The sequence below is a fragment of the Bubalus kerabau genome, chromosome 11, assembly GCF_029407905.1.
Source record: "Bubalus kerabau isolate K-KA32 ecotype Philippines breed swamp buffalo chromosome 11, PCC_UOA_SB_1v2, whole genome shotgun sequence".
NCBI classification, from domain to species: Eukaryota; Metazoa; Chordata; class Mammalia; order Artiodactyla; family Bovidae; genus Bubalus; species Bubalus kerabau.
Genome location: NC_073634.1, coordinates 88,979,438 through 89,240,121, shown reverse-complemented (window position 1 = coordinate 89,240,121; position 260,684 = coordinate 88,979,438). Strand labels below are relative to the sequence as shown.

The window sequence follows — 260,684 nt, the reverse complement described above, 5'->3', positions numbered from 1 at the left end:
AGCCCCTTTGACCCAGTAAACCCATTTAAGGAAGTCCATTTCTAAGGAAATGATCCCAGGGGGGGGTGGGGGGAGAACTTGCATAAAGATGTTTACAACAGGGCTGTTCAGAATGTCTATAATGACCAAAACCTGGGAAGGGACCCAGTTGTCCAACGCTTGGGGGATAATCCAAACAAGCTCTGTCACATTAACAGAAGGAATCCTAGCAGGTATACAGGATTCAAGTCAAGCACGTCAAATTTTGGCAAGTACATGAAAAGATGTATTGGAAATAAGGTTAAATAAAACAACGAAGACAAATAATTTGTACACACCACTCAAAACTAAAATGAGCAGCCTTATGAAGAGGATGTGAATACAGTTGTTGTTAAGTAAATAGGATCTCTTTTCCTTTCTAAAAGATGCTTAAGAGAACACTTAAATTTCAAAAATTGAAAAACTATACTAAGATACAGGGGCCACTCCAAAAATCTGAACTCTGATATCCGATAAGTAGTAAGAATTTTAAGAACCTCTCTCATTGGCATGTCAGAAGCCCACAGAAGAGCAACCTAGTTCTAAAGGCTTAACCTTGTAAAAGCATTTTAAGTCAGTGAGTTTTCCAGGAGCGTCATCTTTCCTTCTGTGTTAAAGCCACCCTCACCTGGATGAGGCAGGAAGAGATCCTGGAGGATCCAATACAGCTTTTTCCTGTCAGATAATAACTCTGACTTCTGGTCAAAGGTCAGTCCTTTCACTGTGTATGCTAAGTGACTCATTTATACCTCCACAGACCACACCAAGAGGTCAGAGTGAGCCGGAGACTCCACCTGCTTCTGCACTGAAGCAAAATAATGAGATAATCCTTGATTACCAATCCTTTTACCTGATCACAATAGAACAGGCAAAGCAGAAGGAACACCATATGGTTCTCAATTTTTAAATTAATTTTTCAATAACTGGCCATATATTTTTATGAAGCTTGGTGGACTAACAGAAAGCCATGATCCCAAATACTAGGCATGAAAACCTTACTTAAAAAGAAAAACACAATGATCAACAAGATATAGAGAAAAGGCAGCTTTTACATAGGGTCATTTACATAGACTAGAAAAAGTCACGGTGTAGAAGAATTTTATCCACTACCGATACCATTGTCTATGTGAAAGAAAAGACTAATCCCTTGATATGAATTAAACCTTTTTTATTTCTTTTGGTCAGTACAATAATTATTTTACCAAGAGAGCACAAATATGTTCTTGTAAAAGTTCACACAAACCACAACTAGATAGAACATACCTTGAGAAATGACACTCCCAAATCTCTCTACACACATTCTCTTATCATTCCAGGCCTTAATCCATTCTCATACATATGTATTTGTATAATGTGTATCTCTTGCCCATGTATACAGTGTTACACTGTATCACAGTGTTTTGCCATTGATATTTTCCCTCTAGTCATATGTCCTAGAGACATCTTCAGATCTGTCACAGAGATCGACCCCGTTCTGTTTTACTGCTATTCTGTGTTCCATAGTGTGGATGAGAGGGCATAAGCAAGGGAATTCCAGAAAGACGTCTACTTCTGCTTCATTGACTATGCTAAAGCCTTTGACTCTGTAGATCACAACAAACTGGAAAATTCTTAAAGAGAAGGGAATACTAGACCATCTTACCTGTCTCCTGAAAAACCTATATGTGGGTCAAGAAGCAACAGTTAAAACCAAACTGGAACAACATATTAGTTCAAAATTGGAAAAGAAGTACATCAAGACTGTATATTGTCACCCAGCTTATTTAACTTATATGCAGAGTACATCATGAGAAATGCCAAGCTGGATGAATCACAAGCTGGAATCAAGATTGCCAGGAGAAAAATCAACCACCTCAGATATATAGATGATACCACTCTAATGTCAGTGAAAAGGAACTAAAGAGTCTGTTGATAAACGTGAAAGAGGAGAGTGAAAAAGCTGACTTAAAATGCAACATTCAAAAAACTAAGATCATGGCATCAAGTCCCATCACTTCATGGCAAATAGAAGGGGAAAATGTGAAAGTAGTGAAAGATTTTCATTTCTTAGGCTCCAGAATCACTGCGGATGGTGACTGCAGCCATGAAATTAAAAGACACTTGCTCCTTGGAAGGAAAACTATGACAAACCTAAGAAGCAGAGACGTCACTTTGCCAACAAAAGTCCATGTCCTCAAAGTTATGATTTTTCCTGTAGTCATGTATGGATGTGAGAGTTGAACCATAAAGAAGGCTGATTGCCAAAGAATTGATGCTTTCAAATTGTGCTGGAGAAGACTCTTGAGAGTCCCTTGGACTGCAAGGAGATCAAATTAGTCAATCCTAGAGGAAATCTACCCTGAATACTCATTGGAAGGACTGATGTTGAAGCTGAAGTTCCAACACTCTCCAACATTTCGGCCACCTGATGAAAAGAGCTGACTCATTGGAAAAGACTCTGATGCTGGGAAAGATTGAGGACGAGAGAGAGGGGTGACAGAAGATGAGATGATTGTATAGCATCACTGACTCAATGGACGTGAGTTTGAGCAAACTCTGGGAGTCAGTGAAGGACAGGGAAGCTTGGTGTGCTGCAGTCCATGCACAGACTGCAGTCACAAAGAGCCAGACATGACTTAGTGACTAAACAACAACAATAGGGCATATGATTAAGAACAGACTCTAGAAACAGATTGCCTGGGCGCTGCCACTACCACACACTAGCCATGTGTGTCTCAGTTTCCTCATCATGTTTGCTATGAAACACTTAGAATAATGCTGGCCCCCAATAAATGTGAGATTTGATTAGTGTTTTCTCAGTGTCACAAACTTTGTTGCAGTGAACATCCTTCTATTTTTGCCTTGATGTGGACATATTTAAATAGCATAGACTCCTGAAAGTGAAATTGTTGTAGGAAGAGGTAGGCATACTTTAAATAGTGCCAACATCCACTGGATTGTCAAAAAAGCAAGAGAGTTCCAGAAAAACATCTATTTCTGCTTTATTAACTATGCCAAAGGCTTTGACTGTGTAGATCACAATAAACTGTGGAAAGTTCTGAAAGAGATGGGAATACCAGACCACCTGACCTGCCTCCTGAGAAATCTGTATGCAGGTCAGAAAGCAACAGTTAGAACTGGACATGGAACAACAGACTGGTTCCAGATAGGAAAAGGAGTACATCAAGGCTGTATATTGTCACCCTACTTATTTAACTTATATGCAGAGTACATCATGAGAAACACTGAGCTGGAGGAAGCACAAGCTGGAATCAAGATTGCCGGGAGAAATATCAATAACCTCAGATATGCAGATGACACCACCCTTATGGCAGAAAGTGAGGAGGAACTAAGGAGCCTCTTGATGAAAGTGAAAGAGGAGAGTGAAAAAGTTGGCTTAAAGCTCAACATTCAGAAAACTAAGATCATGGCATCTGGTCCCATCACTTCATGACAAATAGATGGGAAAACAGTGGAAACAGTGGCTGACTTTATTTTTCTGGGCTCCAAAACCACTGCAGATGGTGACTGCAGCCGTGAAATTAAAAGAGGCTTACTCCTTTGAAGGAAAGTTATGACCAACCTAGACAGCATATTAAAAAGCAGAGACATTACTTTGCCAACAAAGGTCCGTGTAGTCAAGGCTATGGTTTTTCCAGTGGTCATGTATGGATGTGAGAATTGGACTATAAAGAAAGCTGAGCACCAAAGAATTGATTCTTTGAATTGTGGTATTGGAGAAGACTCTTGAGAGTCCCTTGGACTGTGAGGAGATCCAACTAATCCATCCTAAAGGAGATTAGTCCTGGGTGTTCATTGGAAGGACTAATGTTGAAGCTGAAACTCCACAACTTTGGCCACCTGATGCAAAGAGCTGACTCATTTGAAAAGACCCTGATGCTGGGAAAGATTGAGGGCAGGAGGAGAAGGGGGCGACAGAGGATGAGATGGTTGGATGGCATCACTGACTCAATGGACATGAATTTGAGCAAGCTCTGGGAGTTGGTGATGGACTGGGAACCCTGGCATGCTGCAGTCCTTGGGGTGACAAAGAGTTGGACACGACTGAGCAACTGAATTGACTGAACTGAATTACTACTGACCCAGGTTCGATCCCTGGGTTGGGAAGATCCCCTGGAGAAGGAAACGGCAATCTACTTCAGTATTCTTTTGTGGACAATCCCATGGACAGAGGAGCCTGGCGGGCTACAGTCTACGGGGTCAAAAAAAGTCCGACATGACTGAACAGGAACACGGATGGCATAGAATTACTACTGAAGATGAGCCTTTTGTGTTTCTAGTTCTTCTGAAATTACCTATTTGTATCTTTTGTCCTTTGGATTTGTCTTTTTCTTACTGATTTATAGGAGCTTTTATGCTTTATAGATATTCCTCCTGTTATTATGTTAAAATATATTAAAGTTACAGTTTGCAATTATTTTCTTCCAGTCTATTGCCTGTTATTCAGTTTTGATGTTGGTGTCTTTTGTCTCATTAAATGTTTACCTTTTATGAAGTCACATCTACCAATATTTTCTCTACAGCTCCTGGGCTTTGTGTCTGAATTGGGAAAGATTTTTAAATCCAACTTTTAGGGCACACAGAGGCCTGAAATTGCAATAACTATAAGGAAATGGCAGTTTCCTAATAATGTCAAACTCATCACGTTCCAAATGATCCACAGAAAGAGGGTCTCCTTGGGCTTGCTCTTCTCAGAGGGATTTTTGCTGCTCTGTGACTCTGTCCCATCTTGACTGCTTCCTTTTTAACAGTCTCTTGGATGTGCCCTGAACACAGGTGGGACAAAAACTTCAATGCAGTACTAAGGAAGGATAATCAGAGAAGGCAATGGCACCCCACTCCAGTACTCTTGCCTGGAAAATCCTGTGGACAGAGGAGTCTGGTAGGCTGCAGTCCATGGGGTTTCGAGGAGTCGGACACGACTGCGCGACTTCACTTTCACTTTTCACTTTCATGCATTGGAGAAGGAAGTGGCAACCCACTCCAGTGTTCTTGCCTGGAGAATCCCAGGGACGGGGGAGCCTGGTGGGCTGCCGTCTATGGGGTCACACAAAGTCGGACACAACTGAAGTGACTTAGAAGAAGGAGAAGGAAGGATAATAGGAGGGTTAACACAGAGACTCTAGGGCTGACCTCTTTGTGAATAAGGCTTTGGTATAAGCCTTATGGTATAAGGCTATTTGAATAAGCTGCCACAGCTAGCTTGATCTGTAGGCCTTGCTCCCGTCTCTTTCATATGTATTTTGTCTGTGTTTCTCTCTCTGTCTCTTCATTCCTAGCCCATCTCTTAAGTGGTTGGGTTAACAGTAGAATTTAACCTCCACTACCCAGCAATGACTTCCTAGCTCTTCTGATACTTCACATTCCAGACTGAGTGAACATGTCTCCTTGGGTCGATCTGAGACCCATCTGCTCTGTTTTTAATTTGAGGCCACCTCTTCCCCAGGAATTAAGCCGCCCTTTAGATGCAACCTTCCTCTCTCCACAGATAAATAGGATTGTAAAAGGACGTTGTTGTTTGTTTGTTTGTTTTTGTCTTTCCATGTGGCACTTGCAATTACTTGTTTAATGAGAGTAATTATCATTATGTATAAGGGCTTACTATGTGCTACGCAATGTGCTTTGTAGAAATTATCTTACTTCTCAAAACAGCCTTTCGCTAATGATTGTATTACTACGCTCGTTTTCCAGGTGATGTAATAGGAAGTCAGATATATGATAATGGAATGAATAAATGAAGTTATAAATGAATAAATAAATGAAAACAATGAGCTCTCAGTGGTCTAGGCGTCACCAAAACACATCCCTTTCCTGTCCTGCTTCATGTCAGAACAACAGCAGGTACAGTGTACACAAGCTGGCACTGTAGCTAGATGCTTCCGCCTCACATAAGCCAAGACTTAATAACAGAATAAAGGGATGAACTCTTGTTACAAAGGTATCATTATTTTTGCAAACTCCATTCCTATAAAGGATTCCGGGGTAATGGTTTATAAAACAGAGTTTCATCCTAAGTTTCATTCCTGGTTCTGGTCGTAACTCCCAGTGTGAATGAGAAAATTGCAGTACCCCTCTGTGAGTCAGTCTCCTCATAAGCGAAACAGAAATAATGAAGCTTGGTTGTCATTAAGTCTCCTTAAGATCTCCAGATGAAAGATATTAGATGCGTCCAGGACAGGTTATTCACCAGTAAACTATGAAAAATTCTCAGAGGAGAACAAGCTGGTCACAGCTTGAAGGTATATTTGAGTCACATAGACGTAAGTCACATAGACATAAATATATATGTTTGAAAAGAGTGGTTTCAAGAAATATCTGAGATCCTGGAAAGCTCAGCTTGGATTCCAGTTTGGCAGGAGATTTTGATGTCACATTTGGCCACCCCATTCTCTGCATCTCTACGATGTTTTATGTGATTTCCCTTCTCAAACCTTCATTGGATCCTCCATGATTATGCATGAAATCCTCAGTCTGGAACCCGGGTCTTTCTGCAAGTTGTCCACAACGTTCCCTTTCAGACTTTTCTGACTCCTCTCTTCGCTCTTTGGTTAAGGCAGTTTCCATCCAGGCGGAATGTCATTCTTCCTTCCTTTCTCTACCCACCAAGCTTCCAACCATCCTCCACTAAGCCCTTCTGTTCCTTGAATGAAGAGCTTGACTCTTCCTGAGCTCTGGGTCCTCTGTGGCTTTTAACAAAATATTTAGCAAAGTGCTTGTTTCACATACATGAAAAGAACAATATGTCTATTTCTTTTTCAGTGTTTTTAACACCCCACCCACTGCAGCAAATGGATCTTTTATGTGTCCAGAGTATATTGGTGATTTCCCATCATTTACCATCCACCATATGAAGACTGCTTTCCTACCATTTCGTTCTCCAAACACTTTGATCCAGCAAACTATAAACCATATGGGATGTGTTGTTCACAGAAGGCACCATTGCATCCCCGCTTCTGAGTTTTGCTCTTGCCGTTCCACCTACCCTGTCCTCTACCTCCCAGTCTTTTTTTTCTCTTTTTCCCCATCACTGCCACCCTGGATGGCAGCTTCCTTTCCCTTTCCTCCCAGTCCAGCTTCCTATGTCCTGTTTTCTCCTAAATGTAACTGGAGTTTTGTGCTGGTTCTTTGTCAGATACAAAAAGAACTGAGTATGGATTCTTCCTATGTAGAGTTTGCATTTGAGAATCGGTCACTGAAGGACTTCTCTGGTGGTTCAGTGGCTAAGACTCTACGCTCCCAATGCAGAGGGCCTGGGTTCAATCCCTGGTCAGGGAACTGGATCCCACATGCCACAGCTAAAGATCTTATGTGCTGCAACAAAGATGGAAGATCCTGCATGCTGCAGGTAAGACCCAGTACAGCCAAAGAAATAAAGAACTGGTGATTGAACTGGCACTTAGTGTTTAATGACCAAATGACTGAATGAATGTATCCATAAAAAAAAAACACACAAATAATTGTAATTCAAGAAAGATTAGTGACCGAAAATATTCACTGATAATATGCTAAGAGAATACAGAGAATCTTGGAGCAAGAGATATCTTCTAGCAAGGGGGTCAAGACATGTAGGTTGCTTGTGACGTGGGTCCTCAAGGTTCATTAGGGTTTGTAAATGGAAAAAGAGGACAGTCCTCCAAACAAAACAGGAACTTGTGTGATTAAGTGTGAGATCAATAAATGAGGCAGCAAGTAATGACAGAGAGCAGAGGTGTGAGTGGTGAGAAAGAGAGCAGAGGTCTCTTTTTCCTTGGCTTCCCTGAAGGCCTAGAGTCTGTACTCATATGCTGTGCAATGCCACGCACACCACTACTGTCCTCCAGGACTTGCTGTCATTGAAGATGCGGCACAAGGTGCCATCCCCTGGGTCTGTGGCCCTCTGTGATGGGCATTAGGGGTCTTCTCACCAATTATGGGTGTGATGGGGGAGAGACTTGGGACTCAGCAACAATATGATAAAGCAAAGTGGAAGGAGGCCAGTCTGGGAGCTGTTTCATAATCCACAGGCCGCCATTTGTAATTAAGTGGTTTATGATCATGAGTAATTAAAAACTTACAAAGCATACAAAGGAGAAAACTGTAGTTAAAGTGATCAGTTTTTAGAATACAGGGATAACAGTTTTCATAAAAGCCAGTCTTACTGTGAAATAAGGAACCACTTTAAACTTCCTGGCCTTTAGAGTGGCACTTTGATGTCTAAGTTGCCCTTGAAATATTCCATTTGCTGCTTTGGCCTCCAAATGAATTTGGGGTCTTTGTGAAGTGAACCCAGAGGAAGTGGGCCCACAAGGAGTCAGAACTGTGTGGCTGGAAGTGCAAACAGCTCAAAGCTACATCTTCAGACAGGCAATGAATGGTTGGGACTTGAAGTAGAGTTGGAGAAACCTCATCCCAGGCCAAGCTCTGTCCCTTTCTAGCTATGTGACCTCAGACAAATTAACTTACCTCTCTGAGCTTCAGTTTCTCTCCTATGGGGAACAAATAAGGCTCCCACAGCATTCAGCATCCTGAAAGATTGATTCTTTCCCACCCATCAGAACTGACTGGATGTCAGGCATTATTTCTTTCATCGATTAATTTATTCATTCAGTGAAGACATTTATGTGCCGGTTACACAATAGTAATCAGCAGAGGAATAATCCCTGTGGGCCTTTATTAGGTTTATGATCTAATGGAAGGGATGGATAGGATACAAATGGCAATGGAAATGAACAAGTAATTGCAAATGTGATAAGTGCTACAAAGAAAAACTGTAAAGTGTGAAGAGAATTATTACAGGCAGGAGAGCCTAGTCCAGACGGGAATCAGAGAAAGTTCATGAGAAAGAAATAATTCTGATGAAGTCTAAAAGGAATTAGAGCTGGGAAAAACTGGGCTGAGGAGAAGAGGGTCAAGGGGAAAAGTCTCTTTCTATTAAACAAATAAAAGCATTTCATGACAGCCAGGCCTATAGTTAAGCCACCAGCAGTGTGGTTCATTAAAAGTGACACCAGGAAGGTCACAGGCCCACAGTGGTAGAGAGGAAGCACTTACTTGTGCAGAACCCTGAAATTTAGCCCACTCGGTTTCAAGAGTTTTCTTCTACCTGTCCACACCTTCAGTGTTGCAGGGTTCTTTGTGGCCATTTTTCTAAGTACTTTTGGTAGTAATTCTTGAAAGCAGGTGAACCGAAAAGCACCTGGTCAGATAGATCCTTGTTCTGATCACCGTGGGAAAGGGGGCCAATTTTTCTCCCTTCTCTGAAACAGCAGAGCCCCTGGGAGAAGCTGAAGTTGTACTCATGAATCCTGGGCTCAGGGCTTAGCACCACCATCTATGGGTTATGTGACCTTGGACAAATCACTCAAACTTGCTGAACTCCGCTTCCTCGTCTGTCAAAGCTACTCCACAGAGTTGAGTCCAGTGTAAAACAATGTATGTGAGGGGACTCTACAAATGTGATCCTGATACACATCCAAACTCTGTTCTCTCATATCCTGAGATATTCCTAGCTTGCACTCTGGGTGTGGACGAGGAGAGAAAGAGAGGTATCAAGGATGACCTCCAGGTTTTACTAGGCTCCCCCAAGGAAGTAACCAAGATTGATTATTGCATCTAAATGCTTTAAATTTACCTTAAAGTACATAAAGGTAGATGAGTTTGAAAAAAACAGAAGTGAGTGATAGGATCATCCTTTGTGATTCTTTTGCACTTTTCCAGAAAAAAAAAAAAATATATATATATATATATTATGGCAACCACCCGAAGCCGAATGCCAATGACCACAGTCTTCAAATCTTTCCATCTCTTGTTGACATTCTCACTAACAATGTTTAAACAGGGCTGGGCTGTTTACACATGTTCACTGTTCGCTGCAGCCCAGCAGGACCTGTAAGGGGAAGCTGTTCAAACCTTAACATATATCACCGGATCACCCCAACAGAGAGGTGTGAGCCACAAGTCTGTAGGGAGGGCAAGCTCTGCTTTCATCTGCTTCACCACAACCCTCGAAGAAGCAGTGCTGAGATTTCACAGCCAGAGCTGAGAGCTGGGAGGAGCTCAGCAGAGTGGAGATGCTCTGACAGTAAGACACGGGTATTGTAACTTTGTGTTGTCAGAAGGGGTGCGAATTCTCGGAGCATCAGAAGCATTAGCCCTCAAATACAATCCACCTTCTCATTCCAAGATGATATGATGAGTGCATCAACATCCCCTCCCCATGCCTCAGAGAATGAGAGTGGGCTTAAGGCTTACTCTGGGGCACTATCCTTTAGCGCAATTCATAATGGTCCTTAGTGGAGCTCTTTTTTATTCATCAACAAAATGGGTGGAATGCCTACCGTGCATTGTGGACTATGACTGGGGAAATTGGCGGAAAGTGATTTGGAGGGAAATGGGACATAAACATATGGTTTATTAAGGAGTAAGCTCTCAGCTTGTTTATTACCTGAACAAAGGGTTGACTGATGAATGAACACACAAGGGCATAAATGCAAGCAAGCCTATGGTACAGAAGAAAGCACAGGATCTGACATCTGAAGGCAGAGCTGACATTCCAGCTCACCCACTTTGCAGATGGTTATTAGGCTGGATACCTCTGCTTGTTCACCCTGCTCTGTGCTCCAGGGCCTGACCTCTAAGGACCACCTCCCCCGGGCTCTCCCATTGTCTGTCTTCAGGTTGGGTTTGGCCAAAAGGCATCACTGGGAAGAGATTGGAATGAAGGACAAGGTTTCTTCCCCTTCTCACTGACATGTCCTCTAGCAGCAGCTCCGCACATGACACCTGCAGCCCCATCTCCCAAACGCTACATTCTCTTCTCACGGGGATCCAGAAACACTGGGTCCTTCCCCTGCCCTGGGGCCCTAGCTTCTCAGTGTTGCTGATACCTGGGAGCCACAGTACTGCCTTGCCTTCCTTTAATCCTATCTACGCCTCTGGAGAGAGTTCCTTCCTAGAAACCACTTGAAACAATTCTGTTTCCTGTTGAGACTCAACTCATTCAGAAAATTAGAACATGACATGGAACTTCTTAGAGCATCGGAGTCTTCCCCTCTGAAATGAAAATAATAATAATACTTAGTACTTCCCTGTTGGCTCAGTTGGTAAAGAGTGCCTGCAATGTGGGAGACCTGGGTTCAATCCCTAGGTCAGGAAGATCCCCTGGGGAAGGAAATGGAAACCTAGTCCAGTATTCTTGCCTGGAGAATTCCATGGGCAGAGGAGCCTGGTGAGCTATATAGTCCATGGGGTCACAAAGAGTTGGATAGGACTGAGTGACTAACACTTTCACTTTCAGTATCTAGTACCATGCTTGAACATGGGCCCTCAATAAATATTGGCTACTTGAAAAAATGAATGGATGGATGGATGGCTGAATGAATAGATGAATACCTATGAGAATTAATGACAAGATGCTAATGTATTAGCTATAAAATATTGATTAGAATTCTCATTAAAGGGCAAATGAATGTAATAGATAGTATTAACTCTCATGTTATCATACAATGGACATAAGTCAAAAATCAGAAAAACTGAATCAATTTTTCCATTTGCTAATTGTGTGATCACAGGAAAATTATTTCCCCATGCTATGCCTCTATTTCCTCTCCTATAAAACAAAAGAGTTGTGTTCATAACTTCTAAGGGGCCATCCAACTTGAACATCCTATGGATACTAAGCATTCCAGACAAACATGTAACAATTTGAATTGAAGAAATTAAGGAAGCAGCCAGGGCAGATGCAGGGACCTGAACAATACAATAAGAACTAGAGCAGCAGAAGGACATAGCAAAATGAGCAGAGACTAGAGGGGATTGTGAGGAGAGAGGTCGGTCAATTCTGATGACCAAAATAAACACAGGACTGGAACAGAAGTTGCTGTTGGGGTCATAAGGGTCCTTGGACATCAGGCTGAGGAACTAACACTGTAAAAGGAAAGATTCTGACTTCCTCAAGGCCCCTGAAGCCAGAAGAGAACTAGGACCCTAGTTTCCTCCTCTCAAGCCTCTCCACTGCCATCAGCGTCCTTGTCTTCATCTCTGGATGGCAGCTATCTTCTCCCCTTTGTGATTCCTTTCTTTAAGGAAAAATGTATTAGATGAGGAAACCATTTGGTAAGGGATATTTCTGGCACTGTTCAAATCTTGGCAAAATTTTCATTCCTGTTATTATCCTTGTTGTTGTTGTTGTTCAGTCACTAAGTCGTTCCGACTCTTTGCAACCCCATTGACTACAGCATACCAGGTTTCCTTGTCCTTCACTATCTCCCAGAGTTTGTTCAAAGTCATGTCCATTGAGTCGGGTGATGCCATCCAATACTCTCAACCTCTGTCACCGGCTTTCCCTCTTGCCCTCAATCTTTCTCAGTGTCAGGGTCTTTTCCAATGAGTAGGCTCTTCACATCAGGTGGCCCAAGTATTGGAGCTTCTACTTAAGCATTAGTCCTTCCAGTGAATATTCAGGGTTGATTTCCTTTAGGATTGACTGGGTTGATCTCCTTGCTGTCCAAGGGACTCTCAAGAGTCTTCTCCAGCACCACAGTTTGAAAACATCAATTCTTTGGTGCTCAGTCTTCTTAATGGTCCAACTCTCACATCCATACATGGTTACTGGAAAAACCATAGCTTTGACTATACAGACCTTTGTTGGCAAAGTGATATCTCTTATTAAGTGCTGTCTAGGTTTGTCATAGCTTTCCTTCTAAGGAGCAAGTGTCTTTTAATTCCATGGCTGCTACTTTCATTTAAAAATCTGTTAGGAAAGTTGAAGTCAAGATAATCAAAAGACAGTGACTTTTTAAAATTATTGCAGAAGTGTCAAAATCCAGGAAAAAAAATGTATTGGACCTTGAGCAAGAATATTACCTTGAGGGATCCTAGACATGAACTCAAAACACTTGGAAAAGCTTATGAAAACTAACAAGAATAACAATCCAAAACTACCATAAAATAAATGGAGTTATTTGAAAATGTGTCCAGCCATGGGAGTTTGGGCATGGCTCTTCATTCTATGATCTCAGTCTCCCCACATGTCATATAGATGCAAAGGTGGATTCTTGAATTCTTTCCTGCCCAGGCAGGGCCTGAACCCCCAGCTCTCTTTCCCCTCTGTTGAGAACAGCATTCCTGGGAGGGCACAAGGGTATTTGTACCACTTTGATTTCTGGTTACCTGACCTCTGACCCCTGTGTGGACCCCTGGAGCTGTGAAGCTATGGCAGCTGCCCAACTCTGAACCCTGCGTGGGTTTGGCGGGAGACCAAGAGGAGTCAGCACCAGCCTGCAGTCAGACTGGGCCTCTGTAAATGGGTCATGAGCCAGCCTCACTGCCACTGCTGGGAGCAGGGCTCATCAAGTCTGGTAGGTGCTCCTTGGGGTGGCCCCCTGGCCATTGCCCATACAATGAGGCTCACAGGGGGCTCCTCCATGGTTGACGTTATTCTCCAGCTCAAAGACATTGGTGACACCCCCTTATTGAGCAGCAGTAGCGTATCCCCAAGAGGCCCCCGTCCTCCAAGGCACTCCTTGGAAACCCAGGCCACATCACCTGAGTCTAGAGAAGGCAGCCTGGTGTGTCTCGCTGCCTCATGCAGAGTCCCAGGGCTCCAGGATGTCCCCGAGGAGAAAGACCTGTTCAAGACCCCGTCTGGTCCCCGGTAACTCTCAGCCCCACTTCCCACATCTCCTCTGTCTACTCTAAAGTCCAGGGCCAGTGAATTATTAATTTACAGTTGATGATTTTTGTGTGCATGAATGTTGCAAAAGTATAAACTTGGAGAAAGAACAGGGGAAAAAACCCAGCATCTTCAGCAGGAATTTTCTGAAGGATAGATTTCATCTTAAAAGCTCCTGGAAAGGTAAATTTGACTAATTATCCTCTCTTTTTTTGGTCCATAAACTATGCATCCCCCTACCCCACCCATGACTTTGTCCATGCTGTTCCCTCAATCTGGAAAACCTTCTCCCTTTATTTACCTTGAAAATCTTTTCATCTTTCAGAGCTTTATTCAAATGCCACCTCTTTTAAAGACACTCCCCAAGGTCCATACTAAGAATTTATTACTCATTACTCTGTGTAACTTATTACTCACAGGACTTTTCATGAATTTCTCTTGAAGGACTTTTCTTGATAGCTATGTATAAGAAGCTATTGGCACCCCTCTGTGCCAGTACTTAATTTTTCAACCAGTATCGCCAGTTGTGTACAAGAGGCTTGAATGTATGCTTAGTCACTCAGTCGTGTCCAACTCTTTGTGACCCCATGGACTGTAGCCTGCCAGGCTCCTCTGTCCATGGGATTTTCCAGGCAAGAGTACTGGAGTAAGGGTCTTCCCAATCCAGGAATCAAACCTGTCTCCTGCATCTCCTGCATTGGCAGGTGGATTCTTTACCACTGAGCCACCAGGAATGAAAACAGCTCCTGTCCTGCATGATTCTGGGTCTCCGCCTTTGAGATCATTTCCTGGGAATCTTTCCTGCAGACATGGCTCCATCTGAGTCTGTCTTGGCTACATCTTCCCTCATATTAAGATAATCTGTTGAAATCAGAAAGAAAACTGTTCTGAGCTCTAAACAGAAAGAAAATGAGGCCTTAATGAGCAGTATTTCTCAAATGAGGAGTTTAATTCTCTGGCACTGAGACAGTCAGAGAGGAAATTGAGAGAAAAGAAGTCGGCACAACAGGTCCCATGGGAACAGGCAGACCAGATGTCATAAAGCGCCGGCATTAAATGTTAGGCTTCTGCTCAAGTCTTTTTCTTCTGGAACCAACCCTCACAAGCGAAGAGCTTAGAAACAGCAGATGAAAGGCTGGGGGTGGTGATGTAGAGAGACTGCCTGAGTCAGCAGAATGCAAAAGCTGACTGGGTGACAGAGAATCAGTGCGAAAGAGAAACAGACTTGGGGCCACTGGGTGGAGGGGCAAAGAGTCCTCTGAATGTCAAGTCTCAACCTCTCTGGACTTTGTTACATGATCGTCCAGAACTGATAGTCACAGAAGTGCTGAATTATCACACACACACATGGCGCACACCCATACACAGGTGATCTACTCTATCTTCTCTTAGAAGACAGTGAAATGTAAGCTATTTGGGGGAAAAAATTCCTTGTAAAATTATAATTATTTGTTCAAAAAGTTAAGAGTTTCCCCCCAAGAGATCCTCACAGTTTATTCCTCTTGTTCTTGGGGCTTTGTTCAATTGTCACTTTCCTGAACCTTGGTTTCAATTGCAGCCCACTCACCCTTGGCACGCCTTAATTCCTTTTCTTAGCATAGTTTTCTTCATACTGGCTGTCACTTAATACAGTATATAGTAATACTGTTTGGTTATGAGCCTTCTCTCCTATCCCACAAGAAGGTAAACTCCACGAGGGTAAGGCTTTGTCTGTCTTGTTCACTGCCTTGTTGTGGATGAACCATGTGTCCGGCACCTAGTAGGCATTCATTCTTTATTGAACGAAAGCATAAATGAGCAGACTTACTTATTTGGAAAACACATTTAAATTTTAAAAAGTCATTCTATAAAAATACTGGCTAAATGCAGAAAAATTATATGAGAATTTATCAACATAGGCACATTAATTAATTGGCAAATATTTATTAAGAAAATACTCTATGCAGACATTATATATTGGGGATTTGCTTATTTTGTTCATGTTCACAATTTTCAGTGCCCTAAATACCAAGTATTCCACATGCAGAGTCACTGACATGCTTGTGAGACACATGTGCGCTCCTGTACATATACTCACAAGCATGCGTGCACGCATGCACACACACACACACACACACACATGCAACATTCTGGTTCTTCTGGTAGCCTATCTTAGATTTTACCAGCTCTCTCATGTAAAGATTTGACAAGTCTGTTCTGTGCCTCCTTCAGAAAATTCTTAGAAGTAGGAAGTGATGGTATTGATTAGGAATGCTAGTGTTTCCCATGAGTGAGTCTAGAATCAATATTTAACCACCATTTATTGTGATGTTGGAGGCAGATTGATTGTATCCTGGAAAGCGTACTGGATGTAGAGCCAGGAAATTTGAGTGCAAGCCCTGGATCCATTGCTGAAGAGCTGAATGATCTTGGCAAGTTATTAAACCACAAATACCTCGCTCAGAGGTTTTTTTTTTTTTTGAACAGGACTTGGTAAGCCATAAAGCACCATACAGTTTTAAAAAATAATTGTTATTTTATTAAGAAGTAAAATGTGCATTACCTGTCACTAGAAATAGAGGTGACATCAGATCTCTTGAAATGCATGGGTATCAATCTCCATACCTTGGCCACCTTCCTTCTTATGTAATTTGCTGTGTGACCTTCACATTTCAGGCCTCAATTTCATCATGTACATAAAAAAGGATTCTACCCAACTCTAGCAGGCTGGGATGATTTCTCTGATTCTGATCACAACCGACAGGCTCTGCAAGTCTGTAGCAGTAAATTGGGATGGGTTCCAATCGATTGTGCAGTCTAACCTGGTAGTTTTCTAAATGCAAAACTATCCATTTTCTTCATTCATTCATTCATTCCTTCAACAAATCTTTGCTCAACTTATGTGGTAGACACGGTGTGAGATGCTGGAGAGGGGAGTTGGCCGAGGACACGGCGTCAGCACCATCAGTGATCCAAGCCGAGTTGGCGAACCAGTTTCATAAACACATCTTTGTTGTCCACATTGAGAGCCATGAGGAGACAGGAGCAGGGTGTGGGGGACCACAGAATGAGGCCTGATTTACTCTGGAAGCAATGGAGACAGTTTCAAGCCGAGATGTATGTCAGGGGAATGTCAGAGGACAGGTGAGGGGTAGCCAGACAGGGGTTGTAGAAAGACATGTCATTAAAAAAGGAAAGACTGTGAAAAGGTCCAAAACCACCTCACTCGGGCAGTTTAATAAGCACTGATTGTGTACTTATTGTGTGCTGAGCACTGTAGAGGGAAGAATATTCAGGGAATGGAAAGCAGATAGGATAAAGCTGACGAGGGTTAGTAAGTACAATAAAAGGCTTGACTGCCATGCTCAGGACAGACTTACAGCATCACTGAATGTAAGCATCACTGAATGAATGACAATGACAGAACATGATCCCTTTGTGTAAAATTGTTTACCTTCATCATTCAAACATTCACCAGATAGCCTGCTGCCATCCATGGGGTCACAAAGAGTCAGACACGACTTAGCGACTGAACAACAAAACTAGTATACGAAACCAAGGGAGGCAATAACAAATAGGACAGAATCTCTACTGGAGTGGAACATGTCCACAAAGTGTGATAAATGCTCTGATCACAAGACCCGCGAGCAGGAGGACTGAATCTAATCTGACAGGAAGGATGGCTGAAGGAGGGCTTCCCAGGGGAGGTGACATTTTTAAGCTGAATCTCTAAGGGTGAATAGAAACTATTTAGGTGGCTGGAGTGGGAAGTGGTTCAAACAGAAGCAGAAGCATGTGTGAAGGTCTGGAGACCCAAGGAAGGAGCTAGGAGACATCAGTGAGCCTGTGGCAGAGTCTGCATTGCACAGTTTGGGCTTTGTCCCAAGGGAAGTCATTCATTGGTGGATTTTAGGGGGCAATGACATGATAAGATTTGTATTTTGGATGTGTATATCAATATCCGTGCAATTGACATTTCCCACTTCACCAGCTTGGTAACAGAGATGTTACCCTTCCTGAAAATTCAAATCTTAATGGCTAGGAGCCTGCACCCACCCAAATTAAAAGAAAGGTTCTATCTTTGAGATTCATGTCTCAATATAGTTCCTTTTTTTAAATTGGTATATAATACTGTGTACGTTTAAGGTACACTGTGTTGATTTGATATTCTTGTTATTGCAATATGATTACCTCCCTAGAGTTAGTTGACACCGCCATCACCTCACATAACCGTCCTTTCTTTTTGTGATAAGAACATTTAAGATCTGGTCTTTTAGTAGCTTTCAAGTATCTAATACAGTGTACGTAGCAATGATTGCCATACGTGCCTCAGGTCCTCAGAACTTACTCATCTTCTAACTCCAAGTTTCTATCCTTTGACCAGCATCTCCCCTGGTCATCCCACCACCAGCCCCTGGTAACCACCATTCTATTCTCTGTTTCTGAGTTCAGCATTTTTAGATTCCACGTATAACTGATCCAAATATCTCTCAAGACCTGTCCCTAGTCAGTGAATCAGTCCTTGCAGGCATGTCCTTGCTGCTACCTCCCAAAGAGCATAAACTTGACTGTGTCCTTTGAGGCTGCTCCCCTTCTCGGGGAATGACTGACTTCTGCATACGGCCACCAGGGTGGTCTCGCCTCAGTGGCCAACACAGGGGGTCCATGTCTTTCTAGATCAGTGACCATCTGGGCAGCCAGGGGAAGCACCAGGGTCCCTTCTGCAGCCAGCTGCACGTCTTCTGGACCCTACTCACTGCCTCTGTGGTGGTCTGCTCTTTCATCTCAGTGTCTCCCCAGGAGCAAAAGGAGTGGGGGCACTCTCCTGCCCATGTCACTTCTGGAAGAGGCCTCCCACAGCCACTAGGCGACCATCGTGCCAGCTCTTGCGGATCAGCCCCTTCTATGCACGTTAGCAGAAGATTACTTCTCAGGAGGCGTGACCAAGGACTGGTGGGGCCATGTTGGGAATGACTCCAATGCCAGCTGCCTGCTCTGCCCAGGGACAGCATCCTCTCCGACCTCAGGGTGGGGACGCCATCCTCCTCCCATCCAAAATGTCATTCCTAATTTCTTTCACTGCTGTGGGGGGGGCAGGGCGGTGGGGGGGTACAACTCTTCTGGAGGGTGGAGACCATGGTACATCCTACCCAACACCATGCACATCGCTGGGGGCTGGCTACCTGCAGGTCCCACCACAGGGACCCCTTCCTTCAAGCCTCCCAGAGAAGGTCCTGGGCCTGTCACCTCCTCCTTCAGCCCAAGACCAGCCTTATTTCCTGCCCAGGATGGTCCACTTTCCAGAATGACTGACAATGGAAACGTCCATTTCCTTCAGGGCTTTGGCACCATAACCTCAACAGAGAGTGATGTTGGTGTATTTGGGGACATATGTTAAAATGGTAGATATGCACAGAGAAATGTCTGGAGAGCTATTTCCCTAAATTATAACAGCAGTGTCTCTGGCTTTTAGTGAGTTTACCATCTTCATTTTACTTTAGAATCATATTTGAATTTTTTTTTCCACAGTAACTGTGCATCATGTTTTCAGGAAAATATTTTAGGCTTTGGTATAAGATTGCATTTGGCAAATCAGATCATCATCTTCTCATCTATACAATGAGAAAAGTAGTATTTCAGAGGGCTTCCCTGGTGGCTCAGATGGTAAAGAATCTGCCTCCAATGGGGAAGACCCGGGTTCAATCCCTGGGTTGGGAAGATTCCCTAGAGAAAGGAATGGCTACCTACTCCAGTATTTCAGAAGATTGTTCAGAAAAATTCAATACTGTTAATATTTCTATTTTTCTAATATTTTCATTACTTATAACTGACATGAATAATTTTATGTAAATACATAGACATGATTATATTAAATATAAAGGGGGGTTCTCTTAAAGTGGAGTCCTTTATTTCCTTTTCCTTTGTTTTAACTTGTCCTTCCCACTTGGCTCAGCACTTCTCAAATCACAGCTCCTCTTCAAACCCAGGCCATTGGCCCATCACACACAACTATGTTGACAACCTGGAAGATGCCCTCTGTATTTTTCTTCATGATTATACAATGATAAAATCATATTGATATGTACACTGGGCTTCCCTGGTGGCTCAAACACTAAAGAATCCACTTGTAATGCAGGAGACCTGGGTTCAATCGCTGGGTTGGAAAGATCTCCTGGAGAAGGGAATGGCTACCCACTCTAGTATTCTTGCCTGGAGAATTCCATGGACAGAGGAGCCTGGCGGGCTACAGTCCATGGGGTCGCAAAGAGTTGGACACAACTTAGCAACTTTCCCTTTCACTTTTCAAGTACACTTGAGTGAATATAAGTCCTTGTGTGAAAGATTTTTGGTCATTTGTAGAAAGAGATCATTGTTTAGTTTCTCAGTCGTGTCCGACTCTGCTACTCCATGGACTATAGCCCTCCAGGTTCCTCTGTCCATGGGATTTCCCAGGCAAGAATACTATTTGCCATTTCCTACTCCAGGGGACCATATTACACACAATTTTATGCATCATTTTCTTACTCAACAATATGTTCTGGAAATCCACTCTAGGCATCTGGTGAAGGTCTCATTTTAATAGCTGCATAATTTTTTCATGATTTGGAAATAACATTTTATTTATCTGCTCCCATGTTTATTGATATTCATTTTGTTTCAGCTGCAGCACACACACACACACACACGCACACACACACACCCCCTTGATGCAAAATCGATTTTATTTCTTTGCAGTAGATTTTCAGTCTGGGTGAAACAGCAATAGCAGAGCCAGTCAACAATATTTCTAATGTATGCTAAGTGTCTGTTATGTAGTTACTGCTCAATAAAATGATACCTGCTATTATTCTCATTATTAGCCGAGAAGTTGTATTTTGGAAAAGTTGAGTCATTTATTAGATCCCCATTTAGATAAATTACATTCCCTTTAAAGACATGGGTTATCTGCAATAACCAAACTAACAACTGTCCTCTCTCTGTTTATACAAAGTCAAAAGGAAATGGGACTTCACTGGAAAACTAAAATAGACATGAAAGTTGACCTCCTTGTTTCCTCTCTGGCATTTCAAATCCATTTCCTCAGTGAGGCAGGAACTCAGAAGCCCAGGGAGTTCTCATAATTGGAGATTCTTGTTTTGTATTTTTAAAAATTGCTATCAGCTTATTTGTATATCTGATTTGAAAGACAAAAGAGGGCTCACTAAAACGTGCTCCCTGTTGTGAAAAAGGAACCAATTTGTAGCCTTGGAGTGAGATTAATGAATAAATTCCTGTGTCTGCAGCCGGGGCCGTGCCGTCTCCCCGCAGAAGCTCCCAGGGAAAAATCGGGTAATTTCTAGTTTGAAGTTTCTTGCTATGTTCAGCTACTTTCCATGAAAATTGAGGCAGCACCTTGTGAAGAGAGGGCAGTTGTGCAAAATGCAGACTCGGTGGATTCCGGACATGAGCGCTTCTAAGCCGTTTGGCCAAAAACGTCAACACATGACAAATTTCAAACTCCAGACTGAAATGGAATCTTGCAAGTTGGCTGAGGGCCAGGGGCTGGGCCCTGGACACAGACTGCGAGAGAGACTCTGGGAGAGAAAACGCACTCGTACAGTTTTCATGAAACAGGAAATAGGTACCTCTGTTTGTCCATGGCTTTGTTCCTTTTTTGCCTGGACACCAGTGAGCCAAGGGAAACTGGCCGGCTAGTGTGGGCATCCTCAGATTGCCAGCCATCAAAGTGGGCTGAGCCTCCCAGATCCCAAGTCCACACCCATAAAAATGAGCTTCAGGCTCACAAGTCTCTCTCAGTCATCGTTTCTGCTCTTCCTATCCTATCTTGTCTAACATTTCAGTGAGGGACTGACTTCTGACTTTCTGAGTTTTGAAAACATTTTCGGTTTCATGAAAGGAAACCCTTGGACAGAATTCTGCTCTCTGCTTCAACTCTCACTGCATCCTAATTTAGTTTTCGTTTATACGTATATATTTTCCCACCATGATTCAACTCTAGCCGTAAAGTTCTATGCATCTAGCCCCACTTCCTGCCGCTCCCCAACAGACCCATGCTGTCCCCTTGGAAGGGGGCCTGGGAGTTAGAAGGATTGGGTCACAGAACCCGATTCAGAACTGGAAGAAGGAAAAACTGATTCACATTTACACACTTTCCTAGCCTGTTCTGCATCCACTTTGCCTCAGTCTTTAAAACGCCCCATATGAACTGAACTGAAAGTTGCTCAGTCGTGTCTGACTCTTTTCGACCCCATGGACTGCAGCCCGCAAGGCTCCTCTGTCCATGGCAAGAATACTGGAGTGGGTTGCCATTCCCATCTCCAAAAGCCTCTAAGGCCTTGCCCTTACCTGGTGCCTGCAAAGCCAGTCCGGAAATCAGTGTTCTTTGGGGACCAGGATAACAAGTCTGAATCCCTATTTGTAAGAAGCTCACTCTCTCTGAATTTAGAGACCCACATGCTCAGAGGAGAAATGACTCAGTTCAGAGTTTGTGAGTTTCCAGCCAGTTGCAGGGGGAGGAGTTAGGGACATGGGAGTTCAGAGGATGGGATGTACCTGGGGACAGGGAGGCTCGGTGGAGAGGACCAGGACCAAGGCCTCCCTTGGTAAATGGAGAAAGGAAGGAAGGCAGCAGGTACTAAGCCTCCTAGTGTGCCAGTTTGTGTCAGAGCTTTACTGGTTGTCTCTAGTAATTCCCAGGACTGGGGTTGGAAGAGAAGAGGAAAGACAGCATTTCCAGCCCGGAAATGGTGCAGTTAACCTGAGTGCACGTTTAAGACATTAATGACAGCCTGGTCTGAGCTTTGGCCGAATCTGTTCAAGTTGGACATTTGTCTAGACAAATTGAGCTTCTCTGCCAGCGCTGAAACAGCCATGATCTACGTGTCCTACAGGACACGAGCGAGTTTAATTGGCTTACTCCATGGTCACAATGAATTCTTTGAGTGCCCACAAGGCTTTGGGGACTGTGTAAATTATGAGATGTTGATATGTAAATTCAGAGGGTATATTGTTTTTGTTGTTGTTTAGTCACTCAACTGTGTCCAATTCTTTGCAACCCCGGGGACTGTAGCCTTCGAGGCTTCTCTGTCCATGGAATTTCCCAGGCAAGAACACTGGAGTGGGTTACTATTTCTTTCTCCAGGGGATCTTCCTGACCCAGGGATTGAACCTGCTTCTCCTGCATCGGCAGGCAGATTCTTTATCCCTGTGCCACCAGGGAAGCCCATTTGAGATGGGCAGAGACAGTTGTGAATCCAGGGATTGAATGGAAGACCTTGGCCTTACTTTGCAGCCAGATGCTCATTGGTTTCAATATAAGAAAGATTATGGGAACTTTTACAGCCTTATTGAAGAGTCCCACCCAAAATATCTTTTCTCATCTCATATCTAGAAAGAAGAGTGGTGAAGAATGACAAAGGAAAGAATTTTTAAAATCAAACAATGTGTAAGTTGTTAATATCTGTGTTTATTCTGGCAGTTTGTTCAACAAGTGTTTTCATGAATGCCTCTGAAGCTCTATGACAGTCATGGTGTCCAAAGTAAAGTTCTGGTTCCTGTGTTTACAGTCTAACTGGAAAGGCAGATGTTAAAAAAAAAGCAACACACAAAGAAACATGTGATTACAAAGTCATTAGGTATATAATGATGTATAAGATCCAGGTGCTGTGGGAGAGAAGAAACACGGAAGGTATCTCAGAGGAGCTGACATTTGCGAAGAAACCTAGGTGATGAGAGGATCCAGATGGGTAGAAGGTGCAGCAAGAAGCACTTGGACTAGCCATGTAGCTCAGCTGAACTCCTGAAATGGAGATAACAATGATGTGTCATCCCAAGTTGTCATGGAGACCATTTAATGTCTATAGGTCACCTGGCCTGGTGCCGGGTGTGTATCCGTGACACTGAACAAATGTTGACTGAATCTGAGCCAAAAGTCCCTCCTAGTCCTCGCATTCCAGGGTTCCGAGTTTCTCTCTGACTTTGACCCCAGGGAGCCCCACCCTTGATCTTAGAGCTTGATGTGGTTTCTGGTTACCTGCACAAGTAGGGAAGAGCCGGGAGCATGACCCTTTAGGGACCCACAGCTGTGACTTCCCTGTGATGCTCTTCAGTGCCTTGAGTCAGCTTCCTCGGCCAGCAGGGAGGGCATGCACTGCTTCTCCCCGGAAAGAATGCTGCCTGCTCTTTCCCACCCACTAATGACAGTGACTACGGTCCTGAACTGGAGACAGTGGATATTTGGAAATCCTTCAGTAGAGCCCACCTTCTCTTTACCGTTACAAAGTGTGTATATGCATTGTCATGTATCAGCTAGACATTATATATGACTTAAGCCAGGCAGGCAGATACCAAACCATGCTAAAGTGAAAGTGAAGTTGCTTAGTTGTGTCCAACTCTTTGTGACCCCATGAACTGTAGAGATTTTCCAGGCAAGAATACTGGAGTGGGTTGCCATTGCCTTCTCCAGGAGATCTTCCCGACCCAAGGATTGAACCTGGGTCTCCCGCATTGTAGGCAGACACTTTATCGTCTGAGCCACCAGGGACGTCAAACCATGCTATGTCACAGACAAAGCAGGCTCTGGGAGGGCAAGTGACATGCTGAGGGTCATGCAGATAACTAGTGGCCCAGGCCTGGGTCTTCTACCACCGGTCCGGTTCTCCCTCCACTGTGGCCCCCTGTGTTTCTGCCCAGAGCAGGCTCCAGGAGAGAACAGGGTGGACGGGTGTGCCCTTGTACTCTGCCCCTTGTTCACTTTCAAGTGCAAACATCTATTGCGTGTTGTTCACTCCCAGGCCCTGCACTTGGCCCCACGGAGGCATCAGCCTCTTCGACGGTGGTGTTTGAAGGCTCAGGATGGCAGGGGGATGTCCCAGAGGAAGGAGGGGATCTCCCCTCACTGCTGGAGGCTGTTCCTGCATCCCAGTCATTCCTGGTCTGAAGGCAGTGCCAGCCATGCGGTAATGCAGTTAACCTTTGAAACCGAATCTGATCCGCAGCCGTCCTATGGTGTCTGGGCCTCCCTCTGCCAAGGGATCAAGCCTACTGCGGGCTCACCTTCCTCCTTCATGAGCCTGAACTTCCAGAACCAGGGCAGGGTCCCTGGTCTGTCCTCAGACCGGTTGTGGGTGAAGCTTTTCCTCCAGGTTTCCCTGTTCTCATCCGTGAGGTTATTTCTAACTCACCTCCTCCATTCCTGGCTGGGTGCAGAATATCTGTCACCCCATGAAGGCTGCTCCCTAAAATGCCCAGCATCCCACCCAGGAGACTGTTTCAGGGATCCCACATCTCGATCTGGCAGATGGGCCCCAGTGCCAGCCTCTGTAATGGTGGACTTTTGTAAACTTCTAGGCCTAGGTTCAAGCCCTGGGTCTTGCAGCCTTTGGCATGCTGTTCTCCATGTTTGGAATGTCCTTCCTCCTCTGGCCAGTCCTCCTCCAGCTTCGACCCCACTTGAGCTGTCCCCTCCTTGACCTAACCTGCGTGTGTACCTTGCACTGACTGCTAGAGCCCTAGAGACTTTAATAATGAACTCATCTGTGTTTAAAAGCCCTTTGGACGGTGCTTCATTCTCCATTGCATTCGCAGTACCTAGCCCTGTGCTAGGCACATAGCAGGCCATCACAGTACCTAACGAATGAAGAAGACTCATTTAACCTTCCACACCCTCAGCCATATTTGCACCCAGAACTCCACAGCACCCCCTGGCCTTGCGCTGAGGGGAATCTGCCTGCTGAATCAGATTCAGAGTCTCTGTGGCTTTCACCTTTCCTGGAATTCTACTGTCTACAATCTGTCCTCTCCTTGACACATTTGATGCTTCAGTTCAAGAAAGCTGTGCATTTCTGGATTTCTACTGCTGGCTTCCTGTCTCTCACCCTGCTGGTCAACACCATGATGTGTAAAAGGGTGTTTGGAAGTATTCGTACATTCCATGGGCGTGTGTGTCCAGGTAGGGGTTAGGGGGCAACTGGAGTCCCAGCCTCTGGGAGGTTAACCCATGAGGGTTTGGTGATGGCCACCCATACTCCTTCCTGCCGCTTGAGGATTTCGAAGATGAATTTGTCCTTGCTCTCTAAAAGCTTAATTTGAGGGTCTGGAGATAGAAGAGAGAACTAACACAAAGGGTAATTCAAGAATGAACACAGGGACTTCCCTGGTGGTCTAATGGCTGAGACTCCAAGCTTCCAATGCAGGGACCCAGGTTCAATCCCTGGTCAGGGAACTAAGATCCCACATGTCCACATGCTGCAACTAAAGACGCTCCATACTGCTCTGAGTACCACAACTGAGACCCAGCGCATCCGAATAATAAATAGAAGCAAATATTTTTCTATAATGACCTTGCAATTTGTGAACTAGGACATTGTATTGGCAACAACATTGAAATAAGTCAGCTACCTTATATATTGGAGAGTAGAAGCTTCTGGGACTGAGCTGTGAAACCAGACCTGGCCAAGGAATGACCTAATTCCTTACAAAGATGCCGCTTTGTGGGGGCCTCATCTAAAGAGTAGGAGAAGGCAATGGCACCCCACTCCAGTACTCTTGCCTGGAAAATCCCATGGATGGAGGAGCCTGGTAGGCTGTAGTCCATGGGGTCGCTGGGAGTCGGACACGACTGGGCGACTTAGCAGCAGCAGCAGCAGCATCTAAAGAGTGCCCGTGTGCCTCCCTCCCAGTCCAGACCCTCTTGAGTTCTCTTCCTCCCTAAGACCCGCACACAGCAGACCCCGAAGGGACAGGGCCCCCAGCAACGCTGAGAACACCTGTGTCTAATTCAGTCTGTGACTCAGAAATCCCATTCCTGAAATAGGCAACCCCGGCACACACAACCGTGTGTCCGCCTCTGCGACCTCTTAACAACAAACCCGAACTTCCGACCCTGTTTTCTGTGATTGGAAGGAAGCAAAGCAGTGGCCCCAGGAGCAGCTGTTCCCAGCCTGAACCTCACACCTAAATGATGTCAGTCGGTACAAATCAACACGCCAATTATTAGGTGAGAAACAAGCCGAAGAAATACAGCTCATTAGGATCGAGAGTGTCTGAGGGCCATGTGTGTGTTTAGTTTGTCCGTATTCTGGAAAATTTTTATTTGCCGAGGTTTCGCCTTTACTTTCTCAAACCAAAAGAGGTCATGACCTTGAGCTTCCAGTCAGCCAGGAGGACTTGACAACCGCCCAGCCAGGGGTGGACCTGCCTGGAGGGATCTCCTTTTTACAACTGGGTTTCACCAGGGCAGGCCTCAGTAGCCGTGGAGCCAAAAAAATTCTCCTTTCCTGTTGAGTAGTAAGTCTAGAGTTAGAGGCAGACTTTATCCATTCACACTTTCATTTACGTAAAAATAAAGACAAGCCTTCACCTGAGACTGCCACAACATTGTTAATCTGCTATACCCCAATACAAAATGATTTTGGTGTTAAGAAAATAATTAAAATTTTAAAAATAAATAAAGACAAACTTTATTCAGTTTATTCTGTATCTCGAATAACTAGTTTTTACACCAACGAGACTCAGTTTTGCAGGACTTTATTCTTGATATACTTGGATAAGGACTCCGTGAACGAGTTTGTTTAAAAATAATCCCAGCCATTCCCCTCCGCTACAATCTCAGGACAACACGCAATGGCAAAACTCCACTGTCTCACAGGAGAGGAAACGTGACCCGGGGGGAGGCAGACGGGCCTGGAGCCCCCTGCCCTTGCTCTTGGGGTCCCCCTGGGAGACTGGGGGAGAGGGCTCCTCCCGCAGCTCCGGCCTCTCCCATGAAGTGCTTCCTGCCGCAGACACAGCGCAGCACTCACAGAGGTCTCTCTGTGGCATTTCTGGAATGTCCTTCTTCCCCAGTTCTGCTGGGCTTTTTTTTCTTCGCATGAAGGCAGGGGAATAAAGAGGCCTATTTATGCTGGGCTGGGCTTCTGCATGGAGCGCATCTCCGTGCGGGACTGCTTGATGGTTAGTGTTTCAGAGACGACCTGGGCATGGCCTGGAGCCTCTCCAAGGGAGTGGACGTGGTGGGGTTGGCACCACCCGCCTTTGACTCTGGCGGGGCTAGGTGCTGCCTCCCAGCCAGGAGCTTGTGAAGGGCTCACGGGGGCTCTTCTGCGAGGGACTCCCCACTCCTCACCCCCACGCTCAGGGCCACTGAGATGCTCACAGCTGGTTCTGGGAGGGTCAGTTCCAGGCTGGCCATGGCGACTTGCCTCCACCAGCCCCTTAGACTTGACCGAGTCCTAGAGTGTGAGACTCATGTTCTCACAAAAATTCAGAGAGGGGGGTGTTACATTCCATATTTTAAAACCGAGCACTAGGTGCAACGTATCCTTTCTGTATAATGTCACAGGCTGTTTGGACAGCCTTTGGGGGTGCCTGCGTCCATGGGGTCGCTAGGAGTCATACACGACTGAGCGACTTCAGTTTCACTTTCCACTTTCATTCATTGGAGAAGGAAATGGCAACCCACTCCAGTGTTCTTGCCTGGAGAATCCCAGGGATGGGGGAGCCTGGTGGGCTGCCGAATATGGGGTCGCACAGAGTTGGACACGACTGAAGTGACTTAGCAGCAGCAGCAGCAGCCTCGCCAACAAAACCCCTTTACTCTGAGAACTCACCCTGCCCCACAGCAAGCTCACGGAATAACCGTGCCTCACACAAGCTTCAGTTAACTGGATTAGAGACAGACCAATGACCCAAGTTGGGCCAGAAGAATATTCTAAGTTTTGAACCTTGACTCAGAAATGCTGCCCAGCCTCTGCTGGGCCTTTGAAAGGGAGCCCCGACAACATCAGGCCTGAGGCAACTGTGAGGCCGAATGCAAAAATGATAAGATACTTGTCACAGAGCACATGATGGAACTGTCCCCCGGTCACCTCCTGCACCTGAAGGACAGTTCCGACAGCTTCCTTGTTTCCGATTCCAGTCGCTCTTGAGACCCTTTGGTTCTCTGAAAGATCCTTCTATCTTCTTGTAACAGAATGTTCTATTAGGGCTTAAATTTATGTAACATATGATCTATTTGAACTGCGAAATAATTTTTTTTTTAATGGAAAATCCTCCCAGCTGCTATCTGGAGAGACAAAGACAAGAGGGCAGGGCAGGGCAGGTCCTGAGTGGCCTCGCTTAGACGGTGAACCACAGCAGAACTCTAACTTGGCAAAGCCAGACCACCAGCTAGTCTGCAGGGCACCTACAGGGGCGAGACTATTCCAAGAGTGACCCGGGAAACTGAGGTGGGGAGCAGGGCCCTTTCCACCTGGTATTTGATGAAAAGGAGGGCTCCTGGGTAGACTAGCATGACCCAACCGAAACCAATGTCAGAGGAGAGCATCAAAGGGCCCTCTGACCTGCGAGGCTGACTTCTACCCCAGGCTTCCCCAGTAGATGCTCAGTAATATTTACTTAGTAATATTAATATGTATGATTATTGCCCATGCTTTGGGACTTCCCTAATAGCTCAGCAGGCAATGAATCTGCCTGCAGTGCAGGAGACACAGGTTCAATCCCTGGGTCCGGAAGATCCCTTAGAGAAGGAAATGGCCACCCACTCCAGTATTCTTGCCTGGAAAATTCTATGGACAGGGGAGCCTGAAGGCCTATAGTCCATGGGGTTGCAAAGAGTCAGACATGACTGAGTGACTTTTTTCACCTTTTGAATTATTAAGAAAGGAATATTTAAGAAGATGAGAAAGCTTCATAAGGTAGGAACCTGGGTCTGCTGAAAGCCAAACTCACTCTCCGGTTATGAAGATCCAGGCTACCCACTTTTCTGGAGAACGGTACGTCCCCCTCCTCTGCTGCTGGGCCACAGATACGGGTGACTCCTTTAACCGCGCTCCATGTATGAAGCCACCCAAAAAGGGCTTCTTCAGGCTTGGGCTTCAGCTCAGGGGTGGGGCATTTGATGTGTCACGTGTGGACATGCTCCCCACCCCACAACACTTTTACTATTAGTTTGCCTTTTAAGCAGACAGAATCCATCAAAGATTAGCACTCTGCTGGAGTTTCTGGGTCGAGTGATAAAGCACAAGTATTTCCCTTTCTGAGAATCTCTGAACTCTCTGTAATATTTCTACGGCTGTCACTCTTCTATTGACAAAAATAAACCCAGGCTTAACTAAGCTTCTCTTCCTCCCTTTACTTTTCTAAGACTTGGGGTGTCCAAAATAACTGTGTTTATTACAGCAGCACATGGAGACATTGTCTGCTGTGATAAAAAGTCCCTTCCTCCAAGTGGTCAGCGTTCTGAGGAGGGAGAAGGCGGGTGGGGCCTGTGTTTCCTAGGCGTGGGTGCTGTACCGTCCCAGGCTAGCTCCTCCGCCGCAAAAGGGGGAATGAGAACAGCTTTTAACATCAGTCAGATTGAGTCTCTGTGTCTTAGTGCGTCTGGGCTGCAAAAACAAAAATATCATAGGATGAGAGATTTAAACAACAAACATTTATTTGTTATGGTTCTGAAAGCTGAGGAGTCTGAGATCAAGGCACTGGCATATTTGCTTCCTGGTTTTTAGAAGAAGACTACCTTTTATTTTTCTTTTTTTGTGGACACGAGTTTGAGCAAGCTCTGGGACACAGTGAGGGACAGGGAGGCCTGGCATGCTGAGGTCCATGGGGTTGCAAAGAGTCAGAAGCAACTGAACAACTGAATAACAACGATTTATTATTCATTGCATCTTCGTTGCTGCAAGGGCTTTTCTCTCGCTGTGGCACTTGGGGGCTACCCTTCACTGTGATGAATGGGCTTCTCACTGTGGTGGCTTCTCTTATTGCAGAGCACAGGCTTTAGGCACTCGGGCTTTGGCAGTTGCAGCATGTGGGCTCTGTCATTGTGGCATGCAGGCTAAGTTGCTTCCTGGCACATGGGATCTTCCCAGACCAAGGATGGAACCTGTGTCCCCTGCATTGGTGGGCAGATTCTTATTCACTGCCCCACCCAGAAAGTCCAGAAAGCTAACATCTTGCTGTGTCCTGACCTTGCAGAAGGGTGAGAGAGCTGTCTGGGGTCTCTGAATTAGGCACTAATCCCATTCCTGGGAGTTCCACCCTCATGACGTCATCACCTCCCAAAGGCTACACCTCCAAGTACCAGCACACTGGGAGCTGGGTTTTTAACATATGCATTTTTCGGGGGGCGGGGGGCCGGGAGGTGACACAAACTTCAGTCTATAGCCCCCTCCCCTTAATTAAAGTGAAGTTGCTCAGTCGTGTCCAACTTTTTGCGACCCCATGGACCGTAGCCTACCAGGCTTCTCCATCCATGGGATTTTCCAGGCAAGAATACTGGAGTGGCTTGCCATTTCCTTCTCCACTCCCCCTAATTAAGCCACTCATTAACAGCACAACCCTGGACAAGTTATTTTATCTTTCTGAGTCCCAGATTTCTAACTTTAATTGGTTGAAATGGGGTACAAATGAGATACTATATCAAAGGTGCTTGGCTCAGATCAGACTTCTATAAATGATCATCCATTTTTATTAGGCTCCTTACCCAGGCAGGGAAGGATGTGGTTCTTGCCTGCTTTTGTGGCCGGTTCCCTCTCACCCACAGGTGCCTGTTGTACTGTCTCTCCTCTCTGAGCCTGGGCAGAAAGGCCAGAGAGGCAGGTCACCCATCCCACATCCTGCCCTGTGCCTCCTTCCAGGGCTGGGCTCATCAAGTCACTCGGCCTTTTGTCCCATAAACGTGCAATGGGTGTGTACTGTGCCCGAGAGACTGACCTGGCCCACAGGGAATATACAGAAGAGTAAGACAGGGTCCCTGCCCTCGAGTACACAGATCTTCTCAGGACATGTGTGACCCTGACACAGCTGTGCACAAGGTGAGCACAAAATGCCGTGTGCTGGAGGCAAAGAGGCTGGACATCCAGCAGGAGCTTCTGGAAAGGTTCCATGGGAGGAAAGCTCCCCAAAGGCTGTGGGGTTACCTCACTCTCCACCGGGTTGCAAACATTTATAGCTTTTTTAACAGCGCCAAGGGATCTCGTGAAGCTGGGCCTGGGAGGCGGAGGGAAAAAGGATATTCTGGGCAGGAGGAACTCCATCTTGAAGGCCGAGAGGTGTCCCAAGGCTACGAGCATCACAGGAGTGGACAGTAACCCAGTGCAGCAAGAGTAACAATGAAGGGTTTAGTGGGAAGACCTCGCGGTGAAATGGGAAAGAGGCATTCACACCGGGCCTTGAGGTCTTGGCTCCTCTCCAGACACGTGTGGGCAGTCCAGCTGGTCAGGGGCTGTTAGAACAAGGGCTCACAGACTTGTGAATATTACACATCACAAAAAATTATTTTTAAAAAATGGAGGAGGAGGGAACTGATGTGGGGTTAACAACATTTCATTTTGCCCTAAAAGAGCAAGTAAACAATTTCCAGGGCCACCATTTCATAAAATAAAAGGCATTTTTAAATTTTTGATTTTTTTTTGGCTGTGCTGGGTCTTTGTTGCTGCACAGGCTTTTCTTTTGTTGCAGCAAGCAGGGGCTTCTCATTGCAGTCGCTTCTCTTGTTGCAGAGCACAGGCTCTAGGGTGTGTGGGTTGTGGGAGTTGCAGCATAAAGGCTCAGTTGTGGCTCCCGGGCTCTAGAGCACAGGCTCAATAGTTATGGCACACGGGCTTAGCTCCCCGCAGCTTGTGGGATCTTCCCCGACCAGGGATTGAACCTGTACCTCCTGCATTGGCAGGTGGCTTCTCTACCACTGAGCCACCATGGAAGCCAAATAAAAGATATTTTAAAAACAAAAAAAGAGAAAGAAATGAATGAGTTTAGCTTCTTGAAGAACTCGCTGCATCATCCTTATTGTTCTTATTGAGCTTTAGATTGAAAAAAAAATTTATGCCCTGACCCTTGCTCCTAAGACTAGTAGTTGGGAAGCAGGGATTAGAAAATAAATTGTCAAATTGTCAGGGGAGGCATGAAATTTAAATTCCTTTAAAGCTCAGCCATATCTTGGGTGGGGAAGACCACCTTTGTGCTCGTTTGGTTCAGTTCTGACAACCGCAAGCTCTGCACTTCCGGTCAGATTCAAAGGCGCTTCCCAGGATTAATGATGCAAAGTGACACACTTAGGAATAAACTCTATCAGGGGAGCAGGGGGACTGGTCATCTGAGAGAAGCTCAGTGACATTGTGGGGACCTTGAGCTCCCCATTTGTGTGCATGATACCACATGCTCTCTAAGCAGTCTCCTGGCGCTGACACCAACAATCCTAAAACCAGCAGTCCTAAACGCTGATGGGGGCTTCTCTGGTGGCTCAGCGGGAAACAATCTGCCTGCCAATGCAGGTGATGTGGGTTCCATCCCTGGGTCAAGAAGATCCCTTGAAGGAGGAAATGGCAACCTACTTCAGTATTCTTGCCTGGGAAATCCCCCAGGCAGAGGAGTCTGGCGGGCTACAGTCCATGGGGTCACAAGGCGTCGGACAAGACTTAGCAACTAAACGACAATAATAAAAAAGCTGATTACTATAAGGAGGTCTGGAGTTTGGGCTTAAATTTTCTGGCAGCTAAAATGAAGGGAGGATGTTATGAGTTACACAGTTTTCTTTTTCTGACAAAAGAATGCATACAAATTGATTTGCAAGAGCCCAATGTTTTCCTGGAATGAAGCTCCTGCTAAAACTTCCTCTGAGTGTCCCTGTGAAAGAGACACTGGGCTTTGGAATGGACCATGGCTTCCACCATGGTCACACAAGACTCATGGATGCTGTTCAAACAGATGATGCTCACAGGCCATTTCCAAGAAGGCAGAGGTCACAGGGAGCATCATAATTCAAGGAAGGTACTTCTGCCTTTGATGTACCTGTGGTCTTAGAAGTACAGGAAGAACCAGATGAAAACGTTGCCTTGTCTGTACATTCCAGAACCACGGCAGAGCCCTCAGCGTGGCTCTACTGCAAGGACCCATCAAGGTTCTGGCCACGTCCCATTCTTGACCCGAGTGATGGATATTGCCTAAGCCGTACATTTATCTTGTGCCCTTTTATGTGTGTGTAACACAGTAAAAATTAAAAAAAAAAAACATTGATGCACTTCTTTTTAAATGTACAGTTAAACTCACGGTTAATTTGAGATGGTTTAGTTTGCATTTGATTCATTTTTTAGCTTAGTGTTTTAAAAATAAATATTTTTCTACTCAGCAAACATATTTTCAGGAAAGTCTCTTTTGTATATAAGGAGGCCCCAGACCATACTCAACAGGGTCTGTTATGCACAAGACAGCTATGGGTCTGTCATTGTATCATTTAAACTTCTCAAATGTGTTTATTTACACAAAATAACTCATGAAAAAAATGACTGATGTTCCTTCAGAACCCACTGGGGACATCTGTTCTTGGGTGAATGAACAGAAAAGCAGTTGATCATTAGTCTTTGAAAAGAGTGTGGTACTTTGTGGTATGCATAGCGCATATTGGCTATTCATGATTAAAAAGCATTGAAATTTCTGCAATAAAATAATGTGATTATACATTTGGTTGAAAAACGTTACTCAGTCATGTCCGATTCTTTGTGACCCCATGGACTGTAGCCCACCAGGGTTCTCTGTCCAGGAATTCTCCAGGCAAGAATACTGGAGTAGGTAGACACTTTGGTAACCCTTCCTAAAATTATTTGACCAGGTAACCCTTAGGTGATATAGAATATATATTTAAAACCTCATGGAATTAGTATCTTGTGGAACACACTTTGAAAAGCACTGTATTAATTCATTCTTCTAATTTTACAGGTAGAGAAACTGAGGTCAGAGAGAAGAGGCTCCCCTGGGGCCACACACTGAGTCCTCTGTGTGCTAAGCTGCTCTGAAATGAGGGAGTACTCAGCCATCTGTCACACTTGCTATTCTTGTGGATTTAAATTAAAATAATATAACACTAAATTAAATAAATTAAATTAGAATGCTATAACAACATCCAGGCACCCACCATGCAGCTTAAAGAATAAAATATTGCAGTCACCTCACACCAATCAGAATGGCCATCTTTAAAAAGTCTACAAATAATAAGTGCTGGAGATAGGAGAAAAAGGAATCCTTCAACACTGTTGGTAGGAATATAAACTGGTGTAGCCACTATGGTGAGAACAGTATGGAGGTTCCTCACAAGGTAAACATAGAACCACCAAATAATCCTGCAATTCCACTTCTGGGCATTTATCCAGAGAAAACTCTAATTCTAACAGATACATGCATCCCAATGTTCATAGCAGCACTATTTACAATAGTCAGGACATGGGAACAACCGAGATGTCCATCAACAGATGAGTGGATAAAGATATATATGCAATGGAGTATTACTCAGCCATAAAAAACAATGAAAAAGTGCCATCTGCAGCAACATAGATGGACCTAGGGGTTGTCATACCAAGTGAAGGAAATCAGACAAAGAAAGACGAACATCATATGATATAGCTTGAGTGTAGAATCTTAAAAATGACACAAATGCCCTTATTTACAAAACAGAAATAGGCCCATGGACATAGAAAATAAACTTATGGTTACCGAAAGGGATTGGGGGGAGGGAATAAACTAGAAGTTTGGGATTAACTGATACACACGACTATATGTAAAATAGATAAACAGCAAGGACCTGTTGTATACCACAGGGAACTATAGTCAGTATATTGTATTAAGCCATAATGGAAAAGAATACAAAAGATAAACATGTTAATATAGTAACATATTAATATTATACATAAATATGAACCTGAAGCTAACACAACACTGTAAATGAATTATTCAGTTTGTAAAATGGTTAGAGATAGTCCAAGCTTCCTGAGTACCCCTCCCTCTCACATCCTACTTCCTTTCTCACAGGGGTAATCACCATCTTGAATTTGGTGTTTATCACTACCAGTCATGTTTTAATACTTATACCACTGTATTAGTTTGCTGAGGCTTCCATAACAAAGCACTGCAGACTGGGCAGCTTAGACCACAGACACTTTTTCTCTCACAGTTCTGGAGGCTGAGTCCAAGGTCAAGATGTTGACAGGGTCAGTTTCTTCCGAGGCTCCTCTCCTTGGTTTGTGGATGGCTGTCCCCTCCCTGTATCCTCTTTTTTTCTGCTTATGCACATGCCTGGTGTCCCTTTATTGGTCCAAACTTTCCCTTCTTATAAGGACACCAGTCACACTGGACTAGGGCCACTCTCATGCTGCTGCTGCTGCTAAGTTGCTACAGTCGTGTCCGACTCTATGTGACCACATAGACGGCAGCCCACCAGGCTCCCCTATCCCTGGGATTCTCCAGGCAAGAACACTGGAGTGGGTTGCCATTTCCTTCTCCGATGCAGGAAAATGAAAAGTGAAAGTGAAGTCGCTCAGTCGTGTCTGACTCTTAGCGACCCCACGGACTGCAGCCCACCAGGCTCCTCCGTCCATGGGATTTTCCAGGCAAGAGTACTGGAGTGGGGTGCCATTGTCTTCTCCGGCCACTCTCATGATCTCATTTTAAATTAATTACTTCTTTACGGACTATCTCCAAATACAGGCACATTCTGGGGTGCTGGGTGAAGATGTTAACACATGAACTTTGAGGGGCACGAATCAGCTCATTACAACCACCCACATACTCATTCTCCTGGGGATAGATTTTTGGGGCACTATAAACAATGCTGCAATGAATACATTCATATAAAACTCTGTGTCACATTTACTAACTAGATTTGTGTGCATGCCTAGGAGTGAAATTGCTTAGTTACTCAGGTTATTTATTGACTAGACCATGCTTTTCTTGTTGATTCACGATATCATGATTTCTGTTGCCAAATATATGAGAGTCTATGTTTGAGTTCATCAGCTTGTGGGTCTATTGGTCTCTCTAGATAAGCTCATAAAGGAGAGGGCCTCTACTATGAGTGAATTATGTGCCCCCCCCCCCCACAATTCATGTGCTGAAGTCTTAGCACCCTAGCATCTCAGAATGTGAATTTGGAAACAGGGTCATTGCCATTGTAATTAACTAGGATGAGGTCATACTGGTGTTGAGTGGCCCTTAACCCAAATTGCCCGGTGTCCTTATGAAAGGGGGAAATTGGGGAGCAGACTCACAAGGTGGCTGCCAGACGGAGATGAAGATTGCTGCCTGTAAACTGAGGACGGAGCTCAAATAGCTGGAATAGATGTTCCCTCACAGCTCTGAAAAGGAAACAGCCTGGCAAATACAATGATTTTAGACTTCCAGCCTCCGGAACTGTGAGCCAATACATTTCTGTTGTCTAAATCCATCAGTATGTGTTACTTTGTCATAGCAGCTGTAAGAAACTAAGGCAGCTTCCATTCTGGTTCTTGCTGTTGATTTTTAATCCCCATCTCTCTTCCCTGGGGCTTCCCAGGTGGCACTAGTGGTAAAGAACCCACCTGCCAATGCAGGAGACACAAGGGTTTGATCCTTGGGTCAGAAAGATCCCCTGGAGGAAGGCATGGCAACCCACTCCAGTATTCTTGCCTGGAGAATCCCATGGACTGGGGTCGCAAGGAGTCAGACATGACTGAAGTGATTTAGCACCCTCTCTTTCCTGCTTACAAAGCTAGAAATAACATAGGATGGTAGTTAGGGTATGGGGGTGCTTTCAGGATTGGCACTGCTGGAAAGAACTGCCAAGCACACCCTGTACCTCCCGCTGCACCAAATACAGAGCAGTAATATGAACTAAGGGGCTTCCCAGGTAGCACTAGTGGTAAAGAACCTGCCTGCCAATACTAATGCCAATGCAGGAGACCCAAGAGATGCAGTTTCAATCCCTGGGTCTGGAAAATCTGAAGGCATAGCAACCCACTCCAGTATTCTTGCCTGGAGAATCTCATGGACAGAGGAGCCTGGTCTATAGGGACACAAAGCCATAGTCTATAGGGACACAAAGAGTCGGATGGACATGACTGAAGCAACATAGCACACATGCGCACAATATGAACTAAGAGAATTAAAAGATGCTTGCTACTTAGAAGGAAAGCTGTGACAAACCTAGACGGGGGAGGCAGAGGATGAGCTAGTAAGATGGTATCACCAACTCAATGGACATGAATCTGAGCAAACTCTGGGAGACAGTGGAGGACAGAGAAGCCTGGCAAGCTGCGATCCATGGGGTCACAAAGAATCAGACATGACTGGGCAGCTGACCACCACCAACAAATATGAACCAGGACTCCCAGAATTTGGGTTGAGTCCTCAAGCAGCCACAGATGGCCTGCGTGTCTTTGACAAGTCGCTGACCCTCTCTGAGCCTTGTTTTCCTTATTTTAACAGCTGTAAAATAAGGCTGTTAAATGGTACTTTCCAGGGGCTGAGGGGAAGGAGAGAATGGAGAGTTGTTTAATGTATGTAGAGTTTTAGCTTGGTAAGATGAAAAGAGTTCTGGAGATGGATGGTGGTGATGATAGCACAATATTATCCATGTATTCAAAACCACTGAACTGTACACTTAAAAGCAGTTAAGATGGTAAACTTTATGTTATGTAAATTTCACCACAAGAAAAAAATGAGGGAAAAATAAGGCTGTTAGTCCTAGGATCTTCCAACTGTTCTGTTTATGACATTGTATTTTAGGTCATCAGGAATAAAAATATTCTGCTGCCTCCCACTCTCTGCACGCTTGGGTGGCAGGGATGATTTCAATTCTCCTAATTATCTGGGCTGTCGATGCTTCTGTCTCATCCTCAAGAAGAGTTTTTTTTTTTTTTTTGAGCCTCTGCTGGTTTACAGATGGTTATCTGTGAAAATCTGTTGTAAGACTTTCTCTGTGTGTGTGTCGGAATGACTTATAGTAGCTGCTTACCCGATTTCGCGTTCACAGGGATGCTGTCTGGCCAGTGTCAGAATGACTAAGTCCCAATAGAGCTTGGCCAGACTTGAACCAGAGCCCCAAATAACGTATATAAATCTTTCCTGTCCCTGGAACATGGGTAATGGAAATCATCAGACAGTGAGCGACTGGGGTGTTCCAAGGGTTTCAGGACTGAACATGGGTTCTCTGGTTGTCTGCCTGGCATCTGGCCTTCATTAGGTTATAAAAAGCAGTTTATGGCCCTTCTGGTTGGAACAATAACTTTTACAATATTCATCATGGCTGAGTGGTTATCAGAGCAAGAAGCCCAGCCAGCTAAACTTCTCTGCATCCTGGCTGTTTGTCATGGGTAGTGCCAGCCACATCTGTCAGCTTTTTAATGTCTCATCAGCCCTCTAAAGCTGGTGCTATGATTGCTATTTTCTGATTTAGCTCAGAGAGGCTTAGAGACTTCACCAAGCTCACACAGCCATCAGAGGCTGGCTTCAAATACGTGCCACTCAGCTTGCAGGATCCTAGTTCCCCGCTCAGAGTTCGAACCCAGGCCCCACCCTGAAAGCACCAAGTCCTAACCCCGGGACCACCAAGGATTTCCCTGGATCCAGGTTCTCTGTCTCCCAGGTCAGCGTCCGTTTTTTCTTTTCCCTGTTTCATTGCTGCCTAGCCAATCTTAGTGACAGTTCTACTTGTTAGATTTTTATTTCTTGGTTCAGTTAAACCTTGAGCTCCCATGCGGCTCTTGGCTAGTGCCTGTCACAAGGGAAGATGCTGTGTCTCTGTTGGCATTGCTAGGCTGTGCTCTGTGAGGACCGGGTCTGCACATGTAGGTGCTTCATAAATATGGGCTCAGAGCCCCCTGGTGTTTCATAAATATGGGTTCAGAGGATGAGCAGCTGAGCCCCCAGTACAGGATGTTGCTCTAGAATCTTGCTTCCAGGCGCTTCCTCTGATTGGCTCCTGGTCTGCCCTCTGCAGTGGGCGTCCCTGTGGCAGATGCCTGATGTGCTACCTAGAGCCTTGCACCGCAGGAGTTGCTTCCCCAGCTGCTGGGGGTGCTGTGTTCACCTCAGCTGCACAGCTGGTTAGTCCAAGGTCATACCCTTTCCGTGGTGGCCACACTCAACGGGGGAAAGTAGAAAGGCTGAGTCAGCTCAGTCCCACGGGAAACGACTGTGAAGGCCACCCTGCCTCCCGTGTTCCCTGTGGGGCTGACAGGGCGGTGGTCGGGCCTCACTTTCTCCCCCTGCCCAGCCCGGCTTCCTACCTCTCCTCTCCTCAGGGGATGGTCCCATGACACCTTCCAACAAACATCCCATCTGCACACTCTACGGAGTCTGCTTTCCTGGGAACCCACCCCTGGGCCCCCATCCCGGAGCCTCGTCTCCTCCGTGCTACACAACTACACAACCTTTCGTGTGGCCCTGGCTTCACACCTTGGGATTCTCTCAGGTGCTTCTGAATTCACTCTCTGGGGCAACCTCGTGGGCTCTGGGGGCTGTCACTGGACTGCTTCGGCACGGAGGACAGCGTCACTTACCACCTCCACAGGGATGAATTCAGCTAGCAGACCTCGCCTGGGCACTGGCATGTGGCTGCACATCATCTTTCCAAGTCTCTTCTGCCCCCAGAGGGGAGCAAGCTTATCTGGCATCTGGGAAAGACAATAACGAAGGGAAGTCAACTGCTGAGGCTCTTAAAAACTGGTGTCTTTCTGCCTTGAGGGGGATCGAGATGAAAAAAGTTTATGACCCATTTGCTGAGCAGGTGGGAATTTAAATTCAGTTCTGAGGAGTGGACCTGGGTTAACTGGACCCGTCAGGGTATCACCACACGTGCCCTGCCCTCCAAGCAGTTTGTCCTTGCTAAAAGGGATTGCTTAGGATTCTCGGGTTCTGAGAAGCAGAAATGATGACCTAGTTTAGCAATGATAACAACCGAAACCAAACACCAAACCTAAGGTCAGAAACACAGCCAGGACCCAGGCAGGGATCAGGGGCACGACTACTGTGTCCCCGAATTCTGCATCTGTGCATCAGTGTGTGGACATGTGTGTACACGTGTGCTTCTGCATGTGTGTTAATGTGTGCGCATTCTGAATTAAGTGTCTCATGATGGCAAATTGCCAGTTGTCCATTCCGGGATTTCTATTTAACCACATCAAGATATTAATACCAAGATGCTAACTGAACTCTCTTGGACTCAATCCTAAATTCCCGGGAGATACAATTTTATATGAAGGTTTTGGTCCAATATTAACTCCTGATGCAATTAGGCAAGGACACCAAGGAGGATTGTGTAGTCCAAACCAAATACTGTAGTAACCTACCCCTGTGGACAGGATTGACAGCGCGAAAGTTGGTGCCCCTAACCAGCTTTGGAGATTGCGCTGTGACTAAATAGCTAGGCAGTTCACTTCGCTATTGGACCTGGGTAATGATGGTTAAGCTTCTGGCTAAATTCATTAAGCCCGATTATTCTTCCTGTATTGCATCTGAGGAAACCAAGCAAACTGATCTCATCCTGATCTCATCTTGGTGGAGAACCCTCTAAGGCATAGTCTTGCCTTCACGAGCATGTAGCCTAACAGAGGACTAACAAGAGAGGTGAAAATACAACAAACTGAAATATAGTGGGACTTTCTGTTCAATAAGAAAGGCTCTCAGATGCCAACTAGTATATATAGACAATGGATGTTGTATAGCACAAGGAACTATATTCAATATCCTGTGATAAACCATATGGGGAAAGAAAAAAGAATACATATGTCAGTCACTCAGTTGTGTCCGATTCCTTGCAACCCATGGACTGTAGCCCACCAGGCTCCTCTGTCCATGGAATTCTCCAGGCAAGAATACTGGAATGGGTTGCCATTTCCTTCTCCAGCAGATCTTTCCAACCCAGGGATCAAACCAAAGTCTCTTGCATTGCAGGCAGATTCTTTACCAGCTGAGCCACCAGTAAAACTTATTTGTATGTATATATAAATGAATCACTTTGCTGTTTATATATATATATCAGTTCAGTTCAGTCGCTCAGTCATATCTGACTCTTTGCGACCCCATGAATCTCAGCATGCCAGGCCTCCCTGTCCATCACCAACTTCCGGAGTTCACCCAAACTCATGTCCATTGAGTCAGTGATGCCATCCAACCATCTCATCCTCTGTCATCCCCTTCTCCTCCTGCCCTCAATCTTTCCCAGAATCAGGATCTTTTCAAATGAGTCAGCTCTTTGCATCAGTTCTTCCCTGGTGGTAAATATAAATATATATAAAACATATATATATAACACACATATATATATATAACTGAATTACTCACTTTGCTGTACAGCAGAAATGAACACGACATTGCCATTTAACAAGTATACAATATTGTCAAATGAACAACTATTCTTTAATAGAAGAAAAAAAAGGAAGGAAGAAAGAAAGGTTATCAGTAGTTGAGTGACCGCTATATGTTGTTGTTGTTCAGTCGCTAAGTCGTTTCTGACTCTTTGCGACCCCATGGGCTGTAGCCCAGCAGGCTCCTCTCTGTCCATGGGGTTTCCCAGGCAAGAATATTGGAATGGGTTGCCATTTCCTTCTCCAAGGTATCTTCCCAATCCAGGGATCAAATCTGGATCTCACATTGGCAGGTGGATTCTTTACCACCAGGGAAGCCTGACTGCTATATACCAGGTGTTATATAGATATTATCTCTAAATTTCACAACAACTTAATCAGGAGACATTACTATATGCCCATTAAAAAAAACAAAACAGGAAACTGATGTTTCAGAAAGTTAATTAAGTCTTCCAAAAGCACATGGGTAGTAACTAGTAGAATTTAGAATTTTTTTTTGATCTTTTCAGTTTCTTTTTTAAAAAATATAATTTAGAATTTGATTCCAAATCTGATTCATTCTAAAGCCAGTAGTCTTCCCAGAACAATGTATCACCGTCTAAATAACTAATAGATTACACAAGTAAAACCTTAATAATTCATGCATTGTATGATTCAGGAATGCCATTAAGGGCTATGCTTTGCCAAAACCATTCAAAGAAACACTGAAACATTCCGTCAGTCATCAGCAGTCCAGACTTTAGTCTAGACTGATTCCCAGTAATTTATGGGATGGGAAGACTTCACTAAATTAATTTACTATTCCTGTTTTGTGCTTATTAATTGCTTTGACAATCATCCAGATGCTTGTGTTGACTCGGTCCAGACCTATGGTGCAAACCACGAGGGACACGGGGAAGGAAGAGGGCCTGGCTGCTTCGATTTCAGGGTCTCTGGCTGAGGCAGGGGTGGTGGGCAGGCCAAACTAGGGGTCAGTGTGTCCGCTGTATATGATGGTGTGGGGAGTGGAAATGGCATTGGATGTAGAGCCCAAAGAGCGGTCTTTTCACTCTTAACCACACTGGCACTCAGACAGAGTCCCTCTTCCTCCCTGAGCTCCGGCCTCCTCAACTTTAAAATGCCCTCGTTAAATCCAACTTGCCTCCCTCTCTGCATTGTAATAATTATGGTTATTGGTGTGTGGCAATCATTAGTTGCTATGTAAAAATAATGGTTAAATTTTACTGGTACTTCGGTTTATTTCCTCGCAACCCGAAGAAAGCTGGTGCTATTATTAGCCCCATTTTACAGATGTGGCCACTGAAAGCTTAGAGGATGAAATAATTTGTGGTCCCAAACCAAGTTTGCCAGGAACCAGAGCCTGACCTGGACAATCTACCATTAATCAGATTGTCATAATTGCCCTGCAAGGCCCTAATCCAGGAAGCCCAGGGTGTGACCCGTGCAGGGTGGGAGCTAGCGAGGGGATGGATACTCTGAGCCTGACTGCCTCACCTTCTTCATCATCACCAAGGAAACGAGCTCTCCCTTGCTGTTGCCAGGGAAACCTTCTAAGCTCTCTCTTTCTCTCACCTTCACCATGGAGACAGCTGCTCCTAGAGTGGGAGGAGGTCCCTGACAAGGGAGTGGGGACAGCATGCCTCCAGACACTTCTTTGTTGCCTGCAAGGCCGCGTCAGTAGGAACCCGGGCTGGGAATTGAGGAATGTGGAAGCATTCTTGGAGCTGCACAGAGATACAGTGTCAAAGCCAGGATGTCCCTGGGGAGCACAGGTTACAAGAATAGTCTTCTGAATTTATTTCTAAAGACTGCCTTGCCTTTAGTCAGCCATCGTCCAGTTCAAAGGAAATTCCCAACTCTTTGTGTCTCACAAATGTTGAAAACCTGTCCAGCCAGGTCTTCTTTTTGTCTAATTTTGCTTCCAACCTGCTGGGTGACAGTGGGCAACTCAACTGTGTTTCCCTTGTACCTGTCAAATAAAGCGTATGGGTGAGCACGGTAGCTCTCACACGTGCAGATTTCCTGATCATTGCAAGTTGTTTAAAAACATGAGGCTCCAACCTAGTCTGCCAGACTTGTGTTTTGCAAGATAAGGACATGCTCAGTCACCTCAGTCGTGTCTGACTCATTGTGACCCCATGAACTGTAGCCTGCCAGGCTCCTATGTCCATGGGATTCTCCAGGCAAGAATATTGGAGTGGGTTGCCATGCCCTCCTCTAGGGGATCTTCCTGACCCCGGGGATATTCCAGACCTAGGGATCAAATGCATGTCTCCTGGGTCTCTTGCATTGCAGGTGGATTCATGAACATTTAAAAACTCTGTTTCATCTCCAGAGGAAAGATGGTGTGATGATGAAGTGCATGCGATGAAACCAGAGCACCAAGCTCAGGTCCCAACCCCAGGACATCCTCCTGCAGGACATGTGCTGACTTGATCTCCACGTCTCAGTTTCTTTGGGGGTATAACTGGATTAATAACAGCACCTATCTGCCCAATACTACTAATTATTAGAGAAATGCAAATCAAAGCTACAAAGAGGGTGACCTCACATGGGTCAGAATGCCCGTCATTAAAAACTCGTCAAATAATAAATGATGGAAAGGATGTGGAGAGAAGGGAACTCTCCTACACTGTTGGTGGGAATGTAAGCTGGTGCAGCCTCTATGGAGAACAGTATGGAGGTTCCACAGAAAACTAAAAAGGGGATTACCATATGACCCAGAAATCCCACTCCTGGGCATACATCCAGACAAAACTCTAATTCAAAAAGATACATGCAGCACCATCCCCTTGCCTCTGTTCACAGCAGCACTATTTACAACACCAAGACATGGAAACAGCCTAAAGGTCCATTGACAGATGAATGGATAAAGAAAATGTGGTATATGTGTACAATGGAATACTGCTCAGCCATAAAAAGGAATGAAATAATGCCATTTGCAGCAACATGGATGGACCTAGAGATTATCATACTAAGTAAGTCAAACAGAGAAAGACAAATACCATATGACACCACTTATATGTGGAATCTAAAATATGACACAACAGAACCTACCTACGAAATAGAAACTGACTCACGGACATAGAGAACAGATTTGTGGTTGCCAAGGAGGAGGGGGTTGGGAGAGGGATGGAGTAGGAGGTTGGAGCTAGCAAATATAAATCCATTCTTTTACATACAGAATGGATAGACAACTGGGTCCTACCGTATAGCACAGAGAACTATATTCAATACCCTAGGATAAATCATAATGGGAAAGAATATTAAAAAAAGAATGGCTATTTTATAACTGAATCACTTTGTTGTACAGCAGAAATTTACACAACATTGTAAATCAACTCAACTTCAAAAAATAAACATTTGGTCACAGGAAATCAAGGACAATTAAAAATAAAGGATGGAAAAATACTTTGAAATGCTTTTTTAAATTTTTTAAATGGCAAAAATTGATTTAAAGTTATATAAAAATATGTATGGAATAAAAATATAATAGCATCTATCTCTTAAGGTCCTTGTGGTGGTAAATGAGATAAACTGCCTGGAGCTTTTAGCACAAAACCCAGCACAATGGCAACACTCAAGAAATGCTAGCAAATATTATCACGATCGCCGTCATTTCATACAGATTTTAACAACAAATGAAGTAAAAAGAAAGAAAGAAAGAAAGGAAAAAGGACCCAATCTAAGCCAAAAGACACTGTTTCACTTGGATGTACTTAGCTTTGGGAGGAATTCCTTGGTGGTCCAGTATTTAGAACCTAGCCCTTCCATTGCAGGGAGTACGGGTTCAATCTCCAGTCAGGGAACTAAGAACCTAAGAGCTGCAGGGCTAAAAAAGTAAAAATAAATAGCTTTTGGTAAAAGCCAGTCTATTTTCCTCATTGATTCTCCATTCCTTCAGACTGAGGCCGAGAGTCATCACAATCTGTGCCTTGCAGTTTCTTTCTGCTCCAAGAGGCAATGCTTTGGTAACGCTCAACAACCCTGATTGTCCAAAAGAGTGTCCAGGGGCCCATAGCCAGAGATGAATGAGAAATCAGGTGTTTTAGTGAGCAGCCTGAACCTAAGGCAGGCCCTCAGCAAGGACCTCTCTGTGCAGGGCCGGACGGTTTCAGGAAACGAGGAAACATGGACAGGAGATCCTCCACCAGCCTCCTCCGTGCCTCTGCGATGTCGGAGTTAAGCCACACCAGCAGTTAACGGAGGTCCTGGGGCCCTGGTCTGGGGTGTTTCATCCTCCACTCAAGCTGTTTGTTTGGTCCAGTTGCTGCAGCACCCAGCTCCCCGCCCTCTGTCGCAGGGACACGCAGAGCCCTCCAAGCAGAGGGTGATTCCGAGAGGCCTTGTCTTCCAATTTAGTCTCCCTCTGCCTCTCCCCACGGAAATTGAGTGGTAGAAACAGTCGGGGAAATCAACAAACAGGCAGAGCCAAGAAGACTGAATACCCCAGAATCCAGAGAGAATGGCCTTCAGAGGCAGGATGAGTAAGCAACTTTGTCCTTGGCCTTGCGTCTTCTTTGCTGAAAAACAGGGGCAATCCTGCCCACCCCACAGATGGGATGAAATGAAACGCGGGCTCATGATCTTAATATTCATTCAGGAGTGGGTCCAGGTTTTGTGGGGCCTGAAACTGATTCAGTTGGGAGAGGCCTTTTTAAAAAGAAGAATGCAAATTTACAAACACCAAATTGAATGTGAAAGGAAATGTTTACTTAGGAGAAAGAAGTTGCAACAAATGACAAAAAAAAAAACCCCAAAACCCAATACTACAAACATCACAAATCCAGAACAATAACATATTTTATTAATTAATTTATCTGCTTCGATACTACTTATTCCTAGTTTTTTGGGCTGCATACGCTTTGATCGCCTCTTCGTAATTTATAATAACATTTTCCATAGAGAGACGATAAAATCGAATCCGTCGGTTCCATAGCACAGCTGATCCAAGTTTGTTTTTTATTATTGATAGTTTTGAGTAGATGTCAACGAGGAGAAAATTCTCCGCTTGCCATCTTACCTATTCATGATTGGAAGAGTTTCCCTTGGACTTATTCCAACTTGTTGCTTCTCCGCAGCCCCACATTCTTGCAGCCAGCATGTGTTTATTCCACAGTACAGCTTTTAGCCTTGCAACCTTGTCGGTGGGATTCACACAGCAGACCCTCAGAGGAAGCCTGGGAGCCACTCTTCCCCAGAAAGGACATGTTTTCAAAACATGTTAATATATCCATGAACCCAAACAAAATGTGTCTCTCGGCCCACTCCTCACATTTCTGCAGCCCAGGACAAGTCCACATTCTTGTGTTTAAAATACAGACTTGAAAATTATCAATCAAGCCAACAGAGTGGCTCGTCTTCCACCCTACTACCTTGACGGCCTTCAAAAGTTAGTCGCTCAGTCGCATCCGACTCTTTGAGACCCTGTGGACTGTAGCCCTCCAGGCTCCTAAGTCCGTGGGATTTCCCCCAGGCAAGACTACTGGAATGGGTTGCCATTTCCTTCTCCAGGGGATTTTCCTGACCCAGGGATCAAATCCAGGTCTCCTGCATTGCAGGCAGATTCTTTACTATCTGAGCCACCAGGGAAGACCCATGATAACCTGCAAGGCCAGGTTCAAATTTAGAATTCTCAGACTCCTCGGAGTTTCAAGGAGAATGCATTGTGTGGCAGAAGTTGCTCCTGGTCCCTGCCCACTGCCTGCCCCCTTCTCTTCCAGGAGACAGCGCTGCATCTGTACCCACACAAGCCTGTGGACACCGGCTGTCAGTTGCGGGAAGCTGAACTCATGTACTGCATCCCTGGGTGTAGTTGCTCTCTGGCTTCCAGTTGGCCCACGGGAGACACCCACAGGAAATGGGAGGGGCTGAGAGGACAGAGCGATGGGGTGTTCATTTCTCAGGCTTGGCGACACTCCTGCAGGCACAGCTTTCACTGAGATCCGGTAATGCCTCCCTCTGTCCCTCCAGGCCCATGGGTGGCAGGGGCTTTCCTGCTCTTGCTGGCCCAGGATCTTCATTTGTCCATCCTGGTTTCGATGACTCTGCTTATACCTTTGTAAACAGTCCCTTTATTACACTCTTGTGAATCACCTCTTTGAAGCATGCCATCTGTTTCCTGCTGGGAGCCAAGATGATATGGCTGTTACTATTATCCCTACAATACCATCCCTTTTAGTCTAAGAAATATGTCTGATCTCCTGTGTGATCCTATGGCGCCTGCAATCCTTTCCGAGCCTCAGTTTCTCCATCTGTTAAATGGAAGTATAATAGCCAGCTCCTACTTCAGAAGGATATTGTAAGAATTAAATTAGTCAATATAGGTGAACATACTCTGGGAAAAAATATGATAGTAACTCTATTACTAGATTTAGTAAAGGTAACATGTATGCTACGTTGCTTCAGTCGTGTCCGACTCTTTGTGACTCCATGGGCTGTAGACCGCCAGGGTCCTCTGTCCATGGGATTCTCCAGGCAAGAATACTGGAGTGGGTTGCCATTTCCTCCTCCAGGGGATCTTCCCGACCTGGGGATGGAGCCCGCCTCTCTTAGGTCTCCTCCTCCAGGGGATCTTCCCGACCTGGGGATGGAGCCCGCCTCTCTTAGGTCTCCTCCTCCAGGGGATCTTCCCGACCTGGGGATGAGCCCGCCTCTCTTAGGTCTCCTCCTCCAGGGGATCTTCCCGACCTGGGGATGGAGCCCGCCTCTCTTAGGCCTTCTGCACTGGTAGGCAAGTTCTTTACCACTAGCGCCACCATAACAATAATAGTAACCTTGTTCCTGCCCAGAGAACTCCTTTGATCCCTCTCTCTCCAGCACTGGAGCAGTGACTGAGTCTTCAGTCTCTGGCAAGGCTGGTGTCCTTTGTCGCAAAGTTCTGCGCTACTGAAAGATGAGACTTTGTGACCAGAGACACACAATTCACAGAGCTGTTGCCACCGCATTTTGACAAATGTCCACAGAGGGCCCAAGGCTGCGCTGCAGCCCCTTGGAGCTCTCTCTCCCCAGCAGACCCACCTGGCCCTTGCAGCCTCTAGGCTGTGTCTGCTGAGAGCAGAGCCCGGGAACATGACTGAAGCCACGTGAGCACCAGGGTCCCTCTCTAGGGAGCAGAGAGTGGGTGGGGTCTGACTCAGTGATACCTGGTGTGGACTCAGGCCGCTCCATGCTCCTGGCAGAAAGAAAATAGCTACTGGAGGATGCATGACCAGGTGGGCTAGGATTGCCCTACTGGGCACGGGGCTGGTTTTCTGTGCCCATTTCATAACAGCAGCACATCCCTGAGGGCTTCTCCTGCTGCCCCTGTCCAGCCTCTTCATCCATCAAGTCTTCCCACTGTCCTGTCTTTCCAGCCCACCCCCTCCACCAGGCTGACAAGGGAGGGACACTAGGGTTAGCAAGCTTAATCAGTGGCCTCTGTGTGGTCCAGAGATCTCTGCCCCACGTTGTTCGAAATCAGAAGTCACTATCCCTGAAGCTATAGAAAAAAACAACAGTGAATCAGCCATCTGTTTCCTCTGCAAAGCTGACCCCAAAGTTTCACACATGATATCACTGGCACATCTGGGTTCCATGGGTTTCTATGGTCTATCCTAGGAATCTAAACCCTCATTAATTACACGGTCCCCTTGGTGCTTCCCAGGTGGCTCAGTGGTAGAGAACTCACCTACCAATGCAGGAGACCTGGGTTCGATCCCTAGGTCTGGAAGATGCCCTGGAGAAGGAAATAGCAACCCACCTCAGTATTTTTGCCTGGAGAATCCCATGGACAGAAGAGCCTGGAGGGACAGAGGAACCTGGCGGGCTATAGTCCATGGGGTCGCAAGGAGTCGGACACGACTAAGCGACTAGACAACTACTCATGGGAAAGTGTTTTTTGATCTCAAACTCCGCAGTCCAGTGAACCTTTTGGACACGGACCAACTTTACGTTGGGAAATACCTGAATTGACTATAGTCAGACATGACCATTAACTGTAATCCAGCAGTGAGGCTGGCCTTGGAAAGCTGGGTGGGCTTTGGCAAGGGAGAGAGAAAGAGAAGGCAGTGGCGCCCCACTCCAGTGCTCTTGCCTGGAAAATCCCATGGGCAGAGGAGCCTGGTAGGCTGCAGTCCATGGGGTCGCTAAGAGTCAGACACAACTGAGCGACTTCACTTTCACTTTTTACTTTCATGCATTGGAGAAGGAAATGGCAACCCACTCCAGTGTTCTTGCCTGGAGAATCCCAGGGACAGGGGAGCCTGATGGGCTGCCGTCCATGGGGTCGCACAGAGTCGGACACGACTGATACGACTTAGCAGCAGAAGCAGAGAAAGAGAAGCGTAGGTGACATTCTGAGGCAGTCACCAGACAGCTCAGAAAGGAAGGTGCCCTGGAGTTCATCTCTGTGGAGAGACTCCTCAAGAGCAATTCTTCTCTGTCTGGTTCTGTTTAACAGAAAACACTGTGGTCCACTACCTGAGGCCTTTCTTCAGGAGCAACTATGGGGGCAGGAGTACGAGGCGGAGGCCTTCTAGAGACTTCTAGGTTTAAACCAATCCCATGGACAGGAGACTGGATCCCCTATAGAGAACCCTATTATAGCCAAATGCCAGGGTATATATTTATCTGCACATGAGATTCTCATCCTTTTTTAAAGAAAAAGCCACACATTTGGCCAAAAGATAAAGTGGAAAAAAATATACTGTTGAACAAATATTGAGAATGGTTGCTCAGAATGTTTGAAATGATGAACTAAGTGGAAAAAAAAATGCATGTGGCAAATTGTCAGCAGGCTATATTTGGGGGTCCGAATCCAGGGCTTCCCCACCACCACCACTGATTTCACACAACCCTGATGTTTTTCCATGTCTATTTATAACTAGTCCACACATTCACACACAAAAAATGCAGTGGACATCCGACTTCAGTTTTTAAAATGACTAAAATGTTCTAAATGTATCAGGTTACAGCACGTGAGAGCTTTTAACGTGGCTGCCATTAAACTTGCTTTCTGAAAAAGGAATTAATCAATGTGCGGAAAACAACGTAACAGGATCCTTTGGGAATCTGAAAGTATGAAAACAACTCCGAAAAAATTTTCTTTTTCAAAATGTAATTCACTTCAACAAAACTTTATTGGGCACCAACCATGCGAATGGGCAAACTTGAGATCTAAATAGATGGTGCTGCTGCTGCTAAGTCCCTTCAGGCGTGTCCAACTCTGTGCTACCCCATAGACGGCAGCCCACCAGGCTCCCCCGTCCCTGGGTTTCTCCAGGCAAGAACACTGGGGTGGCTTGCCATTTCCTTCTCCAGTGCATGAATTAGATAAGGAAGACACAGTCCCTGGTCCCAAGGAGTTTTCTGGGGGGAACAGAGAGTGGAATAAAATATGTGAAAAGGACGATTAATGCTTTAACAGAACTACTGACGAATGTATTAGGCACTTAGAAGAGGGGGGTGCACGTGATGGGCACTGGAACGTCTCCCAGCACCCACTCTTCCTGCTCTTTCGTGAGACACGTGGTTCCAGGCAAGTAAATGCTTGCTCCCAGCTTCAGCGGTCCAACGCAGGACCAGCTTGGCCAATCAGTGCACTCCATTTTCCTGGGCACAGTGATTGGCTCGGGGTAATGATGTGCTCTAAGGTGGACCAATCAGAGTGAAGCTCAAGCTTTCGGCTAGAAATGGTGCATATTTTTTTGTTGACTAGGAAGGAAGAAGCTGGGTCCTCTTCTTTCCCAAACAGCTGAAAGTTGTTTGTACCTATCAGGTGAGTCAGCCTTCAGATGAGGTTGAAGGCAGACGTTTAGTGAAGGGAGAGAAACAAGTCCCCGAATCGTCATAATATCCGTTACTTAACACCATTTTTATTTTGGATGTTTTCGTCAGAGGAGACAATAAATTCCTCTTCTTGCTGACATCAATTTGACTTGGGTCTCTTGAACTTCCTATCAAAATCATCCTTACCAATACAGAATGAACTAAGGTGTGCTTCCTGGAGGAGGTGGCTAATAACCTAACACTTGAGGATGTGTAGGATTTGGATCGATGATAGGGGAAAGGACAAGAATACATTTATGGTAGCTGAACAGTTCAAGGCAGCTGGATGTGGGATGAGCCATATTCCTACTGAACCAACCCTGGAAAGATTATTGGTCTGTGTTGGATCATGCAAGTAGTGAAGGACATGCTAAGAAATTTGCTCCTAATTCTGTAGGCAGTGTTTGTATGGGTGTCGTGGGAGGTTTCCCTTGTGCTCAGCTGGTAAAGAATCCGCCTGCAATGCAGGAGACCTGGGTTCGATCCCTGGGTTGGGAAGATCCCCTGGAGAAGGGAAAGGCTGCTGCTGCTGCTGCTAAGTCGCTTCAGTCGTGTCCGACTCTATGCGACCCCATAGATGGCAGCCCACCAAGCTCCGCTGTCCCTGTGATTCTCCAGGCAAGAACACTGGAGTGGGTTGCCATTTCCTTCTCCAATGCATGAAAGTGAAAAGTGAAAGTGAAGCCGCTCAGTCGTGTCCGACTCTTCGCGACCCATGGACTGCAGTCTACCAGGCTCCTCCGTCCATGGAATTTTCCAGGCAAGAGTACTGGAGTGGTTTGCCATTGCCTTATCCCCTCCAGTATTCTGGCCTGGAGAATTCCATAGACTGTGTAGTCCCTGGGGTCGCAGAGTCGGACACAGCTGAGCGACTTTCACATGGGAGGTTGTCCCCTGCTTCCTCAAATCCCTTCTCAGGTACCGGGTGTTCATTTAACGCATTAGCATCTGCTGTTTAGATGATCATGGGTCCAGTGTTACAGCAAATGTAAGACAAAGCCAGAATGCTCCAGTGAAGAAGCAGAGACTGACTGTACTTGTTTCCTAGGGCTGTCAAACAAAATACCACAAACTGGGTGGCTTAAAACAATAAAAATTTTAATTCTCACACAGTCTGGAAGTGCTAAATCCAGGTGTCAACAGGGTCATATTCTCGCCGGAGGTTCTAGGGGAGGAAGCTTTCTCACCTCTTCCTTCTTCGTGTGGCTCCAGGCTTTCCTCGGTTGTACCAGCACAATGCTGACCTCTGCTCCTGTCTCCACGTGGCTTCCTGCCCTCCACCTCTCTGTGTCCTCTCTTCTCTCTCACAGGACACCAGTCACTGGATTTAGTGTCCTTCCTAAATCTAGGACTTCCCTGCTGGCTCAGACGGTAAAGCATCTGCCTACAATGCGGGAGACCTGGGTTCGATCCCTGGGTCAGGAATATCCCCCTGGAGAAGGGAATGGTACCCCACTCCAGTACTCTTGCCTGGAAAGATCCCATGGACAGAGGAGCCTGGTAGGCTACAGTCCATGGGGTCGCAAAGAGCCAGACAAGACTGAGTGACTTCACTTTCTTTCTTTCTTAAATCTAGGATGATTTCATCATGAGATACCTAACTAATTATATCTGCAAAGACTCTATTTTCAAATAAGATCACATTCTGAGGGTCCAGACAGTATGAATTTTGAGGGAAAACACTATTCAACCTACTCCACTGACCAAAACCCACAGGCAACTTACACCAGTTAAACCATCTCCTCCTGCTTTCCTGTTGGCAGTGCTGGGGCCTTTGTGGGCATTGCTGGGCCCTCAATCCTGAGAGCTCCTCAGCTGTTCCCACCTTAAAAATTTGAACAGCTCATTTATTGAGAACTTTCAATATAAGAAATACTGCTGTAGGGAATTCCCTTGTGGTCCAGCGGTTAGGACTCAGTGCTTTCACTGCTGAGGCTCTGGTTCAATCCCTGGTTGGGGAACTAAGATCCCATAAGCCGAGTGGCATGAAAAAGAAAGTGAAAGTGTTAGTTGCTCAGTAGTGTCCAACTCTTTGTGACCCTGTGGACTGTAGCCCTCCAGGTTCCTCTGTCCATGGAATTCTCCAGGTAAGAATACTAGAGTGGGTAGCCATTCCCTTCTCCAGGCATCTGCCAAGTGGTGTGGCCTGGAGTGAAAAAGAGAAAAAGAAATACTACACTAAAAGCCTCCTCTTGAAGTGGAGGTTCTCTTCTTGGCATCTGACAGGACAGAGTTCTTCAGGGGTGGAAAATAACAGAAAGAAGGACATGGCAGGGAAGCCTTATAACACACACCCACCATTCCCCTGCCGTATAGATTAGGCTCAAAAAAGCAAAGAGACTTGCTCAGAGAGGAGGGCACTGTGCCAGGATGTAAAGACATGCTGACTGCAAACTTACATGATTAACTATTCTCATACTGCTTTCTTGATTCAGAAGGACAAAAATAAGGGACAGCATGAATTACCCTGACTCTCAGCTATCCTGATGGCCAAGTTAAAGGAGTAAAAAGGAAATTCGCTGTACAGTGTATTTGAAACCCTGAGCTCCACCTCTGAATTGACAATTTTTACTTTCAAGTGCTTTTAATGGCATAGTGTTGGAAAGGAGTAAGTCATCAGGAGACTGATGCTTTGGGGACATTTTGTTTCTGGGCTGAGCAGTGGCCTGACTGTTGCAGGGGCAGTTGAACAGGGAGGCCTTTTGGAGGACATGCAGGGATGCATGCTAAGTCGCTTCAGCCATGTCCAACTCTTTGAAACCCCATGGACTGTAGCCTACCAGGCTCCTCTGTCCATGCGATTCTCCAGGGAAGAATACTGGAGTGGGTTGCCATGCCCTCCTGCAGGGGATCTTCCCAACCCAGGGATTGAACCCGGGTATCTTACATCTCCTGCATTGGCAAGCGGGTTCTTTACCATTAGTATCACCTGGGAAGCCCTTTGGGGGACATAATCCAATTTATTTATGTTCTCTATTTGAATCTGGAAGGTGGTCTGATCATGTCCTTGTTGCTGATTTCTTCCTACTGAGGGCACTTGTCACAAGTTGTGTCTTTCATACTTTATTTTCTTTTTAATTGTTATATATTTATTTGGGTCTTAGATGTGGCACGGAGAAGGCAATGGCACCCCACTCCAGTACTCCTGCCTGGAAAATCCCATGGACGGAGGAGCCTGGTAGGCTGCAGTCCATGGGGTCGCTGAGGGTCGGACACGACTGAGCGACTTCACTTTCACTTTCACTAGATGTGGCATGCAAGATCTTTAGTTGTGGCATGTGAACTCTTAGTTGCAGCATGTGGGATCTAGTTCCCTGACCAAGGATTAAACCCAGGCCCGCTGCATTGGGAACATGGAGTCCTAGCCACTGGACCACTAGGGAATTCCTTCTCACGTTTTCTTATTTCATTCATTCACCTAACATCCTCTGGAGAAACAATACAAGGTAGAAAAAAAAAAATGCCAAAAACAGTGCCAGATACAGAGTTTTGGAAACTGAGAGGAAAGGGGGATGAATAAATGAAGAATGAATGTGTCACGGATGAAGGAATTGACAAGCAAGTCAAAGACCACGAGGAGATTCCATCAACCTGATAGCGTCTCCCCTGATGAGTGCACATCTAATTTTCCATTGTCATCAGACATCTGCATACAGCACCATAGGGTTTGCCTTTAGCCTGAGTGAAAGATCTCAAAGACTCTCAGAGGTCTTCATTAAGATCCCACCCATCAAGATGCAGTAATATAAACTTTGGTGCTTCGAACTCTACAGATTCAAAATACCAAAGTGAAAAGGTGAAAATTGTTCAGTTGTGTCCGACTCTTTGCCATCCCATGGACTATATGCTGCTAAGTCACTTCAGTCATGTCCGACTCTGTGTGACCCCATAGATGGCAGCCCACTAGGCTCCTCTGTCCCTGGGATTCTCCAGGCAAGAATACTGGAGGGGGTTGCCATTTCCTTCTCCAATGCATGAAAGTGAAAAGTGAAAGTAAAGTCGCTCAGTCGTGCCCTTAGCGACCCCATGGACTGCAGCCTACCAGGCTCCTCCGTCCATGGGATTTTCCAGGCAAGAGTACTGGAGTGGGTTGCCATTGCCTTCTCCGATGGACTGTATAAGTCCATGGAATTCTCCAGGCCAGAATACTGGAGTGGGTAGCCTCTCCCTTCTCCAGGGGATCTTCCCAACCCAGGGATTGAACCCAGGTCTCCCACATTACAGGCAGATTCTTTACCAGTTGAGCCACAAGGGGAGCCCAAAATACTAGGTGTATGACATTCATAGCTCAAACTACCTCTCCTCCCTACATGCCTATGTCATCTGCTGCTGAACATCTGGGAGATGTTAGGACTCTAGCCCCTCACTTGTCTCCCACTTCCACTTACCCCAAAGAGATTCTCCTCTAAGATAATGCCTCTGTCCCTTTACATTTCCCTCCCTCACTTCTGGTCAGAGTTCCTCTGATCCCTTACTTAAGATTTGGGTTGTGCCTTTTAGTGAGTGCAATGCCATGGATGCCTTTAGGGAGGAGGAATTCAAGGAGATGGGACTACAGCATCAAAGCTGCAAGGCTGGGGAGAAGAAAGGAAGGGTTGGTTCACTTGGAAGTAAGCGGTCCCTTTTATGGTTGTGATTTACTTTGGTGGTTTTAGTCCGAAGTGTGATTCTAATAAGCATTAAAATGAAATAGCCATGTACACAATGACAGAAACTTGCCATTAGCATGAGTGTCACATCTGCAAGGACTGATTCTCCAGTCCACGACCTTTATTTTGCAGATATGAAAACTGGGTCCAGGAACTTCCCAGGTGGTGCAGTTGTTAAGATGTTGCCTTCCAATTCAGGGGAGGCAGGTTTGATCCCTGGTGGGGGAACTAACATCCCACATGCCTGCAGTTAAAACACCAAAACAGGAAACAGAAGCAATATTGTAACAAATTCAATAAAGACTTAAAAAAGAAAAACATAAAAAAATTTCTTTTCATTTTATTTTTTTAATATTTAAAATTAATTTATTTATTTTAATTGGAGGCTAGTTACTTTACAATATTGTAGTGGTTTTTGCAGAGAAGGCAATGGCACCCCACTCCAGTACTCTTGCCTGGAAAATCCATGGACGGAGGAGCCTGGTGGGCTGCAGTCCATGGGGTCGCTAAGAGTCAGACACGACTGAGCAGCTTCACTTTCATTTTTCACTTGCATGCATTGGAGAAGGAAATGGCAACCCACTCCAGTGTTCTTGGCTGGAGAATCCCAGGGACAGGGAAGCCTGGTGGGCTGCCGTCTATGGGGTCGCACAGAGTCGGACACAACTGAAGCGACTTAGCAGCAGCAGCAGTGCTTTTTGCCATACATTGACATGAATCAGCCATGTGTGTACATGTGTCCCCCATCCTGAACCCTCCTCCCACCTCCCTCCCCATCCCACCCCTCTGGGTCATCCCAGTGCACCAGCCCTGAGTGCATCTCATGCATCGAACTTGGACTGGCAATCTATTTCACATATGATAATACACATGTTTCAATGCTATTTTCTCAAATCATCCCACCCTCGCCTTCTCCCACAGAGTCCAAAAGTCTGTTCTTTACATCTGTGTCTCTTTTGCTGTCTCACATACAGGGTTATTGTTACCATCTTTCTAAATTCCAGGAAATTCTTTCTAAATTCTTAAGAAATTTCTAAATTTCTTAAAAAAAAAAAAAAAAGGAACTTGGGCCCTAAGAAGCAAGTGCTTTGCTCGAGTGAATGACAGAGACTTAGACTCCAGGTCTCTGAGTTTCTAGACTCTGAGTCTAATTTTTTTCCACTAAATCAGTGGTTCTCAGCCTGGATTCACACTAGAATCACTTGGAGAGTTGTGGGTTTTTGCTTTTTTTTAAATGTTGATACCTATATCTGAGTCGATGGCTTTGCAAGTTGTAAAGAATCTGCCTGTCAATACAGGAAACATAAGAGACAGGGGTTTGATCCTGGGTTGGAAGATCACCTGGAGGTAAAAATGGCAACCCACTCCAGTATTTTTGTCTGGAGAATCCCATGGACGGAGGAGCCTGGCTGGCTACAGTCCACAGGGTCACAAAGAGTCAGACTTGACTAAGCAACTTGACACACACACATCTGAACTGAGCTTTCCCCTGGGATTCGGATGTAACTGTCCTTAGATGGAGCTCAAGCCACTGGAAAAGAGCTGGAAGCATTCTATTCCTAGCTAAGTCTTCTACCGGCTCCCCTATTCAGTCCCTTCATATGAAATTAAGAAAAAAAATTTTTTTCTTTCAATTCAAATTAAAAGCAGGATATAGTTAGCAAGTCAGAAAACATTCGAATGAAAATGCCATGAGAGACAAATTAGTCTGCTGGTTTCTTAAAAATTTAGCTGTGGATCCCTTTCTCCAAATGAATTCTTAAGGGGCTATGAGCTTAGTCACTCAGACACGTCCAACTCTTTGCGACCCCCAGGCTCCTCTGTGCAGGGGATTTTCCAGCCCACCGTAGGCTACCATTTCTTCCAGAGGATCTTCCTAACCCTGGGATTGAACACGCATCTGCTGTGTCTCCCAGATTGCAGGCAGATTCTTTACCAGTTGAGCCATCAGGCAAACTCTTAAGGGATGGCCTAGTATTTAAACTGTTAAGGTTGGAGCTCGTTGGGTTGCTATGGGCATGGGGGCCCGAGACCAGGCAATGGGCATGACAAGGGGAGACTGGAAGCCCCCAGCTGCAGAGATGAGTGGGGCTTTCGTTGTGATCTTCAGCACAAACACCTGTGTTTCTCTGCTCATCTGTCAGGGAAAGTAAAAGAAACTCAAGGAGGAGGAGAACTGATTCAATGGACCAGGGAATGCAATTGAGAGGGGGCTGGTAAGTTTGTTTCTTCCATTCTAAGATGTTGGAGGTTGTAAAATATACTGTTGATTGAATAACAGCTTTCTGGGGATTAAAGAACCACTACTTGCTGATGTCTAAGAAAAATTAATGGATGCATGCATGCCAAGTTGCTTCAATCATGTCAGACTCTTTACAGCCCTATGGACTGTATCCTGCTAGGCTCCTCGTCCATGGGATTCTGCAGGCAGGAATTCTGGAGTGGGTTGCATTTCTTCCTCCAGGCGATGTTCCCACCCTGCATCTCTTATGTCTCCTGCATTGACAGGCGGGCTCTTTACCACTAGTGCCCCACCTGGGAAGAAAAACTAATGGAGGGCATGGCAACCCACTCCAGTATTCTTGCCTGAAGAATCCCCATGGACAGAGGAGCCTGGTGGGCTATAGTCCATGGGGTCTCCAAGAGTCGGACACGACTGAGTGACTAAACACAGCATACATTTATCTGTACAGTTGATTTATCTTTTTTGTTTTTGTTTTTTTTTTGTGTGTACAGTTGATTTCATGTAACTTTCCTTTTCAGTGAACAGATAACATTTTTATTTAAGCATATCCCAACTCTGAAAATTCTTGCGAATTATCTTCTGCTGTTGGAGGGCATGGATAGCATCCAGATGATGTGCACTCTTCAGACCTGAACTTGTGACCTTGGTCCTGGGAGCACCTTTGGAATTGACCAGCATACTGGGATTCTAGATTGACATTTCCTATTTGGTTAAACTCATAGTTTCAGTCCTTAATTGAATGACCTATTACTGGAATTAAATCATTTTTCTTGGAAATCAGCCAGAAGCTTTTGATGAATGCTTGTTCTGGAGCCTGAGGAAAAATCACTTTTTAGTTAAGAACTGACTACATTAACCTTGCTTGACTTAGAAGCCTCTAAGATACATGCTGAGAGATTTGGTGATTTCAATTGCATTTTAATGGATTGGGACATGAGAGGCAGTGTTTGGCATATAAATAACTTTTTTGTCTCAAGGCTGCTGTGCAGTGTAAGATTATGAAGACAAATTTAGATGAGAGTTTAGAGATCCAAATTTAAGATTCAGCAATGCGTGATGGCAGCAGCGTGAAGAATTCAACTGTGGGGAAGATGGGGTAAGCACAAGCCTTCTGGACAGGACGCAACCTTCTTCTGGGCCGGTGATGGCCATCAGACCATCAGGGAGGACCAAGACCTGGAGATGCCCCAAGGGTTGTCTTTTAACGTTTGATGTTAGCTGTCGGCACATCTTTCAGAGCAGTTAGTTGTGTAAGAAAATATTAGGTAAATATAGAACTTGAAGAGGGGAGTGAGTGAAGGAGTTTGGATTTTCTGGTTTGGGCAGGTGGGGACACAGAGTCGTTACAATTTACATATGTCCATCGTTTGTAGCTTGCCAGGATTCAAACACATCAGATATGGTGTCATCAATGGATAGAGAAGGAGGGATAAACAATCCTTTTTACATTTTATTTATTTAGTTAGTTATGGCTGCACTGGGTCTTCCCTGCTGCATTAGGGCTTTCTCTAGTTGCACTAAAGGGGAGCTATTCTCTAGTTGGGGTGCACAGGCTTCTCACTGAAGTGGCTTCTCTTGTCGCAGAGCACGGCTCTAGGCGAGCGGGCTTTGGTAGTTGTGGCGCAGAGCTTAGATGCCCCATTGCATATGGGATCTTCCCAGATCAGAGGTCGAACCCATGTCCCCTGCACTGGCAGGCAGATTCTTTACCACTGACCCATCAGGGAAGTCCTGAGGGATAAACCATCTTTAAAGTTCATTTTTTATGGACTATGTTTTTGGTTTTAAGACTTTGAGCAAGAAGTCCAGGAATTCACAAAATTGCACAGGAAATGAAAGAAAATGAAGTCATAGAGTGAAGACTCAAAGATCTGCCTTTGGAAGATGGAATGATCCATGGCTGTCTAGCAAAACCCTCCTCCAGCCCCTGCACATGGAGGAGTGAGGATACCCTTCCCAGACCCAACACAGAGCTCCAGACCAAGATGAACTGGACCCTTTTTCTTTCTGACCATAAGGGTCCTTGTTGGGAGGCAGGGGAGGAGCGGGGATAAGACTTGTTTTCATTTTCAGGGGTTGCCCTGGTGGGTTGTAGTCCGAGAACAAGTGGAGGCTTTAAAATCCACACACATAAAAAACTGTGCTGCAATTATCCGTCAATTAAAAATAAAATTTAAAAAAATCCACAAAAAGACTAGCTTAGTGAAAGTGAGGTTGCCATTGTGAAACCAGAAGCAACATTTGAGACTTAATTCTGACCTAGTGATCTGTCATAAATAAACTATTAATAGAATCATTTCCATTTTGTTTAGTAATTTTAGATCGCTGACATGGAAGGTCACCTTGTTTTGTTCTCCTGGTGCATGAAGCAAACTTCTGGGATTCTCTCAGTAAACCCACACGGTTTCTGTTTTATGAGGAGAGCTGGCTTTGTGCTTTTCCAGGCAGAACCTTAATAAGTGTGTTTATTGGGAATTCTTACCCATCATTTGGAGCCATCGCCTTAGTCTCATTTATGGACAAAGTGGAAAAGGATGTCTAAGTCTATGCGCAAAGAGGAAGTGGTCCCAGAGTCCAGATAGAATCTTCCATTGCATGGGTTTTATGAACCCAATTGGACCACTTGGCATTTTAAGTCTAAAGAATCTTTCAATTTCTCAGACTCTGGCAGGAGTAAGAGAACATCTTGAATATTTATAAAAAATTCTATGGCCTCTTTCATCATCCCACTTGCAGAGATAATTCAGTTTTCTGAACCCCAGTTTTCCAAGGCTTTCCGGAATGGACATATGCCATCAGCTCCCCCTGCAGGTCTAAGTCTTTCCTGCCAGGGAATTCTTGGAGGTTTGCTGTGAAAATGGATTCTGGAGAGATTTACTCATGTTTCACAGATGGAATGCTTCAACTGGCTGGACCTGACCATACTTCTGCTGGGAACTGCACATCCTGGAAAAGCACCTGGGTTTGAGCCTGTAAGAACATAAATCCGCCACAGGAGAACAAGGTCTCAAACAGGAATTCCGGGGCCCAGGTAGTGAGTTCCTTGCACAAAATGCATTTCTAAATATTCTCTTATCTCTTTTCTTTGTAAGCATCATGACCCTTTGGGAGATTCATCACAGATAAAATTGCCTCTGTGAGATCCTTGGGCTAAGAAATCAAACATGTACTCATGGTGTGATAAGTTCACATGCTATTTTTTCTGAAGAAGCTTTGGAGTGTTTCAAATTGTATATGCTAGTTTGCTGATCCATTCAATAAATACTATGATAGGCATTCTTACATGTGACCAATACATGACAGATCTTGTTTTAGGCATCTGGATAAAGTGAGGACCAAGACAGACTAATCTTGGCCTGGAGGAACTTAAGCACCGATGTGGAAGACACACAACAAACAAGAACACGAAGAACTGTATAATGTAATTTCATGTGGAGATAGTGCTATTAAAAAAATTAAAGCAGGATACAGGGTTGGAGTAATGGGGTAGGTGGTTACTCTTTCTTAGAGAGTAGTCAAGATCTGTTCAATCAGAACCGGGATAAAGTAAGACAACAATCTCACCCAAGATATGGGTGGAGAGCCTTTCAGGGGCATAAACAACAGAGGCAAATGCCCTGGGACCGGAATGAGCTCAGTGTGTGCCAGGAACAGCAGGCAGGCTCAGAATAGAGAGAGTTAAGGGGACAGTAATGGGAGATGAGGGCCAAGAAGTAGGGATGTAGGTGAGATCCATTCTGTAGGATCTTATAGAGTTGATGCCTTCAAATTGTGGTGCTGGAGAAAACTCTTGAGAGTCCCTTGGACTGCAAGGAGATCAAACCAATCAATCCTAAAGGAAATCAACACTGAATATTCACTGGAAGGACTGATGCTGAAGCTCCAATTCTTTGGCCACCTGATGCGAAGAGCTGACTCATTGGAAAAGACCCTGGTGCTGGGAAAGATTGAAGGCAAAAGCAGAAGCGGGCAGCAGAGGATGAGGTGGTTAGATAGCATCACTGACTCAATGGACATGAATCCGAGCAAACTCCGGGAGATAGTGGAGGACAGGGGAGCCTGACGTGCTGCAGTCCATGGGGTCACAAAAAGTAGGACACGACAGCGGCTGAACAACAAGTTAGAATATGGAGTGGAATTTTTATGAAATGAGAAGATTTTGGAGCCCTGAGAGTAGGGGACTGAAGCTATCTGATTTATGGTTTGAAAATTTCACACTCTACTGTATGGAGGAAATGCTCAAGGAGAATGTGTTTCTTAAGGAGAAACACTCAAAAAGGCAGAGAATCTAGTCAGGAAGCTGAATAATAAGAGGTGATGGAGGCTCGCAGGTAGTCCTCTCAGTAGGAAGAAATGGATATATTCTGGATGTATTTTGAGGATAAAGCCTTAGGACTTGCTAGTGAGCTGGCTGTGGGAACAGAGAGCAAGAAAGCTATTAAGTATGACTCCTGGGATTTTGGTTCGGGCATTTGGACAATCAGTTGAGCTTGATAGACCAGGGGAAGCACCCTCTGGAGAGGGTGGGCAGAATCAAGAGTTTTGCTTGGACAAGTTAAGTTGAAGAAACTTCTTAGTCATCCATCTGGAGACGTCAGGCTGGCAGCTGGAGTTTTGAGTCTGGAACACGTGCTCTATGCAGGAACATCCGGAAGAAACTATTTCTGGAACGAGAAGCAGTTCTGCAAGATGTCGTGACATTGGGCTGGGAGCCAGCTCCTCTCCTGGGCCCCGGTTTCCTCATTTGTGAAGTGGTGGAGTTGGTCAGTCTCTAAGGGGCCTTTCTGACAGGCAAATGTAAACTCGAAACGTTAACTTTGAATTCAGGGAACAGCAGCTCGGGCGAGGCTGCTGAGGTTGGGGCATAACACCAGCAAGAGATCTACGCCTCACAGGAGACCGGCAGCTTATCTTAGGAATCAGAATTGGAGACGTGTCTTTGCAACCGTAGCCACTGCTTGTTTCTGAAGTGGGGGAAGGAAACATTTCAGCCCCAGAGGGTGAACTCCTCAGAGTCAAGCAGTGGAACATCCGGTGTAAAGAGGACTTGGGGGGAAGGACAGCGAGGTGGCCCTGATGTCAGAGCCCCGGGTCCCTTATCATGAGGACCCTTAGCTACTGACACCTGGGTCTGCTAGGGGCACTGCAGTTCAAGAAAGAGAATGTCGAGAGGACAGCTGGTTTGGTTTTTTGCTTTCCTTTCCCCGCTACTGTCCTACACTGCCTAGATAAAATTGCAATTTAATTTTTGTCTCCTTTCTCTGAAGGAGTCCTTAGTGGAAAGAAACCTTACTGGTTTGTATTTTGTCTCACAGCTTCACCAGGTGCTATCATGTCTCTTATCCCCTCACTTGAGCAGCAAAACAGTCCTGTGGGCCAGGAAGGTTATTATCTAATCTTGCTTTAGAGATGACGAAACTCAAGGTCAGAGAGGTTAAGTAATGTGTTCAAGACGGCAAAGACAATAGAGGGGTGAACTTATTTTTGAACTCAACCTCTGTGGATCCCTAATTCTCTCCTCTTAACGTGATCTCATTTGACTTTCCAAACTGAGAGGCTTGATAAACGTTGCTTGACCCAATCCCTGATATTACTATGGCACAATTATTTAGTGCTTTCCTGTTTTAGATTGGAATGTAATTTAAAATGACCTTGTTTTACTTTATCATGTTGCTTTATTAAGTTTTCTTTACACTGATAAAGTAACAAGACTTGTGACACAATTCTGAAATAGGTTTTTTTTTTTTTTTAAGCACTTCAAATAAAACCATTAGCCAATATAGCAAGTTTAGACGTTTTGGGCTTTATTTTCCATAATGATACTCAGCAGAAGGGAAAGAAGATCACTGCTGCTGCTGCTGCTAAGTCACTTCAGTCGTGTCTGACTCTGTGTGACCCCATAGACGGCAGCCCGCCAGGATCCCCCATCCCTGGGATTCTCCAGGCAAGAACACTGGAGTGGGTTGCCATTTCCTTCTCCAATGCATGAAAGTGAAAAGTGAAAGTGAAGTCACTTAGTCGTATCGGACCCTCAGGGACCCTGTGGACTGCAGCCTTCCAGGCTCCTCTGTCCATGGGATTTTCCAGGCAAGAGTACTAAAACAGTATTACTATTAGAGGGAAGACTTATATATAAGTTCATGCATTTCAGTGCATGTGAGTTGTAGGATAAGATTGGCAGGGATCCAGAAGAGCTTTACAGTTTGTTGCAGTTACTACTGCTGTGTAACAAATGATCCCCCCACCCCCCCCAAAAAAAATTAAAATAACTACTCTTATGCATTCTGGGGTCAGACATTCCAACAAGGCAGTGGGAGGGCTCTGGAGCCTCCTGATGCCTGGGAAAGTGACTCAGCAGCTGTGGGCTGGATGCTGACATGTCTGGTGGTCCATCTGGCTGTAGGGTGGGTGGGATGTCAGCTGGGGCTGTTGATTGGATAATCCACATGTGGCCTTTCCATGTGACTTGGGCTTCCTCACAGCATGCAAACTTCTTATGTGCAGACTCGGCTCCAAAAGCGAGTGTCCTGGAGAACAAGAAGTAGCTGCATTGCCTCTTTAAATTAGCCTTGGAAGTCTTACATCATCAGTTTCATTTTCCACTGGTTACAGGCAAGTCACAAGCCTGCCTAGATTCAAGGGCAGGGAACAAAGAGCCTGCCTCTGGATGGAGGGCTGGCAAGGTTGCCTTGTAGGAGAACGTGTATGATGGAAGTTATTGTTGCAGCCATCTTTGGAAAAAAATCACCTACCATTCTAGTGAGCATTTGCCAACTTTGGGTTTCACCAATACTGAAGGGACATACTTATTACCAAATATCATTAAAGTATGGCTGGGGGTATGGCTTATGGCCAATTACACCTGGCTGAGTTTGAGTCAACTCTCTCAACCATTCAACCAACCAACCCAGGAACTAAGCTGTCTAAAGCAACACTTAAAAAGGACAGATACTGAGCTTACAGCCAAGGAAACATCAGTGAATCAAAATATCTCCATCCTCAATGAGCTCCTCAATCTTAAACTTTAGTGTACATAAGCTATCTGGGATAGAAGTTTAAAATACAGATTCCTGTCTCCCTTCCTGCATCCTAATTCAGTTTGTCAGTTCCATGTGGAGTCCAGGAATCTGCACTGTAACAAGCCTCTTGGGTGATTCTGGTATAATAGATGACGGCTCTTTGAGACTACTCACGGATCTAGCAGAGCTAGCAATTTTGTTCAGAGAGTGAACTTCAAAATCATCCTTTTTGTCTGCTCTGTGAAAACCCATCTGGGCCCTTTAAATATTGTCAGCTGGCACAATATTACTCTTCGTCAGAAGAGGGCACTAGAGAGACATTGCAGGAGGAAAAGGGGTTTATTTTCTGGTTGGGGTATCCCTGGTGGCTCAATGGTAAAGCATCCACCTGCAATACAGGAGACACAGGTTCTATCCCTGGGTCGGGAAGATCCCCTGGAGGAGGGCATGGCAACCCCCTCCAGTATTCTTGCCTGGAGAATCCCATGGACAGAGGAGCCTGGTGGGCTACTGTCCATGGGGTGACAAAGAGTCAGACATAACTGAAACGAGTGAGCACATGGCATACCACAGCAAATACAAGACAGGACACGTGGGCGAATTCATTATTTCTTTTCATATTTATCATGGTACAAAGTGAAAATAATGTACACTTCACATTTCATCTAAAACATTTTGCAGTTCTATAGAGAGGTATGTACATTTCACTTTATCATTTTCAACTTATCTACTTAAAATATTGATGTAAAGAATGTTATCAATGCTTTCACTTTGCAAGTCATGATGTTAATAGGGTATACCCCATAATCCTCACAGGAAAGGGAGAATTGGAAATTTTTAAATCCTCTCTTTCAGATTTGTCCACTATGTGTACTGGTCATAGCGATTTCTAGAAGAAAGGTTTTGATACTGCTGCCAAACTATGGCCCGTAAACATATGCCAAGTGAGCTGTTTTCCATGAGGAGGCTCATCCAGCTGGCGTCATCCTACACGGTGAGCTGCTAAAGATACCGCGGTCTCAGGGCTGACGTCAAGCAGATCTGAGAATTCTACACAGCTGATGGCTTGCTCTGAGTCCCAAATTGGAAACATGAGCTTGCCCACATAAGAGGTTCCAACTAACTTGACAAATGAATCCTCAAATGCTCCTTGTGATCACTTTTTAAAAAAGGTCCAATGATTTTTCATTATCTCAACTGCTGTGGAAATTTGCCTATTACAAAAAAATTAAAAAGGACAAAAATCGAGTGGAATATTTCCTAAGGCAGGGTAGAAAGGACAAAGTATAAAAAAGGACAAGACATTCCACTGCTGAAAAAAAAAATAGATGGAGATTCTTGATCAAGGAGCCACATTTTTAGGAAAGTGAGCTGTACTGTTTTATTTTTAAAATGAGATGCCATGAATGACACACACTTTACAGCAGGTATTCTGTGTACTAACCTCTCCCCTGGTTTCATTTCAGTTTTTCTACCCTTATTTATCCTTTGCCCCAGTTTCCTTAACTCATTTTTAAAAAATCCTATATTGCATATTTTTATAAGATGGAAAGTTAATACAATGTGAAGTGTTAATAAGTAAAAAGATCATATTTCAAAGTATTAATAGCTTTCTAAATTTTCTATGACAGATTATTTCAGGTGAGTCTTTTTAAAATAGTTCAAATAAAATTCTCTAATTGAATATAAAAATAAATATTCTAGATTTCTGAAATCAAGATCTAAATAGTCACCACAGAATACATATACATGTATATACATTTAGACACTCATTTTATATATATAGAATGATCTAAACAGTTACCTCAGAATATATAAACATATGTATATATATATTATGTATATGTATTCTGTTTAGATCATTTTATATATATAATAAGACATAAAAATAAATATTCTAGATTTCTGAATCAAGATCTAGTTACCCCAGAATACAGATACATTAAAAAAAATATATATATTACATGTATATATACACACATATATGCATGTATATATACATGTGTATACACATACATATACACATACATATACATGTATATATATATTTTTATGTATATGTATTCTGGGGTAACTATTTAGATCCTGATTTTAGAAATCTAGACTATTTATTTTTATATGTCTTATTATATATGTGGAGGTGATGGAATTCCAGTTGAGCTATTCCAAATCCTGAAACATGATGCTGTGAAAGTGCTGCACTCAATATGCCAGCAAATTTGGAAAACTCAGCAGTGGCCACAAGACTGGAAAAAGTCCGTTTTCATTCCAATCCCAAAGAAAGGCAATGCCAAAGAATGCTCAAACTACAGCACAATTGCACTCATCTCACGCGCTAGTAAAGTAATGCTCAAAATTCTCCAAGCCAGGCTTCAGCAATATGTGAACCGTGAACTTCCTGATGTTCAAGCTGGTTTTAGAAAAGGAAGAGGAACCAGAGATCAAATTGCCAACATCCGCTGAATCATGGAAAAAGCAAGAGAGTTCCAGAAAAACATCTATTTCTGCTTTATTGACTATGCCAAAGCCTTTGACTGTGTGGATCACAATAAACTGTGGAAAATTCTAAAAGAGATGGGAATACAAGACCACCTGATCTGCCTCTTGAGAAATTTGTATGCAGGTCAGGAAGCAACAGTTAGAATTGGACATGGAACAACAGACTGGTTCCAAATAGGAAAAGGAGTTCATCAAGGCTGTATATTGTCACCCTGTTTATTTAAATTATATGCAGAGTACATCATCAGAAACGCTGGACTGGGAGAAACACAAGTTGGAATCAAGATTGCCGGGAGAAATATCAATAATCTCAGATATGCAGATGACACCACCCTTATGGCAGAAAGTGAAGAGGAACTCAAAAGCCTCTTGATGAAAGTGAAAGTGGAGAGTGAAAATGTTGGCTTAAAGCTCAACAATCAGAAAACAAAGATCATGGCACCCGGTCCCACCACTTCATGGGAAATAGATGGGGAAACAGTGGAAACAGTGTCAGACTTTATTTTTCTGGGCTCCAAAATCACTGCAAATGGTGACTGCAGCCATGAAATTAAAAGACGCTTACTCCTTGGAAGGAAAGTTATGGCCAGCCTAGATAGCATATTCAAAAGCAGAGACATTGCTTTGCCAACAAAGGTTCGTCTAGTCAAGGCTATGGTTTTTCCTGTGGTCATGTATGGATGTGAGAGTTGGACTGTGAAGAAGGCTGAGCACCAAAGAATTGATGCTTTTGAACCGTGGTGTTGGAGAAGACTCTTCAGAGTCCCTTGGACTGCAAGGAGATCCAACCAGTCCATTCTGAAGGAGATCAGCCCTGGGCTTTCTTTGGAAGGAATGATGCTAAAGCTGAAACTCCAGTACTTTGGCCACCTCATGCGAAGAGTTGACTCATTGGAAAAGACTCTGATGCTGGGAGGGATTGGGGGCAAGAGGAGAAGGGGACGACAGAGGATGAGATGGCTGGATGGCATCACTGACTCGATGGACGTGAGTCTCAGTGAACTCTGGGAGTTGGTGATGGACAGGGAGGCCTGGCGTGCTGCGATTTCATGGGGTCGCAAGGAGTCGGACACGACTGAGTGACTGATCTAATCTGATCTGATATGTATATATATTTTTAGGTATATGTATTCTGGAGTAACTGTTTAGATCACTGTATGTATATATACAAAATTTTCTATGTATACATACATTTTGTATATATATATACAATATAAGCATAAGAATATGCAAAAAGCAAAATGGCTGTCTGAGGCAGCCTTACAAATAGCTGTGAAAACAAGGGAAGTGAAAAGCAAAGGAGATAAGGAAAGATATACCCATTTGAATGCAGAGTTCCAAAGAATAGCAAGGAGAGATAAGAAAGCCTTCCTCAGCGATCAATGCAAAGAAATAGAGGGAAACAATAGAATGGGAAAGACTAGAGCTCTCTTCAAGAAAATTAGAGATACCAAGGGAACATTTCATGCAAAGATGGGCAAAATAAAGGACAGAAATGGTATGGACCTGACAGAAGCAGAAGATATTAAGAAGAGATGGCAAGAATACACAGAAGAACTGTACAAAAAAGATCTTCAAGACTCAGATAATCACCATGGTGCCATCACTGACCTAGAGCCAGACATCCTGGAATGTGAAGTCAAGTGGGCCTTAGAAAGCATCACTACGAACAAAGCTAGTGGAGGTGATGGAATTCCAGCTGAGCTATTTCAAATTCTAAAAGATGATGCTGTGAAAGTGCTGCACTCAATATGTCAGCATATTTGGAAAACTCAGCAGTGGCCACAGGACTGGAAAAGGTCAGTTTTCATTCCAATCCCAAAGAAAGGCAATGCCAAAGAATGCTCCAACTACTGCACAATTGCACTCATCTCACACGCTAGTAAAGTAATGCTCAAAATTCTTCAAGCCAGGCTTCAGCAATATGTGAACCGTGAACTTCCAGATGTTCAAGCTGGTTTTAGAAAAGGCAGAGGAACCAGAGGTCAAATTGTCAACATCCGCTGAATCATGGAAAAAGCAAGAGATTTACAGAAAAAAAACATCTATTTCTGCTTTATTGACTATGCCAAAGCCTTTGACTATGTGGATCACAATAAACTGTGGAAAATTCTGAGAGATGGGAATACCAGACCACCTGACCTGCCTCTTGAGAAACCTGTATACCCGTCAGGAAGCAACAGTTAGAACTAGATGTGGAACAACAGACTGGTTCCAAATAGGAGAAGGAGTACGTCAAGGCTGTATACTGTCACCCTGCTTATTTAAATTATATGCAGAGTACATCATGAGAAACACTGGGCTGGAAGAAGCACAAACTGGAATCAAGATTGCCGGGAGAAATATCAATAACCTCAGATATGCAGATGACACCACCCTTATGGCAGAAAGTGAAGAGGAACTCAAAAGCCTCTTGATGAAAGTGAAAGAGGAGAGTGAAAAAGTTGGCTTAAAGCTCAACATTCAGAAAACTAAGATCATGGGATCCGGTCCCATCACTTCATGGCAAATAGATGGGGAAACGGTGGAAACAGTGGCTGACTTTATTTTTCTGGGCTCCAAAATCACTGTAGATGGTGATTACAGCCATGAAATTAAAAGACACTTACTCCTTGGAAGGAAAGTTATGACCAACCTAGACAGCATATTGAAAAGCAGAGACATTACTTTGCCAACAAATGTCCATCTAGTCAAGGCTATGGTTTTTCCAATAGTCATGTATGGATGTGAGAGTTGGACTATAAAGAAAGCTGAGCACCAAAAAATTGATGCTTTTGAACTGTGGTGTTGGAGAAGACTCTTGAGAGTCCCTTGGACTGCAAGGAGATCCAACCAGTCCATCCTAAGGGAGATCAGTCCTGAGTGTTCATTGGAGGGACTGATGTTGAAGCTGCAACTCCAATACTTTGGCCACCTGATGTGGAGAGCTGACTCATTTGAAAAGACCCTGATTCTGGGAAAGATTGAGGGCAGGAGGAGAAGGAAACAACAGAGGATGAGATGGTTGGATGGCATCACTGACACAATGGACGTGGGTTTGAGTGGACTCCGGGAATTGGTGATGGACAGGGAGGCCTGGTGTACTGCGGTTCATGGGGTCACAAAGAGTCGGACACAACTGAGCTACTGAACTGAATTGAACTGATAGAATATAACAGAGACTTCCAACTACAGTTCCAAGGATTTACTGCCCAGCTAAGACAGCCTTATTAGTGAATTACAATACCAATGTTACAACTGCCTACTGTTTTAGTCAGATTACTTCTTTTCACCTGGTATCATTACACTGTACATATTCATATTCATATATTCTGGTCAAGAGAAGAGAGCTTTGGTCAGTGGTAGAACAAACAGAACCAAATCCTAGTATGGTTTGATAGTTAACATTTGCTCTAAAGCAGCGTCCAAAACTTGAGACAGTTTCTCATGCCTATAGCATGAACCAAAAGAATTCTAGAACCTCAAAACACATAGCCCAGCAAGGAGATCACTCTGTCTCTAAAGGAGCCTGGGACTGTGAATCACACTGTCTCAGGTCCAATTCCTGGTTCTCATAATATTTAGCTGTGTGGCTCTGGGCAGGCATTCACTTAACCCTCTCGAGCCCCTTCTCTCTCATCTCTAAAATGAGGGCGATGATACCTATCTGACAAGATAATGTGAGGATTCAACTATTTATGTCTCTGCTTCCAGTGACTGGCACATGGCAAGCACTCAGTAAACGTAGTTATTATTATACATGGATAATAATTAAAGCAGTCGCAAAAATGTAAAATGATTCATAAGAGCACAGCAGACTGAGGCATAGCTGAAATTGCTACAATTCACTGCCCAAACGACATACAACATTTACCTGCAATCCAATTTTCCTTTTTTACCAAGTTAAGTCCTGCAGTGTGATGGAGAAGAATGATTCTTTGCCAGGATTGTAGATATGTTTCCAAGGTGAAATACAAAATGAGAACCTGTCTCACTGCAACCGAGTAGGCTTGTGGTGACGTTTCTACTGAAGCTGTCAGTAGAGGATCTGAAAGAATTTTGCAAAGTACTGGACATGATGTTCAGCTACTTAAAAAGCTGACAAGTACTAAGCAATATATTGCCTTGTTATAAATAGCAAGTGAGTGTCACGTTCTTTTCTCTCTTCACCAGATTACATGATTGACTAAGTCACCATATGTTAAGTGGAAACAAATGTTTAAAGGCTTCTAACTAAGCAATATTTCTATCTTTCTTCTAAGTCTGATATTTTTTACCATGAATACATTTTAAAATTAATTTTTATTGGAGTGTGGTTAATTTACAATGTTGTGTTTCTGCTGTACAGCCAAGTGAGTCCGTTAAATATGTACATATGTTCACTCTTTTTTAGAGCCTATCCCCTTATAGGTCATTACAGAGTACTGAGTAGAGTTCCCTGTGCTATACGATAGGTCTTTACTAGTTATCTATTTTATAGATAGTAGTGTGTATAGGTCAATCCCAATTTCCCAATTTATCCCTCCCACCTATTTCCCCCTTGGTAACTCTAAGTTTGTTTTTTACATCTGTGATTCTATTTCTGTTTTATAAATAGGTTTGTTTGCACCACTTTAAAATATTTCACATATAAGTGGTATCACGTGGTATTTGTCTTTCTCCGTCTTACTTCATTCAGTATAACAATCTCTAGGCCCATCCTTGTTGCTGTAAATGGCACTATTTCATCCTTTTATAGCTGAGTACTATTCCATTGTTTATATGTGCCACGTTTTCTTCATTCATTCGACTGTCAGTGGATGTTTAGGTTGCTTTTATGTCCTGATTATTGAAATAGTGCTGCAATGCACATTGGGGTGCATGTATCTTTTCTAATTATGGTCTTCTCCAGATTTATGCCCAAGACTGGGACTGCTAGATCACATGGTAGCTCTATTTTTGGTTTTTTAAGGAACCTCCATAGTGTTCTCCATAGTGCTGTACCAATTTACATCTCCACCAAGAGTGTAGGAGGGCTCCCTTTTCTTCACACCCTCTCCTGTATTTGTTTGTCAATTTTTGATGATGGCCATTCTGACCAGTATGAGTACATTTTTAACTATTCTAACACTAACATTTTAACTACCCTAACATTTAAGTCAAGCAGAGTTGTTTAAGAAATAGACAAATGTGGACTTCTTGGTGATCCAGTGGTTAGGAATCACCTCCCAATGCAGGATTCGTGGGTTTCGTCCCTGCTCTGGGAAGATTCCACATGCCACGGGGCAATTAAGCCAGTGTGCCGCGATCACCGAGCCCACACTCTAGAGCCCGTGCTTTGCAACAGGAGAAGCCAATGCAATGGGAAGCCCACGCACCACAATGAAGGGCAGCCCCTACACGCCGCAGCTAGAGAAAGCCCGTGCACAGCAGCGAAGGCCCAGTGCAGCCATAAATAAATATTTTAAAAATAGACAAATGTAAAGATATCTTACAAAATGAAAAATCAGTTTAATGTATGGATTCCAAACTCTGTGAAAGTCACCATGAGCCTGTTTCCCGGGGTTGGTTTCTCTCCTGCCGTGTGGTCTGTGGCTGACTCAGCTGCCCGGATTCCCTGCTTGGGCTTGGGTAGAATCCAGGTGCAAAGCCTGCCATTTAGGAAGATCATTTTAAGGTTTATTTATTTAGGTCTTTGATTTTTCGCATCAGCATTTTGTAATTTTCCACATAGAGAACCTGTACACATTTTGTTAAGTATATAACCCAAGTATTTCATTTTCTTTGGAATAAACCATAAATGGTGGAAAGGTTAAGAATCTTGAAAATTTTGTTTTTATTAACAGCAACAAATAAACAGATCTTAAATGTGCAGTTTCAATGGGTTTTAGCAACTGTATACACTGTCACCACTGAACAATACAGCATAGAGAATATTTCTGTAGATGAAAGAGTGGATGTTCTTCACCCCCCATGACACATTCACTGTTCTTTAAAAAAAAAAATTTGGCCACATTCAGAAGCTTGTGGGCCCTTAGTTTCCCAACTAGGGATAGAACCCTCGCTCTCTGCATTGGAAGGCAGAGTTTTAATCACTGGACCACCCGGGAAGTCCCAACATAGAGAACATTTCTGTCACCAAAGAAAGTTCCCAACATTCCTTGGAATACCTCTTTCCGTCAATTACTGATCCCATATTCTCACACTTAGGCCCACAATGTCTTCTCATTTTGTTCCTAGAGCTAAAAAGTTATTAAACTCTAAACTGTATTAACATGGAAATTTACATCATCTTAGGTTAGATTGCCCCACATAATGGTGACTGTCTGAAAGAACTTATGTTGGAAGAATGAGATACTGATGTCAATTAAAATATTGGTGACCTTGTTCAAAAAATGTTTCTTAATGAAATTTTTAAACATTTTCTTGTAAGAGTATTTAATTGAAGTGATACTTTTTTTTTCTATTTTGAACTTTTAGAGTTTGAAAGTTCATTATTCTGATTGAAAATTTTATTTCAAATGTTTTGACTTCATGCGCAAAGATAGATGGATAGAAATAAAACTAGGGAGAAATGTGGATGATTTTTTACGTGTCTCTGCTTTTTCCAAACTTTTTGCTACAACCATATATTGCTCTTAGAGTAAAGCAATAACATTTGCATAAAATGTATTTTTAAAATAATCATGTTGAATCCCTGTATATGACCTTTGGTCAAAGTGTCAGTAAGCGTTCTCATTTAAGAAGCCCCACAGTCTACAAGCTGTGGTACTTCTGTTTCTCCTCACCTAAACAATAATTGGCCCCCTTGGTGCTTTTATATGGACTGTGATGCGTTCTGGGAAAAGATAAAAGATACCATTATAGATAAGAGAAAGTGTTGACCAGGTTTGTTATACTCACAGGAAGAGGCAAAGTTCCATTTCTCAGAATTTTAATATATATTCTTTCCAGCTCATAATACATATAATTTCTTTTTCCCTCTTTTTTTTGAGGAAAAACGAGTAGAGATTTAAAAAGCAATGTGAGTTCAGTGAAATGATCTTGCCACCTGTGCTGGACTGGATTTACCTGACCTTGGTATTCAAAACCCTGATGCTTCACAGCTGCTAATGAATCATGCTTCAGGCAAGCTAGGTGTTGAGTTTATATTTCATTTACATGCATTCCACTTTTGTAGATACCCTGAATATGCCTTATTGATAACTATGCCATGAGATAAATCAGCTTAACTGCTTTAATAGCTTTACCTTTTGTTAGAACCACTATAATTAATCTTTGACAATGAAACATTTCTTGATTAAACATTTTAAATACCAAATATAATTGTTTAAGCTACAGTCTATTAACCGCCCCCCTTTTTTTGGAGGTTAATAACAGTTTACTTCAGTGTTGTTTACTAGAACTTTCTGTGCAACAGAAATGATCTCTCCCTGTGCTACCAAATGTGTGAGATGCCAGCCACACATGACCAGTAAGCCCTTGAAATGTAGCCAGTGTGACTCAGGAATTGATTCCCCTTTATTTGATTTTAAACAAATTATCATTTAGATTTAAATATCCCCATGTGGCCAGTGGCTACTGTGTTGGCTGGCAAAGTTTCAAAGAGTAAGGTTTAAACCAAGATAAAAGACAGCTCCCACTATATAGAAAGACTTTTTGGTCCTGTATGAATTGGAGATTCAGCTTCTGTCGCTGAAATTCATAACTGTGTGAGAAACACGAGGTCTGCTGAAACCAAAGAACCAAAATGGTGATTAACTTGCTTTCATCTTAATGTGATTTATGGACACGTTAGACCAATCAAGACCAGATTGCTTTTCTGATATGAAGGAACAGACATTCAGTACTTTGGACAATACCTTCCACTTCCCGTTCTGTGTCTTAGAGATGGTTGATTGATTACCCTTCCTAAGGTCATTACCATTGAGTAATTAGAAGTATTTTTGGTCTATGGCCATAGCACCCTGAACACTCCTGATTTCATCTGATCTTGGAAGCTAATCAGGGTTGGGCCTGGTTAGTACTTGCATGGGAGAAGCATTTTTGTAAACAATGGTTTCAGTTTTGTAGAATGATTGAAGGGTCATTCCTTAAGGCAGTTCAGTTCAGTTTAGTTCAGTCACTCAGTCATGTCTGACTCTTTGTGACCCCATGAACCGCAGCATGCCAGGCCTCCCTGTCCATCACCAACTCCTGGAGCCTACCCAAACTCATGTCCATCAAGTCAGTGATGCCATCCAACCATCTCATCCTCTGTCGTCCCCTTCTCCTTCTGCCCTCAATCTTTCCCAGCATCAGGGTCTTTTCAAACGAGTCAGCTCTGTGCATCAGGTGGCCAAAGTATTGGAGTTTCAGCTTTAGCATCAGTCCTTCCAATGAACACCCAGGACTGATCTCCTTTAGGATGGACTGGTTGGATCTCCTTGCAGTCCAAGGACCTCTCAAGAGTCTTCTCCAACTCCACAGTTCCAAAGCATCAATTCTTCGGCACTCACTTTCTTTATAGTCCAACTCTCACATCCATAAATGACTATTGGAAAAGCCATAGCCTTAACTAGACAGACCTTTGTTGACAAAGTAATGTCTCTGCTTTTTAATATGCTGTCTAAGTTGGTCATAACTTTCCTTCCAAGGAGTAAGCATCTTTTAATTTCATGGCTGCAGTTACCATCTGCAGTGATTTTGGAGCCCAAAAAATAAAGTTAGCCACTGTTTCCATTGCTTCCCCCTCTATTTGCCATGAAGTGATGGCACAAGATGCCATGATCTTAGTTTTCTGAATGTTGAGCTTTAAGCCAACTTTTTCACTCTCCTCTTTCACTTTCATCAAGAGGCTTTTGAGTTCCTCTTCACTTTCTGCCATAAGGGTGGTGTCATCTGCATATCTGAGGTTATTGATATTTCTCCCGGCAATCTTGATTCCAGCTTGTGCTTCCTCCAGCCCAGCATTTCTCATGATGTACTCTGCATATAAGTTAAATAAGCAGGGTGACAATATACAGGCTTGACGTACTTCTTTTCCTATTTGGAACCAGTCTGTTGTTCCATGTCCAGTTCTAACTGTTGCTTCCTGACCTGCATACAGGTTTCTCAGGACGCAGGTCAGGTGGCCTGGTGTTCCCATCTCTTTCAGAACTTTCCACAGTTTATTGTGATCCACACAGTCAAAGGCTTTGGCATAGTCAATAAAGCAGAAATAGATGTTTTTTTCTGGAACTCTCTTGCTTTTTCCATGATTCAGTGGATGTTGACAATTTGATCTCTGGTTCCTCTGCCTTTTCTAAAACCAGCCTGAACATCAGGAAGTTCATGGTTCACATATTGCTGAAGCCTGGCTTGGAGAATTTTGAGCATTACTTTACTAGCATGTGAGATGAGTGCAATTGTGTGGTAGTTTGAGCATTCTTTGGCATTGCCTTTCTTTGGGATTGGAATGAAAACTGACCTTTTCCAGTCCTGTGGCCACTGCTGAGTTTTCCAAATATGCTGACATATTGAGTGCAGCACTTTCACAGCATCATCTTTTAGAATTGGAAATAGCTCAACTGGAATTCCATCACCTCCACTAGCTTTGTTTGTAGTGATGCTTCCTGAGGCCCACTTGACTTCACATTCCAGGATGTCTGGTTCTAGGTCAGTGATCACACCATCGTGATTATCTTGGTTGTGAAGATCTTTTTTGTACAGTTCTTCTGTGTATTCTTGCCACCTCTTCTTTATATCTTTTGCTTCTGTCAGGTCCATACCATTTCTGTCCCTTATCGAGCCCATCTTTGCATGAAATGTTCCCTTGGTATCTCTAATTTTCTTGAAGAGAGCTCTAGTCTTTCCCATTCTATTGTTCTCCTCTATTTCTTTGCACTGATCGCTGAGGAAGGCTTTCTTATCTCTCCTTGCTATTCTTTGGAACTCTGCATTCAAATGGGTATATCTTGCCTTTTCTCCTTTGCTTTTTGCTTCTCTTCTCACAGCTATTTGTAAGGCCTCCTCAGACAGCCATTTTGCTTTTTTGCATTTCTTTTTCTTGGGGATGGTCTCGATCCCTGTCTCTTGTACAATGTCACGAACCTCTGTCCATAGTTCATCAGGCACTGTATCTATCAGATCTAGTCCCTTAAATCTATTTCTCTCTTCCATTGTATAATTGTAAGGGATTTGACTTAGGTCATACCTGAATGGTGTAGTGGTTTTCCCCACTTTCTTCAATTTAAGTCTGAATTTGGCAATAAGGAGTTCATGATCTGAGCCACAGTTAGCTCCCAGTCTTGTTTTTGCTGACTGTATAGAGCTTCTCCATCATTGACTGCAAAGAATATAATCAATCTGATTTCAGTGTTGGCTATCTGGTGATGTCCATGTGTAGAGTCTTCTCTTGTGTTGTTGGAAGAGGGTGTTTGCTATGACCAGTGCGTTCTCTTGGCAAAACTGTTAGCCTTTGTCCTGCTTCATTCTGTACTCCAAGGCCATATTTGCCTGTTACTCCAGGTGTTTCTTGACTTCCTACTTTTGCATTCCAGTCCCCTATAATGAAAAGGACATCTTTTTTGTGTGTTAATTCTAGAAGGTCTTGTAGGTCTTCATAGAACCTTTCAACTTCTGCTTCTTCAGCATTACTGGTTGGGGCATAGACTTGGATTACTGTGTTATTGAATGGTTTGCCTTGGAAATGAACAGAGGGTCATTTTGTCATTTTTGAGATTGCATCCAAGTACTGCATTTCGGACTCTTGTTGACCATGATGGCTACTCCATTTCTTCTAAGGGATTCCTGCCCGCAGTAGTAGATATAATGGTCATCTGAGTTAAATTCACCCATTCCAGTCCATTTTAGTTTACTGATTCCTAAAATGTCAACGTTCACTCTTGCCATCTCTTGTTTGACCACTTCCAATTTACCTTGATTCATGGACCTAACATTCCAGGTTCCTATGCAATATTGCTCTTTATAGCATCGGACCTTGGTTCTATCACCAGTCACATCCACAGCTGGGGGTTGTTTTTGCTTTGGATCCATTCTTTCATTCTTTCTGAAGTTATTTCTCCACTGATCTCCAGCAGCATATTGGGCACCTACCAACCTGGGGAGTTCATCTTTCAGTGTCCTGTCTTTAAGCAAGGGGGCATAAAATGACTGATGGGGAGTGATGGGAAATGTTTGATACAGTTCACTCTATTTAGGATTTTATTCTCATGAGTTTTATGTATATTTCTGACAAACAAATATGTGAAAAAAATCATTACATCTAAAAAAAATAAAAGGAAGAAATTGAATCAGTGTAATTCATAGTGCTTTCACTCCTGTGTATTCACAAATAATTATTAGCCTAATAATAACAGCTGAACATGGTCACTAGGATAAGTATTCACGTGTTTTGGTGTCAGGTGTTCATTTCCTTGTAATTATTTTTAAAACCTGAAGCATGACTTCTCCTTACATTATTGGGAAAGGGATGTTTTACTCTTGAATATTACTCAGAGCCCAGAATTGTACCATCTTTTCTTAATGGAAAGTTTCCTTTCATCATTTTCTTCATGAAATTTCACCACTCCTGCCCACATTTTCCATCTTATTCTCCATTCCAGGGCAGCATGGAAACAGCTTTACGGAAAGGCTCCTTTGTGCCATTATCAAGAGGACAGAGCAACCTTGAGGCCCTTGGACATGAAACCCCACCCTGCCATGCCCCCCACCCCTGCTGCTCTGTGCCTGGGCAGATCGGATCTCCCCGGGACACCGTGGCCCTCCAGGTCTGCACCTCTGCCGTCTTTCATGAGTCAGCTACAGTGAGATGAAGAATGGCCCTCTCAGGTCCTCACTTGTTCTGCCTCTCATGGGCTTCCCATTTGGACCCAAGAACATTGCAATCAGCTCACCTTGACAGAGGTCTGTTCTGAATGGTTCTCCTTCCCTAAAGGAGCACAAAATTCCTTGGAGATTTCTGAAGACAGTCCACTGAAGACTTCAAAGTCTGGGAGCCCAGGCCTTGTGGACCAAGACAGCTGAACCAGCGCAACCTCCTCCACGGCTGTCCCTGCTCCGGAGGATGGCTGGCCAGGAGGGCCGGACGGGTAAATTGTAAATGGGACTGAGAAAGCCCTGGGCATAATCAGAAGCCTCCACACTGTGTGACTGCTGCCTCTAGGACTGTAAGGAGGCTTAGCACACAGAGGAAAGACATGCCCTCGGGGACAACACAGTCACAGCCGGCTGTGTGAATTACCCACACCCGGCTCCAACCTCTCCACCTCTTAACAGAATTGATGCCCAGGCAAGGACAGCTAGGATCATTGGACACTAAATCCTGAAGACAACAGCACTGTGACCATCTTAGGAAATGAATTGCGAAAGTGTTGTAACTTCTCACTTTCTTGTGCTCAGTCGCTAAGTTGTGTCCAACTCTTTGGCACCCCATGGACTGCAGCCTGCCAGGCTCCTCTGTCCATGGGATTTTCCAGGCAAGAATACTGGAGTGGGTTGCCATTTCCTTCTCCAGGGCCTCCCTTTCTTAATGGAAGATAAAATCTGTGCATCCCCATCTATTTCTCTGGGAGTTAGAACTCATTTGGCTGTGGCTGGAGTGTTTGTTGCAACACTAATCTGATCTCAGAAGGCTGGAATGCTCTGGATTCCTCCATCCACCACTATGCCAGCACATGGATCAGACAAGGGTCCTCTGAAAACAGCAATGTGCCCCCTACCATGCAAGGAGCCCCTCTGGTGAACTGATACAGATTCAAGCCAAAATATCTGTTCAGTTACTGTCTCAAAGCAGAATTCAGATCCACCTCATCTCTATTAGATTTTTCAATTTATCAAATACTTATAGAGTATTTACTGTGTGCCAGTTCTGTACATTACAAATGCTTCAAAAGTAAGTATGTAGAAGCACTAACTCATTTAATCCTCATACAAAAACCCTACACATTTTTTTATTGTCATTTTTGGATACATCTTTTCATCTTTCCAGTCCAGTTCCCATTGACTACTAGGACCAAACTGTGAACCCAGACTAAACAAACATGTGTGTTCCAATGCAATTCCAAGACACTTTTGAGAAAGGAATGGCTACCCACTCCAGTATTCTTGCCTGGAGAATTCCACGACAGAGGACCCTGGCAGGCTGCTACAGTCCATGGGGTCACAAAGAGTCGGACACAACTGAGCGACTTTTACTTTCTCTGGAAATTTAATCAAAAGCAAAACACCCTAGTCCATGACGTCACTATAACCTATACATTTTCTAGAATGGCTGAAGAAGAAAATGAAAGTAATCTTGTTTCAATCTAAATGTCCATTGACAGATGAATGGATAAAGAAGATATAGTACATATATACAATGGAATACTACTCAGTCATTAAAAACCAATATTGTAAAGTAAAAAAAAAAACGTGAACAATAAAAAGCAGAGACATTACTTTGCAAACAAAGAAAAAAAAGAATTAAACAATACCATTTGCAGCAACATGGATGGACTGTCTTATTAAGTGAAGTAAGTCAGACAGGGAAAGACAAATACCATATGAGATCAACTTACATGTGGAATCTAAACTATGGCACAAATGAACTTATCTGTGAAACAAACAGATTTGCAGACATAAAGCACAGACTTATTGTTACCAAGGGGGAGGGGTGGGTTGGGGGGTTTGGAATAAGCAGATGCAAGCTCTTATATATAGAACAGATAAACACCAAGGTCCTATTGTAGAGTGAAGGAAACTATATTCAATATCCTGGGATAAACCATAATGGAAAAGAATATGAAAAGAAAATATATGTATAGCTGAATCACTTTGCTGTACAGCAGAATTTAACACAACATTGTAAATCAACTGTATTTCAGTAAAATACAAAAAAAATATTTCAGTTTCCTTGCCAGTCGTCACTTCTCTGCTTAAGCCCCCTTCACACCAGCAGGGAGAAACCTGATATTTCACTTCACTTCACTTCACTTCAGTCGCTCAGTCATGTCCGACTCTTTACGACCCCATGGACTGCAGCACGCCAGGCCTCCCTGTCCATCACCAACTCCTGGAGTTTACCCAAACTCATGTCCATTGAGTCGGTGATGCCATCCAACCATCTCATCCTCTGTCATCCCCTTCTCCTCCTGCCTTCAATCTTTCCCAGCATCAGGGTCTTTTCAAATGAGTCAGCTCTTCGCATTAGACCATTATATCTACTACTGTGGGCAAGAATCCCTTAGAAGAAATGGAATAGCCATCATAGTCAACAAGAGAGTCCGAAATGTCGTACTTGGATGCAGTCTCAAAAACAATAGAATGATCTCTGTTGGTTTCTGAGGCAAACCGGTAATCCAAGTCTATGCCCCGACCAGGAATGCTGAAGAAGCTGAAGTTGAACGTTTCTTTGAAGACCTACAAGACCTTTTAGAACTAACAACCTGATATTTACTGAATGCTTATTCTAAGCCAGGTGCCATGTTTCCCACCTCAGGCCGACCATTTTAATGAGTAATCACCCTGAACTCAGAGAGGTTAAGTAAAGGACTTATAGGCCTCTGCCATTAAGTGGAAGATCCTGGATTCAAGCCTCCTTTGTCCCCCTTTTAGAAGGTGGAGACCTTGCCTGTTTGTCTGCGTGTATCTAGCGCTTGCACAATGTGCAACACGTGTCTGCGGAATGGAAACAGATTCCAGTCTTCCTGACTCTAAGGGGCTCTCACTAGGATTACTGTGCTATTGTCTTTCTAAAATCCTAACCTGACCTCACCGCTAACTAGTAAGGAACAGCAGCCCTTTATTCTCCAGGGACTAGAGCCTCATGGAGGCTCTATCACAATGCTTTTCAAACTGTAGCTTGAGAATGATGAAGTCTTCAAAAAAAATGAAACCCATGGAAAAGTGTATTGCAGGGGAATGAGTTAAGTGTTGTCCAGGAAGCATCTGTGTGTGCACTGAACGTCATCTTTGCTGTCCTTTGACCTCTCTCTCTGCCTTTGCACATATTGTTGCCTCATCTGGAATGTTCCTCCTCTTGCTCGGTCTGGGGACCTCCAGCTGTCCTTCAAGTCAGCTACTCCATTCTCACCTGTTTAATTCTCACCCCTTCCTCTGTTTCCTGGGTGGTGGTCACTTGTTTGCAGCTCTCTCCCAGTGCTGTGGGTAAAGGCGGGGACCAAGTCCTGTTGCTTTTTATCTTTCAAATGCCTGTAACAGAGCTGGTCTCAGGAGAACTCTGAAATGTTCAGTCTTTTATAGATCCCTGCCTGCAGTTCACCTTTATTGAACATCCATTTATTTCTTAATATGTCATAATTTCCCATTTTTGTCATATTCCGCTTCTAATACCAACATAATTCCTCTGTGACCAAAGCTTAAAAATAATGAAAAGGTTGAAGACAACTCATATCCATTAGGATTCTTAGATTTGTCTTGAATGAGCTGAGGACCACAAAACTCATCGGTGATGGCATCTGCTTTTTGTTTCCCCCTGCTCCCAGTACTGATGGAAGTGTGTTAGTCGCTCAGTTGTGTCTGACTCTTAGTGACCCCATGGCCTGCAGCCCGCTAGGTTTCTCTGTCCAGGATTTCCCAGGCAAGAATACTGGAGTGGGGTGCCATTCCCTTCTTCAGGGGGATATTCCTGACACAGGGATTGAACCCAGGTCTCCCGCATTACAGGCAGATCCTTAACTTTCTGAGCCACCAAGGAAGCTCCAATATTGATGGAACCCCATTTAAATTAAGAATGCCATTGGTGCATATTTCAGAAGATCCATTCACTTTTTAGTGTAAGGAAGTGGTGATCAGGGAGCTCAAACTGGTGCTCTGTGACAACCTAGAGGGTGGGATGGGGTGGGAGGTGGGAGGGAGGTTCAAGAGGGAGGGGACATGTGTATACCTATAGCTGATTCACGTTGATGTATGGCAGAAACCAACACAATATTGTAAAGCAGTTATCCTTTAATTAAAAATAAATTTAAAAAATTATAAAAAAGGAGAAGTCAAAAGTATGAGGCAATTAGATGAGTAGATAAGAGTATATTTTTAAGAGAGCTTTTGTGGCATGTGTATCTCCTTTTTAACATTTGAGCAATTTAAATAAAGAATTTAAGTTGTTAAAAAAGAAAGAAATATGATCAAAAAGAGGCTGATTGACCCTGTAGGAATAAAGCAGGACAAAAAGATGAGTGAAACTTACACTCTGGGATTTGAAATTCTCTCTTCATAAATAAATTCATTACAGGCAACAAAAGACACTTAAAGGTAAGAAGCCTCATGGAGCTCTGGCTAAACCTGAAAATAATTCCCCCCAACCCATCAATTTCATGCTTGTTCTTTATTTTTCCATTACAACAGCTGCCTTTGGAAACACCTAGAGTAAATTCGAGAAAAATAAGCAAAGAAGATCAGTTACCAGTCTAATGTGGGGTGGATGGTTTGCTTTTCTTTCCGCCTACACAGCACCTATGCTTCAGGACTGAAATGCTGCAAGAATGCTGGGCCGTGCTTTCCAGCCCAACCGCATGGCCGCTCCATTCATGAGCGGAGTGGCTCTGTGCTGGAACACGCTCAGCGCACAGACTTGTGGGCTACATTCTTGGCCCCATACTTCAGGGCAGTGTAAACAGCTGAAGTGGCCACCTTTGTAGATACCAATCCTGGGTTTTTAAAAAATGACTGTAAGTTTTACCTCCTCTCAGCAGAGTTTCAGTCGATAAATAGAAGAGAACTAGGTATTTACCTGCCTTCCCCACAGTTCCTGCACCGACTACAGAGAATGTAAGGTAACCTTGGAGACAGCCATGAATCACTGCGGCCAATCCTTGTCCTCATCTCAGTAGAGAGTGGAGATGAAGGACGGAGATGACAGCTCCCAGTGGGACTGGCTTGTACTTATACAAGTTCAAACAGAATGCAGATCTCCCAGAAACTACCCCTATCACAGCCATTTGCTTGGACTGAGGGTCACTGAGGTCATCTTAGACTCGGCGATCAATTTAGAATCATAGGCAATGAGAACTAGAGCAACCCCTTGAACAATGTGGGGCTTTAGGAGAGCCCACCCTGTGCAGCTGAAAATCACTTTTTCTTTTTGGCTGTGCTGGATCTTCACTGCAGTGCGGGCTTTTCTCTAGTTGCAGAGAGTGGAGGCAACTCTCTAGTTGTGGCGCTCGGGCTTCTCATCGCAGTGACTTCTCCTGTTGCGGAGAAGGGCTCTGGGACTCACAGGCTTCAGGAGTTGCAGCGCACGGGCTCAGTAGTTGTGGCTCCCGGCTCTAGAGCACAGGCTTAGAGTCGCGGCATACGGGCTTAGTGGAAAAGACTCTTGAGAGTCCCTTGGACAGCAAAGAAATCAAACCAATCAGCCCTAAAGGAAATCAACCCTGAATATTCATTGGAAGGACTGCTGCTGAAGCTGAAGCTCCAATCCTTTGGCCACCTGATGCAAAGAGCTGACACTGGAAAAGACCCTGATGCTGGGAAAGATTAAAGGCAGGAGGAAAAGGGGATGACAGAGGACGAGATGGTTGGATGGCATCACCAATTCAATGGACATGAATTTGAGCAAGCTCTGGGAGATGATAAAGGATGGGGAAGCCTGGCATGCTGCAGTCCATGGGGTTGCAGAGTCAGACACAACTTAGCAACTGATTAACAATGGGCTTAGTTTCTCAGAGGCATGTGGGACCTTCCTGGATCGGGGATCGAACTGATTGGCAGGTCTCCTGCATTGGCAGGCAGTTTCTTTACCACTGAGCCACCACATACAACTTTATAGTCTGCTTTCCTGTTTGTGGTTCCCCTGTGAGTTCTGCATCTGTGGGTTCGACCAACCTGGGATCATGTAATCCTGCAGTATTTGTTGAAAAAAAAATCCCCATGTAACTGGACTTGTGCTACTCAAGGGTCAACGGTTTGATGGAATTTTACAGTTAGCCTCCAGGTGAGATTAACAGGGTGGTTTCTCTTATGCCATAGCTGGCCAAGGGCAGGGCTGGGGCTGCCACACCTTGGGGCCAATACAGTAGGAAGATTCCTCTCCTAGATCCAAGCCCACCCTTCTACACTGATCTGTCCCCCTGGGGCTGGGCCCTGCAGACCCCATGGCCCTTCCTTCCCTGAGGGCTGGCTGGGTGCTGAGAAGGAAGCAGTGGTGGGAGAATGGATGGCAAGAGAAGAGACTTCCCTTTTTCTAGCTCCTGTCAGCATCCCTGCAGCAACAGAGCGCTGCGTGGCTCGTTTGCAGATGCCTTTGGTCACTCCAGCACCAGCCATGGTGTTCTCGGAAGGGCCAGCACTCGTGGCTGTAGCCCCATTAACAGTGTGTGTACCAGTGTCCCTCCCCGATCAGACTTGAGCACCAATCACTAGCTGGGTGTCTCCTCCACCAGAGTACTGGTGTGGCATCTCCTCCAGAGATGTGAAGACCTCTCCTATGGGCTCCTGCGTTATGCGAATGCTACTTCATCCTGGTGGGTGGCACCTGCTCCCTGAACTATTACTATTTGCTACCTCGAGGTCCCTTTTTGCTACTTCAGCCTCCTTGTATTAACTCCCTCTGAAGCAATACCTACCGTGATTTTTCTACTGGACCCTGCTTGGTACTTTGTATTAAGAGTGTGTTGTACCATCTTCAGAATAAATATATCTTACTGAAAACATCTAAGGCATTTGTTACTTTCCGTTCAATAGATCCAATGCATGGACAGACGTGATGCTCTGAGAGGTGTGAAGACAGGATGTCTGCAGACTAGATTACGGCAAGGACAGAGAAAAGGACACTCTAGAACATAATGCTAGTTGTGACTTCTTTCTTCCCAAGTTATTTCATTTAAATCTTAATATGCAAAAGTTAGTATGAATTCACTGTACCAACAAGAATGGGCTCTGAAAATTTAAAGTCAATGCCATTCATTCTCAAGCAGCATCTGCTTAATTGGAAACAAGAGATCTGGCAACTGTTAATCCTCCACTAGGTGGCAATCATTACACAAATTCGTGTTCGACTCCCATGACTCTAATAGCCAACAGATTTGACAGTTAAATTTTCACTGCTCTGAAGCAACCCACAGCAATTGGGGGTGTGCCAAAGGTACAACACTGGTTTGGTATGAGGCTGTTTTGAGTCTTTCACTCACTGACTTGTAGCAGAGACTGCTGTGTACGCTTAGCCTGCTAGGCTCCTCAGTCCATGGGATTTTCCAGGCAAGAATACTGGAGTGGGTGGTCATTTCCTCCTCCAGGGAAATCTTCCCAACCCAGGGATCGAACCCTCGTCTCCTGCATTACAGGCAGATTCTTTACGCACTGAGCCACCAGCGGAAGCCCCCAGCAGAGACTGCTAGTTGTCCCAAAGCACACTAGTTAGGACAGGCTCGATTACGTCACAGTAATAAATTATTAATAGCTCCAAACAAATGAAAATGATTTGACACATTTCATGCTGCATGCAGACTGTCAGGGCAATTCCATGCAGTCAGTCTCAGGGATCCAGGCTGACGGGGACCCCTGGATCTTAGAGCTGCATCACCTACAACATATGGCTTTTCTGGTTGCTGGGGCAGGAAGAGCTACTGCAGAATGATGTGTGGTCTTTTCACCATGTCACTGCCTCCTAGTAGCTAACTGGCTAGAACTTCTCACGTGGTCTTACTAGGAGGTTGTCTTCCTGCCTGGATGGGAGAATCAGATCGTCATGTCTAACCACATCGTGTATCTATTCTTCTTTCTTCAACAGCAATAGAACTCTGTGTTAGCTGGACATGAGGCTGCCACTCCGCCAATGAAGATTCCACTTCTAAATCTAAGGGGCTATGTTGGGTATAACCTGATGTGGGGTGTAGGAAGTGTCCTCAAGGAGAGGTGTACCCTTCTCTGTAGCAGGCAACAATGTTTGCTAACGTTTTACCCAACTGCCGAGCTTCTCAAACCCTGCTGCTGCTTTATCAACTAAGTTTATAAAATATTCTCAACCCGGTGTTGTCTCTTCAATTTTCACAGCATCTTCACCCAGATTAGATCCCAACTCAAGAAATCATGTTGTTTCATCAATAAGAAGTAACTCATCTATCAAACTTATTTTTTTATAACAAATGTTAACAATATGAAAAAAAATTGACATACTGCAAGAATTACCACAATGTGACACAGACATGAAATGAGCAAATGAGTTTAGGAAAAGTGCTCATAGACTTGCTGGACACAGGGAGGCCAAACCTTCAGTTTTTAAAAATCACGGTATCGCAAAGCATAGTAAAATGAGGTATGCCCACACACAGAGATGGGCAGTGCTGTTCAGGACAGAGCGGGGAGGAAGAGCCTGGAGGCCAGGTTTAACGATGTTTACTTTAACAGTTGTAAAAAGAAGAGACGAAACACCAGAAGTTGGAGTGAGGAAAAAGATTCATTTATGTAACGTCTATAATTTACAGAGGGCTTTCGTTTACATGATCTCACTTTACTCTCAGAATGATTTGCAAAGTAGAACACTGTCACATTTCACAAGTAAGGAGCTGCTACTTAGAAAAATGCTACCACCTGTGGCCATGCTTCCTTTGTGGGTTTTGGGGGCATCACCTTCTTTGGCCATTTTTTCCCTCCTCCTCTTTTTTCTCTCTTGGGAAAGGCTTTCTCTTTGGTGCAAGTGTTAAGTTGCTCAGTTGAGTCCAACTCAGCAACCCCATGGAAATCTCCAGGCAAGAAACTGGGTGGGTACCTCCCCTTAAAATAAATGCTAACGGGCCTTTCCTCTTCTCCTGCTGGTACCCTCTCATTAGGTGGCCTCATCCACTCTCTTTTTTAGCTATCACACGTAACTGACAGCTGCCAAATCTACAATGCAGAGCCTGGAATCCTCCGCAGAGCATTTGACCTGTACACACAACTTTCTGCCTCATGGCAAGGCCTGCAGAGGCAACCAGTAGGAACTGTGAGGAGGGAAGAGGCTGGTGTTCAGCTGAGGGACAGGACTGCAAAAGCCACTGGAGCTCGGAGGTGTGAGAATCCTAAATACTTGGCATGATTTTCCAGCATGTTGATTTTTTATTCCTAAGCTCTTTTTTCTACATGTCTTTTTTTCTACATAATCGCACATTGCTTCAATTCTTTGAAAGCGAGAAAAGTTTAAAATATCAATCTGAATGATATAAGAATCTTGTATGGTATGAGCCAAGTATTATCAGTCTAATTAAACCATTCATTCACTCACTCACTCACTCACTCATTCAAACATTTATCGAGTGCTTTTCAATTGCCAGGAGTGGCGCAAGGCTCTGGGCTTAACAATGATTAAGACAAAGTCCCTCAAGGAGCTCACAGTCTAATGGTAAACTACTGAGTAAACTGAGGCACAGAGTGGTAGTGACTTACCCAATGAGGTAGAAGAGCGAGGTGCTCGGGAACGTAGGACTAGAGCTGGAGAGAGGGCAGGGGACCACTGACTCATTGTAAATAAACCCTGCTGGTTGAGAAGCAAGGCTGCGCACAGAAACGTACTACAAAATCTTGCAAGAAAGGTTAAAATAGTTTTCAACTGTCACCATGACTGAATTAATTCATGTCTTGCACGGAATTCAGTCATGAGCTGATGGCATTTCTACACCTGTCCCCAAAGCTTGGGGCACGTCACCAGTCTTCCTGGACACAATGACTCTATAGAGAGCCTGAAGTCCAATTTTAGCACTGGGAAACCATACTGAAATAGTTGCATTAAATCCACAAACTTTAACTGCACACACACATTTATGGTACTTCTACATGTAGAAGTTAGGGAAAAAACTCTCCTCTAATGCTCATTCAGAGGATTCTAATAAGTTATAGATAGACCACAGAAATTAGAGAATATGTCTGTTACTTTCACTATTTACATTATTTTGGCTGTACAAGGGTGAACAGTCTCACTTAGACGTATTTCACAAGTGATCTAGACATACAAATATGTACAAAGACGTCACATCAGGTGCGTGCGCACACCCATCCATGCAGACATGAACCCGTGTAAGGCAACTTCTTTTGTGACGACGACACGTGATCCGCGCGGCAAAGGGCAGAGTCCACGAGGAGCTGTCCACCCTGCCTGCCTGTCTGTTTCAGTGACAGCTGTGTGATTCAGTAATTTCTGTAGGCAAGATGACGGCTTCACTGGCAGAAAAGCAGTGAATAATTATAAAAAGAGCTGTTTTCAAATGCAGAAACCACCATTATCCAGGAATCTAAGGAGCAAAGTGCTTGGAGGCACTCCTGGCCTTCTTGCAGCTACCAAGAATGAGAAACGGCAGGGATGATTTATTGCTCTGAGGATTTTTGTCCACATAGGAGTCCAAGAGACTCAATGCATGGACCTTCAAACACCATCAGTTGCTCACTTCAAGCACTTCTTCACTTTGCTGTGGAGGATTTTCTTCTGAAAGATAACAAACACGGGAGAAATCTTCCTAAATGAAGGTCTCAAAGGCAGGCAGCTAAGAGAACATTCAAGATAAAATAGGAAGACCTCAGTCAAGAACCATATTCTTATGTGAGTGGCATAAGGCTAATGTTTCCAGTCTCACAAGAAGTAAACCAGGACTCAAGCATGAGCCTGAGGGCCTGGGTCAGAGGATCAGACAGCCTTCTCTACCGAGACCACGCTCCGAAACCAATAACAATTCTAACTTTTCACGGATATCAAAATTACGTGGGATTTAACAACAGGGTTGTTAGAAACAGTAAGCAACTATAGTAAGAATTATCCTGTAATTTTTAACTCATGTTTTTGTAGCTAGGAAGAGTAAAAATACCTGTAAGGTCATAATATTCTCATGAATATTATTAAATATTCATATTCATAATATTCATTTGTAAAACTATAAACATTTAAAAAATCATTAGAATCTCAAATTTTCCTAATAACAAAATTGGCCTGTTTACCTTTCTCAGGTTGAGGGTGCTCCAAAGGCTTGCTTTTGGATGAAGAGGTCCCTACATTGTCTGAAGTTTTATTACTTGAGTGGGAACCCTGCTCCACTTCACATAAATAAACATCAATGGGTCCTTTGGTGCTCCTGATATGTACTGTGATAGAATCCTAGCAAAAGACACAGAAAGCATTAAGAGGAATGAGAAGATTCATGAATTACATTTTTTCACTTATTACAACTGTGAAAGTTTCAAGGGACACTTTTGGAAATTCTCATCCAGGTAGTTTCTTCGCTGTCATTTACTTGAGAATATCGTGTACTTGCTTAGCCTGAACCAGAGGAAGCACTCACTAGGAAGCATCACCTGGAAGTCACAACTTGAGTGTGACTGGAATAAACAAAAGGTGTTCCTTAACTGTCTGTCATACACTGTCCAGTTAACAGCTGGGGTCTCACGTGGACTGTGGTCTTCTGGGGATAAAGGGCAAGGTGGGTGAGAGTTGCTTCACTGAGGGAGGTTAAGTCCCCTATTGCAGTGAAGAGGACACGACTTCAGCACTGACGGGTCTATCGGGCCATCAGACTCCATCTGTCCTAAGAATGGTCTCACTCCTTGGCTCTGATTCCACCCTGATCACGCATCTTCGACAAGTATCTTTCAATACAAACTTTCCTGCAAGCAGTGGACAGTATTTCCATACACAGTAATTTTACTTTTCATTTTAAATGTTTAATTTAGTGTCCCCCTCTATCCGTGAGTCTTTTATGAGTCTGGCTAGTGAGTTAATTGCCCAGAGCCCTGTTTGACACTGGATCTTAACACTGAGGCCAATTCTTGGTGATTCCTCTAAGAGGCCATGATAGTACGATGGCTAAGAACAGACTCTGAAGCCAAACTGTCTGGGTTTGAATTCTGCTTCTCCCACTTACTATATGACGGTAAGAAAGTTTATCTTTCTGTGCTTTAGATTTCTCATCTGTAAGAGGATAATAATCATGACTACTGAGTTTGTTGTGTTACTCAAAACACATTAAACACATTAAAATGGGTGAAGTGCCTTGAGCTGTGCATCAGGGATGCAGCTAACATGCACACACTAGTTATTAAGTTCCTGGGACAGCAACAACGCACAGCCCAAGTAGCTGGCTTGCCTCCCTTGGTTGTTGTTCAGTCACACAGTGTGTCCAATATTTTGTGACCCATGGACTGCAGTCCACCAGGCTCCTCCGTCCATGGGACTTTCCAGGCAAGAACACTGGAGCGGGTTGCCATTTTCTTCTCCAGAGGATCTTCCCAACACAGGGATTGAGCCCACATCTCCTGCATTGTAGGCGGATTCTTTACTGCTAAGCCAACAGGGAAGCCCGTTTCCCTTTAAACCTTCTTAAGAACGGGGGTGAGAAGGCAATGGCACCCCACTCCAGTACTCTTGCCTGGAAAATCCCATGGACGGAGGAGCCTGGTAGGCTGCAGTCCATGGCGTCGCTGAGGGTCGGACACGACTGAGCGACTTCACTTTCACTTTTCACTTTCCTGCATTGGAGAAGGACATGGCAGCCCACTCCAGTGTTCTTGCCTGGAGAATCCCAGGGACGGGGGAGCCTGGTGGGCTGCCGTCTGTAGGGTCGCACAGAGTTGGACACGACTGAAGCAACTTAGCAGCAGCAAGAACGGGGGTGGGGGGTGGGGTGGAGAATTCTTGCTTGGAGAATCCCCATGTACAGATGAGCTTGGTGGGCTGAAGTCCATTAGGTGGCAAAGAGTCAGACATGACTTGAGCAACTAAGCACATGCACACACACAAACATGCACGCATGTATGTGTGCGCACGCACACACACACACGCACACGCAAGCAGGGCTACCTACCTCTTTGGGAGCGGGAACGTCCAATCTGGTCTCTGCTGGCGCTTTAACTGCAATTACAATCTGTTCATGGAAGGCTCGGATGCTGTGAATGTCTTGATACGTCACATATGCTAGTGTAAAAATCAGTTAAGGGTCTCTAAGCAGAGGACGGAGATTAAAAAATTATTTCATATGTAATTCTTACCATTTCATCAACGATCCTTAGGATTTTATGAAGAGTTTTACAGTGTAACTCAGAAGAATCCCCTTACACTACTGGGAGAGTGGTGACACTTTCTGGAGGAAAAACAGTAATCAAGTCTGCGCGTCTAAAGCAAAGGCACCACTCGGAGGTATCCAGACCTCCCTGTACTTTTCCCTATCATGGCTACATCTTATGAGAACCTCTAGGGCAAAAAGTGTTTTGATGAGAATCTCCTAAAATAGAAGGGAGAAAGAATCTGTTAGTAGCAGAAACAACTTAGAACCAGTTTTTCAGGACTAACACGTACTCGTGGGAGTGCTCGCATCCCAAACTATTTTCCATCTCGCTACCTGAATTTTTCTCATCTTCTTTTATTGTATTGCTTGAAATTTTACCACTTACCTGATTTAAAGGGTTTCCCCAGCATATTTTTTTTAACTCCACAGACCTTTTTGACTGAGTCCAGTGACAGCATTTACTTTCCTTCTAATAATTGTATTGTGGAAACAGGAGTTTTTGACTGGTGTAGAACTTAGGTAAATTTGAAACGTGGACTAGCTCAGTATTGGTGACACCTCAGAAAGGTGTTGCATGGGGAACACAGCAGCAAAACTGTCTAGGAGACTTGGGAGGAGATCAGAATCAAAGACAATCCCCCTCTTTGGTCCCAGAGACACTGACCTGAAGAGCATGGCCATCCAACTGTGTCAGGCTTGGTGGACTGGAAAGGCAGTTTCTGTATAATTTCTATGGCAGTTCATTCACTTCTAAAGGTCTGCTTTTGTATCTTAAATATATTAATTAAATTTCCAAGCTGAGCCTACTATTTAAAGTAATTGCTTTGGGAGATTTTTTTTTTAAGGTAAAGACTAAAGGATATCTTTCATTTTCTTTGTCATCTGTTAACTCAAACAACTGCTGAGCACAATCCTTGATTAACTCATCCAGGGCATCTTCCATTGCTGATAAGTCAGATAGCTCCTCCTGCAGCTTCTTCTGTTGGGGCACTGCTCCAAAATTGCTAAGATCAGATCCTCTTTAAAAGAAAAAGATCACTATCAACAACATCTGGGAGATTACAAATTAATACAAGTTAGGTTACTGGAATGTCTCTGTAAGTTTATACCTGGTGTCTCCCACAACAACAGACAACAGGCAACAAACTCCACTCCTGTTCTACACAACCGTTACTTCTCTTTGGTTTTTGTCCCCATTTCTATTCTCTGACACAGAAACTTTAAAAACAAAACCAACATCGTAACCCTCTGGAAATCAGAAGTTCTACAGAAAGCTTACTAAAGTTCAATGAGCAGTGACCTGAGTTAGTAGCACCCAGTTTCAGCCCAGCTCTACTTTCCACAGTATAACTTTTGACAAGTTCTTGTCCATTGGTGTTTGTGCTCAGTCGTGTCTGACTCTTTTGCGACCCTTTTGACTGAAGCCTGCCAGGCTCCTCTGTCTGTGGGATTTTCCAGGCAAAGATACTGGAGTGCTATTTCCTCTTACAGGGGATCTTCCTGACTCACAGATCGAATCAGCATCTCTTGTGTATTCTGCACTGCAGGTGGATTCTTTACCTATTGAGTCATGGGAGAAGCCCTTTTACAAGTTATAGTCTTTAAACCCTTTAGTTTTTACACATGAAAAACAGCCCATATGGGCCAAATGACAGTTCATCTGCTAAAATTCTGAGTCTTAATTTTTCCCTACAGTGAATATTTAATCTGGTTCTACCTGAATATAATGATATTTTTTCAAAGATTTATTTTCTTTATTACGGTCTGCCCCAATATGATGTGACTTGAGCAACTACTGATACTCATTCTTTTCTTCTATCTTTATAGAAAATTAAGAGGGGAGAGGCTGTTACAACTTTACCTTTTGCTTACTAGTTCTCAAATCTGATTCTAATTAATGATTTAGAACACAATCCAACATTAGCCCCTAGAATGTTAGTTATTATTCAGTAAACATGTTCTAATTAGAATTTGCATTTCTGTACTACTAAAAAAAGAACCTTTTTGAACCCCTTTCCTCTAATAGTGAAGTTAATTACTGAGAATCATTTAATGATGTTTGGTGGTAGATTTTTCTTTTGCCTGCAAGGTATCTAGGTACTTATATGCTGGAACTGTTTCTTACTGATTCAAAATACTTGTGTGTTGTTAAGTATAACAGCTCCCTTCCTTTGCGCGCGTGTGTCCCCTACACTTACCTATACATAATATCTACATTTATACCATAAGGTCTTCTTTTCCTGAAATCCTTCCTAATCATATGCTATCAGATCAGATCAGATCAGTCGCTCAGTCGTGTCCGACTCTTTGTGACCCCATGAATCGCAGCACGCCAGGCCTCCCTGTCCATCACCAACTCCCGGAGTTCACTCAGACTCACGTCCATCGAGTCAGTGATGCCATCCAGCCATCTCATCCTCTGTCGTCCCCTTCTCCTCCCACCCCCAATCCCTCCCAGCATCAGAGTCTTTTCCAATGAGTCAACTCTTCGCATAAGGTGGCCAAAGTACTGGAGTTTCAGCTTTAGCATCATTCCTTCCAAAGAAATCCCAGGGCTGATCTTCAGAATGGACTGGTTGGATCTCCTGGCAGTCCAAGGGACTCTCAAGAGTCTTCTCCAAAACCGCAGTTCAAAAGCATCAATTCTTCAGCACTCAGCCTTCTTCACAGTCCAACTCTCACATCCATACATGACCACAGGAAAAACCATAGCCTTGACTAGACGAAACTTTGTTGGCAAAGTAATGTCTCTGCTTTTGAATATGCTATCTAGGTTGGTCATAACTTTCCTTCCAAGGAGTAAGCGTCTTTTAATTTCATGGCTGCAGTCACCATTTGCAGTGATTTTGGAGCCCAGAAAAATAAAGTCTGACACTGTTTCCACTGTTTCCCCATTTATTTCCCATGAAGTGGTGGGACCGGATGCCATGATCTTTGTTTTGTGAATGTTGAGCTTTAAGCCAACTTTTTCACTCTCCACTTTCACTTTCATCAAGAGGCTTTTGAGTTCCTCTTCACTTTCTGCCTTAAGGGTGGTGTCATCTGCATATCTGAGGTTATTGATATTTCTCCCGGCAATCTTGATTCCAGCTTGTGTTTCTTCCAGTCCAGCGTTTCTCATGATGTACTCTGCATATAAGTTAAATAAGTAGGGTGACAATATACAGCCTTGACGAACTCCTTTTCCTATTTGGAACCAGTCTGTTGTTCCATGTCCAGTTCTAACTGTTGCTTCCTGACCTGCATACAAATTTCTCAAGAGGCAGATCAGGTGGTCTTGTATTCCCATCTCTTTCAGAATTTTCCACAGTTTATTGTGATCCACACAGTCAAAGGCTTTGGCATAGTCAATAAAGCAGAAATAGATGTTTTCTGGAACTCTCTTGCTTTTTCCATGATCCAGTGGATGTTGGCAATTTGATCTTTGGTTCCTCTTCCTTTTCTAAAACCAGCTTGAACATCAGGAAGTTCACGGTTCACATATTGCTGAAGCCTGGCTTGGAGAATTTTGAGCATTACTTTACTAGCATGTGAGATGAGTGCAATTGTGCGGTAGTTTGAGCATTCTTTGGCATTGCCTTTCTTTGGGATTGGAATGAAAACGGACTTTTTCCAGTCCTGTGGCCACTGCTGAGTTTTCCAAATTTGCTGGCATATTGAGTGCAGCACTTTCACAGCATCATCTTTCAGGATTGGAAATAGCTCAACTGGAATTCCATCACCTCCACTAGCTTTGTTTGTAGTGATGCTTTCTAAAGCCCACTTGACTTCACATTCCAGGATGTCTGGCTCTAGGTCAGTGATCACACCATCGTGATTATCTGGGTCGTGAAGATCTTTTTTGTACAGTTCTTCTGTGTATTCTTGCCATCTCTTCTTAATATCTTCTGCTTCTATTAGGTCCATACCATTTCTGTCCTTTATCGAGCTCATCTTTGCATGAAATGTTCCTTTGGTATCTCTGATTTTCTTGAAGAGATCCCTAGTCTTTCCCATTCTGTTGTTTTCTTCTATTTCTTTGCATTGATCGCTGAAGAAGGCTTTCTTATCTCTTCTTGCTATTCTTTGGAACTCTGCATTCAGATGTTTATATCTTTCCTTTTCTCCTTTGCTTTTTGCTTCTCTTCTTTTCACAGCTATTTGTAAGGCCTCCCCAGACAGCCATTTTGCTTTTTTGCATTTCTTTTCTATGGGGATGGTCTTGATCCCTGTCTCCTGTACAATGTCACGAACCTCATTCCATAGTTCATCAGGCACTCTATCTATCAGATCTAGGCCCTTAAATCTATTTCTCACTTCCACTGTATAATCATAAGGGATTTGATTTAGGTCATACCTGAATCGTCTAGTGGTTTTCCCTACTTTCTTCAATTTAAGTCTGAATTTGGCAATAAGGAGTTCATGGTCTGAGCCACAGTCAGCTCCTGGTCTTGTTTTTGCTGACTGTATAGAGCTTCTCCATCTTTGGCTGCAAAGAATATAATCAATCTGATTTCAGTGTTGACCATCTGGTGATGTCCATGTATAGAGTCTTCTCTTGTGTTGTTGGAAGAGGGTGTTTGTTGTGACCAGTGCATTTTCTTGGCAAAACTCTATTTGCCCTGCTTCATTTCGAATTCCAAGGCCAAATTTGCCTGTTACTCCAGGTGTTTCTTGACTTCCTACTTTTGCATTCCAGTCCCCTATAATGAAAAGGACATCTTTTTTGGGTGTTAGTTCTAAAAGGTCTTGTAGGTCTTCATAGAACCGTTCAACTTCAGCTTCTTCAGTGTTACTGGTTGGGGCATAGACTTGGATTACTGTGATATTGAATGGTTTGCCTTAGAAACGAACAGAGATCATTCTGTCGTTTTTGAGATTGCATCCAAGTACTGCATTTTGGACTCTTTTGTTGACCATGATGGCCACTCCATTTCTTCTGAGGGATTCCTGCCCACAGTAGTAGATATAATGGTCATCTGAGTTAAATTCACCCATTCCAGTCTTTTAGTTCGCTGATTCCTAGAATGTCAACATTCACTCTTGCCATCTCTTGTTTGACCACTTCCAATTTGCCTTGATTCATGGACCTGACATTCCAGGTTCCTATGCAATATTGCTGTTTACAGCATCGGACCTTGCTTCTATCACCAGTCACATCCACAGCTGGGTATTCTTTCTGCTTTGGCTCCATCCCTTCATTCTTTCTGGAGTTATTTCTCCACTGATCTCCAGTAGCATATTGGGCACCTACCAACCTGGGGAGTTTCTCTTTCAGTATCCTATCATTTTGCCTTTTCATACTGTTCATGGGGTTCTCAAGGCAAGAATATTGAAGTGGTTTGCCATTCCCTTCTCCAGTGGACCACATTCTGTCAAATCTCTCCACATGACCCGCCCGTCTTGGGTTGCTAAGTCCTTACCAATTGACTCTGAGATAGGCAGCCTCCTGGATTTTTTTTTTTAACATTCAGGGAATTGTGTTTCCAAGCCTGACCCGCACCATAGCCACTGGGGATCGCTGCTAAGAAGGCGGGGATCTGCCTTCTCCCAGAACTGAACTACAGCTCCTTGGGAGGAGGCCTCTCTGTGTTCATACTCTGGTGCAAGAACCACTGTTTTACCACCTTAACTGATTTTCCCCCTGCTATCAGTGATCAATTGGAACTGAGGAAATTTTTTTTTTTTTTTAATTCCTACACAATCAGATGCCCACTTACCTTGAAAAGTGAAATTCCTAAAACTAATCATGACTCCACTCAGCTTTTCCATAATATTGGGATGGTATTATATGGCTTTTAATTGGTACCAAGTAGGAAAAAAAAAAAAACCACTGATAGTATCTAGTTTGTTTTAAGCACAGTATTGTCACTTATTGAGGAGGAAAAAAAAAAACATGAAAAGTTTGAAAACAACTCACATCCATCGAATATGGTTCTTAGACTTCTTTTCAACCAGGTCGATTCCATCTAAGACGTTGGTGATGTCATACACTCTTCGTTTTCGTACTCCCAGTTTCGTTGCAACCTTGTTTAAGTCAAGAATGCCCCCAGGAGCAGATCTGACAAGATCCATAAATTTTCGAGTTAAATAAACCAGTGATACATCAAAACGAGGCCTCTTCACTTTTAGTGCTTCTGGGAAACAAAACAAACACAATTCGTAAAATTTTAAATAGCATTTCTTTCTCAATTCACTAAAAAGACCATTTATTTCTTCTTGATCAATAACCAGAGACACCTACAGATATTCTACCCACTGACCAAATCATAGCTAATTTTTACAAAATCAACTTCTCAAAGTGGATGAAAACTTATTAGCCTATTCCAGGTAAACAAAGGCTTTAGACTTAAAGGAGTATTTGAAATATGCAACCAGTTTCCACTGAGTATGTGAATCTGATCGGCATCATACCAGACATAAATGGTGAGCCTGCATCTGTATCCATACCACTCTCAGGAACAGGATTAGAAATGATTTAGAATCAAATTTCTCATTTGGTCCTCAAGTCAAGAAATTCTTTATGAAGCAAAGTTAGAGATTTAGCTTTAAAAAAAATGTTTAAAATGTCCCTATACATGTCATAGTCTAAACCAACCTGATGAAATCTGGAAAGGGCTTAAATCAGTCTTCTAATTAGCATGGTTAGGATATACCTTGAGGGAAAGTGGTGTGATTATTTTTTAAAATATTCAGTACCCTATATTAACAGATAAGCAAATGAATAGGGGAAAATCTCTCTAATTCCCTCATTTATTCATTACTATGGTTTTCCAGATACCCCCTGAGACTACGCACACACTTTCACATGCTCACGTAAATATGTAAATATATATAGTCTTAAAAAACGAGAATAGAAACATACCACTTTTTTACATATTGTTTTTTAATTCAGTATTATGAACATTCTGATGTGTCAACAAATTTATTTCAACTTTATTCTTTACGGCTGCATGTTTAACTGCACGGGATATGTGCTCAACTCGGCCCAATGCTGGAAATTCAAATTATTTCTAATTTTACTATTTTGCACAATACTTCAAGAAATCTCCTAGAAGCTAAATTTTTGCATGTGTGTTTGTTTCCTTTAGATAGGTTTCAAGATGTGGAATTGTTGAGTAAAAGCGTATTTTTAAATGCTGCCAAACCTGCTATTCAGGATGTGTGTTCTATCAGTTTTACAAAGTTTATAAGGGCTTCCTCTCTTGCCCTTGCCAAAACTGAATATTATCATTCTTTCCATCTGTCCCAGTTTGATACTAAAATAATAGTTCTTATGGTTTAGTGTGCAGAGGAAATAAATTCTACAAATAATTTAGCTGTCCTCCTGGTGTGGAATATGTGATTAAACTTTTTTTCTACTTCATAGCACACCACAGAATGCTTCAAAGGAAACAGTCATCCTATCTTCAATTAGAAATGCTCTTCTCCAGAACCTCTATATTATATTCAACTTAAAGACCACTGGTGGTTACTCCAAAAAACAAAAGGACATATTTTATAATGTAAATGTCTTATATGTGGAGACTACTCCTATACTTAAAAGATTAAACAGGATTAAATAGGAATTAAATTTTTTTAAAAAAAGTAGAAGATAGTCACCATTCTATAAAACCTTCCAAGATTACAAATGAGAAATTCTGACTTTAAAAACATTTAAATCTGACTCTTGACCAAGGCAAGAGTTAACCAGTGTAAAATTTATATAATTTAAATCCTATCTGCAGATTCAATCAACCCGTCAGTTTGGCTGAGTGAAATCACCATCGTGTTTCTGTGTTAGAGAGACCCCATGGGCAGCAGGGAAGGCCTGGCAGAGATGACCAGCGTGGGCAGCTGTGCCAGGGCGGCCTGTGCAGGAAGCAGAACCTGACCCAGGGATAAGACTGCACGCTCAAATCTGAGCAGGAGGATGAATCCTGACTGGACAAGTTACTTAATCCCTCTGGGCCTCCGTTTACTCGTCTATTGAATAGGAATAATAATCCATACCTTTACTTTGAAAGGTTGCTGTGATAATCCATGCAAAGAGCTAAATACAGGCCAGGCACTGCATGAGCTCAATACATGTGAGACATGAGTCTAAGTCATGGCATGGGGCAGACAAAGGAAACGCTTCCAGAGGAAAACTGGGGGCCAGATATGGGTGGGACTGTGGGGGGTGCCGAGGAGAAATGAAGGCTGACGTTAAGATTCATACTGGGTGTCTACGCACCATCTATCCCAAGATTAGGACAGGAGTAGATGGAAAGAGCACAAGGAACCATAGGAAACCAGGAGGGCAAAGACTGTCCTCACATTTGTTGCCAAACCGCCTTCAGTTCCACTGATGACAATAACTGCTCTCATAGAGCTCTGGGAAATATCCCTAAACACGGACCATTTAGAAAAAAAAGACATTTCCAAAGCGATGAAGAATAAGCTGGCATTTGTGCAGTTTTGTGTGCACGACACCCTACAACCTCAGGAGTTTTTGCTGAAATTCCAAGCTTAACATCTCAGTCTACAAATAGTACATTTTATTTAAGTTACTTGTCAACTCAAGTACCTTTAACATAAATCACTGAAATCATAAAACAGCAAAACCTAAAACCTATTCAGTAATCAACTTACTTCTCATGGACACATACTGTACATTATCTTCTAAATTAATCCTTATTTTTGATGGCTGGAAAAGAGAAGATACAGAAATTTAACTTAGTAATTTAAATACAAGCAAACGAATAGCAAAAAAAAAAAAAAAAAAGCAAATGAACAACATTTTACTGGATAACACAAAGGTTTGTCCTTTTTTTCACCCTGGGAAATAATTATGGTGTAAGGAAAGCAGTCCTTCTCCTAAACTACATTTATGCTAACTGTCATCACATCTGACAGTGTTTACACACTTGTGTATCTGAAACTGCACAGGCCTCCACAGGTATGCAAAGTGGAAGTAAAAGTCGCTCAGTTGTGTCCGACTCTGTGACCCCATGGACTATACAGTCCATGGAATTCTCCAGGCCAGAATGCTGGAGTGGGTAGCCTTTCCCTTCTCCAGGGTTTCTTCCCAACCCAGGGATGGAACCCAGGTCCCCCTCATTGCAGGCAGATTCTTTACCAGCTGAGCCACAGGGGAAGCCCATAGCTACGGAAGCAGTAGTTAGAGAGATGGGGTAGGGAGAGAAAGGAAGGTTGGTGGCAGTAGAGGAGTACGAATACTGGAATTTAGTACTACATGGACATTAATTTATTGACTGTATCAGGTACTGGGGATAAAGGGGAATTCAGAGGTGATCAGGACTCTGTCTCTGACTCTGGAAGGTACAGGAGAGATCTACACCCAAACTAACAAACGCTCACCTTTTGCTAACTCACTGTTAAGTGGCTCCAGAGAAATGAGCTCACAAACTTTCATTTTCACAAGCAGCCATGCAGTCCCACGATAATTAATGTAAAAACAGTGTATCTAATCATGGAAAATAATGCATGTAATGTAACTGGAAACTTCGGTATTAGATTAATAAGACACTTCTTGTAAATCCCTGAGGCAACCACGAAATTAGTATAACAGGAGCTCCACTGCCAATGCTCATCGTTTTACTAGCTACCTGAAGGCTATGAAAGCTTACATAAACTTGTCCTAACATTTGCAGTACATTTAAAAATTGTTTTTTGCAAAACATATATAAATCCTAACCATGAGGCTAATAAAGAGAAACCCATATTAGCCTTTTGCTTAGAACAAAGTGTGATGATGTCATGTGTCTCCAGACAGGCTGTGGGAGGGTTTAGTTTATGTTTAAGTGAAAAAACTGCCCTCAATGAGGCCACAACAAAACTGGGGGGGAAGAGGATTTCATGAGCAGCTCTAAGAGAATAGTCACCAGAACTCTGGGGTGTAGCCAGCAATTCTTAGGAGGGACCCCCAGCCAAGCCTTGGAAAACAAGCCAGATTTTGCGGAAGCTGTGGGAGGTTAGGGAGAGAGGATAAATAATTCTTGGTGCAGGAAGTGACATGAATAAAGGTATGGAAATACAAACGACCTGGTACCTTTCGCAAGGCGGCCTGGCTGGCCAGTATGAAATCGACTTGTCACTGAGGCTGGAAGGGCCTGCCAGCACCACGCTTGACACGGAGGATTATGAAAGTCATGCCCTGGCGTTTGGCCTTTAGGTTGTAACCAGTGCAGAAACGCCACAGATTTCTGAGCAAGACACGACATCCTTGGGTTCTTGGTTCAGAGATCCAAGTATGGTGGCAATACAGCAAAAAGACTAAGGAATGGGGAAGCCTGAAGGCGAGGTGAGCAGCTAAGTAGCTCTCTCCTTGCTGGTATTACTATACAAGCCTTGGCACAATGGTTCCCTGATCATTCATGACAAGATGATGGCATCTGTCAGCAAGCTAACTTGATACGGAATAACTCCCCTGAAGCAGAATTCCACTGTAAAATTAACTTCGTTGTTGGACTTTAAACACCTGCAGGTACCCCTGCTGGGTGCAAAACCAGAATGGGGAGAGCCCATCCTGGGGCAGGGACTCTGCCTGGCTGGCTCTCAGCGCAGTGCTGACAACAGCCACACACTGAAAGAAAGAAAGCGAAGTTGCTCAGTCGTGCCCAACTCTTTGCAACCCTATGCACTAGCCCACCAGGCTCCTCTGTCCATGGTGATTCTCCAGGCAAGAATATTGAAGTGGGTTGCCATTTCCTTCTCCAAGGGATCTTCCCAACCTAGGGATCGAACCCAGCTCTCCCACATTGCAGGCGGACTATTTACCCTCTGAGCCACCAGGGACACGTTGAAGGGCAGTCCTATTGCAGCCAAACTTCAGACCAGGGTGACCAAGTGTCACTGCTTTTTTTACCTTCAACCCTTCTACTAAAAGACTATGAAACAGAGTTGAACTATTGATGCAAGATTCTTAAAAGAAAAAAAATCCATCCTCATCACAGGGACCTGAAACACCCATCAACAGACGCCCTAAGTTGCTACACTACTTCAATCACTATAGTGTCACAATCAACCCTGAAAATGAACATGGACGGGATTAACAGAGCAGCAGCCCTAGGGGTCGTGCTGCAGACGAGACTTCTGTTCTTGGTTCAGAGCGGCAGGGCCCAGGCCCCCACCTGGACTGCCTCCCTATCTGCTCTCCACATGTGCCCCACGGACGCCTTCCCTGCTCCAGACCCCTCCCTCTGGTCTCCTTATCTAGAAGGCTGCTATTCATGGCTTGGCACGGGGATGGCTGTACCTCAATTAGTAACATGAGAACGTATGACTTTCTTTCCCCCACATTCTTTGCTATAAACCACATATTGGGTATATTGAGATCTGTGGGGAAAACAACATCCATTCATTTTGGTACCCCCCCCACTCCCCGCAACCAAACAAAAAAACCCTCTCTCTTTATTTTGGAGGACTCACGATAGTATCATGGCCTCTCAGGGGCAGACCTCCCAAGTAAAGATCGTATAAATCCTACAAACCTACAATTCAGGAGATTTCCAATGTGTCAACAGCAATGACACATTCATCTCATTTATACTCAACAGTTCATGGCTTAAGATGGGGTTCAGGACCACCAGGACTTCTCAGGTGCAGAGAGACTCTTCCCTCATCTGTAACACAGTGCAGGGACAGACCTCTATTAGAGCCCATTTTCCAAGCTACTGTGAAGCTCAAACGACCAATTCTGTAAACTGTAAAAATCCCAAGAAAGCATACACACACACACAGAAGTTGCTCAGTCGTGTCCAACTCTTTGCGACCCCATGGATTGTAACCCACCAGGCTCCTCGGTCCATGGGATTTTCCAGGCATGAATACTGGAGTGGGTTGCTGTTTCCTTCTCCAAGAACACATAAGGGACTATTATTATTGTTGTCCTGTTTGAACCAGAACAGTTCTTGGCACATTCAGGCACTTGGTAAACATCTGTTAAACTAATGAATGGAAGAGTAAAACAGGACCTTGTCACGGATGATGTCAACTGATAAACAACAATGTGTATTTACAGACACAGGGACCCCAGGAAAAGACGCCCTCTTGGATACCCCATCCGTAAGGATCACTGAGACTAGGAGGCCTCATGTTCTGTTTCTAATACAAATTTATCACCTGGGGAGACTCAGTCTGACAATCCTGGTGAGCCTTTCCAGCTATGCTAACGCTGGTGAACCCCATTCGACAGACAGGTGAGGCGCTTTCCCTTGTCTCACAGGCCTAAAGATCTGGAGGAACTATATTTGAGGCTATACTTAACGAGCTACACCGAAGAAGCCTGAATTCCTACCTTATTCTGAGCATAAAATCTGGTATTTTGAGGGTCAAATTATCCCAGATTCGGCCAATGGGAACCTTTTCAAAGCGGCTCCTGCACAGGACACATCTTTTACCTTCTCGGCATCTCAAGGATGGCAGTCCTCAGAGGAACATCCTCAAACTTCTATGGCACTAGATGCTGCTGCTTCTAGTGCTGACAACCCACCCCTGGGGGCACTGCCAACATTTCTGTTCCTTCAAGGAGTCTCCCTGAGAGGCTGTGCTCAGGCATTTCCCTGAGGACTTGCCCACGGACAGCCTGCTCTGCTCAGTAGCATATGACTCTGTGACCCCCCACACTGTAGCCTGCGCATCTCTGTCCGTGGATTTCCCAGGCAAGCATACTGGAGTGGGTTGCCATTTCCTCCTCCAGGAGATCTTCCCGACCCAGGGATCCAACCCGCGTCTCCTGCATTGGCAGGATTCCTTACTGCTGAGCCAGCAGGGGAACCCAAAGGACAGCCTGGTAGCAGCCAAACCTCAAGACTGGGCTTCCTAAAAAAGCTTGCAGTTCAAACACTCAAACTGCTCTCCTCCCTTGTTCGGGTTTATTGGTCTGCTTCCATCTTGGCAGAGCCTCCACCTGAAACCACCGAGGCTGTCAAATATTCAAACTGCCCCTCCCACTTGTTCGGGTCTATTAGTCTGTCTCCATCCTGAAACCACGGAGGCTGCACTCAGCGCACACAGCTCTCTAGGAACCAGCAGCTCCTGGTGGGCAGGTCAGCACGTCCCAAGTCATTTCACTGATGCTCCAAGTTCCCACATCTCAAAACCTACACTTTGCAATTTGAGACCTCAAAGGAGAAAGAAATAAAAGATGAGTTTTAGGGGCTAAAATCTTAAACACTGCTTAAAAATTGGTTAAAAATGTCTCTATACAGAGATGCTCGCTTGTCCCGAAACAGCCTGCTTGGGGGAGTAATATTCCTTTAAGAGCTCTGCAGACACATACCTTTTCCCAGTGATCTGCTTTTTAGTCATACATGCAAGTTTTCCTAATTTTTCAATGTGTAGACTAAATTCTATCTCTAATCATATTGTGCCTTCATAAAATTCCAGTTTTCAAGCCATTTACCCCTGGGGGGAACATCAAATACTCAGCTGTACACATAACTATTTTTTTGCATAGCATTTAATAATACATAGTCTACTAAATACTTCTAGTCATCATCCAATTTTTCTAAAAAATGCTGAGAGAGGTGTTGAAATCACCATTTCACAGCCAGGAAAATAAACATTCATGCATTCAAACATTTAGAGAGTACCTACTTCATTCACTTAACAGCTATTTACCAAAATAGCTTTTTTGTTTTCGCAAGAAGCCCCAGATATGCTGGGGATGTACCAATGAAAGGCCAGAGCTGCTGCCCAGGGCTGGAAGTGCCCCCATCCTGAGGAAGGGGTACGCAGGAGGCTCACAGGAGTGCCCAGCCCAGAGGCTGGGTCAGCAAGGCTGCCCACAAATGACCTGTAATGGGAACCACGGGTGGTAATAAGGGAAAGTGCGCTCCAAAGAAAAAATTTTTTAAAGGTGGAAGTGCAGATATCCAGAAGTCCAGAAGAATATAGACATGGAAAATTCAGCAACCATAAGCAGTTCAGCAAAGATAAACTCAGGAGTCTGATGACATTAAGAAGTTTCTCCTCTATGATGAGAGCTGTTGGGAACCATGATAGATTTTTTAAGCCAAATGATGTGATTGGAAATACACTTTAAAAAGACCATTAAGGTTAGTTACTATGTGGAGAATATATAGAAAAATCAGGGGCAAGATGAGAAGCAGGAAAACTAGTTGAGAAGATAGCAATCCGAAAGGCAGATGACAGCTAGAAGTGGCAAGTACTGGTGATTAATTTCTATTGACAGGATGGAGGGGGTCCATTTGGAAAAGGTAAAAATGACGTGTAGGATACCCACGAGGGCAATATGGAGGGTGTGGTACCATTTGTTGCAATATGAGATCGAGAGTTGTTGCTTAAGTAAGACAATGAATTCCACTTCAGGTATATGAGTTTGAAATCTAGGTAGAGGTGTGTAGTAGACAATTGGAAAGCTCTGAGCCCAATTTACAGATTTGGGAGTCATGACATGGTAACCAAAACTACCAGAGTGGATTGTTGTTGTTTAGTCGCTAAGTTGTGTCCCATTTTTGTGACCCCATGGATTGTAGCCTGTCAGGCTCCTCTGCCCATGGGATTTCCCAGGCAAGAATACTGGAGTGGGTTGCCATTTCCTTCTCCAGGGGATGTTCCCTACCCAGGGGAATGAATCCGTGTCTCCTGCACTAGCAGGCAGATTCTTCACCACTGAGCCACCAGAGAAGCCCTACCAGAGTGGGTAAGACTATCTGAAACTTCAAGGGATACGTGTATCTTCTGATATTAAATGCAAAATAAAGTGCTTTTTTCCAAAGTAAGAGTTCAGAGCTTTTATCAAATTCTAAAATAATAAGAAGAAAGTCTATGACAAACCTAGACAGCATATTAAAAAGCAGAGACATTACTTTCCTGACAAAGGCCCGTCTAGTCAAAGGTATGCTTTTTCCAGTAGTCATGTATGGATGTGAGAGTTGGACCATAAAGAAAGCTGAGTGCCGAAGAACTGATGCATTTGAACTGTGGTGATGGAGAAGACTCTTGAGAGTCCCTTGGACTGCAAGGATATTCAACCAGTCAATCCTAAAGAAAATCAGGCCTGAATATTCATTGGAAGGGCTGAAGATGAAGCTGAAGTGCTAATACTTTGGCCACCTGATGCAAAGAACAGACTCAGTGGAAAAGATCCTGATGCTGGGATAGACTGAAGGCAGGAGGAGAAGGGGACGACAGAGAATGAGATGGTTGGGTGGCATCACTGATTTGATGGACATGAGTTTGAGCAAGCTCCAGGAGTTGGTGATGGACAGAGAAGCCTGGTGTGCTGCAGTTCACGGCGGCAGAGAGTCAGACACGACTGAGCTGAACTAAAAAGAATAAGACCACCAGTACAAATAGTAACAGAAGTCACAAGAGTGCTGAATGACACCCCATATTAAGAAACTGTGGAGAAGGCTGAAGAGCCAAGTAAGACCAACATGGAAGGGATGGGAAAAGGAAGAGTTTACAAAAGAGAACACGAGAGGCCAGAGAGGCAGATGGAGTGCTGAGAGTATGTGCCCAAGGGGACGTCAATGGTGAGTTTCCAACAGAGTGAGTGGTCCATCGTGTTAAAACCACATCTGCTGGACCTGACAAGGTTGCTGGGGACCTTGGTTAGGATAGTCCTAGACTTGTGCTTAGGGCTGAGGTCCCCCAGCAGCAGGTCAAGGTGGTAATGAGATGTGAGCAAGAAAACCCAGAGTGCAAACAACTTTTTCAAAGAGTGTGGCTGTGAAGGGGAAGTGATATAGTCGGCGGAAAGGCATAAAGGATTAAAGGAGGGATCTCTCAAAATGGAAATGGGATTTAGGACATGGTTGGGTCGGGAAGATCCAATGGAGAAGGGATAGGCTACCCACTCCAGTATTCTTGGGCTTCCCTTGTGGCTCAGCTGGTAAAGAATCCGCCTGCAATGTGGGAGACCTGGGTTCTATCCCTAGTTTGGGAAGATCCCCTGGAGAAGGGAACGGCTACCCACTCCAGTATTCTGACCTGGAGAATTTCGTGGTCTGTATAGTCCATGGGGGTTGCACCAGCGACTCTTCACTTCTCTTAAGTAGTTGAGAATTTACCACCTGGAGTTGGACACTGGGAGGTTCAACCCAGGCTTTTCTACTTACTAACCACAGAAAAACCACTTAACATTTCCAAGTCTATCTTGGCAACTGTCAAACAAGAATAATCCCTTAGGAATGCTGTGCAGAATTAAATGAGATGGCACTCATCAACTATTTTGGAGCACTGAGTCCTCCTTGTGTCTGGATAATCTGACTTCGGGAAATGTTTATTTACTAGTAATGGGAAGAAACCAGCAGAGAGGTCAAGAATGCAGGAAGAAATGGGAACTGACGGGTTCCTTCCATGGAAAAGTCCTGATAATCAAGGAGAATACAGTGCATGCAGTCCAGAGCAACAGAAGAATTGAACGTTTCACAGGGAGTCTTACTCTCCCTTGCGTTTTTGCTGTCTAACAGGATGGAAGACCACAACCTGCTGAATGGGGGGAGCTGTGGGGTGGACACGGTTTTAAGCGGCTGCAGCTAAGTAGGACCATGGGAGAGGAGGCTGCAGAGAACACGAAAAGAGAGCTTGCAGAGACCCACTGAGATAAAGAAGGGTGAGCATGCCAGTGTCGGGCAAAGCTGTGCAATTTTCTCCAACACTGCTCTGTGGCCCGAAGGAAAGATGGAGAGCTGTGGGGTGGGACGTATGAGGTGTGGACATGGTTTTAAGCGGCTACAACTCAGTAGAAGACGGGCAGAGGAGGCTGCAAAGAAACCGAAAAAGAGAGCTTGCAGAGATGCACCAAGATAAAGATGGAAGAGCATGCCAGTGTCAGGCAAAGCTGTGCAATTTTCTCCAACACTGCTCTGTGGCCCGAAGGAAAGATCGAGGAGGCTAACAACGTTATTTTGGAGCACACGGAAAGGATAATGCAAAGGGTTTCATCCGACGACGACGGCTCTGGTTCAGAGAATGTGACAGGCTGTGCGAAAACCCAGGAGCCCGAGGGAGCAGCCCCGGGGCCACCCTGGGGCCCGGGGACCTCCCCCCAACCCACACGCACGCCGTTCCCCGCCCCCCACCCCGGGGGGGCTTACCAGCAGGCCCTCCACGTTGATGGGGTCGCGGCAGCGGCGGCGCACCGTCTCCTCTGCCGGGTCCACAAGCAAGCTGGGCAGCTTCCGCGCCGGCCGCTGCTGAGTCATGCTGCCCGGCCAGTCGCTCCTCGCCTCGCACCCCCGAGAGCTCTCCCGCCTTCTCCCGCTCCGCTCGGGCGACGCCCCCCCCAACACAACACGCCGGGTCCCGGAGGGTAGGCGGGCGGGAGGGGAGAAGGGGGCGTCGTCAAGCACGAACCGGGCCCCTGGCCGGCTCAGAGGCGCCGCCTAACTAGACCCGCTGGCGGACCAGACGCGACCCCGGGACGTAGGACGCGGGCGGGATAAAGAGCACCGTGACCCGCGCAACTCAGGACGCCAATCCCGCCATCTTCCCGCATGCGCAGTGCGCCACCGCCCCCCAGTGCGCATGCGCGCCGCCGCCACCGCCGCCACCTGATCATTCCCCACGAGCCGCGCGCGGTCCCCCGCCGGGCGGGACGAGGCGGAGCCCGGGAAATCCCGGAGGGCGGAGTCCGCGGAGAGGTAGACACGGCGCGGGAGGTCCAGACGGAGGGGTCGGGGCGGGAGAGACCCAGACCGCTGGGACAACTGGCTTGTGCCCCTCGGAGATCTTGATACTAACCACACTAATAACTGAACGTTCTCAGCGCGCAGGGAGTTAATTTACATCTCAGGCACTTGACCACTGCTGATGCTTATTCGTCAGTGTTGGTCACCGAACCGTCGTGGAATTATTTACTGATGTGCATCTTTTTTTTTTTTTCCTTCTCCTTCTTTCTTCCTTCCAAATGAAAATTTGAGAAATAAATGAATCCCTATGGTGTCAGAGATCGTGGTGGGCACAGGAGTTGCTCCTTTGAATTTGGCACAGTCTCTGATTCCAGTGGAGGAGACAGATAAAGGAAATGTTTAAAGCTAGAAGAATTGATGCTTTTGAACTGTGGTGTTAGAGAAGACTCTTGAGTCCCTTGGACTGCCTTAGCCAACAAAGGCCCGTCTAGTCAAAGCTATGGTTTTTCCAGTAGTCATTCATGGATGTGAGAGTTGGACAATAAAGAAAGCTGAGCGCCGAAGAACTGATGCTTTTAAACTGGGGTGTTGGAGAAGACTCTTGAGAGTCACTTGGACTGCAAAGAGATCCAACCAGTCCATCCTAAAGGAAATCAGTCCTGAATATTCATTGGAAGGACTGATGCTGAAGCTGAAATTCCAATACTTTATTGGAATTTGATTCGAAGAACCGACTCATTGGAAAAGACCCATGCTGGGAAAGATTGAAGGCAGGAGAAGGGGATGACAGAGGATGAGATGGTTGGATGGCATCACCAACTCAATGAACATGAGTATGAGTAAACTCTGGGAGTTGGTGATGGACAGGGAGGCCTGGCGTGCTGCAGTCCATGGGGTCGCAAAGAGTGGACAGGACTGAGCGGCTGAACTGAACTGAAAGCTGGAGCCACTTTGCTCTATAGTGGTAATTGATACAATGTTGTTTCCCAGGTAGCACTAGTGGTAAAGAATCCGCCCGAGGAGTCAGGAGACTCAGGTTTAATCCCTGGGTTGGGGAGATCCCCTGGAGGAGGGCATGCAACCCACTCCAGTATTCTTGCTTGGAGAATCCCATAGTCAAAGGAGCCTGGTGAGCTACAGTCCATAGAGTCATAAAGAGTCAGAGATGACTGAAGTTACTTTGCACACATGCATGTAAATTAACTCAACTTCCATTACAAAAAGAAAGAAAGTGTTTCAATAAGAAAACTTAGTGAGTGAGTGAAGTCGCTCAGTCATGTCCGACTCTTTGCGACCCCGTGGACTGTAGCCACAAGAAAACTTACATGTGCCACAAATCCAGGAAGCAGGTAATAAAAGGTGGAATTAAAATGCCTATATAAATAAATAATAAAACCGGAGCCGGACGATGTGTTTTCTGATCCTGGCTCCCCGTGCTTAGAAGTTTACAAGAGCTGAAACAAGCTGTTTAATCAGTCCCTGCCTCAGCTTCCTTATTTGTTGAATGGGATTAATGACTACTTACCTCCTAAGATTGTTGTAAGGATTAAATGAATTAATGAATGTAGCCTACTTAGAACTGGGAATAGCTAGGATTTGATACAAAAAGGCATTTGTTGTGTCATGGCTGAGTTGTGTCTGACTCTTTGGCAATGCCTTGGGCTGTAGCCCACCAGGCTGCTCTGTCCATGGGATTCTCTAGGTAGGCAAAAATACTGGAGTGGGTTGCCATTTCCTTCTGCAGGGGATCTTCCTGACCCAGGGATCAAACCTAAGTCTCCTGCATTGGCAGGCAGATTCTTTACCATCTGAGCCAAAGGCAGCCTAAGGTGGGGCAGGAAGGCTTCCAGAGGAAGGTGGTTTCCCAATAGACTTAAAAAATTTCTTGAGAGCAAAGATATTCTTTAACCTTTTTATCTCTGGCATCTAGCACAGTTGTTGGCAAATAGTAAGTGCCCCGTAAGTGTTTGCTAGATGAATTACTTTAAATGAAGGATAAACTAGAGAAAGTCTCTAGAAGAGTGGGTTTTATTGCAGGATGGAGAATTTCCCAGAGTAATTAAGAGACACCTTTATCAGCTGCAGTCTCTGAGAAGGCAAGCTCTGGAGACCAGAAATGGCTGTTTTTAATGAAAAAGAGACACAATCCAGCATTTGCTCTCTGTTTTGCATTCTGCTAAATATTCTGTACACATTTCCTTATGTAAATCTTTCATCAAAACTGAAAGATATGTATTTTTCTGCCCAATTTACAGATTAGGAAAATAAAGATTAGCAAGATTTGTAAAAATTACCTGAAGTCCTGGCTAGACAGTGGCAGGATTTGACTTCATAACTGATTGATTTAGTATGGATCCTTGGGAAGATTCTTGAAGGATGACTACATTTTCTACAGCCACAGGTGGGGCCAGGGAGTGAGGGTGGGTGAGTCAGGGTTGGGGTGGTCAGCACTGCACTTCAGGCTGAAGGCAGAACAAGAGCATAGCTGTGGAGGGTCCGGACTATGACACTGCCCTCCAGACACAATACCTGTGACTTGGCTTTAGTCAGTATATATATGTATAAAAGGACGGATAGGTGATGAACAGTAGAATAGAATGGCTTGAGAAACGTAAGATTTGGGGTTCCACCGGAGATTATATTACCTCTGCAGTCCATGGCTACTCCACAGTGTCTGTGATGGACATATCCGCATATGAGAATTGTAGAAAGAGGAGGGTATATAAAACACGGCCAAGGAGAAATGGTGGGAGCAAGGACCATTCCCCATTAGTTTTCTGTGTCATAGAAACTTAAGCGCAGAAAAAGTTCTTGGGGATGATTTAGTGAAAATTTCTCATCTCACAGGGGAGGGAACCAAGACCAGAGAGGCTAAGTGACTTGCCTAAGATAAAAATAATGGTGTCTATGATTAAAAAATGGGCAGAAGATCCGAACAGACATTTTTCCAAAGAGGAAATGCAGGTGACCAATAGGCACATGAAAAGAGGCTTAACATACTAATCATCATTGAAAAAAATCAAAACCACAATAAGATATAACCTCACATCTGTCAGAATGGTTATCATCAAAAGAGAACACAAGTTAGAAATGTTGGTGAGAATGTGGAGAAATGAGAACCCTCGTACAGTGTTGGTGGGAATATAAATTGGTGTGGCTACTGTGGGAAGCAATATGGAAGTTTTTCAAAAAACTAAAAATAGAATCACCATGTGACCCAGCAATTCCACTCCTAGATATAACCAAAAAGAATGAAAACATTGACTCTCAAAGGTACGAGCCTCCCAGTGTTCATAGCAGCACTGTTTACAATTGCCAAGATGTGGAGGCCACCTAAGGGTCCATCAATAGATTAATGGATAAAGAAGATGTAGTGTACACACACACACACACACACACACACATACACACAGAATGGAATATTACTCAGCCATAAAAAGGACGAAATCTTGCCATTTGCAGTAACATGGATGGCTTTACAGGGTATTAAGCTAAGTTAAATAAATTAGACAAAGACAAATACTGTATGAGGTCAGTCATATGTAAAATCTAAAAAATATGACAAATTAGTGACTAAAAAGAAGAAGCAGATTCACAGATATAGAGAGCAAACTAGTGATTACCGGTGGTGAGAGGGAAGGGGGAAGGGGAAATAAAAGGGTTGGGGGGGGAGCCTTATTATGGGATGACATGAAATCATGTGCATGAAATTCTGAAAACTCTAAAGCACTCTAGAATTTTAAGAATCTTTTTTTTTATTATTTTTTTATTTTTTTAATTTTATTTTATTTTTAAACTTTACATAACTGTATTAGTTTTGCCAAATATCAAAATGAATCCGCCACAGGTATACATGTGTTCCCCATCCTGAACCCTCCTCCCTCCTCCCTCCCAAGAATCTTTTATTCAATAATAACCATAAAAAAGATGATTTCTGGTCTTCTACTTTCCAGATCAGTACCTTTTTTAGGGAGGTGATGCGGTGTCAGGACAAACATGTAGCAGAAGAGGGTTGTTCTAGAGATGGAAGGATGCTGAAAGGGGAGAGGTGGGATGGAAGGAAGCACAGACAGTCCTGGGCTGGAGTGAGTCCTGCAGCCCTCATCAGACTTGCTGGCAAGCATCTTAACCTGTAGGATACTCAGTTTCTGTATTTGTAAACTGAGGGTAAACCTACCTGCAGTTCTGCTGTATTAGAGATAAAGGACGTCCAGTTCCTGCTGCGTTGACTCCATCTTCAATGGTAGTGCAAACTTCCTAATTTCACAGGGGCTGTCTCTAACCAAGTCTCAAAGCTCCCTACTCCAGAGACTAAAAATGGTTCTCAAATGACATCAAATGGAACAAAGAGCCGGGCACTGACTCTTTGTTCTGAGGTTTTGTTCAGAACTTGACAAGCCTTCCTGAGAGCTCCCGAGAAGTTGCTGGCCCACGAAAGCTTTCATTGGTCCAGACGCAGGGATTCAGTCTCTCCACTTAGCAACAGTATTTGCCTCCTGCTTCAGAAAAGGAAACAAAAAAGTAAGCCTGCAGTTAAATACACCCACAAGGGCAAATCCCCATGAAAGCCTGTCAAAAAAGAGCTGTGGGAAAGATGAGCTATAGCTCTACGCCTGGGTGAACTCCAATGAGGAAGCCACAAAGGGGAGGGAGGGTGGGCACGCAGGCTTGTCAGTTCCAGCCCCCCAAGGGTTTCAGCTCTTCCCTCCTCCTAACTCCCGCTGCCCCACCACTGCCCTCTGTTTCAACACTGTCATTGTTCCAGAACTATTTTAACTGCTTCCTAATTCATCCCCCTGTCCTTCCATCTACAAGGCACTCTATACTATCACTGTCAAATTAAACAGCTGCCTTTTAGGGGGTGGCTGTTGACCTCAAATGGCAGGAGAAATCTTTCTAAAGTGTGGATCTGATATCATCACTCCTCTGCTTAAAATCAGTCTGTGTACTTTGTCTGTATTATGCTCTAGGTTAATATTTTCCTCTGCTGCTGCTGCTGTTAAGTCGCTTCAGTTGTGTCCGACTCTGTGCGACCCCATAGACGGCAGCCCACCAGGCTCCCCCGTCCCTGGGATTCTGCAGGCAAGAACACTGGAGTGGGTTGCCATTTCCTTCTCCAATGCATGAAAGTGAAAAGTGAAAGGGAAGTCACTCAGTCCTGTCCGACTCTTAGCGACCCCATGGACTATAGCCTACCAGGCTCCTCCTTCCATGGGATTTTCCAGGCAAGAGTACTAGGGTGGGGTGCCATTGCCTTCTCCGCTTTTCCTCTGGGCACTGGTCATTTGCCTGCCTGGCTGTCTCCAGCATCATACTTTGGGAGGGAGGCCAGGGCTGGGTTGTGGGGACTCAGGGGTCCCCACCATCTTATCAGAGCCATTCTATGCATCATTTTCTCTGGTGCAGTCACACTAATCTTCCTTCAATTCCTCGAAAGCCGTCCCTCACTGCTGAATCTTCTCACATATTGTTTTCTTTGCAAGATCGTTATCCCTTTGATGCTTCCTCTAGCAAGTGTTTCTTCCTTATTTTACACCTTCTTCCCCCAGAAAGCATTCCCTGAACCCCTAGATGCTGCTAGCACCCCAGCCTCATCCCCATGTGTTGTCTGACGGACCCACAATGTGGACTGATGCCCTTAGTAATATTTCACCACCAGCAGGTATATTACATAAATAACATTTGGAAAAAATGTTATCTTTGCCATGTTGACTTTGAAGTGTAAGTACTAAAGCAAAACATGACAACCCAAAATATAGAGGTAGTATTTTGTCTTAAATCTTCGAAGCATACCTTACAATGGATTTTCTTTTAATTTGGCATTATCAGATTATTGATGAGTTTAGCAACTTTTTCCTTCTACCAAATTTTATGATGAACGATACTAGTGTTCTTTGTTAGGTCTTGAGTATTGTAGATGTACATTAGTTTCATTTGGGGGAAAGAATATTCATTTTATTAATTGTGTTATGAATTGTGCTATTGTAAAAGCCATTTGTATTCATTGTGTTGGAAGGAGAAATACAATCAGTAAACTTGAAACTTTTTGTTTTATTAGGTAGTTACACATCATTTTTATAATGAAAAAGATAAATTACAATACCTTCCCCTAAAAGAAAAGAAAGCTGCCAAATATTAGAGAATAACCACATTGGTTTCAGACTTACGATACCAACAGTTCAAGAACATCATTAGACCTTTGAGAAATTTTACTTGATGAAAATTAAGCAGAAAAAACTTAATTTTTTGAAGAGTTTCATTTGTATGACTCAAAATTTAAAAGGCACCAAAGAGTAAACAAGAATGTCCCATCCACACCTGTCTCTCAGTAGTAAAGTCCTCTCTTTGAGGCTATTGTACTGGTTTTGTATGGATTCTTGCAGAGATATTTTATGCATAAATAGACATCTATATTTCTTCCCTGACTCTTGTTTGAACACTGGTAAATCATACTATTTCTCAATTTTTTTGAACCTACCAAAATATCTTGCAGACTGTTCCCTAACAGCCCAATGAAAGTTTTCCTTACTCTTTTTTTTTTTTAATGTCTACAGAGTATTATATGTGTGTATGTGCTATAAACCACCCAAGCCTTTTTCTGAGTCCAAACAGTTGGGTTATTTCCAATACTTTCCAACCATAAACAACACCGAATACAGAACAATCTCATTCAGCCTTCCTTTCACATAGGTGGGAGTAATCTGAAAGATAAATAGCTAGCAGTGAATGATGAGGCCAGAGGTGATTTTGATAGATAGTTAAATTACCCTGCAAAGAAGCTGAATCAATTTACCTCCCCTTTAGCAAGAGCTAAGGTGGGAAAATATGACAAATCAATTTTCACTTGGCCTTTAAGAAGCAGCATTGCTTCCTCTGTCTTAATACATTACTTCAACAAAAGCATCATTATTCTTCAGGATAATAAGAAACTACATCAAGAGGCTGTTAACTGCTAGAACACTAATGGTTCTTTGCAGATGCTGTCAAAGTTTTTTCCAGTCATTCTGACTAAAAGGCTGACATGTTGGTGAGATATACATATGAATTTGGAAACACATCCCAATAATCCAGGTCTGTTATACATTGGTCTGCTATAGGGGCTTCCCTGGTGGCTCAGATGATAAAGAATCTGCCTTTACAGATCTGCTATGCAGGAGACCTGGGCTTGATCCCTGGGTCGGGAAGATCCCCTGGAGGAGGGAATGGCTACCCACTCCAGCATTCTTGCCTGGAGAATTCCATGGTTACACTATTACATTCCTGGAGGATTGAACTCCCAAGAGGAGTTTTTTGGGGAAAAAGAGAATGTGTGTGCTTAGTTGCTCAGTTGTGTCCAACTCCTTGCAACCCCATGGACTATAGCCTGCCAGACTCCTCTGTCCATGGGGATTCTCCAGGCAAGAATACTGGAGTGGGTAGCCCTGCCCTCCTCCAGGAGATCTTCCCAACCCAGGGACTGAACACAGGTCTCTTGCATTGCAGGTGGATTCTTTACCATCTGAGCCACCAGGGAAGCCCAGGTTAAATGTGATGGCTATGGTGATGTTGACATTCTTTGCATTTATTCAGTCTTACATAATTTTGTTCTGTAAATGCCATTTGGGATTATGAAGGGGGTCTTTAAATCTTGTTGCACAATTGGCAGGTGGTTTATTTCTATACATTTTATCAGACAAAGGATCTTCTCCATCAAACTTTTGTATAATTTAATCCTTTCTGGTTATGAGGGGCCAGTGTTACATTGCTAGTGTGGCTAGTTGCAGCCAGATTATTCGGGTCCCATGAAAGTTGAACTACTACATTTTATTCCACCTGAATTTATCTATACAAATTCAATTTAGTTTGTTTGCTGATATGTTACTGTTAAATGCGTTCAACTCAAAAGTTCACCTCCCATGCACTATCGCTATGAAATATACCGGTTACACCAAATTTGTTCTGCCCCCCCCCCACCCCCCGTTTCTTTTCCCTTGTTTATCTGATATTTGATACCAGACGATGAGGTGCTGCTGCTGCTAAGTCACTTCAGTCGTGTCCGACTCTGTGTGACCCCACAGACGGCAGCCCACCAGGCTCCCCCGTCCCTGGGATTCTCCAGGCAAGAACACTGGAGTGGGTTGCCATTTCCTTCTCCAATGCATGAAAGTGAAAAGTGAAAGTGAAGTCGCTCAGTCGTGTCCGACTCTTAGTGACCCCATGGACTGCAGCCCACCAGGCTCCTCCATCCATGGGATTTTCCAGGCAAGAGTACTGGAGGTGCTAGCTGCCCTATTACAAGCAGGGCGACCCTTTGCTGACATGTAGTGCCTTGACATTCCACCAGGTGGAGCACTTTCACCTTAGGGAGCGCAGTGAGTGAGGTCTCTGAATTTGGGGTGGTCTATGTCTGCCTCACATGCGAGCAAAGTAATATTCAAAATTCTCCAAGCCAGGCTTCAACAGTATGAGAACCGTGAACTTCCACATGTTCAATCTGGATTTAGAAAAGGCTGAGGAACCAGAGATCAAATTGCCAACATCCATTGGATCATTGAAAAAGCAAGAGAGTTCCAGAAAAACATCTACTTCTGCTTTATTGACTACGTCAAAGCCTCTGACTGTGTGGATCACAACAAACTGTGGAAAATTCTGAAAGAGATGGCAATACCAGACTACCTGACCTGCCTCCCGAGATATCTGTATGCAGGTCAAGAAGCAATAGTTAGAACCACTCATGGAACAACAGACTGGTTCCAAATTGGGAAATGAGTATGTCAAGGCTGTATATTGTCACCCTGCTTATTTAACTTTTATGCAGAGTACATCATATGAAATGCTGGGCTGGAGGAAGCACAAGCTGGAATCAAGATTGCTGGGAGAAATATCAATAACCTCAGATATGCAGATGACACCACCCTTATGGCAGAAAGCGAAGAAGAACTAAAGAGCCTCCTGATGAAGGTGAAAGAGGAGAGTGAAAAAGTTGGCTTAAAGCTCAACATTCAGAAAACTAAGATCACGGCATAGGGTCCCATCACTTCATGGCAAATAGATGGGGAAACAATGGAAACAGTGACAGACCCTATTTTCTTGGGGCTCCAAAATCATTGCAGATGGTGACTGTAGCCATGAAATTAAAAGACACTTGCTCCTTGGAAGAAAAACTATGACCAGTCTAGACAGCATATTAAAAAGCAGAGACATTACTTTGCCAACAAATGTCAGTCTAGTCAAAGCTATTGTTTTTCCAGTAGTCATGTATGGATGTGAGAGTTGGACTATAAAGAAAGCTGAGCACTGAAGAATTGATGCTTTTGAACTGTGGTGTTAGAGAAGACTCTTGAGAGTCCCTTGGACTGCAAGAAGATTCAACCAGTCAATCCTAAAGGAAATCAGTCCTGAATATTCATTGGAAGGACTGATGCTGAAGCTGAAACTCCAATACTTTGTCCATCTGATGGGAAGAACTGACTCACTGGAAAAGACCCTGATGCTGGGAAAGATTGAAGGCAGGAGGATAAGGGGACGACAGAGGATGAGATGGTTGGATGGCATCACTGACTCGATGGGCATGAGTTTGAGCAAGCTGTGGGAGTTGGTGATGGACAGGGAAGCCTGGCGTGCTGCAGTCCATGGGGTGCCAAAGAACTAGACACGACTGGGAAACTGAACAACAACAATAATGTTCCTGGTAAAACAGAGGTGGAGAGTGTGGAATGCAGTTGGAGTCTGAAGTTTCAAATGAGCAAGTGCCACATCTAGGTCTCAGATGCATCATTGGTCCAGGTAAGTTCAGCATCTCTGGTGTGAACCCCCTGTAGAACCAAGTCAAATCCTACTATTAGGGGCTGAATTGCATTCCCCATTCCTGCCTCCTTCCAAATTCATACACTGAGGTCCTAAACCCCAGTACTTTAGAATGTGTCCTTATTTTTAGAATGTGACCAGAGAAGGTTTTTACTGAGACGATCAAACTAAAATAAGGTTGCTAAGGTGGGCCCTAAGCCAATATGATTGGTGTCCTTATAAGAAGGACATCTTGGACACTGACATACCTAGGGGGAAGACAGCCATGGGAGTCAAAGAGAAAGGCCTGGAGCAGATCCTTCTCGCACCACCCTCAGAAAGAACCAACCCCACTGACACCTGGATTTTGGGCTTCTAGCCTCCAGAGCTGTAGACCATATATTTCTGTCGTTTAAGCCTCTCAGCTTGTAGTATTTTTGTTATGGCAGCTCAAGAAAACCAATATACCCACCTCCCTCACATTTTGGGAGAATTTAAGTGAGCAGAGTTTAAGCATTTAATAGGCTAGAGAAGTATTTGCTCCACAGAAAGTGAGAGCTAACAATGTAAACTGAATTATACTTTACAGATATTTATCAAAAGTGAATAAAACAGAAAGCCATGCAGAAATCCTCTTCATATGGAAACAAGCGGTAAGCTAACTCTATATTGCTTGACACACACAAATGGGAGCTGCTAAAGGCTCCAGCCAGCTCTTACTCTGTGGCATTTTAACTGCTCTGCTGTGATGGAGGTGAAAAGAGGAACCTGTGGTTGGGCAGGAAATTAAGGAGATGGTGTATAAATTTCTATGTGTGATGAGATAGTTGGATGGCATCACTGACTTAATGGACATGAGTTTGAGTAAGCTCCAGGAGTTGGTGATGGACAGGGAGGCCTGGCATGCTGCAGTCCATGGGATCGCAGAGTCAGACACGACTGAGCGACTGAACTGAACTGAACTGAACTAAGATAAGCAAATATACATATCTATGAAAACCCACGAGAGAATGCATTTGGGTCTGGGTGTAGTTGTGTGAAAATATGTGTATGTTAGAAAGAAAAAGTAGAGAAGAGTTGAATTTGCAAGAAACAGATATGGGAGTAAGGAGAATGTATGTGCTAAGGAGAGAGATGTTTGTGTGGCAAGTGTGTGTGTAAGACAGAAGAGAGAGGAAGAAAGAGAAATCTTTAGTGTTGGTGGAAAGAAACATATGTGAAAGACGTATGTATGTGAAGAAGAGCCACATGCATATTTGAAGCGTGTGCACTACGTGCATTTAAGGAAGCAGATATGTTTGTAAGGAATACATGTGTGCAGCACACGCACAGACATATAAAGGGGACATGTGTATGAGTATGTGTATGTGAGAGGGAGAGAAGACTGTGTGTGTGATTCTTTAGGATAATGCTGGTGAAAGAAAAAATATGCCCAGAAGCCATGTCTAATTGCCTTCCTGACCCCACGGCCTCCGCGAACCCTGCTTACTGAATGGGCTCAGAGAGTGACAGTGCCTTTGTGAGTCCGAGGTTCGCCACCAGTTTTTTAGTTTGGACCTGTTTTTGTCAACATTTTAAACTAGGTTGAGTCCCCTCATGTAAGAAAATTTCTTGAAATTACTGTTTTCAAGTTTTAGTTCAAGTTCAGTAAAGACAAAATAAGTAGGTCAGGTTCATTTCAGGAAGAAAAAGCTAATTATTTGTATTTGTGTGCTCGTATTTAAATCAACGAACTAGGAGCAGAGGGATGATTCATCAGGCAGGAAAAAAATACACAACAAAAAATAAAACACATTCATTGAGTGTCATTTCTTATCTAATTCTTAATTGATAGGAGTCTTTCCATTTCTAGAATTTATTATAGAGTTAAAAAATAGGCTTCACTGGCTTCCTCAAAGTCATTGTATCAATCAGCTGAGGCATGGGACATCTTCCTAAGAATTTTTCCCTAGCAGGAATCTAATATTCACTTCGATTCTTCTGGTGAATCAAATATTTTTGTCTTTATTAAAAATGACTTCCTGGGGACTTCCCTGGCAGTCCAGTGGTTGGAAATTTGCCTTCCAGTGCAGGGGGCGTGGGTTCGATCTCTGGTTATGGAGATGGCCTCCTACATGTCTCATGACCACAAAACCAGAAAACAAACAACAGAGACAATATTGTAACTAATTCAGTGCAGACTTTAAAAATGGTCCACATCCAAGAAAATCTTTAAAACTGACTTCCTTTTTAATGTTGGTTTTCAAGGAAAGGGATGCATTTTTTGAATGACTTTCACATAATGGTGGTTAGGCAGACAAACTATGGCCCATGGGCCAAATCTGTTCTGCTATCTAGCTTTTTTGTGGGGGAGGGTGTCTTTTTTTTACGACCCATGAGGTAAGAATGGTCTTCACATTTTTAAAAGATTATACTTTAAATGGTTGTATAAGTACTTACATAATCAAATAGTGTGAATTTTGCCTCCTGGCTGGCCTAAAGCCTAAAATATTTCCTTTAACCCTTCAAAAAAAGGTTTCCTGACCTTGTTCTGTAGAATTTTATTTGCTTGATAAAATTTAAGCTGTCAAAATGCAAGGGAAAAAAAGTGTAATGATGATTCATTTAGCAATTGTACTAAGTAATCTACACCATAGAATCATATTAGTTAAGATTAACACAGTTATTCTACACGTTTTTACTGCAGTGGTTGAAAAACAGTGCATTCCCTAGAAACACAAATGCAGTTGAAAATGTCCATTGCAGTCTTATTTCATTTCTTTCTTGTGTGTGTGTGTGTGTGTGTGTGTGTGTGTGTGGTCATGTGGTATGTGGCATCTTCGTTTCTCAACCAGGGATTGAACCTGTGGCACCCTGCAGTAGAAGCATGGAGTCTTAACCACTGAACTGACAGGGAAGTCCCACAATAATCTTATTTTTAATCATGGAAAACTGATCAACTCAAACATCGATCAACAGAAAAATGTCTATACAAGCCAAGCCATTCACGCAATGGAACACTATCCAGCAGTTAAAATGAATAGCCTAGGGTTATATGTATGATGGGCTTCCTAGGTGGTGCAGGGGTCAAGAATCCACCTGTCAAGTAGAAGGTGTGGGGTTTGATCCCTTGGTGGGGAAAATCCCCTGGAGGAAGGCATGGCAACCCACTCCAGTATTCTTGCCTGGGAAATCCCATGGGCAGAAGCACCTGGTGGGCTACAGTGCACAGGGCTGCAAAGAGTTGGACACACCTTAGTGACTGAACAACAACAACATTTGTATGACGAGATGGCTCTTAAGCATAACATTGTGTGAAACAGCATAAAACAAACTGACCGGGTTACATAAGGAAATGCAGAACATAACACACAGAAAGCTGTAAAACTGGTAAACATGTTCTATTTGGACACAGGTATATGTAGTAGTAACATGAACACATGCATATGTAGCAATGGTGTGAAAATACTGGTGAGATGTTTTAAATGGGTGCTGGGGGTGTTAATTCGGGAGAGAACCGGGATCAGGGAGGGCTGTTCAGGGGCTTTAACTGTATTGTGATATTTATTTCTTAGGAGATAATCTGAATTAAGTACGGCAAGAGGTTAGGGTTAGCTGGTTCTTGGGCACACACGCAGGGGCTGACAAACTTACTCTCTCTAGTGTGCCTCTGAAATATTTTATAATAAGAAAAGTGATGGTACCGCCAACCAGAGGACAGGAAATCTACAGAGATTAAGGCAGTATTTTTACCCAGAACCTGTTGAGTGCTGGCACTGGCTGGGGGCCAGACCCTCATTCCCTCATGTAATGATTCAGCTCAGTGAACTGTGGCTGTCTTCCCCATCCTCAAGGACAGTGTCAGACTGGCCCAAGGCCACGGTGCGAGTCGTGGGGGTGAGTGCCCCTGAGGTTTCAGGGCTGGTCTTTGACTCTACCTCTGTGCCAGGCACGCAGGTTCCTGAAATCACAGGGGCCCCTCTTTTGGCTTAAAAAGATAAATCTGGAGTTTTACTCCTGTCCTGTGCTCATCCCTCGGGCTACATCAGCACCAGTCTCCCGAGAGAGGTCTGCAAAGATTTCTTGGAGGTTCGTGGGTTCCTTCCTTCCTTTCATTCATTCTACCCGACCCTGGGGCCAGGGAAGGTTCCACCCGCAAGGGCCTGGCATTTCAGAAGCTTTCTCTTCTGCTGGCCTCAGACAGGTTCCCTGGTGAGAGCCTCCCAGGGTCAGGTGGGCCGCTGGCGGTTGGGGACCCTAGTCTCCCATGCCCTGCTTTGAGCCGTTGGCAGAGAGAAGGGCGCGGGGAGCCGGTACCGCGGGCGCCCAGGACGGTGCCTCGGGCCCCCGACCGACGTGGCCCTCCGCCGGGCTCATTTCGGGGGGCCGGGGTCCTTGGTGGGGAGCCTTTGGGAAGCCTGGGCTCCGCTCCTGCAGCCTCCCAGACTTGCCTGGTCGCCTCGCCACTGGGCGCCTGGGTCCCAAGCAACAAAACGATCTGTGTTCTCCCAGGGTTCTCCCAACGTCTGTCCAGGCTCTCGCCCCTACTCAGCCTTCGGGGGCTGGAGAGGCTCCCAGTGTGGCCCCGCGGGACGGTGGGCGGTGTGCTGGGGGCGGAACAGGGAAGCTGCCGGAGGACTCCTCGGGGGAGATCGGAGAAGAAAGCCGGCGGCGCCCCCTCGTCCGCTGCCGAGCCCGGCAGGTGGGAGGTCGGACTTCGGCGAGAAGGGCGCAGGGGTAGAGCAAGGGGACCCGGCCTGGGCCAGGGGCGCCGCGTCCTCGGCGGGGCGAGGACCCGGATCGGCGGGCGGGCGCCGGTCCTCGAACCTCCGGCCCTAACCTCCCCTCGCCCGACGCCTCCCCGCTGCATCCCCCGCGCCGCCCTCGCCGCTACCCTTGCCCAGCGGGGTCCCGGGGGCGGCCGAGCCCACCGCCGGCCCTCCTCCGCTGTCGGCTGGAAGACCTGGAGAAGCGGACTCCGGGGGCGGCGGGGGGTCAGGGGTCAGTCCCGGGCGCTGGCCGCGGTCCGCAGATCCGGGCTTTGCCGCGCGCCCCCCGGCCGGCCGAGCCCGGGAGCTGGGGAGTGAGCGCGCGGGCGGCTGGGCCGGCCCTCCGACGGCGGCGGGCGCACCGTAGCCGGGCCGCGGCGGCGCGAGGACAAAGGGCCGCGGTAAGAGCTGTCGCGCGCCGTCCCCGGGGCGAGCGGGGGGACAGCTCGCCGCCCAGCGCCCCGGGGAAGAGCCGGCGAGGGGACGGATGGGTGGACCGGGGCACTTTCCTTGCCCCGATCGCCGGAAGGCTGCGGAAGTGTCGGGGTTCAGCCCCGAGGGCGCGTGGGGATGTGGATGCGTGCGCGTGTGTGAGTGTGTGTGTGTGTGTGAGAGAGAGAGGGATCGGCCAGGCTTAGAGTTGGATGGACTTGGAGCGCGCGCTGAGCGCGCGGCACAAGGTCCCCGCTCGGTAGGTGAGAGCTGAAACAAATGACACTGATGGTGGGGGTCACTGTTTTGAGGCAGTGCGCGCGTGCATGCATGCGTGTCCACGCCTCTGTGTTTGGAGAAGCTGGAGCCGGAGGTGCCGGCTCTAACTTCCCGGCACTTGGGACGCGGCAGAAAGTGGGGCTTCTTTCCAAAACCGCCCTGGGACCTTCCTGGAGGGGCTCCGACCCTTGGAAAGGCTGGTTCCGAAGAGGCGAGCGCTTAGTCGCTGGGTTCCAGTTTGGGGTCTTGGGAACAAAGGCTGCTTCCCTGAAGTCCAAGAAGGGGTGTGTCTGTGTGTGTGTGTGTGTGTGTGTGTGGCCGCCAAGGCGCCAGGCGGGGTGGAGGCGATGGTCATTCATGGAGAAGGATGTTGGGCCATTTTGCTGTCAAAGCCTCTTTTGATCTCTGGTCTTGAAGACCAGGAAAAAAGAGGGACTACTTAATTTGTGTACTGAAGCTTTGTTTAATAAACTTTGCTTATAGAGGTCAGTGTTACTCAGGACTTGGAAGATTTCTTTAGTATCTCTTTTAAACCATGTGCAAATTTGATTTGTTAAAAACTTTTATTCCTAGTGAGAGCATTTTAACACTGCTGTGTTAGATCTGGGGGAAGGGTAGAGATCTGGGAGGGTTCTGACCTTCATCTGACATAAACCAGTTGTTTTAATGTCACCTGGTTTGCAGCATTTTGTAGGAAAACGTTATTGGAAGTTTTAAAGGCCAATTAGACTCCTACGCCTGATTTAGAATGTCTTAAATCTCTGGGCAGATTTGAGGAATTCCTTATATCCAATCTGTTGCTTCTAGAGCACTGTTTTGGGTTTGCTCAGAAAAGTTTGTTTCTAGAAAACGAAAACCAAATTAAAAATGTGAGACGATTAAATGAAACAGAGGTGAGGAGCTGTTTCTAGGAGACTTTTCATACTGAAATCTGGTTGATTTCAAGTTTGCATTTGCGGTCTGTGACATTTTCCATCCCCCACAGCAGTGGATGAGGTGGGCTGCTGTTCATTCTGGAACAAGTTTTTTGTTGTTGTTGTTGTTGATGTTTTTAAAGGAAGTGTAGTTGATTTACAATATTATGTAAGTTTCAGGTGTACAATATAGTGATTCATAATTTTAAAGGTTATACTCCATTTATAGTCATTATAAAGTATTGCACAATACATCCTTGTGGCTTTTTTTATACCTAAGAGTTTGTACCTCTTCATCCCCTTCACTTCACCCGTCCCTCATCACTCTCCCCACTGGTAACCGCTAGTTTGTTCTCAGTGTCTGTGAAGCTGCCTCTTGTTTTTTATATTCACTAGTTTGTTGTATTTTTTACAATTCACATATAAGTGATGTCATACAGTATCTGTCTTTGACTTATTTCACTAGTGTAATACCCTCCAGGTCCTTCCATGTCACTGCCAGTGGCAATATTTCATTCTTTTTATGGCTGAGTAATACTCTGCATCTTCTGTATCTGTTCATCTATTGACAGACACTTAGGTTGCTTCCGTGTCTTGGCTGTTGTAAATAATGCTGCTATGAATATTGGGTACCTGTAGCTTTTAGAATTAGTGTTTTTTTGGGAGAAGTATTCTTTAAAGGGTAAAAAGTAAGTTCAGGTTGAAATTGAAATTCCATTCTAGCCTTTTTTGTTGTTGCTTAACAAATGGCTTATCTGTGGTTTAAGTTGTTTTTAGCTAATGAAAAGAGCCACTTGCACCAAATGCCTCTAATCTTTTACTGGGTGGGTAATTTGAAGCTACACTTTAATATCTGTATTTTTGCCTTGTCATTTTTAATAGGAGAGTTTATAATCTAGAGTCTATCTAAAGATTTCTATGCTTAGTATGAAGTTGATTACTTGTTCATTTAGTAAGCAATTGGCTGAACTTTTATGGTATTACAGATATTCAGTGTACTACTACCATTTTAATTGACATTAGAAACTCCCATTTTAAGAAAATTGTGTCTAGTTTGTGGATTCAAAATTTGAATTAGTTGGCAATTCCAGAATGTTCAGAGGCAATCTCAAAGTAGAGCTAATTAGTGATGAAAATATTCAGAATGAAAAGAAGACAGACTATAATTTAAAGAGAGAGGCAGGCTCCCTGCACCCTGTTCCATGCCCAAGCATAGTCCTCACGATTGAATGGGACCAGGATATTTAAACAAAGAATGTGGTATGGATGCTTCATGTTTTAAGTGGGGAAAGGGAGCTTGCTTTTAATAACCCACATTTCCCTGTCCAGCATGCTTCAGTGGTTCTGTTCTGTTTCCCCTAGGAAGCCTCTAGGGCTTTTGTGGGGGTAACTGACTATTAGGGTTGGCTGAGGGTAATGCATAGAACCCTGGCCTGGCTATTCCAGAGAGTCCATGGACTTTGAAACCCTTCAAAAGATTCCAGTTAATCTTGGCAGTTTGTACACTGCTTAATGGGCACACTTATCTTTTAGGTTCAGTTTCTGAGTATACAGCTAAATTATAGTACTTTAGCTAATTACCCTTAAAAAAAACAGTACAATGAGGAAGACTATTGTAGGAGTTATATTTGTGACATAAAATTGAAAAACCTACAGAAGAGTTAAAAAAAAGAAGAAAGTTAGAAATCTACGATCCAGATATAATTACTGCTAATTCTTTTGTGTGTTTTTTTTGGTCTTAAAATTAAGTTCTGTATGCTTCTGAACATTGGCCAAGATTATGTATATATATTTATCCACATAAGAGAATACAAAATTGTAATTTAAAATAACATCAATGAAATAATAAGTGTAATCCTTGCCATTTTGTCATTATTATGAGTATGGCTTCCCTGGTGGCTCAGTTGGTAAAGTGTCTGTCTGCAATGCGGGAGACCTGGGTTCAGTCCCTGGATCAGGAAGATCCCCTGGAGGAGGAAATGGCTACCCACTCCAATATTCTTGCCTGGAGAATGCCATGGACAGAGGAACCTGATGGCTATAGTCCATGGGGTCACAAAGAGTTGGACACGACTGAGTGACTAACACTTTTGCTTTTCATTATGAATATACTTATTATTTCATTGATATTGTCATTTTAAATTACAATTTTGTATTCTTTTGTGTGGATAAATTATATATTATCTGGCAGACTCTTGGCCTTTTCCTTTTATTTGTGTTTTTGATGTTCTTTCCATCTTGATAAAACATAATTGATTGATGGTAATATATATTTCTGAAACTTGACTGCCTGTGTGTGCACACGTGCGTGCGTTGTGCACACGCTCTGTTGGATCCTTAGAAAATGGGAAAAAAGTTTAACTTCAAGGATATATAGTGGGAAAGGATGCAGTTTTGCCTTAGTCTTCTCACTCTCTTACTCCCTCTTAATTATCTTTTATGCCATTTATTTGTCTCTGTAACACAATAATTTTCTTTATCCCACCAAATTATGGACTTGAGGATAGCAATTTGTGTCTTCATTTTGTTTGACTCCCTCTAGTGGTCAGCCAAGGTCTGGCATGTCACAAATGTTCAAAATAGCCTTTGGGGGGAGTATATTTCAGGGCCTTTGTGGGAACCCAAGTCCTCTTAAAGATGTGCAATGACAAATCTTGATCCAACTGACTCCTGTTACCTTTTAATTGTGGAAAAACTTCAAATGTCTATGAAAGTAGAAAGGTTGTCTAATGAACTTCTGTGTGATCTCACCCAGTTCTACAATTGTGAACACTTTGTCAATTTTGTTTTTTCTGTATCCTCCCTCCCCACACTGCAACCCTCCTGAATTACCTTGAAGTAAATCCAAGACATTAAAGCATTTCATACCTCAGTTCTCCAATTGTAGTTGCTGGACCAGCAGCTTTGGCATCACCAGAGAATGTGTACAAAATGCAGATTCTCAGGTTCCACATTCAGCGCTACTCAGAAGCTCTGGGAAGGGGGAGATTGGCCAACAGTCTGAGGTTTAGCAAGCCTTCCAGATGATTCTGATGAACAGCCATGCTTGAGAACCACGGATCTATGAAGGTAGCCAAGAGATCTGTTATATAAGCTCTAAAAACCAGAAACAAATACTGCCCACCCCCCATGCACACACAGAAGCAAAAACCTGCTGGCAATTGTGCATTTACCCATCACTGAGTTTGATAACTCAGTTCTATCTCAGTTTCTCCCCTTTGTGCAGAGTGATCTTAACTGTGGGGTGACTGTGAGATCTTTTGCTGATCAGGAATTCTGATTGATAGTTACAGTTCTTGACTCAAAAAGATTTGGAAAGGAAATTATCAGATAAAATCTTTCTGAACTGAGGTATATGTAGGCAATTTTCATTTCAAAAAATAAGAAAAGGGTGAAAACCACTTCGTGGGACACACCAGATTTGCAATTCCATATTCCTTTGTTTGATGTCTTATCTCCCCTGTGGCACATGGTAAGTGCTGTGAAGGATCAAGTCTGCCTTGCTCACCATCCTGCTCCAGCACCCAGCACCCAGCACCCAGCACCCAGCACAATGGCTGGCCCACAGTATGTGCTCAGTAAATATTTGAGGAATGAATGAGCTTTGTTCTTTAGGGAACTTACAGAACTCTGCACAGAGCCAAGCCTAATACTGGTAGAAACAATTGGAGAACTATTAAGGGTTCTATTTTGAGGTCTTGACTACAGTGTAGGAGGAGAATTTGAGCCAAAAGGTCAGTTAGTTTCAAATCTGTCAAATGAAAGTACTTATTATGTTCTTAGCAATGTCTTCTGGAGAGATGTATGGAGGGCAACACAATAGAAGAGTAAAACAAGGAGCTCATGCATAGAAGAGTATTTCATTGGTTGGTAACTACGTTGCATTCCAGTGTGTTCAGGCACAAGAATTAGCTGAATAATATTAAATAATAATTGTTATAGCCACTACAGTCCTTGGGCATCTACCAGGTAAAAAGTACTTTAAGGAAATTACCTAAATATCTCTTCCTTGATATGAACTAATTGGTACATTTTGAAATTTTGTGTTTTAACAAAACAAAATAAAAACCCATTGATGTCTTCATTTGTAAAAATTAAAAACAAGGTTAGATAGTTGTTTCCAAAATTTTAAAATCTGTTGGCATTGGTGGTCTGTAAAGGCAACAGGTGTTTCAGCAACAAAATCCCATCAGTTATTTAACACATAGGCTTTCCTGGTGGCTCAGTGGTAAAGAACCCACCTGCCAATGCAGGAAACATGAGTTTGATCCCTGGGTTGGGAAAATCTCCTAGAGAAGGAAATGGCAACCCACTCCAGTATTCTTGCCTGGGAAATCCATGGACAGAGGAGCCTGGTGTGCTACAGTCCATGGGGTCGCAAAAGGGAGTAGGAGATAACTTAGCAAATAAATGACAACAACAACATTTAATATATAAATATTTATCGAGTTGATATTTTGTGCCAAGTACTGGTCTAAGTGCTGAAGATACAGTGATGAACAAAAGAGGTGATTCCTGCCCTGATGGAACTTACATTTTAGCAGTAAGACTGGCAGTGAGCCTCTGTGCTGTGATTTTCATTTTCATAGAAAATATGGTAAAGATGCTGTTATCTAAGATCACAAGGTGGCCACATATAAGCTATAATATGTTGCAATCCATGGAAACTAGGTGGAGAGGTATGGGCATTCTACCAGCCTTTGAGTTGTGGGATGCCCATTCTTTCTTCCTGCTGTATATGACACATGCATTGTGGGTGGCGGGTACCAGGGTCAATGCCTTACCAAGGCTTAAAGTACTTATGATTTTTAAAGTAAGAGATACATAATAGTAAAGATCCAATATTTCCTTCTTGCACTGCCCTGTAGTAGCTTGGGCTGTCATAACAAAATACCATAAACTGAGTGGCTTAAACAGCAGAAATTTATTTCTCACAATGCTGGTGGCTAGAAATTCAAGATCAAAATTCTGCTTGATTTGGTTTCTGGTGAAAGCTTTCTTCCTGGCTTGCAGGTGGTCAACTTCTTGCTGTGTTCTCACATGGTCATTCCTCCCGTCCTCTTCAAGGGTGGAGAGAGCGTCCTCTGCTGTCTTTTCTAATAAGGACACTAACCCTATTGATCAGGGCCCCACCCTTATGACCTCACTTCACCTTAATTACCTCCTTTTAGGCTCTTTCTTCAAATTCAGCCACACTGAGAGGCAGGGCTTTCATATATGAATTTTAGGGGGACATAAGTCTTCAGTCTAGGGCACACTCCACAGATTGCCCCCTCAGGTAAGCTCAGTTTTGGAGCCTGCAGCTTTAGGGTTGGTTTGCAGTTGCACACAGGGTCTCCCAGCACTGGTTTGGAGTGCTTAGAGGAGGAGTGGGACTCTTATTCTGTAGCAGGTGGGGCAGAAACACATAGAGATGACTCTGTTGTTGTCAGTGATTTTTTTTTGTGCCTGGCACAGACTGAGTGTGTATACCTGTTTGCAGCCCAGGGCAGGGTACTTACCTGTAGATGTTTGTGGGTTGTTGGTAAGTAGTTTTGGACTGGAAACAGCACACAAAAATTGCTAAGTCCTTCAGAAAGCAAGCACTCCTGGATTGGAACCATCTGACGAATTCCCTGCCACACTAAGATTTCCCACCATTATTCAAACATTTCTTAAAGGTACTGGTTTATTTTAATGTTGAAGACACACATACAGACCATCCTTTACAAAGGGTTCTGATTCATGGGCTCTGCTTCTGGCCTGAGAAATGAGTCTGTGCTTCTGCTTCCCACTTGACATTCTTGTCTTCTGTTAGACTTGAATGTGACTCAGTTTGGGAGTAACATATCAGGAGACCCATCTGGGCCTTCAATTTACTAGGACTTCTTTGCTCTGTAGAATCTATCGTTTCTATGTTTTAGATTGAGAAGCTACTACAAAACTGGTCAGTTGCAAAAGTGGGACCAGATCCTCAAACTCTATCTCCTAGGTGGTGAGGGGCGATCTGTGTGCGTTTCTGTGCATTTCTCTTCACCCACATTCACTCTGAAAGTGATTCTGCAGATGGCCATCCTGTTGCATTTCTTTTGCAGTTTTGACACCCAAAGGTGATCCTGTGTATCAGGGATTAGAAACTAGAAAATGGAAGCCCAAAGAGTGACCCCGGGAATGGATTTGAGTAGCTAATTGTGGCACATCTCGTAAAATTTAAAACTTAAATATCTTTTAGTTACTCAAAGACATTGAGATAACAGAAACAGGGTCCAGCAAAGTTAGTCACTCTCATTCTGTGCTCCACTGAGTTTGGTTGCATTACCACATTGGAAGAGTTTCACAGGAGTTTTATGTGGCTCTTCTGGCTGGGTTCTGGGTTGGGCTGGTAGTGCCCATGAGCTGTAGTATTGTCATTCTCATTTTATATGTGGGAAAACCAAGTCCAGAAACTTGGTTCAGGAACGTGATCCAGGTCATAGAGAGATAAGATGCTGTGCCAAGGTTTGATTACACATCTATCTGACCACAAATACAACTGTGAAGCCAGATCTTAGCACCAAAAGAAGAGAAATGTTTTGTTCATTCTGTCATCTGTTTCAAGTTAATTTCTACTTGGACTTTTTTCATTTGTCTATCATTCAGTCTCCCTTTCTCGGCCCCGGGGCTGGTCAGAGGAACACCCATATTTCAGGATAAACATTCTGCCTTTTTCCTTTCTAGCATCTCCCTTGTTTCTTTCTGAGAACTTGCATTTTTTCATAGGCCTTTGTGGGGGTCCAAAAAAAAAAAATCTTTATTTGGCCTTTTCTTTTACTAAGATTTTTGTTGGTTTTGTCTAGATAATTAGGCATTATGATTTCTGTAGCTTCCATAAACCATAATGGAAAAGAAATGAAAAAGAAAGTATAGATGTCTAACTGAGTCACCTTGCTATACAGCGGAAATTAACACTGTTAATTAAATATACTTGAATAAAATAAATGTAAAAAGATAATTCATTCCTTTTTATTAGTGAGTTATACTCCAAGCTCTGAACATAACCACAATGTAACCATTAACCTGTTAAAGGATATCCAAATTGTTTCTGTTTGGGGCTATTATGAGTAAAGCTGGTACTGATATTTGTGCACAAGGTTTTGTGTAAACATAAGTTTTAATTTCTGTGGGACAAATATCCAAGAGTGCAATGACTAGTTCTTATGCTAGTTACAGGTTTAATTTTATGAGAAATTGCACAACAGTTTTCTAGAATAGCTACACAATTTCCCACCAGCAATGTGTAAATATCTAGTTTCTCTGTGCCCTTGGCAACACTTGGTATTGTCACTTTTTTATTTTAGACTTCTGATGGTTGTGTATTGATATCTTATTATGGGTTTAATTTGTTTTTTCCTATTGGCTAATGATGCTGAACATGTTTTCATGACTTACATGCTTTCTATTTATTCTCTTTGGTAAAATGTCTCTTTATGTCTTTTGCCCATTTCCTAACTGAATTTTTAAAACTATTCAGTTAGGGAGTTAAAAAATGTGACAGATGCCAGTCTTTTGTTGGATATGTGGTTTGCAAATACTTTCTTCTATTCTGTAGCTTATCTTTTAATTTTCTCCACAGGATCTTTTGCAGAACAAAAACTTTTAAATTTTGATGAAGTCCAGTGTATCAACTTATCATTTGAAGGATTGTGCTCTTAGTTTCAAATATAAAAACTTTTTGCCTAGACCTGAATCATGAAGATTTTAAACTGTTTTCTTGCTTTTTTTTTTTCACTATAAATTTTATAGTTTTGTTTTATGTGTAGATCTGTGATCCAATCTGAGCTGATTTTGGTATAGAAGTTAAAGTTTAGGTTAAGATTCACTTCTTTGCCTCTGATATCTAATTATTCCAGTGCCACTCGTTGAAAAGGCTGTCTTCCATTGAATTGCTTTTGCATTAATTTCTTTTCAGAATTGGTGCTTTTTATTATCAGGCAAATATATTGGGCCACGTAAGTGCCTACCGTTTGTACAATAAATTTGAGATACTCCTGTTGCTAATTACAGTCAGGAGATCCATAAGGAGGGTGCAGCTTAGGGACCCTGGGAGTCAGGACTTGATGGCAGTTGGGGGGAATAAGAGTCAGGCCAGGAAACTCTGGGTGGGAGACTGAGTTCCTCTGAGGTTTTGTTGCTGCGTGCAGCTGGGCAGCTTCCTCTTCCAGGCAGGGGTGGTGACACTGGGTGTTCTGGGTCAGGCTGGGGCAGGCTGACCTGCGGGTGGAGATGACCTTCTGGACGGCTTGGGCATGACCGGGTTAGGTTCCCACTTCGTCTCTTCCGTCAGTCGCAGCCCTGCCTGAGCTCCGGTGATCTCAGCTGTCCGCTCCTGTGAGGTCTCCCCCACCCAATCCCTGTGATGTGTGACCTCCAGCAGCTGTTTCAAAACTGGTGTCCAGAACACACAGAACTCCAGAGCCATCTTGTTTGGGCTTACATTGAAAAAAACTGTGATTATTTTTAAATGTTTCCATAGTACACACGTCTTCATTGGAGAAAGAGTAGAAAGCACAGTTCAACAAAATGTATCTGTAATCTCCATAACCTGAGGTAAGTAAACCCCAAATTCTTAATTTTGGAAGAAAGTTTTTTGTTTTTTATTTTTGCTGGTTTGTTTTTATTTATTTTATTTTATTTAAATTTTATTTTATTTTTAAACTTTACATAACTGTATTAGTTTTGTCAAATATCAAAATTAATCCGCCACAGGTATACATGTGTTCCCCATCCCAAACCCCCCTCCCTCCTCCCTCCCCATTCCATCCCTCTGGGTCGTCCCAGTGCACCAGCCCCAAGCATCCAGTATCGTGCATCGAACCTGGTTTGTTTTTAGCTTGTTTCTTTCACCAGCTGGACCATCAAGACACAAAGCTGGTTTGGGAAAAAAAAAAGGAAAGAAAAAAAGAAAGTGTCTTCTCTTGGGTTGAATGTGGAGAGAGGTTCGGATACTGCAGGTCACGCTGCCGCTGAGGCCCCATGTGTGGGGGAGCAGAGGTCAGCCCTGGGAAACACAGCCGCTCCGAAGGGTGGGAGACCCCGAGGCCGGTGGGGCCAGTGCTGCCAGAGCATTCTTTTGTTTCCCCTGCTCAGCTGTCCAGGATCCTGGCTGAGGACATCAAAGACGTGGCTAAACACTGTTATCTGGCCCTGTCATCTGCCCTGACTCTGGAAGGGGCCTTCCCACAGGGAATCCTGCAGAGCAGAGCCTGTGGATTCTATCCCCCCATTAATTCCAGGCAAGAGCGGATCAATAGTATTTGCATTAGCTGCATACATACCTCCCCACTCTGTTTTGTTCTGAGAAAAATTTATTTATTTACTTACACGATTAAAAGATTATACATTTTATTCACATTTCAAGTGTTCCTGGTGGTAATTGCTGGAAACTTATTAAACCAAAATACAAAACCTAAAAACGATAGTTCCTCTACCTAGACACAGAGGCATTATTCATGTTTTAGAAAGTTCTTCTTGTCTTTTTCATGTTTATATGCAATAGGAATTTAATAAAAGATGCTATCATCCTGTGACTACAATTTCCCTGGAAGTGTGGTTAGAGTTTGTCAACCATGTCATTGCTGTAAACATTCAACTGCACAAAATTTGTATCTGCAGAGTATTTGATCACATCTGCAGAGTATGTAAATCACTTTTACATAATTTCTTTACACTTCAGAACTGTTGCTTAAAAAAAAAATCAAGTTGGTATCGTTGCCTTTTCTGCTTAGCGAACAGTTCTTATTGTAGAAACTAAAAGGTTGTATATCAAATTGCCTGCTTTCGCTCATGGGAACTTCCGAAGTAGATTGTTACGATGTTAGTTAAAATGGTTCTGGCAGCTTGAAATAAGGGAACCACTGAGACTGACTCAGTTTTGCTGAGCAAATAATGGGTACTTGACATCTTTACAGCAGGGAATGGATCCTGGTCAGACTTCTGAGCATGTGGGCATCTCTGTGGGGGAAGGGTGATGAGGGGCCAGTAGATCGGTCGCCAGCCTATTTTTCTAGGCCAACTTTTGGCTAAGAAACAGAGAAAGGGTAGAGAGTCCTGGCAAGCTAGTTTGATTTCAGTGTTAGCCTGAGATGTAAGAAATGTTAACAGATCATGAGATACCATTTTATTCCTCGTTATCATCTGTGATGTGACTTGGCTGTAATGCAGGGCTCAGGTTTGTGGTCCCATCTTGAGTCACACGCTGTGCCAGGCTCTGTCTTTGTCTTGACCACCCTGCTTGTCATGCTTATTTGCCTGTGGCTTCCCTGCATGGATTGACCAGTTTTTGAAGGCAGGAACCCAGGCTCTATCACTCGGGCACCCGCGGGATCCCAGTGGAGTGCTGCAGCCTCCTGGCCAATGAACACATTCAGCCCCATTAATTCAGTGGTGTGCCCTAAGACTCTGCAGTTTATTCACTTCGGTCCTAAGCTCTTTTGAGTAAATTGCCATTGTCGTTGGGATATGAGAGGCAAGAGTGTGTGACTGAGAGGGGGAAGTCTTATTTCCACAATGGGATTCTTTCCAGAATGGGATGTGAAGTATTGTAGACAGGTCTCCTAAGGTGCTGTAACCCAGTTGATTACTAAGGGAAGGTGCTTTTTAGATTCTATATTATACTGTACTTTTACTAAAGGAAAAGATCATTTTGAGTTGTGTCCAACCACAAACACCTGTGAAGTACCTGCTTCCTGTCAGGCGTGCTTTATCTTGTTTTCAGGAATCAAACTGTTAGGGTTCCCTTTTTATTATGTTTGGGCAGAACTGATTTTTTTAAAAAATTAGAGCCTGATTTTCCTCTCAGGTTTATAGAACCAGGACAACTTGGTGCCTTGCTCAGTTCATCTGTATGTTCCTTTATTAGTTTATCTGAATAAAGGCAATGATGAAAAATAGGATGAAAATATTGACTGGCCACAAATATTTTATCAGGTTCTTCATCTGGGCCTCCATCTACATGAGGCATCGTTTCATCTGTAGCACTTTGTATAATGAAGGCTCACAGGGGGTTGAAGGAGTGTAAAATTGGATGCTTTTAATGAGCCCACAGAGGTTAAGTTTTACTGTCTCCATTTCACAATTCAGGAACAGAGGCTGAGAAAGCTTCACGGACAGGGTCATGCTGCTGGAAAGGGTCTGCTGGGATTCCAGCTAAAGTCTGTGTAACCTCAAGGCTGTGTTGGTGCCACTGGGTTGTCCAGCTTCCAGGGTGGGGTGCAGGCTTCACAGACAGAGCTGGAAAAGGAGGGGCAGCAGCGCTGACTGACACAAGAGATCTCCAGAGGATGGAGAGGCCACGTGGTTGTGGGGGTCTCATCTCAGCCCCCAGCTTCGATAGAGGTTTCATGCATGCCTTAGGTCACAGATGACCTCCCCAGCTTAGACACTCTGGTAGTTTTAACGTTTTTGTTGTTAGGTCGCTAAGCTGTGTCTGACTCTTTGTAGCTCCATGGACTGCAGCATGCCAGGCTTCCCTGTCCTTCGCTATCTCCCGGAGCTTGCTCAAACTCATATCCTTTAGATCAGTGATGCCATTCAACCATCTCATCCTCTGCTGCCTCCTTCTCCTCCCACCTTCAATCTTTCCCAGCATCAGGGTCAGGGGGCCAAAGTATTGGAGTTTCAGCTTCAGCATCAGAACTTCCAGTGAATATTCAGGACTGATTTCCTTTAGGATTGATTAGAAGATATCATTTACTCTTTTATTGGTTTCCTCAGAAATTCTCTGAGGAACTTCTGTGGGGAAAAAAGAATAAAAAAGGGGCTGCTTCCTAACCCCAGTAATTCCTGATGTGGTAGAAAAAAATCAGCCCATGAGCCAGAAAAGTTTCAGGTAGCAGCAGCTGCCATTTCTCATCTTAAAATTACCTTTAGATGTTGATCTATTTCAGCAGAATGACAGTATTTCCTTCCAACTTTTAATTTTGATATAATAGTCTTTTTGCAGTGATAACACAAGAACATTTCCAAGTCTCTGTATTATATATGAGTTTAGAGAAAGGCACGCATACATCAAAATCACGATCAATAATAGACACAGAACCAGAATATTGATTTTGTCCTTGAGGAAATCCAATAATAACAGATCAATTCATTATAACACATGGTGAAAGTGATTCACCTTATTTGGAAGCAGACATTGGAAGGAAAGCAGTAGAAAGTATGCTACTTGATTGTTGTTTTAGTTGCTAAGTTGTGTCTGATTTTTTTATACCCCAGGGATTGTAGCCCACAGGGCTCCTCTGTCCCTGGGATTTCCCAGGCAAGAATACTGGACTGGGTTGCCATTTCCTTCTCCACGGGACCTTCCCAACCCAGGGATTGAACCCAGGTCTCCTACATTGCTGGTGGATTCTTTACCATAACTGTTAAATTGGGGGAAACGATAGTGTGTAGGGTTGGCAAGCTTCAGTGTGCAAGGGGCAGAGAGAGCATTTGCAGTTCTGCAATGAAGTGACAGACTGGCATGGAAGCTGCTGTGTTTGCCTATTGTTACAGTAATTATTTATTGAGCGCCTGTGGTGTGTCAGGCACCAGGGAAAGACTGGTGAAGCCAACCCCCACCCCAACCCCGGCTCCTGTGTATAAGTCTGTTCAGCCAAGTGGGGGAGACAGACTTTATCACACAATCCCTGAATGAATGGGGAAGGAGGCACTGAGTTAGGAAGAGAGCTCCAGAGAGCAGAGACCAAAGAAACCTGACCTAGATTGGAACTTGATCTGAAGATGACTTGGTGGTCACTGCAGGGCTGGCAAGGGGGTTTGTGGGGGAGGAGTGGTGTGGGGAAGGTTTGTCCTGACCCAGGAAGCAGTGTGAAGGAAGGGCTTAGCCATGTGGCACGTGCCTGTGATATCAGGGGGAGTGGATGTCTGGTGTGCAGCCTACTGAGCAGGTGGGAGACTGCACAGCCAACCTTTGGGGGTTTATTAAAGATGAGAGAACTTAACCACAGAGCAATAGGAAACTACTTCCCAGGCCTAAGAGGGTGCGGTGGGACCGAGCTGGCTGTATAAGCGGGTGGTTAACAAGCCAAAGAGCCAGGGAGGGAACAGGCCAGGCTGCATGTAGACAGTTTCTCTGGGGACTGAGCCTGTTTTAAGGGCCTAAGGGACACCAGACACACTTTCTCATCAGTAAGGCCAGTGATGACAGCCCCTCCAGCCTGTGAATCTATGCTTCTCTTCCCGTGATTGATGGCAGGCCGTTCTGCACATCTTCCCCAGATCCGTGGTGTTTTGTTAATTAGGTTATGAGAAACCTACTGTGGCAAATGGAGACCATGAGGGCGTTGGATGGTGTATTTACTATTTTTCCATTAGACCAGATAGATGCCTTTGCAATTAGTTCGGAACTGGTGGTGGCCTTCCCCTCAGTTCAGTTCAGTTCAGTTGCTCAGTTGTGTCCGACTCTTTGCGACCCCATGGACTGCAGCACCCCAGCCCTCCCTGTCCATCACCAACTTCCAGAGTTTACTCAAACTCGTGTCCACTGTGTCAGTGATGCCATCCAATCATCTCATCCTCTGTCATCCCCTTCTCCTCCCGCCTTCAATCTTTCCCAGCATCAGGGTCTTCTCAAATGAGTCAGCTCTTCGCATCAGGTGGCCAAAGTACTGGAATTTTGGCTTCAATATCAGTCTTTCCAATGAACACTTAGGACTGATCTCCTTTAGGATGGACTGATTGGATCTCCTTGCAGTCCAAGGGATTCTCAAGTCTTCTCCAACACCAGGCCTTCCCCTAAGTAGACAGAAATAATCGCATGGTCCTCCCTCTCTCTCATTTTTTCATTTATGATAAGTTTCTTATGCTTGAATGTTGTGACCTGTGCTGGGGAGGAAAGGATGTGGCCTGGGGCTCACGGCTTAGTTTGTAGGAGAGGGGAGTGAACGTGCAAATATGGATTATGGGTGGAAATGTCTCAAAGAGCTTCATGGAGAAAGATCACCTGAGTTACTGCTTTAGAGAGATCACTTCATGGCAAATAGATGGGGAAAGAACAAGGACAGACTTTATTTTCTTGAGCTTCAGAATCACAGTGGACAGTGACTGCAGCCATGAAAAGACTGGCTCCTTGGAAGAAAAGCTATGACAAACTTAGACAGCATATTAAAAAGCAGAAACATCACTTTGCCAACAAAGGTCCGTCTAGTCAAAGCTGTGATTTTTCCAATAGACACATGCGGATCTGAGAGTTGGTCTATAAATAAGGCTGAGTGCCAAAGAATTGATGGTTTCAAATTGTGGTGCTGGAGAAGACTCTTGAGAGTCCCTTGGACTTCAAGGAGATCAAACCAGTCCAACCTAGAGGAAATCAACCCTGAATATTCACTGGAAAGATAGATGCTGAAGCTGCAACTCCGATACTTTGGCTATCTGATGCGAAGAGCCGACTCAATGAAAAAGACTCTGGGAAAGATTGAGGACAAGAGGAGAAGGGGATGGCAGAGGATGAGATGGTTGGATGGCATCACTGAGTCAATGGATATGAATTTGAGCAAACTCTGGGAGATGGTGAAGGACAGAGAAGCCTGGCGTGCTGCAGTCCATGGGGTTGCAAAGAGTTGGAAACTACTGAGTAACTGAACAATAGCAACAAAAATATTTCATATTGTATATATATATATATATATATTTCAGATTCCTTTCCATTGTAGGTTATTACAAGATATTGAATATAATTCCCTGTGTTATAAGCTCTTGTCATTTATCTGTTTTACATATAGTAGTTCAGTTCAGTTTAGTCGCTCAGTCGTGTCCAACTCTTTGCGACTATACACATATAGTAGTGTGTATCTGTTAATCCCAAATTCCCAATTTATCCCCTCAGCCATTGTTTAAATGTAAAGTATTTATGTCACTTTATATGTCTTGCATGAATCAGATATACTGATTTTGATACAAAATTGCACAATAATTAATAACTCATTTAATCAAGAAATTAAAATACATATACCAGGCTTGCTGAGTGATGATATAACAGACATTGACATTTCCTCTTGCTGAGTCCATAGTAATTCATAGTAATGGTAGCAAAAGTGATTGTCTACTCTGCTCTAGGCACTAGATCAGATGCCTTATATTTAATAACAAGAAATTATGACAGTGAGCATACCAACCATGTTTTACTATACTAAAGAAGTTGCCTAGAACTTGCAGATCTGTGAAATGGGTATCATTATTTCTGACCCAGGAGTCCCCAGGCATGAAGCTCCAAGACTCCATCCAGGCACTGGCCCAGTGCTTCTCCAAGTCCCTTCTGCCCTTTGAGGGCCAGGTTGAGCCATATGTCCGACCAAGCCTCTGGCTGGCCCCACCGAGGCTGGAGTCCCAAGGCCACGGAACTCGACTTGGTGCTGTCATCATGCTGGCCCTGGAGTGGGTGGGAGAGCCTATTATTATCTCCTTTCTGGTATTATTCTAAGTGGGGATTCTGGCCCTTTAATTCTTATTAACTCATTGAACAAGGACTGTATTGCTTTCCAACAATGAACTGAAGACATTTTCTCAGGAGGGCATTGTAGCCTGGAAAACACAAAACCACGTCCGAGACATGTTTCCAGAGGCTTCTTAGAGTTTCTAGGCCATTTTTCCAGTAGTGGAGGCTTGTCCTCTTCGCCAATAAAGGAGGGGTGTGGAGGGGGAGTGGTGGGGGAGAGAGAGGAGGAACAGGGGCAGGCTCCGCCAGGCTGTCCCCAGCCCCTTGTCCCAGGCCTGCTCTCCTGGTCCACTTTCCACCCCTAGTGTCTGCTTTTCCAGAGATTCTTGGAAGTTACAATTCCTGTTTCCTTTGGGATGGACAGCCCCACCCTTTATAGCCAGGGTTGGCCTTGCTCCCCGCCACCCCTCCCCACTCCCTCCAAGGGAATGTTTCCCAAAGTCTTTATTTTCCAACAAACATCAGGACCCCCACAGATGCGTCCACAGAATGAGCTCTCTGGGTGTCGTCTCCTCTCTGTCCTTCACCTTGCCTGGGGAAGGCTTGTTTTCATGTCCTTCCTGACATTTTTGCATGGCCCCTCCCACTTTTATGTGCCTGATTGAGAACACACAATCCTTCTGGAAACAAACAGTCATCTTCCAGAGCAGTGTAGATTAAACCCCTATTTAGAATGGAAGAAAACAAAACATCTTTTCAAAGCCAACATAAACTATAGAGATTTGGTTTCAATGCATGGAAGCCCATTTCTCTTCAAGACCTACACCATTTCATATCATCGTTTGTGGGGTTACACCCTCCACTAACCCTTGCTAAAACATTGCCCACCCAAAATGCCCTTTAAAGTTGTCTTCTGTACCCAGAGACTCTGCCTGAAAGGTGAATCCAAAATTGTTCTCTTTATCTTTGATTTGCCAGAATTACCAGCCCAAAAGTTCCAGGGCCAAATCAGCTTTTTTGCCTTTTCAGTCTTTTATTATAGAAAAATGTAAGCATACACAAAAGAAACACAATTGATACATGTAGTCAGGTGGCTCAGTGGTAAAGAATCCGCCTGCCACTGCAGGAGACGCAGGTTTGATCCCTGAGTCAGAAAGATGTCCTTGAGTAAGAAATGGTAACCCACTCCAGTATTCTTGCCTGGAATATTGCATGGACAGGGGTATAGTCCATGGGGCTGCAAAGAGTCAGGCATGACTGATCATGAGCACATACTGTCTTTCCTCTGTGTCCATGGGTTCCAGATCCTAGGATACAACCAGCTGTGGATTGAAAATATTTGGGAAAAAAATTCCAGAAAGTTCCCAAATGCAAAGCTTCAGTTTGCTGCGGTGATAACTATTTGCATTGTATCAGGATTATAAATTCTCTAGAGGTGATTTAAAATACTTGGGAGGATGGGTGTAGGTTATGTGTAAATACTATGCCATTTTCTAAAAGGGACTTGAACGTCTGTGGATTTTGGTATTTGGGGGGGGTCCTGGAACGAATCCCCTGTGAACACCAAGGGATCACCGTATGTACTTCCCATATTAAAAAATTAGCAACACATGGATAATTTTGTTTTGTGTACTCCCCCAGTAGTTTTCCTTTCCCTGATGGATTATTTCGAAGCAAAATCCAGATGAACTGTTTCGTGCAAAAACATATTTGTGTTTATCTCGAAAGGTATTCTTTTTTCAAGACACCATCGTCTCACCGAAATGAAAAAATGAACAGTAATTCCATTTTATCCCAAATGTCCAGTTAGTGTTCCGTTTCCCCTAAAGTTTCATTGACAAGTTTTGCAGTTGATTTGTTTGTTGGAATGAGGATCCAAATGAGGTCCATGTCTTCTGATTGATAACAATTTTTCTCCCTCTGCCATTTCTTTATTGAAACCACCAAGAGGTCTTTGGCCTCTTACATTTCCCTACTTTTTGGGATTTTTCTGGTTACATCACTGGGCTGATGTTTAGTTTGTACCTTTGTTTCTGTGTAATCAGTAGACTGGTGGTTTGATAGGTTTGGCATCTTCCCAACCCAGGATTCGAACCCAGGTCTCCTATGTTGCAGGTGGATTCTTTACCATCTGAGCCACCAAGAAGCCTCCTTGGGAATGGAACCCATTCCTAATTAAACAGCCCCCTTCTGCCTAAAACACACGCCTCACAGATGCACTGAGTCTCCTGGATCAGTATCCTCAGCTCTAAGCTGGGATAATCACAATAGTCCTGTCTCTTAGGGTTGTTGTGCGGATTTAGTGATAATGAAGACCTCCACAGACATCAAGGAGACTTTCTCCCTGCCCATCGCTTTGGCATTTGTGTTCCTAGAAAAGCCGTCTTGCTTCAGTCTCATCACTCGCTCTCCCTCACCAGGGATCTTTAGCGTGCAGCTGGCGGAATTTCCATGGCACAGGCACTGGAGTTATACCTGAAAACAGTGCCAGACAGAAGCTTTTTTTCCCCCTAAATTGAAGTGAAATTTATATAGCATAAAGTGGACCTTTTTCAAGTGAAAGATTTAGTGCTTTCAGCACACTTACCATTCTGTTGCTTCCGGTACCACTAGCAACTCTGTCTTTAAATTCTTTTATTTTCATTTTATACAGTTTTGGGAGGCACACAAATGCTACATTCCTATGGATCAGAATTAAACTTTTCTGTTCTTTATGTTTGTTCTCCCTACTTTTTGTTTTCTCCTTTAGGTGGCTGACCACGCCTTGCTTGGTAACCACAATGACAGTCTGGCCTTTCAGCCATACCCCCTCCCCTTTCCTCCCCGTGGACTTCTGTGGAAGAACTTGTTCCTTCAGCCATCCTTCAATTAAGTAAAATTGGAAGACAGAAATGATCATTCTTATGGGGCTGAAGTGGAAAATTGCTTTTTTAGTGCAGCATGTGGGATCTTAGTTTCCTGATCAGGGATTGAACCCACACCCCCTGCAGCGGAAGCACAGAATCTTAACACTGGACTGCCAGGGAAGTCCCATTAAGTGGAAATTAAAAAAAAAAAAAAATCAAAGAAGCAGCTCTTCCTATAAGTAAAATTAATTCACTCAATAGCTTTTTATTGAGTGCTTGCTATTGCTATTTCTCTTGCTAAGTCACTTCAGTCATGTCCGACTCTGTGTGACCCCATAGACGGCAGCCCACCAGGCTTCCCCATCCCTGGGAGTCTCCAGGCAAGAACACTGGAGTGGGTTGCCATTTCCTTCTCCAATGCATGAAAGTGAAAGGCGAAAGTGAAGTCGCTCAGTCATGTTCAACCCTCAGCGACCCCATGGACTGCAGCCTTCCAGGCGCCTCCATCCATGGGATTTTCCAGGCAAGAGTACTGGAGTGGGGTGCCTGTGCTAAACCCTGGGTATTTGTCCTTCATTAAACAGATGGGACTCTGCCAGGATTTGCTTTTTTTTTTTTTCCCCCCATTTCTGGACATCTTTAATTGCACAAAAGATGATCTTGTATGATAGCTATTGGAAAATTCCAGATTAAAAATGCAATGTGTAATATGGTACTGAGTTTGCAAAGAAATCACATATACACACATACATGTTAATGCAGACACATACATGCATGTTTGCAAGTAATAAAGACAGTAGAAATACATTAAAATAATAATAATAGTTATTTCTGTCAGATATTTAGTGTTTATGCTGTATTTTTCTGTATTTTTTACATGTTTAGAAATGAGTACAAGCCATTAACAAAAATGCACGTGTATAACAAATAGCCTAAAATATTTTTTCCCTCAAGATACCTTTTAAAAGAAGTGTTTACAGGCTTAAGTCTTACTATCTTGAGAGCTTCTGAGAACTTTTATTTACTTAAAAAAATTAGGTTATTTATTTTAATTGGAGGCTAATTACTTTACAATATTGTGGTGTTTTTTGCCATACATTGACATGAATCAGCCACGGGGGTACACGTTTCCCAAACCCCCCTTCTACCTCCCTCCCCATCGCTTCCCTCTGGGTCGTTCCAGTGCACTGTCTGCCAGGATTTTCTTGGCGACACCAGAGCATGGGAGATTTGCTTGTATCCCAAGGCTTTAGAATGAAATTAGTCTTGAGCCGGGGGCCAAGGATTGTAGAAGAGCCCCTTGTTGTGATGGAAGGTGCAGTGAAGTGAGAGTTGATAACCTGGGTTGGGATTGTCTGTCCCATCAGCCGTGAGTATCCACATGGAGCTCCTTTCCCCCGTGATCAGTGACCTGAGACTGGACCTGAAGGGTCGGTCCTCTTGAGAACAGAATGAAAGAAATGCCTTTTCCCAACAACTCGGAGACATTTTCGGCAGTTCAAGCTAGTTTTGTGTTTTACTTGAGTGAATACGATGTAAGATTTATACCCAAAGATAATTGGGTCACAATGGCCCTCCTTCAGTTGCTGGAGCTGCTTGGGTAAAGGTACCCAGGGACTGTGGTTCCTTCCTCAACCATTTGCCTGGGAACGGACTTTTTGATGAAGTCAGAGCATCTCTGTTCTTGAGCTAAAAGGAGAAGTTTAAAATTAATAAGTTTAATTGGACCTGATTGTTTTCCTGTTTGTTGTTCACAAACATGATTGTGTAAGTGGACAAGGTGGAGTTCCAGAAAGCTCTGCAGATTCACCAAATTTTTAAAAATATATCTACTTCCACATTTTTAAAAATATATACTTATGTCAGTTTTGTTTGATTTAGATCCTAAAATTTTGCTAAGTTACATGATTGCAACTTGCAGCTTCATATATGTAATTTTTTTTTATATTGAAATACAGTTGGTTTACAATGTTGTGTTAGTTTCAGGTGTATCTTGTCTCTTTGATTTCCCAAGGATGGATACTTTTTCACACATCCTGTGGGTTGGTTAGAGACCCATAGCTCATCTCCCTGACAGAGTGGTGGGTCTTTAACTTGGTCCCAGTGTGGGAAGAGTAAGAGCCTCTATGTCACCCTTGAGGGATTTCAGTCCCAAATTAAAAGGATGGGCTTCTCAGGGAAACCTTCCAGCTTTTATTTTCATGGGCTCCAAAATCACTGCAGACAGTGACTGTAGCCATGAAATTAAAAGACACTTGCTTCTTGGAAGGAAAGCTAGACTGTATTAAAAAGCAGAGACATCACTTAGCCGACAAAGATCCGTATAGTCAGTGATGCTTTTGAAACGTGGTGTTGGAAAAGACTCTTGAGAGTCCCTTGGACTGCAAGGAGATCGAACCAGTCAATCCTAAAGGAAATCAATCCCAAATAGTCATTGAAAGGACTGATGCTGAAGCTAGTTCCAATACTTTGGCCACCTGATGTGAAGAGCTGACTCATTGGAAAAGACCCTGATTCTGGGAAAGATTGAAGGCAAAAGGAGAAGGAGACGACAGGGGATGAGATGGTTGCATGGCATCACTAACTCAATGGACATGAATTTGAGCAAACTCTGGGAGGTAGTGAAGGACAGGGGAACCTGGTGTGCTGCAGTCCATGGGGTTGCAAAGAGTTGGACACGACTTAGTGACTGAACAGCTTCTCAGGGAAGGAAGTTTGAAGTACCTCAGCTATTGAAATAAGTTTTTCCTGAAGCAACATAAAATCTCTACCATAAATTGGACTCTGAGCCCTTAGGAGAGACCCGAGCTCCTAGGAGATCTCTTAGTCACCCATCAAAGTCCATTTCCTTCAGGAAGTCTTCCCTGTTCTCCTTATTGGATAGAATTTTCTCCTTTTCTGAACTTCTGTAGCCCTGGGTTGGAGTTTTGTTCATATTTACCAGAAACCTAAATTAATAGGAGCATCCTATTTCCCAAGCATTCCAATTCATTGAGGGCTCTCTGTCTTGCTTTAAAAAATAGCAACAGTGGCTTCTTTGTAATACTTCACACTTATTTAGTTTCTGTGAAATAAACCAGTGTTTATGAAACATTTTTCCAGGCCTGGCTTTTCTGGGTGCTGAGTGTGACATGTTAGTGGGTGTTTGGCCTGGCGTGTCCCTCTGCACTCATGTGAGCAACAGCAGCACAATTTGTGGTTTCATTCAACCAGTATTTTCTGAGGACTAGTCTGTGTCTGGGCTCAGGAGTGGAAGAGATGAATGAGTTCTGGTCTCTACCCTTTAGGAGTTTATAGACTACAGCGAGGAAACCAACAGAAAAGGAGTGAGAATAACTCTATTAAGGATCAGTTGGATCAGTGTGGAGCCTTCCCTGGTGGCTCAGCAGTAAAGAATCCACCTGCAGTGCAGGAGACATCAGAGACATGGGTTTGATCCCCAGGTCGGGAAGCTCTCCTGGAGGAAGGCATGGTAGCCCTCTCCAGTATTCTTGCCTGGAGAATCCCATGGACTGGACAGAGGAGCCTGGTGGGCTACAGTCCATAGGATCGGACACGACTGAAGCAACTTTGCATGCACACATGCACAGATCAGTGTAGAAAGGGTGGGGATGGATGGAAGAAGGAATATTTTTGGCTGAGAGCCTGGGCCAGAGGTGTAGGGTTGAATCTGTAAAACCAAAGACAATGGGAAATGAATGGTGTCTCTAAAGCCCAGGACACAGATGATAAGCAGTTGACGTTGAGGGTCTAATGTGTATGTGCTGCCTACTGGGCTAGACTTGTTTACCACAGTCATCCTTTAACCAATCCTATTGTGTAGGTATCTCCATGCTACCTATTTCATACTGGGGAAACCACAGAATTAGAGACACATATCTTCCCAAGTTATCTCCTGCCTTGCTGAGCCTACAGTTCAACAGCTGGAGACTGACTCCAAATCTGCACCCGTCCAGTCGGCGTCCACCTCTTTGCTAACATACTGTGGCCATATTTTCTGTTATCAAATGTCAGTGTTGCGTCTTCAGATGTGTGTGCTGTTTAACTGCTTTTTCTGGGAGGGAAATGCTTGGCCCACAGAAATGCTTGGCCCACAGAAATGCTTGTCAAGAAAAGAGGGAGGAGTATTGATTGATTGCAGGGGGCTCAGTAGAGGGACAGAGAAGGCAATGGCACCCCACTCCAGTACTCTTGCCTGGCAAATCCCATGGACAGAAGAGCTTGGAAGGCTGCAGTCCATGGGGACGCTGAGGGTCGGACACGACTGAGCGACTTCACTTTCACTTTTCACTTTTATGCATTGGAGAAGGAAATGGCAACCCACTCCAGTGTTCTTGCCTGGAGAATCCCAGGGACGGGGGAGCCTGGTGGGCTGCCGTCCATGGGGTCGCACAGAGTTGGACACGACTGAATCGACTTAGCAGCAGCAGCAGCAGCAGCAGTAGAGGGAAAGAAATGGAATTAACTCTTTGGAGATTTCACTTGGGCCAAAGGAATGCCTGTGAAGTGTGGGAAATCCTGTGCTGAATACAGTGACCAAGAGACACTTGTGTATCTTTCGGGACTCAATCTGTACAGCCACTCTCTATGCTGAGACCATTGCCCCTTCCCTTTGTTATAGCTCTTATCAGGTATTGATTTAGTAATATGACATCTTGCCCTGTTGGACTGTGAGTTCCTTTGAAGTTGAGAGCAGGTGCCAATCATCTCAATACTTTTAGTGCCTGGCTCTGTGCCTGGCACAGGGCAGGTACTTCAGAGTTACTTGTTGAATCCATTCATCTACCCACTCAGCCATCTCCCCATCCACATCTGTCCATTCATCCAACCAACCATCCAGCCAGCCATTTGTTCATTATCCATCAATGTACCAGTCCATCCATCCATTCACCCATCTATCTACCTGCTCATCCATCCACCCATCCCGTTCATCCAGCCAGCCACCTACTCACCACTCACTTACCCACTCATCCATCTTTCTATCCATTATCCACTCATCCATCCATCCATCCATCCATTCACCCACTCACCCTTCTATCCACCTACCCATCCATGCACCCATCCACTTATTTATTACTCAGTTTACTGACCCGTCCACACATCTGCTGGTCCACTCACTCATTGGGTACTCTCTGAAGAGTACGCTGTGCCTGTTTTTATGGTATAACACCAGAGCCTGCCTGGTATTATGGCTCTGTCACTGAAATGACAGAGATTGAATCAGATACAGACCATGCTCTCAAAGAGCTCAGAATCTAAGGATAATGAGAAGAAAATAATGCAAGTAGAAAAAAAAATGACCAAACGAAGACTTCATTGTCTCCAAGTCTGGGATTTTCCAAGACGATAGTAAGTTTTTTTTTTTTTTATCTTAAATGATGTACATATGAGCAAGACAACCCCTCCTTCTTCATCCCATCTCCTTGGTATCTCAGTCCCTCTGAGGTTTTCCCTGGCACCATCTGGCCGCTTCCTCTGCTGGAAGCCCTTTGAGACGTGAGGCTCTCCACAGGAGCTGTATGCAGAGGGCAGGGCTGGGGGTGCTCACCTGGCGGCTGCAAGGTGGCCCTACCGCCGTCCCCTCCTGTGTCTCCCCGAGAGGAATGTTGCCTAAAAGGACAGAGCAGATGTTCTCTGGGCAGAGCCCTCATTCATCAGTCCCTCCTCTGGGAACAGGAGGTGACCGCACATTTATCTGAGAGCAGAGGCGAAACCCTCTGACCTTGATTCATCCATCCCAGTAGCTCTTTGAGAGACACTTCAGACTCCTGAGGGGCCGAGTGAATCCGCTCACCTTCTCCAGCCTTTGTGGTTGAGATGCCATGTGGAGATGCTTAGGGACACTGAGTCAGCCTTGCAGGACACATGCTTCAGGCACGCTTCGGAACCCAGCCCCAAAGAAGCCTCGTCAGAATCAGTGGTCTAGTATTTTCAAACTGTTCTGGCAAATCCATAATCTGGGTGTTTTAAGGGGAAGAACGGGCTTACCTGTCCTGCAGGACTTGGTGGGTTTCATGGCAACAGCAGGATCAGTGCTCCTGTGTTCAGACTTGGGTCTCCCCTCTGCTGGTGGCCCGAGTGCGTGCCATCTACAGTGAACTCCTCCTTGTCTCCTTGTCCTGGCTTCTCGTGAATGCACTGATTCCGTCCACCCGGAACGTGGGCATCTTTCCTTGCCTCCAGCCCTCGGTGGTCAGTGATGTAGACCCCCCTGCCATCCTCTGTGTTTTGGGGAGGGGCTGCCCTCTCTCTCCCCGTGACTGCTCTGGTGCAGTTTCTTTTCTCTGGACGGGTCTCCGTGGGGGTTCACATACCCATCACTGCACCCCCAGCTTCCAGAACCCAAGTCCAGTCATGTCACTCACGGTTCCCAGCCCTGCTGTGCTTTCCCACCAGGACTCAAGGCCTGATAAGACCCTCTTCTCTTTACCTGTGTTCCAGCTGCCATGGAGGGAGGACCAGGTAGATGGAGAGAAGGGTTGTACCTTCATTTCTGCTGAGGCTGTTGGCCTATGTGGATAAGGTGTGAGCCAAGAAGCCTGGCTGATTTCCCCTGGCTGCCCTGGCCCTGGCTAGACCCTGGGGGACGGGGCATCTCATCGGTGGTGTTGAGGACACTGTGACTTGACCGCAGACCACGTGTGCCACCTGCTTCCCGGACTGCTCACCCTCTGCGTCTCTTGGGTTCAGATTTACAAGAGAGAGATTTGGCCCAGTGGCTCCTTTTGAGTCATTCCATGCAAGTTCCTCCTCCCCAAGCTGCAGGGGAGGCAGAAGCTGTTGTTTGAAATGGGGATCCTATAACACAGATGGGGCAGGGGACCCCTTTCCTTGGGGAACTTGGTCAGTGGAATCTGAAAAGTCTCTTGGTGATGATAAGGCTTAAGCCATTGCTATGGACTGAATTTCTGTGTTCCCTAAAATTCATGTGCTGAGGCCTAACCCCCAGTGTGATGGTATTTGGTGGGAACTTTGGGAGATGATTTGGTCATGAGGGTGGAGCACTCGTGAAGAGGATTGTTGTTGTTCAGTTGCTCAGTCGTTTCTGACTCTTTGTGACCCCATGGACTGCAGCACGCCAGACTTCCCTGTCCTTCACTATCTCCTGGAGTTTGCTCAAATTCATGTCCGTTGAGTCGGTTATGCTATCTGACCATCTCATCCTCTGCCACCCCCTTCTCCTTTTGCCTTCAGTCTTTCCCAGCATCAGGGTTTTTTCCAGTGAGTCAGCTCTTCACATCAGGTGGCCAAAGTATTGGAGCTTCAGCTTCAGCGTCAGTCCTTTCAGTGAATATTTGGGGTTGATTTCCTTTAGGATTGACTGGTTTGATCTCCCTGCAGTCCAAGGGACTCTCAAGAGTCTTCTCCAACACCCCAGCTCAAAATCATCAACTCTTTGGCACTCAGCTTTCTTTATGGTCCCGCTCTCACATTCGTACATGACTACCAGAAAAACCACAGCTTTGACTAGATGGATCTTTGTCGGCAAAGTAAAGGGGATCCTTGCCCTCATAAAGGAGACCCCAGAGAGCTCCCTTGCCCCTTCTGGTGTATGAGGACCCAGTGAGAAGACAGACAACTGGAAGAGGGTTCTCATCAGAACCCGACCCTGTTGGCACCGTGATCTGGAACTTCCAGCCTCTAGAACTGAGACAAATAAATTTGTTGTTTTAAAGTCACTGACTGGTCTTTTGTTGTAGGAGCCCGAATGGACTAAGTCAGGCACTGTACCAGCTTCCCTGGGCTGCTGTCACGGCACCACAAACCACAAGAGTGGCTTATAACACGGAAGCGTGGTGTATCTGGAAGCCAGTTTCCCGGTAGCTGCCAACCTCCCTCTGGAGTGCCGGGGGAGGGTCTGCTTCAGGCCCCACTTCCAGCTCCTGGTGATTCCTTGACTGGTGACAGCGGAGCTCCGCTCTCGACACGCTGTTCTCCGAGTGTGCATGCCTGTGTCCACATTCCCCTTTTATAAGGAAGGACACCAGTCACATTAGACTAGTGGCCTCACCTCCTCCAGGATGACCTCATTTTAACTAACTACATCCGCAACACATTGCTTCCAAATAAGGTCACATCCTGCAGTGCTGGGGGTCACGGGTTTTAGAGACACAATTCATCCCATTACAGTTTCTTTTCTTGGCTTGAAAGGTGCTTAAGACTTTGCCAGGCAGCGACATGGAAGAAGGGTATTCCTGAGGGGCGAGGGAGGAGGTGGACAGCAGGGGTGAATGCACGGGGTTGAGGGTGGGGGGCTTCTGTTTCTCCCAGAGCGGTCAACCACTTTGTACTTGATCTGTGGTTCGCTTTATCCTGCTGAGAAGCTTGTCCCTGGAAAAAGCTTGGGCTTTTAATTCCATGTATTACTTTAGATTTATGGGACTTCCCTCTGCCTCCCTAGCTGGACCTAAGGACTTCCCCAGATTGCATCTGGGCAGCATAAAGGGGGTTAGAAACATGGTAATTGAATGCCCCATTCACTGACAGGAGATGCTTGGCTTCAGCCTGCATTTTGTGTTAGCTCTGCAGTCCTGAATTGACCGTCTCTATTGATTGAGCCAAGAGGATATGCTCAAGGACGCACGTGGCTCTGGGCACAGCGCTGTTGTCTCCCCAGCCTCCCGGGCTCCTGTGCCACAGCATCCCACTTTTCTCCAGGATCCGGCTCACCCCACAGTCACTTGGCCCCATTTTTCCCGCCCTTGTTCACTGGCGCTTCCTTGTGGCAGTTTTCCGGGGAACTGGGCTCTACATGGGGCTCAGACCAACCTGGGTTTTAGTGGCAGGCCTCCTCTTGGAGGGCCCTGGACATTCCTCAGTTTCAACTGCTCAGACTGTAGAATAATCCCCACTGTGGCACTTTGCTCAGGTGGTCCCTCTTCTGCTCCATCCTCCGGGGGGTCCTGTCTCCGGAGGGTCCTGTCTCCTGGGGTCCTCCAGGCTGCTGTCACAGGCATCGCCGAGGCAACGTGTGCTTTGGGACGGCAGGGAGCCCTTTACCAAGATCTTGCAAGGAACTGCAGCATGCTCACTCCTGTGTTCTCCAAGAAACTATCTGGTTAACAGAAATCTGTGCATTCACATTTTTTTCCCCCTGGCTCAAGTTTTGACTGATGCTGTTCATCGGGTGAGTGACTTTTCCAGCATGGCCTTATTGTGTTTGCCAATATTTTTCTGCTTGCTTCTCCTTTTGGAAGTGAGCAAAAGGTTATGGCTCCCTTACAAAATATAAAATAGCATTTTATTGAAAACTTTTAGACATTTGGAAAATTTGCTATTGTAAGTGATCAACCCCCGGACATTCCCATTTTGTGAATGTTTTTTAAAACCGATGACAGTGGAGAAGGGGTGCCAAAATACAGCCGGTTACACCCTTAATTCTACTATTATTTCCCATATGGTCCTGCTGTGGGCAGGCTCAGTTTCTCTATCTGTAAAAAAAAAAAAAAGGTGCTAATGATAGCCAAAAATGCCCCCAAAACCACCTTCCCCACTCAGCTATTGAAGACTAAAGCTTGGTATTTTATTATCGCCCAGGATAAGCTGGCTTCCTGCCCTGATAGTAGTCTTTGTTCAAAGGGACCTTCCCCCACACTCATCTGCTCTTATAGGTCTCACTCTTTGCAGACCTAGGTCCTCTTGTTTTAATGTGTTAATGTAGCTCTTGTTTCTGTTACATTTAACAATTGGTAGCAAAACACTGAGGAGTAATTAAAAGCTGCTGAGAACTTCACAGGACCCAGAGAGCTCTCCTAGGAGTGGTTGTTTTTATTTTCCTTGTCTATGGGCATTTTATTGGAGAAAGTGATTTAGTGCTTTTTCTTCTAAGAGCGAAGGAGAAAAAGGAACCGGGGACTCTAACAAAATGGTGCATGCATATTCAATTACTGGCAGTAGCACTCTTTTATCTCCTGCAAACAGGGGAGTGGATGACTTGCCCAGGAAGCTGGTGGCCTCTTTCCAGATCAGCATCTCCTGTCAAGGTCATCAGGAACAGGAGAGTCCAGTCAGGGTGGGAGTTTATGACTTGACCATCATTGAGAGTTGAAAATGAACACTTCAAAATAAATTCAGTACAGGAGACAATCACGCTCATTTGAAGGTCAATTTGGATTGTCCAGGTAATTGATGGTGTTTTCCTTTTCTTCACAGTAGGAAGAGGTCTCTGGTCTCTCTGGGACTACTCAGGGGTGTCCCAGGCTGTCAGCTGAGAGTCTCAGAAGTTTAGGGTTAGGGTGTCGGCCACAATGAGGGTTATCTGCAATTGGAAAGTTGCCAGGGCACTGATTAACTTGGGTCATCTCTCTGACTTCCCTTCGGCTGGTGTTCTTTATTTCACCAAGGCTGAAACCTACGGAGACAGCTCGCTTTAGACTCAGAGGGGATCTGAAAGCTCTGTCTGGCTAGGCATCCAGACATCTGGTAGGGAGGATAGAGGCAGCATCTTGCCCAGCTCCTCAGGCCCAGGTCCACTATCCAGAGGTTAAACTGGACCAGAGGAGAGATGGAGCGGCTGTAGGCTCAAGAGCATGATCCATCTGCATTCGGATCCCATCTCTGCCTCTTACTTGGGCAAGACCTCATCTTTCTGGCTCTCATGTTTCCCCTCCTGCTGGTCTCACAGGAACTGCGTGAGGATGCAATGAAATGATGTCAGATGCCTGGTTAGAAGTATCCTCCAGGGGCAGTTCACGTGCCAGCCTTATCAGGTGGATAATCAATACCGAAAATAGCCACCTCGGCAGCCTTGTAAAATAGCATTTTGATATTTTTGCATTTGCCTTGCAGTACCGTGTCTTATCTGAACATCCACGTCTCCCCAGAAGGTCAGCATGACCTCATTGTCTGGGACAGATTTCGCCTCGCTCTGTTTTGGTCTTATCATTACTTCTCATTCCGTGCTTTCCAAAACACAGCACCCGTCTCCTTGTTACTGGCTGAACCAACGCTGGGCTCAGTGCGGCCATGGCAGATAGCTCTGCCCATCACTTTCTTTATTCCTGATTAATGGAACCCGATTAATGGTTTTGTTCACAATAGCAAAGTGCCTGGCTAAAAACCCAGTTTTCTAGGCTCTGTTGGAGACTAGGTGGCCCTAAAGACCAGGTTCCGGCCAGTGTTTTATAAGCAGAAATCTAGTGGTTGGGACTTCTGGGAAAACAGTTTGTTTTCCTGCTGAAGAAGTCCTGTTCCTTTTATCTTTGCTTTTCTCCCTTCTTCCAGGCTGACTGTGAACTTCACAGGCTGCCTTCCACGGCAGAAGGAGCTTTGGTCTTGAAGTGAAAAAAACAAGTAAAAGTGTTAGCTGCTCAGTCATGTCCGACTCTTGGCAACCCCATGGACTGTATGTAGCTCGCCAGGTTCCTCTTCCATAGACTTCTCCAGACAAGAATACTGGAATGGGTAGTCATTCCCTTTTTCAGGGGATATTCCCAACCCAGGGGTCGAACCCGGGTCTCCTGCATTGCAGATAGATTCTTTACCATCTGAGCTACCAGGGAATGTCGTTGTCAAAGGCTACCCTGGCTCTGGACTAGCTGCCTGCAGGTTTCCTTGTTACATGGGAAGAATGAGCCGCTCTTGGGTTGAGCCACGGTGGCTGGGTTTCTGTAACAGGCAACCTAACATGGTGATGGGTGTGCGAGGTGCCTGGTTGAGCTCACGCTGACATGACTGTGTCAGTTTACACGTTTCATGCGGCCTTTTTAAAGATGTCTTGGTCACATTCTCTTTCTTGTGCCCATTTCCTTCCATAATGGCATATATTTACTTGGGCCTCTTTCTTTAGGCTTTTGGCAAAGACACAGGAAGGGGGAGCGTCCCGGATGATTCAGAGGGTAAAGAATCCACCTGCAATGCAGGAGATGTGGGTTTGATCCCTAGGTCAGGAGGATTCCCTGGGGGAGGAAATGGCAACCTACTCCAGTATTCTTGCCTGAAAAATCCTATGGATAAAGGAGCCTGGCTGGCTCCAGTCCACGGGATCACAAAGAATCAGACATGGTTGTGTAGCAAAGACATGGGAGGCTGTGTTCACACAGAAATGCTGCCTCTAGTGGTGAGGGGAAGCATCTGCCCGGGGGTGCAGTGACCTCTCGTCTGGCCAGGACTGCCCATCAAGGCAGAGACCAGCCCTATAGGATGTAGTACCCAGTCACCTGGAGGGGTCAGACTTGGCAGGGTTTTATCAGAGACTCACTTTTATAAATGCCAAATTAGTTTGTTCTAGTGAAAAAAAAGATCCATTGAGGCCTGGAGTTCATGTGGATTAATTACTAACGTAACTTTAGTTTTATCAATCGTTTTAAGCATTATCCTTCACTCTTCCTCATCTTTGCCACTTTTTTTTCTTTCTTTATATCATATAGCATTTTATGAGCCTACGTGACTCACAGCTTTCTTCCTTTATGTCACAAGTTCCTTTAGTGTAAGGGAATAAGAGACAGACCCTAATGTAGTGGGAAGATTTGGTGGTTTGGATTTCAGTGAGCCTGCACCAAAATCTGAGCTTTACCTAGCAGCTGTGCAATCTTGGTTAATGTCTACGAGCCTTAGTTTCTCATTAGTAAGGTAAGAATTTTCAGTTCAGTTCAGTTGCTCAGTCGTGTCCGACTCTTTGCGACCCCATGAATTGTAGCACGCCAGGCCTCCCTGTCCATCACCAACTCCCGGAGTTCACTCAGACTCACGTCCATTGAGTCAGTGGTGCCATCCAGCCATCTCATCCTCTGTCGTCCCCTTCTCCTCCTGCCCCCAATCCCTCCCAGCATCAGAATCTTTTCCAATGAGTCAACTCTTCGCATGAGGTGGCCAAAGTACTGGAGTTTCAGCTTTAGCATCATTCCTTCCAAAGAAATCCCAGGGCTGATCTCCTTCAGAATGGACTGGTTGGATCTCCTTGCAGTCCAAGGGACTTTCAAGAGTCTTCTCCAACACCACAGTTCAAAAGCATCAATTCTTTGGTGCTCAGCCTTCTTCACAGTCCAACCCTCACATCCATACATGACCACAGGAAAAACCATAGCCTTGACTAGACGAACCTTTGTTGGCAAAGTAATGTCTCTGCTTTTGAGTATGCTATCTAGGTTGGTCATAACTTTCCTTCCAAGGAGTAAGCTTCTTTTAGTTTCATGGCTGCAGTCACCATCTGCAGTGATTTTGGAGCCCAGAAAAATAAAGTCTTGACACTGTCTCCACTGTTTCCCCATCTATTTCCCATGAAGTGATGGGACCGGAATGCCATGATCTTCGTTTTCTGAATGTTGAACTTTAAGCCAGCTTTTTCACTCTGCACTTTCACTTTCATCAAGAGGCTTTTGAGTTCCTCTTCACTTTCTGCCATAAGGGTGGTGTCATCTGCATATCTGAGGTTATTGATATTTCTCCCGGCAATCTTGATTCCAGCTTGTGTTTCTTCCAGTCCAGCGTTTCTCATGATGTTCTCTGCATATAAGTCAAATAAGCAGGGTGACAGTATACAGCCTTGACGAACTCCTTTTCCTATTTGGAACCAGTCTGTTGTTCCATGTCCAGTTCTAACTGTTGCTCCTGACCTGCATACAGATTTTTCAAGAGGCAGGTCAGGTGGTCTGGTATATCCATCTCTTTCAGAATTTTCCACAGTTTATTGTGATCCACACAGTCAAAAGCTTTGGCATAGTCAATAAAGCAGAAATAGATGTTTTTCTGGAACTCTCTTGCTTTTTCCATGATCCAGTGGATGTTGGCAATTTGATCTCTGGTTTCTCTGCCTTTTCTAGTGGAGATTAAATAAAATCATATACATTGAATACTAATGACAGTCTTATTCTCTGTAGCTGCCCACTTCTTCCTTTCTTATCTTATCCTTGGAAGGCAGTAACTGTCAATCCTTTTAATGGATTCTTTTAGTAATTTCCCTGCCATTTCTAAAGGACATTTGTTGCTACTGGTTAATTGTTGAATTTTAGATAGTATTTATTAACTTCCCAATTTGGAAGTTTAACGTTTGCCCCGTTGTTCCCATACAGATACACACGTCCTGCCCTCAACCGTCCTAGTACAGTTATTTATAATGTTTGATAGCTGGACTCAATTAATGCATGAATATGGCCAGGTAAACAGTTTGATGGCTGAGCCAGGTATGTGTTAATATTACTATTAGTTATTATCTTTTTCCTGCTAGCCTTTGTTTTCTGTAAAATTAGTCATTGTTTTTTTTTTTACCCATTTGTCACTGTTTATCTAGTTATTAGCACAAAATGGGCAAATGATAAATGCTAGTAGCTATATTAAAAGAAAAGAAGAAACATGCCAGTTCTTCAGGACAAAGGTCTTCCCTTCTGTTACTTCCCTCCCCCCGCCCATTAAATTCTTAAATCAGTTTCTATTCTGGGACCTCATATAAATGATATTGAGACACAGTGGACCTAATTTGTTAGTAAATGCCAAAGCCAGTTCCATATGGCTCTTTTCCATGATGGTGTTGAAAAAATGCCAATGTTGCAATATCACAGAGTAACTCTGGGTAGATGATTCCATGAGGAACTAAGTTAATGGGGCTGAAAACGTCTCGTGGTGAAACTTGATCCAAGAGTAAACTTGGGCACCTGGTGGGCTGGGTGTACAGCATGTCTCCTGACCTGTCTTTTCTGCTGGTCAGCCTCTCTAAATAGCAAGACTGCACTTGTTCATTCAATTACACAGTACTGGTGGAGACAGCCAGGCATGGGCTGGACTCTGGAGAGTCTGTAATCAACAAAACAGATGTGGTCTTTTCCCTCACGAGTTCATGGTCTAGTGGGACAACACACTGTATCGTGAATTGTTGGTGTGGGGAGCGTTGTGAAAGAAGGCAGGACATGTCGCCATCTCCTGTCTATCAGTAGTTGAACAGAGTCTGCCACCTTGTTTGTTCTGCTGATATGCATTCTCCGGATCCCTTAGTTTCCCTTTCCTTTAACTTTTTTGAAGGCTTATCTATCTCCTTTCTGCATTGACACGAAAACAGCTGTTGAGTAGAGTGAAACCCACAAGATCTCAGAATCCGTCTTTCTCAGGCTGTAAAATCAACCTCCATCCAATAAGAAACTTGCTCAGGGAAACAGTGCAATGGGCATGGGGCTGGATTCTCCTGTTCCCAGCTGTCCACACTAGGAAAAGGCCCTGAATTCACGTGCTTGCTGCTGTGTCTGAGAAAGAGATCACAAACATCCAGGGGTCACTATTCCGGTAGAACAGAAGTATGACAACTCCTCAAGGCTGGGACCTACCACTACTCCAAGTTCACATTTACATCAAAGTTAATGAATGGCCGAAATCTCTTTCAAATCCATCCATAAAAGGCAAGAATTTATAAGGTGCAAACATACTAGGTGAAAGTAAGAGAAGTATTTGTCTGGATTAAATGTTCTAGTCTTTGCTTTTAAAATAATATAACAGTTTCTTATTATAAGGCAAAGGGTTGGACTGGGTGACAGTTGTAAGCCCCTTTACCTGTAAAACTTGTGTGACTGTAGACTGTTTTATAAAACCCTTTGCCAAGCAATGCTGTCTGCCAGGAGTATGTGGAACTAAGTCTGTATTTTCTAGGAGAAATCTTCAACACCAGTACTCATATGAAATGATACATGTTTGTCAAATTTCACTGTTTTCTTTGCTAGCTGTAGATATTTATTCTAAAAGAATGACCGGATAGCTTTTTTTTTAGATTGAAAGTAATTAGATTCAGTGACTGGGCTTCCCAGGTGGCTCAGTGATAAAGAATCTGGCGGCCAACGCAGGAGACACAGGTTCGATTCCTGGGTCAGGAAGATCCTCTGGAGAAGGGACTGGCAACCCACTCCTGTATTCTTGCCTGGAAAATTCCGTGGGCAGAGGAGCCTGGGGGGCTACAGTCCATGGGGTTGCAAAGAGTCAGATTATGACTGACGGACTAACACTTTCTCCTACTTAATGTGTTCATTTTGCACAATGACTTTGAAAGTTCCCATTTTCCAGGATTCATTTGAAAATAAAGGGAAGAAACTCTAAAAATAATGAAATTGACAAATCTGTATTAGACCTGTGAAGATGGAAGAGTTCCCTTACCCCCACCAGGGGAAGTGAGAGTGACACTTAGTCACTCAGTAAAACCCCCTATAAAATAGTAAATAGAGAAACCAGAATATACTGTAGGACAGGTACTGAAACTACAAAATAAAAGTGAAAGAGTAATATTTACAGAAATTCCTTTTTGGTTTGGTAAGATAAACCAAAGGGATAGTTTAGGAATTTAGGAAGGGACAAGAGAGAAGCAGATAATGAATGAAGATATGAAAACATGCTCAACTTCACAAGTAAAGAGGAAACTGCAAATTAAAACTACAATGAGATACCCTCTAGCAGAAATTTAAATCTGACAGTATTGAGGGTAGGTAAGGATGGGGAACAACCAGACTTACTCACTCAAGCTGGCACAACATTTTTGTTCTAGGGGATGGTATTCTAGTAGCCTATGGGGTGGATAGTGCCCCCTGGAACTGTGTGGCAGCCTTGAGACCTGTGATAGTAACAGGAGATATGTATGATAATGTTTATACTTGTGTTATTTGTAACAACACACAAACAAAAACTATTCATAGAAGTAGCTCAAGTCGTCATCCGCTATGGAGTAGAAAAATAAACAGTGGTGTATTTACACAATGAAGTACTATACAGCTGTGAAAGCAACTCGCAGATCCAGGCAACATCATGGGTGAATTAGACAAAAAAAAAAACAAACAACATGTCATAGAAAAAAAATATACAGTGTAAGTCCACTCATAAAGAGTTTAAAAAATGTAAAACTAGACAATATGTTGCTTAGATTGAAACAAGTTAAATTAGCTTGTCAGATGCTTCATGCTTTTGAACTGTGGTGTTGGAGAAAACTCTTGAGAGTCCCTTGAACATCAAGGAGAACAAACCAGTTAATCCTAAAGGAAATCAACCCTGAATATTCATTGGAAAGACTGATGCTGAAGCTGAAGCTCCAGTACTTTGGCCACCTGATGTTAAGAGCCCACTCATTGGAAAAGACCCTGATGCTGGGAAAGATTGAAGGTAGGAGGGGAAGGGGATGACAGAGGATGAGCTGGTTGGATAGCATCACCGAATCAATGGACATGAGTTTGAGCAAACTCTGAAAGACAGTGAAGGACAGGGAAGCTTAGTGTGCTGTGGTCCATGGGATCACAAAGAGTTGGACATGACTTAGTGACTGAACAACAGCAAGCTTGTCAAATGCCACGAAATGTCAAATTTCAGCCTCTAAGGCAAACCAACTGAAATAGAATCTTCATGTTAACAAGATCCCAGGTGACCTATAGGCACACTGATGTTGACCTTTACTGAATAGGAAAACCAAAAAAAAAAAAAAGCTGAGTTAAATCTGTGTTAAATTTTAGGTTAACATTAAGTTAAACTAAGAATTTTGTTAGAATTATAAAGAAAAGCAAGCAAGTGATAAACATAAAATTTAGGGTACCAGATACCTGGGGGTGTTGATGGATGAGAGCACATGAGTTGGGGGATACCAAACAGGATGAAATGTTCTTGTTCGTACACTGGAAGTGGGCACATGGATATTTGTTGTATCATGAGTCTTTATCAAGGGATTATAGTCCCTTGAATCTATTTGTCGCTTCCACTATAGAGTCAAGGCATTATAATCCCTTGATAAAGACTCATGATACCCTAGTGCTGGGAAAGAGTGAAGGCAGGAGAAGGGGACGACTGAGGATGAGATGGTTGGATGGTATCACCAACTCAATGGACATGAGTTTGAGTAAACTTCGGGAGTTGGCAATGGACAGGGAGGCCTGGCATGCTGCAGTCCATGGGGTCGCAAAGAGTTGGGCACGACTGAGTGACTGAACTGAACTGAACTGACTCTTTATCACACAAATATTTACAAATACCTTTTTGTATCTGCGCTGGGTCTTTGCTTCAGCACTCAGGCTGTTCGTTTTGGCACTTGAGCTTTCTCTAGTTGTGGTGCACAGGCTTCTTAGGCTTCTCTTGTTGTGGACCATGGGCTCTAGAACTCAAGGGCTCCGTAGTTGCCATGTGTGGGCTTAGTTGCCCTGTGGCATGTGGGATCTTAGTTCCCTGACCATGGATTGAACCCTCATCCTCTGCAGTGGAAGGCAGATTCTCAGCCACTGGATCACCTGGGAAGTCCCTATTTGCACAAATTTAATAAGCACAATTCAAAAACAGGAAGGAGTGAGAGGAAAGGTTGCAGCAATGTGTGACAGCTTCCTAGACGCGATGGGCCCTGAGGTTGGCCTAGAAGGATGGGGAGTTTGGCTTTTATGGAGGGAAGGCCATTCTGGATCTCCTTTGGGTCAGAGATGCTGTGTGCAAGTCCATCCAGCCCAGCCCAGCCCAGCCCAGCCCAGCTCAGACCAGAACTCTGTCGGGCTCTGAAGTCAGTCTGGTTCCAAGAAGAAAGAGAACACAGGTGGTGGGCTGCTGTTAAGGGAGCAGGTGCCCCTGGCTCCCTCCCAGCTTCCGACGGTGACTCAGGCCTGGAACTGGAGGGCAGCTCTGGGGATGTGTGTTCCCCATTCAGCCCCAGGAGGGTTTCCAGTTCATCCTGTGAGTGCTGTCACTTGAAATACATAAGTATCTGTTGAGCGGGAGCTGTGGGCTGCTAAAGAGATGATGTAGCTTGGACTGTTCATTTTGCAGAGGGCAGATGACTGGCTTGCTGGGGAGTGGCAGTTGGGTCAGGGTGATTCCAGCACTCAGGTCCTCTCATCTTTTCCATACCGTGCTGTCTCCAAGTGGATCTCCAACTTGATGGAATTTTATGAGTGTAATCTGTCCCCACACCGAAGTTGTTTATGTGTTTGTAAAAAATTTAGGAAATACAGAAAATAGAAAGAAAAAAAATTTGCCCATAATTTCATTTCCCCAAACATCCAGTGTTATCATTTCAGTGTATTTCCTTCCAGTCTTTTTCCTATGCGTTTAAAACTTGCAACTACAGTAAAGTCTAAAAGGGTGCAATATACTTTCTCTGCATTCTGTCATTATTTCATGCTTTTTGTCATTGAAATGTGGCATACTAAATATGTAAGAAACTGTCTTGCTAATGAGTCAGTGTCAGCCAGAATAAAGTGGAAAATGTTCACTGACTGCTGGAGAGATATTTGGGGTAATTAATTCTTTTTTTTTTCCTTGCCTGTTTTTGGTGTTCAGCTGCTAAGTCTTTGGGACCTCACGGACTGCAGCACACCAGCCTCCTCTGTCCTCCACTATCTCCTGCAGTTTGCTCAAATTCATGTTCATTGAGTCAGTGATGCTATCTAATCATCTCATCTTCTGCCGTCCCCTTCTCCTTTTGCCTTCCATCTTTCCCAGCATCAGGGTCTTTTCTAAGGTGTTGGCTCTTTGCATCAGGTGGCCAAAGTATTGCATTGGGTGGCCAAAGTATTGGAGCTTCAACTTCAACAACAGCCCTCCCCACAATGAATAGTCAGGGTTGATTTCCTTTAGGATTGACAGGTGTGATCTCCTTGCTTCCAAGGGACTCTCAAGAGCATCACAATTTGAAAGCATCAATTCTTCAACATTCAGCTTTCTTTCAGAGAAAGCAATGGCACCCCACTCCAGTACGAAAATCCCATGGATGGAGGAGCCTGGTAGGCTGCAGTCCATGGGGTCGCTAAGACTGAGCGACTTCACTTTCACTTTTCACTTTCATGCATTGGAGAAGGAAATGGCAACCCACTCCAGTGTTCTTGCCTGGAGAATCCAGGGATGGGGGAGCCTGGTGGGCTGCTGTCTATGGGGTTGCACAAGAGTCAGACATGACTGAAGGGACTTAGCAGCAGCAGCAGCTTTCTTTATGGTCCAGCTCTCAAACCTGTTCATGACTACTGGTTATAACCTGTACCTCATCAATAAACACTCTCCTGGTTATTGTTATTTTGTGCTAGGAGCTTGGGAAACAGATGGGCAGAATAGGCTTCCAGGAGCTCCAGTCTGGAGCATCCATGAATATTATTCCTGTGTCTAGTGAAAGGAGAGATGGAGCGTTAACAGCTTCTTGGCCAGGATCTTGCTTCTGAAAGGCAGAGCTGATAATGTCCTGCCTCTGAGCAAAAGCCACAAAGGAATTATCTTTTCCTAAGCCTTTAGCTTTTGTTTTAAGGTTCACCACAAACTTTAGCAATGAAAAAAAAAAAAAAAAAGTTCAGTAACTGGGTCATTCTGACCTAGAACCAACCAAAATACTTCTAATTACTGCGGCAGACAATGATGAATCATACTTAAGCTAGCTTGCTGCCTTTTCAGTCATATGCGTTCATAATCAGACTCATTGTTTCATTGCCAGCAGAACATTTGCTCCAGCTTGTTTGGGTTTGTAGGAGGAGATAAGTTTGCAGATCTTCCTAGCAGAGGATCTGCTTCGCTGCACTAGTGTAGTGGGGAGAGGTCTTCATGTTTATCAGCATTTAGGCTTCCTTTGCTGGGAGGGATTGGGGGCAGGAGGAGAAGGGGACGCCAGAGGATGAGATGGCTGGCTGGCATCACTGACTCGATGGACGTGAGTCTGAGTGAACTCCTGGAGTTGGTGATGGACAGGGAGGCCTGGCGTGCTGCGATTCATGGGGTCGCAAAGAGTCAGACACGACTGAGCGACTGAACTGAACTGAGAGCAGGGCTGTGGCTTAGTCATTTTTCATCATGGCAATACCAATAAAAGCTACCATTTTTGAGCGCCGACTATGTGCTAGACAGTACGAAACATGCTTTATGGTCTCTTGGTGTCATTGAAGCCCTCCAACAATCTTATGATATAGGTGCTATTATCCTCATTTTGCTGAAAAAACAGGCTCTGGAAAATTGTTGTTTTTCAGTCATTAAGTCATGTTTGACACTTTCCAACCCCATGGACTGCAGCACACCAGGCTTCTCTGTCCTTCACTATCTCCCCAAGTTTGCTCAAGCTCTTGTCTGTTGAGTTGGTGATACTATGTAACTATCTTGTCCTCTGCCACCCCCATCTCCTCTTGCCCCCAGTCTTTCACAGTATCAGGGTCTTTTCTGGAAAGTTAAGTCACTCAAATACCCAGTATATGTAAGCTAGGCATGTTGAATGAGTGATTGAATTATTACTGCAAGCTAATGGAAGGCAACAGCTGAAGAGAAGACCTAGCCAGTATGAGCCAAAGACTTAAAAGGTTGTTCAGTTCAGTTCAGTTGCTCAGTTGTGTCCGACTCTTTGCGACCCCATGAATCGCAGCACGCCAGGCCTCCCTGTCCATCACCAACTCCCGGAGTTCACTCAGACTCATGTCCATCGAGTCAGTGATGCCATCCAGCCATCTCATCCTCTGCCCCCAATCCCTCCCAGCATCAGAGTCTTTTCCAATGAGTCAACTCTTCACCTGAGGTGGCCAAAGTACTGGAGTTTCAGCTTTAGCATCATTCCTTCCAAAGAAATCCCAGGGCTGATCTCCTTCAGAATGGACTGGTTGGATCTCCTTGTAGTCCAAGGGACTCTCCAGAGTCTTCTCCAACACCACAGTTCAAAAGCATCAATTCTTCGGCGCTCAGCCTTCTTCACAGTCCAACTCTCACATCCATACATGACCACAGGAAAAACCATAGCTTTGACTAGACAGACCTTTGTTGGCAAAGTAATGTCTCTGCTTTTTAAGATGCTATCTAGGTTGGACATAACTTTCCTTTCAAGGAGTAAGCATCTTTTAATTTCATGGCTGCAGTCACCATCTGCAGTGATTTTGGAGCCCAGAAAAATAAAATCTGACACTGTTTCCACTGTTTCCCCATCTATTTCCCATGAAGTGATGGGACTGGATGCCATGATCTTTGTTTTCTGAATATTGAGCTTTAAGCCAACTTCTTCACTCTCCACTTTCACTTTCATCAAGAGGCTTTTTAATTCCTTTTCACTTTCTGCCATAACGGTGGTGTCATCTGCATATCTGAGGTTATTGATATTTCTCCCGGCAATCTTGATTCCAGCTTGTGCTTCTTCCAGCCCAGCGTTTCTTACGATGTACTCTTCATATAAGTTAAATAAGCAGGGTGACAATATACAGCCTTGACGTACTCCTTTTCCTATTTGGAACCAGTCTGTTGTTCCAAGGTTGTTACCACCCAATTATTCTTTTTTTTTTTTTTTGCAATTTTTAAGCTCCAAATTTGAGTAGCAGTGGAGGGGAGGAGATTTCAGTGTAGGCAAATAACATAAGACATGGATGAGGGAATAGGTTTGTAACCAGCCAAAAGATCAGCTTGACATAGTAAAAAAAAGGGAAAAATACTTAAGTGTCAGTCACTGTGCTAAATACATAATCTTACTTAAAACTCACAGAACCCCTTTGAAGTAAGCCTTGTTATCTCTGCTTATGGGGAGGAAAGGAGCTCAGAGAGGATGTGGGAGGTTCCTGAGGTCACACAGCAACTGACCAGTGAGGGGCAGGATGGGAACCCAGGCACTGGCTCCATAGCAGCTTTTCCTGTAAACACAAGCCAGGAATGGAGATTTCATTAATTATGCTTGAATTTTACTTTGTATTTGATGGGGGCGGGGGTGGGGCACCCGGATGATACACAGATTTCTTTTATACTAACAAACCCAAGAACTGACTCGGTCCCAGGAAAAGTTTCCAGCTCAGTGCAGGGAAAAGGCCAAAGAGCTGATGAAAGATTTGGGGTTGCCAGAAAGAGCTTGGCGTGACTGGTGTGCAGTTCGATGATGGTGACCAAATTTTCCAAAACAGAATCAGCTTGCCATGTCTGTTTGTGTGCCCCCCTCCCCCACCCCTGACCCCGCCCCACCCCAAGGATCAGAGAACTCCTGAAAATGTGGTTTGGATACAGAAATACAGTCACACGGTCAGTTCTGATATAATGCGACAAGTTTCTAAAAATTACTGAGTCATAAAAAATTGCACAATGAAAACCACAGGAGTTATGGGAAAGTTGGCATTATAGGCATAGAACTCAAAAATTTAATCAATGACACATTGAAAACAAAAGGTAAATGCCTAATAGAAAAGGGAAGCACAGGGGACTTCCCTGGTGGCCCAGTGGTTAAGAGTCCTTACTTCCAATGCAGGGGGCATGGGTTCTATCTGTGTGTGTGTGTGTGTGCACACACGTTCAGTCACTCAGCTGTGTCCAGCTCTTTTCGACCCCCTCAGCTGTGTCCGGCTCTTTGCAACCCCATGGACTGTAGCTTGCCAGGCTCCTCTGTCCATGGGATTCTCTAGGCAAGAATACTGGAGTGGGTTGCCATGCCCTCCTCCAGGGGATCTTCCCAACCTACCGATCGAACCTGCATCTCCTGTCCCTTCTGCATTGCAGGTGGATTGTTTACCGCTAAGAATCCAGGGAAGCCCCTTTGATCCCTGGTCAAGGAATTAAGATCCTGCTTGGCCAAAAAAAAAAAAAAGAAAAAAAAAAAGGGAAGCACAATTCTACATATGAGAAATGGTCAAAAAATACATAAAGGCTGCAATAAATATGGAGCTTGACTTAGAAGTGCAAGATGAATGGAGTTTTGTGTGCAGAAGTACTCATGGGAAGGGTTGGCTATTGTGAGTTACTGTGAAGGAGCGGAAGGAGAGAGATGTGGAATCATATGGAAAGTTCTAACACCAGAGACAGATGGCTGTGGTTCGTCATAGATACTGAGATTGGAGGTGGCTGGTGGGTGTTGGAGGTGTGTGGTTTGGTGTCTTCCTTAAGCAGCTCACTTCAGCTGGGCACCATTTTTCTGCATTCACCTTAGTGTTTCTTGCCAAGTAAATTACACCAAGGGCACACAGAATGCACAAAGTTTTCAAGTTGTTCTGTAATTTATTAATCTGTTGGAACAGATCTGTGGTTTAAAAACAAGAGGTGTAGCAGAACTGACTGATATGGAAATGTGTGTGGCCCATACCTGTGGCTTTTCCAGTCAGCTCTCTAGGTAGCCAGGCGTCCCTACTGGGGACTAAATGCATGTGTCCTCCCCACTCAGATTCACATGTTGAAACCTAATCTTTGATGTGATGGTATTGGGAGTTGGGGCCTTGGGGAGGTGATGAGGTCATGCGGGTGGCACCTTCGGGAATGGCATGGATGCCCTTTAAAAAGACCTCCAGAAAGCTCCCTCATCTCTTCTGCCACCTGAGGATACAGTGAGAAGCTGGTCCATCTATGAGCCAAGAAATGAGCTCTCACCAGATACCAAATCTGTTGGCACCTTGGTCATGGACCTCCCAGCCTCCAGAACTGAAGAAATAAACGTGTGTTTTCTGAGCCCTCCAGTCTATGGTGTTTTTTTACAGTAACCTCAGAGGACTAAGACCTTCCCTTGGCTCTAAACCAGAGGATGGACCAGGGGTCACTTCTAAGACGTCTTCCTCTCTGATTTTCGAATCTCTCACTGAATGGGCTGGGTGACAAAGTATGGCCACCCTTCCAAATCTCTCAGAGGATTATAATTATAGGGTTTTTTTTTTTAATCCTTTATATATCCTTTTTTTTTTTTTTCCCCTCTGGCTGCTTTAGTATCTTTTCTTCTCCTGGATGTTCTTGTCATGCTTTGGTCTTTCTTCAGAGGCCAGGTGACCCTTGGATCTTCATGTGAGTTTTAAAAAGAGAACGTTGACTGGGAGATTTGCACCCACAGGTGGAGCTTGTGGACTGGCAGGGGTTGATTTTTGGGTGCTCAGGACAGCATTTTGGAGGCCTCTAAATACTAGACTGTGTCTACATTAGTGGCCCTAGTTCTCCTCGGTTGATTCAGTTTAACTGATTTCATGTTTTGCCAGGGGTGCACCAACTGAGTCCTGGAATTCCACATGTGGCCGTCGAGTGAGACATGCAGGAGCCAAGTGCTCTGCATACAGCATTTCAAAGAAGTCCCCTGTTTTCGGCTAAACCCCAAGTCTGGGTTTCTGGAAGGCCAACTGGCTTCCTCTCGTTACTCCCCCTGTATCAGCCACAAATCTTCTCTCCAGTCTGGCTTCTGGAGTTTCGTTAAAGCTAAACAAAGACAGAAATGTTCAGGTCTCTTAAGGGAGGTCAGGTCCATCACACAACACAAGAGACTTTTGAGGTAGGTTTTGAAGGATGAGTAGGAGTTCATGTCATGAATGAGGTGTAAGGGCCTCCCATGCTCACAATGCTGGAGTTGTGAGCAGTCAGCATCAGGCAGTACCAGATCCTCACAGTTGGTAGGAGTAGAGCAGATCGAACGTGATCTAAAAACTCTCAGGGAAATGGTTTGCAAAAGCCAAGGCATCTTTGTTCATTAGTGGTGGTGACCATGGTCTCCAGGACATTCTGTTGCACAGGTAGAGACTTTTTGCCTTTTGAAGGTCATCACTTCCAGCCTTTGTGGTCACACACACACACACAAAAAACCCAACACAGTTGGCTGCTAGTTTGGTGAATCTAGGGGCTTCCCTGGTGGCTCAGATGTTAAAGCATCTGCTTGCAATGCAGGAGACCCAGGTTCAATCCCTGAGTCAGGAAGATCCCCTGGAGAAGGAAATGGCAACCTGCTCCAGTATTCTTGCCTGGAGAATCCCATGGACAGAGGAGCCTGGCAAGCTACAGTTGCAAAGAGTTGGACACCACTGACCTACTAACACACACACACGTGGTGAATCTATCCATCCTTGTCACATATAAGGTGGAGGGGATTTGGCCGGGAGGTGGGGTGAACAGTATTTGATATGAAATAGAAGAGAGGGGTTTATGGCAAGGAGATACACTGACACTGAGCATAGATGTGCAGATGTAAATTCGGAAGGAAGGCTCTTATCAGACATACCCATTGGAGCTGACACTCGGGTGAGCTCTCCTGTGAGGCACCTGTTATTTTCACATCAAAAGCCTATTTTGACAGCAGCAGGAAAGCACAGTCAGTTCAAAGGTATGTAATACAGGCCTGATAAAGGCAATTCCTTCTTTGCTACTTTTATTCTCATGATGATAATTTATGTCAGTTTAAAATGAGCAAATTGTAGAAAATATTAAAGAAGCATTAAAAACATCTTGAATTGTTTCACTCTTACCATGGCCTTCAGTTCAGTTGCTCAGTCATGTCCAACTCTTTGTGACCCTGTGGACTGCAACACGCCAGGCTTCACTGTCCATCACCAACTCCTGGAGCTAGCTCAAACTCATGTCCATCGAGTCAGTGATGCTATCCAACCATCTCATCCTCTGTTGTCCCCTTCTCCTCCCGCCTTCAATCTTGCCCAGCATCAGGGTCTTTTGCAGAGTCAGTTCTTCGCATCAGGTGGCCAAAGTATTGGAGTTTCAGCTTCAGCATCAGTCCTTCCAATGAATATTCATTGGCCTATACCATTCATGGTCTATACTGTTAGTATTTCATATGTGCCCTTCACTGTTATGAGTACCCTCTGCATATTCATTCATGGAATCCACACAACACCCCTAAGAAACTGGTACTTTTATCCCTTCTTTCAGATTTCGGAAACCAAGACACAAAAGGTTAGGGAAGTTGTTCAGGGACAAATGTCCATTAAGTCAGAACTGAAACCCAAGCCCGGGTCAAACCCAAGGTATCTCTCTCTAGATATGTTGCTTTTGTTGTCTAGTTGCCAAGTTGTGTCCAACTCTTTGTGACTCCATGGACTGTAGCCCGTCTGGCTCCGCTGTCCAAGGAATTTCCCAGGCAAGAATACTGGAGTGGGTTGCCATTTCCTCCTCCAGGGGAGTCTTCCCAACCCAGGGATTGAACCTGAGTCTCTTACATCTCCTGCATTGGCAGGTGGATTCTTTACCACTGAGCCACCTGGGATGTGCCGCCCCACCCCCACTAGATGTCTCTTTCTATAATAAAATATCATATGCTTTATATGACATAGATGTGTATATATGTATTTCTCTCTTTCTATTTCTGTAACAATTTAAAATCTTTTCCTTGCCAAACGGTGCATCCTGAGTGTATCCGTATCATTTAAAAACTTCATTCACAAAGCCACTTCCTTGTGGATTGTTGCTCTGATTACATTAATTAGATCATAAACAAGGCAGCGTTGCGTTTACATTTTTAAAATTATATACCTTAAAGCATGAAAATTAATTATCTCGAAAGCTCATAAAATTGAGAAAGATCTTTTTTCCCTATATCTCTTTATAGTTAAACATCTAAGAATAGCCTTTACCTTGTTAAAAAAAAAAACCCAAAGCACGTGCGTACGGTTATTGGAGACTGCGTGAAGCCTTCTTTTCCTGTTGGACGTTTCTGTGGTTTTTAACACCGTGACAGGGCTCTGAGTGGTGGACCGTGTAGGCCCTTCAAGTAGGGTCACTTCCTTTTCAGTCCCCCGGGTCCTCAGATGTGATTTCCTCCCCCAGACCCCGCCGCTTGAGAAAAGCCCGGACAGGGTTTGCGCGGTGTGTGGGTGGGATGGGGGGCGGGGGCGGGGACTCCCGCAGCATCGCTTAAGCAGGGCCACCAGGGGGCGCTGCCCTACCTGTCCTTGAAGACCTGGAGACAGGTGGGTTCTCACCTGCCTTGCTCGGGAGTAGGGGCTCAGCCTGGAGGAATAGGTCTGTGACACGGGGCTCTTCCTTCCACCCCATCCATGGTTGTTTTGAACACTGAACCTTGAAGCAGCTGAGAACTCTCGTTGCTGTCTGAGACACCAACAAGAATAATCCCGTCTTTTGGGCTTTGTCACAAAAGGCAGATGACGTGGGACCCCCTGGGATCCTGGCCAAGTCACCTTGTCTAGCAAATGGAAAACCCTGGAAAGAAAATAAAAATCAAAGTTAAAGGGATCTGGCACATACGAGGGGGGCACCCATGATTTCTTGTCTTCCCCTTTTCCTGTTAGAATTTGAGCAGGATTCCCCGATTTCCAAGCATCAGTTGCAACCGGAATGTGTAGGAAGATACAGACAAGAGCTGTTGTTTTCCATGATGTCCAGAGGGGTAGAAATGACTTCAGAAGAGAAGTCTGAAAACGAGCCTCTGTGACTTTTGGGGGAAGCTTCTGAGCGGGTGTGTCCCCTGCTGTGTGTGCCCAGCCCGAGGCGGCTCTTTGGAGGGCCGCGTGCCTCCCCGGGTCGGGGCCACATCTGCGGTCTTCCAGGGGCCACGCGGGCTGCCCGGTTCCCTGGGGCAGAACCGGCGCGCTTCCCTGACCCTTTGTTCTCTGCGCGAGAAGATGTGGTTCCATGCCAAGTACAAAACTTTCATGTTTGAAAAGACTGGGTTTAACTGCTGGTGGTCAGACCAACAGATTGGTATGTACCTACATGGAGAGCACTCTGACCCAGCAAAACACTTCAGTGCTAAGAAGATGGAAAACCGTGGCATTTGCCATCTGACCCAGCAGGAGCCTGGGGCAGATGGAGCTCAACTTGGAAAGTCTGCTGCCGCTTTCTTTTTTTTTCCCCTCCTGGTTGTTGTAGCCCCAGGAGCAGATATTGCCTTTGAAACCTTCCTGTGGGCTGGCTTGGCCCGCCTCTGCCTCCCTGGGCAGAGGCTAGGGAACCAGGGTGTCAGGCTGCCCGAATACTTGGCACTGTTCTTGGGGGCATCAAGGGCTCCCTGCATGATCAGAGGCACACCCCCGGAGGCGGGGGCTCGGCAAGCGCTCGTCCTCCACTGGGCTCAGCCTGCTCCTGGCTGGGTGCTTTCTGGACGCCTGCAATGACCAGCTTCTTGTAAGGTACAGTGTGTTCAATGTTGGGAGCGGAGTGCCTGCTTTAGGGGCGGTGTGGGGGTTGGAGAGGTGGGCCCTGGCTTTCTGGCTTATGAATAAGATGGCCCTGGCCTGTGTCAAGCAGAAAAATGGCAAAGTGTTTGTCTTTTCAGTAAGCTGAGTGAATCCACTTAATGCATTTGTTTCCTGATTTTTTTTCTGTTGGAAATGTTATCTGAAGGGATTGGAGCTATTTAGTTTTGCACAAGGTGGACCCAAAACAGCAGAGAGTCTGATTATAATTGCTAAGGAAATGAGCCTCACTCTGTGGATCCTGCCTGGTGGACTCTGGAAAGAGGTTGTTTTTTTTTTTTTTCCTGTAGTTTCTTCCTCCCTGCAAATCTTCCCTGGCTTTTTTCTGAAGGTGCTTCTCTCCCCTTTCAGTTCTCCCAGCGGCCAGGGGGTGGGGACATTGTGTTGGCTTTGTGGCTCCGTTCCAGAGCGCTTAAGCAAGGTCCCAGAGGGAGCGCCACCTGGCATTGTGTGGACAGATGTCTGGGTGGCGTGGTGCTGCGGTGGTTTTGTTGGGCAGGACCAGCCCTGGTTAGAGAAACAACAGATTAGACAGAAGTCAAACCCTCAGCCTGCTTTTCTTCCTTAAACAACACCTGTGGAGTTTATGAGTTCCTCGAGGGAAAATCTCAGAAATCTGCATGAGAATGGTGTTTCCTGCCAGGAAGACCTCAAAGAGTTTATAGGATGCCATCCTGAAGCCTGAATGCGTTTATGGCCATATCATATATACGGAGCTGATTCTCCCTACGCTCCTTGAGCATCACGCCCACTTTCCTCCTGGAGGGCCCACCAAGGACATGGGAAATGTCGTCTTGAGAGGCCTTTGCTTTTGGTTTTGTTTTCTGAAACTTTGGGCTCATCAGAGAAAAGTTGTCATTCTTGTGTTTTGGCTGAAAGATTCTTAGCTTTCGCTGTAGGGATGAGGGAGGAGAAAGGAACAGGGATCCGTGGCAGCTCAGATCTGAGCTGGAGTCTGGGATGCTGACTCTGGGTGCGGCCCGGTCGGTTACCTTCCGAGAGGCCCTGAGGTCAGCAGGGATGCTGGGAGAGGGCCCTCTCTCAGAAAGGGCCGTGTGGGAGGGTCTGAGGTCCTCAGGTGTGCTTTGGGTGTGACTCAGAGCGGAGGCAGATGGCAGAGGGAGCGGAAGACCAGCCTCTCAGAGGTCATGGATGGGTTTTCTCTCTCGCAGACTTGAACCCCAGTCTGCACTCCAGGGCACGGCCGTTTTCTTCTCTGCTGTGGTGCCCTCTCCACGTGAGGCTTTGCATGTAGCTCAGCGGATGCTTGTGAGGGAACACAATGCGAGCGAGGGGATGGCTGGAGGGTGCACTGAGCTCCTCTGACATCCCCCGGCCTCTCCTCCAGCACTGTGATGGCGACACCACCTTTCTAAGTCCTGTCTCCCCCTCATTCAGCCTCCACAGGAGCCAGGCTTTTTGCCCTCTTGAAGTGAAGTGAAGTCACTCAGTCATGTCCAACTCTTTGTGACCCCATGGACTATAGCCCACCAGGCTCCTCCGTCTATGGGATTCTCCAGGCAAGAACACTGGAGTGGGTTGCCATTTCCTTCTCCAGGGGATCTTCCCGACCCAGGGATCGAACCCGGGTCTCCCACATCACAGGCGGAGCCACCAGGCTTTACCCTCTGAGCCACCTTTCAGGCTATGCCCTCTGGAGTCTCAACATATTGCAATATTCTCCTACATTCCTCCTTAGGAAGCCTAGGCAATCTCTCTGCCATGCAGTCTGTTCTGGCTGGCTTAAAGTCCTTGCCTGACTCTGCAGGGTTCAATCTGACCGTGTTCGCAGGGCTCAGTCTAGACTGGCCCTCGTCACCCTCTTACACTCGTGCTCCATCATCTGGAAGGACGTGCATCACCAGTCACACGTGGGTGTCACCCCCCGGGATCCCGCCTGCATATGTTGCCCACCTCCTGCCCGAATGCCCTTCCTTCTCTCTGGCTGGCAAACCTGTGCTCATCCCCTGACTCAGCTCTTCCCGGAGTCGCCCCGAGACTGACCTGAGTCAGAACCTCCCCTCCCATCTCGTTTCCTTCAGAGCTGCCCTCTTGCCTAAATCCCTGCTGAGGCAAGGGTCACACGGCCTTGTTTACCTGCGCTCTCCTCCCTACCTGCGAGTTTCTGCAGGTCAGGGACTCTGAGGCTTTCACTTTCACCCTGAGCTCCAAGGGGGAATGAAATGTTTCTGCCGTGAATCCAAATTAGACTGTTTAAGCGTTGCAGGTCAAACCACGAATCTAAGAGGGAGGTTCTCTGCTTCTTACGTGGGAGGCAGAGAACAGACACGGAGTTGTTAATCAGTGGCTTAGGACAGACCCAGCTGTCTGACCTTGGGCCTGAGACCTTCCAGACCTCCGGCCGTGTCTTCTCCTTGAGCCTGGGGTGGCCCCGGGTGGAGGGTGGGTCTCTCTCTCCGGCTGCCTGGGGGTAATGAACAGAGTTGATGGCTGCTCCTTTGGCAGACCCGCTCCCAAGAAAGTGTTCTGGGCTCTGTGGGCAGTTAGTGAGTGTGGTTGCCCCCTGCGGCAATTGGAGCTTGTGCGGAGGTGGGGAAGGCAAACAAACTCTGTGTGGCTTTGTTGGGGGAGAAACCTGGAGCCCAGTGAGAGTGCTGGGGGGTGGGGGGCAGAAAGGGGAACCGTGACCATTGGCCTTGGTGTCAGCCAAGGGAAGATCAGGCACAAACAGGGCCCCCGGGGCAGGAGAGTGTTCACGAGGAAAGAACAGAAGTGTACGTTGTGTGCTTGGATGCTCACGGGAAGGGCTCCCCTCTGACCCTGCTTGGAATAGAAGATAACCAAGTGAGTTCAGGTAACACCTGGGGCAGAGAGGCATGAGTGAAAGTGAAAGTCGCTCAGTCATGTCCGACTCTTTGCGACCCCATGGACTATACAGTCCGTGGAATTCTCCAGGCCAGAATACTGGAGTGGGCAGCCTTTCCCTTTTTCAGAGGATCTTCCCAACCCAGGGATTGGACCCAGGTCTCCCACAATGCAGGCAGATTCTTTACCAGCTGAGCCACCAGGGAAGCCTGAGAATACTGGAGTGGGTAGCCAATCCCTTCTCCAGTGTATCTTCCAACCCAGGAATCGAACTAGGGTCTCCTGCATTGCAGGTGGATTCTTTACCAACTGAGCTATCAGAAAGACATTAGGTAATACCCTTTCTGGATGACATCCCGGGGGGTTGAAATGGAAACCTCCTCTGTGTCTGCTTGGTTCCTCCCTGGGGGCTTCCGAGGCTGCACGCACGCTTTCCGCTTTCCCACAGCACCATGCTCCATCTCTTTGCCGTCTTCACTGTAACCTTGAGCACGTGGTCTCCTTCTCCCTCTGCCTCCTCTTAGGACTTATTATATGAGAAAGAAGTGACTAGAACAGTTCCTGTTGTCAAGGAGCTTCACATCTTGAGAAGAAGGGAGAGAAGCTGTGTGGAAATGATTGCTATCTATTCGGAAAGGTACATTGCAATCGATGTACCCCTAAAGGAAACCGGTTTAATTGTTGCTACTGGAGTACAGTGAATCAAGTCAAGATCTCTGACCTTCTAAGTTGGCATCTAGAAAGGAGATTTATGAGCAGTTAATTCCAATTTAAGACAGAAAACTGGAATTTGTTAACATCCTATATGCCAACAACCCTAGACATGTTAGTTCACTTAGTCCTCATTATCACTCTGGGAGGTGGTTTGTATTTGTATTATGCTTATTTTAGAATTTTCTTTCTTTCTTTCTTTGGCTGCACGGGTCTTAGTTGTGACACACAGGATCTTCTGTTGTGACACATGGGATCTAGTCCCCTGACCAGGGATTGAACCCAGACCCCCTGCATTGGGAGTGAGGAGTCTTAGCCACTGGGCCACCAGGGAAGTCCCTGTCTTCGTTTTACAAATGAGGAAATCGAGGTTCGGAGAGGTTAGGTAACTTACCCAAGGCCACACAGCTCAAAAGGAGCATAGTCATAAATTAAGCTGCTGTTGGTCTTATTCCAAAGTACATGCTTTTTACTACTCAGCAGACAGATTATGGGGCTTCCCTGGTGGTAAAGAATCTGCCTGCCACTGCAGGAGACACAAGAGACAAAAGGTTTGATCCCTGGGTCGGGAAGATCTCCTGTGGAAGTACTTCCACTCCAGTTTTCTTGCCTGAGAAATCCCATGGACAGAGGAGCCTGGAGGTCTGCAGTCCGTGGTGTTGCGAAAAAAATCTTAGTGACTAAACAACAACGAGGCAGATTATGAGCACTTTTGCGTTTGAAAGATTGTTTGCAGTTGGTGAAGTCCAACTTGACTGAAGGGTTTAATATCTCACAATCAAAGGGACCTGCAGGCCTATCTCTGAGAGTCCTGCTGGTTTTGACCTAAGCGGACACTATGGCTTAGAACCTAAGAGTTTGCGCCCAGCACACCGCTGGGCTCAAGTCTCCACACACAGAGGGACCCAGCAAACAGGATGCAGGTGAGGGCGCGCCCACATGTTAACTGGAGATCTGGGTGGGGAAGGGCTGGCTCTGATGGGTGAGCGGCAGCTTTATTTTTATGAGCGGAGTGACCAGTGTGCAGCAGCCAGGGATACGCAGAGCTGGGTGTTATCTCAGGAAGTGAGATCCAGACATTCCAGGAACTAATAACTGTTGTTGACAGATAGGAGCCCTGGGTTTAAGTAGAGGTGCCTGGTTACTTGACCAATAAAAGGCAAAGTGCATGGTGCTCAGAAAGGAACAGCGGAATCACTGTGGACCCAGAGTTAAGCTGGACACAGCACTCTTCAGGGTCCCCAGGCAGTGCTGTTGAGCTTTTTTCTGTTTTAAAGGGTTTTTGATGTGGAGCTTTTTTTAAGTCTTTATTGAATTTGTTATAGTACTGCTTCTGTTTTGTTTTGTTTTCTTGGCCCTGAGACGTCTTAGCTCCCTGACCAGGGATTGAACTTGCACCCCCTGCATTGGAGGGTGAAGTCTTAACCACTGGACCACCAGGGAAGAGCTTTTTTTTCTTGTTTTTGTATTTTTTAAAAAAATATTTATTTATTTAGCTTCACCAGGTCTTAGTTGTGGCACATGGGATCTTTAGTGTCAGCATGTGGGATCTAGTCTCCCGACCGGGATGGAACCCAGGCTCCCTGCATTCAGAGCCAAGAATCCTAGCCACTGGACCACCAGGGAGACCCCCCTGGTGAGCTTTTAAAGTGAAATGGATTTTCTGCCACTGGGGCAAAACTTTTGATAATTCTATTCTTTAAAAAGTAAACAGGAAAAGGTCACTTCAAGAAAAGGCTGGTGCGAGCATATTTTTCTTTGGAAGGGCTGGAGTCTAGTTTAATCCCTGCTTTAATCTCCAGGAAAGAGCTGATCGGGCTGTCAGAGAGGGGACACTGTCCAGACCCTGGGGGCTGGCCAGCTGGTGGTTTGTTCTTCCTCTGAAGCTGCAGTGAACCTGGTCAACCTCCTCCCTCCTGGAGACCTGGTTTCAGGTAGCATTCTTAAAATGCTCTTGATTTTCTTTGTCTGGCTAGAAATGTGTCTTTTTAAGTTTGGGGCTTTTCATTTGCTGAGGCTGTGTTTTCTTGTCATGGCAGCCCTCATTTTGGTAAAATGCTACTAAGGAAGAGCCCAGGATTTCTAACCAAAAGATTTGGCATGTTTGGACAAGTGGACACCATTAATAAAAACAAAAAGAACTTGAAAAAAATGCTCCCTTTTCTGAAATCACTAAAAGCCACGATTCACTTACTTAGGGTCCTTCTAAATCTAAAATTGTCTCAAATGTGACATTTTGGACATTCTCTTCAGCTCATCCTGCATCAGTTTCCAAAAATATAAAATGAGAACCATGCCATGTGCATTTTTAGGGCCATGGTGATGATGAAATAAATGATAAACATAAACCGAGAAAAAGGTCTGCACCAAGTGAACCTAATAACTGATGACTATTATTTTGATTCTTAAGTAAAATGCCCTTGGGGTTTTTGTTGCATTGCTAAAGGAAATGATAAAGATGTGAATGAAGACAATAAATGCTTTTAAATCCCAGACACAATCTCTTCATGCAAAATGAAGATAATAGTACTTTGGCCACATGACTGCTGGCACAAAATAGATATTAAACAAATATTGGTTTTCTTATTCTTTCATTCAAACTTGGCCCCTAAATATATGTGTGTGCTAAGTCGCTTCAGTCCGACTCTTTGCAACCCCATGGTCTATAGCCCACCAGGCTTCTCTGTCTGTGGTATTCTCCAGGCAAGAATACTGGAGAGAGTTGCCATGCCCTCCTCCAGGGGATTGTCCAACTCAGGGGTCGAACCCACGTCTCATATGTCTCCTTCACGTCTCATATGTCTCCTCCTGTCTTACCACTAGCGCCACCTGTGAAGCCCCAAATGTATGTACATATATATATATATATATATATATATATATATATATATGTATCAGATCAGATCAGTCGCTCAGTCGTGTCCGACTCTTTGCGACCCCATGAATCGCAGCACGCCAGGCCTCCCTGTCCATCACCAACTCCCGGAGTTCACTGAGACTCACGTCCATCGAGTCAGTGATGCCATCCAGCCATCTCATCCTCTGTCGTCCCCTTCTCCTCTTGCCCCCAATCCCTCCCAGCATCAGAGTCTTTTCCAATGAGTCAACTCTTCACCTGAGGTGGCCAAAGTACTGGAGTTTCAGCTTTAGCATCATTCCTTCCAAAGAAATCCCAGGGCTGATCTCCTTCAGAATGGACTGGTTGGATCTCCTTGCAGTCCAAGGGACTCTCCAGAGTCTTCTCCAACACCACAGTTCAAAAGCATATATATACACACACACACATATATATATACACTTCTGTCTGTTGATTTATAAATTGCATAATGGACTCCAGTGTATTCTGTATATTGTAAAATATATACTGACAAATAATATCATGATTAGAGAAAATATATATGAACAGGGGTTTTTATATTTTCTTTTTTGTTCTCCTTGGATGTAATTCTGCGTCTATGTGTGCATGTATGCTAAGTTGCTTCAGGTGTGCCTGACTGTTTATGACCCCATGGACTGTAGCCCTCCAGGTTCCTCTGTCCATGGGATTCTCCAGGCAAGAATATAGGAGTGGGTTGCCATGCCCTCCTCCAGGGGATCTTCCCGACCTAGGGATCAAACCCACATCTCCTATGTCTCCTGAATTGCAGGTGGATTCTTCACTGCTGAGCCACTGGGGAAGCCTGTACTGTATATGTAAACTGTATATGTAAGGACTGTAATAGGACTAATAGGGTCAGTCATATGGTTCAGTGAGTATGGGTAGAATCTTCTGTGAATGGGTGCCAAGTCTCTTCAGTCATGTCCAGCTGTTTACGACCCCATGGACCGTAGCCTGACTTGCTCCTCTGTCCATGGGATTTCCCAGGCAAGAAAACCAGAGTGGATTGCCATTTCCTCCTCCAGGGGATCGTCCCATCCCAGGCATTGCACCCCAGTCTTGTACATCTCCTGCATTGTTCAGTTCAGTCTCTCAGTTGGGTCCGACTCTTTGCGACCCCATGAATTGCAGCACGCCAGGCCTCCCTGTCCCTCACCACCTCCGGGTTCTTTACCAACAGCGCCACCTGGGAAGTCTCCTATGAGTAATTGCAGGGTTTTATGGGCTCCCAGAGCACATTTAGCACAAGAGGATGTCTGGTTTTGGGTGTGTGTGTCTGCTTAGTCTGGTGAGGCCAACTTTCCAGTGCTGTCCTCTGGGAGTTTGGAAGAATGCTGTAGCTTTCTGTAAAACTGGGAAATGCCTTGTCACCACTGGCAAAAACCACTAGCAGGTAATGGTAATACAGATTTATAACCCTTCAGCTGAGGGTGTCTGAGATTTTCAATTCTGCCAGTTTAAACTTATTAACACCGTGTTTCATGGAAGATTCTTCAAGATGGGCTTTTAATTCCAGACCAGGCATGAGCTATGTGTCATTAGACAGCTGTCCCAACCTCTCTGAGCCTTAGTTTCTTCATCTATAAAGTTGGGATACAGATGGGGAGAGAAATAATGATCTGATAGGACTGTTGCTAAGATTAAAATCACTGATGCTTACAGTGATGCTTAGCAGGGTGGCTTGCCTTTGCCGGAGGTCTGTAGTTCACCTGATCTTCAATTGCTCTTTTACTTAGATTCTGTAGGACATCCGTCATCAGTTTTTATGACTGCATTTTATTTATTTTTTTAAAGTAACCTTCAGTTTTTAGTAAAAATAAACTTGCTCTCAGTCCAAAAAATTAAATGTTATAAACTTTAAAATGAAGAGTAGGACTTCCCTGGTGGTCCAGTGGGGGAGGACTCTGTGCTTCTTTTGCAGGGGACACAGGTTCAATCTCTGGCCAGGGAAGTCAGGGCCCACATGCTGCTCGGTGTATAACGTTTTTATTTCTTAGTGCATATACAAGTTATGTTTACTGTATACTATATTAATGTGCAATAGAATTATGTCTAAAAAATGTATGTACCCCAGTATTGCTAAAAAATATTAACCATTATCTCAGCCTTCAGTGAGTTAGAATCTTATTGCTGATGGAGGGTTGGAAATATTATGAGAATTACCAAAAATGTAACCAAGACAGGAAGTGAGCAAAGCCTGTTTTTTTGTTAATTTTTATTTTTTATTGATGTATAGTAAATCTACGAGGTTATGTTAGTTTCAAATGTACAGCAAAGTAATTCAGTGATATGCACGTATATACATATATATATATGTTCTTTTTCAGATTCTTTTCCATTCTAGGTTATTACGAGCTATTGAGGAGAGCTCCCTGTGCTATGTACTAGGCCCTTGTTGTTTACCTAGTTTATATATAGTAATATGTTTATATTATAGTTTATATATATTAATATATAGTAATATGTTTATGTTAATTGCCACTCCTAATTTAACTCCACCAGGCCTCCTGCCTCCAGGTATTCCCTCCAGTTTTATTCCAAACATCTCTGTCCACCTGACCTGCTTAAAACATGACCTTTATCATTATAAACCCCTCGTTCTGAAGCCTCAGGGTTGTCAATTACTAAAGTGGGCTTCCGTGGTGGCTTAGCAGTAAAGAACTCACCTGCCAATGCAGGAGACCCAGATTCGATCCCTGGGTCAGAAAGATCCCCTGAGAAGGATATGGCAACCCACTCCAGTATTCTTGCCTGGAGAATCCCATGGACAGAGGCGTCTGACAGGCTATGGTCCATGGGGTTGCTAAAGAGTTAGACATGACTGAGCCACTAAATAACCACAATAACGACAAAGCAGTGTCTAATTTTTACTCTCACTTTTGTTTTTTTCCACCATAGTTCCATCTTCACTACTTGTCAAAAGCCCTCATTCTCTTTTTCTAGAGCATGTCTATATTCGTGGAGCTTTCTTGCCTTTGTACCTTCCTGTTTCTTTCTCAATTGCTGGTCTCAATTTTTGGCCAAAAATACCCTACTCTTTCTTTTGGCCTATTTTGGGTACCAGCCTCTTTGAACCACTCAAGTTCTCATTGATTCCCCCTAAGACCTCCGCCCCCGCCTTATGTTGTAGAAATTATGGACTATAGTACTTTTGGTCACTTGTCATTTATGATATGATCTGACATTCTTTTAATTTATTTGGTTCCATCTGATCTTAGTTGTGACATGCAGGATCTTTAGTTGAGGCCTGTGGGATCTTGTTCCCGGATCAGTAATTGATCCCGGGACTCCTTGCATTGGGAGTGCGAAGTCTTAGCCACTGGACTACCAGGGAAGTCCTGATCCGAAATTCTAGTCTTTTCACATGCCTGTTCTATTTAGCTAGAAGTGAATGATCCTGCCCTGACTACCAAGTGCTCTGCTAGGCACTTTCATTTTCTATCTCTTGTATACCCCACGATGACCAGTCAGTCCTTTAGAGTGCCCATTTTACAGATGAGAATACTGAGGCCTAGTGAGTTGCTTTCTTTCTCTCCATCTCACACCAGGCTTCTGTGCATTAAGGTGAAGGCCATGGTGATGGGCGCTGCTTCGGATTCTGTGGTTGAAGAACATTGCCCACCAGTGTTGGGAAGGGCTGGGCCAGGCCTTGGAAGGCAGGCAGCAGAAGGGTTGGGGGAAAGGAACCCCCTTGGTTTGCAGACTGGAGTCACTGCAGCAGGAAAATATTGCAGAGGCAGTGCCCAGGGAGCAGCGGTCAGATCCCAGCCCCGGAGGCCACAGGTGCCCAGGGAGCAGCGGTCAGATCCCAGCCCCGGAGGTCACAGGTGCCCAGGGAGCAGCGGTCAGAGCCCAGCCCCAGAGGCCACAGGTGCCCAGGGAGCAGCGGTCAGAGCCCAGCCCCGGAGGCCACAGGTGTTGACCTGGATCCACAAAGCACAGAGGAGGGGTTCGGCTTTGGGGTTTGGCCCTGAGCGAGGCTTTTCTCTCTCCTGACTTCTGACTCCCCCATCTGATGGCTGGGGGTTCCTCGCAGGCCAGCGAGCCCCAGCAGGGCCGGCATCTCAGCCTGCTCTGCCTTCTGATCCCAGGCTGTGCCCCCGGTGGGTGGTCTCATCTGTGAGCTGGAGCACTGCTGGGGTGGGTAGGAAGTTCCCACGCCACCCGACGGTGGTGCAGTGGGACGAACAGCAAGGGCCACGATGTTGTCAGATGGTTCTCACACTCTTCCTCCATCCTCAGTTACCAGCACTTACTTGGGCTTTCAAATGCCTCATTAGATTGGGAGTGGGGTCAGTTTCTCTCTCCCTCTGTGCTTCTAGACTTTAAAGCTTTGGTGTGTGCTTAGGGTTGTAAAATGAAATTTCCATTTTTTTGAGCGTGAGCACTCTTTCATGTTTTGTCCCTTTTGTGTTTCTCCCTTCCTCCTCCCCTCCCCTCTCCCTTCTCCCTCCCTCCCCTACCCCCCTCCACCCCCAATTCTGTTTTCTTTCCACAAGACTTCTTGCAGGTTGCTTATCATCTCCGAGGCTAAGATTCAGAACCCCATCTTTAAACTGGGCTTCATAATATCGCTCACGCGTGTTGAGTGAGGGAACAGGCCTGGTGCCTGGCACTCGGAAGCTGGACAGTGTTCGTTTTCTTTCTTCCTGCTCTGTCCACACCAGGCATTGCTCTGTCTTAACCCCTGCAGTCCTCCGGGCTCAAGGTGCCAATCAGGCATCAGGTGTACAGGACCTTGGGAAGGAAGAGATGTTCTGGATGCCCTGAGCGTTTCTTTCAACCCTCGAGCATGCTTCTGCAGGCGCTCCTCGTAAAATGGGCCGGACTTAAAGCTGCTTTCTGTGCATTAAGCTCTTCAGACAAAGATCTATAGAAATAGGAGCCGTTCGTGGTGTTATTAATTGGCGGCAGCTTTCCATGGACCACCCCAAATGGAAACACATGCAAGGGCCCCCAGATGTGGCTGGGAATCCCTCTTTCTTGGATTGAAGGATGCAGCCAGTCAAGAGGAAAGGCAGACACAGAGCCCTGGAGCCTCTTCCGACTGTTCCGGTGGCTTGGCCGCTGCCCTCTGTCTTTCAGGAGCACTTTCTTTTTGTTGGGGCTAATTCCTGTAGCAACCCTCCCACCAGCTCATTTCCCCAGGCTGTAAGCTGGGGCTGACCAAGGAGGTGTGGCGGAGGGGGGCGGGGAACCTCTGCTCAGGAGTTATTACCGCAAGCAGGAAGTGATTAATGGTTTCCATTTACTGTTAGTTGGAAGAAGGAAGGCTGGACCTTTCTTCCAACAGAAGCAGAAATCAGCCTGAGGACACCGCCCCATTTTACCCTCACGAGGGGAACCAGAGCTCCTTAGGGCACCAGTGGTCCCGTCTTGAAATTGCTCGGCCGCCTATAGCACCAGGACTCAGAGAATCTCCTACCTACATCTTAAGTCAACGTGATCTGTGAGGTGGTGGCTGGCATGTGAAGCCAGTCTCACAACTAGTGTGGCTGGCGGTGTGTCGCTGTGATGAAGCCAGAAGCCACTGTCCTGAGGTCACATCCGGGCTGGCATCTTCTCCCATTTTTTTGGCCGCACCAAGCAGCTTGCGGGGTCTTAGTTCCCTGACCAGGGATCGAACCCGTGTCCCCTGCTGTGGAAGCACAGAGTTCTAATCATTGGACTCCTAGAAAATTCCCCATCTTGTGCTATTTAAAGTCAAATATCACTTTAAGAATCAACGGACACGTGAAATAGACGAGAGCATAGAAAAGTTGAATAATCTGTTTTCATCCCTTCAAGAGAGTTTATCTTTTCTTATATGATAGCAGATTTGTAAAAATCCATCCAGCATCTGTCTAAAAGTAACCCTTAACAAATTTTAAAAGTAGTTTTTAAAGGCCACGGTTGTGATTATCCAATGAAAATTAGAAATGCATAATATAAGGCTAATCCTTCTTCCTCTCAAATTTTGACTGTTTAGAAATTAAACCTACATTTCTGGATAACTACTGGGTCAAAAAGGGAAAAGGGAGATCATAAACTATCCAAAAAGAAATGAAAGGGGACCTCTTTACACGAAACCTAAGGGTCCCAGCATAAGAAGCACTCAGGGGAAAACGTATAGCCTTAAATATCTTCACTATCAAAGCAGTCATATGGAAAATAAAGATGAGGATAAAGTAGTCATTTTAAGAAGAAGTTTGGTAAAAAGTACAACACATTAAACTAAAAGGAAACAGGGCGATCTAAACAAAAAACTAAATGAAATAGAAAATAAGCAGAACACATTAGAAAGGAATATACATTTAAATGCCAGTTCTTGGCCAGGACTAAATATAGAGATTTAACCACATGTCTGATCCCAGAGAAATGTCTGAACGAGTATCTGAACCTTCCCTCAGGGAATGCGATGCAACCATTAAAATGGTTCTGACAGCCTTTGTAAGAGGATTGGCGGAAATGTTTATGTCAAATGTGAAGAGCAGAATCAAAAAGTTTATCATAGCGTGATAGAGCCATGTGGATACAGCCTTCCATGTCCGTCCTGTTTCCCAGGGAATTAAGTCTGCAAGGAGTACATCAGAGTATCAGAGAGAACGGAGTACTGACAGGTGCTCAACACAGAGGCAGGGTGCAGACACTGCCTGATGGAAGGAAGGACCACATACTATATGATTCTATTATCGTGTGTCTACAGACATCAGGTGGCTGGCTAGGGCTGGGGGATCGGGGACTTGGGGGTGACAGCTAAAGGGTATGAGGTTTCTTTTGGGGGTGAGAACAGTGTTCTAACATCAGTTGTGTGATGCGTGTACCACATGTGAGTATACTAAAAACCATGTATTTTTACCCTTAAAAAATTGAAGTATAATTTATTTACAGCATTGTGTTAGTTTCTGGTGTATAGCAAAGTGATTCAGTTATACATATATATGTTCTTTTTCATATTCTTTTCCATTATAGTTCATTACAAGATATTGTTATTTATAGTTCCTGGTAGGAACTTTATGGTCGGACCTTATTGTTTATCTGTTTTATGTGTAGCAGGTGAATGGGATGGCAAGTGAATTAGATCTTAAGCTGCTACCAAAAAAAAAAAAATCACATTGATTATCTTGGGGCATGGACGCAATGATTTTCCTCCTGGTTTTCCACCCTCTTCTGTAATTCCCAGATTTCCAGATGTAATTCTGTATTACTTGTCTAATGGACACCACGATAAAGTAGTAAACACTGTAAAGCAAGAATGTTCCTATTTGGCCTTTTAGCAGAGGAGGCCGTGATGGGCAATCTGCTAACCTTCCTCCTGAGAAGGTGAGCGGAGGCCGGGTCCGGTGATCCTGAAATCGGGGACTGGTTGTCATGGATTGCAGCGTTGTCGGCTGCCGTCACACACAGAAAGTGGCGCAGGGCTATTCTTCTGCAAGTCAAGGAGAAGAAAGCATCATTTTTGTCTGGGGTCTCTCAAAAGCAGAATCACCTCTCAGGGAGAAGCTGGGGGCGTTGCTGTGAAACCTGTGGACGACTAAGAGCCAGTTTCTAGTAAAATCTCCTAAGAGGTGTCAGACTCTGCTGAGTGCTAAATTAGGGAAAGCTGTTACTTATATAACTTCCTGTAATTGCCCGGCAGGAGCAGTCCCTGAAAGCCACCCGCTCCTCCTCTTGGCTGAGCAGGGGATACTGGGCCCTCCCCTCCTGGCAGCCCGGATCTCTTCTACCTTTGGGCTTCATGCTCGGGGGATCAGGCTTTTTAACCGCAACTGAAATGCCATTTTAAACAGAAGTATCCTCTGTCTCTTTTGAAGATGGGAAACTCGTACGCTGGACAGCTGAAGACCACGCGGTTCGAGGAGGTCCTGCACAACTCCATCGAGGCCTCCCTGCGCTCCAACAGCCTGGTACCCAGGCCCATCTTCTCCCAGTTGTACCTGGAAGCAGAGCAGCAGCTTTCCGCTCTAGAAGGTAGGAGATGTGTCTGTGCCCTTCTCTACCGTGTACAGGAATGTTCAAGATGGGACTTGAAACTCTTTCCTCTTCCACTTGGTGAGCAACTGTTGGGTCTGGCAGAATGGAATTATTAGGAAACAGAAAGTTGCATGTGCGTCCGTACTTGGCTAAAACTCAAATTTAAGTCTCAGCCATAAAGTTGCAAGGAATGAGATGATTCATTGGACTAGTAGGAGAAAGAAAGGCCGGTGTTAACTTGTTCTCAATTGGTTGTTACTTATGCTCATGAAAGGTTTTGATGGTCTGACTTGGATAAATAAGACATTTTAACATATTTTTGACCCTCAGTTTTATATATATATATATATATTTCCTCTGTGATTTGTGGCCCTATCTTTGCAAAGGAGTGTAAGTACTTTTCCATGTGCTAGCAGTTATGGGAGCCCTCTACTACTACTACTACTAAGTCGCTTCAGTCGTGTCCGAGTCTGTGCGACCCCATGGACTGCAGCCCACCAGGCTTCTCTGTCCCTGGGATTCTCCAGGCAAGAACACTGGAGTGGGTTGCCATTTCCTTCTCCAATGCATGAAAGTGGAAAGTGAAAGTGAAGTCTCTCAGTCGTGTCCGACTCTTAGCGACCCCCTGGACTGCAGCCTAGCAGGCTCCTCCATCCATGGGATTTTCCGGGCAACAGTACTGGAGTGGGGTGCCATTGCCTTCTCCGATGAGAGCCCTCTAGAAACTGTTAAAAGCCAAGAATAAACCTTTATGAGTTTAATGTGTGCCAGCAATAAATTATCTTTGGGCATGGGGATAAGTTTGGGGTTTATTTAATTATCCAGAGAATAAACTGGTTGTATTTTTCAGTCTTCAGTTTGTATTTTTTATAGTCATGTATCTTCATGTCCAAAGTTGCCCCACCCCCTTATTTATTGCTGAAGAAGTCGTTTTTGTCACTTGTCTTCCACTTGAAGTTACCTGCAGACTTCGCTTAGCTTTTGAAGTGAAAAACGGCTGTGGTTTACAACAAAGATGAACTAATTAAGGAAGCCTGCAGTGTACCAGGTCCTGTCTTAGGGTGGTCATGGTGTGTGCCTGTGTCCCTGTGTGTGTATGGTTGTGTGTGCAAGGTGGGTGTGGGGAAGGTGAGCTGGGGACGGTTGCATTTTCTAAGGGAAAATGAGGCACAATATCTGATATCTGATCATCCCTCTCTAGGAGGGAGGCTTTCCTGTGTCAGTCTTTAAAGCGTTTTTACAAAATTAATCTTGCAAATAGCAACAGCTAAGGACCTAAAGGAACTGGCTCTGGGTCTGAGAGAAAGTAGATTGTGGTCAAAAGCAGGAGTCAGGAAACCCAAGGGTTCTCTGCCATTCACATCAAAGTACCAATGATTTCTGGCCCAGGAAGTTTTACTGTGACACTGGGGGGCATTTGAGGAATAACTGGGGCATCTTTTACAGTCCATGTTTTTGACTAGCTGCAAAACTTGTGAAATATGTATTAAATGATCATTGTTAACTTCTTACAGTATCGAAAGGCTTAGCTGCTAATGGTAAATGAACAGTGGTACTCATGATAAGTACTTATGGTCGGCCCTTCTCGTTTATGATACGAAAACCAGCTCAGGCCCTCTCTATCATTTTCCCATTTGTCTGGCAAGCAGCATAGAGAGACCCTCCCGGATTTTGTTTCTCTAGCGCTGGGAGGTGGAGAAGGCAATGGCACCCCATTACTCTTGCCTGGAAAATCCCATGGATGGAGGGGCCTGGTGGGCTGCAGTCCATGGGGTCGCTAGGAGTCGGATACGACTGAGCGACTTCACTTTATTTTTTCACTTTCATGCATTGGAGAAGGAAATGGCAACCCACTCCAGTGTTCTTGCCTGGAGAATCCCAGGGACGGGGGAGCCTGGTGGGCTGCGTCTCTGGGGTCGCACAGAGTCGGACACGACTGAAGCGACTTAGCAGCAGCAGCAGCAGCAGCGCTGGGAGGTGTGGGGAGGGGAGTTGGCGAAAAGGAGGAGATGGTCGATTTGCTAAATGTCCCTATCAGTCGAGCACTCAGCTTGAGCCCCTGGTTTCTGCATCATAGAACGTGGTGCACAGGGTTTGTTTGGTCTGTCTGTCTCTCTGTCGGGATCTCTTATCTTATTGCTGTCCTTCCTCAGACAGTAACATTAAGGATGCTTTTTATGACCAGGGCGCTGGTATCCCAAACACCCCTAGATCTGTTAACATTTTCTCTATTTGCAAGGGCAGTTCAGAGGGGCCCTGTTACTTTGTTCTCCAAATTAGGGGTATGACCTTTCCTAACAGGGGAGAAACCTTTTATGTGTTATTTTTTTTTTTTTTTAAAGGAAGGCCAAGCAAACCAAACAAATACACCCTTCGAATTTGGGATAAGTGTTTATTAAGCAAGATAACAGGTACATTCCTGTCGTCCCACCCACTTAGAACGTCATACAGTTTCTTCTCATGTAAAGAAAACAAAACTTATTCTAAAACATCAATACTTTCATACACCATGGGGTGAAGTGCTGTCCTGACATCTCTGGATACCCATGGTTGAGTTTTAAGATCCTAAGCTCCCAGTCCAATTGGTTTTGTCTAAGGCCATTTTAAAGCCCTCATTCTGCCAGAAGACCTTGGTAAATAGTCTGGTTTAGTCTGGCCCTGGTTAGGAAGTCTCCTCAGGCTTGCTGCTGGCTGACAGATTCCATCAAAGACCCTGGAATGTCTGATGTAGACCTTTGACCTTTAATCCCGCTTTCTTAGCAGAAAGCGGATTCTTGGCAGCCACTGGATTTTGAGCCCTTTCTTTGACTTTCGGAGGCTTAAGACCCTCCTCTTTCATTCTTTCCGAGAGTCTGCATTCCTGCTCTTTTTGGTTGAACAGAATAAACGTGCAGACATTCCTGTGCGTGCCCTCCGAGCTCCGAAAGCCTGGCTTTCTTTCCCCTTTTCACTCTAATTGTTGGCTCTTTGCTGTCCCCCTGCTGAGCCCCTGGAGGTGAGTCCCTGGTTCACAGACTAATCTTGATTTTGCAGAGCCTTCCAAGCCACCCACTCCGTAGGCGGCTAAAGGGTGGTTTGAGCCCCCGTGGGGACCATGCTGCATGGGTGGCACCTGGGGTCTGGGCATGACTCTATACCTTCTGCTAAAACCAACCACGCCTGCATTTAGTGTCAGGAAGGAAGCGTCTGAAAGAGGCTCTGGTGTTTATCCCTTCAACTCCCTTTGTGTTCTTCCTGGGTAATCTTTTTACAGTCTCCCCACCACCTCTGTGTCCTCCAGTCCTAGAGGGAGGGAGACACCAGGAATTCTTGCTTACTTCCTGCTGTGACCTTCCCAAGGTCATGGGCCTGGACTGGCATGAAATGTTCAGTTTCTTCTGCCTCTTGTCCTTCCGGCACCTTTAAAATAGGGCTTCCCTGGTGGCTCAGATGGTAAAGAATCTGCCTGCAATGCAGGAGACCTAGGGATCAAACCTGGGTCTTCTCCAGGAAGATCCCTGGAGAAGGGAATGACTACCTACTCCAATATTCTTGCCTGGAGAATCCCATGGACAGAGGAGCCTGGCGGGCTACAGTCTGTGGGGTCACAAGGAGTCGGACGCGACTGAGTGACTAACATCTTTAAAGTGGTGACCACCCTGAGGTTATGCTCCCAGCCCGCTGTACTGGTTAAATCACCCTTGGAATGTTCTGTGCAATGCTGAGGGCCGTGTTTCCCCCGGAGACTGTCACAGCTCAAGGTGGGCTTCTATAACCACCTCATCTTAAAGAGGCAGGATTTGACGCCCAGAGAGGTTAAGTAACTTTCCTGAGGCCACACAGACAATGGCAGGTCCAGGGACTAAAACTGGAGTTCCCAGATTCCTAGTCTGTTTTTCTGTTGCGCGTGATTTCGTCATTAACTGGAAAACACGTCACGCACTGAATGGATGGGTTGAGAGCCAAGGGAGGTGAGAGTAGAAGAAATGGCAGCAAAGGGGCTGGCATGAGGGGAAGAGACAGGAGACACAGAAAAGAAAGAAGCAGCTGTCCCTGGCCTCGGGTATCTAAGGATGTTTGTAGCAGCCCTATTGTGTGAAGAAATCTGGGTGCTATTTATTAAATGACATTTAAAGATAGGCAATTTGAGAAAGACTTTTTACCCAAAACATCTCTTAAAAGAAGTTTGAAAACTCACTGATGTGAAACCCTTTTTCTCTAGCAGGCTGGGTAAATAAGGGGTATGTGTGTGTGTGTGCCCCACGCGCACATGCGCGCGCCCTCTGTGTATACTCCAAACAGTTGGGAATTACAATGATATGGAAAAAAACAGGAACAAACTTTTTGGCTAACTCAATGGTTTCCTGAGTGCTGCCTCTGTGTGTGTGAGACATTCTGCTTGGGGCCTGAATTCCTGAATAACAGCAGCACCCCCGGGCCCCAGGAGCTGACCACGTGGGGAAGGCCAGCTCCTCTGCTGCGGAGATGGAGAGCACGCACGAGGAGAGTGGGGTTTCCCTGGCCAATTGCTGGCTCTCCTGGCCCGTTCCACATTTGCCATTAGTCCTAAAGTACTATTTCACTTGAAAAGTTTCCTATAGTCATAAAGTTGCTGAGAGGGCCTGACCCCGTGCTGGTCTGTTTTGTGTGTGTGACAACTTCTGGTGTGTTTATATTTCTAATAATGTATACATCTAGTTTTCCCTTGGGGATAAATAACAGCATATAGTTTGACTCCTGTCTTATTCAACGTAAAGGCCGTTCACACTGTATTTCAGGTTCTAAACCAAGTGATGCAGTTTACGACAAGGACAGCAGCTTGGGCACCAGATACAGCTGGGAACAGGCTGGCTGTGCTGCTTAGCAGGTGGTTGAATCACTGGGTCTCTCTAAACCTCAGTTTCCTTACCTGTAAAATGGTCCCTGGGTTACACTGTGGTTCCTCCCACATAGCTGTTATTGGAGTGCCTACTGTGTGCAGACTTTATAGTCGGTCCTTGTCAGCAACTGTATACATACCGAGCTCTGTTGCTCATGCAGATATGTGCAGCTGTGAGCGCTGGGAGGGGATGTGGACGTGTATTTGAAGTCATAAGGCCAGGCTTGGAGCCAGAGTCTGTGACCTTGGGAAAGACATCCGGTCTGAGTGAGCCTCGACCCTCGTCCCTAGTGAAGAAGGGTGATAGTGCTCGGCTTAAACAGCGTGTCTCTGAGGACTGGTTAATTTCTAACTAACTGGGGCTCACTGTGTACTTACTTCTGCCTTGGTCATCACTCCCCTATTCCACGTCTAGGTGGAAGCCGAGTGGACAATGAAGAAGAGGAAGAGGAAGGGGATGGGGGGCTGGAACAGAACTGTCCCCCAAACCCCTACCAGATGCACCCCCCGCCTGAAGGATGCTGCACCACGGACGGTGAGATGCCCGCCGGGCTGTGCGCTGAGAAACCCCCCAGCTGTGAGCTGAGCCCATGTCCCCAAGATGATGGATGAAAGGGAACCACCCCATACTTGAGAGTCAGACCTGGCTCCATCGTGGCCCTCCCCACCCCGCTCAGAAACTTTGAGTAAATGACTTAACTTCTCTGAGCCTCGATTTCCCTGTCTGCAAATTAGGGGCAGGACCACCTGCCCAAAGATGATCAAATGAAAGCCTTCCAGGGCTTTTCCCACTCAGTGTCTCACACAGTGGGTGCTACTTCCTGCTTCCTGCTTTGCCCAGGAGCAGATGGGAGAACTAGGAGCCAGTGCCTTGAAAATGGTAAAGCAGATGTCCCTGGAGGAGAATCTTACTAAGGTATAAATATCTTACGGGTTTGCAGGGAAGGCCTCGGGGTCTCAGAGTTCACATTAGCCCATGTCATCCCTGTTGGTCATTAAAGATGGGAAAACACAGGGCATGGTGCCACTTGTGCCTTTGGGGAGAGAGATTCCCAGAAAAGGTCCATCCAGATAAATCTTGGCTATTTCTCTCTTCTTCCTTTTTTCCCTAAGTATTTCTGGACACTTAATTTAAAAATAAGAAGCATGTTTAAGGGCTTCCCAAGTAGCACTAGTCGTAAAACATCTGTAAAGAGACAAGGGTTTGAATCCTGGGTTGGGAAGTCCCCTGGAGGAGTGCATGGCAACCCACTCCAGTATTATTGCCTGGAGAATCCCATGGACAGAGGAGCCTGGCGGGCTACAGTGCATGGGGTCGCAAAGAGTCAGACTTGACTGAAGCGACTTAGCACGCGCACAGACGTTTAAACGCTCTGAAATACAAAAAGTTCAAGTGCATAGAGTTCCCCTCTGCTGATGTGACTTCTCTGAGACCATCATTACCAGGTCGTCAGCCTGAATTCCTGCCCTTGGCCTGTGTCTCATATACGATAAGTGCAGGATGGAAAAGACATCAAATTACTCACAGTCCCTTATGGATTTTTCATCCACATTTTAATTTACCATCACTTGTCTACCCATTTCTCCAGTTGACCTTCATTTGTACATTCATGTATGTGTATTGTACGGTAACACCAGTAGTCATAAATACAGCAAGTAGTTAAGTGTCATGAATGATGATGGTTACAATTTGATCTCTCAGAATTACTTTTATTTATTTTATTTTTTTATTCTGCCCAGTCACTTTATTGTTGTGAATCATGGTAACTGGCAAGTGAAGCGCATGTAAGGATAACATACCTAATAATGTTCTCAGAATTAATTTCAGAGTCAGCCCGGTCCAGGGGTGAGGGTGGTTGCTGACAAAATCCAGACTGTTTTCCTGCTTTGCCCGCGTGGATCCTGGTTGTGTGGGGGCACTCGCTGGACGGCGTGTGAGCCCTATCCATCCCTCCTAGGGTTCTGCCAGGCCGGGAAGGACCTGCGTCTGGTTTCCATCTCCAGTGAGCCCATCGACATCCCTGCGGGCTTCCTCCTGGTGGGTGCCAAGTCCCCCAGCCTGCCTGACCATCTCCTGGTGTGTGCCGTGGACAAGAGGTTCCTGCCGGATGACAACGGACACAACGCCCTTCTTGGTGAGTTCCTCCTGGGCTCTGCTCTACAGCTCAGGCTGCATGATGGGTGGGGACAAGGAGGGCCACTGGTCCTCTTGGAAGACAGGCCACCTTTGGGCCTCTTCATCAGCACATCCCACAACCCCATTCATTCCTCATTCTGTGGCATATTTCTTTGTGGAATGGAATGCAAATGAGATTTGTTTTAAAATGTGACTACCTGGAGCTTTCCCTGGTGGTCTGGGGATTAATAATCTGTACTTCAGTGCAGGGGATGCGAGTTTGATCCCTGGTTGGGGAACTACATGATACTGTGTAGCATGGCCAAAAAATAAATGAATAGTGTAAAAATAAAATGTGACAACTTTCCTATAGAAAGCTTATCAGTTAGTACTACTTTTTTTGGTAAATGTGTTCATCAGAACTTTCCTAAGTGCCTACCTGAGTTGGGAATGTAATCCAGACCCCATCCGAGATGCTCTCGGAGGCCAGCAGACGTGTGGCAGGAGGAGAATAAGGCTGAGCGTGTGTCCCCCTGACCAGGACAGTCCTGTTCCAAGTGACTGCCCGGCACCCTCTACCGTTCTCTTCTTTGCTTTACCTTTTGCCTCTTACCAGTCAAGATCGTCTTGGACCTGTTAATGAACTTGCCTGAGGGTGCCTGAGTAAAAGAATGTGGCCAGGATTCAGACTCAGGTCTTCCTGGTTCCGTATGGTACCTTTAACTACTGCACCCCACAGTCACTCAGTGGGTTAGGGTCAGCCTAGGGAAGCTGTGGTTTTGACCTTTGGAACCACCGCTGGCCCATGGAATCCCCAATGTCAGTGCAAGTCGAGGCCAAGCCGTACCAAGCCTGTCTCCTGTTGGTTCAAACATTTATTGAGCTCTTACTGAATGCTGACCCTGTGCTCAGCACACCCCCCTAAGTGAAGCAAAATCGGGGGAGACATGAGGTTTGGACCGAGAGCTCAGCGAGCTGGCTCCAGCCCCGTGTCTGACTACAGGCTGCTGTGTGACCCTGGGCCTCCATGTCCTCGTCCAGAGAGTAGGCAAGTGCTTTCCACATGGCCCCTCACCTGGCCTGGTGTCTTCTTGGCAGGAGAGCTGGGCAGACAGGAGGGTTGGTAATGATCTGTCTAGTTGAGATGTAGCCTCAGAAATAATGTTCATGGCAGAAACAAGTTTGATCTTGAGAGTTTATGGGAAAAACTTCTAGGTTAAACTTCTCCTGTGGCCCCAATTCCTTCTGTGCTTTCCCAGTGGACAAACATTTAAACCTCAGTTTTACACTTGATATGTTCCCAAATCTGGGTAGGTAAAAACACTTTCAGTTCAGTTCACTTGCTCAGTTGTGTCTGACTCTTTTGCAACCCCATGGACTGCAGCACACCAGGCCTCCCTGTCCATCACCAACTCCCAGAGTTTACTCAAACTCATGTCCATTGAGTCAGTGATGCCATCCAACCCTCTCATCCTCTGTCGTCCCCTTCTCCTCCCGTCTTCAATCTTTCCCAGCGTCAGGGTCTTTTCCAATGAGTCAGTTCTTTGTATTAGGTGGCCCAAGTATTGGAGTTTCAGCTTCAGCGTCAGTCCTTCCAATGAATATTCAGGACTGATTTCCTTTAGGATGGACTGGTTGGATCTCCTACACACTTTAGTGGATATTTATTGAGGACATTTTATGTCTGAGTCTCTGTGCGAAGGACTGAAGGTGAGTCTCTGTGCAAAGGACTGAAGGATGGAGGTGGGACAGCAAGGCTTGACCCAGAGAAGAAAAAGAAATGGTTCCTGCCACGGGGGCTGGGGGACATGACGGTGTGTACACTCTGAAACCTAGCAGATGACTGCTCAGTGCAAGGACAGGCACGACTCTGAGGCAATGACCAGCGGGAGAAAAGGTTTTGGCCAGTTCTTTCTTAAGGCGGGTCTATGGGTTTATTGTAACCAGTTTTGAAAGCAAGAATAATCCAGGAAATTTACTCCACCAAGGAAGCTCATCGCTTCTGAGTCATTGCATCTCAGAGTGAATTTGCTTATTATCAAGGCTGCTCAGGACAGAATGAGTGGGGAAGACAGACTGGTGACTTGGTTAGCGTTTGATCTGGCCTGAATTCCTCCCCTTTGTGACTGTAAAGGAATTGCGAGGGCAGTAAATCTAGGAGGCTCTATGTCTCGAAATGCAGAGGCAAGAATCTTTCAGTTCATTCACCACCGGCCTGGGAACAGCTTCAGCCCCTCGGGCGGGGAGCGTAGAGGAAGTGGGGTCTTTGTTAATTGCTTGCCAAAAAGCCATCGGAGGTGGGTAACAAGGGCCGGCTGGTAATAACCCATGCTTTCTTCTTTTAAAATAACTTTATACTCTCAGCGTGCACACTTAGCACTGTTTAGGTTTCCTGCAATTAACCCTGATGGCTGCACAGGGCACGGTGGCCCAGCACCCCTCTGGGGCCGGGGCTCAGCACTTTTTAGTGACCTATAAAGGGGAGGCTCTGGAGTATCTTAGGAGAAAGTAACAGCTTTAAACCCCCGCCACCCCACCCCCCATAATTTATAGAGAAAGTAGTGCTGGTTTTAGTGACTTTGAATCAACTGAGAGATTTCGGTCTGTGAAAGCGAAAAGACTAAAATGTAGGTGTGTGTTCCAGTTGTTTGATAGTAATTCATCGAAACTAGCTGATGGCTAAGACAAAGGAGAAGAAACCATCTATTACAGCTGTGCATGTGCTTGCTAAGTTGCTTTAGTTGTGTCCGACTCTTTGCGACCCCATTTTTTGTGTCCGACTCTTTGCGACCCCATGCACCGTAGCCTACCAAGCTCCTCTGTCCGTGGGATTCTCCCGGCAAGAATACTGGAGTGGGTTGCCATGCCCACCTCCAGGGGAATCTTCCTGACCCAGGGATCCAACCCGCGTCTCTTACGTCTTCTGCATTGGCTGGCGGGTTCTTTTCCGCTAGTACCACCTGGGAAGCTTCCATCTATTACAGCTGGAATGTTCATTTCTGAGATGAGAGTAAATGAGCCGTTTGTTCATCTAGCAGGCAAATAATTATGCGTTTATTATTATTCATAGTAATAAGTAACTGAAGGTGGACTTTAAGTTCAGACTGAGGCCCCAAAGCCAAGTGGCACTTGGTCCTTCCTGGAAGCTCAGGGCTGTGGAAGGACACAGGCCAACCAAGACTTCCTCAGAGATCCACATGCACAGCCACAGAAATCAAAATTCTGGGAAATCTCTGGGCAACAGGCTCCCACCGAGGGCTTAAGATGCTGTGGGATCCCCAAGGATGCCTTGACTTCTGGGATGAGAGTGTCTCAGAGGGTGTCACCGGCAACGCACTTGGGTCCTGAAAAATGGGTGGATTACCAGTTGGAGAAAGACAGCAGCAGCAAATGAACCTAAATAGCAGCCACTTTACTTCTCATGTGCTAATGACTGTTGGAGTTAAAATGGAGTGAGTGAGTGAGTGTGGTGGGTGTGTTACTACCTAGCACTGAGATATGAAGAAACAGAGGCATGCGCGATAGAATGAGGTATGCCTGTTCTTACTGCCCTGGGAGGGCCAGCGTTTCCACTTTGATTTCTGAACCATGGAGGAGCCCCTTCTGGTTTGTGGCCCTCCCTCCCTGCCTCTGGAACGGAGCCGTGGTCCCACAGCCCACATTTGTCGTCGGACAAAGGCCTGTAACCCGTTTAGCCGTTTCTGGGAAGGGATGGCAGTGCTGGCCTTGGTGAGGTGCTGGGAGCATCCTTGGATTTGCAGTTCTGTTTCTTTCTCATCATCTTTTGTTTGACCTCAGAGTCAGGATCCCTTCCTGGGAGCTTGGAAGGTTTCTCGGGGCCTCATTCTTGGATGGCAGTTGAGCTGCTCAAGGTTCCCAGGTTGGAGACAAAAGAAAAAATAAAAAATTAGATTATAAACTAGGAAGCATTAGAAACATGAAAACATTAGAAAACAAAAGCACATCAAAGTGTGTGCAGAGAGGCTAAGTGTTTGCTCTGCTAATTGTTTTATCTCCTCTCTCCTCCTTCCCTCCCAGTGTTTGCTGACTGTCTCTCCTGTGCTGGGCACTGGTTTGTATACGCACACTAATGCACACAGATACAACCCATACCTCCCCGTGGACATACATGCTCCTGGTCCTGTGGAAGGATGGGGATGGTTATAAGGAAAAATACAGATTTTAATAACGCTAACATTGTGGCACCCCACTCCAGTACTCTTGCCTAGAAAATCCCATGAATGGAGGAGCCTGGTAGGCTGCAGTCCATGGGGTCGCTAAGAGTCGGATACGACTGAGCAGCTTCACTTTCACTTTTTACTTTCATGCATCAGAGAAGGAAATGGCAATCCACTCCAGTGTTCTTGCCTGGGGAATCCCAGGGACGGGGGAGCCTGGTGGGCTGCCATCTATGGGGTCGCACAGAGTCGGACACGACTGAAGTGACGTAGCAGCTTAGCAGCAACACTGAGGAAGAAGTTATAAGGGCTGTCAGCAATATAAAGTCCGGCATAGCAGTAGGAGGGATGGGAGATAAAGCAGAAATGGGGGTGGTAGGCATTGGGGGCAGCCCTGGAGGGCATGCTTGTGCATCCACACTCTGTTCTCATACTAGAATTGAATGCGTCACTCTTTGGATCTGCCCTGGACAACCACTTAATCCCTCTGAGTCTCAGGTTTCCCCATGGAAGGTTTAGCTGTCCTGACCAACTGGTGGTTGCATGAGTTCAGCTGGGTGCTTCGTCTGGGCGACAGTGAATGGCAAGAACACCATTGGTTTTCTCTGCATGTCAGTTTCCTTTATGTCCCTCTAACAACAAGTGAACATAAAGCACAGAGTTGGCATTTTTTTAGTACCTTAATCTATTCAGTACAGAGGGGATAGGAGTCTGGAAGGAAAAACTAACCTGTGTCTGCCTTCTTAGACTGAGAGATTTGTCCTTATTTCTAATGCCTTTTAAGGAATATTAAACTTGCTTGCAATAGAGCAGATAATCCAGGTTTCTGTAATGTTTGTTGTTCGGCCACTAAGTCATGTCTGACTCTTTGTGACCCTATGGACTACAGCATGCCAGGTTCCCCTGTCCTTCACTCTTTCCCAGAGTTTGCTCAGATTCATGTCTATTGAGTCAGTGATGCTATCTAACCATCTCATCCTCTGTCATCCCCTTCTCTTCCCACCTTCAGTCTCTCCCAGCATCAGGGTCTTTTCCAATGAGTCAGCTCTTCGCGTCAGGTGGCCAAAGGATTGGAGCTTCAGCTTCAGCATCAGTTCTTCTAACGAATATTTAGGGATAATTTCCTTTAGCATTGACTGGTTTGATCTGCTTGCAGTCCACGAAACTCTCAAGAGTCTCCTTCAATATCACAATGCGAAAGCACCGATTCTTCAGTGCTAAACCTTGTTTGTGGTCCGACTTTCGCATCTGTTCATGACTACTGGAAAAACTATAGCTTTGACGATTTGGACCTTTGTCAGCAAAGTGATGTCTCTGCTTTTTCATATGGTGTCTAGGTTGGTCATAGCTTTTCTTCCAGGAGCAAGTGTCTTTTCATTTCATGACTGCAGTCACTGTCCGCAGTGATTTTGGAGCCTGAGAAAATAAAGTCCCTCATATTTCTGCAATATAGGCATCTTCTTTCTCTATGGGGAAATGTTTTGAACCTTCACTAACAGTAGTAGTCAGAGGCCTCAGGACTGTCCCCTTTAAAAGCAGGGCTTACTCACAGAACTGCTTGGCCCTTCTGGCCTATATCAAGATGCCCTTTGTAAACTTGTCAGCCAGAGGATAAGATAAAACAAATTAGTCTCAGCTTCAGGGTCTCTCCTACCAAAGGACTTTGTTTCATAGAAACCAGATATACCAGTGAGTGAGGCAAGGTCATAGGGAAGGCCTTTGTGAGACAGTGAGCTTAAAGCAGAACAGTCTACCAGGTACAAAAGCTAAACCATCACGTTTTTCTTGTATTAACCAACAGTTCTATTGATTCCGGCTTGAATGGACTTCACAGTTTAAGTCTTTCAAGCATGTTCTCTGGATTTTAATAGTTCATAAGAGGTGAAACTCCAATGCTTTGGCCACCTGATGTGAAGAGCTGACTCATTTGAAAAGACCCTGATACTGGGAAGGATTGAGGGCAGGAGGAGAAGGGGACGACAGAGGATGAGATGGTTGGATGGCATCACTGACTCGATGGGCGTGAGTTTGAGTAAACTCTGGGAGTTGGCGATAGACAGGGAGGCCTGGTGTGCTGCAGTCCATGGGGTCGCAGGGAGTCGGACACAACTGAGCTACTGAACTGAACTGAACTGAAGAGGTGGTTTTGTCATCACCTCTGGAAGGCATCCTCTGCAGAGCCTCAGAGTTAAGCTCTGTCATCTCCCAGAAAGGCTCCCCTGGCCTCGGGCAGCAGGAACTAATACAAGCAGTCACCTTCTAGATGAGAGGCTTCACCATGGCTGTTGGGCCCAGATTTCACTCGCCACGATCCTGGCCACACGTGATGAAGTACTTGATTTCTGCAACTCGTGGGGTCTACTTCCTTGATTCCTGGAGGGAATTTTGGACTCTCAAGAGGGCTCTCAGTGTATCCAGTCTCAGTGGTTTAATTGCTTTGAGATTCTATGATTGGCTGGCACTGAAGACCATAGTGTGTTTGTGCTAAGTCACTTGAGTCCTGTCCAACTCTCTGCGATGCTATGGGCTACAGCCCGCCAGGCTCCTCTATCCATGGGATTCTCTAGGCAAGAATATGGAATGGGTTGCCATTTCCTTCTCCAGGGGATCGTCGCCACCCAGGGTCGAACCTGCGTCTCCTGCCTTGGCAGGAGAGTTTGTTACCCCTGAGCCACCTGGGAAACATAATTTCAAGTACTTAAGACTTGTACTTACTTATACTTTAATCAAAGCTCTTCCCCCCACCTCCATCCCCACCAACTAGAAACATTTTGTGTGCATATTACATACACAGAATATAGTCACTTTATTTCTGCTGGTGATGCTCAAATATTAAATAATCCCTTAATTCATGTGTTAGACTACAGTATAAACATTTATTGTTTATTCACTAAGTCGTGTCTGACTCTTTTGTAACCCTATGGACTATAGCCTATGAGGCTCCTCTGTCCGTGAGATTTTCCAGGTAAGAACACTGGAGTGGGTTGTCATGATCCCCTCCAGGGGATCTTCCTGGCCCAGGGATTGAACCTGCATCTCATGTCTCTTGCGTTGGCAGGCGGTTTCTTTACCACAAGCACCATCTGAGAAGCCCAAAGACCATGTGGACAAACCAAATTATTGCAGGTGCTCAGTGTGGACAGATGAATGGGACGGTTCTGTCCCATAGGATGCATAGGCTTTAAATATGCCCCGAAGCAAGTGCCATCTTCCATGCTTGCCTGGGCTCGTCTCTACGACCCAGCGTCTCTTTGGTCAAGGTTTTTTGTTTGTGTCAAGGTCATCTTGACCCCTGGACGAGTGTGAGCTGGCAGCTACCTTTGCCCCTTGGACTTCTCTGGCTGATGGTTCAGGACGTGAATGCCTAGTGAACGATGGTTCACTTGGAGGGGTCTTGGGTGTCAGGTGGGGACAATCCTGGTTTGTTTCCTCCCCCCAGGTTTCTCTGGGAATTGTGTCGGCTGTGGCAAGAAGGGCTTCTGTTACTTCACGGAGTTCTCCAATCACATCAATCTGAAGCTGACCACGCAGCCCAAGAAGCAGAAACATTTGAAATACTACCTGGTCCGCAACGCCCAGGGGGCTCTGACCAAAGGGCCTCTCATTTGCTGGAAAGGCTCAGGTGAGCAAGCTTTGTGGGCCATATGAAGGGGGCACCTCCAGGCCAGCCAGGAGCCTGTTGGCCCGACTCTGGGCCGAGACTGCTCTGCAAAATCAAAATGCAATTTTGCCCTCCAGGCGTCCAGTTTATAGTGTCAGTCTAATTGTATGGGCGCTTTGAAAGCTGACACAGGGCCGCACGGTGCGGTGTCTTCTTGTGATAAGTATCTGGGGCAAGATTCTCAACCAGGGGTGATTCTGTCCCCCAGGGATATTTGGTGATGTCTGAAGACACTGTTGACCATCATGACTGCAGGGAGCCCCTGGTATCTCATAGGTGGAGGCCAAGGATACAGTGCCCAGGGCAGCCCTCTGCAGAGAATTGTGCAGCCCGGTGCCAATGGTGCTGAAGTTGCGAAGCCCTGACTTAGAGAAAGCTCAGCCCAGATAGCTTCCCTCCCTGCCCTGCAGTCCTGTCAACCACGAACAGAAAAGATCAGTTTCCTGGGGCTGGGGCTGGCAGAAGAGAGCAGGCTCCAGCTTTAGGAAGGGCCTCCCTCCATCCTTCTCTTCTGTTGCCCTGTATCCTCCTGGCTGCAGTCAGCTCTGGAGGCAGAGGGAGGGGCTGGATTTTCCAGACCCCACCGAGATGCCCCTTCTCCCATCAACCAGCCGTGGAGGGACGTGTCCTAGAAGGGTTCTCAGCGAGGTACCCAGGATAGGCAGCCTGTTGTCCCTCACTTGTCTGCGTCAGTGCTCTCTGGTCACCTGGAATATCCCAGCCAGCTTCTGTGAGTAGAAAAAAGAGGCTTCAGGAGGGGCTGGTTCTAGGCATTCATCCCCTGTCCCCTCCCATCACTCCTCTCCTCCCCATCTCCTTTTCTTGCTTGCACGCATGGTCAGTCGCTCAGTCGTGTCCGACTCTTTTCGACTCTATGGACTGTAGCCCACTGGGCTCCTCTGTCTGTGAAATTCCCCAGGCAAGAATACTGGAGTGGGTTGCCACATCCATCAATAATTTCTTGAGCTCCTACTATATACATGCCTGTCATTTTGTAGGTCCTGGAGAGGAAGTGGTTCTTCCCCTTGTGGGACCAGCCAAGAGTTCTTGATCACTTGCTATGACCAAGCCCCTCTCAGCTTTGATACCTCACTGGGAGGTAATCTTCCCAATGGAGAGTGATTTAGGGGGAGGAGGAAAGTACTAGCTCTTCCTTTGTTGTTATTGTTGTGTTAGTCGCTCAGTCGTGTCCAACTCTTTGAGACCCCATGGACTGCAGCCCGCCAGGCTCCTTTGTGAAATTCCCCAGGAAAGAATACTGGAGTGGGTTGCCATGCTGTCCTCTGGGGGATTGTTCAGACCCAGGGATGGAACCCGGGTCTCCTACACTGAAGGCAGATTCTTTCTGTCTGGGCCACCAGAGAAGCCCAGCTGTTCCTTCACCTTTGAGTAATGCTGTTCGTCCCTTGGACTTGAAGCTCTCATTTGCATCATCTGTTTTTCCCGTAATGCTGTTTGTCCCTTGGACTTGGAGTTCTCGTTTGCATCATGTGTTTTTCCCTTCTTCCCAAATGGTGACCACTGCTCCTGCTGCTGGCAAGAGGACTGTCCCTCAGGTGGCTTCCCCAGAGACCGAGCCTGGGGAATGGCCCCCACCCCAGCCCCCCAGCTGCACCAGAGCAGCGACGGGGAAGGCGTTGGCGCCCTTGCGGTTATCTCCATGCCTGGCTCTCCCACCGGCCGGGTTCTGGCCTCGGAAGTCATCGGTCGCTGTTGGGGAGGAGCAGGAGCTGACTGTCATGCGTGCCTCTTCTCCGCAGAGTTCAGAAGCCGGCAGGCATCCATGGGTGCGTGCTCCAGCTCTCTGTTCCCGCCGCTGGACAGCTCTGGGCCGCTGGCCCCCTTCCCTGGCGAGCCCGGTCCGGGGACAGCCCCGAGCGCCCCGCTGGGAGCCCCGCAGGCAGGTGAGGCGGTGGCACAGTGCTGGAGGTGCCAGGAGTCGGTTTTAGTTTCCCCAACTGAAAAATGGAGGCACGAAGATGCTCACCGAGGCTATCACGGGCAGTAGGGTTTGATAGCTGGTATTTCTGCTTCGTGAACTTGGCCTCGGCCATGCAAAACACACCTGATAAGCACGACAGCTGATGGCAAGTAGACAGCAACCTCCTTCCCAAGGGCTCTGGCGGGGGGGGTTGGTGGTTGGGGGTCCTCCTGCCCAGGGGGGTCTGCTGAGGGGCCCTGGGCCCCTGCTGCACGTGGCTCAGCATCCACAGCGAAGAGGCTGCACATGAGCAGAGAATGCACTCCCCCCAGAGGCCCCCTGTCCTCCTTCCACGTGGTATCTGCCCTCGTCCTCTCTGTGCCTGGGCCACCTGGGGCCTGCCACACTTGGGCAGCTTCAGGGATCAGTGTTTCTGCCTGAAGAATACCTGGGTGCGATTCCAGCGTTGCCGCCTCCTAGCTGAGAGATTGGGGGCAGCTCATTTTAACTCTGTGACTCTCCGTTTCCTCGTCTGTACACTTGGAGAGAATCTTTTCTGTCTAATTTGCAGGGTGATTATAAAAATTAAATGTGATGACAGAGATAGCAAATACTTACTGCTTGCAAACTTCTGTTGTTAACTCCCGTCGTCCTCACAGCGGCTCTAATATTACCTGCATCCTCTAGATGAGAAGGTGGATGCACGGGGAGGAGGTGTAATGTTCAGGAAGGTTGCACAGCGAGTTCGAGGCAGCGTGGGGCTCAGACAGGGGTCATCTGGTTTCAGAGCCCGCCCTTCAACCCCTCAACATAGGGGATGATCTGTGCTCCTCCTGACTCTGGTGTACCTTCCACATCATTCTGGCCCGTGTGGGTGACTTAGAGCAGAGCCCACAATTGCCCCCAGAATCCTCCTGAGACCCGGGGAGCCCCAGATCCTGTGTATAGCCTGGCCCTGGGCGACGGCAAACCCAACTGCTTTCCTGAGCATGTTTGTCGTGACCCTGAATCCAGGAGGGTGAGCTAGGGTGGGAGGAGGGTGGAGCAGGTGCAGGGGCGCTCCTGGAATCCCGGGGCCCCCACAGGCCCTTCTCTCACGGGGAGTGCTCAGTGGAGCATGTGTGGGAGCATGTGTCCTGTGTGTGCACGTGTGTGCATGTGTGTGTGTGCATGTCTGTGTGTGTCTGCTTTTTCGGGGGGCTGGGGGGACAGAATCACTCTGTCAAGAGTCCTGACCCTTGACAGGCTGCATCAGTGGAAAGCTAATATGTTAAACGGAGGGAGAGCCATATCCTGTTTGTTGGACTCCCTGAGCATCCCGTGGTCTCCCTTCTTTGTCTCTGCTCTCAGGACCAGCCTCTGATCACCCCGCCCTAACTGCAGCCCTGGGTCCGGCTGTTTTCAACGGCAAAGATTCCCCGAAGCACCAGCTGCTGGTAAAGAACCGCCTGTCTGCAGTGCCGCGTCCTTCGGCCTTAGGTAACCTTGACTGTCCTATTCGGGGTGGGGGGGCCTTGCTCTGCTCTGAACCAAGGTGGTGGCGGGTGGGGGATGGGGGAGCCGCCACGCTGGGGCCCCTGAGGCTCCTGGAGTTGGAATGAGAGTCAGGCTGGATCAGCAGACACCTCCTGCGTCTCTGGGAGTGTGTCCAGCCCCCAGTGCTGGGAGTAGGGAGACGCATGGCTTCTGCCCCCAATCTGGGTGATGAGTGTGCGCCAGGATGCAGTGGGAACCCGTTACGAGTGGTAACCTGTCTTCCTGTGGGCCGGTGACGTTCCCAGGAACAGTTATCATAACGCGCCCTGGGAGCCTAGTTACTCCGTGGAGCCTGGCCCAGAGGATGCAATGGGTGCTGGTAGAGAGAGTGGGCTTGCACCATTAGGGGAACAGCTGGAGCCTTGGAGTCCCGTGCCTGAGGCCTGCTGTGGGCAGGGTGGACTCTATTTCAAGAAACCGCTTCTGAAGCTACACGGAGTATGACAAGGACTCGGGGGCTCTGTGGTTCTCAGCTGAAATGCTGCCCCGCACGGGACGGGATGGGGTGGGGGCAGAGTTGGGAGGGGGAGGTAGGAAACGTGCAGAATCCCTTTCTGCGTTGTCCTAGCTTGGGGTCCGGGTGTGGCAGTGCCTGCAGGGAGTGGGCTACAGTGAAGACTTGTCTCTCCCCAAATGCCAAATAGGGTCCCCCTTCCCAGCACCAGGACACATGGCCAGAAATGGTTGGTCCACAGGGGCAGCTCCTGGTGACATCATTTTGGGAGAGCTTTGGGAAAGATCCTCTGGAGGAGGGCATGGCAACCCACTCCAGTATTCTTACCTGGAGAATCCCATGGACAGAGGAGCCTGGCGGGCTACAGTCCATAGGGCCGTAACGTCGGACACAACTGAAGTGACTCAGCACGCATGCACGAGGAGCTTCGAGTCTGTGTAGAGGCAGTTAGCACCCCAAAGGAAAAAAACACCCGCAGACCTTCTGCCTTCCTACCGAGGCTCCATCCCATTGCTCTTCCTCCTCTGGTAGTTTAACATGGCTTTTAGAGGAGCTGGCATCTCAGTCTGTGTGGGAGCTCTTCCCTGCTCTTGAGGACAGATGTTTGGGGAAATGAAGATGTAGTTCTAAATGACATCAAGGTGATAGAAGCTGCCACAGAGGTTGTGGGGGTCAGAGGAGCCCACCTGTGGGAAACCTCTTTGCAAGCAAAGAACTTCATGTCTTTAAATGTTTTATTCATTTTTTTTCATTCATTTTCAGTCAGTCTAAAGAAGAGGTGAAAATAACTTTGGGTTATTTTTAAGAGACTCGAAAGCAATAATTCTCAAACAGCAGCACGTCTAAGGATAACCAGGGGTGCTTGTGACCAAGTGTTTCCTTTCATTTCTGGAGATCTGCTTCTGTAGGTTGAGGTGTGCCCAGGAGCACTTGGAACAAGCTCCTCCTGGTTCTGTCCAGCTTTGTCTCTGGCTAGATTTGGAGAAACACTGCTCTAAACCAGTGGTTCTCAATCCTGGTTGTGGTTTAGAATCACCAGGAGCTCAGGGAAGGGATGGGAGGTGGAGTGGGTCATCGGGAGGTGTGTGGACATGCTGGGGTTCTAATTTCCTTGGGAGAGGGTTGCATCCAGGAATAGAGCGTTTTAAAATTTAAACTTTATATAATGCGTCATGGTTGAACATAGAGCGCTAAAGGTAAGGGAAATTTTGTGTCAGATTGGTCCCCAAAAATGTGGTAACCAATTCTTGGTATTTTGAAGAATCCAAGAACAGAGCATGATGAGTCATGCTCACGCTGTTCTGGCGTGGGCAGGATGACTCATCAGTGGCAGTGGGTACCAGCTTCTGTTCCCCCGGATTTTTTTAGCCTGAAATTAGCTTTCAGGGCTGGGGTGGGGAGAGGTGCACAGGTGGATCGGTACTGCCCCCGAGTGGTGAAACTGTGGTGGTGGGCTGACTGCCGTTGGGGCTTGTCTACAGAAACAAGTATTAATTTACTGGAATGTGGAGATGATGATGGACTTCCCTGTAGTTCAGACATCAAGGATCTGCCTGCAATGCGGGAGACCTGGGTTCGATTCCTGGGTCGGGAAGATCCACTGGAGAAGGGATAGGCTACCCATTCCAGTATTCTTGGGCTTCCCTGGTGGCTCAGTTGGTAAAGAACCCGCCTGCAATGTGAGAGACCTGGGTTCAATCCCTGGATTGGGAAGATCCCCTGGAGAAGGGAACGGCTACCCACTGTAGATAATGAGGATCTGGACTTGGTGGCTACCATTTATTGGCCTCAAACTCTGTGCCTTACATATATTCTCTTTAGTCTTGATCAAGTCACCTTTCAGAGTAGGTTTTATGATCCCATTGTAAAGATGAAGGAGGTAAGGCTCAGAGAGCTAAAGCTTAGACACTGACACAGCTTTGGAATGAAACATTTATAGAGGTCGACAGGATACTTTAAGCCTAGATGCTTCCTCTAGACTGCTTGTTAGTTGCTTAGTCGTGTCTGAGTCTTTGTGACCCCATGGACTGTAGCCCACCACGCTCCTCTGTCCATGGGATTCTCTGGGCAAGAATGCTGGAGTTGGTTGCCGTGTCCTTCTCCGGGGGATCTTTCAGACCCAGGGATCGAACGGGCTCTTCTGCATCACAAGCAGATTCTTTACCATGTGAGCCACTAGGGAAGCTAAAATGCACTAGATGCTAAAATGCATTGTAAAGCTGTGCTTGAAAAAAAATAATAAGTGTTCTCCAGCTCAGGGGAACATTTTGCTGAAGCATGTCTTTGGTGACAGCCTAATTCACACTCTGAACGTTGTCTAGGTATTTTATCAAACTCCGGCCCTCCCAAAAAACGCCACAAAGGCTGGTCTCCAGAATCTCCATCAGCTTCGGATGGTGGCTACCCCCAGGGAGGGGGGAACAGAGCCAAGCATGGTAAGTGATGGAGCCCTGCCCCAGATGCAAGGCTCTGGCACTGGTGGTGGTGTGTGTGTGTGTGTGTGTATGAATGTGTGTATATGAGTGTGTGTATGTGTGTGTGTGTGAATGTGTGTGTATGAGCATGAGCATGTTCATGTGTGCATGTGTGTCTGTGTACTCACGTGCTTTCATATGTATGGGTGAGAAAATTCTAGGGAGGCACACTTGAATATAACAAAAGATTCTCTTTCTCATGTATTAGACCTGCTTCACAAAGCCCAGGATTCCTGTACAGTATTGAGTTTCCTGATCTTAGAGGAATTTTTTCTAAAAGGCATGCTTGTCACTTGGCAGGGACATTGAAGAAGAGAAAACTGGGTTGTTCGGTGGGGAAGGGGGACCCGGTGACCTTTAAGGTCTTTTGACTCAGGAACCTGTGGTTCCCAGACTTGGGTGCTCCCGGAGGTGCAGGGAAGGTCACGTTGTAGCAGGTGTGTTGGCTGGCCTGATGTCAGGTCTGCCGGAGGTGGATGCCCTGTCTGACGTATCCTCTTCACGCTCTCGGCGTGTCCCTAGAAAGCGCAGGTGTGACCTGCATGCCCCAGGTCGGCTTGGTGGGACCGGCTTCAGTCACCTTTCCCGTTGTGGCTTCTGGAGAACCAGTGTCCGTTCCCGACAACTTGTTGAAGATATGCAAGGCCAAGCCAGTGATCTTTAAAGGCAAGTACAGCAATGCACCGGGGCGGAAGGACGGGGAGCCCAGGGAATACAGACAACATGACACATCATCCCAGACTGACTCCACACCAAGTTGTCCTCCTGGGAAAACTTCTAAAGCTGTTTCCAGGGCAATGAGAGAACCAAGCAGAAAGGTCACTGGGGTAGCCCCTGATCAGACGCCGTAAGTTCAGAGCCCGTCACTGTTTTCCGTGGGACAGCCCTGTTCCGTGACGACCATTTGCTTGTTCGTTTGTTCTAACCCTTTTATCTGGGCCCTGCTGTAGCATCTTTGTGCCTCTTTTATGACAAATGTCACATCCTTCCCCTAAGAGTAATTCTTTTGCTGCCTCTGATAAACCAGAATGTTTGTGAGCAGTGCTCCCCAAATTGTGGTTCCTGGACCAGCAAAAACAGCATCTCCCACGAGCTCAGTAGAGATGTAAATTCCCAGGCCCACCCATCCCAGAATCAGAACCAGGCCTGAGTTGGAATCAGAGGCTCTGTGGCGGGTCTGGCAGTCTGTGTTTTTGGAAGCCTTTCAGGGGACCCTAGCGCACCCTCAGGTTTGGGAAACACTTTTCTTGAGGCTGTGAACTGTGTCCCAATCTAGATTTCCCCTGGAGCTGAGCGTGGTGCCTGCACACAGCACACAGCAGGCGTCTACTCAGTGTGTGTTTGGTGAATAAATGGAGGCCGTCTGAGTACATGAAACCATGCAGGCACTTACCACATTTAATCATCTCGGCAATCACACGAGGGTTTGATATCTTCACCTTGTTTTACACATGCAGAGACCGAGGCTTGGGGAAGTGAAGCTTCTTGCTGAGGATAACCTAGTTAATAATAGATCTGGCCTGGGCTGTCCTGCCTCTGAGGGCTGCCGTCAGAATTAATCTTGTACCATTTGCTGAAGCATTTGTCAAGTTTGGAGAAGGAAATGGCAACCCACTCCAGTATTCTTGCCTGGAAAATCCCATGGACGGAGGAGCCCGGTAGGCTACAGTCTACGGGGTCGCAAAGAGTCGGACATGACTGAGCGACTTTCTTTTTTTTTCTTTTGTCAAGTTCTGTCAGTGTTTGGAGTCTCTGATCTGTACAGTGGTTTATTTTCCTAACTTAGCTCATCAAGGAGACCTGGGGGCTGGGAGGCACAGGTGATGGCCGAGCAGCTTTAGTAATTCTCTCTGGGCCTTAGTAAAAATAAGAAATTGGACTAAATCAGGGGTCTTCAATGTCCGGAATCTAATGTCTGATGATCGGAGGGGAAGCTGATATAGTAATAATAGAAATAAAGTGCACAATAAATATATTGCTCTTGAATCATCCCCACATCATAATCCCACCCCCACCCTGGGTCTGTGGAAAAATTGTCTTCCATGAAACAGATCTCTGGTGCCAAAAAGGTGGAGACTGCAAATGAATAAGCAAATGCTGCAGCCCCTCAGTTACAAGAGCAGGCGCACAAACCAGCACGGGCTGAGAGTTCAGGATTTCCCCAGAGGAGCTTGAGTTGCCTCCAGTGCAGCTGGCCTGCATGTTTTCACTCCCTTGCATGCAGAGACCCCCAGGCTTCCCTGCTGGCTCAGTGGTAAAGAATCTGCCTGCAATGCAGGAGGCTCAGGAGACGCAGGTTCGATTCCCGGGTGGGGAAGATTCCCTGGAGCGGGGCATGGCAACCCTCTCCAGTATTCTTGCCTGGAGAATCCCATGGACAGAGAAGCCTGGCGGGCTATGGTACACGGGGTCACAAAGAGTCGGACACGACTGAGTGAGCACGCACGCGTGCACATGTGGAGACCACGCGTTGTGCCTGAGGCCAGTTGCCAAGCCCTGCCGTGTCCCCTCCCCCAGGCCACGGGAACTTCCCCTACCTCTGCGGCAACCTGAACGACGTGGTCGTGAGCCCCCTGCTGTACACGTGCTACCAGAACTCGCAGTCCATCTCCAGAGCCTACGAACAGTACGGGGCCTCCACCATTCAGCCCATCTCGGAGGAGATGCAGCTCCTGCTGACCGTCTACTATCTCGTCCAGCTGGGTGAGTCCCCTCCCATTTTGTGGGAACCACTGGTGGAATAATCGCTAAAGGAGGGATGTGCACACGGCCTGATCATGGACCCTACTCAGAGCCCTTCTGAAGACGGCCTCTGTCATCAGGTCACTGCAGTGGTCACCACCTGAGGGGCTGGGATGGCAGTGAGAATTCAAATAGATTTCCTGGGACTCGCCTGGTGATCCAGTGGTTAAGAATCTGCCTTACAATGCAGAGGACGTGGGTTCGATCCCTGGTTGGGGAACTAAGACCCCACGTGCCATGAAAACCCGATGCAACCAGATAATTTTTTTTTTTTTCAAAAGTGATTTCCCTGCCATTCTAGGTGCAGAGATACAGCAGGAATACCACAAAGGCTCTGCCCTCAAGGATTCTAGTGGGAGAGAAAAACAGTAAACAAGAGGAAATGAAGCAATGGGAGTGGGGTGGGTGGTTGTGGGCTGATTCAGGTCGTCGGGAAAGGCGTCTCTGAGTCGAGACCTGAGTGATGAGGAGGAGCCAGGCTTGTGAAGATCTCAGGGAGGCAGAGTCGGGGGGGCAGGCCAAGGGCCGAGGGGTGGGTGGGAGCGTGGCGCCCCAGGTCAGCGGGAGCCAGGGCAGCCACCCAGTGAGAGCCTGAGAGTGAGGGTGTTGTCAGAGAGCCAGCAGGGCCTCAGGCTAAGGTCAAGAGTCTGTATGTCAGACTCGGTGAGAACAACTTGTGTTTATCTGCTCAGGCTGCCGTAGCAAAATACCACAGAAGTTTTATCTTCTCATAGTTCTGGAGGCTGGAAGTCCGAGGTCAGAGTGGCCTCATGGTGGGGTTCTGGGGAGGCCCTCTCTTCCTGGCTTGTGGAGGATGACTGTGTCCTCCCATGGCCTTTCCTTCATGCCTGTGTGTGGGGACAGAGGGTGAACTCCGAAGTTGCTTCCTTTTCTTATAGGGACACCCATCCTACTGGCCACCCTTATGAACCCACCTAACCTTAGCTACTTCTTTAAAGGCCCTCTCACTAAATATAGTCACATTGGGGGTTAACACTTCAATGTATGAATGGACGGGGACACAATTCAGTCCATAGCAGCACTGGAATGCTTTCAGGCAGGGGACAGATATGATCTGGGCTTCCTTGGTGGCTCAGATAGGTCAAGAATCTGCCTGCAATGGAGGAGACCCGGGTTCAGTCCTTGGTTCGGGAAGATCCTCTGGAGAAGGGAATGGCAACCAACTCCAGTATTTTTCCCTGGGAAATCCCCTGAACAGAGGAGCCTGGTGGGCTATAGTCCATGGGGTCGCAAAGAGTCAGACATGACTGAGTGACTTTCAGTTTCAGATATGATCTGACTTCATTTCATTAATGGCCTAGAATTGAGGGTTGGCTAATGATTGACCATTGTGTTGGGGCATGTGGAAACCACTGGCAACCCGGGTGGGTGGAGATATGAAGAGAGTGGGGACAAAACCCATACTGGAATGGGTCAGAGGGGATGGAGGTGAGGAGATAAGCATGGTGAGTGTGGGCAGCTCTCTCAGTTGCTTTGATGGATGGTGGTGGTTCTGGAAGGGGCTGTGGGCTCCAGGGAAAAACTTTAAAAAGACAGGAAATGCAACAGCTTATCTAATCCAATTTTGGCATAGCCCCATGAGGAAGTGGTGTGATCCCTGTTTTTTCAGATCAGAAAGCTGTATCCTAAGATAGCTCAAGGCTCCACAGCTGGTGCTGGGTGTAGCTGGATGGGGACACGTTTTCTAAATCAAATTGTGGCTCTCTTTCCACTGGCTCACCTAAATGTAAAGTTCTGACATGTAAACCAGAAAATAGCTAATACGGAAAAATGTTGAAAATACTCAGTCTTGCTAGTTGTCAAAGAAGTACAAAGTTAGCAAATCAAACAAGTGGAGTTTTTCTCAATTCAGTTGATGATAAGAACCCAAACGATGGTATCCACTAGAACTAGGTGTGCAGTAGAAGCCAGGTTGTTGTGGTTTGTTAATGTCATGGTAAGTTGTCACATTTAGACCGTCTGGAGACAGTCTGATGATGTGCTACCAGTCAGCTCTGTAGGTCCATTTAGGCTCAGGAAGTTATGTCCTTTACATAAAGCTGTGTCCTGCAGAAGTATTTTTGAAGGTGCTTACTCAGAAGCAATGCAAAGGTCAATGGTAGATCAGTGTTGCTAAGTCTGTGATGGCACCCCCAAGTCATGGGACGTCACGTGCCTGGTTACAATGCTGTGCGTGAAAGCTGTAAACGTCATGATTGTGGTTTGATGCTGGCATGCTGGTAAGGAGGCAGACACACCCTGAAGTCATTTCCCCACAATCGTTAACAGTGATTTAAACCCATTATAGTGATTAAAAGGGCTTCCCTGGTAGCTCAGATGGTAAAGAATGTACCCACAATGCGGGAGACCCAGTTTCAATCCCTGGGTGGGGAAGATCCCCCGGAGAAGGGAATGGCAACCCACTCCAGTATTCTTGCCTGGAGAATTCCATGGACAGAGGAGCTTGGCGGGCTACAGTTCATGGGGTTGCAGAGAGTCGGACATGACTGAGCGACTTTCAGTTCAGTTTACAGTGATTTAAGACTCTGATGCTGCCAAAGATGAGGGCAGGAGGAAAAGGGGTCGACAGAGGATGAGATGGTTGGATGGCATCACTGCCTCATTGGACATGAGCTTGAGCAGGCTCCTGGAGATAGTGAAGGACAGGGAAGCCTGGTGTTCTGAAGGCCATGGGGTCACAAAGAGTCAGGACTGAGCAACTGAACAACAAAAAATTCCAGCACGTGGGGGAGAAAAGGCTGAGAAGCACTCAAAAATAGTGGTTCTTTTAGGCTGATGAGATGAGGGCTGCATTTGCAGCCTCCCTCTATTTTGGATGTTGATCATTCAGACTGTATCAGGTGGACATTGGGGTACAGCGCATCTCCCCAGCACTGCCCCGCGGTGTGGGCGGGGCAGGCGCTGAAGCCCCTCCCACCCGCCTTGTGGTTGCCAGCGGCGGACCAGGTGCCCCTGATGGAGGACCTGGAGCAGATCTTCCTGCGGTCCTGGCGCGAGTCACATCTAACGGAGATCCGGCAGTACCAGCAGGCGCCGCCCCAGCCCTTCCCACCCGTGCCGGGAGCCGTGGCGCCCGTGACCTCCGCGCAGCTGCCCTGGCTGGCCGGCCTGGCTGCCAGCTCCTGCAACGACAGCGTGCACATCATCGAGTGCACCTACTCTCTGGCCGAGGGCCTCTCCGAGATGTTCCGGCTGCTGATCGAGGGCAAGCTGGCCAAGACCAACTACGTGGTGATCATCTGCGCCTGCCGCAGCGCCGCCATCGACTCCTGCATTGCTGTCACCGGTGAGGCTGGGCCCTCCACTGAGATGCTTCTGGTAACCCCCAGAAGCCCCCCCACCCCCACCTGGCTGTTGGCCCCTCGGGGGCCTGGGGTTTGCGTCAGCGCTGGTTAGTAACTGCAGTTAACACTCAGCCGCCCCTGGTGTGCCCTGAATAGCATGCTTCTGGAAAATGCTATTCCTCCTGGAATGAAAGGTGCTACATTTCTGGTTTCTCTGAGAGACTGAGGGCAAGTTTGGGGTCTGTATAGACGCAGGGAAACCCCTCCACACCCGCCTCCCCCCCCTCCCCAACCTGTGATCAGTGACTCCATTCCTCAGCATCTTCAACTACATAATGGAGAGAAAAAATAATGACCTTACTGGGTTGTGTGGGTTAACGAGGCTGTCAGCTAATTAACTATAAAAACACTTATTGAAGCCCTACTATGTGCAGCCACTGTCCTGGGGGCTGGGGATACAGTGATGTCCTGCTTTCCTGGAGCCAGTGGCTGGTGGAGAGGCAGATGGGGGGGCGGGGGAAGTGGGGAAGTGTGGAGGATCGCAGATGAGGGGCTGATTTCAGATTGCTCCTCTGCGGGATCCTCCTTATCTCTTGTCATTCCTTCATCCTGAACGCCTTCTGTGTTTTTTAAATAAATTCTTTACATTGATTTGAGTAGTACAGTACCTTCAGTACTGGAGCCTTCGCTGCATCAGGCATTAGGCTGCACATTTCATAAACCTTGCCCTGTTTCATCCTCACGATAGTCCTGTGAAGTAGATAGAGCTGCTGGCCATGAATTCCAGATGAGGAAGCTGGGTCGGCCCGGGTTACACAGCTGGTTAAGTGGGGGAGAGAGTCAGGTTCCAAACTGGACTCTGGGGCATGTGTACCATTCATTCATTTCACCAGCAGCAGGAAGCCCTGCTCTTAGCCAGGCATGGTGCTGGGCTTGGAGGATGGAGGGAGAAAGGGATGCAGGCACAGACTCTGCCATCGAAGAGCTTATGCACTAATTCTAAGCGGAGGGCCCTGTCAAAGCTGTCATTTGTTTTCCAGGAAAATACCAAGCCCGGATTCTTTCTGAGAGCCTTCTCACCCCAGCTGAGTACCAGAAAGAAGTCAATTACGAGCTGGTTACTGGGAAAGTGGACTCACTAGGGGCCTTTTTTAGCACCCTCTGTCCAGGTACGCTTGTAGTCAGACAGGTGCAAGTCACCATACACTGATGAGATAGAAATAAACACAGATACAAGGGGGAGGCCGTCTCAGAGCTCATCCCCGTGAGCTGCTGAGGCTGGCCTGGATTTAGAGGCGCCATGGCCCTTCCATGGCGTGGGGTCTCTGGCTAGCTGATTCCTGCTCTGGCTGTGTGGTGTCTGTCCTTTGAGGGCATACGCGGACCTCGTGCATGGTCCTCTCTACCTCCAGGGCTCTGTCCATCACCCTCCTGCCTCCCCCTCTCAGTTGCTTAAAGCCTCTTGTTGGAGAAGTGTATTCTCTGTGCTTCATTCCGTGTGTTTCAAGCTTTGAGTGCCCATCTCCCTTCTTTTCCTGGCTACTCGTCCTTCAAGAGTCACCCCATTTCCTCCCAGAAACCTTTGCTGTCCTCTCCTTCTCCAGGATGGGCTCAGACCCCCACCTCCTGCTCTAAAACCCACTGGGTCATAATGTCATTTTCCTGAGGACATCTGCCTTCCTTGGCCATGGGCTTTCTCACAGGATGGGCCACCCTATCTCTGGTGCCCCAGGCCCCGGACAGTGCCTAACACATAGAGATTGTTCCCTTGATGCTGAGTTTCCCTGAGATGGAAAAACCCATTTCTGATGTTCTCTCTGTTTGGGGGCAGAAGGCGACATTGACATTTTGCTGGACAAATTCCATCAGGAAAATCAAGGCCTTGTTTCTTCCTCACTTACTGCCTCCTCTGTCACCAAGTCAGCATCCCTGGATGTCAGCGGGGCACCTGCGTGCACAAGTGAGTGGTGCCAGGGAGCGGTGGCCAAGCTCCAGGCTGGGGGGCAGCGTCCCGGGGCCTCCAGGGTCTGCAAGGAAGCACAGTTCGAGGCACACCCAGTGGAAAAGGTGTTTCCCTAGCATCAAAGTAGACCTAATACCTAACTTTCATTTTAGTCTTTAACAAGAACAGTCTTATTTTACTCTGAAATGTACATCTGTACACTTTGCTTTCTCTGAGTTGATTTCTTATTTATCAATGCACTGTTGGAATGTTTTACTCATGCTATGTTCCTGAGGGGCTCTGCTGGTCTCCTCCTCTTCCTGAGAACCTGCAGCCTCTTCGGAAGTCCAATCTCAGCATCAGCTTCCCTGGGATCCCATCCTTGTCCCCTCCAGGTGGAGAAGGTCTCAGCCCCTGGGATTCCCGAGTGCTGTTCATCTTTTAATTTTTAAGTCAGGAATAGGGTGTGACATGACCAGCATGGTGCATAGCCCAGAGCAGGAACTCAATGAATGCTGGTCTTTTCCCATTCCCTCATCCCTGTGTGGGCCGGTTGGGGCCCTTGCTTGAGTCCCCCACAGAGTCCAAGGCTGTAGTGGTCTGCTCGTGGTGCACCTCACCCTGACCGGGCCTGTGGTTCCAGGTTACCATCTGGAGCCCCACCGCATCCGGCCTTTCCAGCTAGCTGTGGCCCAGAAGCTCCTCTCTCACGTGTGTTCAATCGCGGATTCCAGCACCCAGAATCTGGACTTGGGATCCTTTGAGAAGGTGGACTTTCTGATTTGTATTCCACCCTCAGAAGTGACTTACCAGCAGACCCTCTTCCATGTCTGGCATTCAGGTATGGGCCCTTTTGGGGTTTCCCTGGTGGCTCAGTGGTAAAGAAGCCGCCTGCAATGTAGGAGCCACAGGAGACATGGGTTCGATCCCTGGGTCGGGAAAATCCCCTGGAGGAGGGCATGGCAACCCACTGCAGTATTCTTGCCTGGAGAATCCCATGGACAGAGGAGCCTGGCAGGCTACAGTCTATGGGGTCACAAAGAGTTGGACATGACTGAAGCAACTTAACACGGCATGTCATGGGCCTTTCACGGAGTGTCTGATATCTGTCTGGGTGCAGAAGCTCTGATGTACCTACATTCAGATTTGGATTCTAACATCATCTTTGCTTCTGAAGCAGAGGGGGCAGTAGCTCATGAAGCAGATGCCCGGAGGAAGCCACTTGTTCATGATTTTATAAACTGTTAAAGGCAAGGCATCACTAGAATATTCCCTCTGTTCCACTCAAGTCAGTGAACTATATTCTGGTATCTGGCCTCCTGACTCATGCATAAGTCCTCCATCCCTGTAGCCTCTGGGCCCAGCTTGGAGCCTGCCACATGGGAGATCCTGCTCAAGGGTCTGTTGATGACTCAAAAACCTCACAGCCATGTTTGGAGCTACTGATGTATTTTCACTGTGTTGCAGGGGTTTTGCTGGAGCTGGGCTTGGAGAAGGAGCACGTAACCAGGCAGAGAGTGGAGCAGTATGTTCTGAAGCTCGATGCCGAAGCACAGACGAAGTTCAAGTCCTTCCTGCAAAACTCCTTTCAGAATCCGCACACACTCTTCGTCCTCATCCATGACCATGCCCACTGGGATCTTGTGAGGTTAGACTGGCTGTGGCATAGGGCAGGGCTGGCGTTTCCCTTATTTGAATGAAAATGTGTGGATCATATGGGTTTCCCTGGTGGCATAGTGGTAAAGAATCTGCCTGGCGATGCAGGAGACGCAGGTTTGATCCCTGGGTCAGGAAGATCCCTTGGAGAAGGAAATGGCAATCCACTCCAGTATTTTTGCCCGGGAAATCCCATGGACAGATACGCCTGGCGGGCTACAGTCCATGGGGTTGCAAAGAGTCAGACGTAACTTAGCGACTAAGTGTGCATGCACACAACGTATGGATAATATTTGCTACAGGGGGTGTAAGTGTTAAAAAGATGAATGATGTTGGGGGCTTAGCATTTGTTGGCAGGTGCTGTGGGGCTGTTTCAGACCACAGGGCCAGAAGTTAGCTGAGGTGTCATCTCAGGTGGTCTCTGGTGGTGGTTTAGTCGCTAAATTGTGTCCGACGTTTGCAACCCCATTGACTGTAGCCTGACAGGCTCCTCTGTCTATGGGGTTCTTTAGGCAAGAATACTGGAGTGGGTTGCCATTTCCTTCTCCAGGGGATCTTCCCGACCCAGGGATCATAGCTCTGGACCATGTGGGTCACAGCTGCTGCCCTTCCCAAGGTGATTTCACTTACTCAGCTCAAAGGAACATAAATCTGGATGAATTTCACATAGTGTCAAGCTTGGAGTCTTGCAGGGTTCCTGGGTGTTTCAGTGAGACTGGGGTTGTGTGTTTAGACACCGCCCCCAACCTGGATGAGGAGGGAGGGAAGATGATGGGTCAGACCTCAGAGGAAGGCTTTGATTTACAGCAGGTGCAGAAGTGCAGGGCTGGCCAGAGCCTTAAAGTTCACCCGGGTAAAGGGTGTCTAGTCTAGCACTGGGCGAATTTGAACATTCTGAGTTGTATAAAAAGCTATATTGTCCATTTTCCTTTGGTGGGTAGGTTTTTCCGAGTGGTGACCTGCCACCTAAGAGGTTAGGCACTGATTTTTTTTCCCATCCCCCTCAATTTACAGAAGACAACACTTGGGGCCCCTGTCCCACAGAGGAAGACTGAGAGGCTACTGTCTCCTCCACCTCTGTCCAAAGTGCTTCCTATTGCTGGTCCTATGCTGTAACATTTGGGAGAGAATGTACCATTTTAGGTGCTCTTTGGATCAATTCAAGGTCACAGGACTTTAGAGAAAAAACCTTAAGGAGATGGGTGTACAATAAGGTTGGCCCAAGGAGAAAAGGCACCTCATTGGCGGCTGGGTGAGCATCCCTGTGCTAGAGAAACAGGTGGACTGTATTGTGGAAGCGCTTCTCTGTAAACACTGCTCCCCCAGCCAGGCTTTTAATAGGTCATGATTGGGGAGTCCCTGGCAGGTGCCTGAAGTGCACTCAGATATTTTTTTCTTTTCTTTTTTGGCCACACCCTATAGCTTACAAGACCTTAGTTCCCTAGCTAGAGATCGAACCCACACCCTTGGCCTTGAAAGCGAGGAGTTGTAACTACTGTACTGCCTGGAAATCCCACTGGGTTCTTTCTTTAAAATTTCATTGTCCTAGTCAAGGGCAGAGTTCTAAGCTTCAGTGTTGGCAGCACTGGGGGGGCTCATTATCAACTGATCCAAATGTTCGATCCTGGTCAGGTGACAGGGCAACGCTGGTCGTTCCGCTTACCATTTCTTCTCCCCCTTTTCCTCCCTCAGTAGCGCTGTTCATAACCTCTACTCCCAAAGTGACCCGTCTGTGGGGCTGGTAGACAGATTGCTCAACTGCAAGGAGGTGAAGGAGGCCCCCAACATTGTGACACTCCACGTGACCTCCTTCCCGTACGCGCTGCAGACGCAGCACACCCTCGTCAGCCCCTACAACGAGATCCACTGGCCGGCCTCCTACAGTGACGTGAGTGCCTGGGCGGCTGGGCCCGCTGCACCGGTGACCTTGGGCTGGGAGAGGCTCTGTTCAGTGAAGATTTGACTGATGTGCCCAGCTGGGGGTCAGTGGGTTCCAACTCCTTGGTTCTTTGATTGTACCCAGGGTTGGAGTTAAACCCTTCTTTGTCTTTGGAAACCTTCCTGCAGTGCACTTCCTGGCTTCCACCTTAAGAGCTCGTAAGGGAGTGCGCTTGGTTTGTTGTTTCTCTGGTGACTGAAGCTCTCTGAGTGGCTGAAGCTCTCACTCTCCTGGTGTTGGACATCGAGGCTTCTAGGGCTGTGAGGACTTGGGGTGACTCTAAGTTTGTCTAGAAGTGTTCCTATTTTTCCTATCCTTGCCTCCTTCAGCAGTGAGGTTTGATATCTCCTTTCTCAAACTGAACACACATCCACAAACCCTAGTGAGTTTTATTTCAGCTTATCATCTGCCATTTTCTCACCAAAATAGAAGACAGCAGTCATTCTTGTAATGTGAGAACTCTGGATGTTTGGATGCTGCCTAATTATACAAGCAAGTGGTAGACATCAAGTTCTGGAATTTTTCGAAGCGTCTCGGAGTCACCGAGCAACCTCTAGAGGTGCTGATGCTTGGTTTGCAGCCAACTGACTCAGAATCAGAGGTAGAGACAGCAGTTGGGAACTTCCCTGGTGGTCCAGTGGTTAAGAATCTGCCTTGCAATGCAGGGGATGAGAGTTTGATCCCTGGTTGGGGAACTAAGATCCTACATGCCCTAGAGCAACTAAGCCCATGCGCTGCAACCACCAAGTCTGAGCGCCACACCTGGGGAGTCTGTGAGCCCCAAGGAAAGACCCTGCATGCTGCAATTAACAGCTGACTGCCAAATATGTACACATATATACATACATGGTGACGGCAGTTGTTTTCATGCAGTGCTTACCATGAGCCTGGCAGGCAACGTTCAAAGTGCTTTATCTCATGAACTCAGATAAGACGCAGATGCTACATTGATTTCTGATTTACAAATAGGAAAGATGAGGCAGAGGGGATGGGTTAAGCCACTTACCTAAAGCCATGCATCTAGAAAGTTCTAGAGCCAGACTAGGATATAACCCAGTCTGGCTGACTCCATGGTCCTCACGCTTAACCCTTGTGCTACCTGAGGGTATAGTTCATGGTAAAGAATCTACCTGTAAAGCAGGAGACCCCAGTTTGATTCCTGTGTTGGGAAGAGCTGCTGGAGAAGGGATAGGCTGGCTACCCACTCCAATATTCTTGGGCTTCCCTTGTGGCTCAGCTGGTAAAGAGTCCGCTTGCAATGCTAGAGACCTGGGTTTGATCCCTGGGTTGGGAAGATCCCCTGGAGAAGGGAAAAGCTACCCACTCCAGTATTCTGGCCTGGAGAATTGCATGGACTGTATAGTCCATGGGGTCGCAAAGAGTTGGATGTGACTGAGCGACTTTCACTTTCACTTTTGTACTTTTAGCATCCTTCCCCAACTTCCCTCTTCTCTGAAGTTTGATAAGCTCTGATGTTAGTTTGTGAGGAATTTTGTATCAACGTGAGTAAAATTGGTTAGATAAATGCTTTTCTTTCTGCTGATGTAATAACAGCTGAATGCAAAAATCATTGATTTGCCTATTCCTAAAGCCAGTTAAAATTGTTGGAAAGAAGCAGTTTCAACAAAGAAAGTTGTGTGTCTAAAAAAAAAAGAAAAGAAAACAAGGTTGATTTTCTTCTTGGCCAAGGCACTGGCATCAATTGAATGGAAACATCTTGAGTGATGGGGAGGCACTGTCCTTTGTGCATGGAGTGCTCTGTGCTCTGGGTCTGCAGAGGAAAGACGTTTATAAAAGGTCACCCAGGGCACTGCAGAGTCAGCTGAGTTTAGATCAAGATGCCGTTCAGGTCCTTGCCCCCAGCACGTGACCTTCACGGTTCCCACAAATGTGTCGTTGGCGTGACCAAGGTGCATCTGTGTTTTAGGGCGTGGACTTGTATCCTGAGAACAAGAAGTACTTCGGGCTGTCTGAGTTCATCGAGTCCACACTCTCAGGACACAGCCTCCCATTGCTGAGATACGACAGCTCCTTTGAGGCCATGGTCACCGCACTCGGAAAAAGGTACACGTCTCTCTCGAAGTTCCTAAAACTGCTCAGTAGTCAAGTGCCAGGTGAGGAATGAGTGTGCAGCCAGGGTATATCTGGGGAGCAGGTCACCTGCCTCCCTTCCTGGGTGACTCAAGTCGCTCCAGTGAAGCGACCTTAGTTTATTCTTCGTTTTGCATATTGGGCTGGTGATATCATGTTGGTGCTCCAGAAAATTCGAGAGTGAGAATGGACAGAAATATGCTGGAATGTGGGACTGTGTGTCTGAGATTCAAGGGAGGGCAAGAAAATGGGAGGAAGTAAGATGCCAAAAGGTGTAAAGGGAGACAGAGTGGTGATCAGTTGGCTTTGTCTTTATTTCCTTTGTTTATCTTCCATGTGCCTATTTTGTTCCAAGAGCCTTACTTTCATTATCTTATTTAGTCCTCGCGACCTCTCCAAGACAGCTGTTATTATTATTCACATTTGCAAATAAACTGAGACTCAGGGAGACCCCATGACTTCCTAAGGCCATACATCTAGAAAGTGACAGAGCTGGGTCTAAACCCAGAATCAGTATTACCTTTTCAACCCTGTCACAGCAGACCCCCGAGGTGGGTATCAACGTTGTCACTTTACAGATGGAGAAACGGAGGCTTAGGGAGGTTAAAGGCTGACATCCACACAGTGTATACATGGAAAAGGCAGGCCCAGATTTACAGACCGTCTAATAAAAAACACTTGGGGCTTCCCTGGTGGCTCAGCAGTAAAGAACCTGCCTGCCAATGCAGGAGACGCAGGTTCAATCCCTGAGTCGGGAAGACCCCCTGGAGGAAGACGTGGCAACCTGCTCCAGTATTCTTGCCTGGACAGAGGAGCCTGGTGGGCTACGGTCCATGGGGTCCCAAAGGATCAGACACAAATGAAGTGACTTCACACGTGCATGCAATATAAAACAAAATGAATGGCTCTGCTGCTCACGGTGGGTGTTGAACTGAGCTCTGTCATTTTTCCTCGTGGCAGCTTGTTCTTCTCACTTGTCGATAAAGAGAGTGAGTTAGATCTGTACTTCCTAAACTGCGTTCCAAACTAGGGTGCTGCACACTAATAGCTGTTATGCCAAAAGGGGTTCCATGGTCATACGTGTTTGATAAACCTTACATTTACCAAAAGGTTCTTTTTCCCAATGAGAGTTGTCAGTGCCTTCCATTGCCACGTGTGTGTGCTGTGAATCTCCAGGAAAGGGCTAGCATACAAGGCATGTCCAGTGTCTTGTGAGATTAGTGTTCCCCAGCACTCCCTTTGGGAAACTGTCATTCAGCTCTGATGCTGATGGATTTCATCAGGCCAGGTGGATTGTCAGCTGAGCTCCCGTAGCCTTGCCAAGGGAAGATCTCCTCCAAGATGTTACACTGAGGCTGTGTGAACAGATCTTTGTCCTGCCTCTGCTTCTCTGTTCAGTTCCCCAGATCCTCCTGTAGCAAGCATGCCCTTTGCACTGGATGGCAGATATCTGGTTACCGGTTGGCCCTGGAAAGCCTTGCTCTCCCGGAGCGCTTGGGCATCCTTGGAGTCACAGCCCCGGGTCACGGTGTGGTCTCTCTGTTCCTTGCAGGTTCCCCCGCCTGCACAGCGCGGTGATCAGGACCTTTGTTCTCGTGCAGCACTACGCGGCCGCCATGATGGCCGTGAGCGGCCTCTCGCAGATGAAGAACTACACGTCCGTGGAGACGCTGGAGATCACACAGAACCTCATCAACTCCCCGAAGCAGTGCCCCTGCGGCCACGGGCTCATGGTCCTGCTGCGGGTGCCCTGCTCCCCACTGGCGGCCGTGGCCTATGAGCGGCTGGCCCACGTGCGGGCACGGCTGGCCCTGGAGGAGCACTTTGAGATCATCCTGGGGAACCCCGCCTCGGGCATCACCATCGGGAAGCACTTCCTGAAGCAGCTCAAGGTGGGGACAGGCGGGGACAGACTCCTAGGAGGACGGATGAGCGGAGATGATGACCAGGGGGCGGGGATAGACACCTGGGAGGGCGGGCAGGATGACCAGGGGGCTGGGAGCAGAGGGGAAGGGGTGCGCTGGTCATGAACTTTATGTCTCTTCCAACATGGCCTCTGCACACCCGGCCACCCCTCCAGGCTCCTCTCCTAACCACATCCCTACCTGCATCTTTCAGTCCAGCTTTACCACATTATTTATAAAGACTGCACCCTCCCCAACACCTTGTTGTGCTCTTTCAAAGTTCTGGTCCATGCCACGATTTTCTTTCTTTCCAGGGGTTCATTTCTTCTTCTCTTTTGTTTAGCTAATACCCGTCGGTCCACAGAATTCAACTCAGAATCTTTCCTTCTTTCAGGAAGCCTCACTTCCCCCTCCTTGCCCTCTGCCCCCAACCTGGCACAGGTTCTGTTTTCCCTGCCTGTTATCTTGCTTCTCCCCCAGCAGGGGAGGTCAAGAACACCCCCACACATCTCAGCCCCCCAAACGAGCACAGTGCCTGGCCCATAGACCTCGCTCTCCGCTAGACCTCCAGGTGACAGATGATATGAAAGGCATAGGGCAAGAATATTGAGCAATTGGGAAGGAATTGTGGCACCCCACTCCAGTACTCTTGCCTGGAAAATCCCATGGATGGAGGAGCCTGGTAGGCTGCAGTCCATGGGGTCGCTAAAAGTCGGATACAACTGAGCGACTTCACTTTCACTTTTCACTTTCATGCATTGGAGAAGGAAATGGCAATCCACTCCAGTGTTCTTGCCTGGAGAATCCCAGGGACGGGGGAGCCTGGTGGGCTGCGATCTATGGGGTCACACAGAGTCGGACACGACTGAAGTGACTTAGCAGTAGCAGTTAGCAGCTCCACAATGGGGAGAGCATGGTACAAAATGTTAGACAGTTGAGGATATACGATATGAAGTGAAGTGTTAGTCGCTCAGTCGTGTGCAACTGTTTGCAACCCCATAGACTATAGCCCACCAGGCTCCTCTGTCCATGCAGTTCTCCAGGCAAGAATGCTGGAGTGGGTAGCCATTCCCTTACTGCAGGGGATCTTCCTGACCCAGGGATAAACTGGATCTCCTGCATTGCAGGCAGATTCTTTATCTTCTGAATCCCCAAGGAACGCCTGAGGATGTATACTTTCTAGCAAAGGTTAAGGCAGTCAGTTGACAGATGTTTCTTGAATGGCTCATGAGTGCCAGGCAGCGTTCTACGTGGCTGGGAATCCAGCGGTGAAGCCGACAGAGTGCTTATTTGCAGTATAAATTTGATAAGGCTCAGACGAGGCATTGCAAGGGCTCTAAATCAGCAGGAGGACATCAGGGTTCCTTAGCGCTGGGCTAGTCGGGAAGGGTGGCGTCCCACAGGCGTCTCCCTCTTTAATTATCTGCAGGTGTGGCAGAACATAGAGGATGCGGAGTGGCGGCCTCAGACGTACTTGGAGTTGGAGGGCCTGCCTTGCATCCTGATCTTCAGTGGGATGGACCCACACGGGGAGTCCTTACCAAGGTGAGTGAGTTGGGGGGCTGAGCTCCTGGGGGTCTGTGAGGAGCCAGCTGCCTGGGCAACCCCGGGGGCTTTACCAGGTCAGGCTTCCCCTGCCCGACTCTTAGTGGGGCACTCACATCATAGTCATCAGTGGCTTGTATCTTTGTGGTGACAGTTTTCCAGCACATGGCAGTGAAAGGTGTCTGGGCCTGGGCAGCTTTGCCCAGTTCTGAGACAGGAACCCCTTGGGCTCAGGGGGGGTGGGTGTGGGGACTGCTGCTGGGCTCCATGGGTGGAGGCCTTGGGGCTGATGAGGAAACCAAGGTTTCCAGAGATTAAGCCGCCATGGTGGATGGTGGACTCAGTGCTGGCCTGGCTTCTTTCCGCTGGGCCACACCACACTTATAGAAGGGTCGCTTCGCATCGTGTACTTATGGGCCAGCTAAAAGCGGCTCCAAACTGTTCGACCTTGGTTGTGGCTGTGTCACGGATCAAGTCTTCCAGTCCTCAGCTCCATCGGACTAAGACAATGCCTTTATCTTAAATTTGAGTGAGCTTTACTGAACTCCTTAGCATGTGCCCCTTGCAACGTTAGTATTACTGCCCTGTTTTATAGGTGAGTGAATGAAAGGCCATTTTCCTGAGGTCACAGGACCAGTAGTTACAGAGCCTGATTGCAGCCCCGACCTACCTCTCTCTAAGCCCTCTGCTGTTCCCCCAAGTCTGCCTCGCCCATCCTGTGTGTGCACCCTACATGTGTCATGACTCACTGGAGTGTCTTCCCAGACAGACTCTGGTTTCCAATGTGTCAGTGACTCAATGACCATCCTTTCCCTTGCATGAGACATGGTCCTGGACACATTTTAAATGTTGTTGGAATAATCAAGTGTCTACTTACTGCATATATCCTTCGTAACAGTACACTTAAGTGGTTATTAATATTCATTCATATCCTTCAGATGAAAAAAATCTGAGCCTCCCGAGAAGTTGCCCACTTTGTCTAAGGTCCTGTCGCCACAAAGAGGCAGGGCTGGAACTCAGGCCTCGTTCTCATCTGACCAGAAAGTCGGTGTTCTTTTGATTCCAGGCAGCACAGGGCTAAGTACCCAGCAGGGGCCCCCAGAGGCTTACAGTCAAATGGACTTCGGTGCTCAAGGCTCATGGTGCTTTTCCATTGGCCTGAGTCCTGGGGGCCTTCTGAGGCAGGCAGGGTGCTGGTCCCCGGCATGCAGTGGTGCTTCCTGGTAGAAGGCTCTCGATAGATCCCTTCTTCCGCCTCCTCCCAGGTCCCTGCGGTACTGTGACCTGCGGCTCATAAACTCCTCCTGCCTGGTGAGGACGGCCCTGGAGCAGGAGCTGGGCCTGGCCGCGTACTTCGTGAGCAGTGAGGCTCCCCTGGAGAAGGGCGCCAGGACCGAGGCCTTGGAGAGCGATGCGGAGAAGCTGAGCAGCACAGACAACGAGGACGAGGAGCTGGTGACGGAAGGTGGGGAGGCCGGTCCAGCCCCCCGTCCCCACTCAGGGTGGTCCTTGGCCTGTCTGCTGGTCGGCGGCTCCCAGTGAGAACCATCTAGATAACATCTTTAGGAAAAATCCTTCAGTGATTTCATATTTTGCTTCCCCTCCCCCTATTTTTGGAGAAGGAAATGGCAACTTGCTTCAGTATTCTTGCCTGGAAAATCCATGGACAGAGAAGCCTGGCGGGCTGCAGTCTATGGAGTTGCAAAAGTCAGACACGACTTAGCCACTGAACCACCCACCACTACTCCTCATTTTTGGTGGTGTGAGAATATGGAAATCCCATCAAGTTCTTTAAAGCTCTAAGATTCTTAAAAAGTTGGAAGAAAAATGGAGATTTCCTAGGGTTTAAGTTCACGCCTTGCTTGAATTGCTGGTGGAATTACTGGCTGGTTTAAGATTCACTCGCTTATGTCTTCTATGTGAATTCACAGGAGGTGTCCGTTATTGGGATTTATGGAAACAGGCCAATTTTTTCTGCAGACATGAGAGTTTGACACCATGTGTTTTAATAGGACACATAAATCAGGGCTGGAGAAGGCAATGGTACCCCACTCCAGTACTCTTGCCTGGAAAATCCCATGGACGGAGGAGCCTGGTAGGCTGCAGTCCATGGGGTCACTAAGAGTTGGACACGACTGAGCGACTTCACTTTGACTTTCACTAAATTATGGCAATGCAAGGCATCTGGCTGTCATCAACAGGACAGGGAGAAAAAAAATTGAAAGCTGCTGCCATGAAAGTGCAGGGCATTTGCGGGGTTTGGTGTAGTGGAGAATGAGACTGAAGGAGAGCCAGCAGACCAGAACGCCTCTTCCACACCCATCCCCTGACTCTGGCTATGTGCGTTTGGACAGGTCACGTCACCTCTTCTAGCCTCAGATGGCCCATCCGTAAAATGGGGAGGAAAGACCCTCCTGGTGCTGTAGAAGCTTTTCACAGGTGTGGGTGGGACCCTGACATGAAATCGCCCATGGAGTGAATCCACACTCTTGGCATCTCCTGACCCACCTTTCCCCTTTTCACCTCTTGGCTTCTGGCCCCCATGCTGCCCCTTAAGCTTTGGCCACATTCATCTCATGGTTGTGCCCTGCTCTGTCACCTCTGGGCCACACAGTTGCTCTCCCAGCCACTTGAGTTCCCTCTGCCCCATGCTTCACCTGGAAACCCCAGCTGGCCATTCAGAACTGGGGTCAGGGTCGCCTCTCCAAGGACGTCTTCCCTCTCCTGCTTCCTCCTGCTGGGTGGGTGCCTGGCTCCTGGGTCTCAGGTCTGCCCTATCTGCCCTCCTTACTCTAGCCTGTAGCCAAGACCCCTGGGCAGGAGCCCCACTAACCTGCCAGTGCTTCACTGCCCTGCCCTGCATCATACACCTGTCTCCTTAGCGCTCCCTCAGAGGAGGGGGCCTGGGGATGTGGATGGATGGGGGGGGTGGGCTGATGGAGGGATGGATGGATGGGTGGATGGATGGATGGAGTAACGGATGGATGGGCCAGTGGGTGGGTGGATAGATGGATGGATGGATAGATGGATGGATGGGTGGGTGGGTGGGTAGATGGAGGAATGGATGGATGGGTGGATGGAAGGATGGATGGGTGGGTGGATGGAAGGATGGATGGGTGGGTGGATGGAGGAATGGATTGAGGAATGTATGGGCAGAAGAATGGATGGGTGGATGGAGAGATGGAGGAATGGATGGATGGATAGAAGGATGATGGATGGATGGAAGGATGGATGGACAGATGGGTGGATGGGGGGATGGATGAAGGAATGGATGGATGGAAGGATAGATGGACGGATGGGTGGATGGAGGAATGGATGGATGGGTGGATGGAGATATGGATGGAGGAATGGGTGGGTGGGCGGGTGGATGGAGGAATGGATGGATAGGTGGGTGGAGGAATGGATGGATGGATGGATGATGGAAAAGGATGGATGGACAAATGGGTGGATGGAGGAATGGATGGATGGAAGGATGGATGGACGGATGGGTGGATGGAGGAATGGATGGATGGAAGAATGGATGGGTGGATGGATAGATGAATGGATGGGTGGATGGAGGAATGGATGGTTGGACAGATGGATGGATGGAGGGATGGATGGATGGATGGAGGGATGGATGGATGGATGGATGGGTGGATGGAGGGATGTATGGATGGAAGGATGGATGGGTGGATGGATAGATGAATGGATGGGTGGACAGATGGAGGGATGGATGGATGGGTGGATGGAGGAATCGAGGGATGGATGGATGGGTGGATGGAGGAATGGATGGATGGACGGATGGATGGATGGATGGATGGAGGAATGGATGGATGGATGGATGGATGAAAGGGTGGATGGAGGGATGGATGGATGGATGGATAGATGGGTCGATGGAGGGCTGGTGGGATGTTTGGATGAGAGATGCTATATGTGAATGCACTTTATAAACTGAAGTGCTAGGGTAACAGACGGTACCACGATTACTAGGCCTCTTCAGTGTGTGTGTTTTGAAACAGGCTCCACGTCAGAGAAGCGGAGCCCTGTGAAGAGAGAACGATCCCGCTCCCATGACTCCGCATCTTCATCCCTCTCCTCTAAGGCATCCAGTAAGTCTCCAGGGGATAAAGATCCCACGGTTGGACTGTTTTGGTTTTCTGAGACTTCAGAGACTGAAAAGAGATTCTTTATTTTCAACTAGAACTGGAAAGAGATGGGGTCTGTGAAGAACTGACCTTTTTAGAGAGGAGGAGCATCTTTCTGGACCAGGGTTGGGGGTGATTCTGGGATTATGAGGGGTTTGGGCTGTGGTGGCTGCTGTCCCGGGAGGAGGCCTGTGCTGGGTGCTGTCAGAGGGCCACCTCTCGGTGCTCTGCAGGCAGCTGTTGGTTTGGGGAATCGGGGTGAGGAGCTCGGTGAGTGTTGCTGTCAAGTCTGAGGGCCGAGAAGCAGACACAGAAGGCTTCACTAGGGGAGAAGCAGCAAAATTTATCAAGTATCCCCTGACCCCTGGACCCGACTGCACTTGGGCGGAGGAGTGGGGAATGTGGGTCCTGGGGGCCACCTTGGCCTCAGGGGAGCAGTCCGGGGCAGCACGCGGGAGACAGATCACATGTCCTCCCACCACAAGCGTTTATGGAGAACCTGCTCTCTACCTGGCTCGGGGCACTGAGGGACCCATTAGATACACACTTGCTCGCAAGGAATTCATGGTTCCTTTGGACCAGGCTGTGTTGCAATAGGGGCTGCTATGTTTTTTCTGCACACACATTCCCACTATGAGATGTTATGCCTATTTATAGGAAGAAGTTTGCCCAAGTCGGGCAGATTTAGGGGTAGGGGGTGGTCCCTGCAGGTTTCGGAGAGCAGCTGGCCTTTGGGCCTTGAAGGTAGAGGAGGCCCTGGGGCGTGAAGGTGTGTGTGGTGCTTGGGTGCAGTGAGTGGTCCTGGCATGGCTGCAAAGGTTGGAGCCCACCAGGGGGTTCGGCCTAGGGTCTTTGATTTCTTCTCTTCCACCTTCTCACCAGCCCATGGATAACAGTGGGTCAAGCGATGAGGGTCTCCCTTACAGATGTGCACAGAAGGAGTCAAAAGAGGCCTCCCAGCAGGACCATGGACTCTGTGATGGAAGGAAGGTCTGATGTATAGGCTCGAGTCAGTCAGAAAAGCCAAATGCTACAGCTTTTTCTTATCCTTCTGCCCCAAACAACAGAGGGACCGAGGGCACCAGGGCAACCTGAGGAGTGGATGCTCCAGGCCATTAGAATAGAGAGGTGTGGTGCTTTGTTCTTCCCTGATCATGGGCTGACAGCTTTCTAGAAGGTTCTGGGACCTGCTGGTCTGTGCAGTGTTGTCAGGCAGAGTAGAATGTCCAGGCTGCCGGCCAGCCTCCCTGTCCTGTGCGGGGACTTTCTCAGAATTCCTCAGAGAGCCCTGAGACCTTAGGGAATCTCCGATGAGATGCTTCTTGTGGCCTTCGGTACAACCCCCCGTTTCAGAGAGGGGGAAACCCCCACCTTTCAGGAGGTCCAGGGTGATAGTGGTGCTCGTGGTGAAGAACCTACCTGCCAATGCAGGAGACGAGACAAGGGTTCAGTCCCTGCGTCAGGAAGATCCCCTGGAGGAGGGCATGGCAACCCACTCCAGTATTCCTGCCTGGAGAGTCCCATCGCCAGGGGAGCCTGGTGGGCTATGGTCCATAGGATCACAAAGAGTTGGATATGACTGAAGCGAATTAGCATGCACAGGGTGATGTAAAAGATGGACCAGGGTGCCACTCCTGGGTGCCAGGAACCTACACTCACCTTGGCTTGCAACGTGGTCCACCGGTGGGGGAGGGCAAAAGAAACACTGCGTTTGGGTAGCTGCTGTGGGTGCTGCATTTTCTCTCTTGAATTCTTCTGGAAGCTAAAGAGTCGAGCCTTTTCAGTCCTGTGAGTTTTGCTGAACCGGAAGCACCGCTCTGCTGTGCAAAGGGGAGATCTGAGCTCTGGGACCCACCTGCACCAGAGCCGGAGGTGGGCTGAGCACTCACTGATGGTGAGGGTCTGGGACAGATGGGGCTGAGGGTGCAGAGGCTTGGAGGGGCGTGTGGGGCCAGGGGAGTGGTGCTGGCTCTCTCCCCACAGCACCTCTGGGCTTTGTCAGAAACACAAAAAGTCCATATTTAACCAGAAGGGGAATTGAATTGCCTTGACAGAAATTCCCATCATTGCAGGTAAAGGGAGTCATTGCTGCAGAAGCAGGAGCTGGGGGGGTGGATCCCAGGCCCTGACTGACGGGCGTGTCTCTGCAGGCTCGGCACCGTGTGGCGAGTCCTCGGCCGGACCCTCGCAGGTGGAGCGGGCCCGGTCCCCACCATCCTGTGGCCCCTCGGAGGAGGCCAGGGCCCCTGGAGAGAGACAGAGGCTCCGGGCAGCAGGGGGGCCACCGTCGGTCATCAGCAGGCACAGCCCAGGGCTGACCTCACAGCCGGATCCCAGCCTCAAGAGCGGCCAGCGCGTCCAGGTGTCGGCCCCGTCGGCATCCTCCTCGGGCTCGGCCTCCTCACCGGCACTTCCTGCCGCCGGCCCACTCGTCCTGCAGGCCTCCCAGTGCTCCATGACCAAGGCCTGCCGGCAGCCACCCGTGGTCTTCCTGCCCAAGCTGGTGTACGACATGGTCACATCCACGGATGGCAGTGGCCTGCCCAAGGCCGCCTCGCTCCTGCCCTCACACTCGGTCATGTGGGCCAGCTCCTTCCGGCCCCTGCTCAGCAAGACCATGACGTCCACGGAGCAGTCACTCTACTACCGCCAGTGGACGGTGCCCCGGCCCGGCCACATGGACTATGGCAACCGTGCCGAGGGCCGTGTGGATGGCTTCCACCCACGCCGGCTCCTGCTCAGCGGGCCCCCCCAGGTGGGTGCTGCCCCGTGCGCCCGGGCTCTCTGGGGGGGCAGGGGGCTTGTGTGCACACCCAGAGACTGGTTTGGGGCTGAGAGCATCCCAGAGCATCCCTTATTCGCTTCGGCCGTCCCCCAGGTGGCATCTCTCATGGCCCTAAGGGGGCGGGTAGAGGGACCCACCTGCTGCTCATGGCAGGGTGTCCTCCGTCCTCTGACCCCAGTTTCCTCCTTTGAGTGATATGGGGCTGGAGGGATTCTCTGCAGGTCCTTCTTACTCATTCAGATTATGGTTCTGCCTTTCCCACATTACTCCATTTGGTCCTCACGGCCAGTCAGGGCGGTTCCCCCTCACTCTGACAATGGAAGCTGACCCCTATTTCTGTCCTGCAAGATTTTGGTGAAACAGAACAGGGAGGCAGGAGGCCTGTCTCCACCCCCCAGCTTATTGTATTTTTCTGACAATGAAAGATGGTTTCACCTGTCATCACGGCAGGAACCTGGGTGTGAATGTCAGGGGTCGCAAGCCTGTGATGAGGATGCATGAGGTTTGTATGGGGTCTTGGGAGAGGGGCTCAGCCACACAGAGCTGGGGTGAAGGGTGGGCCCTGCAGGGAACTGCCTGGGGCTAGAGTCAAACTAAAACATCACCTGCCTCCCTGGGCCAGTTCCAGCTCTCTTTGCCTCAGGGTCCTCATCTGAGAATGAGGAAGCTACAGCTGTGTCAGAAGAACAGGAGCTTTAGACAGGAGAGTAATGATAGGGCACCTGGAACATGTTCGTCTGACCCCTAGAAAGCACTGTGATTGTCCCCGTCATCATCACTGTCCCCGTTCAAGACACGTTTCCTTTTCACTCTCATGTTCCTTCCTTCGTCAGGTACCTATCCCAAGAAACACAAACCCACAAAAATATGTATAAAAGTGCTCAGTTTTGTATTAGTAGTTTATAGTAGTTAAATAAACTGGAAACACCTTGAGTTCCGTTGGTCACGCTTGATTGAATATACTTGGGCACAGGGGTATCATGCAGTTCAGCCACAGAAAATTTGACCTAGATCTTTATATACTGACACTGAAAGGTCTCTAAGATATCTCCACTTTAAAGATCAAGTTGCAGAATAATATATACATAGGGTCACATGAGTTACACAGAAAAACCAATGTGTGTATGTGTCTGCATGTGTGAAAATATCTTCAAAAATCCCTGACAGGAGAGCTGTCAGGGAAGGGGGCTGGAATCTGTGATTATTCTACTTTATTATTGGGCTTCCCTGGTGGCTCAGACAGTAAAGAGTCTGCCTGCCATGTGGGAGACCTGAGTTCGATCCCTGGGTTGGGAAGATGCCCTGGAGAAGAAAATGGCAACCCACTCCAGTATTCTTGCCTGGAAAATCTCATGGACGAAGGACCCTGGCAGTCTACAGTCCATAAGGTCGCAAAGAGTCAGACATGACTGAGCGACTTCACTACTATTTTTATTGATCTGTATTTCTTGTACTTTTAGATAAGCATATAGTACTTTGTGTAATTTTTTAAAAAGGGGAAATAAAATGTTTGTTATAAAGGAATCCTGGTTTTTCCATACCCTCATCTTACTGAATGTTATCAGTCTTTAAAATTTTTGCATTTTTGATAGGGGAAAATTATTTTGTATATTATAGTTTTATTAGTAAGGGTGAATATATTTTAATATCTTTATTGGTCACTGGTATATCTTTTACAATGACTTTCTGGTTTTGTCTCTCTTATTTATTTTTCCTTTAGTCCATTTGACTTTTTTTTCTTTTGCTTTGTTCTTTTAGAGTATAAGTTTTAATGCTTTGTGAATTATGTGCATTCGAATATTTTCTCTAAAGCTCCCCCTGGTTGTATTTCATATTTTCATTTTGGAAGTTAGTTATTTCCATTCATCAGCATCTGTTGAATCCTTCCTATGAATCAGGCATTAAGCTGAGAACTTGGAGAGCACATTCTTAGGATGCCAAGGTGGGCAGGAGAGGAGGCTAGCCCCCAGGTCCCCTTGCAGCCAGCTGTGATGTCAGTGCACTAAGACCAATAGTATCCTGGCCTAGTGCTGGCTTGACGGGGGTGGGGACCCATTAATACAACAAGAGAAGGAAGTCCTGAACTTAGGAGGAGAGAGGTGTGATGCCAACCTTTCACATCTCCCACAATGAATTTTGTTATCCTGCTACAGATACATCCATTAATAGAAGATCACAATTTGCAATTGAGCAAGACTTTTAAGGCATTATTAAAACATCAGTTCATTTTTTTTTTTTTATAAAGTAACATTTTGTTCAGCTTTTGATGGAGTCCTAGTTCTAACAGCTTAAACAGTGTGGCCAGGTAAAATCTGGAAAGACATTTGCAATGATTGATAAGCAGGTGGGTCTCCTGCCTATGGGAGTTCATCTGTCTGCCTGTGCCATGTTTCTTTGGCCACATTTTCCCCTCAAAGGTCTTTGCATCCCCCCCAGCCCTCGTTTTAATTGGGCGAGATGGTTAAGATCGGTGGATGAATGGAGGCAAGTAAGGTGCTCAGCCAGCACACTAGACATGGATGTACTGATGGTCAGCTCCCACTTCGCTGTCCCTGCAGATCGGGAAGACGGGTGCCTACCTGCAGTTCCTCAGCATTTTGTCCAGAATGCTCATTCGGCTGACGGAAGTGGATGTTTACGATGAGGAAGAGATCAACATCAGTGAGTTCCCTGTTGATGACCCTGGGCTTGGAATGATCTCCATCAGTTTCTCAAGTGACATTGCTTTTGTCTTTTACTTTCAAGATGGAATTCTCAGGTCAATGATCTGACTCCTCCCAAGGGCTTTGGATGGTTTTTATCTTTCCCTTGTAGTCATTTTGCTCAATCCTAGAGTAGAGCCTAGGAGGCCTTGGGGAAGATAAAATTACGATACTAAAAATAACCGCTCTTTACTGAGTACCTTCCAAATGTCAACCACTGTGCCAGATACTTTACATAAATTACCACATTCACTTCCTCTACCACACCGTGAGACAGGTATTGGTAATCCATTTTTCTGCTAAGTAACATGTTCAGGAGCCAGCTCAGGGGTAACAGAACTGTAACCATATTAGGTTTGGTTGCTGCCTCTAGGGAGTTTCCCAGGTGGCTCAGTGAGTCAAGAATCCACCTGCCAGTGCTGGAGACACGGGTTCAATCTCTGGGTTGGAAAGATCCCCTGGAGTAGGAAGTGGCAACCCACTCTGGTATTCTTGCCTGGAGAATCCTATGGACAGAGGAGCCTGGTGGGCTACAATCCGTGGCGTCTCAGAGCTGGACACAACTGAAGCAACTGAGCATGCGTGCATGCTGCCTCTAAAAAGTGGAATTGTCCATCAGATGAGAATTCCCTTTCAGACTGCTGAGCACATAGGTCAGCATCTTGGGGCAAAATGAAAAATACATGATATGTGGGGAATAGGCTTTTCTCCTCATTCCCAGAGTGGAGTTTATCCTGATGAAGGGAAGACTGTCTTTGAACATGTTTCATGCTCTTGTAGAGCACCTCCTCCATCTCCTCTTCTAGCGCCACTCCAGTGGCTCTGAACAGCCTACTGAATGAATCTGTTGGGAATGAAGGTTTGTGTAAGGAGTCATATTATAGAGAAGGGGCCCCAGGAGGCTGCACTGGCATCTACAAGCACTTCTGTTCTGTATGTTTAAGGTGCACAACTGGATGATTTGACACACTTTGTGGAATAATCGCCACAGTCACCTCGTACAGTGACCATGTTCATTGCAGCATCATTCACAATTACCAAAATGTAGCAACAACTGTATGGTGTCCACTGAAGGATAAACGCCCGCCAGCAGTTGAGTGGATAAAGAAGGGGTATATATGTGCAATGTAGTCAGCCTTGACAGAGAAGGAAGTCCTGCCCTTTGCACACACAGAACTTCTTTACATACTCTTAACTATGTTTGCATTTTGACTGGGAGAAAATTTAGAACCCAGGAAGCCCGTCTAGCCCTTAATCTTTCCTTTGAAGGAAAAAGGAACCATATCTACATTCATCTGCACTCTCAGTTTTCCACCGTTTCCTCCACAATTTGGACCCGTATTGCAGATGAAAGTCAGTGGGTCTGCTGAGTTTCTGTCTCACGTTTTGTTGGATATACCAATGATAAAGAGGATTTGCCTGAAGTGTGTTAAACTTCACAGCCTTATTTCCTCAAATACTCTCCTGTTGCTTTGGGTTTCTCTTTGGCAAAATGTACATAATTCCCCTTTTACAGGATGTTGTGAAGATTAAATGATGTTACACATATGAAGCACTGACCATCTATTAAATGTATAATAAGCATTCCTCTCCCTCTTCTTTTTTTTCTCTTATGGACATTTAGGATATATATATATGAGCTTCCCTGGTGGCTCAGATGGTAAAGCGTCTGCCTACAATGCGGGAGACCTGGGTTCGATCCCTGGGTTGGGAAGATCTCCTGGAGAAGGAAATGGCAACCCACTCCAGTATTCTTGCCTGGATAATCCCACAGACAGAGGAGCATGGTAAGCTACAGTCCATGGGGTCTCAAAGAGTCAGACACGACTGAGTGACTTTATATATATATATATATATATATATATATATATATATATAGACACATGTAGCTACATGGATGTAGTATTACATATCAGTTCAGTTTAGTCGCTCGGTCGTGTCCGACTCTTTGCGACCCCATGAACTGCAGCACGCCAGGCCTCCCTGTCCATCACCAACTCCTGGAGTTTACCCAAACTCATGTCCATTGAGTCAGTGATGCCATCCAACCATCCCATCCTCTGTCGTCCCCTTCTCCTCCTGCTCCCAATCTTTCTCAGCATCAGGGTCTTTTCAAATGAGTCAGCTCTTCGCATCAGGTGGCCAAAGTATTGGAGTTTCAACTTCAACATCAGTCTTTCCAATGAAGACCCAGGACCCATCTCCTTTAGGACGGACTGGTTGGATCTCCTTGCAGTCCAAGGGACTCTCAAGAGTCTTCTCCAACACCACATTTTAAAAGCATCAATGCCTTGGTGCTCGGCTTTCTTTATAGTCCAACTCTCACATCCATACATGACTACTGGAAAAACCATAGCCTTGACTAGATGGACCTTTGTTGACAAAGTAATGTCTGTGCTTTTTAATATGCTATCTAGGTTGGTCATAACTTTCCTTCCAAGGAGTAAGCGTCTTTTAATTTCATGGCTGCAGTCACCATCTGCAGTAATTTTGGAGCCCCCAAAAATAAAGTCTGACACTGTTTCCACTGTTTCCCCATCTATTTGCCATGAAGTGATGGGACCGGATGCCATGATCTTAGTTTTCTGAAAGTTGAGCTTTAAGCCAACTTTTTCACTGTCCTCTTTCACTTTCATCAAGAGGCTCTTTAGTTCTTCACTTTATGCCATATGGGTGGTGTCATCTGCATATCTGAAGTTATTGATTTTTCTCCTGGCAATCTTGATTTCAGTTTGTGCTTCTTCCAGCCCAGCGTTTCTCATGATGTACTCTGCATATAAGTTAAATAAGCAGGGTGACAATATACAGCCTTGATGTACTCCTTTTCCTATTTGGAACCAGTCTGTTGTTCTATGTCCAGTTCTAACTGTTGCTTCCTGACCTGCATACAGGTTTCTCAAGAGGCAGGTCAGGTGGTCTGGTATTCCCATCTCTTTCAGAATTTTCCAGTTTATTGTGACCCACACAAAGACTTTGGCATAGTCAATAAAGCAAAAATAGATGTTTTTCTGTAACTCTCTTGCTTTTTCCATGATCCAGCGGATGTGGCAATTTGATCTCTGGTTCCTCTGCCTTTTCTAAAACCAGCTTGAACATCTGGAAGTTCACGGTTCACATATTGTTGAAGCCTGGCTTGGAGAATTTTGAGCATTACTTTACTAGCACATGAGATGAGTGCAATTGTGCGGTAGTTTGAGCATTCTTTGGCATTGCCTTTCTTTGGGATTGGAATGAAAACTGACCTTTTCCAGTCCTGTGGCCACTGCTGAGTTTTCCAAATTTGCTGGCATATTGAGTGCAGCACTTTCAGTATCATGTGTATAAAATATCATATACATAAAATCAACATATTCCATAATTTGGGGTTGGACCAACTAGAATTTTTTACCTTTTTGCCAGCAAGCGTTTAATGAGCACTGTAGACTGCACGGATTACAATGTCCAATGATACATGGCAAACGTGAAGACATGGGTTGAGCCAGGAGTCGTGTTGGCATTCAGAAAGGGGAAGCCAGTGGATCTGAGCATTTATAAGCGTTTTCCTAGAGGTGCAGTGGTAGGAGTTGGGCCTTCCTGGCTGGGTAGCATTTAGGTATAAGAGCAAGAGAGAGAACTGCGTTGGTTTCTGCTGGTGCTGGCAACTAGTGTGGTATATTTGAGGGACAGGGCCAGGGAAACCACAGAGCACAGGGTTACATGTATTGGGAGGAGTGGAAGTTAGTGGAAGTCAGAAGAGCAAGCCTATCCCATAGGAAACCCAGCATGAGGCTCTTCCTCTGGATAGAGATAGATCTGAATGCACATTCTTGTTGAATTAGAAGAATCCTGAAAATGGAACATGTACCTGGGTGTTTGAGATCCTGTGGTAACTTGTCGACTCAGCATCAGTTCCACTCCAACCATCACCCTTGTGCACGTTTGAAATAAATCCTTCTCACATCCCATTTTGTCACAAATCTGTGTTTCTCCCGATCCTGTAGACCTCAGAGAAGATTCGGATTGGCATTACCTCCAGCTCAGTGACCCCTGGCCGGACCTGGAGCTGTTCAAGAAGTTGCCTTTTGACTATATTATTCATGACCCGAAGTACGAGGACGCCAGTCTGATCTGCTCACACCATCAAAGCGTAAAGAGTGAAGGTCAGATTTGTCAAACTCTTGCTTCCACCTTCTTCCAGAGTATGTGGAAATAGCCTTTTAAAGGGATGAGCTAAATTTTGCTAGTGATGAGTGAACTGGCGGTGCCTGTTAGAGCAGTGAGGTCACCACCTCTCTGGACAGGAAACGCTCTTCGACCCCATGAGGGAAAACTCACTGCTCCATTAGTGCAGAAAAATGTGAGGATGCTGTTGATGGCTTTTCATGATTGGAATACTCTGAAGATTCTTGTTAACCAAAGAAAAAGATGTATATTTTTCTATGAATTTGGGTTGTTACAACAAAATGCATCTATTTCCCATCCTTCCCTCGGTCTCTCATTTTCTCGCTCCTTCTTCGGGGACCACTAATTTTCACAGTATTATGACCCTGACGGGTTTCAGGGTCACTGGTGACAAACATCGGATGTGAGTGGCCAGTGAGATTATAAGCACTGACCGGGAAAGTTCAGTGAATGCAGTGTGAGAGGAAGATACCAGTCTCCTTGTCGATTTCATCATTTTATCTTCATTGAGCTCAGAGCAGATGCCGTTCACTGGAGCCTCCTTCATGTTTCACGTAGACCTTCTCGAATGGAGGTTGAGTGTTAAAATCTTAATTTTGCTAAGTCGTTTGAAATCCTAGCGGTGATTGTGTGCTTTGCAGCATTTGCATGTTACGTCAGCGATCAATTTACATTGTCACGGATCGAATCCTTGAATAGGTTTGTAAAACATCCGTAGCAGGATGAGTGAGACGCCGTGTGACTGTACTGTCTAGTTTATCCCACTGAGACTCTGTCCTTTCTGGCCAGTGGAGTCAGCGTGGGGCGGACAGGTGAGAGGCGATCCCGGGAAGCCCTGTTACAGTGTTTCATTGCCAACAAGCGGAACAGAGGGTATTGGTCGGGCCTCCTGGGATTAACGCGGGGATTTCGTGCAGACAGAGGGACGCACCGGAAGCCGGAGGACCTGTACGTGCGACGCCAGACGGCGAGGATGAGGCTGTCCAAGTTCGCAGCGTACAACACGTACCATCACTGCGAGCAGTGCCACCAGTACATGGGCTTCCACCCCCGCTACCAGGTAGGAGGAGCCCCCAGGCAGCCCCTCGGGTGGACTCCAGCGGGCACTTCCATGGCTCTCGGCTACATGTTTCATCGTGGCTAGCACCTCGGTCTCCTTCTTCTCCTTATGTTTGCATCCTGGAGTCAGGAGGTGGAAAGTTCTGGAAGAAGCCCCTTCGTCCTGAATCCTCCATTCCCTTCAAGCATCTCTGAAATAATTATTGATGCTACCGAACAGTGATTCCCCTGGGGTGACATGTGTATTAGTGGCAGAGTTAACCAGCTATCAATGTCTTACTTTTCTTTACATCTTAGCAATCTCTAGTTAGTTCAGTGCAGTGGATACTTCCTGAGTGCTTGTTATATACTGGACACAGACTCAGAAGTGAAGAAAACGCCAGACTTGAGGCTTACAGTCTAGGGATGGACACGTGCACATAAACAGAACTCTGGAGCAGGCTAAAGCTGGCAGGAAAGCGCTATGGTTGACGTGTAGACATTATGAGGTTTAAGAGAGGAATTTGCATTTACTGAGCATCTACTACGTACCGGGCTATGTACTAGGCACTTTTTATATACCAGTACTTCCCAATTTTTAATGTGATAGAAAATGATATTTGTCCTGGACCCTGGGTAGATGGATAAGACTGCTCCCAGGGCTCTGGCTGAAGCAGTTTATGTTTAAGTGACACCTGTGTTCCATTCATTCAAGGGGCACTTGGTTAGGAATCTGTACTGTTGAGTTTCTTCTTTAATTCTCATTAAAACCCCACAAGGCTATAGCATTATCCCCATTTAATAAATGAGCATATGATACTGGGCAGGGAGCCAGGGGAGAAGGTTCTGAAGGATCAGTAAGAGTTTGCCAGGGAGCCAAGGTGGACAGAAGAGGGGGGGGGAGGAGCAAATGGCAAGTACAATAGCAGGGAGACGAGGGGTGTCTAGGGGACTCAGAAGTGACTTTAGTGGGTGTTGATGGAGCTTAGAGTGAAGGCTGGTCCCGGGACAGGAGGCTGGGTGGGTGGGCACAGACAGACCACAGAGTCATCCGTGCTGTGGGGAGGAATGGGGCCTTTGCAGTGAGAACTCTTAGTTGAGGCCTGATGAGGGCAAGGCTACCTTGGGAGGGGGTATTTCCTTCTTCTTATTTTTTAATTTTTCTATTTTTTAAATTGATTTTTTCAGTCGACGAACACTTGATAAGAAAATGAACAATTTTTCCAGTTTTTTGAGATATAATTGACAGATAACATTGTGTAAGTTTAATGTAGACAACATAATGATTTGATAAATGTATATATTGCTAAATGATCAGCACAATAAGTTGAGTTAATTAACATCCATCAGTTTTGAATAGTCTCTTACTAGTCCGTGGAGGGGCTTCCCTGGTAGTTCAGTTGGTAAAGAATCTGCCTGCAATTCAGGAGACCCTGGTTCGATTCCTGGGTCAGGAAGATCCCCTGGAGAAGGGAAAGGCTACCCACTCCAGTATTCCTGGGCTTCCCTAGTGGCTCAGACAGTAAAAGAATCTGCCTGCAGTATGGGAGACCTGGGTTCAATCTCCGGGTTGGGAAGATTCCCTGGAGGAGGGCATGGCAAGCCACTCCAGTATTCTTGCCTGGAGAATCCCCATGGACAGAGGAGCCTGGTGAACTGCAGTCCATGGGGTCGCAAAGAGTTGGACACAACTGAGCGACTAAGCACAGCCTTGTGGAGGTTTGTGGGGGCCTGTGGGCTGGTTCTCTAGAAACAGATGGAGGGTAGGATTTTACACTGAATTTCTTTTCATTTCAGATGCAGGCAAGGAAAGAGGAGTCAGGGGCAGCTGGAGCTGATGGGAGACAGATAGCTGTGCAGCACCCAGGGGTGCAGGACAGCTCTACCAGTCCATAGCTGCCCCAGAAAGGCCTGAAGGTGACGAGGGCTCCAGCTTCCTCTGTCTGTCCCCTTTGCAGAGGGAAACAGCAGATGGTAGCTTTAATTTTCCCAAATCTTCCTGGCCTTGAGCTTAGCTGCTACTGAAGTAGCACCTGTCTCCTCTAAGCACAGATTTTTTTCAAATGATGCAATTGTACTCTAGACAAAATTAAAAAATACATATGAGTGTTTTTCAAAGGATTAAAAATGATCAGAAATCCTATTTGCTGCAGATAAACCCTCCTAACATTTCTTCCCTTGGAGATGAAGTTTTTCTTTCAAGGCAGAGAAGAATATAAGTGAAAACATTTTCTTGATCTTGAAATGTGAAGAATGCAGAGACTGGAAGGTTCAGTGCCTGGTCGCTTCAGGGTCTGCAGTGAATGAGTAGACGGAGCCTGGAGGAGGAGGAGGGGGGCAGGTCTGAGCTCCAGCCCCCGGGGCCAGCCTCTCTGTAGGCGGGTTGGGTCTGGGGCCACACTTGCAGGGGTGTGAAAATCAGGTCCCCTGAGGACACAGGGGCACATGCTGACTCTCTGCTGACAGGTCACTGCTTCTGCTGTTTGATTCTTTCTCCTCATTGCTCAAGGCTCCCCTGGGAGGCTGTCTTAGGAAATTCCTCGGTTATGTCCCTCTTTGCTCCCTCCCCTGGTCAGATTCTGTTTCTCCCTCTTCTTGGCTCTCAAAGCAGAGCCACAGTCCGTCAGATGTCACAGCCAGCGCGTCCTGGCCCGTGTCAGCCCTGCCCTGGCCCCCATGGCCCTCCGGAGGGCACGGGACAGACTAGCAGTGCATCTGCAGGGGCAGCTGAAGGGAGAGGGGTGGCTAAGGCCTTGCTGTGGACGCCAGAGCCGAGGCCTGGAGGAGGCATCCTCTGGCCTGGGCTTAGCCGGGCTGGGAGGTCACACCAGGAGCAGTGTGGGCACGGTGACTGGGTAACAGGAGGACTCTTTAGACAAAGTGGCTGGAGGTGAGGCTAGACTTAGGGATAGGAGTGAGCCCAAGACCTCTGGATGTCCACCATGGGAGTGAGGACCTAGGATTATCCATTGGTTCCTGAGTCTGGATGTGGCGCGTGAGACAGACATGCACAAGTTTACACAGTTATTGTCTTCTGCTGTTACACAGATCAGCTGTCATGAGAAAATAATCTTTGTTGAAATTAAAAATGTGACCTGGAGCATGAAGGCTTTGGTGCCCCAGCATTCCTCTGGGTCCAATCCAGAGTCCAGAAGGTCTGGGTGGCTACAGAGGCATCCCCTGGGTACCTAGGGGTCAGCACCAGGATGGGAGCCTCTGACCAATCAGGTGTGGCCTCGGGTACACACTCGCGGGTGTCCATGCTATGAACTGGCATCAGCTGGGGCAGCGGTGGCAGTAGCCTCTGTGTGGTCATGGCTGCAGCAGGCCTGGGTTCTTCCGGGAGGTCAGGCCGGACTCTGATGACAAGCTCTGTCCTTTCCCCCTCACACCCCAGCTCTATGAGTCCACCCTGCACGCCTTTGCCTTCTCTTACTCCATGCTAGGAGAGGAAATCCAGCTCCACTTCATCATCCCAAAGTCCAAGGAGCACCACTTTGTCTTCAGCCAACCCGGAGGCCAGCTGGAGAGCATGCGACTGCCCCTCGTCACAGACAAGGTACTGGCCCTGCGGCCCTGGGGCTCAGCCTTGCAGATCCAGGGGCTATTATCAAACAATGAAAACCTTCGTGAAGTGGTAGTGGGTTCCTTTGTTAGAGGGTGACGGAGGCTTTATTAGCTCCTCTACTCCGTTTTCTAGACGGTTCCCATCAGAACTGGTTAGGAGCACCAGCTCAGTGGCAAGTGCTTTGAGAAATCAAGAAGGAATAGAAGACCTAGCTTGGTTGTTGAGAAAAGAGTGAAAGAAAACACAGTTGCTTATATAGAAGATTCACAACCTGAGTGAATGAGAAGCTAGGCTGTGTGGCTCAGAAGTGGAGGGATTTAAGTCACACAGCAATAACGTGCACTCAACATGTATTAGGCGCCAATAGGTGAGGGTCATGGATTTGGGTCACTGATACAAGCCCATTAGTTTTGCTCACCTTACACACCATTCTCAAACAAGCATTTATTTCGCTTTGTATTCTGTGCACCAGCGGTTTGGGCTCGGTTCTGCTGGGTGCTTATCCTGGTTGCCATCCCTTGTGTTTGAAGTGAGGTTGGCGGTGGGGCTGGACTCTGGTGGCCTCAGTGGGACGCCCGTGTCTGCTCCTGTGGCCTCTCCTTGTCCAGCAGGCTAGCCCGGGCTTCTCCCTCGGGGCAGGGGGTGGGGGGCTTTCTGAGAGAGAACAGAATGCCTCTGGAGGCCAGGCTCGGAACTGGCACGCCACTATCTGTACTGCGTTTCATCCGTAAAAGCAAGTCCCAAGGCTCAGCCAGATGCAAGGCATGCAGAAACAGGCACCATCTTCTGATGGAGGAGGCTGCAGAGTCACGTCTCGGAGGGAGGGTAGTCCTCGTGGCCAGGCTGACAAACGCTTGACGTCTCTGTGCCCATGCTCTCCAGAGTCACGAGTACATAAAGAGCCCGACGTTCACTCCCACAACTGGCCGTCACGAGCACGGACTCTTTAACCTGTACCACGCGATGGACGGTGCCAGCCACCTGCACGTGCTGGTTGTCAAGGAGTATGAGATGGCGATTTACAAGAAATACTGGCCCAACCATATCATGCTGGTCCTTCCCAGCATCTTCAACAGCGCTGGAGTTGGTAGGCCTTAATTTTTTTCCAAATTTGTTGCAAAGTTAAATTCAAGACACGTTGACTTCATAGGAAATCCACTGAGAAATGTTTTTCTAGACCGAACACCTGTTTTCCCTTAGTCCCCTCCAACAGGTGTGTGCATATTAATTACATTCATTCTATAATCACTGCTGTCCCACCACTGCACTAAGACCACCTAAACTGTGTGTGTGCTCTTCTGAATGCTGTGTGTGTGTGTGTGCTCAATGGCTTCAGTCATGTTCCACTCTTTGTGACCCCATGGACTGTAGCCCTCAGGTTCCTCTGTCCATGGGATTTTCCAGACATGCATACTGGAGTGGGTCGCCATGCCCTCCTCCAGGGGATCTTCCTGACCCAAGGGGTGAACCTGAATCTCCTACGTCTCCTGCATTGCAGGTGGATTCTTTACCAGTGAGCCACTGGGGAATCCCCTGAATGTTCTTAATCAGTTCAGTTCAGTTCAGTCGCTCATTTTCGTCCGACTCTTTGCAACCATATGGACTGCAGCACACCAGGCCTCCCTGTCCATCACCAACTCCCGGAGTCTACTCAAACTCATGTCCATTGAGTCGGTGATGCCATCCAACCATCTTATCCTCTGTTGTCCCCTTCTCCTCCTGCCTTCAATCTTTCCCAGCATCAGGGTATTTTCAACTGAGTCAGCTCTTCGCATCAGGTGGCCAAAGTATTGGAGTTTCAGCTTCAACATCAGTCCTTCCGATGAATATTCAGGACTAATCTCCTTTAGGACGGACTGGTTTGATCTCCTTGCAGTCCAAGGGACTCTGAAGAGTCTTTTCCAACACCACAGTTCAAAAGCATCAATTCTTTGGCGCTCAGATCAGATCAGATCAGTTGCTCAGTCGTGTCCAACTCTTTGTGACCCCATGAATCGCAGCACGCCAGGCCTCCCTGTCCATCACCAACTCCCGGAGTTCATTGAGACTCACGTCCATCAAGTCAGTGATGCCATCCAGCCATCTCATCCTCTGTCTTCCCCTTCTCCTCCTGCCCCCAATCCCTCCCAGCATCAGAGTCTTTTCCAATGAGTCAACTCTTCGCATGAGGTGGCCAAAGTACTGGAGTTTCAGCTTTAGCATCATTCCTTCCAAAGAAATCCCAGGGCTGATCTCCTTCAGAATGGACTGGTTGGATCTCCTTGCAGTCCAAGGGACTCTCCAGAGTCTTCTCCAACACCACAGTTCAAAAGCATCAATTCTTCGGCGCTCAGCCTTCTTCACAGTCCAACTCTCACATCCATACATGACCACCAGAAAAACCATAGCTTTGACTAGATGGACCTTTGTTGGCAAAGTAATGTCTCTGCTTTTTAATATACTGTCTAGGTTGGTCATAACTTCCCTTTCAAGGAGTAAGCATCTTTTAATTTCATGGCTGCAGTCACCATCTGCCGTGACTATGCTGCTGCTGCTGCTGCCGCCTAGTCGCTTCAGTTGTGTCCGACTCTGTGCGACCCCATAGACGGCAGCCCACCAGGCTTCCCTGTCCCTGGGATTCTCCAGGCAAGAACACTGGAGTGGGTTGCCATTTCCTTCTCCAATGCATGAAAGTAAAAAGTGAAAGTAAAATCACTCAGTCGTGTCTGACTCTTAGCGACCCCATGGACTGCAGCCTACCAGGCTTCTCCATCCATGAGATTTTCCAGGCAAGAGTACTGGAGTGGGGTGCCATTGCCTTCTCTGGCAGTGACTATGGAGCCCCCCAAAATAAAGTCTGTCACTGTTTCCACCGTTTCCCCATCTATTTGCCATGAAGTGATGGAACTGGATGACTTGATCTTAGTTTTCTGAATGTTGAGCTTTAAGCCAACTTTTTCTCTCTCCTCTTTCACTTTCATCAAGAGGCTCTTTAGTTGTTCTTCACTTTCTGCCATATGGGTGGTGTCATCTGCATATCTGAGGTTATTGATATTTCTCCTGGCAATCTTGATTCCAGCTTGTGCTTCATCCAGCCCAGCGTTTCTCATAATGTACTCTGCATATAAATTAAATAAGCAGGGTGACAGTATACAGCCTTGATGTACTCCTTTTCCTATTTGGAGCTAGTCTGTTGTTCCATGTCCAGTTCTAACTGTTGCTTCCTGACCTGCATACAGGTTTCTCAAGAGGCAGGTCAGGTGGTCTGGTATTCCCAACTCTTTCAGAATTTTCCACAGTGTTATACCCTAATTTCACTAACTGCAGGTTTTCTGGGATAACCTGTCACTTGAATTCTTTGGTGATAGACCCTTTAAAACACCCCCTACTCAATAAAATTTCTGTGAATGGAGACTTGAGAGAGTCTTCTAGGTGTTGACTAAAAAAAAAAAAAGCACAATGAGAGAGTTGTGAGTAAGGTTTTACTGGGGGCAGAATGAGGACCAGAGCCTGGGAGACCGCCTCTCAGATAGCTCCGAGGAACTGCTCCCAGGAGATGTGGGGAGAGGCCGGTGTGTATGTGAGGGAAGGGGGTTAACTGCCATCAGGCGCACACATCAGCAGAGGGATGCTGCTGGTCACGGACAGCAGGTGTCTCCATTAAGGATTTTCGTGCGTTTCTAGATAGGAGACAGTGCAGGAAACCGGGCTTATAAAATCTTCTCCTGAAAAATATCTCACGATCTGTAGGCCTGTTCTGCTGGTTTGTCCTAGAGCACAGAGTGCCTCATTCTCCACCCTGAACGGCTTGCAGGGTGTGTTGAAGGTCTGCAGTGGCCACTAGTGACCTCACCCTTGTAGAGGCAGATGGTGAGAGATGGCTTTTGTCTGCATAGAATCGAAAGGCCTTTCTCTTTCAGCTTTCTGGCTTTTAAAGCTATTTTGATTTGTTGACGATTCTTTTTTTCTTCAGTGCTCAGTTATTGGTTTATTCATGGTCTCAGCTGTTAGAAAAGCAAAGATAAATAGACAGATGTGTGCACAAATGGGAGGGGAGTGTTTTCTGACCTCGAATTTCCTCTCCCGAGTCAACAGCCTATAGCAAGTGGATAAGGGCTGCAGAGAAGAGGAGGTAGGGCTGGGGCCTGGGTGAGCTTTCATCAGATTCTTGTTCTTAGCGGGGCTTTGTCCTGGGTTGGGGTGGGCACTTGGACTGACCCGAGTCGGGGTCGTCTGCTCATTTCAGGCGCCGCCCACTTCCTGATCAAGGAGCTGTCTTACCACAACCTGGAGCTGGAGCGGAACCGTCAGGAGGAGCTGGGAATCAAGCCCCAGGACATCTGGCCTTTCATTGTGATTTCTGATGACTCCTGCGTGATGTGGAATGTGGTGGACATCGACAGTGGTGGGGAGAGAAGCAGGTGAGAGCCCCTTTCCCAACGGCACCCCACTAAGACAAGGGAGCAGGCACTCTGCCCAGTGGGGGATTCTTGTCCATCCTTTGAGGACCCCAGAGGGCGCCTCCTCTTAGAAGATGTAGTGTGCGGTGGACAGAACCCTATCTGGGATGGGCTCACCCGTCAAGCCTTTGAGTTTTTAATTGAAAACATTTTACTGAGGCACAGTAGAGACAGAAAATAATGCAACATAAATTCAGTATAAAATATAAAAAAAAAAGTGTCATACATATCCAGGTATTTTCACAAACAGAACACACCCACTTAACAAACTCCCTGATGAAGAAATGGACCATCACCATCACTGATGTGCCCTCCCCCACACCTTCTAGAACCTTCTCCCTGCTCCAGCCTCCTCCTGACATGAAGCTGTATTTTTATTTGCTGTGTGACATTCGGGAAACGACTCTTTCTGGGGCAGCTTTCAAAGGGGCACTTGCCCTTGTCCTAGAGGTTTGTTACGAGGATTAGGTAAACCGTGAATTGTGTGCCTGGAGGAGGGTGATGGAGCGGCAGGAGGTAGAAAAGGCTCAGTAGGTAGAGCTGCATTTGAGCATCATTGAGAAGATACCTCTGTGTGGTTTTTTGGCACAAGCATTTCAACTTAGCCTTTTATCTTTGGCTTATTTGAGAAACAACTTGAATGCTTGGCTTGTTTTTTTTTTTGAGAGACGATGTAAGGTTAGTTCTCTTTTGTGTTAGTGAGTCCTAAGTCCTAGTGTAACAACTTCCATCCTCACCACTGTTCTTCTGGAAAAAAATGTGTTCGGTCTGATAGAGCCCACAGACATGACAAGAGCAAGCCGCCATGCTTTCAGTGTTTTCACTGTCAGCCTTCCGAGGGCGAAAGCTTGGCTGAGCACAGCGATGAGGAAGAGAACTAAGCTTTTTCCCTCTGCTTTTCTGAATTTCGTTCCGAAGCAGAATGTTCAAGTCCTGGTGTGTCAGAGCTGGCTGAGGCCTTAGGGAGCTTAGCAGAAGCCCCTCGGCTGGGTAAAAGGAAGCTGAGATGCAGAGAAGTTGAGCCACTTACTGGGTCTCTCACACACAGAACTCTTTTTGCCTGGGCTACCAGCCCCAGGGTTACTCCCTTCAGCTGCCCTCCCTGTTCGTCAGGTGGCCCTCACTGTCTTCCCAGACCTCAGTCACCATCAGGGTGGGGTGGGAGGTGCTTACACATAGCCTCCTTCCCTCCCCCTAACCTCCTTGGAATTGCCACCAGAAACACGAGGTGGCATGGCATGCTGCAGAGAATGTGGGCTCTGGAGACAGACAACACCCTTCCAGCCAAGCTCTGTTGAATAACACTGGCCAAGTCAGCCAGAGCCTCCTTTTCTTCATCTGTGAAATGGGGATGATGGTTCTATGTGACAAGATTGCTGCGAGGATCAGTGGTAATGAATTCGAAGTGCCTGGTGGCTGTGATGGGTTCTGGGCACAGCAGCCTGCCCAGCATGTTCAGGGGAGAGCAGCGGCCTGGCCAGCCCAGTCTGCACGCCGACCTGGGGATGTCTGTCTCCCTCCTTCGAGCAGAGAATTTTCCTGGTCGGAGAGAAACGTATCCTTGAAGCACATCATGCAGCACATCGAGGCATCCCCCAACATCACCCACTACGCCCTGATCGGCATGCGGAAGTGGTCCAGCAAGACCGGGAGCCGCGAGGTGCGCGAGCCCTTCTCCCGCTGCCATGTGCATGACTTCATCGTCTTGAATGTGGACTTGACCCAGAACGTGCAGTACAACCAGAACCGGTGAGCCCCGCCCAACCACGGCCATCAGCTCAGCCCGCGGTCCCAGGGCCCTTTGTCCAACCACATCCATCAGCTCAGCGCGCGGTCCTAGGGCCTTTTGTCCAACCACGTCCATCAGCTCAGCCCACGGTCCCAGGGCCCTTTGTCCAACCACGTCCATCAGCTCAGCCCGCGGTCCCAGGGCCTTTTGTCCAGCCACATCCATCAGCTCAGCCCATGGTCAGGGCCCTTTGTCCAACCACGTCCATCAGCTCAGCCCACAGTCCCAGGGCCCTCTGCAAGGGGCAGCCTTACTCCTGGAGGGCCCTTGCTCCTTCCTTGCCCTGCAGGGCCTTCCTACCCATGGCACTGGCCTGGCCCCTTGCTTTCAGTCCTCATGGATTTTTCTTTTTTTTTTTTTTAGTATTTTTGTTGCATAATTTTAGGGGAGATTTGCATAAGACCATTCAGCTTCCTTCACCAGTTCACACGGTACCTTATTTAATGACTTCGTTCTTCTAGGTGGTGTTTCTCTTGCTTTTCTGGCTCCTTCTGTGAACATATTACTTTCTAGGAGCTTGAGCGCTGAAGGAAATGATAATTTCCTTGTGTCCCTCTCTCTGGATCTAGCCGCAGAAGTGCTCATGTCTCTAGAAGAATCCAGTCGCTAATGTTAGCGAGCCCTTTACCTGCCAGGAAGTGGGCACATCCCCAAGAGTGCCTGCAGAGGAGTGTCTGTTTTGGAGCAGACTGACCTGCTAGGAATGTGGGTTCTGCCGTTTGTCAGCTTTGACATTTAGGCAGATGACTCGCCATCTCTGAGTCTTGATTTCCTCCTGTAACAGTGGCTCATATAGTGGCTCATATATTTACTCTGGGAGACCAGTTGTCTTCTTTCTAACATGTAGATGAAGTGGCATTTGTTAAGTCCCCTTCACGGTACCTGGCATGGCGTGCCAAGCTCAGTCATGTCTGACTCTTTGTGACTCCATGGACTGTAGCCTACCAGGCTCCTCTGTCCATGGGATTTTCCAGGCAAGAATACTGGAATGGGTTGCCATTTCCTTCTCCAGGGGATCTTCCCAACCCGGGGATCGAATCCCAGTCTCCCGCATTGCAGGCAGACGCTTTACCATCTGAGCCACCAGGGAAACAATAAATTTACTCTGGGAGGTCAGTTGCTTTTTAACAGATAGATGAAGCGACGTCTGTTAAGTCCCCTTCACTGTGCCTGGCATGGTGTGCACGGTCCACACGTGACAGGGCTTCTGTAGTAAAAGCCTGAGTACACCCTGCCTTCCTGGTACAGGGGCATCACAGCTTGTTTCTTTCTTGGTTTGCCTCCTGTGCCTCCCAGGGGAAGGTCTTTGGGGGCAGGAATGAGCTTGCTCATCTTCCCAGATACGGGGGTGTCTGGTGGGGGCGTGACCGTGAGCTAACTGGAGGCCGACCCACCCCCTCCTCTGGTTCCCGCCAGGTTCATGTGTGACGACGTGGACTTCAACCTGCGGGTGCACAGTGCCGGCCTCCTGCTCTGCCGGTTCAACCGCTTCAGCGTGATGAAGAAGCAGATCGCGGTGGGCGGGCACAGGTCCTTCCACATCACATCCAAGGTGGGTGCGGCCGTGTACCCGGAGAGAGCTGCTGCCCGTGGTGGGAAAGCTGGTGGGGAGGCCACCCGGGCACCTCTGAGTCAGTGGGGTGGGCTTGACGGCTAGGAAGTGCTAGTGAAGGTTTCCTGCTGGGAGCCCTGAGAAGAGAAAGACTCCATCGAGTTTCCCTTCTCGTCTCCAGTTGTGTGTGTGTGTGTGTGTGTCTCCCTGCCACGTGCGCACCACCAGCCTTCCAGTGTGCCCTTGCCCTCACCTCCCACCCCCACCCCACACTCTCTCTCTGCGTGATTTCTTGAGCACATCTCCATTAGTGTCTTTGCTGCTCACTTCTCTGGCTTTTCTGCTGGGCAGAGCCCTTGGGGGTCAGATGTGGTACTGTGCTCTTCTTAGGGTCCCCAGGACAGCACCTGCTAAATACTGCCTGAATGGGACTGACAGGCTAGCTTGATGGGTGTGCCATCTGCCCTGGAGACAGCCTCCAGGTTGGGGGAGACATGTCCTCGGTGATCTGTATCCTCCAGGAACCCGTAGGGCGCTGGCACACCCCTGCCTTGAAGGTCCCTTTGATCCATGGAGGAGAGTGGCAGAGATAAACTGAAGAAGTAGGAGAACCCATTGAAAGGTGTCCATCAGAGGACTTGAGTAGTCTTATGTATGTGCACAGTCTGTTTGGCTCCAGCCTGGGAAATACGTTGGTGATCGAGTAAGAGATTGTGGGCCCAGAGGGCTGGGCTGTCGAGAGGAAGACCAGTGGGACTGGACAGGAGACAGAGAGGATCTGGAGGTCAGGGGGAAGTCTGACCCTTCCCAGAAGCTGACATCCCGGAATCTGGGGGAACATTGGGTCCTTGGGTTCTCTTTATTTTTTTCTAGACAAGACAGCCAGGTCTCTGCACGGAGTGGTCATTGTCTATAGTCACTCATCCCGTGGTCAGTTTTCACACATCCCACTTTAGTTAAGCCAACTTTTCCTTAATGGAGAGCTTCACCATGGACGTATATGTTCTCACATCACGGTTGCACACAGCCATCCACGACGGGAAGGCCCACCCCAGGTCCCCGGGAGTGGCTGATGCCCGCCCGTCCCCACGCAGGTGTCGGACAGCCCCATGGCCGTCGTGCCCGCCCAGTACATCTGCGCCCCCGACAGCAAGCACACGTTCCTCGCGGCCCCCGCGCAGCTCCTCCTGGAGAAGTTCCTCCAGCACCACAGCCACCGCTTCTTCCCGCTGTCCCTGAAGAATCTCGGCCACCCCGTGCTGTCCGTGGACTGCTACCTGAACCTGGGGTCTCAGGTAACCATCCGAGGGGGCCCTGTCGAGCCCATCAATCAGAGAAGTCCCTCAACATGGGAGCTAGAACCCAGAACTTGGAATTACAGCCCCCCAACTGTGTCAGCTCTGGCCTGGCCCCCGCTTTACAGTCGATAAGATAAAGGCTGAAAGAATTGAAATGGTGTGCCCCCATATCAAGGGGCTTCCCTGGTGGCTCAGTGGTAGAGAACCTGCCTGCCAGTGCAGGCACAGGAGATGCAGGTTTGATCCCTGGGCCGGGAAAATGCCCTGGAGGAGGGCATGGCAACCCACCCCAGTATTCTTGCCTGGAGAATCCCGGGGACAGAGGAAGCTGGCGGGCTACAGTCCATGGGGTCGAAAAGAGTCAGACACAACGGACGCGACTTAGCACACACACCCTGATATAGAAAGTTAGGAATCAAACGTACTACTAATGCCAGAACATCTCTGATTCTCAAATGAGGTAATGAATAGATATATCTGGGTAAGTCTCGGAGTTGATGTTTAAAACATAAGATTTGGAAATGACATTGAATGCTGTATTTGGTCCTCCAAGCCCAAGCTTGACCTGGCAGTTAGTGTGTGTTAGATGCAAAGCTCTAGCACAGTGCTGTGGGGTGTTTCATGGAAAATGACTTTTCTCATGGATTCCATTTTTTCCCCCCCAGATCTCTGTGTGTTACGTGAGCTCCAGGCCCCACTCTTTAAACATCAGCTGCTCTGACTTCGTGTTCAGTGGACTCCTGCTTTACCTCTGTGACTCTTTCGTGGGCGCTAGCTTTTTGAAAAAGTTTCATTTTCTGAAAGGTAACTTCTCGTGCTCTTACGGTGGACCTTGACTTGAATGGCTGTCGTCACTGGCACCTCTGTGGAGGTGAACCTGGTCCCCATCCTTTTTGGCAACAAGTAAACTGAGGCTCAGGCTTCCCTGGTGGCTCAGTGAAAGAATCTGCCTGCCAGTACAGGAGACATGGGTTTGATCCCTGAGTTGGGAAGATCCCTTGGAGGAGGACATGGCAACCCACTTCAGTATTCTTGCCTGGAGAATCCCATGGACAGAGGAGCCTGGTGGGCTACAGTCCACGGGGTCACAAAGAGTCAGACACGACTGAGCGACTAACAAGAACAGCAAAACTGAGACTCAGGGCTTGTGACTTTCCCGGCTCTCCAGGGAGGCACAAGAAGGCTGGGGTGGGATCCCAGGATGGCTCTTCCCCTCTACCTGTTTGCACAGAGATAAGACACATCCCCTTTCTTCCCAGTGACCAGCAGATATTTTCAACTTTTCTGTTGCTTTTCAGGCCAGGCTCTTAGCCTAAGCATGCAGACCTCCTAGACATTTTTCTTCTTGGTGGATGAGTTCTTCTTTGTCCTGGGCTGCTGCGTGTATCTTTACTTTCCTTCTAATCTTTCTCCCTCTATAGGTGTTTTCGTGCTGGAGTGGTTGAGAGTGGGAAACATTCATTCAGTATGACTTAAAAACACTATTTCCAATCCAGCTGGCATCCCTAATTGATCTTCACTTTTTCTTGGTTGGACGTGACGCCCACCTTCCTCTCTGTGAGGTGTTGAGTGAGCATCGGGGTTGCATAAGCTTTGGGGAAATAGTCAGAGGTTTCCGCAACATTCTGTGCTCCTGGGAAACATCTTGTCTAATAGAAGGATGGGATATGGAGGTAGGGGGGTAGATGGTATGAACACCCATGATTATTGATGTGTGCTAGGGTTCGAGAGGAAGGAGAATTCACGTTGCCAGGCAGGAGGAGAGGCAGGAGGCGCAGGGGGCCTGGGTGGGCAGCTGACTGCGATGGGTGAAGAGGGCAGGGTTAGGCTGTGGGGTGCAGTGTTTCCCACCAGCGCTGGAGCTGAGGATGCTGGTTTGTGATCCTAAGAGTCTTTCTCCTTCTCCCTGTCTGCTCACTTCTTTGCCATCATTTCTTGGTTCCATGTTGTCTCATCTGCCAAACCTGCCAAGTCACACGCTCACTGTCTAGCTAAGATGGTGAAGCAGCCCCTGAAAACAGGCGCTCACTTGGACATCTGGCTCTTCCCTTCCAAAAGCAGCATCGTCTTTTGTTCTGGCAAACGGCAGCAGGGCGGGAGCTTTCCTGCGCAGAAACTCCCCTGTTCCGTTCACACACCTCTGCCGTTGTCCACACAGGTGCCACCTTGTGTGTGATCTGTCAGGACCGCAACTCGCTCCGCCAGACAGTCGTCCGCCTGGAGCTGGAAGACGAGTGGCAGTTTCGGCTGCGAGATGAATTCCAGACAGCCAACGCCAAGGAGGACCGGCCACTCTTCTTCCTGACCGGACGGCACATCTGAGGGTGGAGCCTGCCCAACCTCAGGCTGCTGAGGCTAAAGGAAGAATTAGAACCCCGGGGTGTCTGGACCGGGATGGGACCCAGTGGTGTTTGTTGCCACACCTTCATGGTAGGTGCCAGGGAACCATAGGTCCCAGAGATGCGTGGAGACTTACTGAGAGCAACAGGGACGAGTGGATGGTGAGCAAGAACTCCAACCCCAGACCCCTAGGTTCCGGGCCAGACCCCACAGCCCTGGCCTGTATCGAAGTTCATTTTATGAAGAACAAAGTTTTGCCTACTGTCACGACATCCATATGCTTCCATGGACACACTTGGACAAACTTGACTTTCCTCTTAGTTCTGAAGGATCCTTCTTGGATTATTTTGTAGAGATGCCAGCATTTCAGATGATGGATGTGGTGTTGGCTAAGTAGGTTTCCCTCTAACCTACTCCAGAGCAATAGTCCAAAAGACCATTTTAACCATAAAGGCTGGACACAAGGAAAAACGAAGTAGGTTCACTTAATTATGAATTGTGTAAGGTTACTCTTTTAGAAACTAGCCCAAAGGCATCACATTTAATAAAGTAAAACAAATAGTTTCACTTCAGAGCAAATACGATTCTATTAAAATAGTATAGGGTAAATACCCTACCTCTTAGAAAGGGCAAAAGTGAAAAGAAACTTTTTTTAAAAAAACTACAGGGCTTGCAGGAAGGTAATTAGGGTTGCAGAGATTGACCTTGAGAAACAGAATTTGCCTTACAAAGGAAAGAGAGCCAAACGTCTTTCTTGAAACAAACAAAACAACCAAAGCGATAGGGAAAGTAGCTGATAAGAACTAGACTTCTGACTCTAATTTATTGAAGCTCAGTTTTTAATCTCCTTGAATTGCTCGTCTTCTCTTCTGAATGTTTGGTCCTTGTCCAGAGAGGAAGGGGACAGACAAGGTCATGGTTGTACTGTGATACCCGTACTCTGCCTTGCCTGCCGGAATACATTTTAAACCAGCATGTTAGGGTGCCCCCTAGAGGCCGGGCCCGGGGCCAGGTGCTTTCACTATCTTGCTCACCCTTTCCAGCAGCCTTGTGCTGTGGCATCTTTCTTCCCCTTTGAAAGGTGAGCCAGTTGAGATGGAAACAGTGCATCACCCCAGGATCACACAGCTGCAGACTCCGGGGAAGAAGAGAAGCAGAGCAGACTCCGGGGTCCGTCTCCCCGGCCCACCACACTGTTTGTGGAGTGGCCCGTAACCGCAAGAGTTGAAAGGTCCTCAGAAATGATTCAGCAGAATGCACTGTTGTCCATCCATCTTAGACGTTTATAAGCACTCTAATGGATACTAATCCGAGAAGGAATTATGTTCAAAGATGATGCCAAAGAGTTAATGTCAATCTTTTCTTCCCTGAGGAAAAAAAAAATAGTCCATGAGTATAAAAAATTTAGATCAATGTTTCTAAAAAAACGATCACTTTGTATATGTCATTATTCCTATTTTGGAATAAAAACTTACCTTTTTGAGTTCTACCTTCTTGAGTCTTTCATAAATGGTGGCTTCTAGGCTGCTCTTCCTGTTTCATTCGTTAATTTAAAGTTGAAAAAAAACCCTAACATTCTTGTTTGTTCCAGCCTTATAAATAAAATTCATAATGCATGTATTGTTTCTTTGGTGGGAATGAATTGCACTGTCTTAGAGAACTACCTGCTTGAAATCGCAATGTGTGACAGAAAGGGTAGTTTGGGAAAGAAAAGAATAAATTCATAAAAGTAAGTGTATAGTAAGATGTGCTCGTTGTTCAGCTGCTCAGTCATGTCCCAGTCTTTGCAACTCCATGGACTGCAGCATGCCAGACTTCCCTGTCCTTCATTATCTCCCTGAGTCTGTTCGAACTCGTGTCCATTGAGTCAGTGATGCCATCCAATCATCTCATCCCGTGTTGCCTCCTGCCCTCAGTCTTTCCCAGCATCAGGAGATCTTTTCTAATGAGTTGGCTTTTCTCATCAGGTGGCCAAAGTATTGGAGCTTTAGCATCAGCCCCTCCAGTGAATATTCAGGATTGATTTCCCTTGGGATTGACTGGTTTGAGCTCCTTGCAGCTGATGGGTTGAAGCTCAGGCTGAGAGAGTGTGGATCCCCAGGTAGGCAGGGGCCCTGGGGGGCCAGGCCTTTGTGAATAAGACAAACTCACAGCAGCCCCCTCTCCGTGGCATTGTTTTGTCCCCACAGTCACTTGAGGCAGTTAATAGCAGACATGAGCTCCCTAGTACAATACAAAAATAAACTCACAAGTAAAACTCATAACAAAAATAAAGGAAATGTTATAAGGGAGGAGGTGATAACCTCCATAATGAGTCAGTACAGCAAACAATCCTATAAAACAAGTGTAATTAAATTCAGGGGAAAAGATGGTGTTGTATCCAGGACCAAAAAAAACACAGCAATTACAGATCTTGGAAGTTAAAACCTCAGTGGGCAGATGAAATAGACCAGCTCAAGAGTGAAACAGACAGCTGGGAGGTGAGCCGAAAAAAGTCTAGAGGACAGCACAAGGAATGTTCCCAATCTCTGCTCACCCTTTACTTCTTCCTCCATTCACTGCGTATCAGCTGCTCGGCCCTCCTGGACCTCTGGGACCACTGCGTATCAGCCGCCCGGCCCTCCTGGACTTCTGGGGCCACTACGTATCAGCTGCCTGGCCCTCCTGGACCACTGGGGCCACTGCCAGGCCGGTGCCCACCTCTGCCCAGGGTGCTCCTCCCTCTCACATCTGCCTGGACCCCTCCCTCACTTCCTCTGGGCCCTTAATACTCAGAAGCCCCCTCCTCAGTGCCGTCATCCCTCACTGAGTGTACCAGAACACAGTGGGTTTAGTTGTCTCTGCTTTTTTTCCTGGTCTTTCCCCTTGAAAGTAGGAATTGTATGAGATAGTTTCGCTGCTCTGTTCTCAGAGCCGTGATTATGCCCAGCACATGGTGGATGCTCGTGAAATGCCCACTGAGTGAATGAATGAATCTCTTCTATCTTAGCTGATCCCAACATGGGAGCTGGGGGTGGGAGCGGTCAGTGATGGAGGAATTGATAAAATGAGGGAAATTGAGCACAAATTCTTGGTTTACTAGGGGTAGAAGTGATTAACATAATTATTGAAAAAGGAACATTTAAACATGTGTTAAAAACATTTAGAGTAGCTGCTAAAAGGGAAAAACTGGATGGCCAACACTTTAAACATCAAAGGGAAAATCAGCACTGACAAAATCAATGTAGGAATTGAGTGAACTGGGGAGGGAAAGGGGGTAAAAAGCAAGAAAACTTGGGGAATAAAGAACATATCTAAAACTGTCAATAATGAAATTAATTTTCTTGACTCAGATTGTGTCAAGAAAGCTAATCAGACTAGGACTTCATATTTAAAAATTAAATAGGCAATGGGATGTTTTAAGTTAAAGTCCCAGGTTCTACTCAGGGTGATAAGACTGTCCCCAAACTTTGTAAAAATGCCAACTATGAAATATGAATAACTCTGAGAAATATGAGAAGGGGTAAATTGTGTAATCATAAGGGGAGACTAGTACATCTCTTGCAGAAGTAGAGAAAGAAGACTCACAGAAATGAGAGTTGGTCTACAGTAATTAGCCTTCAAAGAGGAGAGGATTCTTGTATAATAAAAATTCCAGAAAATGTTCTAGGATAGATAGTAGTGATGGTTGTATACATTGTGAAAGTGCTCATTTTTATGTGTACATAAACACAATAAAAAAACTCGCCCAGAACCTTGGGAAATATGGAATCCTGTACTTCTGCAAGGCCAGATAACAGTCACCCCAAAACCAGATAACGATAGTAGGTTCACACCAATAATACTGATTCTTTTTTCCTGAATGCTTTCAGCAATCTAAGACTCTTGCAATAAAGGAGGAAAAATTGTGCTCCATTTATATGGAGCAACATCGAGCAACATTTATATGGATGTCAGTGTTCTCAACACAGGATGTGGCAGTGCAGAGGGCATGGAATCTGAAACTGGGAGACTTGGGTTCACTCCTTGGTTCCTTTGCCAAGTCAACCAGCTCCATATGTTAGCTATGAAATCAGCAACAGTGAGTAGCAAATTTTTTTCACCATATACTATGGTTATGTATTTTACTAGATGACTAATTGTCCATTATTTCATTTAATCATCACAATTAACACTTGAAGTAGATCATTGGTATCATTTTACACAAAAGAAACTAGGGCTCAGAAAGGCTAGGTGACTCATCTGAGATCACACAGGTCTCAGGTGACAAAATGAATCTATATTCATCCCTGCAAGTGTAAGGACAGTTCCATTAACATCACAGCTGCTTCTTATTTTGAGTCATTTACTCCCACCAAATGCTGTGTATTAGTAGGTGCTGTTGGCTTCTAAGACTCTGTGCAATGAAAAATACTGATCCCGAATTTTCTCACTGAGAGGAGAGGTGTTGGGTTGCCTGTTGAAGGTGGTTCTGGGTTCATGCATGTACCACAGGCAGCACATAAGTACCATCCAGAGTCCAGGAAACCCCCAGCATCAAGGTTTAGAAACCACTTCCAATAAAGGTGTCTGCACTAAACCTCTCAGGTCTGGCTTCAGATTCTGCAGACAGCCCTCATTTCAGGGAAAACCATGAACCAAGGGCAAGTCCAGTGTC

At 46.1% G+C, this 260,684-nt stretch overlaps 3 protein-coding genes and 1 long non-coding RNA gene across 11 annotated transcripts; 1 reads left to right on the top strand and 3 right to left on the bottom strand.

Moving 5' to 3' along the window:
* Positions 1-23,103: 23,103 nt before the first annotated feature.
* Positions 23,104-72,027, bottom strand: LOC129623454 (uncharacterized). The gene is made up of 3 exons (XR_008700552.1): positions 71,830-72,027; positions 39,952-40,065; positions 23,104-23,447 (listed from the first exon to the last, which is right to left on the bottom strand). It is a non-coding gene; the product is annotated as an uncharacterized LOC129623454 (long non-coding RNA).
* A 16,259-nt stretch (positions 72,028-88,286) lies between these two features.
* Positions 88,287-110,348, bottom strand: E2F6 (E2F transcription factor 6). Of its 5 annotated transcripts, none has more exons than XM_055540913.1 (7): positions 109,900-110,348; positions 101,462-101,516; positions 98,769-98,985; positions 93,733-93,888; positions 92,669-92,783; positions 90,810-90,966; positions 88,287-90,361 (listed from the first exon to the last, which is right to left on the bottom strand). In XM_055540913.1, exons 1-7 carry the CDS (start codon positions 110,005-110,007, stop codon positions 90,348-90,350), a joined length of 822 nt encoding a protein of 273 aa, XP_055396888.1. In that variant the 5' UTR covers positions 110,008-110,348; the 3' UTR covers positions 88,287-90,347. The 5 variants fall into 5 exon arrangements, with proteins under 5 accessions (XP_055396888.1, XP_055396889.1, XP_055396887.1 ...); XM_055540914.1 differs by having other exon boundaries at positions 88,287-90,303; positions 98,769-98,909; positions 101,479-101,516; positions 109,900-110,347; XM_055540912.1 differs by having other exon boundaries at positions 88,287-90,303; positions 109,900-110,345.
* A 14,664-nt stretch (positions 110,349-125,012) lies between these two features.
* Positions 125,013-135,008, bottom strand: LOC129623846 (basic proline-rich protein-like). The gene is made up of 2 exons (XM_055541758.1): positions 134,801-135,008; positions 125,013-125,476 (listed from the first exon to the last, which is right to left on the bottom strand). The coding sequence occupies exons 1-2, from the start codon at positions 135,006-135,008 to the stop codon at positions 125,013-125,015; spliced, it is 672 nt and encodes a 223-aa protein (XP_055397733.1).
* On the top strand, positions 134,338-257,765 carry GREB1 (growth regulating estrogen receptor binding 1). 4 transcript variants are annotated; one of them, XM_055540909.1, is made up of 33 exons: positions 134,338-135,136; positions 187,771-187,927; positions 193,204-193,323; positions 194,747-194,923; positions 202,522-202,704; positions 204,504-204,647; positions 206,015-206,143; positions 208,976-209,089; positions 209,651-209,794; positions 211,646-211,831; positions 214,827-215,177; positions 216,216-216,344; positions 217,007-217,135; positions 217,761-217,958; positions 218,585-218,765; positions 220,466-220,661; positions 222,640-222,776; positions 224,356-224,695; positions 226,137-226,252; positions 227,518-227,717; positions 230,251-230,340; positions 232,527-233,131; positions 235,720-235,822; positions 239,844-240,002; positions 240,942-241,084; positions 244,460-244,621; positions 245,513-245,717; positions 248,856-249,030; positions 250,600-250,818; positions 252,275-252,410; positions 253,505-253,705; positions 254,374-254,512; positions 255,867-257,765. In XM_055540909.1, exons 2-33 carry the CDS (start codon positions 187,771-187,773, stop codon positions 256,028-256,030), a joined length of 5,832 nt encoding a protein of 1,943 aa, XP_055396884.1. In that variant the 5' UTR covers positions 134,338-135,136; the 3' UTR covers positions 256,031-257,765. The 4 variants fall into 4 exon arrangements, with proteins under 4 accessions (XP_055396884.1, XP_055396883.1, XP_055396885.1 ...); XM_055540908.1 differs by lacking the exon at positions 134,338-135,136 and adding an exon at positions 176,963-177,025; XM_055540910.1 differs by lacking the exon at positions 134,338-135,136 and adding an exon at positions 178,610-179,033 and having other exon boundaries at positions 220,469-220,661.
* The last annotated feature ends 2,919 nt before the right edge of the window (positions 257,766-260,684 follow it).

Bases quoted from the DNA above. Each gene is read 5' to 3' on its own strand.
- E2F6 (XM_055540912.1), bottom strand. From the start codon at position 110,007: ATGACTCAGCAGCGGCCGGCGCGGAAGCTGCCCAGCTTGCTTGTGGAC. The intron at 92,784-93,732 runs ATATCCTTTAGT...ACTGATTTTTAC, and splicing joins GATGACAAAGAAAATGAAAG to ACTAGCATATGTGACGTATC. The intron at 90,967-92,668 runs GTAGGTAGCCCT...GTCTTTTGCTAG, and splicing joins ACGTTCCCGCTCCCAAAGAG to GATTCTATCACAGTACATAT.
- LOC129623846 (XM_055541758.1), bottom strand. From the start codon at position 135,008: ATGGCTCTGGAGTTCTGTGTGTTCTGGACACCAGTTTTGAAACAGCTG. The intron at 125,477-134,800 runs GTCAGCCTGCCC...ACACTTCCGCAG, and splicing joins AAGGTCATCTCCACCCGCAG to CCTTCCGGCGATCGGGGCAA.
- GREB1 (XM_055540909.1), top strand. From the start codon at position 187,771: ATGGGAAACTCGTACGCTGGACAGCTGAAGACCACGCGGTTCGAGGAG. The intron at 202,705-204,503 runs GTGAGCAAGCTT...TCTTCTCCGCAG, and splicing joins CATTTGCTGGAAAGGCTCAG to AGTTCAGAAGCCGGCAGGCA. The intron at 222,777-224,355 runs GTACACGTCTCT...TGTTCCTTGCAG, and splicing joins GTCACCGCACTCGGAAAAAG to GTTCCCCCGCCTGCACAGCG.